General features: G+C 43.0%; 3 protein-coding genes, 2 long non-coding RNA genes and 1 pseudogene across 9 annotated transcripts in view; 3 read left to right on the forward strand and 3 right to left on the reverse strand.

Annotated features, from left to right (window-relative positions):
- Positions 1–79,534, reverse strand: part of Synpo2 (synaptopodin 2) — a 158,871-nt gene extending 79,337 nt beyond the window's left edge. The window contains exon 1 of one of the 2 annotated variants that reach the window (XM_028881467.2): positions 79,257–79,534. In XM_028881467.2, the coding sequence (XP_028737300.1) occupies positions 79,257–79,361 (105 nt within the window). In that variant the 5' untranslated portion in view covers positions 79,362–79,534. The remainder of the gene's footprint in view (positions 1–79,256) is intronic. The other variant, XM_028881466.2, reaches the window with a different exon arrangement.
- A 15,825-nt stretch (positions 79,535–95,359) lies between these two features.
- Positions 95,360–95,477, forward strand: LOC114701388 (annotated as a pseudogene).
- Positions 95,478–108,352: 12,875 nt separating this feature from the next.
- Sec24d (SEC24 homolog D, COPII coat complex component) lies at positions 108,353–206,306 on the forward strand. 4 transcript variants are annotated; one of them, XM_028881470.2, is made up of 23 exons: positions 108,353–108,436; positions 110,501–110,660; positions 118,575–118,707; positions 127,242–127,390; positions 130,572–130,832; positions 131,109–131,242; positions 136,235–136,346; positions 142,393–142,520; positions 161,980–162,118; positions 164,433–164,548; positions 173,269–173,393; positions 179,708–179,899; positions 180,492–180,585; positions 187,336–187,452; positions 188,067–188,237; positions 191,041–191,137; positions 191,254–191,399; positions 192,136–192,274; positions 192,912–193,030; positions 197,575–197,754; positions 199,439–199,630; positions 201,382–201,471; positions 205,488–206,302. In XM_028881470.2, exons 2-23 carry the CDS (start codon positions 110,543–110,545, stop codon positions 205,626–205,628), a joined length of 3,093 nt encoding a protein of 1,030 aa, XP_028737303.1. In that variant the 5' UTR covers positions 108,353–108,436; positions 110,501–110,542; the 3' UTR covers positions 205,629–206,302. The 4 variants fall into 4 exon arrangements, with proteins under 4 accessions (XP_028737303.1, XP_028737302.2, XP_037062946.1 ...); XM_028881469.2 differs by lacking the exon at positions 108,353–108,436 and adding an exon at positions 108,601–108,848 and having other exon boundaries at positions 131,112–131,242; positions 205,488–205,813; XM_037207051.1 differs by lacking the exon at positions 108,353–108,436 and adding an exon at positions 108,602–108,848 and having other exon boundaries at positions 205,488–206,306.
- An 8,219-nt stretch (positions 206,307–214,525) lies between these two features.
- Positions 214,526–231,800, reverse strand: Mettl14 (methyltransferase like 14). The gene is made up of 11 exons (XM_028881471.2): positions 231,587–231,800; positions 229,605–229,693; positions 228,731–228,818; positions 226,426–226,506; positions 225,991–226,078; positions 222,045–222,135; positions 220,670–220,811; positions 219,672–219,764; positions 219,171–219,287; positions 217,560–217,770; positions 214,526–215,920 (listed from the first exon to the last, which is right to left on the reverse strand). The coding sequence occupies exons 1-11, from the start codon at positions 231,650–231,652 to the stop codon at positions 215,616–215,618; spliced, it is 1,371 nt and encodes a 456-aa protein (XP_028737304.1). The 5' UTR covers positions 231,653–231,800; the 3' UTR covers positions 214,526–215,615.
- Positions 231,801–247,097: 15,297 nt separating this feature from the next.
- LOC119088133 lies at positions 247,098–254,959 on the reverse strand. The gene is made up of 4 exons (XR_005091705.1): positions 254,906–254,959; positions 253,809–253,928; positions 253,455–253,508; positions 247,098–247,373 (listed from the first exon to the last, which is right to left on the reverse strand). It is a non-coding gene; the product is annotated as an uncharacterized LOC119088133 (long non-coding RNA).
- A 1,842-nt stretch (positions 254,960–256,801) lies between these two features.
- Positions 256,802–258,738, forward strand: LOC119088134. The gene is made up of 2 exons (XR_005091706.1): positions 256,802–256,892; positions 258,621–258,738. It is a non-coding gene; the product is annotated as an uncharacterized LOC119088134 (long non-coding RNA).
- Positions 258,739–288,358: the final 29,620 nt, after the last annotated feature.

A 288,358-nucleotide genomic window follows, 5' to 3' on the forward strand; every position in this document is an offset into this window, starting at 1 on the left:
TAACACTCCAATTCACAGAATAAATCTCTCATCATACAAATGATTCACCACCTCATGTCTGCCTCAAGCAATTATGTCTGATATAAAATCTATAGACCATATTTAAATAGAAATCTTCATGTTTGAACATGATGTCTCAGAAGTGTCTTCTAATCACTTACAATTTAGTCCCAGAATTACAGCAGTATAAATCTATCCTGGATACTTCCTACTTTGGTTAAAGCATGTGTTCGCAAGACTATGCTGCCCTCAAGTGGTCACATGGAAGAGCAGCCCACATTTTGTTGGGCCTCAAACTGGGTTTCCAAATTGTTAGTTGGGTGGTCCAAAACTAAAAAATCGTTTTGTGCCAAATCAAGGCACTTACTTACACTCACGAGGTCCAAGAAGGTCCCAATATGGATCCAAGAAGTATAGGGGTAAAATGGCCAACAGCCATGACCACAGCTTATTTTTTTATTCTAGAACAATCCACTGCCTGTTTGTTATGTGGCTGCAAGGTCCAGGATTTGGGATATAATTGATATAGCTCTCTTGCGGCATTAGGGGCAATCCTCCTCTGGAGGACCCTCACAAGAGTTCATGACATTGTGCTCTGAAATTATGAATTCAGGGTACACAATTAGTTCTCCCAAGTAGGCAAAACGCTCTGAAACTCTAGCCAGTAATCCACATGGTTGCTCTTGGAGGAGGCTCACCAGGATCTTGCCCTAATAATGCAACTCTGTGAGACTCCTTTGTAACTGACTACAGTCAAGACTTTCTAATGCCTGTAGTTAGCTTTCCCGGGGCTCCCCCTTTCTCCTTGTTGAGCGAGGAGACCATACAATCAGTGGAACAGCAGGCTGCTGGGTTCTTCTACCCACAGAAGAGGCGGGTCATCTGGACAGCCAGAATGCCCATCCTGGCACAGAGGGGCCAGATAAAAATGAACAAAGCTCATTTCCTGTTGCCCAGTGAGTACTGAAGATGAGAGAGAGAGAGAGAGAGAGAGAGAGAGAGAGAGAGAGAGAGAGAGAGAGAGAGAGAGAGTCATTAGCAAATGTATCATCCATCCTGATCACAGACAATGAGGCTTCCAGGCTCTTGACTGCCATGCTGGGCAGTACAATCTCTGGGAACTGTCTTGATAAAACACACCTTTTCCTGGGCTGTGGTGTGGCAAAGTGACAGAGAACTTACCTCACATACACAAGGCCCTGGGTTTGATGCTCAGCACCACAAAACCACAATGCTGGTGCTACATTGTGAGGACACTGTGAAGGAGATGTGTTCACTCACCAATGTTTCTAGGCCTGGCGCGTGGAAAGCATGTGGTATATAACTGCTAAAGGAATAAATCCATCAATAATTCAATAATGTACAATTCTGGAGCAAGATGCATCTCAAGTAAAGGCTTTGCTGGATGGATGTATCCAGACTGCAAGTGAACCTCCTGTAAGGCTGTTGAACCTCACAAGACCCCTTGAGAGTAAGAAGAAATGGTTCCTAATGCTATAATGACTATTAGAGAAATGTAATAGGTCACGAGGAGGCACTCAGCCTTTTCCTTGCAGCGAACATGGGGGGAAACAATATAACCTCCCTAACAAGGCAATCTATTTTATCGCAATCTAATTTTTGTTATTTTTTTTACGTATTACATTTTATTTATTTGTTTTGTACTCATGGAGGTCAAAGGGCAGCTCTGAGTTATCTCCCTCCTCCTGATATGTGGCCTCGGGGATTGAACTCAGGCCATCAGGTTTGGCAGCAGGTCTCTTTACCCACAAAGTCATCACACACACACACACACACACACACACACACACACACACACACACACACACACACGAGGGTGGATCTAATTTCTAAAGAAGCAGGGTTCTCATCTAAGCTAATTTTTATTGACATTTCTACTTTTTTTTTCGTGTTTCAAAAATGGCTGAGCTTTAGAAATCCTTATAGTCAGCTTTTAAGTCAACAGCCATGCTCACATACCAAGGACCTTATAGAAAGAACACCCAACACTTTAACTCCCTGATTTAAGAAAACCTAAATTCACAAGTACATGGTGCTTATTTGTCTCCAGACCTGTACTTCACTGTGGGTATTTTCCCCTTCAGACAGTATAATCTGTGTGATTCTCTGTTAAGAACAGTAATATCCACAAATACCTCCCCAGTTAGTGCAAAAGACTTGGTTTCAAACTCAGTGTTCCAATTCTGACCAGCAGAGGGCAGTGAAGGCACTGTTAATCGCCACTGGAAAGCACTGATTACAATTGGAGAGAGATGTATGTTCTTGCAAACTATGTTTTCCACTTTAAACCAACACCACACATGTCAGAGCTCAGAAAGACACTTCCTTCATTTTTAGTCTCACATGTATTGGGGGAGCCCTATAAGAACTTTCTTAAAGTGAACTATCTATGTAGCATTTCAGAGATTTGTAGTTCAATGCAATATGTAAAAAAAACAAAAATCAAAAACAAAAAAAACCACCTAAGAGAAAAATACTGCTCTGGGAGCTTGGTCTAAAATGTTCCTACATAGTGTAAGGAATGTTATAACGGTATTAATTTACTAGAGACATGTATTACATTCCTGTTAGTAAAGAATTTAAAAGCTGCAGGGACTCTCTAAGGCCGACATGTCCATGTCCCTCTTTCAAGTGACCTGGGAGGTCACTGTGCTCTGTAACCTGCAGCCTCACTGTTTCCATCCGACACGGGTTTAGGCATGTATACATGTATGCGTGTGTTTCACCATGACATAGTTCACAGAACAAGCCGTTTGATTTATGACTTTAATGTTTGGTCAGGGTTCAATGGCTAAGGAACTTCCCCTTGCCTGGAAGATCCACAAGTGTTCCAAACTGTCTGACCTTGCCTCTGCAAAAATTCATATTCAGCTTTGAAAGGGGAGGCCTGAGCAGTTAGCTGGGGTGGAGGTCAGAGGACAACTTCAGGAGCTGCCTTTCTCCTCCCATTTACACATGCTCAGAAGACTGAACTCCAGTAGCCAGCCTTGCGAGGTAAGTCCCTTCACCTACTGGACCAGGCTCACATTTCAGTTTTTAAAAAATTTTCTATTCCTATCAGGTCAGTATAAGTTTTTTGGTGTTTTTTTTTTTTTTTTTTTTTTTTTTGCTTTTTGAGACAGGTTTTCTCTGTGTAACAACCCTGGCTGTCCTGGAACTTGCTTTGTAGACTAGGCTGGCCTCAAACTCACAGAGATCCACTTGCCTCTGCCTCCCAAGTGCTGGGATTAAAGGCGTGTGCCACCATCACTGGGCTAAACCAGCTTCTTCAATAGTGAGACACCAGGAGCCAAGTGAGGTTAGTACTTTCCTGGAATCTCAGCACTCCAGTGGCTGAGGAACAGGACCAGGAGTTTGAGGCCATCCTGGGCTACACAGTATATTCATATGCCAGACCGTGTTTCAAAAAGCAACAAAAGAAAGCAGTCAACGAAAGCAAAGCTAAGACCGTGACAGGTTGGTTTGCCTTTCCCCTTCTCTCCTACTCTGACCCCCAAACAAGGAAGGGGACCCTGCCCCCCAACAGTGTTTGCAAAACCACACAATCCAGCTCCTCTCCTTCTTGGGGTACCCCAAGGCAGTATGTTTGTCAGGGGTTTTACTAAATGGGGCTGGAAATGCATTCACAGCAGCATAGACTGAGAATCTGTCCCCCACTCTCCCCACAGAGTTAGAGGTGTCCACACAACCCTGTAGACTGGTTTGACCGTGACCTCTGGGAGAAGAGAGGCGTCTGGGAAGTCAGCACTGCTGGATCAGCAATGCTGAGACCTTGCTCTGCACTTGCTCATCTCTCCCGTGTGCAGCCGGTCTGGTGGACATTAGCAAGTCCAAGGGCTTCTTTCCATGACAATCCCCTGACCCCAGAGCAAATTCTTTCTTCTTTAAGAACATGCATTAGGCCCCCAATGGGACCTCTTGCTTTCATTTTCTGTAGCTGGCCTGCTTTGTTCTGGCTTCCTTTAGCAAGCCCCGGGCCAGGCTGAAATCCCGGAGAGAATTCCTCCAAGCCCAAACAAGGGAATGCTCCAAGATCTGAAACCAATACCAGGAACATGGGGCTATCTTATTTATGAGTTCATTCATTGGTTGTTAGTCTTTCTGAGAGAGGCGGGGTGGGGGGGGAGAAAGAGAGAGATTTTATTGATTAGCAGCTCATCTTCTTTGTGCCATGCATTGTATTCTCTAAGAGGCTGGGGTGCGCAGACACACCGAGGTTTTGAGTCGACTGTACCTTTCATCATTTCTCATCATTGCAATTTAAGGGCTGTTTAAACTCAACCAGAGGGGATAACAGCTGTGCAGGCCGCGGTATGGTAAACTTTAAATAAAATGTTACATGTTTTATGGTGTCTTGAGGACATGGTTAATAGCTAAGGAAATTATCCAGAGAAGTACTAAAGCCATGAAGGAAAACACAGACCCTCTCTGGACAGCAATGATCAGCTGTTGTTTTACAGCCCTTTTCCGCGGAAGTGAGTGCTCTCCACAAATAGCCACGGATGGATGGGTTGGCCAGAGACGCCACCAAACCTCAGCCCAAGGGCTCGAGAAGGAATCCCAACAGAAATTAGGCTCTGAGTATAACCTACTGACTGGGAAACGTGAAGCCAGGACATTCAGATTCCAGGCCCTCATACACAGTGAAGGGAAGGCCGCTGGTTTGGAAAATCCAGGCTCAGGGATTGTAGATATAGAAGCCAACTGAAATGGTTCAGGGTAACTCAGTGACTGCCACTCCTCAGGGCTTTCCCTCCTAGAGCAGAGGGCAAACAGCAGAGAGAGACATGAAGAAGTGAACGTCAACAGGCCATAAAGAATGGGATGTAAGTGGGTTCTACAGTGACACCCAGTTTAGTAGTTGAGTTTGACCATCTACATCGTTGCTTTATGAAATACCAAATATGATAATATCATCTATGTTGTGAGTGTTATAAGTCACTGAGTGAATCTCTGAACACTACTTACTGGGATTAGGTATCCTCAGTAAAGGTTTGCTATTACTATGACTATTGAGGTAACTGGTTAGAAGGGATGAGATGCGCCTATTAGGAAGAACAGTTCCGTACATGCTACTATTTTCTCAGCAAATCATTGCAAGCATTGTACGAAAGGATCCGCTCTGTGACTGGGTTCAAGACTGGACAGAATCCTATCAATCTATCCAACTTACATCTTTACAGCCTGCAGAACAGGGGTGAACCAGGCCGGTACTTGGTTAGTTTGCACTCTTCCTAAGGGCAACTCACAGAAGAAGAAGAACCTTCCGTCACTGAGCTCCACATCTGGCTTTGGGTGGCTCCTGCGCTTATATAATATCACCATACAGTGCTTATATTATATAAGTATGTAATATTTGCATAATATACATTAGTTAAGTGCATATATACAACTTATACAGAAAGGAAACCCCTCACCCCCAGACCAGGGCCATAAAAGAGGCCCAGGGTTTCAACAGACCCATGGAACTCTATAAAGCAGCCAGCCCTCTTCTGGAGAGCCCGAAGGTCACAGAAACTGATAATCAGGCTTCTCTCTCACCCTGCAGACCAAAGGTCACCAAAACCAGGCAAGCTGACTTATCTCCCACCCTGTAGTTTATCCGAAAACCAAAAAAAAAAAAAAAAAAGCAGTTTCTAGGTCCTGGCTTCAGCAGCTCCTCCCCATCCCTGCTTTCCACTATAAAAACCACAGCTGTCTTTTATGGGGAATAGAGAGTGGATCTTGAGATATAAAAGGCATATTTGCTGAGTACCAGGATTCCAGGATAGATTAAGGTGAAAACAAAGTGCGTTTGAACTTGAATTTGGAGGATTCATGATAAAGAATATGCTATCAAGTAAGACTAGCACAGAGCTGGAGCCTGGAGAATTCTCGGAAGGCCACTCAGGAACAAAGGCATGAGCTGATGGGGGGCGGGGACGACGACACGGACGGACGGACGGACAGGAGAGAAGATTGGCGGAGACTCACACACTTGGCGGGGGGAGGCAAACAGTGAGCAGGTCCTGCGGTGGTGGGAGCCAAAGGCCCCTGGCATGAGCGTGCTCTGTGCCATCTGAGGCTTATTGCTGTGCTCTCCCGTGACCCAAAGGCTTTCAGTTCAAGCATTCCCAAGACATTATCAGCCCTGTCTCCATGACTGCCTTGTGTGGGAGGAGAAGGAGCAGATAGAGTGTGGGAGAGACTAGAAAAGGAGTTGTGTCCCAAGCCTGAGTTTGTGCCAGACAGAGATGAAAGCACAGCTACATGATGGAGAGTACAGCAGAAAGCAGGAAACCAAAGCCAAGCTGATGACAAACAGGGAAGCCCCTTGGGTGCAATCTTGGCCTTCTAAAGGATGGCCAGAACTCAGGAGGCAAGGAAACCCCCACCCCCACCCCCAGCACCTGGGAAACACGCATTCTGAGTCAAGGGTAATTCTCTTCGGTGAGACCTTTGGGCTGTAAATCTCCTTGAAAGCATGTGTTTTCTTGTTTGTAAGAACTTCTGTGTCTCTACACTGTCCTGCACTCCAGTTAGGTTTTGCGGAGGGATGCATGACTGGCTTTATCACAGACCCTCTTCCTTTAGAATTACCTTAGATGAGTGGGGGACAGTCAAGTAGGGAGGGTAAGGGAGGAAAAAAGGAAGGAGGCAAAGCAAGAGGAGGAAGAGGAGGTGGTAGAGGAGGGGAGCAGAGAGAAAGCAGGATAGGAGTGAATTCTCCCTTGGCACGGGCAAGCATTGGGCGGCATTAGGCCGAGCGTCCTCGGAAGCCTGGTAGACATGCCGACAGGAGGGACTTCTCTCCCGCCGATGCCATGTGAATCCTCACAGGGTCCTTCCCTTCTGGTGAGAGCCAGTAACCACCTGACCAGCCTTGGGGTAAAAGCACTCATATTTCAAGGACAGAGCCATTCTGGCCTCTACACTATTTGATTTTGCCCAGAGGCAGGGGATGGGTGAGGAGAGAGATTTCCTAGGGACCCTTGCAAAAAGCTGAATTCACGTTGTTAGGTGAGAGGATCTGCAGATTGTATGCCAGCAATGAAAGTTTTACAGACCATGGACGCCAGTTATAACATTTAAAATACTAATAAAAATGTCAGCTGAGGCTGGGCAGGGTGGTACATGCCCAAGAGACCAGCACTTGGGAGGCTGAGACAAAGAGGGCTTCTAGGAGTTTGAGGCTGGACTACATTGAAGCTAGCCATCCTTGTTTCCCTGTGCACTTAATCAATTGTTTGTGTGTGGGGGGGTCAGAGCTGATATTTAAAAAGATTAAAGGCGGAAACACAAAACAGTGGGCTGGGTTTAAATGCATAAAAATCTGATGAGGAAGTATTATTGCTGCTACAGCTTTATTTAGCATGTCAGGACAAAGGGTTACTCGCTCTCATGGCTAGTATAAAAATGCTCTTCGTTTAATGCACATTCCCCCTTTTCCTTTTCCTTCTTTTTGATTGTTCCTACAGGGCCTCCACAGATAGCCCAAGAATGCTCAAGGTGGCCTCAAACTCATGAGCATCTTGCTTCAGCCTCCTGAGTGCTGAGATTATAAACCTTTAGATAGGACTGAAACCACTGGTCTGTGTACTCACTGTAATGACCTAAGAGGAAAGATGCTTGCCCAGCATGCCAGTGGGCGGTACCTGACTTTGATACTTTACTCTCCTACTGAAGGAATTAGAGAAAGACCTTCTTAGAATCAAAGGTAACAACTAAGCTGTGTCCTGGATGTGTTTAAGTTTCACTTTCTTTTCTCCTTTCAAAAATGACCCTTCCTGCCTCATCTCTGCATCTCACAGGACAAAATAGAGCCTCACAGGCAAGCTCACTAAACTGTGGGTACGATGTAGTTCTTTCCCGATTGTAAGTTTTCCCCTCAACGTAACTAAGTTCTCAACTTAGTCACCTTCCAATTCTAGACACTGTGGCATGCTTCCAGACTCCAGGGCCAGAATCGTGGCTAACGGGTAGTGAGAGAAGTGCGTGTGTGTCACCCTTCAGAGATGTGACTGCCAAGACACTGTGGATATGCTCAAGAAACCCAAACATGGGCACAGTGTTGGAGCAGCTTGCGACAGATGGCAGCCTTGCCAGTTCTTAATGTTGTCATTCTCCAGTGCAGATTTCTCAGCCACTCAGCAAAGGGTGGGCTGAAACAAAAAGGACTATCTCTAACACTGTGAGGCACAAAAAGGGGTCAGAGTTTTCCTAGGAAGTCAGTGTGATACCGGAGAACTAGGGATTGGAGGGTTAGTGTGAAACCATTCACAACTGCAGACGATTCATAGCAGGGTTAAACATTTTGGAATGTAAGGCGGGAATATTTTCACATTATTCCAGTTGCTCCTCTTAACTTTGTTTTTGCCTTCTTGTTAAATTTATAGCTAAATTAATTTATTGCTTTGTCAGAACTTTTCAGTTGCTCCCCAGTGAGTGACAGGAACATTGGCCTTAACACAGCAGCCCAGAGCAGCCAAGATCCGCTAACACTTTCTTGACACAGTGGCTCTCTTCTTCGTGTCTGTAGACTGGGACTTCAGGCTTTGTTATATCACTTTTTCCTTTTCTAATCATTTTTCTGCTTTCTTTGATAATTCCTCTTTATCCTCTAGCACTTATCAACATATTCTTCAGGTGGCTTTCTCTTTAAAAACAGTTTCCCAGGGACTGGATAGGTGGTTCAGCGGTTAAGATGCATACCGCTCTTGCAGAAAACCCAAATTGGATTTTCAACACCTGCATCGGGTGGCTCACAACCACCTGTAAACTCCAGCTTCAGAGATCTGATGCCTCCCTCTGACCTCCCTAAGAACCTGTACTCATGTGCACATACCCCCACAGAGACACAAACACAGAGATATAGTAATTATTATTATAATAAATAAAAGTAGTCCTAATAAATCTATTTTTTTGAATTTTGCTATATTTTCCTTGCAATTAGGGACTCACCTATTGTGTTTGTGTGGCTATTTAAAAATCTACAACCATGTCAACAACCAATGCCAGCTACCTGCTATCTGAAAGCCTAGTCTATCCTCAGGATGATGTTTTCTGATAAAAGACATCTTTCTTATTTCAAACAACTCACCCTGTCAGCAGAGCCAATGCTCAAATGGAGGTCATGCCCAAAGAGCCAGATACTGGAAACTGACAAGGGTACAAACAAACCTACTTTTCTGATGACATACCACAGCACTTACAACACTAAACTTTTGAGGAATAATTATCCTCTATTGCTTTGTATGTGTACATCTGGAATTTAAAAAACAGGTGTTTATTGAACACTTATCCTGTGTCTGGTATCAGCCCAGATGAAGACAATTTGAGAGCAGAAGAAGCTAGCAACAAACCCATGTTCTATAAGACGACAGATAATAAAGAACCATGTAGAAGGTGATAGGGCAACTAGAAGTCAGAAGGTGGACGCTGTCTTAGTCAAGCAGTTGGGTGGTACCTCTTTGAAGAGATCATATTTGTATTGACACTCCTTTGTGTGGAGGAGGGATCCCCAACTGGTAACTACTGTTACTGTCAAACATAACCAATATGGAAACGACTCTATGGGTTTGAGACACTATTGGAACATGGTGATAACATCAGAGTGATAGTCTAGGAAGTTTATAAAGACAACTTCTGTGGAGAGAGGGGTGGGGAGGGAGAACAGGAAGGCCATCAGAAGCCCATGGTGGAGTGATGGACTAATGTGGTACCCAAGAGGATTCATCTAGAAATTAAGAAAAGGGTAGTGACCCAAAGAAAAGAATTAAGCTAAGCATGAAGCTTGGGTTCCTTCCTGGAGCCATGAAGTCAGTGGAAATGGTCATACTTTTTAATTCATAACGAGGACTCAGAAAGAGATTAACAAGTATGGCAGGTGAAGATCAAGAATCATGTCAGCCACACTTAATGAATGTTCCACATCCTTAGCTGTCAGGGAAATGCAAATCAAAATGACTCTGAGATTCCATCCTACACCTGTCAGAATGGCTAAGATCAAAAACACAAGTGACAGCTCATATTGGAGAAGATGTGGGACAAGGGGAACAGTCTTCCATTGCCAGAGGGAGTGCAAATTTGTACAGTTACTTTGGAAATCAATATGGCGGCTTCTCAGAAAACTGGGAGTCAATCTACCCCAAGACCTAGCTCTACCCTTAGACTCTTGGGCATATGCCCAAAGAATGCCCCACCCTACCACAAGGATACTTGCTCAGCTATGTTTATAGTAGCTTTATTTGTAATAGCCAGAACCTAAAGACAACATAGATGTCCCTCAACCTAGGAATGGATAAAGAAAACGTGGTACATTTACACAATGGGATATTATTCAGCTGTTAAAAACGATGACATGAAATCTGAAGGCAAATGGATGGAACTAGAAAAAAAAATCATCCTGAGTGAGGTAACTCAGATCCAAAAAGACAAACATGGTATGTATTCACTCATAAGTGGATATTAGCTGTAAAATAAAGAATAACCATGCTACAATCCACAGACCCAGAGAGACTAGATAACAAGGAGGACTCAAGGTGTGTGTGTGGGGGGGGGATGCCCGGGGCTCCTTGGGAAGGAGAGAAGAGATTTTGTGAATGGACTGTGGGTGGGTGGGGATGGGAACATGAGAGATCAGATTGGGATTGGGGGATAGAAGGGGAGAGTACTGAAAGAGACTACTGGAAGCAGGGGGCAGGAGGGGCATTTCAGGGTTAGGTAAAAGCCTGGCTCAAGGGAATCTCCCAAGAATTTACAAGGATGATCCAGCTAAGACTCCTAGCGATAGCAGAAACAGAGCCTGCACTGGCCACCTCCTGTGACCAGGCAAGACTTCAAGTGTAGGGAGTGGGACAGCACCCAGCCACATAACCTTCAGCCTACAGTCTGTCCTGCCTATAGGATATGCTGGTACTGGTGTGTAGTCTAATTGTCATCAGAGAGGCTTCATCCAGCAACTGATGGAAACGGATGCAGGAGACGGGGAGGAAGGATTGTAGGAACCAGAGGGTCAAGGACACCATAAGAAAATCCACAGAATCAACTAACCTGGGCTCACAGGGGCTCATAGAGTCTGAACCGACAACCAGGGAGGCTGCATGGGACTGGCCTAGGCCCTCTGAACATACGTGACGGTTGTGTAGCTTGGTCCTCTTGTAGAACTCTTAGCAGAGGGAGCAGGGGCTGCCTCTGGCTCTTTTACTAGCGTTTGAGACCCCACACCTCACACTGGGTCACCTTGCCCAGCCTTAGTACATGGGGAGGTGCAACTTATCATCCTATGTTTTGTTGAAATCCATGGGAGACTTGCCCTTTCCTGACAGAAATGGAGGAATGGATTGAGGGGGTGGAAACAGAGGGACTGGGTGGGGGTGGGGGCTGAGAGGAAAGGAAGGAGGGAAAATTGTGTTTTATTTATGTAAAATAAATAAATAAAATTTAAAAGAGAATTCTGTCAGCCAAACCAAGACTGATGAGTCCAGTAGACAGACCACAAGAGAGGTCAAGTATACGGTCACATGTGTGAGCATGGCATTCCGAAAGGGGAGGATTGGAGATGTAAGCTAGCATTGCATGTATCTGAGAGGATTAGCAAATACATGAGGGATCCAGAAGAAACTCCCAGTCAAGGTGGTAGTGGCACTGTGCTCCTTCTGAGGAAGTGGGGGAGGGAACCCACTCCTGTAGCAGGAATCTTAAATGGTCTTATTAACTAAATCAAAACTGGTCCACGTATTGGGGTGAATGCTGGAAGATGAGAGAAGCAGAACAAGCCACAGCTACTTTACCTCACCAGTTCCTCAACTAATCCTATTTCCTCAGATTGGAAGCCTCTGAGTCCTCATCCGAATGGGTCTCAGCTGAACTGTGCTGCTCGAAAGCCTGAAAGCTTAACCAGCCAAATGCTTCTAGTTTCTGGTCTTCACACCTTATATATCTTTCTGTTTTCTGCCATCACTCCCTGGGATTAAAGGCATGTCACCGTGCCTGGCTGTTTCCAATGTGGCCTTGAACTCACAGAGATCCAGAGGGATTTCTGCCTCTGGAATGCTAGGATTAAAGGCGTGAGTGCCACCATTTTCTAGCCTCTGTATCTAGTGGCTGTTCTGTTCTCTGACCCCAGATAAGTTTATTAGGGTACACAATATTTCAGGGAACACAATACCACCACACACTCCTGTCTCCTTCAGCTCCTGAGGGCTTTCTGTCAGTTTTTACTTGTGGCCTTAACAGGCACATCCCTTTCCACTCTGCCTCTCTGGTCACATTCCTCTTCCTCTTGTGTTTATAGAAACCTCAATATCTTCCAAGGACAACTTGGCACCAGCTTTATGATCCACTTGAGCAATACAGAGGCTCTTCATCTTGAATTACTTAATGAAATCTGCAAAGATGTCCTTTCCCAAATAGCATTCACAGAGTCTTGAAATTAAAATGACCATATTTGTGGGTCTCCACTCACCCCACCAGGGGGATGTGTATCTAGTCAAGACAAAAGAGTCAACAGCAGTGCCAGAGACTCCAGCAGAGAGAAAGTGGGTGCAGGGACAGAGCTGGGAAAGCACAGCTGCCCAGTGCAAGGCTCAAAGGTGACCAGAGAAGGGACCTGACACGTTTCTTTTGTATCTGTTGGATTTCTTTTATACTGGAGTTGCCTCTGGGTGTAACAAGTATTTCTGTCCTCCCCCATCTTCAGTCCACACATCTTTCCTTATAAGTGTCCGTTGCAAGGAGTTACTGGTCTGGTTCAAGACCCCGGCTTCTGCTACCCTATCGATACTGGACCCTCAATGGGACCCTTCTTGGATATCCTGTTGTTGTCCTGTGCCATGGAGATCCTGTAGCTTTGGATCTGCAGGTCCGCCACATTCACATACTCCAGCAGCTCATAGATGAGTTGGATGTTGGGGTAGGCTAACCCATAGCCATGTTTCTGGGTCTGGGTGGCAGCTGGGTTGGTCAGCCTCCAGCTTACTCTCACGGATGCCACCCAGGCAAGCTTTCCAGCATTGCCTCAGCTAGCTCATCCAATCCAGCCTGCAGCAAGGTGCTCTAGAACCCTTGGGTCCACCTCACCGGCACTCACCCCACCAGGGCCAGTTCTACTGTTTTGCCCAGGCAAAGTGCAGAACCAGCTCTCTCCCTCATGCTGCAGCCAGTGAGGGGCAGGGCCAGCTCTTCCGTCCCCATGCCCCTGAGGCTGGCTCTCCCACCTGTCACAGGTGGCAAGGGGTGTGTGTGTGTAGAGACATGTTTCCCTCACCCACACCACCACAAGGCATATAAGGGAGGGAGTCAGCTCTCCTGCTCTCATGGCCTCAGGGCAGGCTTACCCGAACCCCCCAGACACCAAGAGGGTCAGCTCTACTGTGCTGCCCAGGTGAGGTGCGGGGCCTGCTCTCTAGAGTGCTGCTGCTGGCGAGGGACAGTGTCAATTCTCCCACTCTCATGACCCCAGGGCCAGCTCTCCCACCCACCACAGCTGGCGAGGGACAGGGGAGGTCTTCTCTCCCTCCCTCCTTCCACTGTATGGCGGATGAGGGGCGGAGCTGGATCTTCCACACACATTCACAGAGGCATATTACCATCCACAGGGTCAGCCCTCCCGTGCTGCCCAGGCGAGGTGCAGGGCCACTCTCCCAAGTGCTGCAGCCAGGGAGGGGCAGGGTCAGCTGGAACAAATATTCTTTAAACTGATGCTTCTGATGATCTTGAAAGGCCTGTTGTCCCATCCTGTACCTGCCTTGGGGTTAGTGGAACATTTTGGTCTAATCACTCACACATTTTTTTTTTCCTCTCTAGGTGAACACATGGAAAGAGCAAGAGGAAAAATAGCTTGTTTTATTTTGTGCCAAGTTTTTTAACATAATAGCAGCCATCATTCTCCCCCTTCTTCAGTTTTGAGTCTATAAAGGGGCTAACATTCGAAACCTATTTAGCACTCTTCTGGAACTTAGGACAAACTTCCAAAGTTATATTTGGGGTTCGGGATCTGTCAGCGAAGTGAAAGGGATGAAGGGCAACCATCCCCCCCCCCCCATGTTCTGATAGAGAAACAGGAACTTTATTGTGATGCAGTTAACCCATCCTGCCTGGGGAAAGGAAACTGAAGGTTAGAGTTTCTATTGCTGCAATGAAACACCATGACCAAAGCAACTTGGGGAGGAAAGGGTTTATTCGGCTTACACTTCCACAGCACTGTTCATCATCAAAGGAAGGCAGGAACTCAAGCAGAGCAGGAACCTGGAGGCAGGAGCTGATGCAGAGGCCATGGAGGGGTGTGGCTTACTGGCTTGCTCCCCATGGCTTGCTCAGCCTGCTTTCTTTTAGAACTCAAGACCACCAGCCCAGGGATGGCACAATGGGCTGGACCCTCCCCCATCAATCACTAATTAAGAAGATGCCCTACAGGCTTGCCTACAGCCCGATTTTATGGAGACACTGCATTTTCTTAAGTGAGGTTCCCTTCTCTCAGATGACTTTAGCTTATGCCAAGTTAACATAAAACTATCGAGCACACCTAGGATTCACTTAATAATAAACAAATCTGAAAAATTTTTAATAGAAGTATATCAGGTAGAGTAAAAATGTCATTTGAAAATGACCTACTACCTTGAAAACATATATTTTAAATCCACATAAACCTGAATGTACACCCTCAGAAGGCAGCAACAACCATTTTCCTGCACTCCTGACAAATAGGATCATCTTAGTGGTGGGCATGGTAGGATTTGCTCTCAAAAAAAAAAAAAAAAAAACCTAGGAGGCAGGAGACAGATGGATTCCTAGAGCAGCCAGCGAATTGGTGAGCTCTGGGTTCAGTGAGAGACCCTGTCTTAGAAAAGAAGGTGGTGAGCAATCAAGGAAAACCACCAGTATTGACTGACTTCTGGCCTCCATGCACACCTGCACACATGCCTGTGCATGTGAGCATGTGCACGCACACACACACACACACACACACACACACACACACAGAGAGAGAGAGAGAGAGAGAGAGAGAGAGAGAGAGAGAGAGAGAGAGAGAGAACAGACATACAGAGAGAATTCTAGGTGGTAGGCTTGGAGGTCCCCAAAGTCCATGCCAGTCATCCCCCAACTCACCAGGCCACCCCAGGCCATGCATGCCACCATGCTCCCTGCTATGGTTTTGTGAGAGTTGCTTTGCTCCTGGTGTCCCTTGAAAGCAATAGAACAGTGAGGGAGACAAGGGGGATGCTAAGTTTTCTTCTTCTAAGTCCGTCATCTGCCTTCTAGATGGAAAAGGATGACTGACCCAGAGTGTTTTCGAGATGGCTGGAGGGTGCATGGAGAGCTCAGAGAATTGTCTGCATTTCTCTTTGCTTACACAAGTGTGGATGAGTCATGGGCAGTCACTCAGGATCCCCGTTACATTCACCGCAAATGGACTCAGAAGCTGCAGGCTTGTGCTTTGGGCCCTCCCTCCCCGCTCCCCCGCTCCCATATCTACCGACCTGCCAGGAAAGTCCTGAGGGGCAGAGAAAACTATTGTGACTAACCCAGTCCTTAAGCCTTCAAGGAAATATCACATTTATTCAGTAACAAGTTTTTCAATTAGCTAACCTTGTGCCCAAGACCAGAGGAAAGTATATTTTATATCTAAAATCAGATGATTTAAACTAATACAACTTATCTCAAAATATTTGTTTTCAGATTATTTTTAAGGTACTTATGATCAAACCAAGGCCTTGCACATACTAAGTAAGCTCTCTACCACCAAGCTCTAACCCTAGCCCTTACAATATCAAATATTAATATCACTTGTACTTTTTCCAAGCCACTCTCTCCCTACCAGTCTGCACAGAATATAGGTACCATCCCAAAGCCATATTATAGATAGACTAATGGAAATGTAACAAGCCACATCGTTTTAAAGATGTGAAAAGGAAGGAGACAATGCCCACCATTCAAGAAGACTAAGAGCACAGAGCCTTGAAAGCAGTTGAAGTGAAAGCATCAGCGATTGCTAAGGCCAAGAAATGATACGCAACTTGCCAACTGCTGCACATCCAACAAGCAGCTCTGTTATGTGAGTCCAGAGTTAGCTCATTGCAGCCTCCTGCTCTCTGCCAAAGTACAGGGTGTTTTGGAGAGACACATGGTAGCGTGCTGCTGGCTTTTCCCATTGGCCTTTGACAGGCCTGAGTAGCCATGGGATCCAGTTCAGCCACCGTGACCTCCTCACTTTGCCATGGGAACAAGTCTTTGTCCCTTCCGAAGCCCTCTCCATCCAACCGCAAATCAGAAATAACCACCCATGCTCAGTCACCTGCAGGTCTGTGGGAGGATGTAACAGCCAATGCAGAAGGACCTTGGGAGCGCTTGAAGGTGTGGAGTGTTTTATAAAATGGGAAAAGGAGTCAGGATTGAGACCAGGTATGAGCTAGTCCCTCATGATCAACAAGGATAGTTGGCATTCATTCAACTCCTAAAGTACCTGAGCAGCCACTGTGTGTTTAGCATGTCATATGGAAGTGTTTAACAACCATCTTTGATATAGAAGCATTACTTTTGTCTTTACAGATTGAGAAAATAAAGCTACAATTCTGCTAAATGGAGCAGAGACTCAAATCTGGATCTGAGGTCCAAGGCTCACACATGACCTCATACTGAAGACCAGAGAGATGGGAAACCTGACCCTTGGAGGGTATGATGATAGATTCTAGCCAGCTCTCTCTCTGTACTGATTCTCAGGAGCCTTTTGCTATCAGAAGCATCCAGGCAGAGTTCTGCAGTGTCATTGGAAGGTCCCATGACTTTCCCCAAGGAGGAATTGCCTGAGTTTGTGGGGCCCTGTTATATGGAAGACTTGTTATGTGGAAGAGGTTCTCCAGGACACCCTGGGGACCTATGATGGAAGTCACCATGTTCCTTCTTCCATCACCACATGCTAAAGAAAGGGAAGTGAGGGCATAGGTCTTTATTGTCTGTATTTCATATTCTTTATTTTAAAAACTATTACTGTATTTTGTGTGTGTGTGTGTGTGTGTGTGTGTGTGTGCAGGCATGCACATACCATGGTGTGCGTGTGCAGACGTGGGGCAACTTTTAAGAGTGTTTTCTCATTTTCCACCTTACTGAGGCAGTCTGTCTCGTTGTTGCTGCGGCACTGTGTACTGCAAGCTAGCTGACCCGTGAGCTGCTGATGGATTCTCTCATCTGTGCCTCTCATTTCACCATAGAGGTGCCGGGATTACAGATGTGTGCCGCTGCATCAGCGTTTCTATGTGAGTTCAGGAGACTGAGCTTAGGTCTTTGGGCTTGCATGGTTAGTGCTTCTATCCAGTGAGCCAACTACCTATCCTCCTTAATTAATTAATTAATTAATTAATTAACTGTTTAATGAGATAGACTCTCTTTTTTGTTGCTTAGAATGTCTTTTATGTATTCCTCGACAATTGCATACATTGTAAACAATGCATTTTGACTGTATGAACTCCTCCCTCTCACTCTCCTCAGAAGTCCCTAATTCCCCTCTCCCACTCTTCCCAAGTACCCCCAACATACTCCCTCCCCAGCTGATGTCCTCTCTCTTTTGTTGTTATAATAATCCGTTGAGTCCACTTAACAGCATCCCCTGTTGGGATGCTGCCTGATACTGTTGACTTGATCTTACTCAGGTAACCATAACTACAGTAACGAAAGGTTTCTTGTAGCCCAGGCTAGCTTGAACTCATTGTGTAACTGAAGCTGACCTTCAACTCCTGCTCCTGATTCCTTCGTTCCCCAGGGCTGGAATTATTGGTCTGTACCATTATGCCTGGTGTGCATTACTTATTTATTTGTTCATTTGGGGGGATGTTTGACGAAGGCTTTTGATTTGTAGCCCAGGCTGGCCTCAAACTTGTGGCAATTCTCCTGCCTCAGCTGCTTGTGTTCTGGGGATTACAGGGGTACACTGCTATATTCTGCTTTATTTTCTGTGTTCTTATTTCCTTGTACCTGGGACCTCATTGCCTGCGAGGAGACTGCCTTCGCAAGGTTACCTAATCCTTGGCAAGGGTAAAGAAGGGTCCGCCTAAGAGCATGCCTCTCCTAAGCTATGGCAGACTCGGTGCTCCTCAATGGGAGATCCAGGTCTCCCATTGGTGCTGCTATCTTAATGGGTGGTGGAAACTTTCAGGTGTGGGTGGGGCCGAGCTAAAGACATAGATAGATCGGGAGTGCCTCTGGAGGGTGTACTTGGCCCTGATCTGCTTCACTTTGCTTTTCATTTGCCAGGAAGTGGGCAAACGCCTCCCCGATCCTCCGCCACTGCCGGAACATTCCGTTCAGCAGCACAAGGACAAGCAACCAGGAACGGAAGCCTCAGAAATGGGAACAAAGTAAGTCTTGCCTGCCTTAAGTTGTTGCTGTCGGGCATTTGGTCCCTGTGACAAGAAACGTAACCAATGTAAGAGTCAACCCTGAGCTCAAGACTTCACCGTCTCCCCTATCTGGCTCTCAATCTCCAAAAGGCAGTATGCCTTGGCCTCCACATTCCTGTACCTACTGGATAGCCAGGGACTGCTGGACACCCCAGCCTGCCAGAAGTACTCAGGTGAGCCAGTTGGAAACCTACTCCGAAGCTCACCTGCTCTGCCCACTCCTTCCTACCAACCTATGCAGCCTCTGTGCATCCCTTCCCGTCTCCCCTTGATGGGCCTGGGCTTCCTCATGGGTCCTGTGTGGCAGCACATGCCCCTCTTTGTGGAAACCTGAGAAAGCAACCATCTTTCCAATGGCAGCTGCCTGCTAACTGCTGGCCTCCTCATACCTTAGCAAAACAAAATCCCAGCTATATTTTAAAGCTAACCTATCCTTTTGCAAGTCACTGATATTTTGGTATACTTGCCTTTTTTGGGTGGGTGTTGCGCTCTAAAACTATGTTTGGTTTGGTTTGGTTTCTGTTTTCTGTATGGTGAAGGCAATGAAATTTAACGGGTTCCCACGAATGAACCAAATGCTTTAGCACTGAGCTATATCTCAAGACTTCTTAAATTATTTTATTACAAATTAATGCAATTATAATTTGCTAAAATGCCTTACAAAAGTAGTATCATCGGGAACAGAATTCTTTCTTTCAAAGTTGATTCAATGCATCTGATGAGTGTCTGGCTTGACGGAAGCTTTAAGCTGTCCGGTGGCTTTATGGCTTCAAACGCACTTTTGCGTTTTGTTAGGTTAGCCTCATCAAGACAGGAATTTTCACTACAAAATGAGATGAATGAATTTGAGGCCAGAGTCAAGTAAAAACATAATTGTGATGAGCTCTGAAAGAAAGGGGCAGAATGATGAGGAACCACCCAAAGAAAAGGGGCACCCACAGGCGGCCATCTACTGCAGCAGAATCCAAGGATGATGCAAGAGAATTCAACTAGATTTTTCCAATATATTTGGAAATTAACAAGTCTTACAGTATTCCAGCAGCATGCCTACCCTTTTATTCAGTACTGTTTTCTAGAGAAAATATTATAAAATTAAGATAAAAGAAATTACCTTTTGAGGTGTTTTTCTAATACCCACACACACACACATGCACAATGAAATGCTAGTGCCACAGATAGACTGTACAGATTTGGAAACTCACAAACCATTGTAATCGCTAGTTGTTCACCACCAAGAATTAATTTTCCATGGTGATGAGAGAGCACCAAACCCTCATTGCCAATATATGTGGAGTTACCAAAAGTCAAAGCCCTTGGTGCATATCAGAGCTGGACAGCTCAATACTGAAGTCCTCAAAAGTTTAATGCAGTTGATCTGAGGTAAAACTCTGGCTTGCTTGCTTAAAACTCTTTGGTGTGTCACATGAAGTTCCTGCTGCAAGCTGCAGAAATATGAAGTAGGAATTCAGCTGACTATGGCAAAAGCTATTCTCTGGAAGAGTTAAGGACTCTTGGTGATATTGGCTTTTGAATATTAGCCATTTCCTGCTATGAACTTCTCATGTGCTATTGGAGCTTTTCCATTCCTAGAACAGTGTGTTTGATCATTCTTTGGGCACAATTTCCCCTATACAATTAAAGTATTTGGATACATCTTCCAACTGTGCTAAAAGCAGTCACACAGCTAGACCCCTTATTTCAGGCCTATCTGTAATTATCATCATTAGCAACATCAGGCCAGGACCTTCTCTGGATGAAAGTATCTTATCGGAAATACTTGTCAGACTTTCTAAGAACTGACTGCAGATAGATAAGCATCTAGACTACCTGTTTGAGAAGGCCTGGCAGATGTGCTAATTAAGCTTAACTCTGCTCTCTTACAAGTCTTATCTCTAATCCTAGCTCTCCCTTTAACAATTAATACAGAACTAAAGGGCTTTTACTTACCAGGTACATCCAGCTGTGACGCAGGTTGCCAAGCTACCAAGCAGACCTGCCCCACCCGATCAAAAGCGGCAGAGCCAGAGAACTGTGGGTTGTATGTATATAAAAACTGGACTGGGGAAAGAAGAAGAGGAAGAGGTCTAGAAGAACTAGATGAGGAAGAACTAGATGAGGAAGAAGCAGATGGAGGAGAACTAAATAGGAAAGTATTGAGACGGGAAGAACAGATCAGATGGGAAAGAACTAGATGGGGAGGAAGGAGAGAGAGAACTTAGAAGGATAAAAAGAGGAACTAAGATGGGAAAGAACTAGATGGATGAGAACCAAGATGGTGCAGAACTATATGAAGAGACTAAGATAGAACCCAGAGAGAACAGCATAAAAATGTAGAGAGAAATCAGGCAAGAAAGAAGCTAAGTAAGAGAGCAGAACAGAAGCTGTGGAGAGAGAGAACTGACTCAGAAGAATAAAGTGAATGGACTAAAGAGTTTCATGTATGTAGATTTATTCTAGAATCCCTCAGATTAATTAATTAATGCTGGCATCTCTTCTGGAACGCTGGGAAAATACTATAGAGGGGCTGGACCCCAATAGTCTTTGTTAAGTTCCTTCAGTCCCAAGCAGACAGGAGCAATACAAGTATATCTTTAGTGCCCCGAGCCTTTCAGTTAGCTTAGGAACTTGAAATGGCATTTGTCAGTTCTGTGACATTGGTGTATATTTATGTGGATTTCTCATATATACAAGAGATAGGTGTAGTAAAGGAAATATTTCTGGAATAAAAGGAGAAAGCAGGCCAAGAGTGTGATTCTAGGAACATAGTGCTTGAAGGAGGAAGAACATTTTGGGACCAGGAGTTCAGGAGAGGTGCATGCCCTAGGGTTAAGCCTCTGTCCAGGACCCTCTCTGTGCTCTGCTCTGTGGAGGCCAGCTGTGGGTACACCGGTAGCCCTCAGGGCACAGTCCCTGGGCTGCACTATCCGTGTTGTGTCAGAACTTACTGGAAGGGCAAATTATCCTCCTCCTGGGCTTGAGTTAGAAATGCAGGGGCAGGGGCAGTAACCTGCAGCTCAGCAGGCCCACCTGGGGGGTTCCGCCACTTTCTCCAGCTGAGGACCTGTGGTAAACACAGGCCTGAGCGTCACCGTCCCAGTTGCTTCTCTTACTTAAGAAAGCAGACTGCAGATTTTCCACGTACACTGACTAATTGGTTCTTCCTTTTGTTCTGTGAGCCAAGATAGTAACAACTTGGATCTCGTTAGTACAATCAACAAGCTTTAAAGCTCCCGTCTTATTAACTGCCGTCAGAATTCTTAGTTGACACCATCAACACCATACATACCAAACCCCTTCTTTACACAAATTCTACAGGAAGAGACTTCTTCCTTTTGTTTACAGAGTTAATGAACTCAAACTTCCTGTAGACTCATAATCTATTAAAATTATACATCTTTGGCTTGAGATTTCAAGCATTCATCAAAACCCTTAAACTACCATGACACTGAACCCAAAGGGTCATTTGGACAATAGTGATGATGAGAGTCCGCTTGAATTGCAATTCCTGAGTTACACTGTCCTTTTAAACACGCACACACACACACACACACACACACACACACACACACACACACGAAAGCACTTCCTATCAAGACTTAAAACACATCCCGCACTCCAGAATTAAACTAATCAACTGCCTTAAGTTGTTTTCCTCATCCTTTTAATGTTCCACGTGGTTCAAAATTGCCTTTAGCAAGGGGGAACATTTACCGAATGTGATGATTACTCCGAGTGGAGCTTTATTAATGTAATTTGGGTCCCGCTCTTCTGGGAGTGGAGGGACCACAGACAACAGGATAAAGATCAGAGTTTGTGGCAATAAACTTCCGTCAGGTGGCTTTAATCAGATCTCAGGGGGCTGGAGCTGAAGGTCATCCACTCTGCTGCACTTCAAGAGAAAATGCTGCTTTCGAAAAGGCTCAGGCTGCTGACACAAACATGTTTAGAAAATAATTCTGCACTGGAATCCAGACATAAAAACAAGGCTCCGTGTCCCACCATCCTTACGGCCAGAAGAGGAAAGCGGCTCCACGCTACATGTCTCACTGCCCATAAAAGGCAACACCACTCTGCCTGGGGCCTTAGTGTTCAAATATACATCGAGCCTGATGTAAACCATTTCCCCATCTGGCTATCAAAGAGCAACATGGAGATGACAGAGCTTTGTCAGCAGAGGCTCTACGTGTATTTAAAGATGAATTACACATATCAGATGACAAGTAGCCAACTAACTAAAACACTCCCAACACCGACAAGATATTCTTTTTGACAAAACAGACAGATGAAGGAGAATATTTGGTTCAAAAAGTGTTAGCTGGTATTTCACAAAAACACCCCATCTGATCAGTTCAAAGACACAATTGATCAGTCCAAGTGCTTGATCCCAACACATGACTGATTCTTACAGCAAAATGGAAAACTTTTTAAATAGTTTAGTGTGTGCATGAGTGAGTGAGTGTGTGTGTGTGTGTGTGTGTGTGTGTGTGTGTGCAATTTTATGAGCTGATTCTCTCTGTCCACTATCTGTGGATTAAATCTTGACCATTAGCCTCGACGGCAATAGCCTCCATCCTCTCAGGCATCGCAATGGCCCTTGGAAAACTTCTCCTTAATTTCACTCTTAAAATACTCAATACACTCTCTCAGGCATTTTCCATGAGACATTGGGAAAGAGAAAAGAGAGCATGCTACATTCTCTTACATAGTGGATTTGAAACGCAAGACATAAATCCTGAGGGAGACTAACAGGCCTTAGTGTAAATTACCCCGATTTTATAGTCTCCAGCAAACTGATGAAGATGTAATATAAGTCAGCTCTTGAGTAAAGTTCGAAGTGTATAAAGGGTTGAGAGGTGCGCTTTAACATTGTAGGTGAAATGAAGGAACAGAGGGCAAAGTATGCTGGTCAGCAGGGAAGCAGAGTCCAACACAGCAATGTCCTCTGTCTCTCTCTCTCTCTCTCTCTCTCTCTCTCTCTCTCTCTCTCTCTCTCTCTCTCTCTCTCTCCCTCTCCCTCTCCCTCTCCCTCTCCCTCTCCCTCTCCCTCTCCCTCTCCCTCTCCCTCTCCTCTCCCTCTCCCTCTCCCTCTCCCTCTCATTCTATAACTGGGCCACAGACCAAGAACGTCACTGGCTGCTCCCTCTCATCTGCCAGTCGCATTAAAAATAACGTCTGGTCTGTGCTCACAAAGCAGCACATACTGAACCCTTATTCTGGCAGGAAAGCGCTGCTTTTGTTTGATGTCTTACCTTTCTTCTGAAACCCTCAAAGTCAGTCTCAAGCACATAAAACTATAATCACCATGGTAGAATACATATTTTTATTTTAAGGCATCTGGACCTACTTAGAGGTTTTTATGTGGAAAGCTTTCTAGATGGAGGCCCCTTCTCCCTTCCTCTCTTCCCTTCCGCCTGTCAATCTCTGGCTGGCTGACAGCGTGATGCTGACACACATTCATCTCTAGCACCTGGGAGTGGGCACACCATGCCTTTCCTGAGTCTTTTCCTAATTGTGTTCAAGAGAGTGTTGATATGAGAGAATCGGCCACAGTACCCCTCTTTCCTGTCTAGTTATACACAATAACCAACGATGTATTATGGTGAGTGTAGCAGAAACAAGACCAAAACACATCAGTGTTCCCAGAGACTGTATACCGCTGTCAAACAGACCACATAAAGTCATTAACCAAGTAAATGCCCATTGTTTTCTTGCACAAGTTCATTAGTTGTTAGAATCAAGAGACATAGAAGAACAATAGATCAAACTTAAAAATTAAAACTGTATCCATGCATTCTTGTGCATTTCTGTGGTTATCAGGTGGAATACAGCTGAAGCATCATGACAAAAGGGTCTGACTCCAGCTTGAATCAGCACAAAACTGGTAAGTTGTTCAGTGTACTTCTGGCCACCCACACTGCTCTGAGGCTTTCCCTGTGGGTGTGTTTGTTTCTTTACCACGTGCAACTGTCTCCAGCATGGATGATCCCCAAATGCTAGAGGATGAGCTAAGAAACTGAGTTCAAGATGCATCTTCTTTGCCCAGAACTAAGGAGTTTCCCAGGAAGCAGGGAACAGTTTTAAAGTTGGGACCGTTATGGGCAGACTGGTGAGTTTGGTAGGTTTCTGAGAACAGATTGAAGTTTGATTCTCATTAATTCATTTCTTATAACACCAACTTGGGGGCAATTATAGTCACTGAGAACTTGATTGGACACACAAAAAGCTGTCCTCAATTTAGGACTATGGGGCTGAAATAAAGCTGGCACCTGGTCAAAGACCCTGAGGAGTAACGCAACTCCTTGTCTAATCCAGGAATGATCAGATTTTGAAGTGTGACATCATGGCTTACAAATTAAACATTAACGTTTTTCTCTTCTAGCAACGGTGCTTAGGGGCACTCAGTTTGATCTACTGTCATAAGCTTTCCTGCATTACAGCCTAAAAGTAGGCTGGGCCTGCTCCACACACCTGGGAATGGAATTGTTTGCCTTTATACCAATAAAATTCAGGAAGACGCCAAGACTGTACATGGTTTATGCCCAGACAGATGCTGAAGAGCTTGTGCTGAGACATCTAAAGTCCTCACGAGATTGCCTAAGACAAAATAAAGCATGCCAGTGGGGCTGCCATGGCTCCGTGTGGGCTAAGATCGGTCTGAGATGGAACCAAATGTCCTTTCCCTGTGGAGAAATGTGAAGGTGCTGAAGGCACAAGCCAGTGTCAGAAATCTAAATAAGCTAAACCAGCAAAACTCTAAAGAAGCTAAGTAACAAAAACTCGAGTCTTGTTCTGTGCAGAACAAGGCCAGCAGGATGGCTCTGTGAGACCGGCAACCTGAGTCTCATCCCTGGAGCCCACTCCACAAAGGGATCGCCTGCTGTATACATGCTATGGCACAGGCATCTCTTCCGTCACGCATACAACAACAATAAATGATACATTTTTAAAAAAATAAGCATTAAAAGAGAGAGGTCACAGTGAGATCTATCTGAAATATATTCTCTGGAGTTTGTTTTTAAACAAACTCCAGATTCTTTCCAGATATGCGCACAGCACTGAAAGCCATGTGCTGTCAAGTAATGTTTTGCAAACACATCTCAGTGTTTCATTTCTCCCGGAAACCGTCACCTTGAGAGACCACACACTTGGTCCAGGATGGCCAGCAGTTCTAAAACTCTTTGAGTTGCCTTTAAGCACTACCAGCTTATTTTATAGTCTTCTCTCAATCTTAATGAAATTGTGTTAAGAACACAGGTCGTTTCCCTTACTCACCTAATGTAAGTGCACACAACCTAATTTTTTTTCTTCCTAAAACAAAATTTCTACCTCAGAGGAGAGCACTTGCCAGCATTGGCGAGGGGAAAAGAGCCCGGGCACCAAAGCCAGTCCCAAAGGGTGAAAAGCATTGCTTTGAGGAACGGTGGCCTGTATCACAAGAAAACTTCAGCATGGGGATTAGAGGGATGACTCAGTGGTTAAGACAGAGGACCTGGGTTCAACTCCCAGTACTTGCCGCTAGCAGCTCACACTTGCCTGTAACTCCATCTCCAGGAGATCTGATACCCTCTTCTGGCCTCCATGGGCACCTGCCCTCATGAACATGGACACAGACACACAGGCACACATGCACGCGCGCGCGCGCGCACACACACACACACACAATCCTTAAAAGGAAAATTCAGTTTTGATCACAGTAATTTGGCAGTTTATAAATTCTTATGCAATTGCTGCCATCTCTCATGGCACTTATATTAAACTAAACAAACTTTTAAAATGTCAATTAACAAGCTTATCATTTCAGTTTTCATTCTAAATCCCGACCTCAGCGTCGCCCAACTGGGTCCCAGTCCACTCAGATTTCCTTTCCTGGCATTTGCTCCAACAATGAGCTCATTTACAGCTTCTATGCTGTGTTTTCCTTTGACTTCACTCTTCCTCGGGGCTTCTGCCTTCACTTCTAAGACACCGGCTAGTTAGCTCAGAGTTGCTTTGTGGAGGAGCCTGGAGATAGACTTGTGTGAGGTCTTTTAATTAAAAGCCTTGTCACGTGTAGCATCCTCTAATAGAAGCTTTTCCCAACATCGGCTCAGTTGATATTTGGGATTGGGTAAGTCCTGGTTGGAGGGTGACCCTGACCTTTGTATTAGAAGACATTCAGCAGCATCCCCAGCCTGGCCCAGCAGATGTCAGCTGGGACAGCTGGAAGCATCCCCAGTCAGTGCCAAATGTTCACTGTAGGGAAAAAACACCCGAGCAAAGGACCGTGGGTTGGCACAAGGGGTGGAGAAATAACCTTCTTCTCTTCATGGCCTCTGAAGTAATAGACGTTATTCTGAATCAACTTAATGGCCACTAGGAATAGCTCCCATGCTGGCCAGTGTAAAAGAGAAAACAAACACTTCAAGCAAGGGAAAACATAATTATCTTGCTGCTGTAGCAAATCTATATTTAAAAAATTGTTGTGCTCACCATTTCCAGGTGGAACACTGGGCATGTATGACAGGGAGAAAGGCATTTACTCTTTAACACCACGAATGTTCACTGAGCACATATGAAGTAAGGAACATTATGGGGAGCTCTGGGCCTACATGGTGAACAAGTCAGACAAGATGTCTAATTGGAAAGTTTGGGACGTGTAAATACAAGGAGATATGTACCCCACCAGGGTACTGTAGCAATCCTGTTTTTATTCTGTATTTCATGATACTTTGATATTTCATATTTTGGTATTTCAGGCTGAAGAGAGGATGCCTCCTGCCCCAAAATCTCATTCCCCAGTACTCCTAAGCAATCCTGAATCTATAGCCATCATTCATTAGTTTATTTCACTATCAAAAACGCAGCTAATACTTCCCTTTCCTTCAATCAACTCAAGACAAGAAGACAGGCCCTGTATTCTCTAACAGTGATCCTCAGCCTCCCTAATGTTGCGACCCTTGAGTACAGTTCCTCATGCTATGGCAACCCCTAACCATAAAATTATTTTTGTAATTGTAATTTTGCTACTGCTATGAATCATGATGTAAATATCTGATATGCAGGATATCTTGTCTGTGAACCCCAAAGGGGTCACGAAACACAGGTTAAGAACCACTGTTCTAGAATGATTCAAATTAATCAGTTCTAAGCCTTTTCTTTCACTTTGCCTTTCCTATAGAAAGCATGATAAAGGCATAGCCTCTGTTTGCAACTTGCTCTTTCCTGCCTTCCCCGGGGTCCCGCATAGTTAGGACACGCCTACAGGGAATATAAGTAATAAAAACCCTCCTTGAGGCTGTTGCTTCCCTGCATTCTCCTGGTCACGGCCGTAAATCAGAACCCTGTTACTCTAATCATAAGACAGAGAACATATGGAAAAGAGGCCAGAGAGCTTTCCTGACCAAGAATTAGAATCAGTAAAATGAATACAAGGAAACAAATCTCATCTACAGGGAAGAGATGGCATCAGTGCGTGCATAAGTGGCCAGGAGCAACCAACTTGGAGTGGGAGCTCAGACGCTCGATTCACTCAGTGCATATCCTGAAGGCAATTAGTAGCTAACTGGCTGTTTGAACTGGTGTTTTATTGGAGGGATCTTTCTGGTTGCTCTGTGTGTGTGTGTGTGTGTGTGTGTGTGTGTGTGTGTGTGTACGTATAGGGGGGTGTTAATGGAGAAAGAACTACACAGAAGCCAGGTAGTGGGCTGTTGGGATGATGCAGGGAAAGATTGACAGCATCTGAAATGGGTTGAAAGGGGAATAAACAGGCATTAGTAGATTGGAAAGATTTCCAAAAGGAGCTGAGCAGAACCGAGGAATGGACAGAGGGAAAAGAAAGGGGCCATTGTTAGGAGCTTATGACAGTGGGACAATGTGCCCATCCATATCTTTGCTGAGATAAAGCAACTATGAGGAGAACCAGAGTTGAGGGGAGGCTACAATAGTCTGGAGCAGAGGACACTTAAAAATCGCATCTAAGTTAGTTAAAAACTATTTTTCAGTTATGGTAGCAGCAGCCACAAGTTAGCCCTGGAGAAGAGAGATGAACAACAGGAGCCCATAGGGAAAAGCAGAGGAACGTGATCACTGCTCACCAGGAGAAGAGAGGTTCTGAAAAGAGCCTGAGATGAGGGTAATGGACAGGAAAGCAAGAAAACCTTTGCCTACAGTCTCCACCCCCCACAGCCTCTCTGTATCACTTCCTGCTCCCTCTCCCTCTCACACAGCCTCTCTATATCATCTCTCTTGTAGGCTGTAGAGCCCACAGAGGCTTCCTAGTGACAATTACTCAGGGTCAGAGAATTTGAACTTGCTTTACCCAGGAAGGCTGTGTAATGGATGATTTGGCCAGGGGCATGTTTACTAGGTGTTTGGAAAGGTCTATGCTTGGCTGTACAGTGTGCTTTGATCTTGCAATGGGGGGGAGGGGGTCTTTGCCTCTCCCTTGGCCATATTATAAAAAGCCCTTTTGAATAAATATCGAGGCTGGTGGGTATTGACCTAGGCCCTCCCAAAGCTATCCTGTGTCTCTGTCTTTCTTCTCAATGTCTAGGTCTCTCTTTCTATCTGTCATTTTTTAAATTCCTCTCTCCTCTACAAAATAACCCTTCAAAAGGTGGGAGTTGGATTCCCACACTTTCCCTTCTTCACCGGAAATGTCTTTCTATTGGGACTCTCCATTGAAGACTCAGCCTCCAACAATGCCTCTTTCAGGACACTTTCCCTGAACACCCCCAGGTTAGAATGAGGGTCCTTTCTCCATCACAAATGTGGGTGTGTCAGGCCTGTATCTCCCTCAACGCCAGGCACCAGCCCACAGCACCATCTTGTCCCCAGTCCAATAAGGAGCACATAGTAAGCAACGACATTGTTTTGCTGAGTAAATGAAAACAAACAAACAAAGAAGGCCATTACACTTGAGCCACTGGAAATCCTTCGGGTAACCAGTGAAGCCAATTAATTTGTATTTCTTTTATTTTTGGAGATTATAATATGATCACAACATTTCCCCTTTCCTCCCCACCTTCTCACACCTCTCTCCTTGCTCTCTTTCAAATTCATGGAAGCCAACTTAACATTTATTTTGAAAATATTTCATATGCATTTTCTAATATACAGGTGCTCAAAAACAGAATTGAGAGGAAGAGGAGATGAAATTTGAGGGGTACATATGAGGCTCACAAAAGCAAGAAACACTTAAAGATGAAAGAGGCAAGGCTGTGGTACTTTGTACACTCCAGTGGTTTTGAGTGTAAGGGTCCATGTTCACAAATTTTAACACACATGCTTCAGGAAGTGGAGGTCACTGAGCGAATTGAGTCCATGAAGGGGCCTACTGTGACAGGGAAACTGAAGCCAGTCAAAAGAACACATGAAAGTTTTAACAAGAGTCCTATGATAAAAGGCCATTGTTTTTTTGGCTTTAAACACTGATTATATACATTTTAGAAAGCTTCAAAATATATGGCGATCACACATTTTAGTGTAGCGCCCAGCTATCTATAATGTGTGTTATGTGGTTGGTGGGGTAACCACTGGAATACCACAGAAAAATGCATGCCACGTGGGGATGCCACAGAAAAATGCATGCCGCATGTGTCAGGTACCACTCAGAGTTCCGAAAGGGGATTTCTCATGTATAAGCCATAAAGACAAGGTTTCCCTAACAACCCATACAAAACTTAACACCCTATTTCCCTCGCCCTTGCCTCCCAAGTCAGAGCACAGAAGGGGTTCCTACCCAAGGGAAGTCCCCTTGTTCTTCCTGGGCTTGTGCATGAGCGTGCCCTGTGCCTTTTGCAGACAGTGCAAGCCACTAATCTGTGACTATGTTCTTGGATGTTAAAATAATGCTCACTCAAAAAATATTCCTAAATAGGGCACAGTGGTTAAACTGGCAGGGCTATAAATATCACAGGACCAAAGTATATTTTTGTCTTTATGTCTCTGTGCCAGATGTTGTTAAAGCAACTGCTAATACACAAACTTTTCCGTGGCAGTCACCAAGGACAGTATGCGGCTTCTTCGGGCCTATTTGAAACTGTGTGCTTCATTTCACATAAATATTTAGCCAAAGAAGGCATCTGACAGCAAGAATCTATACACATCATAACTGCTTTACAAGGAGCTATCTTTTTTACTGCCTAGAGCCTGGTAGAGGCCTAAAGGTTCCCTGTGCAAATCTTCTTATGAATAGAGTAAATAAAGAGACAGGGGAGTGGGGGTATTATCATTGGCTCCAAAGTCTGTCTTGAGACTCATCTCAAGCTGGCCTGTGAAGAAGAGACTAGCTATATTAGTGTGACCAACTTGACACTGAAAAGAAGAGAAAAGAAAAGAAAAGAAAAGAAAAAAAGAATGGCCCTTCATGAGAACCACAATGAGGCTGACATTTAAAAACAAAATTCTATAGTACTGTTCTAGCATGTCCAGAGTCTTTCAGAGTTTGAATTATTAAAACCGTGGGTCATGACACCACATGGGGGGGGGGTCACACACCTGGAGGTGGTAGTTGCAAAAAAAACTGGCACGGGACACGGTTCCTGAACATGCAACACCAAAGTGTAATGAGAAATCAAAGACATAACGAATCGGAGGCGTTTCCGGCCATGCCCAACAGTGGAGCATCATGCAGCCTCGCACAGGCCTTGGTTCTCATACAGCATGCTCATTCTGCGTGTTGTATGCCACAGTATCGCACAACACACACCACCTCAGCCTCAAACACTGCGGCTCCAACTCAACACTATTGTCTGTTATGAACCATGGCATCTTCGCTGGGCACACAAAGATCTCTGCTCTTGCAGAAACATGATGGCTTAATTGCAAACTATGAAAAAAGTCTTTTCCTACTGCCCTTCCTCAGCATACATCAAATTAACGTATCTTTGGAGTATGTTGTCTTAGAATGTTTGATTTGAAAAAGTGCTGTTTGGGTTTTATTAAAAGTCACTAAATACATTTTGGCATGGGAACAGAACAAAGCTTCCAACTTCTGAACTGGCCCTGACCATATTTCTGTTATTTTGTACTATATTTTTATGTGAAGTCATGTCTCAGCATCGATGAACATAAAATCACCATCGCTATCAATTCTGAAAATATTGAAGACATTCTGTACCCTGTAGTATCAAATATTCAGTCAAGATTGAATTCTTCATGCATATCCATCAGATTAACACACAAATTTGCTTTCATCTTTAATGAATGTTAAAATAACATGTATATCAGAGAATAGTTTCAAAATAAATTCTTTATGCCTTATTGTCTGTAAGTGTTTGAGTTATATACCTATATGTCCAGGGTTTGTAAAAATTCCTTGGGAGAAAAGATATTTTAAATAGAACAAATTCAGGAAACTGATGTCATTTCCTCATTATATTTGCCTTCAGTGAGTAAAAACATTGAAATCACTAATGTTATGTGTGGTGGACTGAACTGAAAATGGCCCTCATAGGTTAATATATTTGACTGTTTGGTTCCTGGTTGGTAGACTCTTTAGGAAAGATTAGGAAGTGTGGCCTTGTTGGAGAAAGTATGTCCACTGGGAGTGGGCTTTGATGTCTCAAAAGCCCATGCCAGGACCAGTCTCCCCCCCCTCTCTGTGTATGTGCCTGTGTCTCTCTGTCTCTGTCTCTGTCTCTGCCCCCCCTCCTGGCAGATATGATCACTCAAGTGCCATGCCTGCCTCCTGCTTGCTTGCTGCCATGATCCCCGGCCATATTGATTATGGACTAATCCTATGAAACTGTAAGCAAGCCCCCAATTAAATGCTTTCTTCTATGAACTGCCTTGGTCATGGTATCTCTTCACAGCAACAGAACACTCTAGTAATAGCCAATATAGATTAAACACCTAACAAACACCAACCACTCCATTTAACGTTTTATATGAATTTTCTTATTGATCTTGTAGTGGTCCTATTTAGAAAGTGATATTGGTTCCTCTACTTCATGAAACTGAGGCTGAGGATTAGAAGTCCCAAAGCTCCAGAAGAGGGCTGAAGGACTCCATCCCAGGCAGCTAGACTGTACGTTCAAGTATAATAGTGAACCCATGCTCTCATGCTGGAGGCAAACTTCACACACTTAAGCACTGCACACATATCCTATGGGGGAGAACTTGGAAGATTTGTAGAGAATATAACACAGGATCATTAACTGAACACTGGGTAGACTGCAGAGCAAATGATACTGGCTTAGAATTTGATTAATGAGAGTCTGCTACACAAAGAAATAACTCAAAAGCAGGAAAGAGAGTCTAATAGTGAAAAAAGAAAAGAAAATGAATGTATCTGCAATGTGTTGAGCAATAGAAAAGGGAGAGACGTATGCCTGGACATGCAGGAGAGCTTGCAGACCTCAAGGGAGATCGTGGTGCACTGCGATGACAGAGGGAAACAGTGGAAGTTTCCAGAAAGTCAGGCTTTCTCCTACTGCATGCCAGAGTCTGTTCAGACACAGGCTGGTGGGTGGCAGAGTCCAGTCTGCGGAAGTCCCCAAAGGCTCCCAATGAAGCCAGTGCTGCTCCAACAGTAATACAGTTGAGAGAATACAGGCGGCTGGTGACTGAGCATACTGCAGAAGCACACTGGAGCCTTAAGACTTGCTGGGAGACAAGAGGAAACAGTAGTTCTGGACATCTCCCTGCAGATTTCCTTTCCACTCTTTCTGCCAATCCTTAGGGGAGCTAACTTGAGGGGAAATATTCCAGGAAAAGAAGAGAGTGACATCACAGACTTAGTTGTTGTTAGTAATGATAAGTTTTAAGTCTAAGTTTCCTTGGACTTTTCTAGTCGGTAGTGATGGGATTGCGTAGCAGGCATGGAGAAAGAAGACAGAGAATGTTGCCCTCGACAACAGCTGCTGGCAAATCTGTCTGTCAGATTTCCTTTATAGGATGCTTCAAATTTCAGTCCTGGGAGGTGGTCACTGATACATTCAATGTAAAGAGAGAGCTATGAGTTCGGATTACAGATCCGATCTGAACAAGGCCATCTTCATAAATGCTTTTTCTTTTGTCTCCCTAAGAGAAAATAAAAAGAATTACCTTTAAAATAAAATTATATATATAAATATTTTTATAAATATATATATAATAAATATTTAAATATATATAATTTTATATTATACATATATATATATATATATATTCCTTGATACTTCAAAATTCAAATACTAGTTATTTAGCCTTTCAAAAATCAAGTATTAAACTCCCAGTGACAAGAATCCTATGTGGAGGGCTAGAGAGGTAAGTCTTCAGAACACACATTTTGTACACACTATGGCTTAAGTACCTGTGTCTGGCTTCTTCTATAGCTGCGCCCTTAAAGTTATTCTACACAAGGGTTAGGCTCCTCTTCCTCAATCCTCTGCTCAACACAAATGACAATAAACTATCAGTCAAGGGCAACACCATGAGGTTCTATGTCCGTATCATCAATGATATGTCAGAGTTTAGAATGGGTTAGCCAGAATTTACATGGTGGCCCAAGCAATGGAAGACATATTCTACTTAATATTAAAAACAGATGAGAGATGGCAGATGTTGAGCCTAGAAAAAGAGAGACTTTACTGTGTACTAGAAAATGTGGGAGGATTGAATTTCCTTGGTGTGGTTAAACCTATAAAACAGACAAGCCGCTGAAGGGAAATAGAAGGCAAGGTCTACTGAGCATAAGGAACATCTTTCCAAATAGAATGGTTCAAACCCACAAAGGATTGTCTCCAAAAGTCTCTGGCTTGTTGTGACACATTTCACCTGCAAAGAGTGGGTGACCATTTTGCAGTAACATTTGGTGAGATCGGTCACAGAGGCATTTAGCTGAGGCCTCTAAAGTCTCAGGCTCGGGTTTGTGGTGTTGGTCCAGCTAAACAGCAGCAATTTCCATTTGGTGATTTGTGTAGTTCACTGACCTCATGTGGAAATAGGTGGCTGTAAAGCTAGGCTAAGTATCTACCACAGGATGACATCCGAGTTAAAAGCAGACTGCATATATAGCCGGAGTCCCATAGGATTCAACCATAGTGGGGCTGCAGCTGTCTTGGTTTGGGTAAGCCAATTGAGCATCACTATGGTTGTTTCAAACAACAAAATTACCTAATGGCACATTTCCTAGAATATTTCCCATCATTTTGTAACATGTGACCATATTTGGTGAATTCCATTTCTCTACATCAGTAATTGGGTCAGGGGTGAGAAAGTAACTTAGCCCATTGCTGATTCCTAGAGAAATTTGAGACAAATGTGCTTTCTTCCCACCAGCTACAGAGAAGGAAACACGTACCTTCTACAATGACCAGCAGTTATCTCAGAACATGAGAAAGCATGCCTAGATTGATATGTTACCATTGAGGAAACTGAACAACAGCAACAAAAAAGAGCCCAGACACTTCACTGGCCCCCAAAATATGATCCCCAAACAAGATCTAAACAATGACAGCACTAATTGACATGCCAACATGAATTGGGGAAATCTCACAAGATCCCACCCCTAGATGGAGAGCTACAGGCAATTAATAGCTGCTGTGAGAGGGAGAACCAGTCTTCCCTAGGGATTAGCCCCCTAACTGACTACCTAGCACAAAGTAGTCTGCTCTAAAAATATATACATGTGAGCAACATTAAATGGACTCAGAAGGTTGTATACACACACACACACACACACACACACACACACGTAACTGAAAAACACACAGAAAAATAAAACATTTTACATCAGGAAAAATGTAGGTACTATAACATAGCAAGGCTATAATCTGGTGAGTACAGCATAAAATAAGAGCACCAGTTACTCCCCAAGGTTTCTGAATCTGCTTTATATCTTTCTCTATTTGTTTATTGTTTACCATAGTAGTTATATATAACGTAGTCAAACATTGACTCACAGTATCTTGAGATAATTTGGTTTAAGACCCTTGTGTGCAGCTTACTCTAATAAATAGTTGAATCTGCATTAGCAGACATTTAAAAGGAACAAATAAAACAGGGTTAAAGAAATGTATATTTTAACTCTGGGTGAGTCTAACTTACTATGAAATGTCTCATCTTTCTCAAGAAACATCACTGTAAGCAGCATTTTGTGGTGTGGGGTTTCACATCTTCAAGATGGCCTAATAAGGTCTTGGCCATCTGTTTTCTTCTTGCTTTGGAGGGTTTTTGTTTTGTTTTGTTTTGGTTTAGTTTAGTAGGGCCTATTTAAAATGCACTTCTTCCCATGCAGAATTAAATGCATGTTGGCAGCTCTCCTCAAAGATCAATGCTTTTGACTTCATTGGAAGCCCTTTTCTTTTTCTAAGTGTGATCACAGATAATGGTTCCCAATTTTTTATTTTAGGTTTGACTATGACTAATTAGTACACACATCCCTTCACAAGATAACTAGTTCTGTCCAAACAAACCTCTGACCATAAAATATCAACACTTCTGAAAGGTTAATACCATCAGCCATTACTGTCCAATTCATTGTGCCTACTTGCCTTCTTAGGGAATGGCAGCCAACCAGGCCGGAACATTCAGGCTTGTTTGCAAGCACCTTCCACGTTGCCTAGCCAACCTGCTGTCATGGGAGCAGGCTGGCCTATACAAATCCTGGGCAGCTCGCAAGACAAACCTCCTCCTCACCCCAGATAAGCTCAAAGAGGTATGCTCACCATAGCACACTACAAGGGTGGAGGGGAAGGGCTTTCATATTTCTAGGTCAATACAGCTTGAAGAACATATAACCCCCCCCCAAGTTAGTAGAAAGCTAAACTTAAGAAGAACTCAATCTGTATAGTAAGTCCTCATTGTCATCTATATGGAAAACCAGGATCCCAATGACTCCTTTAAGGTCACATCTACAGTCTACTAAAACTTCCACCATGCACCACCTCTGCAAGGTCACAGCTACAGTCTACTATAGGACATGCACACCTTTCCCAAATATCTGTAATGGCTGAAACATTTCAATAACTTTTACCAAAAAGAATAAGTTCTAGATCAACATCATTAAAAGTATCCCTGGTACATCATGCTCATCACTCTACATAGTATGTTTGTTGAGCAAGTTCTGTTAATAAAGAAACAATGTGTAGCGGGAATTTCATCTTGCTTATCCGCCCGACACCTGCTGACATCCAGACATCCAGGAAAGGTGTACGTGTGGTACCGACTAGTAAAACAGACTGAGGGAATTACTTTGCCGAGAAAAGAAAAGAAAGGTTCCAGAGAGAGACTTGAGGGATGACAGTCTTGGCAGCCCCAACACTCCTTCAGAAACCCAACGAAGACAAATCAGGAGCTAAAAGGGTAATGTGATGCTACTTCAGGCTTGAGATCGTGAAGCAGGCTCCACGGTGGGCAGAGGCGTCTTTGCTGCCTGTGGATAAATGCTCTGGGGGAGTGGACCTGTTCATGTCCTATGGGGTGTCGGCAGCATCCCGTCTCTGCTGGGGCAAAGACTACTGGACTAGGTGAGTCATAATTTACAGCTTTTATGTTTTATATCAGAGTGTTTGGTTTTATTGCATCATTTTATGATGCACCTATGCTAACCTTTGCTTTAACTCCTAGAAAAGCTGAAGGACAAACCGCTCATGGTTTAGCCCCCATGTGCTGTTTCCCTCAGTACACTGCAGCCACCACGATTCACAAACTTACTGTGTTTTATGACAGCGGTAGGTTTCCAGCACTCCAGACACTGACCAAACACAAAAGGCCATTTCCCCCGTGGTGGTTTGAAGAGGAATGGCCCCCAAAGGCTCACAGATTTGAATGCTTAGTTATTAGGGAGTGACACTATTAAGAGGTGTGTCCTTGTCCAGGTAGGTGTGGCCTTGTTGGAGGAAGTATGCCACTGGGGTTGGGGGTTTTAAATGCTCAAGTCAGGCCTGTGTCTGTCTCTTCCCGTTACCAACTGAGATTTAGAACTCTCAGCTACTTCTCCAGCACCATGTCTGCCTGTGTGCCACCATGCTTCCCACCATGCTGACAATGATTTAACTGCTGAATATAAGCTAGCCCCAATTAAATTCTTTCTTTTATAGGAGTTGCTACAGTCATGGCATCTCTTTAATAGCAATAGAGACCCTAACAAGACACCCCCCACCCATAAAAGTTCAAGAATGATGTGAATAATTGCTATTGCTACCTCCCCATCACAGAGTCATGGGAAGAAGTCAGGAGCTGTATTGGAATTCCCGTGCTCTCTTTAGCTCACCTCCTATGTTAGTCTTGACTAAAGCAAATACCGGAAATAGAAACTTTTAAAGAAAAAAAAAAAAAGAAGTTAATTTTGATCCACAGTTTTAAAGGATCTTGCAGAGGTAAGCAAATCACATTGAGTGTTTATGTCCCAGCAAAATTATCTACCTTATAACTAGAAAGCAAAAAGGACAAAAAGAAAGAAACCAGGATCCCAATGTCTCCTTCAAGGTCACATCTACAGTCTACTCAAACTTCCACCATGCACCACCTCTGCAAGGTCACACCCAGTTACCTAAAAACTCCCACCATGCACTACCTCTGCAAGGTCACACTCACAGTTACCTAAAAGGTCTCACTATGCACCACCTCTGCAAGGTCACATCTACAGTGTACTAAAAACTCCCACTATGCATCACCTCTTTGAGCTTCCATCAACTCCCAACAGCACCATGGTGGAGGGCTAGCTGATAATGTTCACAATGCCTTTAGAGGACATTCTGTACCCCAAACACAGCATCTCCTCTCAGTCCCACTTCATTCTCCATCTGCACTTTCACAATCAAGCCATGCTACCGAGAAAATCACTGTTCCCTCTGCTCTGATTGCATTTCTCCTGCTCACCTCTCAGCTGAACACTGACCACCTTCTCCTCTATGAGACTTTACCTATGGAATCAGAATCCGTGTCTAGCTTACCTTTGTTTTCCCAGAACATAGCAAACTTGTCATTCTTTGTAAACATTTTTATTTTATTTTATTTTACTTTTCTTTATGTAGCCCTGGCTAGCCTAGAACTCACAATATAGACCAGGCTGGCCTTGAACTCACAGAGATCCACCTACCTCTGACTCTTGAGTGCTGAGATTAAAGGCATGCATCATTATGCCCAGATTAAACATTTTTTTGAAGTGGGAAATCTGAAATTCTAAGATCAGCAGACTGTTATAGACAGCAATTAAATGCAGAAAAGCTACAGTATTCTCAAACTCAGCTGAGCATATTTATAGTCACACACCCCACCCACAAGTTATGAGGAAAAGCATGTATCTCTCACATACTTTTAATATTATACTTCACATTTCCTTTTCTTCTGAATACGCTTAAGAACTGAATTGATGCATTGATTTTAATAATAATTGAACAACTGTAAGGTTGCATTCATTGTATCATTGTAATAATATCATTGTATTAATGATAGGCTTTCATGAGATTGAAAGTAATGAATAGTGATGTAAGAAAGCTGTAGCATTTGAGGTATTTAGGCCTCTCTTCTCAAGGAATAGCTTTAAAGGACATGAAAAAAATAACAAATACCACAGACCCAATATCCAGGACCTATAGTACAGTAGAAAAACCTAATATTATAAATGATCATAATACACCATGACTAGGAAAACCATGCAACAACTGGATTTGGGGAATGGAAAAATACCAATGTATTATTTGCAAGGAAGCTGAGCTTTTAAGGTCAACAGCCCAGCAATTTGAAATTGATGTCCAATTAGCTGGTGAGTCTAGGTAGTGCATCAGTTCTGAAGGGTTAGAGAAGTAAGACCAGATAATTAAATTATTAGTTTGTTTTGTTCTCTTGCTGTGTCAGAAGCAGTTTCCTACTTCGCACATACTTTTGAATTGTAATGATACTGAAATGACTGCATTCTTTAAAATGTGGTGCCCTTCCCCCAAATAATTGAGTAACAGACACAAATTCTAAGACAGTACAAAGAAATTAAGTGGATTTGTGTGTATACCTCAGATGAGAGACAAGAGGGTGGATCCCCCTTGCTCCAAGAGTTCCCCGGTGGGAATACTACAACCAGAGAGATGGTATGCTGGGTTTTATGTACCTAGGATTAAAATTTCGAAATAGTTTTCAAAATTTAATAATAGGAAGTCAGCTCAAATGCATAATATTTGGCTTTCAATGCAAGAGACAAATAAAAAAGCCAAACAAACAAAAAATGGGATTAGAGACATGTTTTATGACCTGTAGAGTGCCTAATCTCAGATATCCCTTTAAAGCACCAGGAAGGCTGGCATGTATGTAACTCAGGAGTAGAGTATGTGATTAACATGTGAAAGATCCTGGATTTGATGCCAGGTATCAAATAAATAAACATACAAACCAACAAAAGAGGTGCCAGCAAGAAAGACTACTCAGTTCCCAAGTACTGAGCTCTGCATGGCCACAGAAGACATGGTCCCAAAGAAAATTCCTCCATATTTGTTGAGGATTCTTCAGTTTGTTCCCTCAACATGGTGTAGTGTACATCTCAGACCCAGGTCTGATGGCCCCTGGAAAGTATCTACCTAATCTGGAGGGCAAGCATGGGTGCAGAGGGGGATGCCCTCATGTGTGATTCATCCGGTCAAACTGGCCAGTGCCCGGTCTTCTTTGCTCTGAATCCCCACTGTTATTTATGTTGCCAATGCAGGGGTACATATTTGAGGAGATAATTTCTTCCTGTTAAGCGCCATGTTATGGAAAAAGCAGCCTATGATGTTCAAGGATTTATTTTATCTCAGATGACAGCATCAACAGGCAATGGAAAATTAAGCTTCTATATTTCTCATTAGAGGTCTACCACATGACCCTCCTCTGCCAAGTGTAGATGTCTCTGCTAGGAAACACAGGCAAAATTTTCCTATAGACATGTGCAATCCAAGAATAAGGCATGCCTGTCATGGAGGGGTTGCTTTCTGATACATCCGTAGCTCTGCATTGATCTGGGCTTAATCCACTCAGGAACGTTCCACGCCCACACTAAGCACCTGGGTTCTGCCCTTCCCATTTAAATTTCAATCCACTGACAGATGTGTAAAGTACAATGCATCCAGACAGCTCCTGTCAACTGCACATGTATCAAAACGCAAATCACCCAGAAGTGCACATTCTTCAAGCTGAGATCAGCATTAGTTGAATTTTAGAATAACAATCCCCTCCAGACTTTCTTAGAACACATGCTGCCACATGACTTGGCATTTGAGGATGCAGTCTGTTGAGATGTCTGTCCTTTCTGTAAGGGCTACCTACCCCATAAGGAGAGTTCTGGGGAACAAGGAGCTTCCTGTACTGAGCACAAAAGGAACTCTGATATTAAGTGCCAGCTCCTTTGCCCAGTGGTCTATGCTCTGCAACCCTTTCCACATCCTAGTAGAGACAACACAGCTCAGTTGGCCATCTTGCTTTGTCTTTAGAGCTAGGAAGCAAACTCAAAGGTGAGCATTGGTTTTGTTAGACTATACTTGGTAGGTGTCTAACACATCCACTTTCTGAAGCTACAGTCAATCTGTACACATGGCAGAGAAGAGTACCCTTCCAATACAGGCAGAGTGCCAAAAAAACCACAGCTGCTTTATCATATCTACAAGGAATTGATTGTTATTTAACCTAAAAGACTCATAGTATTGTTAGTACAAACCTATAATTAAAGGTATAATCATAGATTAGTCCAGCCAGTTAAAATATGACTCAACTGTACCATGTGGGTGATACTTCTACAAAAGAGTTTTATTTCTTTTTGACAGACGGACCCTATTAATTGTCTGGGTTCCCTGCATATAAAATACAGAACACATTTCCTACAAGTTTAATATATAAGATATCTTTATCTTTCTCTGTTCTGTTGCCATAGCCTTATACTCACAACCATACGCAATTACAAAAAATGCTGGGAATTAATTCCAATGAAGAAGCCATTGACTTGACGCTCTTTGATTTGTTTATTTTTATTTATATTTACTTACGTTTATTATAGAAATCAGAAGATAATTTCCAGGAATTGGTTCTGTCCTTCTACCATACAGCTCCCAGGAATTGAACGCAGGAATAGAACATCGCTGGCAGGTTTAGCAGTGTGTGTGTGTCTTTCTTTACCCAGCAAGCTGCCTCTCCAGCCCCCTCCTGATTTAATAAGCAAAGATCACATGTGACTCTATAGGAATATGTAGAAACCATCACCATGTAAGCAGAAGGGGGAGTGCTTGACTGTGTGCATGAGTGCGTGCATGTGTTCATGTGTATGCGTCCCTTTCATGTGTGTTTAAAGAGTTTAAAGGAAAGTATTAAGAGCAGAGACATCTTGACCACTCCATCGGGCTTAAGGTAGCCACTGATTTTTGCTCAAGGAGCTCTTTGGATTCAGTAAGGACAACCACAAACACATATTTTCACTCCCAGAAGGGATCATCAATGTAGTCCTGGATCAAAAGCAGCCTTTGTGTTTTCATTCTCTCTGAAGTTTTTTTGGAGTGTAAGAAGTAGCTCTGTCCATCATACAAAGGTAAGTCTAGGTGTTCGCCTTGAAGCAGCATCTGATTGGGATTTGGTAGTTAGGATGAACAACAGAAGCACTTCCAAGAAAAGCAAGACTGCTCACAGTTAGCTGGAATTCCTGACTGGATAAAAAGCCAGGCCAAAGTACAAAGACACGCTTCCCTTGGGAGGTGGCCTTTGACCTTCCTGCCTTCATCATTTCCTCATAAGCATATGGTGGGTGCCAGGCTATGGAGTTGTGTAGGTACAATCTCAACCCTCAAGTACACTCAGGTTAGTGAGGGAAACATCTGAACAGATAATTATGAAACCATGTATTAAGAGAACACATGAACGCAGTGCTATAATACTACTCAGAACCAAGTCAGGCTAGTGGAGATGATAGAAGCTCCAGGTGAAAGAGGAGGAAAGTTGCAGATTGAGAGAAACAAGGGTGAAGACAGAAGGACAAATATCTGTCCATCCACCCATTCACCCATCTGCCCATCGACCCATGCATCTGTGCATCCCACATATCTACAGTAATTCTGAGAAACTTGATATTGAACTTTATAAAGCTCAAGTAATAAAAAACAATGATAAGGCCAGAAATGCCAGGTCCTCACTGATTAAGGATCTGTTTCTCCACATTAAACTCTGGTTTTGTTCTGTGGGGGATGAAGAAGCACAAAGAGGACTTGGGGTTTTGATTTGGATTCTGCAATTGTTTTAACTGAAAAAGTTATATCATTTCCCACCTCCTTCTCTTCCCTCCAGTCCCTCCCACAAACCCCTCAGTCTCTCTTGAATCCATGGCCTCTTTTTCTGTTATTCTCTCTCTCTCTCTCTCTCTCTCTCTCTCTCTCTCTCTCTCTCTCTCTCTCTCTCTCTCTCTCTCTCTTTCTCTCCCTCGCCCACACCTATCTCATACACATACACACACAGGCTGCTGCTTAGTGGTTCTTGTATGTGTATGATTTCAGGACTCATCACTTGGTACTGGATAAGAAATTAAGGGATTCATTCCTGGGGGGAAGACTAATTCTCCCTCTCCCAAGCAGTCATTAGTTACCTGTACTCCTTTGTCTAATGGTGGGACCCTGTGAGATTTGCCCTCTCCCATGTTAGTGTATCTATTTGGTGATGTCATTGTTCAGGTTCTTGTTTAGTTTTAATCAAGAACATGGCACTGGTAGATATGTGTTTAGATAAGTCAACCAGCTATCAAGAGAAGGAGAGACCTGGAGGACAAGATCCGGGCTAAACATACAGATGTGAACATCCATCCTGAATATCAAGCTGTAGTAGGGTCTCTGAGAGTACCAGCATCTCCTGGAGAGTATGCTGAGTAAGATGAGAGAGGCTTGACCCCCAACGGTAAGACCAGCATTGAGAAACTAGTTAAAGACCTTGGGTGGGTATTACCTTCAACCTTCCCATGAGGCCAGCGGGGCTGCTGCTCACATCTGCCTGGCTGCCACACAGTTAGTACCCCAATTTATATGTGAATTATAGAAACTGTTGATTGATCTGCTTGAAGATTGATTTGTTCTAGTATGTTCTAACTGTTCTAGCACCTCTTGTGTTGTTGGTTGAAACAGGATCTCACTAAGCAGCCCAAGCTGGTTTGGAGTTCACTATGTAACCTAGGCCGGTCTCGAACTCATCACCCTCTTGGCTCAGCTTTCCAAGTGCTAGGATTGCAGACATACACTAATCACACCTGGCTCTAGTATGTAATTTTTTAAAAGCTGGAGTATGAAATACACTCTTCTTTTTGTTTTATAACAGTGAAATTACAAAAGAATTTTTTTTTCAGTACTGAAACTGGATCCAGGGCTGTGCACAGAGGCAAGCCACCTCTGAGCTGCATTCTACCCTATTCCAGAGAGGTATTTTTCCCCCTTAAAGACTGCATTATATTCTAGCTTAGAAGAGGAAGACGATTCTTTCCTTTCCTTCATTCTTCGGTGATCTATTTAAACCCTCGAGCTCACAATCTGATACAAAACAAACACTTCCTGATAGGCCCACAGGAAATCTCCACAATCAGTTTACCTCCAGCTAGACAGATAAATTCCAGATCCTTCCCTCCTCCCCACTCTGGGTCCTAATAGAAGATCAGCTATAGACACACTCAAAGAAGTAAGAGTTAGTTCTTCGTCTTTCCCACAATACTGTTGTTTCTCTAACTGTCATTGCCTAGCCGAGCATAGTGTCACGCCCCTGTAATCCCAGCACCCAGAAGGCTGAGACTGGAGGATCTCAAGTTTGAGGGGAGGTTGGGTTACATAGTAAGACCTATCTTTAAAAACAAAGACTCAAAAATCAGCTCAATTAACCAAGACATCTGTCCATTCTCCTTCACGGTTCTTAACATCCCTCTGTCCATCCAGTGTATGGATCTAATCATTCTGGGTGAGCAGGGTCTGCCCCATCTTTCCTCTTATCGTGTCACCACGCTCTCACACATGCTTACCCCGCTTTCTTCAGTCCCTCACCCTCCCCCTGCCAGCTGAGTCTATTTCCCCCATAATTGAAATGTTGAACGGGGGCTGAGGACGTAACACAGCAGAATGCTCGTCACACATGTGCAAAACACTGGGTTCGGTCCTCAGCACCACATAGCTCAGTGTGGTGGAACAGCCCTGGGATCTCAGCACTGGGGAAGCTGAACTTTGAGGGCCAGAAATTCAAGGTCACCCTCAAGTTTGAAGCTAGCCTTGTGTCATGAGTGGCAACTTTCTGACGCAAGCAGCCTCCATCTTGGGGAGTTCGTCTGTGTCCCTCTTACAAAAGGTTACCCCACCTGGCTGACAGTTTACACACACACACACACACACACACACACACACACACACACACACGTACTGGGGAGAGAAGTGGAATAGAGCTCAAGACTCTCTTCTAAGCATCTAGTTCCTCCCTATCATCTGGCAACACTGGGAATGACCTGGGTGGGGGCAGGAACTCGATTATCTAGAAACCAGGAAAGACTACAGCAGGGCTCCATCCATGTCTACTGGTGGATAAGGCTTCCCAGATACAACCAGTTAGAAGAGAAATGCCCACATTCCTGTGAGAAACCCTTCCCCTAGCCCAGTGGTTCTCAACCTTCCTAATGCTGCTATCCTTTCAGACAGTTCCTCATGTTGTGGTGAGCCCCAACCTTAAACTGATTTTCGTTGCTACTTTATAACTGTAATGTTGCTACTGTTATGAATAGTCATGCAAATATTTTTGGAGATAGAGGTTTGTCAAAAGACTGCAACCCACAGGTTGAGAACCACTACCCTAGGCTTGTGAAGGAAGGCCTATAAATTCATTGGTTCCCCCAGAGTGAAATTTGGTGGAATCTAGAGTTTATCTTTAGGATGTTGGGAGAATGGAGTAGACATTGCTTTATTTTACTTCTCCCTCAGGATAGGGATTTTAGCGACACCTTGGCTACATGAGACTCTCTTAAAAAAAAAAAAAGCAAAGAAATATTTGAAATTGGATGCCTGTTGCCTTTATTACACTCCCAATTTTTGGCAGGGATCAGTGAGTCCTTCAGTGATGTGATTTCCAACTTTCTATTGCTGAGGCTCTCTATGCTCATCGTCCCCTACAAGCAGAGCCTCTGTTCTGCTTGTGACAAGCACATGCCCTCTAGACTCTAAGCAGACCTGGCACTTGGTACTTCAAAGTGGTGTCTAGAACACTTACAGTGACCCTGTCATCCACCATGTCGGACGCCTTCCCTATTTCAATCTCCAATAATGTATTTCTCCTAGAAACCCTATAGAGTGTATCTTTCAGTTCTCCTTTTTGTACCATACCCAGTCCTCCACCTCATGTTCCAGGCTTGTACTTACAGGATCTTTTTATGCTTGGATGGGGCACAGGTTTGCCTGCCTCTGCCATAGTGTGAGCACCTTTTAAAATTGTATTTCATTTATTTAGTGTGTGTGTGCACATGTGTGCCACAGTGTGCATGCAGAGTTAAAGGACAACTTGCAGGAATTGGTTCCCTCTTTCCACCAGGCAGGGCCTGGGGAACTTAGATTGCCAGCTTTGGAGGCAGGTGCCTTTACCTGTGAGCCACCTTGCTGGCCCATTGTGAACTTCTTGAGTTGAAGAACTCCGTAATACTCACCTTTGCATCCCTTGGTGCCGAGTTTAATTTATAATAAGCCCTTAATTGATGCTTATTGACATCAAAAGTTTAAAAATTGATACTCATATGAATAAACTTTCTCATTCAGTTACTCGGGTTGTGGACACAAGAGGAGAGACTGCAGCTCAGCACAATGATTACAAAGAGATTTTTGTCTCAACACCCAGCTCTCACCAATTCAAATAGTTGGCAATGGCCCAAAGCCTGGGAGTTGGGAAGCGCTGTCCAGGCTTGGCAGAGCGAATGCAATGTGCTATGCTAGCCCTTTGGGCTGTGCTAATGTCTTATATTTATTCTCACTTAGGGTAATTATCCAATAGTCAAGTCCTGGTGAGTAAGTACTCAATGTGTATTTTTGAAGATCTCGCCAAGAGCACACCAGTGAGCCAGTGTCTCCATTTAAAGACTGGTTACAGGGAGCAACATGCTGAAACTGGAAGAGAGAATTTCTGTCAGCTGACACTATGACACTGGAGAATTTTTAAATGTGTGTTTACTTTTTTGATAGTCTGAATGTTAGCCTGACAGTCTGGTGCAAAAATCTTTCTCTGTGTGTGCATGCTCATGAGTGTGCATGTATGTGTTGTGGGAGCACTGTATGGATACATGTGCGGGTTTGCATGTGCACATGCATATATGTGTGCATAGCGTAGATGCCAGAGGTCAACACCAGGTACCTTCCTTGATCTCTCTCCATCTATTTCTTCTTCTTCTTCTTCTTCTTCTTCTTCTTCTTCTTCTTCTTCTTCTTCTTCTTCTTCTTCTTCTTCTCCTCCTCCTCCTCCTCCTCCTCCTCCTCCTCCTCCTCCTCCTCTTCCTCTTTCTCCTCCTTCTTTTTTGGTTTTTCAAGACAGGGTTTCTCTGTGTAGTTTTGGTGCCTGTCCTGTATCTCACTCTGTAGACCAGGCTGGCCTCGAACTCACGGAGATCCGGCTGACACTGTCTCCCGAGTGCTGGGATGAAAGGCGTGCCCCACCACTCCCCAGTGCCACCTAATTTCTTGAAGCAGTTGCTTTCACTAAGCCTGGTGCTCACCAGTCGGGTCCGGCAGGGAGGTGCAAGGATACGCTGATCCACCTACCCAGCACCAGGATCACATGTGCATACGCCACACCAGGCATTTTACATGGGTGCTGTCGATCCAAACACAAATCTTCATGCTTGCCTGGCAAGCACTTTACAAAATGAGCCTCCATCCCCCAATATTCTATATGTACATAAGATGAACTTGTAATCTTATGATTACGAAGATAACTCGCATTATCTTTGAAATATTTAGATAAGAATTAAGCTATTACTCTCTAATATGCTCTGCATATCATAACTTTTGGTAAGTAAAAATATTAGATATCTTGAGTTTAAAGGGTACATATAAACTTCATCCCAATGTCTGGATTAATGCTTTCCTTAAAGGGGCAACTTATTTTATTGACAAAATGGAGTTAAGCAAGGGCAGTCCCCGAGCTTTGCGTTTGAAGGTTCCTCTTGTTCCACATGGTCTGACCTAGGTTCATCGCTTTATCACTTTATCTGAAACTCTATAGATGCGGCAGCACTCTGCACATGAGTCACTGGATAGCTATTCCCAGCTTGTGGCCAATTCTCCAGAGAAGCAAAGGAAAAAAGAAACAATTGCCTTTTAAGGAAATCAAGCCTGGTCCTAGTGATAAGCCTAGTTCCCTTTCTAGCTGAGCTTAGCCTCAACAACCAAAGAAAGAGAAACTCTGGACAATACATCACCTACTAAATGAGCCACTCTGTGGAACACATCTGCAGGTCTGTTTAAAGTTTCTCTATACCATAAACTGTCATATATAAACAGACTGCAGAAATACACACACACCCGGGCTCATGTGAAATGTTAGGCTGAAAGCACAGGGGTTTTTACAAATGTTAGGACATCTAAGTGCAGTTTGGAATTATAGGTTGGATATTTTGTTAAAGACATTAACTTCCAAAAGTTAAAAAAAAGAACATGCACTGTCGAGGAATTTCGTACAGCATGGGATTTATATTGCAAAGGATTTATATAAGCCATTGAACAAGCCAAGCCTGTCTGTAGACCTGTAATCCCAACCACTCTGGAGATTAATGTATGAGGACAGTAAATTCAAGGCCTTCCTGACCTACAGAGTGAGGTCAAGGTCGGCTTAAACCATTTAGTGAAAACTGTCTCAAAATACAAAGCAAAAAGTGAGCGGAGGAGCCAGCTCAATGGCAGACTGCGTGCTGGGCATGTGTGAGGGTCTGATACCATGCAGGCACGCATGCAAAATAAAACAATGCTGACTGTCTACTTAAATGTGGAAAACTAACCCTTCTCATTCTCTGAATTCCTGTTCTTCACATTTTATTCTCTACATTATAGCATGAAGTTTCTACAGGTAAACTATCTATCAGAATGGACAATGGAAGTGACCCCTGACACAATGAGATACTTCTTTACCAGCACCACAAAGTCATCCGGGCAGTTTGAGTGACGTAGTATTGTCTGGACAATGTACATATAAGGGCACACATACACATCCACTTAGTGCAAAACTTGATTTGGTTTTGACTAGATAGTCCTTATTTCTCTTATCCAAGCAGCAAAGTAACTACTGAAAAATTCATAAATTCAAACAATAAGTTATCTTTTATTAAGGTAAAGAACTTCAATACCATGATTTAGTCAGGAAATTATAGTGTTTTTGAAGTCTCAGAATGTGAAGGGCTTTTTGTTATTATAGTTGTTGGTTTTTAATCAAATGCTGTAGGGTTAAAAACGACACTATGGAAGAGAGATAAACACTCATTATAAAAATGTACATGAAAAACACTGAAAAACTCTTCAATCAACATTAAAACACAAAGATGTTAAGTGTTTCTTGGGCCTTCATGTAGGTAAAACCTTTCTCTGACAAGGCCCCCAAATGCAAACTTTAAAGTCCAAAATGTGGTAAGTTGGACTACACTAAATTATTTTTCACCAGAAGAAACTTTAAACAACATGAAAATATAAGTTATAAAACTGAGTGGTCATTTGATACATAGTTTAATGTGAAGAATGACAATATGAATAATCAAACATGAACTGACAAAGTTCCACATGGTAACTATATAAAGAATTGGTACTAATAAACAAAAACACAAATAGGAGCATGAGAGATCTGAAGAGCCAATCCACAGAAATGACAGACAGCCAATAAAAATATTCAGGACTCTTCCACTTACCCAGTGGTCATAGAAACACAAATCAAAACCACACTGAGGACAGCTGGGCACTCAGCAGAAAGATATAAATAAATTCATGATCATCCAGTGTCAGGAGACATGGGTCCCTTTTACATTATTAGCAGGAATATCAAAATCATACATCAATTTTTTTCCCCTAGACCTCGACTTCAAACACATGACCCAGCCATTCCATTTCTAGGCATACAACTAAACTAAGTCCTTGCCAGTTTACAGCAACGAATGTGTTCTAATTACACTGTTCACCTGGGGCAAACCAGATACTGATCAAGAGGATGCTAAGTTAACTGCAGACTCTAAGTGGATAATATACATCAATATCCACTGTATACAGATAATGCAAGTAAGCTGGAAATACAACTATATGGACAAATCCCAGCGTTGTGTCTTAAGGAAAAAAGACAAGATCTACAGAGAATATGGCATGAAATAAAGCTAAAACAGCTAAATTAGTACTTCTTCACTGTACTGCATAAATCTTCAACAACACTATGGAAGAAGAAAGGCAGGCAATGGCGAGCAAATCCAGGGTCAAATGACCTCAAGTGATAAAGGCAGTGTGATGTAAGTGGAATGGGGCACTCATCATGAGAGACTGGGTGCTGTCTGAGTTCTGGTTAGGGGACTGAGTTAGCATCTGTTCAGGATAATATTAAAATAACAAGAAATATGCAACAAGTCGAGGATCATCATTATTTAGTCCTGTGATCTGTTGTCTAAAGTAAAATAATGATGATGATGATAGTAATGATAATTTAGACAAGTTAACAGTTCCAGATTGTGGTGATTTGAAAGAAAATGACCCTCATAGGGAACAGCACTATTAGGAGGTGTGGCTTTGTTGGAGTAGGAGTGACCTTGTTGGAGGAAGTATGTCACTGTAGGGGTGGGCTTTCAGGTCTCCTATGCTCAAGCTATGCACAGTGTGGCACTCAGTTCACTTCCTGTTGCTTGTGGATCAAGATACAGAACTCTCAGCTCCTTCTCTAGCATCATGTCTGCCTGCACACCACCATGAAGATAATGGACTAAACCCCTGAAACTGTAAGCCATACTCAATTAAATGTTTTCCTTTATAAGGGTTGTCCTGGTCACGGTGTCTCTTCACAGCAATAGAAACTCTAACTAAGACACAGACCTATTGCTCAAATTCCTTTAAGAAAACTTTAAGATACTAAAACCATTTCTTCATTTTTTTGTTCCTTGCACAAATTACTGCAACAATATGTTTATCACATAAAGAATACTTCCAGACATCAAGTTCTCATGCTCTGTGTCTATGCTTCACCTTCATGGTCTTCAGCTATGGTCTCTACCACTGAGCGTTCTGCTGAGTGTGTGCTGACAATCATAATGGGCGATCGAACAGCTCCTCCCCTGTTCTCCATGCATAGCTCAAATTTGATTCTACTTAAAGTTATATTCATTTTCCTCTTCCCATAACTGTTCCTCTTACATAATGGTTCAAAAGTGCAACACCCACTCCTTTGTCACCCCAGAAAAATTCTCAGCACTACTGTCCTCTCTGCTCCTCATCCTGCCATCCACCTCCAATGTCCTTCTGCTTCATCTATGCCTCTTCCATTCAGTAAGAGGATGGAGCGCACCTTTAACCCTGCTGGACTAACCTAGAGTCTGGATTTGCCACGTGGAGTGCTTAAATGCTTTTCTCCAAGTTCTGCTTCTCAACCCACCCCTACATTATCATCCTCAGCTGTCTTCAGTATGCATCAGACAATGCCACACTCCTGCTTAAAATCTTTTAATGACTTTGGAGAAAGGGCTTTGAATGAGGAGGACAATGCACTTGAGAGGAAAAGGCAGTGGCTTTCAAGACTTGGTTCTTCAGGAGTTCTAAGTTCATCAAGGCAGGTCTAAAAGCCAGTGCTCTAAAACTATCCATGGCACTGACAAGGTTCTCTTCACACAGGGATTTCCTCTTATTCTGCCATAATTTCTTCATGTAAATGATGGAAAATGAGTATAGAGACTTGAATGCTGTCCAAGATGCATGCCTGCAGTGAGTTACACATGTACATAGGAAAGCCAGACTACTTTAGTGTCTCTTATTCCTAAGATACTCAGATAAATTCAAGGTGTTTTTTAAATAGTTATTTTCATTTTATTTGCATGTGTGATTGTCTGCATGTATGTATGTATGTGTATCACATGCATGGTTGGTGCGTAAGAGGCCAGGAAAACGTATCAGATCCCTTGTAACTAGAGTCACAGACAGTTAAACCATGTGGGTGCTGGGAACAGAACCCAGGTCCTCTGCAAGAGCAGCAAGCGCTCTTAGCCACTGAGGCATTTCGCCATCCCAAATCCCAATTTTTATAAAAGAGGTCACTCCAGCTTGAGAACTGAAAATGCTCTGGAAAGGGGGACCTTTCCAGAGCTCCTGACATCTAGTAGCTGTACCGTTCTCCTACACACCCTGCATCTTGGCTGGTGCTGTTCCCAAAGTCTAGAATATCTCTGTCCAATTGAGCCATCAGGGTCTTGTTTGAATGATAATTCTGCATTGCTCCTTGCTGCTACCAAGTGGAATTAATTTCTTCTTGATTTGTGCTTCAGAATAGGTTTTATATATTATTTCCTTTGAAGCCTTACCATCTTGTATAATGGCTACAAGTCTACCTCTTCCGAAGATGTTTACATTCTAAAGAGTAAGGTCCCTATGTTATTCATTCCACAGATAGCCCAGCACTTTACAGAACAAGTGAATATGTTATAGAATGAAAACGAGCATCAGAAGCTGGTGCCACAATCCAGAGACCAGGAATCTGTGACCTGGAGAAGGTTTATCCTGAAGGCTCTTTCAGTAGTTATGGATCCAACCTGAGAAATTACATGAAAAGAGTATTCTTACGATGAAGTCAATGCTAGAAACCAAAGCCGTAACTGTGTTTTATGAAACATTTCCCTTATTCATGATCCCAGAGAATGTTTTATAACTGCCACATTTTACTCTATGAGCTAGTAAGTGAGCTCACTCAACTAAATTTCTGCCTAACGATCCTGAACTACCCTCTGGCTGCTATCACTTTATACAACTGATATTATCTTATTAAATGCAGTAGTTTCCATGTATGGGCTGGGCCGGGAGGGTTTAATGGTGGATGCGTTCCATCTGACAGACAGAGGAGGAGAGAATGGTTGGCATGCTGGAGAAGAATTACTTGAGATGCTGTTCATGGCGGGGGGGGGGGGGGGACTGGCTTGCTTCACTTCTCGCCAACAGCAGAACTTAAACCATTGAGCAGACGTTACAAACCTGAAGCTCTCACTTACTATTAGAAAGACTAGTTTTCTCTGTGTCCCGGTGCCTAACATCTGCTTTATGATCAGAACTGTTTTGAAAAGGTGATTTCTCAGTGCTGGGTGGTTAGCGGTTAGTGATGTTACTTAAAAAAAAAAAAAAAAAAAAAAAAAAAAAAAAAAAAAAAAAAAAAAAAAAAAAAAAAAGAGGCTATCTCTTTCAAAGTCTAAATTGTTTTGTTTGACGATTACGGTTGTTGTTGTTGTTGTTGTTTTGTTTAGAGACAAGGTCTCTTGTCATTGAAGCTAGCCTCAAACTGCTTACCTAGCTGAAGTTAGACTTAAGACCCTTCTCCTCCTAGCATCCACCTCCCGAGTGCTGGGAACTGCAGGAGTGCACCACCACACTTGGCTTTTCAAACTCTCGCTTTTTGATGCTTTCCACGCTTTTCTCAGTTATTATTCAATCGCTCTCATTCTGCAGCCCGCTTTATTTTGCACCTAGGCGTTGGCCTAGGATTTTGCTTTGTGTCTAATGGCTTATCCTGTTAATTCATGTCTGCACCTTAAGGGTGATTGTTCTATGGGGTCTGTGTGCTCCTTGTGACAGATCTAGATCCATTCTAGAAGAAGAAAAAATTCCTTGGGTAAAATGAGACGTGGAAACAAAATGATGTTTATTTCATAGCACATCTTCGCTCCTACAACTAATGATCTCAATAGCCCCTAAATACTAATATCTCATGACTCTTTCCATCATGGCAAGATGGCAAGACCTTCATGTACAGTTTTGTTTTTGTTCTGAACAGAGATTCAAGCAAACTGTATAGAAAGTATCGAGATTTTTTTTAATGTTATCATAGGAAGAAACTACAAAACTTTTATGCATATACTAATAAAACACTAATAAAAGAAAGAATGAAGAGATAGGCATCAGAGAACAAGCTGATGTTTGCACTGCATTCCACAGAGAGGAAAATGGGGAAGAGGAAACAGAGGTTGAATTAATCTCAGACATACATGTGGAGTTCATAGGAGCAGAGTCATGCTTCTGAAGTATCCATGCTGATAACCAAAACATTGGTGCAGTCCTGGTGCAGACCATCCCCGATTTCCATGATAACAGGCTCAGAGGAGGAATAAAATGATTTGAATTCACAGAGGACACAAATATTAACCTTGATTCAAAATCTCATCACAGATTCAGTAGGTTTTGTTTTTTTGGAGGGAGTTGTTTTGGTTTTTTGCTATTTTTATTTCATCTGTACTTTATTCAAACTGGCATCAAGCAGGAAAGATGTAAAGGTGGGAAATAATTAGGAAAATCCAGAATAGATCTCTTGATATTCACTGAGGGTATTTCATGTGCAAGAAGTCATCAAGTAAGAGAGATGCAAAGCATACTCCCTAACATTAGGAATCTTATTCTTTTCTTTGGGAGAAAATTTATTTTCAAAAACTCAAGTAAATTAACACAATATGATCCACACCAGATGTGTGCACCTTGACAAGCAGGGTGTGGACAGCTTTAGAAAGTGAAGCCCTTGCTTTTTCAATGTTTCAGTTTTCTTACAGATGCATATTGTATGTTAGGCATAGACCCCCACCCTACCTCATTCCCCTACCTGTGTTTTCTCTCCTCTTCTTCCATTCCTGTTAGTCCCCTAGACTGTTTTATTTCCACTTTCACTTAATACGTATATTAATCACATACAGGATTTTATGTGACTATATAAAGTCTAGAAACAACGTATGAGTAAAACCATATTTATCTTCTCAAGAAAGGCTTTATTCATTAATGTGATTGTTCATTTGCATCCATGATTTCATTCTTCTTTATGACTAACTTCCATGTGTCTGTGCACATTTTTATCATCTATTCCCCTGTTGGTGGACATCTAGGCTGCTCCTATAACTTATAAGACACCTACATTTACTGAGAGAAGGAGTCATTAAAACAAATCGGCTTAAACTAAACTTTAAAGGACGACAGTAAAGAATATTATTGCAGAAGACAAAAAAAAATGATTATTTGGGTGCTACATGTGTTCCTTTAACCTGGCTTAAAATAGACTATTGGATTGGGTTACATATACATTGTTATCATGTGCATACATGCACATACTTATCCATCCAACATGCTAAGATGTAAGTTCCTTATCAAATTTCTATCTTTATCTATGGTAGTTGTCAAAAATCACCTTAGGCCAATAGTCCTTGAAAGTTACTCCTTGATTTGGAGAATAGCATTCTAGTTTTCCTTGCTTTTCCTATCAGTTGACAGAAAATGTCAATACTGTGTATATCCAAATTATAATTCCCATAAACACATACACACAAGGAAAGAAGGAATTTCTAGGCATGCATCATCACGAAGAGTAGAAGATTGTGAAACAGAGCAAATGGAACCATCCAGCACAACATATCCCTCTTTTGGATATGCGCAGAGGCATGTTACCAGAGGTAAAAAGCAAATTCAGGGAGAGACAGAAAAGCAAAGCCAAGAGAGCTCATCTGTGTACTCCAGACATAGTTCTTCCTGACACCGTCTCCTCAAGAGGGTTCGACTCAAATGTCCAAGATTGCTGTGTGAGGGTGTGGCGGAGGGGAGGCGGTGAGCCACACTGCTCTGAGCAAGATACAGCAAGATACCAGGATACAGCAAGAGTGGGAAGAGCAGTGTGTACTTCTACAGTGTCTCAGCTCCTCAAAATAGACAGGGAAACTCCTAACACTAGAGGGGATTGATGACTTGTGGGTCATGGTAAAAACACATTCTGAAAATGAAAACATAAAAATGGGGGTAAAAAAGAAATTATGTTCACACTCCATCTGTCTTCAACTTGCAGGGGATCAGGAACACACTGTGAGCGATCAGTTGGTGCCACCACATAATTGCCATGTTTTCCTGTTGTCATTATTTTAGTTTATAGGAAGGCATGATGGCCTGTAATCCTAGCATGTGGGAGGCTGAAGATGGCAGGATCACAAGTGTGTGGCTGCCCTGGGCTACAGAGTAAGGCTCTGTCTCCAAAACTTCACTAATAATAATGAGAATAGTTTAGAGAGCCTTTGGCACATGGATTCCAACTTCTGTGATGAGTCAGAGATAAAGATCCAGTGTGTGTTCTATGACTCACACAGACGACAGAAGCATGATCACAATGCCCCAAGGACACCAATGCAACGCTCCACTGCTCCACTTACACGTCTGGCAGTCTTCCCAAGCATGGATAACAATGGGCGTGACCAGAAATCCACCCTGCATCTGCCATAACCATGTTGATCTACATAGGAGAAGAAACATCCAGAAAACCCCTCCCCACAGTGCTGACTCTAACAATGCCGACAATCTACAAAAAACAGTTGTTACAACCTCCAGAGCTCCCTGGCCCCCAGGCCTCTCAAGCTGCCCTTAGGTAAGATCTGGAAACAGGTACCTTCACACTCCACAGACATCCCACAGAGGTTATTCCCCACAACCTCAAACATAACAGCTTCTGTGGGTCCAAATCTTAGACATGCTGGGAAAACCTCAACTCTCTCAGAGTTCCTACCACTCAGCTCAACTAAGGCCGTGGTAATAGGGCAGATATTCATAAACCTGTGTCAACACCTGCCCCTAGGTAGTTACAACCCTGAAAGGATCTCGATCTCTCTCTCTCTCTCTCTCTCTCTCTCTCTCTCTCTCTCTCTCTCTCTCTCTCTTATATTAGGTGCCTTCAGGCTGAATTTATTATCATGGCTGTTCCTCCTTTCTGTCTCATGGATGTCACACATGAGCCTTGAACAATACTCCAGCATGGATGGTCCTAGGCAGCTGGCCTTGGGTCAGGCTACTAGGTGTGTCTAAGGCCGTCTTCCATACCAGCAATCAAACAGTGCACCTGAACGTCAGCTGTCCCTCAATGCTTTCAGACTCTTTCGTTTCCCTTGCAAGTGTGAGGCCCTGGCTTCACTCTAGCAGTGAGAAAGGACGGTCAGGGGCGAAACTATCAAGACATTTTAACAGGCTCTGGTGATGAGCACCTGTAACCCCAAGTTTCAAAGACTGAGGTCAGAGGTTACAAACTCAAGGCCAGGCTGGGAGACAGTCAGAAACCCTGTCTCAAAAAACAAACAAAAAAAGACCTTAAGTGCAATCCTGTTGACATGAAATGGAACTTTAAAGGCCACTGCCCTGCCATGTGAAGTACCAGGAAAGGTTTTGTCAAAAGGGTACCACTGTGGTGTCTCCGGCTGCCAGGATGTTCATTTCAGTTTTAGCCCTTTCTGTACAGTTTGAATTATTTTTATGATGACAAAGTTGTTTTATTACAATCTAAAATTGAAAAGCCATTTTCAAGTCTATTTTAAACATCAAAAAAAAAAATTCCCTTTGTTAGGGAGAGACACAGTTTTGATTTAAAAGACCCCATCTGAGATGTAGAAACTAAAGGCTCCTGGTGGTTCTCCTTTCTCTTTTGTCTCTTGGTGTGACCAAGGGTCACTCTTGTGAATTCCTTTCAAGTAAGTTTAAAGGGCTAAGACATAGGTGGACAGGATCAAATATGTTTCTTTTTTCCCTGCTCATTGGAGTGCTTCTCGCAGACGTGAAGAGCTAGGTCACTTGTATTGCAGCAAGTTTTTCAAATTAAACTGTTTAATTGCATTGATTTATTTATTTTTTTTAATGTGTGCGGCTGTGTGCTCTCCACAGGGCATGTGTGGAGGTCAGAGGACAACTTGTGGGAGGCAAGAGCTCGAGGGGGTCTCTCCCTTTAGCATGCAGGTTCTCAGGGATCAAATTCAGGTCCCTCCAGCTTGGCCATAGCTTTTTTATCTGCTTAGTAGCTGTAATGAAGGAAATAAATGTGAGATAATCTGAATTTTTTGCCTCTTTGGGATTTTCAGCAGAAGGATGAGAAAAATCTTAGTTGCAAGTAATCTTTGACCCAGAATGTAAATAAAGAACTTAGATTTATGAAAATATTAACTATGCTTAAATACATGAACTGCAAACAATTTTATGAAAAAGACTAGTTACATTTATGTATAATGGAGAACTATCTCATTATTTAGAATATTAATCAAGACGTTATTTTGAAATCATTTGTTTCAAAATACATTGATTATCTCAAGCATTTTTTTTTAAAAAAAAGCAATGAGACATATTAAATTCAATAGTAATTCATGGCACTATCATTTTAATCATTTGAAAAGTAAAATCTAGTGGAAGTTCATTAAGTTGATAGCACTTGAGAATTTTTGTTTTACCTTTTAAAATAAATATGTCCCAGAAATTATGACTGGAAGAAATGCACATAGGATTTCCATATAATACTATGTAAAGAATTAAACTTCCTTAAAAAAAAGGTCTTTGTTAGGGGAAATGTTGCCATTTGTGGGCATTGCTTTTCATCTATTATCTTCTTGATCTAAATAGACCATAGCCAGAATGAACAATAAAATCATCTATTCCAAACTGTTCCTTTGATAAATAGAGCAGTTGAAGGCCAGTTCATCTGAGTGATGTCCTTAACATCAAAGTCAAAACTGACTCGGCTCTAGGACCTGGGTCTCCGGAATCACTGTTCAACCAATGTGCATCTCATCAAATCTCATGAATTTATATCATGGTGCCATATAAAAAAGATCAAATAAAAACATGAACACATACATACAGAACACATTGGTAATTCCTTTAATTATCCTTTAAATCAATTTCTCATAACACAGTATGAAATTAAACCTCAGTAACATCACTTCAGGCCAGCAAGATGGTCCAGTGAGTAAAGACACCATACCAAGCCTGACCACCTACATTCAAGTCCCAGAGACCACAAGGTGGAAGGAGAGAATTGATTCTTGTCATTTATCTTTCGACCTTCACACTCTCACCATGGCACATGTGCATACACATACACAAACCCAAACACACACATGCCCACACACACATACAAACGCACATGTAAATAGCTGCCACTCTCACACTAAGATTAAAAGACATACTGATTCACTAGTTAATTTATTCCACATTTCAGCAATATGTGTAGCTGGCCATAAGTTTCTAGTCATGCATATATGTAGCTCATATTAATCATTCATGTCAATTAGAAGATGCCAAGAACTATGAAAAGACATGGCGTTTACTTAAAAAAAAAAAAAAAAAAAAAAAAAAAAAAAAGGCTGGCAATAGCTACATGGAAAATGCAGATCCTTGACCAGAAGCACTAATGACAACCTCTAACACATCTGTGTGGAACCTTAGGAAAGTGTACCAAGGCCTGAAACCCTATGATAGTTGGAGCCCAAATGAAAATTCCATTTTTGTCAGTGACGGAGGGTGTCCCTACTGTCTCTCTGCCCTCCCTGGCCTCCGCCTTCGCTCCGGCCCCACAGTGTCTTCTTCAGTTCCCACTTAACTTTAGTGCAGAATAGGAACTTCAACTCATTCTCATCCTCAAAGTTGGGGTGATGTTTATAAAGCTCCCCTCAAAAAATGTGTGCTTGTTTTTAGGTTAAATACAATTTTATACCTCATCAAATTAAACATGGAGATCTTTGCTAATCAGTTAAAAAAAAACAATAAAGGTGTGATTCTATACCTGTTGTGTGCCTGGGATAGATAAATGTCCTTCTGGAAAAGAACTCGAACAACATCACACATTGAGGAGAAAATAAGGCTCTCCATGGTAAAAAGGAAGCTACCTAGACAGAAGAAGGCAGTGTGGATAATAGGGAAGGAGACCAGAGGGGCCCAGGTAAGGGCTGCACAAACCTTAAAAAGAGTTTCTATACAGTCCTGGAAAATCATCCAGTGCCTACAACCTCCCACACTAGTTCAGTTCATCCTCCAACTGAAAGACCCATGCTGCTGCCTCTCCATGAAAATCAATTAAGAGCAACTTAGGCAGAACATGTTAGATTCTCTCTCTCTCTCTCTCTCTCTCTCTCTCTCTCTCTCTCTCTCTCTCTCTCTCTCTCTCTCACACACACACACACACACACACACAATCTCTCTATTTCCTTTGCAGTTTGGCAACATCAATGTGGTGTTTTTGTCACAGAAAAGAAGCGTACTAAGAACTCAGTAAAGAATGAGAAGAGACCAAGGGCAGTGGAGACAAGAAGCAATTTCTTCACCACGTGAAAACGAAGCAGAAGATGAGAGTCATGGGGATGAGGAGGAGGATAATGGAGCAGGTCAGACCTCGATGCCTACATGGATCTGTGTATCTGCTCTCAGCCTCATGTCTGTGGTGGGGTCATGGGAAACTTTTCAACATGAAGCTCTGGAGACATTCTGTCAGGGGGAGGGGAGCAAGGGTAACGAGCTGGTAGAAAAGATGAGCTCCTTTTCCCCCTGGATTGCGGCTCTGCCACACCCTGCTCCATTCTGCCTAGGGTAAAACTGCCTGGCAGGCAGGCAGCCTATAGTTTAGACCTGAAAAGTCATTACTGTGTGTCTACTTTCTAGAGCAGCCAAAAGTGTACCATGATGCTTACAATCTACAGAAGTCATGCTGAGCACCATCTAGCAGAAAATGTTATGTTTTCATGAAACAAAAAAAAAAATAATGATGACTTCTATGGCAGTCACCTCTCACAGGTTTTGCTTTTCATTTTAGCTTGGTTTTTTTTCCCTTGTTTTTTCAAGACAGGGTTTCTCTGTGTAGCCCTGGCTGTCCTGGAACTGACTCTGCAGACCAGGCTGGCCTTGAACTCAGAGATCCACCTGCCTCTGCCTCCCCAGTGCTGGGATTAAACGTGTGCGCCACCACTGCCTGTAGTCCATTTTAGTGTGATCTTGACAGATGAAAAATAACTGACCATTCTTTGAAAAGAAAAAAAAAGAGCATACTATATTATCATCTACTTAGGGAAAGCAATCTTCTATAGTAATAACATCTAGTACTGGAGACGAGAGGTAGAAGAGGAACAGGGAGAGAAGGATTCCACAGCCTCTGCCATGGGTGGGGCACAGCCTTCTGACTTCAGAGAGCTGTGTCCTACAATTACTAGGGACAATTTCTTTATTTTCTTTTGCAGTTCCTACCCACATGAAATGATTTTTTTCTCTCCATGATGATTTCTATGTGCTATTTCCAACTAAAGGGTGATGGGGTAGTCCATAAGAAAGAAGCAACATTCTAGAAGCAACAATTATCACCTCCCAGGAAGGGGCCAAGGAGTGTAGCAGCCTTCCCAGTGACCTCCAGGACTCAAAGCCTTGACCTCACAAAGTTGATTTTTTATTTAATTGGGATAACCATAAAGGTGATAATGACATCGTTTTAAAACCTTGACTGTTTCTTCCAGTGATTGTCATGTATAATTTCTCGCCCTATAAACAATTCTTAAAATACAGCTATCACTATACCCGTCTCACAAGTGAGGAAACGAAGTAGAAGATATAGTCTACTCACTCTAAGTACAGCTTGACAGTTATGTACAGTCATTTATTAATGCATGAATAAATAATAAAATAATTTTATTGTGGCATCTCTTTTAAAAGCCATACCATTTTAAGTGGGCCAATCATTTAACCTTATTTTGCCTTTAAAAATCTATAATTTCCGGCCATGTGTAGAAGTGCAAACCTTTCATCTCAGGACTAGAGAGGCAGAGGCAGCGAGATCTCTGTGATTTCAAGGCCAGCCTGGTCTACATAGCACGTTTCAATCAAGCCAGCGCTAGACTGTATAATTTTAGAAACTGGCAAGATTGCTCCATGGGTAAAGCTCTTGTTGAAGTGTGAAGCTTTGGGTTTGGATCCCCAGAACCCACAAAAAAAGCCCTACAGAGAAGTGTGCATCTATAATCCCCAAATTGCTACTGAGAGATGGGAGGTAGAGACAGGAGAATTCCCAGGAGGGAATTCTTGTGGTCTAACTAGCCTGGCATCCACAGTGGAGAACAAAAAGAGACAACCTGAGGTTGTCCTCTGACCTCCACACGTGCTGTGGCACAGACACACCCACCCACCCACAAACATGCACACATACACACACACACTATATATATATATATATATATATATATATATATATATATATATATATATATATATATATTGTCTTATATAGTACCTATTGTCTTCAATTGATGGAAAATTGCATAGCAAAGGGATCTTAATTAGCAGTTGATATGGCATATTATGAAATGTGTTTATCAAAAGTGAAAAACTGGGACCAGGGGGTGTAAGTGTTATAGCTCTGATGGAAAGGTATCCTGGCAGTTGGGAGTCAAGAAATGCCAAAGTCACACCTCACAATAAACCTCACACAGGGATTTTTTGGGAGGAAAAACCCCAGGAGAGTGGCTGCCTCTGCTCCGGTGAGAAACAGCAGCAAACTGAGCAGAAGGCAGGGCTTACATAGTTTCTGGGGGTGAGGGGTAGTGGAACTTTGCAGGGTGAAGCTTTCCAGAGTGAGGATTGGTGGGATTTCAAGTCCAGGGCTTGGGCTTTTTACTCTGTAGGGTGGGGGCTGGGCCCAGCCTTAGGGCAATTAGAGTGTCCTGTGGGTGGAACCTGGCAGGTGGAGGTGCTGGGGGGAGAGGCCTGGCCACTCGTGTGTCTGGAGGGGCTTATGGGAGGTGTGGCTCAGTTGGTAAAGTGCTTGTCTTTCAGGCATGAGGACCTGAGTTCAGTCCCTAGCACCCACATAGAAAGCCGGGCACTGTGGCACACAGTTGTAATCCATGAGACTAGCCTGATCAGTGAGCCCCCGATCTTACTGAGAGCCTGTGTGTCAAAAGGCAAGGTGAATGGGGGAATGACTACTAAGGAACAACTCCTGAGGTTGCTCTCTGGCCTACACACACACACACACACACACACACACACACACACACACACTCACACACATGCACTAGAATACATATGTGCATACACACACATGAACACAATAAAAAAAGAAAAAGCTGCGTCGTGTGAAATAACTACCCTCAACTATTCTCTATGGATTTTTTGCTCTTGATTTTTGTCTGTATATCTGAATTGATGAAGTAAAGCTTACGCAAAGACAATCACTTCCATCTTTAACTAGAGAAATAGTAAGAATAAGCCAAGCATGGGGATGCATTCCCATAATCCTAGTACTTGGGAAGCAGCGGCAGAAGGATCAGAGCCCCCAAAGTCATCCTTGGCTATATAGTAAGTTTGAGGTCAGCCTGAAATATATGAGGCTCTGTCTCAAAAATAATAATGAGGATAATGGACAAACCCCTTTGTCATGTGACTTACATGTGCCAAACAAGCATCTTAGCACATGGCCCTTAAACGGCATGTGTATGGTTATATGACATCATATGTCTTATAAGGCATATGATAAACTGGTTGTTCGGGCTTCAGATTGTCCACCTGTACAACTGAGCAATCATCCAATATTTTTACGTACAAAACCAGCAAACTGATTATATAGTATCCTACTTCGCGGATGAGAAAGAGGGAGTTGGAGAAATGGGTTTAAGGCTACACAGTCTAAGTAGGACACAGCCCTGAAATGCGTTGTCCCTGTGGTGGGTCAGTCTCCAAACAACAGCTAACTAAGATCCTCTCCCTTGAAGGAGCACCAGAATTGACACACTAGAGAATACACTTATCCTTTGCTCTAGGTCTGACCCTGGGCAAAATGAACTCAGTCTATGCATCAAATTCTCAACTCTCACAGGGAAAATTCATTGTGGAGAAAGAGGAAGAGGTGACAGTGTATCCAAGCAGACTTCTACATAAGAAGCTGTGATTATTTGTTTGAAGGGAGCAATCTAGACACTGTTCAGCAGGCCACCACATTAGAAAAAGACAAAGGATGGGGTGGAAATATAAAAATACCATCTAAAGTTGTTCAACCTAGGACCAGTGTATTAATATTTTAATGATCACACGTCTAGGGTTTCCAGGTGAGACCTTTTTATTGTTATTATTATTACTACTATAGTCTATTCTACCTTTTTTTGAGACAGGGTTTCTCTGTGTAGTCCTGGCTGTCCTAAAACTCACTAGGTAGACCAGGCTAGCCTCAAACTCAAAGATCTGCCTGCCTCTGCCTCCCAAGTGTGGGGACTAAAGGTGTGTACCACCATTGCCTGGCTTCTACTTATTTTTTTAATCATTGGGACGGATTAGGTTTCTTACAGCTGTTTCTGATGGAAATATGCACTGGCCTTACTACTTCATGAACACTCCAGCACATCCCAGGGTCTTGGTACTTAAAGCATGTGTGTGAAGGCGCTTTCCCTGCATGGCTACCAAGATAGCTGGACTCTTACACACACACAGTTTCATTTACAAAAATGACACAGAAATGAGCTCTGAGAGTTAGCTCTTCTTAATACATGGTCTGGGAGGGATGCTGTGTTTCAGTATTATCTGTGGGGCAGACTCATGTATTTCAGACAGCTCCTGGAGAAACCTGTGATGGTTTGAAAGAAAATGGCCACCATAGGCTCGTAGGGAGTGATTGGTACTATTAAGTCGTGACTGTTTGGAAGGATTAGGACATGTGGCTTTGTTGGAGAAAGTGTGTCACTGGGGGTGAGCTTTCAAATGCTCAAGCTGGGCCCAGTGTCTCTCTCTTCCTGCTGCCTACAGATCCAGATGTAGAACTCTTAGCCACCTCTCCAGCACCTTGTCTGCCTGCATGTTGCCATGCTTCCTGCCAAGATGATAATGGACTTAAACCTCTGAACTGTAGGCCATCCCCACTTAAGTGTTTTCCTTTATAAGAGTTGCTGTGGTCATGGTTTCTTTTTACAGCAAGAGAACACTAAGACATAATTCACCTACAATGAGACCTCCTGACAAGTTAGAGGGAGATGAGGTTTTGCCACATTCTGCTGTATTTGATGAAGCAAACTTTCATTTACCTATCTAATTTGATATAATCAACACTCACAAAATGATCCTTGCTAAAACATTTCCAAAAAATGGCCTTTACTTAAAGATAACACATTTCCACTAAATCAGAAGAAGAGCTGACTCCAGCCCACCTCCGTCTCTGCTCATCACAAGTCCTACCATGAGACTGAAAACCAAGACTGGTTAACCACTTGGCATGAGTGACAAGTTTGTTGAAACTACCAAGCAGCCCACAAGGGATCGGATGTATAAACAGTGTTGCTGCAGAGGAAGTTCACTTGGGCCAGAAAATAAAAAAATTCTAGATGCAATTTTCAACAATGGCTGAAGTCAGGCAGTACTGAATTGAAAAGTTTACAGAGTTTTGAACCACATAATAAGGTTTAGAAAGATCTGGATGGATGCAATTAAAAATGGCTAAAGTAATATAATGTGACAGCAAGCTAACATTTCTCAGCAATGCTGTTAGGGATGAAAAAAAAAAAAACTCAAGAAATTGGTGTAAATCCTAACTGTATATTAAAGGTTATTTGGTGTGTGGTTGGATGAAGGTGCATATACTTCTAGAATATCTTCATCTATGGTATTTTTAGATCCAATTTTAATAATGAACTATAAACCAGGTGTAGTGGTTCATGTCTACAATTCAAGTACTTGAGAAGGCCAGACAAGGAGAGTGCCTGCTTTAACAGAAATTTACAGCAAAAAACAAAAAGATTCTAGGGTAAAGGTACAAAGTGTCTCACATCAGATGCCTTATTTGCTGGCAACTCTACAGTCAAATGATTAAGAAACAGAAGTGTAAAATTTCAACAGAATGTTATCTATACATTAAATTTTATAGAAACTTACATTTAAACTACATTGAAATTATTATGTTTGTGTGCTTGCTTGAAAGAGGGTCTTACCTTACCTTGGAGGAGGTGGGAATGGTGGAGGGAGGCTGGGGAGTGGGAGGAGGGAGGACAGGGAAATCTGTGGTTGGTATGTAAAATGAACAGACAACCTCTTAATTAAAAAAAGAAAGAAAGAAAGAGATACAATTACTATGTATCTCAGGCTAGTCTCAAACTCATTATCTTCCCGTCCTAGTAAGTACCACTACACTGGGTTGGAAATCTTTGAACCACGTTGCAACGACACCCAGTGATATAGACAGAGACTTACCTATCAGACTGGCATTTGTAGCCCTCCAAAGCTCATTGCTACTTCTTCAAACCCTTAATAGAAGTACAGAACTTGAAGTGCCCTGGTTTTATTTGACAGAAAACGAACATTCTAACTCTGCCTGTCTTTTCTAGGCTAAGACATGACTCTTAGTCACTGGTTACCTGACATGGTTCAGAACAATAAAAACAAAGTGTCCTCTAACAGTGAGCTGTTTGGAAGCAGCTTTGAGCAAAGAAATAGATGAAACAGAGAAAATGTTTTTAAAACAGATGCTGAAAATGTTTCCCTAAGTAATATTTTCATTGAAAGTATATGTTGGTATGTTATTCTTTGAAATGCCACTTCTGCATGCCTAACTAGAAAAAACTTCAAATGTGGTCTGTTATCTTCAAAATATAAAACACAGTAATATTTAACACTAAAATATAAAAACATATCCATGTAAATAGCTATAAGAACAAAGGGCAGATGCACGCAAAGACAGACATCGACTTTGAACAAAGATCTTTGCGGTGCTGGCCAATAGAATGGAAATGGCCGTCACATAAGGATGCGTCTCCTCAACACGTGTCTAGGTATTCTCTGAGACTGTCTTTGTAAACTGTGATGGCATTTAAACTCAAGTTCCAAAGTAAATAAAATCTCATTAGCTCTTTAAATAAATTGTAACCCACTGAGGCCACATTAAGATTAAGAAAAAATTCATAAATTCCATCAATCATTGTTTTTACTAGGAAAAAAAGACTGTTCTCACCAAAAGAAAAACTTGTTTCAGTGAGATTAAGAATGCATTCTTGCTTTTGGCAAGAATGGAGACATGGCTCAGTGGTTAAGAACACTTGTTGCTCATGCAGAGGACCTGGGTTTGGTTCCCAGCACCTACATGGTTGCCCACAATCCTCTGTACCTTCAGTTCCAGGGCATCTGACACTCTTTTCTGACCTGTGTGGGCACCAGGCATGCATGCAGTACACATACACATATGTAGACAAAACACTCATGCACATTAAATCTTTTTTTTAAAAAAAACACTTTTGTACCATAGAATAATAAAAAAGCTAGTTTTAAATACTGTTGACTTAACCTTTTATTCTTTTATTCATTTCTCTTCACTTACACTAGATGTAAATTGTTATCACATCATTACATATGTGTATGTATATAGGATGTGTCTGCATGTATGATATATGTACACACTGCATATGTGTGTGTATGGAGTTTGCTCAAAACTTTTACTTCATGAGGCTCTGTGTTAGTTTGAACAAGAATGGCCCCCATAGGTTCATATATTTGAAGGCTTAGTCACCAGCAAGTGGCACTACTCGAAAGGAGTAGAAGGATTAAAAGATGTGGCCTTGTTGGAGGAAGTAAGTCACTAGGCTGTAGGCTTTGAAGTTTCAGAAGCCCATCCAAGCCCAGAGTCTCTTCCTGCTGCCTGTGGATCCAGATGTAGAACTCTCAGCTACTTCTCCAGCTCCGTGTCTGTCTCTGTGTCTCCAGGTTCCCTGTCATGATGATAATGGACTAAATCTCTGAAACTGTAAGCCAGCCCCGATTAAATGGTTTCTGTCATAAGAATTGTGATGGTCGTGGTGTCTCTTCACAGCAATAGAACAGTGACTAAGACAGGCACAGTCAAAACAGTTGGACATCAGTTATCTGCTAGAAAGACAGACACATGAGGAAAGTTCCATGCAGAAGCACATGGAACACATAGCAAACCCATATGGTAATAGTACATAGGACCCGAGTTCAATTCTCAGCACCCACATGGCAGCTCACAACCATCTGTAGTTTCAGGAGATCTGATATCTTCCTCTTGGCCTCTGCAGATCCCAACCATACAAGTAGTGCAAAGACATTAATTACATGCAGGCAAAAAAAAAATACACAATCGAGGCCAGCCTGGGCTACCGAGTGAGCTCCAGGAAAGGCGCAAAGCTACGCAGAGAAACCCTGTCTCAAAAAAACAAAAAAAAACAAAAAAAAAAAAAAAATACACAAAACTTTTAATTTTTAATAAACTAAGAAATACACAGTGCCATAGGACATGGTGGTGAATGCCTATAATCCAAGTAGCTTATCAAGTGTAGTCGGGAGGACTGAGAATTTAAGGGCTACATTGTGTACACAGCAAATCGAAGCCAGCTTAGTCTATCTGAAACCCCGTCTCAACCCCACTATACTTCCCTCTCCATTCCACCATAAAACAGTTAAAAATATTTTTAAAGGCCAGGTGTGGTGGCTCATGCCTATAATCCAAGCTTTCAGGTTTTTGCGGTAGCTAGCTGGTGGTAAGTTTGAGGTCGGCCTGGTTTACACAGCCGGTTCTAAGCCTACCCAGAGTACAAAGTGAGACCTTGTCTAAAAAGAAGAAAAGGAAGGAAGGAGAGAGGGAGGGAGGGAGAGAGGAAGGAAGGAAGGAAGGAAGGAAGGAAGGAAGGAAGGAAGGAGGGAAGGAGGGAAGGAGGGAAGGAGGGAAGGAGGGAAGGAGGGAAGGAGGGAAGGAATTGTGAAATTTCCAAATGGCTAAATGTACTCCTGGGCGAGACAGGTGATGCGGACTGACAGTTCGAAGGGCTTTGCATGCCTCTGTGGGGCCACCAGTCTGCAAAGGAGCCACAGACACACACACTACAAATTGGCCCCTGCTTTCATCTTGCCATTGAACAACTGCGTGACCTTAAGGTATTGACTGAAATTCCTTCCAACCAAAATTGCTCATTCATAAAAGTGGCTAAAGGGTCACTGTAAATTCAGTCGTTCATAAAACATCTATACTATGGCCGGGCGGTGGTGGCGCACGCCTTTAATCCCAGCACTCGGGAGGCAGAGCCAGGTGGATCTCTGTGAGTTTGAGGCCAGCCTGGGCTACCAAGTGAGCTCCAGGAAAGGCGCAAAGCTACGCAGAGAAACCCTGTCTCGAAAAACCAAAAAAAAAAAAAAAAACATCTATACTAGTTCATTTTCTGCCACTGTGATAAACACCATGATGAAAAGCCACTTTAGGCAGGAAAGGGCTTATCTCATCTTATCCATTATAGCCTATCACTGGGGGAAGCCAGAGCATGCAAGGGGGGGGCCGGGGGAGGGGGGACCTGGAAGCAGAGACCATAGAGGAACACTGCCTGCTGGCTTGCTCTCTATATCCCTTTCATGGCTTCAAAACCAGGACTATTTGGGAGATTCTTATACATTCCAAGTTCAGCTGCCAGCCTGAGATGAAACCTTGGAACCCTCTGGACCACAGCTTCTGTGTGCTGACTGAGGAAATGCTTCCTAGAATATTTTGCCTCAGTGATGCTGGTCTTTTCTTAATTGTGAGAGATTTTTCAGCCCCAGCTAATCAGCATCAAATGTCCTAGTAAAGCAGACATTTGGTGTTTTGCCCACATGTATGTCGATATCAGACCTTGGAGTTACAGACAGTTGTGAGCTGCCATGTGGGTGCTGGGGATTGAACCTGGGTCTTCTGGAAAAGCAGTCAGTGCTCTTAACCACTGAGCCATCTCTCCAGCTCAGATTCTTAGCTCAAAATAGTACATAAACAGCCCTGGCACAGTCCTTGAGGGACTCTAAACTCTCCTCTGAAACGTCACACTCCAGGCCTCCTTCATTTGCATTCCTCTCAATATTCTTATCTCCTAAGCTTCCAAAGAACAGCGCACTAAGTTCTGAACATATGGCTTTTCTAACCCAAAGCTCTTGAAGCCACATGATTAGGTTTGTCACAGCAATTGCTCACGGATCTGGTGCAATCTGGTATTTTCTATACTGGTTTGCTTTCAATTGCTGTGATTAAACACTGACCAAAAGCAACCCAGACAACCTGGAAGAAGCCTCTTTTTTTGTTGCTCTCCACAAACTGTTAAGGCCCTATGGCTAAGGACAACACCTCCGTAACTCACTGAACACAGAGAAGTTGAGCTGGTGCCTACCTAGAGCCTTCACCCCTACTGACCAGTGTTCATGGTACGGGAAGGGATTCCACACACTACCAAAGGGGAAAAGTAAACACCAACCCAGCTACAAACCCATCAGTCTAAAATGGTGATCTGTCTAGTGTGCATTAGTGGCACAGAGCTTGTGGGAGCAACCAACCGCTGATTGGAATTAAGGCCCACTCCATGAGATGGAGCCCATGCCTGATACTGCTCAGGTGGCCAAGAATCTGAGACCGGAGAGGCCACATACCCAGGGGGAAACCAAATACTATTGTTCTACTAAAGGAACACAGCAATAAATGACTCCTAACAATATTCTGTTAAACCCACAGTTAGTGTCTTGATCATCCATCATCATCAGAGGTTACTCCTGCAGTAGATAGGAACAAATACAGAGACCCACAACTGGAATGAAAGAATGAGAGACTTTGAAACACTTAGTTCTAAGTGAGATGTCTCCATCAATCCCTTCCTTCGGGGTTCATGGAACTCTGAGGAAGAGGACGCAGGAAGATTATTAGAGCCAGTGGGGATGGAAGACACCAAGAAAACAGGCCTGGACACAACAGGACTGCTGTAAGTATAAAACCACAGAGACTGAGGCAGCAAGCACAGGGCCTGTGCAGATCTAAGCCAGATGGGGTCCCAAGGCCGAAAGGGAAGCAGACACAAGCCTCCACCCCTAACCCAGCTATCTGCAGTTGAAAACTGCCCACAAGGGAAAGATTAGTTTTCTTCACCAGAGTCCCACTGAGTATACAAGCCACACCCCATGCCCAGCAGTGAATGGCCAACACAGAATAATCTCAGTGGTATTTTGGGAGGGGTTTCTTGTTTTATAATGTTTTGTCAGGAGTTTTTTTTTTTTCCTTACAAATCTTTTGCTTATATACTATGGTTCTCAATTTTGTTTTTATGTGTTTTCTGCATGTGCGAATGTGTGTATCTCAGTGTCTGTATGTGTTTCTTGTGGTTTTTTTCCTGTGGCTCCTTTTGTTTGCTTGTTTGTTTGTTTGTTTGTTTGTTTTGCCCTATTTGGGTTTGTTTTTGTCTTATCTTATAGTATTATTATTAACATTAATATTTTTTATTTTTTATTAAGACAATTTTTCATTCATTTTACACACCATCAAAGATCCCCCTCTTGTCTCCCCCTGCCCCCCAGCTTCCCCCCTAACCTACCCCCACTCCCCACCACATGAAGGGAAGGTCTCCCATAGAGAGGCATATCCAGTAGAGGCAGGTCCAAGCCCTTCTCCCTGCCTCAAGGCTGCACAAGGTGTCCCATCGTAGATAGTGGGCTCCAAAAAGCCACCTCATGCACCAGGGATGAATTCTGATCCTACCACCAGGGACCCCCCCCAAGCAGATCAAGCTACACAATTGTCTTGCTGTGCAGAGGGCCTAGTCCTGTCTCATGCAGGCTCCACAGTCATTGATCCAACTTTCATGAGTTCCTACTAGTTTGGTTTGGTCATCTCTGCAGGTTTCCCCACCATAATCCTGGTGCACTTACTTATAGAATCCCTCCTCTCTCTCTCTAATTAATAGTAATATTAATTGATGCTTTGTTTTCTAATGAGAGAGAGAAAGAAAGGGTATGGATTTGGGTGGATGGGGAAGTAGGGAGCATCTGGGAGGAGTTGGGGAGGGGAACCATAATCAGACTATATTGTATGAAAGAAAATCTATTTTCAATTTAAAAGAAAAAAGAAAAAAATAGTCCATGTATGTAAATAGAGAAGTGTGAGATATTTAAAATGTTGATTAGAAAAAAATAACAAGGAACCTAATATCATATATACAGTAAAATAAAACTAAAAAAGAAATGCTCAATTGTTTTCCAAGTTAAAAGAAAAATCAATGCCAATGAGTAACATAAAAACACCAGAAAGTCTAAGATTACTGATCAATGCTAGTACACAGTCCAGTTCTGAACATTCTAGTAAAGTGGTGGTGACTAACAGATTACTTCTATGTTTAGTGTAAAGGTTAGCTGACAAACCATTTAGGCCTGGAGGGGTAGCCCAGTGGTTAAGAGGAGCAGAGGTTCTGGTCTCAGCACTCCTGTCAGATGGTCCACAACTGCCTGGAACTCTAGCTCCAGGTGACCCAGTACTCTCTTCTGGCCTCCCTGGGCACCTGCACTTACATGCACATAAACACACACACGTGTACACACACACACACACACACACACACACACACACACAATTATGTTAAAAATAAAACAAATCTTTTAAAAAATCAAAACAATATTCACATTTTAATGAAAATATGATAAAGAATGTAATTTGTGATTTATAAATATAGGGTGTTCTTTGTAAGTCTTGTGATGACTACAAGTTAAAAACCCATGGTAAGCCAGACTTAGTGCATGTGCCTTAATCCCAGTACTCAGGAAGCAGAAGCAGGTAGATCTTCAAGTACTAGGCCAGCCTGGTCTACACAGCACATTCCAGAACAGCCAGGACTATACAGGGAAACCCGATCTCAAAAAATAAACAAAAATATCTATGGCAGTTATATTAAATAAAAATAAGAACCAAAGAATCAAAACATAGTACTTAACTACAAAGGAAGACAGTAAGAGAAGAAACAAGGAAAGAAGAAGAACAGAAAGAGAAAGAAAGAAAGAAAGAAAGAAAGAAAGAAAGAAAGAAAGAAAGAAAGAAAAAGAAAGAAAGAAAGAGAAAGAGAGAAAGAAGAAAGGAAGGAAGGAAGGAAGGAAGGATGTACAAAACATCCAGAAAGTCAAATAAAAATAATGGCAGTGCTCAGTTCTTACTTCTCAATAACCACTTTGAATAAAAGCAGATTAAATTCTCTAGGAGCTAGTGTGAATGAAGAGTTTTCAAAAATTCAAGACATACCCACTTAGAAGACATTCATTTCATCAGAGAGCGAAAGCTAAGGAAAGATAGCCCACACAACTAGAAACCAAAAGTGAGTAAGAGCGGTGCACTAATGTCAGATAAAATAGATCATAGTCAAACCTGAACAGGAGACAGAGAAGGCAATTGCATACAAGTGTAAATTCAGTAAAAAGATTTAACGTGTGTGTGTGTGTGTGTGTGTGTGTGTGTGTGTGTGTGTGTGTGTTGTGTATATGTGAAATGCCAAACCTATATATGCATTACACATTTCTCACAACTGCTTGTGGAGTGTTCTCTGGAATAGAACACACATTAAGCCAAAAAACAAACCTAAACAAACAAGAAGACTGAAATCATATCAAGTATCTTTTTCCTGATTACAATGACATAAAACAGGAAATAACAAGAAAATCAGACAATACAAAAATAAATGGAAACTAGAAAACATAAACTTGAACAACCAGTAGATTAATGAAGAAGTTAAAAAGAAAAAATTTAAATTCTTAAGACAAAACAGAAGTTAAAAAATGTAAATTCTTAAGACAAAACAGAAACAAAGCGTATAAAAATTCATAGAACACAGTAAAACTGTTCTAAAAAAGAAGTTTACAGTAATAAATTCCTACATAAGAAAATAAGAGAGCTGGGTGTTGGTAGCCCACACCTTTAATCTCAGCACTCAGGAGGCAGATGCAGGCAGATCTCTGAATTGTTGATGTGTGGTGTCTACTTATTGTCAAGGTCTAGAGGTTAAGAAAGAACATTGGCAATAGTCTGTGATGTTTGGAGGTCTATGGGATTCCAATTACCAACAATTCCAAAGGAGGGAACTCATTCCTGCACTGAGCATTTTTTTAAGATTTAATTTTATTTTCCCCTTTTATTAAAAATAGATTCTTTTCACATACAATATATCTTTATTACAACTGCTCCTCCCTCTGCTCCTCCCAGATCTTCCCCCAACTCTCCTCCCATTTGGATTCACTCCCTTTCTATCTCTCATTAGGAAAGAATAGGCTTCTAAGAGACAACGACAAAACATAACAAAACAAAATATAAAACAAAAACCATCACATAGAAGTTGGACAAGGCGAACCAACAGAAGGGGAAAAAAGAGACCTAAGAGAAGGTACAAGAATCCGAGACCCACTTGTTCACACATTCAGGAGTCCCATAAAAACACTAAACTGAAAGCTGTAACATGTACACAGGGGACCTGGTGCAGACTTGTGTAGGCCCTGAGCTTGCTGCTTCAGTCTCTGAGTTCATAGGAGCTTTGCTCTGGAGGGCCTTGTTCTCCTGGTGTCCTCCATCCCCTCTGGTTCTTACTCTCTATCTGCCTCCTCTTCCCCAGGGTTCCCAGAGCTCTGAGGAGGGATTTAATGGAGCTGTCCATTTAGAGCTGTGGCACTGGGCTTTTGATTTGTTGTCCTGTGGTGTCACATGGGAACACCATTGCTTATCACAGGGTAACTCCATCAAGCTCTTTCTAGATGTTTATTATATATTTTAGGGCAGGAAGCTTCCACATGACTATTTTGAAATGTCTTTAGTGTTAATTATCCCTCCCTGTATCTCCTCATCTACTCTAACAGTGTTCTCTGGACATAACAGGGTAGTTACACATATGAACTCCCACCAGCTATGACAGCATGCCCAAGACCCCCAGGATGGTTTTTTGCTTTTAAGCAGAGGCTTACTTTCAGCTGGTCTAGAGAGATATTTCTTTAATGCTATCAGATTCTAGAACTCAAGATTTAATAAATATTATGAGTATTTATTAGGTATTTTAGTAAAATAAAAACTGAGGTGATTTTAATAAATTTCTTTTTCTTTTCCTCCTCCTTCCTCTTCTCTCCACCTCCTCTATATTTCTCTAGTTTTCACCGTCTCCCTTCCTGCTTCTCATCAGTACCACCCACTCCCATTTATAAATGCACTAGGCAGGTGAACAAGGTCACTGTGACAATGTTCTATCACTGCATAGAGACGCCATGCACCAAATGACTTTTATAAAGGGAAGCGTGTAATCGGGGGGCTGGCTTACAGTTTCAGAGTGTTAGCCGATTATCATCATGGTGGGGAGTGTGGCAGCAGGAAGGAAGGCATGGTGCTGGAGAAGGAGCTGAGAGCTTTCCATCCTGGTCCACAGGGGCCATTCTCCTTCAGCTATCACACCCACTGTCAAAACAGACACATGGGAACAAACGCCCACAGTCCCATGTGACAGGCAGGCCTAGTGTTTAGTATCATCACATTGGGGCATCCCAACACCTCTTCTTCTTTTTTTTTAATTTTTATTTTAAATTACATTCATGATATTAATCACATTTGTGGTATTCATAGATTACATTTGCAGTATTCATTCAATTTTATATATATTTTAAATGCCGAATGTCATTTATTGAAGGAGGGAGGAGGTCTTAAATACAGGCTTACAGCACAATGGGAGAACCCCGGAGGGCAGAAGTTCGCTACTGATGTTTTACAATCTTGCATCTAAGCTGTTAACACCCATTATTCAGGATACACAGACAAGGAACTTACCTTAAGCATTCAGGAGGGTGGAACTTGGCAGGGAATTAGCATAGGGAGGATATCAAGGTCAAGGTCTGCAAACAAGGCAACAGTTACCCAAAATGGGGGCCAGGGTCCTAGGTCCCCCTTTTATTAAAAAATGAGCTTCTGACTTGGGTTGTGTGGGACATCAGCAGGTCACCTTACCTGTCATGGAGACGCCTGCCCAGGCAACACAGGTGCTCTGTCTTAGGTTGGTGAGAGCCCCCCAGGCATTATCCATCTCTGAATACTCATTATCATACAGGCTTAATCGTGCCAACACCTCTTCTTGATCCAATAGCCCACTTATCTTGACATTAGAAGGGGAAATCTCCAACTGCTAATCATGACCTCCTCACAATGCCAGGAACTCACCCAGCTCTTAGCCTCTCGCTGGTCCTCCTCTTGATTAGACTGAGAAAGAATTGAAGCGCTCACAGGACATACCAGGACTTAGCGCTTAGGGGCCATGGCTGGCCTCAGCTCTCTTCAGCAGGGCTTGTGTTTTGCTCATATATCCAAACTCCCCTTGGAATGTTAAGAAATATTGATGCCAGGGCAAACCTCAGACTCACTACCTCAGGGCTGAACACAGGTTATGGGATTATTACTTTTTTTTTAAAGAAACTTTTATGGTGGACCACCTTAATTTATATTTAGTCTGACCATTTATTTTCTCATTACTTTCAAAATGTGAGTTATTTTTTCAATTGTAAGATTTGTTTGCAAAACAAAACTTTCTCTCCAAGTCCTTATAGGAAGATTTCTCCAAGTGGTTTGCCAAGAGACTGTCAGGGACATGGCCATGCAGGCACACGTCCCCGAGGAGAGGTTCATAAAGTGAAAACATCAACATCCTTTTTGTGCAGAAATGTGCAAACACACAATGGGACTTTCTGTCTAGATAAACTCACTCCTGGGATGAATTGAGAATCTGCTTTGCTGCGGATTATCCTGTGAGTGGGTGTTACAAAGGTCTGTTTCAAATTACAGATCATAGACATGTGGAACAGTACTGATTACTTGGACTTTAAGTTTTTCAGTTGACCTTAAAAAAAACCCAGAATTTTATGTCATTGAGCTTGAATGTCAATGTAAACTCTCGCTAATATTCTTCTTTTGAATCTTTAAAATATTGGGTTTGTATACAGTTCAGTGTACCAGGCAAATGTTAAAAATATTTGTGCCTCTCTCAGAAATAACTAAATTATCATTAGAAAGCTACTTCCTGGGGGATAAAAAGCAATTAAATTTCTGATCTTAATAATCCTGAACTAAATTTTACTATACTATTTCAGAGTGTTATAATTTCTACACAGGATTATTAATAATCTAGACATTTAAGTATTTTATTATTAGCCAAAGGGTAATGTTTTAAATTTTCTATTTTAAGAGATGCTTATAGTTTTTAAACTCTAAAATTAATAACTTGTATGGATTTTGCTGAAAGAGGATTTAATGTAGCCTAGGCTGGGCTAGAACTCACTTTGCAGGTGTAGATGACTGAACTGATATTCCAGCCTCTACCTCCCAAGTATGTCATTTGCATATTCTTTATCTAACTCACTGGCCAGCCTCCTCTGCTTTGCTTTTCAGCTTCTTTACTTATTCCCTCCTGCTTGGAGCTCACTCAGTCATAATGAGATGTCAGTCTACGGGCAACTGACATCCACTTCGCCTTGAACTTGGTGAAAAACCTTTCCTGGGGGTTCACTCCCTGAGTTGCTGGAGTGTCTTAAAAAGCTCTCAGGTGCCGAGCCGTGGTGGTACGTGCCTTTAATCTCAGCATTTGGGAGGCAGAGCCAGGCAGATCTCTGTGAGTTGGAGGCCAGCCTGGTCCACAGAGCGAGATCCAGGACAGGCACCAAAACAACACAGAGAAACCCTGTCTCAAAACAAACAAACAAACAAAGAGCTCTCGGGTAAAGCAAGTATGAGAATATAAAAAAATCAAATATAATCAACTTGAATCAATGAAAAACATGGAAAGACATAGTCACAGTTATCTGAAGCATACCCCTCGTTTAACTCAGTTTACAACTCATAACATATAAGGAAAAGGCAGACTGTAGGGCGTGGAGTGCCCACAGAAACACAAATTAAGCAAACATTCAAAACTTCCATAATAGCATTTTAATATTGACTATAAATAAACTAGAATATTATACAACGTGGAGTGGGGGGCATGTTGGGGAGTGAACTCAGAACTCCCCACATGCTCTTTTTTTTTTTTTTTTTTTTTTTTGGTTTTTCGAGACAGGGTTTCTCTGTTTAGCTTCTTCTATTGACCTACATCTCCAGCCTCTGACCCACGAGAGCTCATTAACGTGAATGCCTAGGTGCTTTCATAATGATCTTTCAAAAGCCACCAGCATATTGCCTGGATATTTTAGGGAAGATGATTTAGGCAGAGTACAGGACCAGTGTACTTGACTTTCATACAGCCTGGCAACTGAGAAACCAGTGGAAAATGAGCCACGGGACCCCTCTCCAGAATTTGGCTTCACAGAGTTACCACAAACTGAAGTCAGCGCATAAGAGGACTCCGATGAAACCCACCATCCACTGTGTCCTCCAGGCTTAGCCACGGGAAAGCCTGTGCAGGACGACAGCTGTCAGCCACCTCCCTTCCCACACTTCAGTTAGCAGACGAGGGATTCTAAATTACACACTGTTAGGACTAGTGAATATTTGAGCAACATAGATCTCGTGAAGTATATAGGTCTCATTTCTTCCTCAATTTTCTCCTCCCCTTACCCAGTCAACATCTCCCCTTCCATGGCAACGGAGCCGGGGACAGTGACCAGTGGGGCTCAGGGCAAACTGCAAGTTAGGTCAGAGCCACAATTAGACTCCAACTCTTAGCTACTGGAGCCAGCCAACCAACCGCCACTGCACAAATCTGCCTTAGTCCCCTGAGCCGTGGGCTATGCTGGATCCCGCGTTCGCATGGTGTCTGCTGTTGGTTCCTGACTCCTGAAGAATCCCAGCGGAGCTGCCTTCCAACCCTTTGTCATCCTGCCCTTCCAAACCGAGCCGCCGCCGCGAGAGGAGGACTCAGCTTCCCTAGGCCTTTTCCATACCCAGAAGAACTCAAAGAGCCTGGGACCTAGGAGGAACTTTCCAGAAATAAACTGCTTTCATCTTCCAGTTCGGGGGCTCACACTCCGTTTCTGCACTTCTCACTAGGTGGCAGAACTCAACCACCGAAGAAAGGGCTTTCTGCTGGATGCCTGCGAGCAGAAATTTTCAAAGAAACTTCTGCCTTCACAGGGAACATTCGTAAGAGGTAAAAAGACACAGGGAAAGAATAGCTACAAAGGCAGTGACCCGCCTGCTCCATAGGGATCTAGATTCATTTTAAACATAAAAACGCAACAAGGAAGCAGCCTCTTCTGCCTCCGTATACTGTCATAGAATTCTACAGTTCAGTATTAACGTTTGATTAAAAGACTTCACTTTCTTGTTTTTTAACTTTATTTTAGCTGAATGCCAGTTAGAAACTAGAGCTCTCTATCAGATGGTGGGTATTGTGCTAAGCTGGAACTCAGGCTAATGTGACAAAGATTTTAAATAGCTATTAGGTGCACCAGAAAGTTAGATGCAATTAGTGCATATGTAAAGTACCTGTGAATACACTAACAGACTCAGCATGGTTCATATGCTTATGCCTACACACACACACACACACACACACACACACACACACACACACGTTATACATATATATATATATATATATAGCCATTAAAAAGGAAGAGGTCATGGGGCATGGGAGGCGTTGGAAGAAGGAAAGGGAATGGAGAGAAATAATGTAATTATATTTTAGTAGACTAAAATTTAAAAACATAATAAAGTAGCTATGCGTCTGTTCTGAGCTCTTAGCCAGGTGAGTACAGTTACTGGGATATAGTACTTGGGCTCTTGCATTTCTTTAAATCCTTAGAAGGCTATTCTTTTAAACCGATTCCAGGACAGTTCTTTATATCTTAGTGATCATTGCCCCAAGCTGGCCTTTTTGTGCCCATTGCACACTAATGTCACTCCAGCTGTTTATGAGAGCCCAGTGGTTGTCCATGGGAAGCTAAGGCCCTTCTCCTCTGCTGGGAGTCAGGCAAAGCCATGTGAACAAGAACACAAGAACACATCAAAGTGGAGGAAGGCTGCCGGCTGTCAGGTAACAATTAACCAACCCTCATCTCCACCTGATATGTATCACATAATGACAGCATGGTATATGGTGTACATCTCTCCACACAATTCTTTTTTAAAAAAGCCACATCCTAGATAAATCCATCAACAGCGCAGACAGCAAGCCAATGACCAGAACGACCATCAACAGGTTGTTTTGGTCCTCTCATTCCAGCCTCTAACAGCCCAGAACACCTCTCTTGGTCCTACCTTTGCGACTTGCAAGGGCTGCTTCTGCTCCTTGCCTCCTTGTAGTCTGAACCCCCAGGGCGCCCCTCCAGTCATGGAAATGCAGATAAAATCTCCAGTGCCCATTTTCTCCTTTCAGCTGGGCAGCATCAAGAGCTTGGGGAAGACAGGCGAGGCTGGGGTGCGGTGGAGGATGCGCCTTAAGCTCGGCTGGTGCGGAGGGTGCAGGATGGTGCAGGGCTGCCCCGTGGCTGGCTTGCAGGGAAAGTGCGCGGAGAAGCGGAGCCTCCCCACCGCCCTCCCAGCACCTGTACCGCCCTCTCTTGCGTCACACCCTTTGCCCAGCCCACTTTCAGCAAAAAGAAAAAAAAAAAACCACCAGAGCTTCACACTAAAAGAAAAATCCCTGTTACGGACACGGTGGGGTGGGATGAGTGTAGAGAGGGGAGAACAGCATTGTTCTTGCTCTCGCTGATTCGGCGCCAGCACCTGAGTAGAACGGAGATTTAGTGATTCTATAAATAGCAGCCAGCTTGGAGGCCGTTGAACTTCCATGAGTAACTGGCTAAAAAAGCATAAACTCTCGGAACTCAATTACTAGAGAGTTAGACTCTCTCCCTCAAAGAAAGGCTTCTTCATCTACCACATGGATGAATGAGAAAGAAGAGGTAAAGCGAGTTTCAGTTCTGTTCTGTCTACTGTTTGCAGAAAGCAACCCTTTAAAGGGGGGGGGGGAATAAAACACAAGCAGTTTTGAAAATCTTTTCTGAAACTGTACTTTTCTGAACTGACAGGTTTAGAGGAGGAAAGAGGTGGGGGGAACGGAGGGGGGCATTCCACTGGAAACTATCTTCTAATAACTTTTTTCTGTTTCAAGGTTTGCGATACTTTAAATGTTTGCTGGTGTTGCTTATTTCGTGCATGCATATAGCGTGTTGAGGTCCAATTGATCCCCTATTCCACCCCGCTTCCAATTCTCCCCCGATTCCCACCGCTGCTGTTCCCTCCCAGCTTCGTGTGGTCATCTGTGAAGCTGACCGAGTCCTCTTGTGCTGCCGGTGTGTGAGTAGGTGAAGGATGCCTTTAGTGAGCATCCTCTAATGAAAACTGACTCTCTCTCTCCTGGCAGCCCTCAGCTGCCGGAAGCTCCAAAATGCGTACAGAGACAACACAATGGCCAAACATTGGTGAGGTCACGGTGAACATGTGCTACAATATTTCTGTCAGAGGAGCACTGATTCATCATCACCTGCTGACCCAACGAGGCCTGAGGGGCCTCGAATATGTGTGTCTTCTCTTGGAAGGCGTGCTATCGGAATGCCATGTGAGCAGGTGCAGACTGCGCTCTGCAGCTCTGGTGAGGGGCAGAGTGAGCAGTGAGAGAGGATGCCCTTGGGCCTTCCCTGAGGCATATTCGCTCATCTCTCTGACCTCTGTTCGGAGGCTGACAGTGGTATGCAGAGGAACTGCCACTCCTGGCTCTATCACGAGGGTCACAGAGCATGGGGCATGCTCACCAGCAACAGCTGCTTCCACAGAGAGCTCGGCGCTGCTGCCTTTCTCAATCTTGGAACATTAGAGCATGCCTTACTGCTGGGGCTGCCGACACCAGGTAAAGACCGTAAACTGCTGGACTTACGCAGCAAGATCGTCTCACAGTTCTGGAGGCGTGATGGTTTGTATGTCTCGTGTTTTGGAGGTCGTGGAATCTTTGTGACTGTGGCCTAACCTAGCAAAGATGGGTCAGCAAGGGTGGGCCTTGAAGGGCATGTCCTGGCTCTGGTCGAAGCTTTCTGCTTCCTATCTGCTTCAAGATGAGAGGCGCCCAAGCCATCCTCTCCTGCTGCCGTGATGGACTGTATCCACAAACCCTCAGCCAGAATTAGTCCTTCCTCCCTTGTGTGGCTTCTGTCAAGGATTTTGTCACAGCAAGGCAAAAGTAACTGGTGCCAGAGGGTCCTGGGATCAGGGTGCCAGTAGAGACAGTTCCGAGTGTCCCCCTTGGCTTGTAGATGGCTCTCCAGTATTTCCACAGTGTGGCTTGGTTATTTTTCTTATTGATACGACCAACATACTTGACAATAATGAATTCAAGGAAGGAGAGTTTCATTCTGTATTACAACTTGAGAAGGGCTATATCCTCATCACAGTGGGGAAGGCAGAGCGATAGGATCAGGGGGCAGCTGGTCACACTGTGTTCCCACTCAGGGAACAGGTAAGTAGAGAGGTCAGGTTATTAAACCTCGAGGCCTGCCCCCACTGACCCACTCCCTCCAGATCCAGCAGCTGGGAGCCAAGGATATGAAAGAGGGACAGGTTACATTCAAACCACAACGTGCTCCTTGTAGGCTTTGTCCTAACCTCCTCTTATGATGAGGAGATCAGTCATTTTGAATAGGGTCCACCCTAATTATGTCAGGTCAATGAATTATATTTTAAAGATCTGCCTCTGAATATAATCTCATTCTGCAGCATGGGGATGGGGGGATAGGGTTTCTACATAAAAATTCAGGGAGCTTTAATTCAAGCATAAGAGTGATGGATACAGATGCTGGGAAGATGGCTCCCAAGTCAGGATCACTTGCTGCTCTGGCAGAGGACCCAAATTCAGTTCCCAGCACCTGATCAGATGGCTCACAACTGCCTGAGTCCATTTCCACTCTGTCTTCACAGGCACCTTCACATACATACTGTATACACAGACACACACACACACACACACACACACACACACACATACACACACAAAATAAATATTTTAAAACAAGTGATGCACACAGATAACTTAGCTGAAAGTTCATTTCTTTGCAGTACATGAAAATACATAAAATGTTCCTTGAACAGTTTTAGACTGTGATAATTGTGTTTATTATTCAGATTCCCACTTTCTTGCTATTCTAAGCAAGTGGTCGCACTCCTGCTCTTTCCCTACCTCGGGGACCATTTGCTGAGATGGAGCAGAAGATGGCAATCACCGTGTTAGTTTTGAAAGCCTAAACCTCCCTGAACCTAGTATGCACAGTGTGCCAGACAGAGAGGAACAGCGGGGAACACCATTGAGATTGATGATGATGAGGGACTGCCCCTTGAGACTGGCCCCTGTGCCCCTCAGGAAGCACTGTCCACTATGCTGGTGACATGGAGGTAAGAGTCAGGCCCCAGAGAGAAACAGCTGCTGGGCCATAGGGAGGATACCGGACTCCAACCCCAGCCACATGAACGTCATTGCAGCTGAATCTAGATAAATGGCAGCTAACCAATACCATGGCTGTGTTAGTGACTTCAGGGAGAGCAAGTGACAGGCAGCCTAGTACTCTGTAGACCCCCAGAGCTTTGCAAACCTTGGTGTCTCCGTCTGTCTGGGATGCTATAGAAGAATAAAATAGACTGGGTGATTTTAACTCAGACATTTATTTTCCAAAGTTCTGGAGACTTGGAAATCCAAGATCAAAGTGCCTTCAGATTCAGTGTATGATAATGACTCTCTTCACAGCTTGGAGGAGTCCAACTCCTCCATAGATCTGCACATGAGGAATCGAAGAAATCAAATTCCACCATAGATTTTCACATGGGGAATTGAAAAAATCAAATTCCTCTCTATATTTTCACATGGGGAATTGAAGGAATCAGATTCCTCCATAGGTTTTCACATGGGAAATTGAAGGAATCAGATTCCTCCATAGGTTTTCACATGGGGAGTTGAAGGAATCAAATTCCTCTATACATTTTCACATGGAGAATTGAAGTTCATCTCTGCTGTGTCTGTCTTCCACAAGGGCACTACTCTCATTCATGGATCTAATTATCTTTCCAAGTCCCTAGCACTAAGAACCATCACGACACATGAATTTGAAGGAGGCACAAGCATACACTCCATAACGTCTGGGCCCCACCTATTTGAGTTATCTCCCCACCCGCCCAGTGGGATAGAGGAGGAGAGTTGGAGATTTAAATGCTAAAGCAAAACTGTTGAGGTGGTAAAAACGATACGATGTTCATAGTTTGTCCACTCATTCAAAGCATTATTTGAAGAAATGACTATCAGATGTGTGTTCCATGATGTATCAGTGAGGCACACTGAAAAGATTCCCACTCTCTTAGGGAGAAATCTTACTGGAGAAACCTGAAAAAAATCATCGAAATCATTCTGAGAGAAGTGAGAGTTAACCAGGAAATAAAGCAGGGTGACGCAGGGTTATGTGATTGGAGGGATAGGACTAAGACACCAGAACATCAGATAAAGGCTCTGTGGGCTGAGGTGAATGACAAGAAGAGGATTATTTGTGAAGCAGTAGGCGTGAGGGGAGGCAGGGTCTGTGCATGGTTAGGTGGAGCCTGTTGCAACCGAAGCACTGTAGCTCAAACCTGCTGGAATAACTCAGCATGAAGTTGATCAAGATGAAGTCCATGGACCTTACTTCCAGAATACCCCTGAGACATAGGAAAGAAGACCAGTATGTGTTTGCATGTTTGTATACCCTTGTGAAATTCCCAAAAGTAAAAACACTTAAATGGATCTGGTTGTAGCTAACTCTAATTTCTCAGCTAATGTGGTACTGAAGCAGCAGGAATATTATTGGAATTTAACGAAGAGGAAGATGCTGGGGATTTCTTTACTCTCTTCACGTGTCTGGTAATCACATACATGTAAAGTTATTGCCAGCTGTCCAGGGAAGGAACAACGATGGCTTCCAGGCACAATCTTCCCATGCCCTGTGCCAACTCACTTGATGTGGAAATACTATGAGGAAAGGCAGAGGTAAGTGTGCATCAGCCCAGCTGTGGCAAGGAGAAATGGACACTGGTACGTGAAGTAACAGAAGATGGTCTGTGGATTTCCAAACAAAAACTATCATGGAAAGACTTATTTTTTAACAAGGGCTCATCAAATACAAAGTTCTTATGACTTTATGGACACAAGCCTGCAGGCATGCCATAATGCTTGCTTCTGCACAGGGATTCACATTTTGTGTGCGAGTAATTATCTGTAATGAATAGCTGATTCTGATTAATCATGCCGAAAGTTAATGGAACTTATTACAAAACTAAGGGATGAGGAGTTAGACAAATTCTCTGAAAGGCAGACAAAGATGCCAAGAGCAAGAAATAAAGATGGTGATTTTCCAAGATGGCTGACTTCTTCCTCACCTTGCTGACCTGAGACAAAATCCTGGAAGCTTAAAAGGCTTGGTGGGCCTTTTTTCTTCACCCAGAAGTCCCACCCTCCATCCCACCCCATCCCCAGAAGATGACAGACTGACTCCACAAGTTCAAGGCAGGATTTGAACAGGCTAACACCAAAGTTTGGGGCCTATCAGCCACCCTGTCTTTGTTCAAACTGACTAACCTCAAAGATGCCCCTCAAAGACCCTTAAAAGTCCCAGTCTTAGAGGAGAGACTGGATTTTAGGGTTCCCTAGTCTCCCTTTCTACTTTCTAAATAGTCTTTTTCTCTGTGTACCTGCTGTATTTGTCTGTTTCTTGTGAAAACGTATGGAGGGTGCATACTCTTTAGTTTTGACTTAACTGTGGCTCTTTCTGTAACAAAGCTAAGGTTTCGTGGGTGGCTTGGTGCAGTTCTTGGTGGCAGTGGTTTATTTCTCGGTGTTAGAGACCCAAAGCATCAAACAAAAGTATACAAATTATGAATTTAGGGATGGAAGGGAATGTTTCCAAGGAGAAAACACCAAATTATGAGTTTTTAAAAGATGATAAATATTGCAAATATACATCATACTACAAAAATATACAAAATCCAGGCAAAGAAATGGATGTACATTACCCATTTAACATACTTTTTTTCCTTTATGACCTTTGTTGGATGACATACTCTTTTTATATGATTATAATTTTGTTATTGCCTATGGGTCTTGATCAGGTTAAAAGGCAGGAAGAACTCTGGGGCCCAACAGGTAGTGACAGGGACAATATCAAACACAGCAGGTAGAATCAGCAGTGAAGAAAGGCAAGGTCTGTGCATGATGAGGTCTCTCTTCACCACCTGTAGGTGGCTGCACCCTCCATACATTTTCACAAGAAACAGACAAATACAGCAGGTACACAGAGAAAAAGACTATTTAGAAAGTAGAAAGGGAGACTAGGGAACCCTAAAATCCAGTCTCTCCTCTAAGACTGGGACTTTTAAGGGTCTTTGAGGGGCATCTTTGAGGTTAGTCAGTTTGAACAAAGACAGGGTGGCTGATAGGCCCCAAACTTTGGTGTTAGCCTGTTTGTTTAGAATGTGTCAGATGAAATTATATCACATAGTATCCCATCACTGTCTTGGGCACTGCTGGGGACAATGAAGTAGGAGGAAATGCCCACAAACTCCAAGTGAGAACTGTGAAATAAGCCTTGTGGAAAGGGGCCAGCTCCCTGTTCCTGCCTTGGGAAACTGTAAGGAACTTTTAAATACTGGCGGCTAAGTCAATGGCCCCTTTATTATTATATTAGACCAATGTTGACTTTAATTTTAGACTTCAAGTTTTACTGGCTAGCAACTAAAGAGAAACATAATTCTTATCTCGGACAATTTTCTCTTTCCAGTCCTGAAGGGCTTTTAAGAATTTTAAGTTCCACTGCTAAAGCCGATCTGGACGTGGGAGATTCTCTTTCCTGCCTTTCACACAGATAAGAATCCCTTGGACTCTCAGGATAGCCGGTAGTGCTGGGTCCAGGGTTTGAGTATCTTCATCAAGAGAGTGTGTTGGTAAACCAATGTGGAATGAAATCACACATAATCAACTGAACTGAGTAGAAACACAATTTTTAAAAAAAGGATATACATTAACATATTAGAACAAGGTTAACGTCTAGATTTCAGTTTTTACTGCCAGCAGCTAAAGAGAAAAATCATTTTTATCTCTTTGATAATTTTCTCTTTCCAGTCCTGAAGGGCTTTTAAGAACTAAGCCTCTTTGAGAGTCATTGCTAAAGCCTCCAGGGACAGGGTTTAGAGAGAGGGAAGCAGCCAGCCCAAACATGTCCTCTGAAGTCACAGTGGAGCCAGGGAGAAAGCAAGCCAGACGCTAGAGCCCCGTGGCTACATCAACAGTGCAGAAAGTTAACGGAGGTCAGTTAGGGCATTTCCCTGGCAACACATTCAGGGGATTTTCCTGTATTTTGTTTTCCAGAATTTCACTAGGTCTGGCTTTAAGTATCGAGAAGGATAGTGTTTCTTTTCATCTTTCTTTCTAACTTGGGTAACTACAGCAGCATTTAAGAGAGCTGAGCCCCAGACAAAAAGTATCTGTCATTCAAAGTGTAACTTCAGGAGCTCCTGTCATTCTGGAGCTAGACCCCTGGGTGCAATGTTTTTAGTCCTTTGGTGTGGTGGTACTAGTCATGACGAGGGTTACTGGGGACAGGGTATGCCGATATGAAAATATCCTTCTCTGTAGTAATTTAAATATCTTTAAAAAACCCTGCCATTTTTAACTAAAAGGTAGATTTATTTTCAAAACATCGGAGTGCTATTTGAATAAATCATCTGTCTTGTTATCTGTAGATGTGTTGTTTATATTTACTGTTGACACAAGCCAGTAATCCCAGCACTCAGGAGACAGAGGCAACAAGATCGCAAGTCCAAAACCCAGCCTGGGCTACTTCCAGAGACTCTCTTTCAAAAGCCAGACAGGAAGGGAAGAAGCAGATAGATGGAAACATTTTCTTGAAAGGCATACATTAATATGTATACAATTTTGTGTAAGTTGATAAACAATGAAGTATGATGTTAGCATCATAGGAAAAAATGTTAATTAGATGTGAAATGTTTCAAATACAATCGTCTGATTTCTAGTTTAGGCCTACATTTCCAGAAATCCAGCCATCATTAAACTTAGGTAAACAATGTGAAAAGTTTTAGCATCTAGACCAAGTATATTCTATTTTTGGAGACATATGACATTTTTTTTTTTTTTTTTTTTTTTTGGTTTTTTTTTCGAGACAGGGTTTCTCTGTGTAGCTTTGCGCCTTTCCTGGAGCTCACTTGGTAGCCCAGGCTGGCCTCGAACTCACAGAGATCCGCCTGGCTCTGCCTCCCGAGTGCTGGGATTAAAGGCGTGCGCCACCACCGCCCGGCAACATATGACATTTTAACAAATGTATATAATTCAAAATTTTAAATCCATCAGTCACTGCAGAGAAATTTCAACTAAATTACATTTCCTCTTATTCCAACATTTTTCCATGAAGTAAGTGAATTGGCTTTTTGTTTTTGTTTTGATTTGTTTTGCTGTCACGGGGAAGGAAGGAGTAGATGATGTCACTGTAACTTTTTCCCACTGAAACATGCACTTCTCTTAAAAGTCAAACATGGTAGAGCCTGCCTTTAACATAGAAGGCAATTTTCAGTCTAAAAAAAAAATCAAGATCAGATAATGGTCATAAAAACTGATTTCACTTCATCCTGCCCCCCTCAATCCATTGTATCCTGCTTTATTAATAAACAAAACCCAGATGTTAGGACAATGTGAAACACTTTGTTTCATGCTCATCAAGACAGAGCATGTTGTCTAGTTAATACAAACCCTTTGGTTTCTTTACAGAACTGGTGTGCTTAAGGAATCCTCAGGCTATTAACCATTAAAGAATATCAGTTGCTTTCAGGAGGCAAGTAAATAGCTAATAGATAGCTCCCAGTTCAATGGATGCTCAAAACCACAAAATAACATGCTTTCATAGTTCCAAAGCATTCAAAGACAATTAAGAGTTAAAGCATGATAAGATATTTTCATCACAGAATTAATGGAATGGCAACTATATACATTAACATTCAGGAAATAAAATGAGTTCAGCATTGCATTTGAGTAACAATGTTCCTCATTAAAGATTAGTAGAACACATTGTTAATAGGATGTTTTGATGTGGAAGCATATAAACAGCCACTGTATTGACAGGCAAGGCAGATAAACACTGACGTAATGTAAGGACAAGTAATCTCAACAATGCTGGGCTGGAAAATTCTTCCCCTTGCTTCATGAACTATTTAGTTATTGTAGTTGTCTCTCCCCCTTTGTTCCTCAATGAACAGCTAGGGAATAGTGACTATTGTGTGTGGAATATTCCTTTACACTGTATGAATATATGTCACTGTGATTGGTTTAATAGAGAAGCTGACTGGCTTATAGCTAGGCAGAATAAGGTTAGGTGGGGGAACCAGACTAAGAGAATGCTGGGAAGAAGAAGCAGGAAGATTCTCAGGAGTTTCCAGTCAGACTTGGAAAAAGCAAGATGAAAAGTACACAGAGGTAAAAAAAAAAAAAACCTCGCAGGAGCGCATAGAGTAATAGAGATGGGTTAATTTAAGTTGTAAGAGCTAGTTAAAAACAAGTCTAAGCTATTGTCCAAGCATTTATAATTAATGATATGTCACTGTGTGGTTATTTGGGAGCCGGTGGTCCTGACAAAAAAACTCCACCTATAATTGTGTTACCGGGTCTCCTTGCATCTGATTGAAATGTCACTGAAACTAGGAGACAGGTCAGTCAGAAAAGTTCTTGCTATGCAAGCATGAAGACCTGAGTTTGATCCCTAGCACACATGTAAAAAACCAGGTGTGGTAGCACACTTCAGTAATCCCAGCTCTTGGGAGACAAAGACAGGAGGATTCCTTGTTGGCCAGTTGCACTAGCCAATTTGGTGAGCTCCTGGGTCAGTAAGAAACCCTGCCTCAAAAAATAAGGTGCAAAACAATCAAGAAGTAAGGACATAGCTGTCAATTTCTAGCCTCTACACAAACACAAACACATATGCACATTTACACATGCACTTAAGTAAATAAATAAATGAAACTAGATAGAAGGCAGTCTTATTGTTGAATATAAAATCACCCAATGTGTTCAACATAAACTAAACTTTTTGTATAGAAGCCAAAAGAACACATAACAGGAAATGTAGAGAAGAGATAGGGAAAGGTGAATGAACAACTGCCTTGAATAAATATGTAATAAGTGGAATGATTTGCTTCACTTCACAGACCTGATTAATTTGCATTATCTATTCTCTTTCTCTTATAATCCTTGTAATAAATGACACAGGGCTGAAGAGCTGGCTTAACAGTTAAAAGCAGAGTCCCTGGGATCAATTCCTAGCACCCATGTGGTGGCTAATAATCATATACGATTCCAGTTCCAAGGGATCCAATGTCCTCTGGGCTCTTCAGGAAACTGTACTTATATGAACATACCCTACACACACACACACACACACACTTTAAATAAAACTAAGAGGCTAGAGAGATGGCTCAGTAAGAGCACTTGATGCTCTTCCAGAGAACCTGAGTTCAGTTCCCAGCACTCACAATAGATGGCTCACAGTCATCTGTAACTCCATGCTCCAGGGTATTATTAGACACCTATGGCCTCTATCAGCACTTGTACTCACATGCCTATACACAAGAACGTGAGTTGAAAATTTAATATGAAAAAGTTAAATCATTTTTTAATTCCACACACATGAAAAACTGACCTGTCCTCAGTCTCCTGCACTTGTCCAACCCCAGCCACGTTCATTTTCTGCCCACTCACAAGTATGTCAAGCACATACTACAAATGCTACTCATACTTTTTCCTTTCTATGTGTTTTTGCTATAGCTCCACACATTATTTTACATATTTAAAAATGTTTATTTTATTTGTTTTTACCTGCCTGTATGTGTGTGCAACATGTACAAACTTGATGCCTGTGGATGTCAGAAGAGGGTGTCAGATCCCCTGGATCTGAGAGCCCCAGGTGGATTCTAACAACTGAACCCAGGTCCTCTGCAAGGGCAGGCAGCAAGTTCTCTGTACTGCAAAGGCATTTTTCCAGACCCTTCTTTCCCGTCTTTAAAATGTATCTCTCAGTCTTATCAGAGAATCAGCTTTTGTTGTTTTGGTTGATTCTTTATATTGTCCCTTTAATCAAAAGAAAAAGAGCAAAAACCCAACTTAATAAAATTAAAGATGAAAAAAAGGAGACATTACAACAGACATTAAGGAAATTCAGAGAATCATAAGGACCTGCTTTACAAATCTATACTCCACCAAACTGGAAAATCCTTTTTTCTTTAAATGCATGAATTTCTAGATATATGACTTACCAAAATTAAATCAAGATGAATTAAATAATTCAAACATTTCCACAACAACTAATGAAACAGAAACAGTAATTTTAAAAAAAAACCATAAGACCAGATGTGTAAAGTATAGAATTCTACCAGAACTTCCAAGATAACTAACACAAATACTCCTCAAATAATTTTATAAAATGAAAAAGGAAGAAATACTTCCTAATTCTTTCTATGAAGCCAGAATTACCCTCACACCAAAACTAGGAAAAATCCAACCAATAACTTTAGGACACTGAAAAAAGAAGTTCAAGAAGATACCTGAAGATGAAAAGACCTCCCATATTCATGAATTGGTAGGATTGATATTGTGAAAATGGCCTTCCTACCAAAAACAATCTACACATTCAGTGCAATCACCATGAAAATTCCTGTTCAATTCTTAATAGAACTTGAAAATATAATCTTAAATTTCATTTGGAAACATAAAAAATCCAGCATAGACAAAAACAATCCCAAACAATGAAAGAACTGATAGAGATATCACCATCCCTGATTTTATTTTAACTTATTTAATTTTGCTTCATGTAAATTGGTGTTTTGCCTGCATGGTGTGAGGATGTTGGATCCCTTAGAACTGGAGTTCTTGGAATTGAACTCAGGTCCTCTGGAAGAGCAACCAGTGCTCTTAACGGTTGAATTTCTCCAACCCCAAACATCCCTGATTATAAATTACACTATAGAAACTTGTTAGTGAAACAGCATGGTATTGACATAAAGACAGAGACATTGACCAATGGGATAGAACTGAAAACCCAGATACAAGTTCACATGCCTACAACCACCTGATGTTTCACAGAGGCCAAAAGTACACATTGAGAAAAGACAGCATCTTCAACAAATGCTGTTGGTCAAACCGGATAGCTACATGTGAAAGAATGGAACTAGACCCTTATATGTTAGCATGCATGAAATTCAACTCCAGATGGATCATTCTGGTGATAGTGAAACCTACATAATGGGAAACTACTTTAGCAGCTATTTATCAGACAGAGAGTTATTATCTACAATATACCAAGAACTCAACCCTGCCATGTGGTGGTGGCACACACTTTTAATCCCATGAAATCCAGACTGGCCTGGAGTGGTTGCTCATTTTCCCTTTCTCCTTTATTTCCTGTGTACCAATTCTTTTAAGACTATGCAGTGGAACTCAGGAGGCAGAGGCAGAGGCAGGCAGGTCTCTGAGTTCAAGGCCAGCTTGATCTACGAAGAGTTCCAGGATAGCCAGGGCTACACAGAGATGCCTGTCTTGAAACAAACAAAACAAATAAGCAAACAAACAAGACTACCCTATGGAATAAAGGTGTGAGATTGGACCCCAGTCAATGGGGAAAAGACACAGGTACCATCTGAGTTAGAATAAAAACCAAAAGCCCTTCCTGTGTCTGTGTGCTCGCTAGAACAGCACACCCTCTTGATCACGAGTCAAGTTGGCCTTGTTCAGACACTTCTGTTAGAGTGGTGGTCTCTTCCTTTGAGACATCAAACTTATTTTTAACTGTTTCAGCCAAACACGTGGCAGAATTAACCTAAGAGAGGAAGGATCTGTTTGGATGCACGGCTCCAGAGGTGTCAATCTATCATGTCAGTGGGTATGGCAGAGAAGCATGAATTTCATGGTAACCAGGAAGTAGAGAAAAGGAGAAATACAGGAAGAGCCCAGAGCAAGATACAGGCCTGAAGACAGACACCCCACCCCCAGTGAACTACTGCTTCCAACTAGGCTCCTGTTTCTACCTATCACCACCTCCCAATAATGCCACCATATTTTAAATCCATCAAGAGGTTAGTGTCTTCATCACAACAGAGCTTGTGATCTAATCATAGCTGGAAATACCCTCCAGACACCCCCCAGAAATGAGCTTCATTAATCTTCTAGGTGTTTCTCAATCCAATCAAATGGATGATAAGATAAACCTTCACAGTCACGTCTGGACTAAACTAAGGACCTCCAAGACCTTTGTATTAATGTAAGCATCATACATAGATAATTTCTGAATTTTTTGGTTTTTACATATCTTAGCATATTAATAATTTATAATATTTACTCATCTGTTTTTTAAGAATATTACCCCTAGTTTCCCTGGAAATATGACTATTCAAATAGGATTTTGAGGCACAATAACTTTACAGTCGTAACTGTTTACTTTGAGTTGTAAGGCCTTTGAAAAAGGAGTCAGAACTGAAGTGCCCTGAGGGTGGTCACTGACATCACCTCCCCATTGTTCTGTATCCTCAGCTGCTGTATTTTCATACTTCTGTAGAGAAAGTGATTATAAAACAAAGATAGATATAAAAAGTCTAGGGAGACTCCCAGTAAGCCAGCAAAAAAAGAACAAGGCCAGACTATCAGTGACCAGGCCATGTCAGGTAAAAAGAAAAGGAACAGCCTGAACCAAACATCAGGGGTTATTAAAATGTGTGATGTCCCTAGTCTGATTATGTTTTACCAGGGCTTTGTCTCAGAATAGGTAAGAGTAACTCTTACTTTATTTTTAGAGCAGCAAAGCGATGGGGGCTGAGGAAAGGATATTGTCTCTTTCATAGCCCAAGTTATCAAAAGGCCAGCCAGTGTTAGAGAGGGCGGAGATTCAAGAAGGTTAAAGCCTGACTGTAGAGGGAAACGGATATAAAGAGAAACATCTTAGCATAAAGAACTTGCCTGAGAATTTAATGCTTGGAAGAGCCACGCTTTTCAATAGCTCCTAAAGTTTGACTAAAGCAAGGGAAACGCAAACCAAGCAAGACAGAGCCGGCCAGCTCCGACGCCTGCAGCCTCAGTCCTCAGACTCTTCTGGAGCTAGCTAAAAATTCCCGAAAGAACCGAAACCAAAACCTCTTTACTTTTCTTATCAATAAAAATATTCTAAGTGCACCTTACTTAGTAAGGAGCTATTGAAATAGCAACGACACTCAAATAAGTGGTTTCTAAAAAATTAACTACACAACTCCCTTAGACTAAAAGTATTCTACTCAACCGGAAGTTAAGAAAAAGACTAACCTTTGCAGTGAATTGTAGAGCTTACCTAATTTTCACACTATGAGAATCTGTGATAACATCTACCTTTTTAATTCCACCTACTTAGAAAGTTTGTTTCTAAAAAGCCTACCACAGCTTGGCATGGGGGTACATGTCCGTGATCCCAATATTTGGGAGGCTGAGGCAGAAGGAGTGTGAGTTTGAGGCTAACCTGGGCTACATAGCAAAAATTTGTTTGAAAGTAAACAAATAAATAAGCAAGCAATTAAATAAGCCTATCCTGTTGTAATACACACTCTGTGTAGTTCTTTGCTGGGAAATCTGGACTTTTCCTTCATTGAAGGCTTCTGTTCACAAATACAATCCAATGTGCTGGTGTACTATATTAGTTACTTTTCTTCTCTGTATAGCAAAATACCTAATAAACGCAATTTAAGGCACAAAGGATTTATTTTGGTCCAGTTTGAGAAGGTACAGTCTTGTCATGGTGGGGAAGGCAGGGCAGAGTCATGGCTGGAGCTTGCCACACAGCTTGTTAGTATCTCAGAGACAATCAGGAAGCGGAGGGAACTGGACCTAACCAGATCTGGGCTATAAACCTCAAGCCCTGCCCCTTCTTCTTTCCCTTAGACCTCACCTCTTGGAAGTCTCACATCCAACAGAAACACTGACACCAGCTGGGAACCAAGCATTGAAATACAGGAGCCCGTGGAGGACATTCATGTCACATCCAAACTTACACAGTGTTTTGTCTCACCAAGGGAGTTGTCATTTACAGCTGGTCTCCCGTGTCCACGGGCTATGTGATCTGACCAGAGGTACTTGGAAAGAAATTGCACTTGTACTGAATATGTGTAGACTTATTTTGTCACTATTTTTAAATGGCATAGTGTAGTAGTAGTTTTCCTAGCATTTGTAATATATTGCTTATTATTCAAAATAATCTGGATATTAATTAAACTATAAAGGAGGACATGTGTAGGTTTAATCAAATGTGACATTTTGTATAAGGGATTTGAACATCTGTGGGTTCATTTCTGTGTGAATCCTGCAACCAATTCTCTGTGGATACGAAGGGTTGACTGACTCATTCCCCAACACACACACACACACACACACACACACACACACACACACTACAGAACTTGCAGAGCTACTGAGATTCATCTGCCTTAACAGAAAGAAGAATTTTCCCACTTTTACTTTTTCTGGCATTGTTTTGTTAAGTTACCTACTGCTTTGGATGCAGAAAATCAAATAATAAATACTTATCTTTCTTTTGTTTCTTAAAATAAAAAAAAAATTGGTGTGTGTGTGTGTGCGCGCGCGCATATCATGTGCATATATAGATGACTAAGGAGCTGAGCGAGAGCATTAGAACTCCTGCAGCTAGGGTTGCAGGAGCCATGAGCCCCATGATGTGGGTGCTGGATCTGGATCCTCTGCAAGAGCAGCTACTGCTCTTAATGGCTGAGCCATCTCTCCAGCTCTGTTTTGTTCTTTTAAAGGTTGCGGAAAGGTTACAATTATTTGTAGATGGCAGAAAGTATACAGATTGTCTGAGGTTATCACGCTATAATCATAAAGTAACTTGATTATATATTTACTAATAAATTACTTTGAAGACAAGGTTTTAAAAATTATTAAATAAAGGTATGTATCTTATAAGAAAAACATGTATGAAGAGATTTTAGATTTTTTTTCTTATATGGCTTTATAAACTGCAGCAGCCCCACAGTGAATATCTTTTAGAAAATTTCACCCAAATCAGAGAAGGAGATTTTAGAAATTTTAAGAACAAAATAAGTCCATATTTTTTTATTTGAAACACAATGTAAAATAAAATTAAAGGAGAATGCCTATATTCTTTATTCATTTGAAGGTTCTAGGTATCCTCCTCCTCACTTGCTTTCCAACAACAGAAAAAAAAGGAAACTATTTTTTCAAGCCATATACTTACAAATACTCAGAGTCTAGCTATGTGCTCAAATTGAGGCAAATTTGCTGTGTAACCATACCATAGAAAAGAAACCAAATCGCTTCTCAGCCTTTTGGCTAAGATCAAGTGTAGTATCTGTTCTTATCAGTTTAATATCTGATACGTCCTCTATCCAAGGACAATATATTAAATGATAGTAAAAATGGCAATCTTACCAAAAGCAATCTACAGATTCAATGCAATCCCCATCAAAATCCCAACACAATTCTTCACAGACTTGGAAAGAAAAATACTCAACTTTATATGGAAAAACAAAAGACCCAGGATAGCTAAAATAATCCTATACGATAAAGCAACCCTTGGAGGCATCACCATCCCGGACCTCAAACTCTACTATAGAGCTATAGTAATAAAAACAGCTTGGTACTGGTATAAAAACCGACATACGGACCAATGGAATCGAATTGAAGACCCTGACATTAATCCATGCACATATGAACACCTGGTTTTTGACAAAGGAGCCAAAACTATACAATGGAACAAAGAAAGTATCTTCAACAAATGGTGCTGGCATAACTGGATGTCAATATGTAAAAGATTACAAATAGATCCATATCTGTCACCATGCACAAAACTCAAATCCAAGTGGATCAAAGACCTAAACATAAATCCAGTTACACTAAACTTAATAGAAAAGAAAATAGGAAGCACTCTTGAACGCATTGGCACTGGAGACCATTTCCTAAATAAAACACCGACAGCACAGACCCTGAGCACAACCATTAATAAATGGGACCTCTCAAAACTGAGAAGCTTTTGCAGGGCAAAAGGCACAGTCAATAAGACAAAAAGACAGCCAACAGATTGGGAAAAGATCTTCACCAACCCCACATCTGACAGAGGATTGATCTCCACAATATATAAAGAACTCAAGAAACTAGACATCAAAGCACTGAACAGTCCAATTAAAAAATGGGCTAAAGAGCTAAACAGAGAATTCACAAAACAAGAACTACAAATGGCTGAAAGACATTTAAAGAAATGCTCAACATCCTTAATCATCAGAGAAATGCAAATCAAAAACGACTCTGAGATACCACCTTACACCTGTTAGAATGGCTAAGATCAAAAACACCAATGACAACCAATGTTGGAGAGGATGTGGAGCAAAGGGAACACTCCTCCACTGTTGGTGGGAATGTAAACTTGTACAACCACTGTGGAAATCAGTATGGCGGTTTCTCAGAAAATTAGGAATCGAACTACCTCAAGACCCAGCCATCCCACTCTTGGGCATATACCCAAAGAATGCTGATACACACCATAAAGATACATGCTCAGCTATGTTCATAGCAGCACTATTTGTAATAGCCAGAACCTGGAAACAACCTAGATGCCCATCAACGGAAGAATGGATGGAAAAAATGTGGTACATATACACAATGGAGTACTACTCAGCAGAGAAAAACAATGAAAGCATGAAATTTGCAGGCAAATGAATGGAACTAGAAAAAATCATCCTGAGTGAGGTAACCCAAACCCAGAAAGACAGTTATGGTATGTACTCACTCATTGGTGGATTCTAGATATAAAATGAACAATCAGACCACAACCCATAGAACCATAGAGGCTATATATATAGCATGGAGGTCCCTAGGACGACTGTGGCATATAATAAATTTCAGTTTTACTCAATTATTGAAAAAAAAATAGCCAAATGAATGGAAACACATGAACTATGAACCAAAGGCTGAGGGGCTCCCAGCTGGATCAGGCCCTCTGAATAGGTGAGACAGTTGATTGGCTTGATCAGTTTGGGAGGCATCTAGGCAGTGGGACCAAGTCCTGTGCTCATTGCATGAGTTGGCTGTTTGAAACCAGGAACTTATGCAGGGACACTTGGCTTAGTCTGGGAGGAAGGGACTGGACCTCCCTGGACTGAGTCTACCAAGTTGATCACAGTCCTCGGGGGAGGACTTCTCCTGGAGGAGGTGGGAATGGAGGGTGGCCTGGGGGTAAGGGGAGGGCGTGGGAGGGGGGAGAATAGGGGAACCCATGGCTGATATGTAGAACTGAATGGTATTGTAAAATAAAAAATATATATCACACACAAAAAAAAAAAAAAAAAAAAGAAAAGAAACCAAGAATGTTGTTGTGAGAGGCAAGGAGAAGACTGTTTAGGGAATAAGGACAAGAGAAGTCATAGTTGAGTTTGATTGTGTAAATAGCAGAGAGAAAGAGTTAGAAATGGAGGAGAGAGGGAGAGAGGAGGGAGAGAAATAGACCTAATTGGAGCTCTGGGAGTCTAATTAGCGAGAAAGAGGAGGGTTTATATGAGCGAGAATTGTTGAAACCAAGGTTGGATAAAGCACAGGGACAAATAGCCAAACAAATGTAAACACATGAACTATGAACCAAAGGCTGAGGGGCCCCCAACTGGATCAGGCCCTCTGAATAGGTGAGACAGTTGATTAGCTTGATCTGTTTGGGAGGCATCTAGGCAGTGGGACCAAGTCCTGTGCTCATTGCATGAGTTGGCTGTTTGAAACCTGGGGCTTATGCAGGGTCACTTGGCTCAGTCTGGGAGGAGGGGACTGGACCTGCCTGGACTGAGTCTACCAGGTTGATCTCAGTCCTCGGGGGAGGCTTTGCCCTGAAGAAGGTGGGAATGGGGGCTGTGCTGGGGGGAAGGGGAGGGGGTAGGAAGGGGGAGAACAAGGGAATCTGGCTGTTATGTAGAACTGAATGGTATTGTAAAATAAAATAAAAGGAAAAAAATAAATAAATAAAAAATAAAAATTAAAAAAAAAGAATAGACTTATGCAAGAAACTGTGAGGCCTCAATGGTGATTTTGTATCTGTGAGTTGTATCTTTACTGTAAAAATCAATACAGACAATGAGATGATTTGGACAGAATAATGATTCTCATTATAGTTTCACATATTTGAATCAGTTTCTTAGCATACATAATCTCTAATATATGCCTTCCTTATTTTCCTTATTAAGTTATTTTTTATGAGTCTCCTAAAATTGCCTACAATATTTAAATGTTTACATGTTAATGTGTTTGAAAATTACAGTAGCCTGAATTGTTCTTTCTCTTGCAGGCATAATGTTCTAATATGAAAACATTCCCCATCGTTATAAGATAAAAATAACTCTACATTGAGAATATTCACAATAAGACTGCTTGGCATTGAAATCTATTGAGTTCTTATTAAAAATATTTCATAGGGACTTTTGCCTTTTCTTTTATCTTCAGTAAGTAGTTTCTTTTTTTACTTTTTTTTTTTTTTTTTTTTTTTTTTTGGTTTTTCGAGACAGGGTTTCTCTGTGTAGCTTTGTGCCTTTCCTGGAACTCACTTGGTAGCCCAGGCTGGCCTCGAACTCACAAAGATCCGCCTGCTTCTGCCTCCCGAGTGCTGGGATTAAAGGCGTGCGCCACCACCACCCAGCCAGTAAGTAGTTTCCTTAGACAAAATTTATCAAGGAAATTGTCTTTTTGGCTTTTAAAATTTTTTAATCAAATTTAAATTCCTTTATATTTTATTCTACCTTGACACAGAAAATACTTCTTCTCACACTGAAAATGGCAGATCCAGATCCATCAAAAGACCTACTTCATATGTCAAGACATTACAAAGATATGTCACCAAATTTAAAATCCAGACCTCAGGTATTATTCAAGCTTTTGAAAAAATATGTCAATTCTTCTTTTGCTTTAATAAAAATTAACTAAGGTATCAACCTCTTTGTAAGTATTGATGTACGTTACAACTTGCTAAATGCTTCAAAACTGATGAATTCTATCCACTTACTTCTCGTTTGATATTTCAAAAAAAATTGAAGACTTGTGAATAAGTTTAATGTTATTGTCCTATTTCTAAGCTACATTTGCAAAGAGGTTGTTTAAAGACTTATATATTCCTAAATTTGATGAATATTAGTAGCAGAGAAAGTGCCTGATTTTGTGTTGAATTTGAATTATTTCTTACTTTACTACCAAAGTGTGCAAATTATATAGTTCAAGTCCTCTGTGTGACTATAGCAAGTATGCATACAATTTGACAACTGTGGCATTTATTCTGGTTGTGAGATTGGATTGTTTCCTGTCTGTGGTACCTGATGTGTTGCCATGAGATCTTCCCCTCTGTTTGTAAAGTTATTCTGTCAATGCATCCGATAATGGAATACAATTGTCTTGCTTTTCGTGTAATCACAAGAAAACGTGGAGTGCAAATGAGCAAAATTGAAAAGTAAAATCATGCTATCTAAGTCAAAAGTTTTTCCTAAGAGCTCAAGCAATATGCTAACATTTTCTCCAGTCACATACATTCAGGCACGGACTTGGCACATCCATCTAAAAATAGCATTAACGTTGAAAGGACGATTTTCATGTAGTTGGCAATTATAGCTCATTGTTATAAAAATGTCACATTACCAGGTGACATTTTTAGCATTGGCTTTTTTTTTTTTTTTTTTTTAAAGAACCGGACACTCAGTACTCAATTTGTCACTGGACACTCCTGGCACATATTCAGACCACTCGGTAGACTCACTCTGGTAGGACTATGTAGATGCTATTTGGGGCACATAGTCCATGGGTTAATCTAATTCTCCCCATATCTCAGTGCCCTTGCTGATTAGCTGCCCGGCACCTTGCTACATATCGAGAACTATAACTCAGGCCAAGGCATAATTGGCTGGACTACCAAGTAGACTGACAGGGAAAGGGTAGGTTAAGGTGAGAATTCTGTTATGCAAATATTAACTAACAGGAATTGTGTATTGTGAGACTATAGCAGAAGTCAGAATTAAATACAGACCCACCAAATTGCCCCTAGCAGCTTTACGCTGCGATCATATATACCTAGGGAATATGCATATATGGGGATTATTTTTTGGCAAACCAAGATATAGGGAAACCCCAGAGCTTATCACAACCACTAAAACACTTTCCTGAACATCATAATCTTAAATGTTACCATCCCCAAGTATCACCACTTTACTAACATCTAAAACTACAAAAATCACATACAGAAAGATCCTCAACACTGACATCTTAGAAGCCAAAATTATGCAAAAATCTGTCCAAAGAAGAAGAAGAAGAAGAAGAAGAAGAAGAAGAAGAAGAAGAAGAAGAAGAAGAAGAAGAAGAAGAAGAAGAAGAAGAAGAAAGCCAAGTCCCAGGAAGGGACTGATGCAGGTGTGGCTATACACAGGATACAGTCATATCGTGTTAAGCAGAGCAAATGTACAGAAACCTAGTGTGTTAGTCAGGATTCTCCAAAGGGACAGAGCTGATAAACTGAATGTATTAAAAGGGGGGTTATGAGAGTGGCTTAGAGCTTCTGTGCCTTACTAAAGGAAGAAACCTGGGAATTGGAGGGCACTGAGTCACAGGTAAGATGTGGAAATCCAACTACTTACTTGGGCCTCTCCCAGGGACAGAGTAGATGTATTAGCCACTCCCTTATGACAAACTGGATGTGTCCATTCAGGTGGACTAAAGAGAGGATTGGGAAGGGCAACTCTGAACCAAGATTTCTCTATCTCCCTTCTTCAGCTCATCGCAGATGGAACAAACTGATTCCAAGATACCTCCCAGGTACCACGCAGCTGCCTTCTCAAAACACTGGTCAGAATTAGACAAACAAACAAAAAACCCGAGGCATGCCTACTCTAACTCCAGGGATGTTTCACTCACAGGAATTTGGACATACTTATATTCACAGAGCCTTCTCATTAGCCAAATCTAAAGACAGCAGATATTACTACAGGCTTCCAAGCAATTGGTCACTCCAAGTCTAGCCAGGATCTCAAGTTAGACATTATAAAGGCAGACACTTCCACCGGCCTGGTCTCCCTGGTTATTGATCATGGTCACTTACTGCCATTCATCCACAACCTTACCAACCTTCCTTAAAGGCTAAAAGGAAAGAATGTCAGTCTCCTCTTCAAATGATGACCCAACAGATAATAGGGCTCATCTGGACAATTCTATATCAGTTATAAGAACAGGTGCTTTGGGTCCAGGCAGTCACTGGACTCAACATTATGGCTCCGTGCTCAGTTTCATAAAGCAGCAACTGCCTTTTGTGTTTTATTCAAAACCAAAAGCATGGGTATGGTAGACCTCTCTGTGTATCATATAAAAGCCACCTTGTGTTTTCTATAAGGGTTACCTGTGGGCCTATCAAGGTACATAGTTTAACAGTATGTACACAGGTAGTATTAACGTTTTATGTGTCAGTTTGGGTTCTTTTTAAGGTGGCTTTACAAAGGTCTGTCTTCCAAGCTGAACCACTGCTGTGACATCAGCTGTGACAGATTACAGTGGATCATCATGGTTAAGCTTGTTGATTGTTCATTTATTAATGCTATGGTGTTTCATAAGATGTCAGGATGTTTTTCCATAACGGGGGAAAAAGCTGGAAAACTTAAGCAAGTTACAAGGGTCAGGGAAGGTTATTTAGGGATTTGCAAAGGGTAAATATTGCAAAGGGTAAAACATATTGATGTCAAATCTCTGTTTTAATCAATGGAATTATTGGTCTATGCTCTATAGCAATTACAAGGACTGGCTTAAAGATTCAAAATCTATTTAAGTGCTTGGTTTTTGCCCAAGCTTTATCTAAATACTACAGAGTCATTAAAAGTGCCAGGCTGACCTTCTAGGTATTCAATAACTGTACTTGGAGGTTTCACTAACGTGGTCAGAGGAATTAAAAGTGATACTATTCTCCCTCTTTCCCTCCAAAGTCAAGTAGGTCCCAGGGAACTATGGGGCATCTCTTAAAGTATTCTGTAATTCTGTAATTGCAGGGAATCATCAATTGTCTCAGTCAAGGAGGCCTCAATGAGCTCATTTGGTAAGGTTTAATCACTGTCCAGTCTACAAAGAGGAAACATTTCCAAATGAAGCCATGGTCAAGCAAGGCCTTGGACTTCTCCTCACATAGAGGGAACAACTAATAAAAGAAAGGCTGGAGGAGCCAGAAGTTCCTCTCAGGCTCGAGTGACTGACCCCTGAGGATCTTTAAGTGGCTTTGAAAGTAAAAAAAAAAAAAATATGGTTACCTTTGGTCAATTGTATGGCCTTAAACACCCAGAAATAAAAGTGTAGTCAAGGAGAAGGATGATTGGCATGTTTGTTCAAGGGACTGCGTACCCTGGACTTTAGGCTTTAAAATCATAGGAGATGTTATTTTGGCAACCATTTCTCGTTAATTATTTTCTTCTTGATAAGAACAATGCTACTCTGATGATAGGACATTGTGACCTTGCCTCAGTTCCATACTGGAATACCTACCCATAGACAAGAGAGACAGTTCACTATTGCTTTAAACTATAAAGAAAATGATGGTTAAATTTCTTCCCTCTCTCCCTCTCAAGATGCCATCTGGGAGAGATGTCACACTGATTCCAGCCACTCCAACAGCTGTCAAAGCAGACACTGGGTTCATCACTCACTCTCAAGAGCAGCCTTGGATGTGAAACATTTGGGGGAATGGCTACCCTTCTCTGAGCTACACTGTAGAGACCTCTAGCTTTCTTCTCTCTACTTCTTCTGCCCTTTGCTTCTACAAATGATCCTGCAGATGCAGCCCCAGTTTCAGCAACCTCCAGATTTTACCTCCACCCCTGGACCAGTCCCCGGAACCCACCTTGTAAGAGTCCTCTCTTGGACCAATACTTCGTAGACTCCATCCCATTACGAAGCTAGAGCAATCACTGACCCTTTCCCTGACAGCAGTCAGTATGGATCTCAGAGAAGGAATAGAGGAGAATTAGAGGGACATAGGTAGACCAGGAAGGCAAAAGCAGGCTTCCCGGGATGGCCACTTCTTGTTCCCAGAGAACACTGTGAGAAGAACAGGGAGGTTGAGTATCTAAACAGGACTGATAGGGGAAAGGAGAGGACCCAAGGGCTGTATAAAATACCCAAGTCAGAGGCCACTGAATGAACTTCCACCTTAGGCTTCTCTCATCCTGAACGTACAAAGCTGTTACCTTTCTTTTCTCTGTGGCTAGATCTTTCATCTTTCCTGCTCATTAAATTCTCTATTTGTTCCAGGGAACGAATTTGGTAATTCCCTAGACAATCACCATCACCCCATTAGACCACCCTGTTGGGATGGAGACATAAATGCTTAGCGTCACTGTCTGTATGATTAGGTGCTTACAGAATTTCTACACTAAAAAGGGCAAAGTTGTAAGAAGCAGAAGAGAGGAGACAGAAAAAAAACCCTGCACTTAGGTTGGAAAAATAGCAGGAGGAAAAAAAACTGCTAGAGAACAGAGGTTCTGGCAACTGCTTCAGTGCCAATGAGAGGATTTACAACAACCTATTCACAATAGACCAATGGATCACTGACCCAGTCCAAATGGAGCATCCAGCCCCACAAACAGTTCACTAACATCGGCCTGAGGTGGTGACATGGATAATTAGTCCCAAAGGCTGTGCTAACCTGGCAAGGATTGGGGGGACCTGGCAAGGATTGAGGGGACTCCGTTGGTACAAAGGGATTGTCCTTGGGGTCTCACAATGAGTTGCTAGAGTGTTGATACAAGACTCAGCTTTCCTTCCAAAGGAAATAAGAAATAGTTCATTCTAAGTTGACTAAGTGTAATCATGGCTAGGAATACAGATTCAAGTTGTCCAGAATGGTGTATTCTTTTGACTTGTTTCTTTCTTCTTTTTCCTTTTATTTAGTTCATTGGTGTTTTGCTTGCATTTATGTCTGTGGGAAAGTGTCGGATTCTCCAGAACTGGAGTTACAGACAGTTGTGAGCTGCCATATAGGTGTTGGGAATTGAACCTGGGTCCTCTGGAAGAGCAGCCAGTGCTCTTAACCGCTGAGCCATCTGTCCAGCCCCTTGACCTGTTTCTTGATGAGCATTGTTCATCTGCTCATTATTATTTTTTTATATATTTATTTATTTATTTATTTATTTGGTTTTTCGAGACAGGGTTTCTCTGTGTAGCTTTGCGCCTTTCCTGGAGCTCACTTGGTAGCCCAGGCTGGCCTCGAACTCACAGAGATCTGCCTGGCTCTGCCTCCCGAGTGCTGGGATTAAAGGTGTGCGCCACCAACACCCGGCGATCTGCTCATTATTGTTAAGGCCCTGTGACTGTTATTAGTAGAAGACAAGTTATCGGACCAGCGCACAGCTGCCTCTACCCCACTGAGCCATCCTGCCACCCCCTTTTTTTTTTTTTTTTGGCCTTTCCCTGCCCCCTTCATTGCACAAACTCATGAATCTAACAGTTTTTCTCTTGGATCTCTTTTCTCACTCTATGTACAGTCTCTCTTGCTACTCAACCATCTGCAGGATGGAAACCCCATGTCACAGAGCTCTGTCTCACTCTTTCTCCTGAGGTCAAGGACCTGGGTTCCGATCCCTTGTAAACAACCTGAAAATGGAACACATGTCTTCCTGGAAACTACTTCCTTTCCTACAGTTCTCTTTTCTGGTATCCTACTCCCCAGTTGCTGTGGGGATATTTTCTTTGTGCACCCCAATAGAGCTTCTCTGAGGACCAGAGGAAAAGCCAGCTACTATAGTAAACATAGAAGTCAGGCAAATGGTAGCACAGGCCTTTAATCCTAGCATTTGGGAGCAGAGATTCTTTCAGATCTCTGTGAGTTCAAGGCCACACTAGAAACAGAACCAGGTGTGGTGGCACATGCTTTAAATTCCAACACTAGTTAACCATAAAGGTCTGGAGGTCTGTACAGACAGACAGGAAGTGACAGAGCTGGGCAGAAAGAGGAAGTGATGTAACTGGGTGGAGAGAGGAAGTAAGATGGCAGAACAGAAAGGCATATAGGCATGGGTGTACAGGAAGTAGGTCTCTTTGGAGACTGAGGAGTTGGTGAGGTGAGCTTGTCTGTGGCTTGACGTATTCCTCTGATCTCTCAGTTTTTTACCCTGATATCTGGCTCCGGGTTTTTATTAACAAGACCGTTTAGCAATTCATCTTACAATTTGGGAATGCCTCAGACCAAGAGTTGCATAGTCACCTTGGCCACTGTACCTTCTCCATGTCTGTTCTAGCCACCTCCTCCATCACCACCATCATTCCTTCACTTTTTTATACTGATTGGTGTGGATAGAGTTGAAGTGTGTTCCTCAAAGGCTCACTGGAACTCACTCTGTAGACCAGGCTGGCCTTGAACTCCCAAGTGCTGGGATTAAAGGCGTGCATCACCATCACCCAGCTAGAAGTTTATTCTTAACTGTGGCACCCTTGAAAGACGGTGGAGTCTTAAGATGGAAGGCCTACTGGGAGGTAATTCGGTCATTGCTGGTACATCCTCAGAAAGAATGGATATGGTTCTCTGGGGACTTTGGTTAGCTCCCATGATCTTGGACCCTGATCTCTTGATACTGTCTTGCTATGTAGTCTCTTCTGTGTATATGCCTACTGTGATGTTATCTGCCACAAGGCCGTCACCAGAATCTGACTGATGAGGCAACTCAATCTTGGGCTTTTGGCCTTTAAAACTGTGAGCTAAGGGCTGGGGAGAAGGCTCAGTCACTAAAGTGCTTGTGCAACCATAAGGACTAGAGTTTGATCCCCAGAACCTGCATGAAAAAAGCAAAGAGGTGACCTGCAGTCTGCTGGGGAGGTGAGACAGGCACATGCCTTGGGTTTGATGGCCAGCCAGCCCAAACTCTTTGGTAAGCTCCAGGACAGGGAGACACCCTGTCTACAAAACAAGTGGACACAGTCTAAGGGATAATACTTGAGTTTATCTTCTTGCTTCCCTATGGGTGTGTACACACACACACACACACACACACACACACACACACACACATCCTGAGAACAGTAGAAGTGTCTGCCACAATAGTATATTCTGAAATCCCAATTTCTAACAATTTTTATTTAGAACAATAATATAGTGTTGAGGCATTTTTTTTTCTAGGTAATCATGAAAGTAGATCTGAGGAATTAATGAAAAGAAAATAACTTCTTATCAATAATCATAATCTAGACACTAACTTCAGTAAGATTTTAATCACTTTTCTTTCTGTCTCTCCCCCTCCCTCCATTTTTCCCTTCCTTCTCCTCTGCTTCCCGCCTTCTTTCTTTTTTGGACAGGGTTTTGTTAATCAGCCCAGACTGGTCTTGAACTCCAGATCCTCATGCCCTGCTCTCCCAAGTGAGACACTGTTAGGATGAGACAGAAGTATTGAAAGGTGAGGCCTGTGTGGTGGTTGGAATGAGAATGGTCCCCAGAGGCTCATGTATTTAAATACTTGGCTCCCCATTGGTGGAACTGTAGGGAAGGATTAAGAGGCGTGGCCTTGTTAGAGGAGGTGTGGCCTTGGCAGCAGGCTTTGATGTTTCAAAAGACTAGGGCCATTTCCAGTGTCTCTCTCCCTGCCTTGTGCTCTTGGATCTAGCTGTTAGCTCTCAGCTACTGCTCCAGCTCCATGCCTGCCTGTTTGCTGCCATGCTCCTCACCATAATGGTTATGGACTCTAATCCTCTGAAACTAAATTCCCAATAAACCCCTTCTTCTCTAAGTGGCTTTGGTCATGGTGTCTTATCCCAGCAATAGGAAAGTAACAGCCTATTTACATGAAGTAGGTATCAGGACCAGGGTGACCCATAATTGTATCCTGCTTGTGGCCCTCTTTGCTTCCCTTTTTGCTTCCTGAACACTATGGGATGAGCTGCTTTATCTGCCATCCTACCCCCCCCCCCCAACACACACCACACACACACCTCTACCTCTCATGATGTCCTGACTCATCACAGTCCATTACAATACAGCAAGATGACTTAGGGCTGAAACTTCTGAGACTGTGAGCCAACATTAATTAATATCCTTTTAAATATTTCTTTTCTTTTCCATGGACAAAAGCAGTGGACATAATTGCCTTCAAATTCCTGATCATTCTATTAGCCTCTAAAACTGAGGTGGGAAGACCCCTGGCAAGCCTGGGAAGGACTATCTTGATTAGGTGAATTGAGATGGGAAGACCTGGCCATTGTGGGTGGCATCATTCCCTGGGCTGGATCTCAGACTGCATAAAAAGAGCCCAGCACAAGCGTTCATTGCTCTCTGCTTCCTAACTGTGGATACAAAGTGATCAGCTGCCCCAGGCTACACCAGCCGCCTTGGCTTCCACACCAAGGTGAGATTACACCCTTGAACTGTGGACCAAAATAAACATTTTCTCCTTCTAGTTGTGGTTGTCAGAGTATTTTATCACAGCAATGGGAAATATTACTCAGCTTTTCACTAGTCAAGTTTTAGGGAGCTTTTATTTTCTAGTTACTCAGAAGGCACACCGTGAAGGAAAAAAAAAAAAATCACCAAGCTGCTTTTATTTCATAAAAATGAGTGAAATGTAAATAGCTATTCCAAACTCGGCTGTGGGCTGAACTCATACTTTCTATTTGATAGTGGGGCATGGTTGGAAACTAGCCTCATGGTCCTGATTTTAGGGCAAAAACAGGTGTTTCTCAACTGTTTCTGTGTGTGTGTGTGTGGGGGGGGGACCTGAAAGTTACATACTTTGACACGTGTGAGTTCCTGTTTGTGGGTGAGACATGCCCTCGGTACCCACGGTCAAGTGGGGGAGCCCACCCAGGTCCTGCAACCTTTGCTCCTTTGAGGACATCTCAGCTGTGCAGTCTCGTGCTCTGGACATCCTTCTCTCTGGTTCCACCCATAACCAGGCTGGCTGCCTTGGGCCTTCCTTCCTCTGGGGTAGCGCTGGGAGACGTCATCAAATTGTCTGTCCGCGAGCCAGATCGCTCTTGCAACCACCGTGCCGTCCCGGACACGCGTCCCTTCCAGTAAGGTACGCGCAGCGCCGCTATTGGGAGCCACCTGTTGAACACAGAGCGCGCCCTCCTCACCTCCCGGTCCCTCCCGCGGGCTCCCCCGGGCGGAACGCCACCCGACGATCTTTGACAAGTTGGACGGGGCGGGGCCTGGAGAAGGAAAAGGCGAGCGGAAAAGACCCGGAAAGAGGCGGGAGGCCGCAGCGGGAGGCGCGGCCCCCCCCCCGCCGGTGCGCGCCGCGGGAGCGAGCGGGTCCAGCGCGCGCGCAGCCGGGCGCCTGACGTGGCACTCGCAGCCCAGAGCGACTCGGCGGCGGCGGCGGCGGCGGCGGCGGCGCGGGGCGCGGAGCGTGCAGAGCAGGTACCGCGGACGCCGGGGCGCGGGACGCAGGGAGGGGGATGGGGACGTTGGGGAGTCGCAGGTACGGCGGACTCGGGGCGCAGCGGGGGTGCCCGCCGAGCGTCCACACGCGGCTGCACCGCGACTCCCCATCAACTTGGCTCCCCGGTTCCCAGAGGAGGAGGAGGAGGAAGAGAGGGCTGGAAATATTCCGAGGGAAAATGTCAACTGCAGCGTTCGGCTCCGGGACATCCTTAGAGGGGAACGCGAACTTGTCCCGGGTGACAGTGGACAGGGAAGGATGTGTTTGTGGAATGCGAGCGCTCTGGGTTTGGATCCGAGGCCGCTCGGTGCCAAGTGGCTTTCTGCCATGTCGCCGCCGCCGCCGCCGCTGCTTGCAGCTGAGTCAGGTTTCTGCAACTTGGTGTTCTGGGTGAGGAAGTTTGACGTGGCATAGTAGGGTGAGGAAGCGAATTCCTCCCAGGACCAGGGAAGAGGGCTGGGCTGCTTCCCGTCCTTTGCAGGGAGCATCGCTGCCCCGCTTCCCTCCCGCAGCTGCTGCGTGGGTGTGCCGGTGCGGTCTTCGAAAGGGGCTGGGCTGGATGGGGCCAAGCAGGCTGCCACGTCTCTCTATGCGCAGTGGGAGGAGGGAAAGTGTTGTCAGGAACACAGTGGACTGGAGACCTTTGTCTGCCTTTCTGTCCTCCGTTAAGAAGACAGTGACCTCATACTACTTTTTCTCGGTTGCCCCTCAGAAGCTTAAGTTTTAATATGAAAACAAAGCTAAATCGTGAATTTTGGCCTTCACATTATAGATTTGCATGCCGTTTCCAGAATTAAGACAGAGCCCATGTCTTAGAAGGCAGGGAGGGCTGGTCTTTATCTTAAAAAGCAGCAGCAAGAAATGACAGGAGAGGTATGCAAATGTCTGGTGGAGAAACTGGAAAGGAACTAGAGAAGCCGCGTTTCACGTGCATATATATGGCTTTTGGACACTTCATTTTCTAGAACAGAAAACCGAGGCCCACTTTGCCCTGTGTCACAAAGCTATGCATTGGCAGATGGGACATGAAAACCCAGTTCTTTTGCCAGGGTTCAGAGGACCCCCTGTCTTGTTACACAGCAGGCAGGTCTCTATGAATTTGAGGCTAGTCTGGTCTACAGAGCTGGTTCCAAGACAGCCAGGGCTACACAGAGACACCCTGTCTTGGGGGAAAACAAACAAACAAACAAACAAAAAGACAACCAAGCAAGCAAGCAAACAAACGTCTTTTGAAAACCTCCCTAGGAGATACGTTTTATCAAAACCTGGAAACATAAAAGCGTAAAGCTAATTGGTATTTGAGCTCTAAATAGACTCAAGATGGGACCTTTGTATTTGTGATCAGGTATGACTACCCACATATGAAACTTTTCTCTTGGTTCCTTAAATACTGGTGCTAGTGTTCTTAGAGGTGTGACATCATGTAAATCAGAAACCTTCCTAGCATCTTTGACTGTGATGACTGAAGCTGCCACTCACTGGCTTGTCAAATTATGACTCACAGAGGCTATTATCAGTTCTATCACAGGCTATAGCCGATGGACTATGGCTTTTTTCTTGTCTTAACTATGGATTAAGATGACTAATTAGAAGGGCACCAGAAAGATCCAAGTCATGAAACATCTGGCTGCAGACTACTTGTAATCATGGTGGTCAGTCACTTGAATAGCACGGTATACTTTCAAAATGTGACCATGGAAACCAAGACGCAGAATTGTAGGAATACTAATGAGAGACTGTAGGAAGCAATTCAGGCTTCTGGGGTGGGGGTTGGGGGGTTGGCAATTACCATTTAGATTTGTGCCTGAGAATTTTCCTGGGACCACTAGAGTGAAGCTGCTGAATCCCAAGGAGATGTCTTAAGCCATATCCAGGGGGTGACAATATGATATGTAATGTTGTATAAAATATGAAGATATTTCCCGAATGGACACTTGTACTGGTTTCCAAGCCATCCTACATGTTTCTTGATAGTGTTTATAGTTTTAATAGCATTAAGCATCTAAAATCCTCCTGCCAACTTCTTGTTTTTACTCTTGCAGGGTTTTTCTGCAGTGGCTCTCCTTTGGAATGATAGTTTCATAATGAGCCAACAAGGTTATGTGGCGACACCCCCGTATTCTCAGTCCCAGCCTGGAATGGGCCTTTCACCCCCTCATTATGGACACTATGGGGATCCGTCGCATGTAACGTCTCCACCAGGTAAATTGCTAATGTCACTTGTCTATGGTTATTCGTTCCTTGGACTCCGACGTGGGGTAGTCCTAGTTGGTAGTCGTTAACGGAAGCCGCGGTCTGACGTGACAGCGTCCTCTGGAGAGGCTCTCACAGCAGGGCACGTGAAGTACATACTCATCTCTTAGATCTCCGTCTTCAGCCTAGAAGTCTTCCCTATGCCTGGCTTTCCACCGTTCGCCTGTGTACTTAGGCATGGCCCACTCATATTCAGAGCAACTTGTTCTCTTTCACTGAAGCCTGCTTTTTTTGTTTGTTTGTTTGTTTGTTTTGTTTTGTTTTTTTGGTTTTTCGAGACAGGGTTTTTCTGTGTAGCTTTGCGCCTTTCCTGGGACTCACTTGGTAGCCCAGGCTGGCCTCGAACTCACAGAGATCCGCCTGCCTCTGCCTCCCGAGTGCTGGGATTAAAGGCGTGCGCCACCACCGCCCGGCTTGAAGCCTGCTTTTTACTGGTATTCCACATCACATGTCAGACTTCTCACTTATTTAGGATCAATGCCCAAACTTTTCATTATTATAAAAACCAAAGCACACCAGCTATGGTGGCACATGCCTGTAAGCTTAGCACTCAAAAGATTGAGCCAGGAGGGTAAGGAGTTCAAGACTAGCCTGTGGTGGTATTGTGTTCCCCAAAATATTGTGTACTCTAATAAATTTATCTGGGGTCAGAGAACAGACAGCCACTAAATACAAAGGCTAGAAAATGGTGGCACTCACACCTTTAATCCTAGCATTCCAGAGATAGAAATCCCTCTGGATCTCTGTGAGTTCAAGGCCACACTGGAAATAGCCAAGCATGGTGACACACGCCTTTAATCCCAGAAAGCCAGCCTTTAATCCCAGGGAGTGGTGGTAGAAAGCATAAATGTATATAAGGCGTGAGGACCAGAAACTAGAAGAATTTGGCTGGTTAAGCATGTGGCTGGTTAAGAGCAGTAATTCAGCTGAGAGCCATTCGGATGAGGACTCAGAGGCCTCCAGTCTGAGGAGACAAGACCAGCTGAGGATCCGGCGAGGTGAGATAGCTGTGGCTTGTTCTGTCTCTCTGACCTTCCAGTACTCACCCCAATAACTGGCCTCGGGTTTGATTTTATTAATAAGAACTTTTAAAATTCCTGCTACACTAGCCTTGGCTAGATAGCAAGTTCAAGGCCAGTCTGGGCTGAATGAGACCTAGGAAACAAAAACTCCCAAATCAAAACAGACATTTTTATTTTTTATCTGTTCCAATCCAGTCAGTCTTCCAAGAGTTTTTTTTTTATTTTTTAAAAATTGTATCTTACATGTTTGAGTTTTTGCCTGCATATTTGTGCGTGTGCCACCTGCCTGTCTCCCAGACTTGTTTTGAGCAGTCATGAACATCTCTCCTACCTCTTTCCTCCTCCCATTCTGTTGCAGTGTTTGTTCAGTCCATCCATCTCTCACCCAGGTCACAAACAGCCCCTTAGCCCTTAGGCATCTGTCTACCTGGTGCTGCCTTTCCTCAGACCATCTGCTCTTGAACTGGAAGAGTTTTGTGTAACACACTTGGCTTAAAACCTTGTATGACTTCCCATTGCCTCTCTTTATACGTCAGTTCCTTAGGCCTTCCTTGTTTTATCCGTTTTCTGCTTTTCAGTTCACCTGTGCTGGCCCCTCTTCCGTTACTTCACAGATGCCAACTTGTCACTGGCGTGGTGGTTACACCGGGTGCCGGCTTAGCACCCGGCTCTCCCATGAAGATGACGGTCCTCCATGTCATCTTCACAGCTGTCTCTCTCATGCTCCTTCAGACTAACAGGCAGCTCTGAGCAGGTGTTTCCCCAGCTTACTTACACCTCTTCCCCTGCTTTATCCTCCTGACACTGTGCCGGACTTTAAACCGTTTTCCACACTGCTGTTCTAGGTGGCCGGGGCTGAGTGATAGAGCATGTACTTGGCTGCTGTGCATGGGGCTCTGGGTTCCCTTTCCCAGTACCATCTCACAGATATTTTACACACACATTGGATGTGATCTTCTTGTTGGTTTTCTGACACACAACCTAGTTGTGGCTTTTTTTTTTCAGTGTCTGATCCACCAGAGTAGCCAGTGCTGAATCTTGCCTGGTGTTTTCCACAAACTGCATCTCTGTCAGCACCCATTGATCGTGTTTTTGTAATTTTCATGTTCCGTGGTAACAAATCTAACTGATTTATTGAGTGAGCAAACAACTTGTCACAAAACAACAAATACCATCATCTCGGTCCCTGTGTTACTGACCTATCTGGAGGGCAGCACACACAGTAGGCTGCTTGACACCTGCAGTTCCTGGGGAGGGCCTCAGAGAGGAAGAGGGGGGTGGGCCGGGAAGCACACAGCAGCCACAGCAGGAGCCAAGTGCCAGGCTCTGAGACAGGGTCAGGGACAAAGCATCATCATACAGGAATGACCTGAGAGGCAGCGGCCAGGGAGACTTGTAGGTAGGAAGGTGGTATAAACTAGACACTCAGCATGTGAGCGCAGGGAGAGGGGTAGGGAGGTGGGGGGCATGCTTAAAGTGCAAAGTAGTGGGGCCATATCAAAGGTACCACTGCAATGATTTAAACTGGAAAGGGTCACACTCCGGTACACAGTGAGAAAGAGCTACACTGATTATTAGAAGGCGTGGAGGAGAAAGTAGGGATCGGTATACTGTGTTGGGGGCAGGGTTTCTAAATCTCAGCATTCTTGACATCTGACATGAACGAACTCATACTCATTTACATTCTCTCTGTCTCTATCTGTCTCTCTCTTTCGTATGCGTGTGTGTGTGTGTGTGTGTGTGTGTGTGTGTGTGTGTGTGTGTGTGTAAGGGGATGCCCTGTGCATTTTAGCAGCACCCATGGTCTATGGTCTATGTCCACTAGACACCAGTGGATCCCCCTCCTCCTCAAGGAGTTTTAGCACATCAAAATGTCTTGGCATTTCCAAGTGTCTTCTGAGTGGCAAAATCATCTGTGGCTGGAAACAGAGGGCAGACTTGTCATTGTTCTGGGGTCGGGCCTGGGGTAGTGGGAAGGCTGCTACTACACCCCGAGTTTATATAGGTAACCACCAGCTCAGCTCAGAGCTTTGGGAGCACTGGCCATTAGGATTCACAAATGTAGCAGGAAGCTTATGTTTGTGTGTTTTAGATAAAAAGTTTTTTCTCCCACAAATGTGCTTTGATTTTTGTTTTCCTTTGTTAGAAATGGGATCCAATTTAAGGTCTGCTTTTCCATGATGTTGTTTTGATCAGAGTCCCTTTGCTGATAACAGAATCCCTTGTAGTGGAAAAGGGTTTGTTAATGGATATCAGGAGACAGAGAAAGACCAAGCCCAGGACTTAGGATCGTCTTATCCAGTCTACAAAATTGTTCAGCCCACACAGGACCATTCTACCAAAAATCACTTCCTTCTCGGGCAGAGGGGCAACCTGTGCCACAGAGCTGGCCCAAGGTTCTCAAAGGTGTGTCGCTTTGCATAGAAAAAGAAAGAAACCGTTGAGGATCCTAGGAAACAGAGAGTCTATGTTTCTAGCTCAGGATCATAGGTGAAGACAAGCCTGGAGAGGATCGATGCTCCCGCTGAGTAAACCGGCCCATAATACCTGCCGCCATGTTAAAGATGGCTCTTCTGGCATAAGTATTTCTTTCTCCTGCTGTGGTATTCCTTTCCTCTTAAAGTTCCCCTCCTGCTCTGAAGAACTCGATCCTCTTTGTGTCTGGTCACTTTTGAAAACGCCAACTCTGTGGCCCATCAAAGACTGTCTGCCTCTGCCAGTCACCATGATACTGACTTCCCTTTGCCCTGGGGACGGAGTCCAAATGACACACCAGACCTTGCAGTCTGACTCCAGCCAATCTGGATGGCGATTTCTGTTCTTGTCACCTTACCCCCTGCACTGTGTCCACCCAGCCCTCTGCCAGTCCCTGATTAGGCCATGCTTTCTCAGACCACTGGTCAGGCTCCGCTTCTGGCTAGAGTCCCATGTCCTGTCTGCTGTTCTAAGAAGGCACTGTCCTGAAGGTGTGCCTCAAGCTGTCTCTCCTCACTGATTTTTCCAGGAAGGGTAGGAGTCCCTCTGCATGTTGTAACTCTTGTCACATGACAGGGTCACTGTTTCTTGCATGGTTGTGTCCTCCCCAAGTACCCTTAGTGAACTGGAGGCATGCTAAATGCATGTTGAGGGAATGTGAATCATGGTTGACCTCCAAAAGTAAGAGGGAGAGCATATCTTACTGGGACAGATTTCTAAAGTTCTCTGTGTGTGCCTCTGGACTGCTGCAAGTCTCCTGACACAGGGAAGCTGGTGAAACTGGCCACTAACCTGCTAGCCTGGTGGTTGTTGTTGTTGTTGGTGTCTTGACATGAGCTAGAGTTATCTGGGAAGAGAAACCACAACTGAGGAAATGCCTCCACCACACTGGTCTGTAGGGATTTGTTTTTAATCATTGATGAGGAGGGTGGTCCCAGCCCACTGTGGGTATTGCTACCCCTGGGCAGGCGGTCCTAAGCTGTGTAAGAAAACAGGCTGATCGAGCCATGGGAAATAAACCTGTAAACGACACTCCTCCATGGCCTCAAAAACATTTCAGTTCCCGCTTCCAGCTTCTTGCCTTGAGTGCCAGCCCTGGCTTCCCTCAGGGATGAGGTGTGAGCTGAGAGTTGTAAGATGCATTAAACATCTTTCTTCCCCAAGTTGCTGTTAGTCGTGGTGTTTAGCAGAGCAACAGAAACTAAGACACCTGCTTATTTGACTGGTAAGGGTATCTGGCTCCTGTTTAGGCAGTAATTATTTAACCTGAAAGATTCTGGCGATGCTCCTGTGGATTTCTACTCTTGTCCAAACTAACATTTTAAAAATAAAAACATAGTGTGTTCTTAATTGTCTATGTTTTATTAAACCATAAGCCCTAAAAAAGGAAGTCAGGGCATATGGCCAGGCAGGAGAGAGTGGTTTTGAGTGTTCCCATAGCTCTTTGCCTTGCCTACTTCTCAAAGCAGTCCTGGAGAGCAGGGAGATCACAGCTGTGACGCAGCCTTAAAAGTCGAGGGTCTGAAAGACAAAGTAAAGTATCTAGGTTTTTCAGTCAGAGCAGCTCCGTGGTAGGGAAGGCATTCAAACGCAGTCAGTGTGGCTGCAAGCCTCGTGGTTTTCTTACATTGCTGAACATCATCTGAAAACGTAGTGTTTGAAGAACTGTTGTAATGTTGTTTTTTACTTTTTTGGGGGGGTCACCACCCAGCTCCCAAATATATCACATACGGTGGCTTATTCTTAATTATGAATGCCCGGCCTTAGCTTGGCATGGTTTCTAGCCAGCTTTCCTTAACCTAAATTATCCCATCTACCTTTTGCCTTGGGGCTTTTCCCGTTCTCTTACTTCTGTAAATCTTACTCTTACTCCATGACTTGCTGTGTAGCTGGGTGGCTGGCCCCTGGTCCTCCCTCTCTTCCCCCTCACCCCCTTTCCTCCTCCTGTATATTCTCGCTGTCAGCTAGCCTCGCCCATCCTCTCTCCTGCCGCTATTGGCTATTCTGATCTTTATTAGACCATCAGGTGTGTTAGACGGGCACAATAACAACACAGCTTCATAGAGTTAAACAACGCAACATAAACGAAAGTAACACACCCTAAAAAGACAGTCTACTACAAAGAGCTTTTTAAAATTCATGTAGGAAAAATACTACATGATCTGAGTCGTATGTGGGAGCTAAGGAAGTTGATCTTATAGATGTTGAAAATTGAAGGTGGTTCTTAGAAGCTGGGATAGTGGGAGGAGAAGGAGGAGGAAGAGGAGGAGGAAATTTGATTAGTGGGAGCTGAGTTAGATAGAAGCAGTGAGCTCATGTGGTATTGTATAGTAGGTACAGAGAGGTACCATGTATGCACTGTGTTTCTCAAATAGCTATGGAAAGAGTGTTCAGTTGCTTTACCATAAAATGATGTTTCTGATATACGTATTTAACCTGGTGAGAATATCACAGACTATATCTATGACTTTATCAATGGTACCACACTAATATATATTTTTATCAGTTCAAATAATTTAAAATTAAATAAGGATATTTATTATTTGTCCTATATGAGAAGTTGCAAGTAGGACTCTGAGTATGAAGTTAATAGACAACGTTCCTCACTCAGGCTGTGGTGTGGGCCTGTGACCCCTTGTGCTCAGGAGGCTAAGGTGTGAGAGAGGACTGAAGTTTAGAGTCTTCCCGGACGAAGAGCAAGTTCAAAGGCAGCCTAGGTAATTTAACAAGACTTCATTTTAAAAAGATAAAATATAAAGAAGGCCTGGGCTATGACTTGGGCTATGAACTGGGGCTTACCTCGTGTGTGGGGTCCTGGGCTCCATCCTCAGCACGGACGGACAGTCTTCAGTTCAAGGAATCATGCTTGATGAGGCTTGATAGGCATTTCAGTCTGAAACCACTCCCAAAGACCGCTGCTCCCCCAGTCACGTGGGCTGGATGATCCAAGGACACGAAAGGAAAGTGCTTTCCTGAAGGCACCAGCACAGTCTGACGAGGTCTTCCTGGGTGGCTGTGACCCAGGCCATCATTTCCCTTCTGCCTGGGGGAGGGGTGGGGGTGGGGTTGTGTGTGGTGGGGAGGGAACAGAAAGAAATCAGTATGGATGCCACCTCCAGGTGTAATGGAGGAGAACACACAGGCAGCTGGGAGGTCACAGGGGCGCACAGAGGGGAGCAGGGCTAAAGGTCAAGGGGCCAGCCTGTCTAGAGTAGATTTCATTTTCATTTTACAAAGATGCAAAGGTCCTCAGAGGAAGCTCCTCATCCAGTTCTGAGCAACTGCTGGTTAATGCAGACACGGCTTGGGTTCTCCATCACCAGGCTTGGGTACTCCTCTGCCACCGCTGCTTTAGAAGAAAAGAGAAAAACGCCCGAAAAAGGTTCCAAAGAGAAACCTAAAGCTCTCTGTGCTGGCTAGTTTTATGTCAACTTGACACAAGCTGGAGCCATCCAAAGGGAGGGAACCTCAACTGCGAAAATGCCTCCCTAAGATCCGGCTGTAGGCAAGCCTCTAGGGCATTTTCTTAATTAGTGATTGAAGGGGGAGGGCCCAGCTAGTGTGGGTGGTGCCATCCCAGGCTGGTGGTCCTGGGTTCTATAAGAAAGCAGACTGAGTAAACCATGGGAAGCAGGTCAGTAAGCTGCTCTCCTCCATGGCCTCTGCATCAGCTCCTGCCTCCAGGTTCCTGATCTGTTTGAGTTCCTGTCCTGACTTCCTACAATGATATGGAAGCAGAAGCCTAATAACCCCTTTCCTTCCTAGTTTGCTTTTTGGTCACGGTGTTTCATCACAGCGACAGAAACCCTAGTTAAGACACTCTCTGAGGAGCCATGGCAGGAAAGTGGTCACTGCGAGGAGCACCCGCCATTGCGTGGGATTCCCACGTTCTCTGAGTGTGATGCCTTAAACACTCCCTCGCCTGTCTCAGGATACGCTGGAGTGACAGGCAGCTCTCCAAAGGCACTGTCAGGGCCTTGTCTTGTCTGCCTTTAGGATGCTCTACCAGGCTGCTTTCTGATTTGTTGACTTACTTTATCACCATCTTATATTTTTGCTTTTCTTTGTGTGATCTAGTGTTCGTGAGGTACTGAGTTCTGTTAGGTCACCTCCAACCTTATGCAGAGTTGATTTCTTCTATTCAACTTTCCATTTGATAAAAAAATTATTTTTTGTTCTTTTAATATTATTATTACCAAATAACAATAGCCGCTCTGGAGAGAGAGGCTGAGGGAGGTTGGAAGGGCCTTGTGTCTGTCTGCCCGTTGGCATCCCTCCTTCACTCACGTTCCGTTCATTTTCCTCCTTTGCATTATTATTTCCCTTCACATTTTAACATGCCCTTAACTGTTCCCTTCTGTTGCAGGCATGATGAAGCCATCCGGGCCTTTGGGAGCTGCTGCTGCTCCTTCAGGGCTATTGCCCCCAGGGCCTTTACCTCCTGGACCCCCACAGTTTGGCCCAAATGGAGCCCATGCCCCAGGCCATCCTCCCCAAAGGTGAGCTAAGTACATTTCATCCCTCCTTTGAAGGCCCCAAAGTACTCTCCTTAAGAACCTTCTAAACTTGTGTGTTTCTTGGTTGAAAGTTTAACGGCTTTGTAAGTTCCACATTTAAGAACACATAACTATGCATTTTAGTTTGGGGTTGTATTCAGCTTATTTTTAGAGTTTTGTGTTTATCTCCAGTTCCTTCAGACACCCAGAGTCTATGTGTCATACAGAATATTAGACCATGCTGGCCATGGCCGCGCATACCTTTAATCTCAGCCCTTGGGAAGCAGAAGTGGGACGATCTCTGTGAGCGTGAAGCCAGCCTGATCTACATAGCAAGTTCCAGGCTAGCCAGGGCTACATAGTGAGACCCTGACTCAGGATAAAACAAAACATTAAAACTTAGGAATTCTCTTAGATCATTCTCTTCTCCGGAGCTGCCCGCATCCCCGCGCTCATTACCAGTAAGTGCCTACCAGAAGTTTTAAGACGAAATCAGACTGAGGCCAGTGGTGCCTTCCGTGGGTTCAATAGGGAAGGCGTAGGTAGGCCAGCCAGGGACGCTTCATTGGCAGGGCTGCTGCGGAAGCCACTCCAAAACTACAGCCTGTGTTTATTTGTAATAAATGGAGAAAGAGGAAGTCAGAGGCAGGCCTAGGAAAGCCAAGATCTGCCAGAGATATTGAGAGCCTGTGATCCATAAGGGACTATCACCTGGGGTGGAGCCAGCAGCACCCCTCAGGGCTTGGAAATCCCCGTGGTACTTGTCCCACGGGCTGTTTCCACCTACAGGAGTCCAGCACCTAGCAGCTTTTACCTTGGAGCTGCTCCAAGGCTGGCCCAGAGGCCCCGCTTCCCTCTTCCTTTCCCAGGTTGTCAGGTGGAGGGGGGTGGGGCAGAGGAGTGAGTCTGTAGGGTGAGTCTGTGTCTTGGAGGAAGGATGTCACTCCCGGTAATCAGAAAGTGGAGATTCTGACATCATCAGCGAATGCCCTGGCAGTGCTTTTGAGCCTGATGCTCCCGGATTTTGTTTGTTGTGGTAACTAGCACTAAGATGTAGCTATGGCATCACAGAGAAGCGTCACACAGGGGACAAAAAATGGAGTTTCACTTGTGAGCATGCCTGTGGTTTGAGGACAAAGCAAGGATTTCGAAGGCCTTGTTGTGACCTGGCCTTTAGTCTCCAAAGCATGATGCCTGGGCAGTGGGGGTACACAATGCTGAGAACCATTGCATGCAGTGGCGTATACCTGTATCTAGCACTCTGGAAGATCGAGGCAGAAGGACTGTCATGAGTTCAAGTCTAGCCTGGGTTATATAGCTCTAGACCAGGCTAGACTACAGAGCAAAACTTTGCCTCAGAAATCCAAGGAGCCTGATATAACTGTGGATCCTCTATACTGTACCACCAATCTGCCAGGGTGGATACACCCACTGGTACATAGTGACATGCCTGTTACGGGGGAAGCCAATAGCTTTCTGCTTGGATTTGGAACCCAGTCTGCAGAAGGATGTCATGCCTGGTGTTGTGAACTTGGTTAAGAGCATGCTGCTGGCGAGGTCACTCTAGGGCAGAATCTACTCTTGTTGTTTTGCTAGATGGACATGTAGCTAAAACACTTGCAAGCATTTTAACATACATATAATGTAAATGTGTTTTTATTTATATTCACATATAATGTAAATATAAATGTACGTTTTAAGCCATGGACTGGGGCTGTGTAAATCGGCAAGCCTTCTGTAAAAGCAGCTCAAGCGATGTATCTTGTGCTTGTGTTTGTAGTGAGTTGGGAAAGAGGGAGTCAGAGGCAGGCCCATGAAAGCCTCGGTCAGAAAAGTCTCCTTTTTACAGCGGATGATAGTGCAGAGACTATAAACTGAGCCGAGTACTGAGACGAAGTGACCGTTGAGCGCTCAGCCCGGAAATGGGCCATCAGCCCCTCCTGGGTTCAGCAGACACGGCGGGAGAGGGGCTGAAAACACTGTAAGAGCCAGGGGATGGGGAGGAGTGCTGTACAGCTGTCCTCCAGATGTGGTATCACCAGTGGAGTCCTGAGTGCACAGGAGCTGTGGAAACGTGCACGTTACCGACACAAAATTAGGTCCTCAGCGTTGCAGTGTGGATGTGGGGGGCACTCGTGAAGTCCTACCCTTCTTCCCTGAGGAGCTGTGGGCCATTAGTGACTCCCAGGGCATGCAGGGAATACCATCTTGTTCAGTGGGGTGGCCCTTGGTAAGTTATCCATGCCTTGGTAAATAGCCTCCCACCCACATTCATCCACTTGACCCTAATTAAATGTAGTGATTCAAAAACCATAATACTCCCCCTCAATAAACCATGAACGCTAGTTGGAGATAAGAATGGCATGGGCAGGAATGGGAGAGGGCTAAGAGAATGTGTAGGGAATCCATGTCAACACAATACATTGTATAAATATATGGAATTGTCAACAATGATGTTAAGCTTTAAAAATATCTAAGAATAAATAAATAAATATAGAAAAGAAATGCTGAGAACTTCAAGGCAGCTTTGGCCTCAATAGCAGAGTAGCCTGGGGTATTTGGTGACATTCCTTGGCCTTAATTCCTCACTGGAAACATGAGGAAGTGATCTTCTTAGTCCAGAAGGAGAAGGAAGAAGACCCAGGACAGCTCATTACTGTAAACTCCCTCCCTGGCATCTCAGGATTTAGAAGAGAAATTCAAAGATGGAACCAGTGGTTTTGAGAACAAATTTTGGTCACCGGTACTGGCCTGGCTGGTGGATTTCTTTGATGTCTTGTCATTCCTGGGAATGATGTCATGAGCCCAGGACAAGGCTGGCACCCTGAGGAGTGTGGACATGTTTGCCAGGCATGCCTTAGGGGGTTGTTGGCTGCACACGTTCTAGTCACATGCTTTGTTGTAGCCTAAGGTTTCTCCGGTCCCACCCGCCCCGAGGTCCCTCAGCCGCTTATAAAATAATCACTTAATGTTAATTATTGACTGTATGGCCTATGGCAAGCCTCTTGCTAGCTAGCTCTTACAACTAAACTCAGCCCATCTCTATTAATCTATATGCATCTATAAATCTATAAAGCCGTGTGGCTTGGTGGCTTACCAGGACTTCCACATCTTGCTCCTCCTGCATCTCTCTCCTTTGGAGAACCTTCCGACTACACTATGTAGACTTGTTCCTCCCATGAACAGCGTGATCCACAGGTTCTAATGAAGCTAGAGAATTCCTGGGGCCTAGTGGTGCCACAGCATCTGAATGCCATCCCCTCAAAACACACTACTCATGTGCTTGGGGTGCCGCTGGTGTTCACAGGTCTGCTCACTGCCAGCACAGAACCCTGGGTAGGGATGCAGTGGCTGCACCAGGTCAGGTGTTTCCCATAGTACTGATCATTATTTTAGAGTGTTCTCCTACTTGGAGACCTCTGTTGTGACGCACGCGTTGTGAGTCAGCAGCTGCTTGCCGGAGCTACTTCACTGCATCTTAGTTGCATTTTTCTCTTTGCTTGATTTCTGTGAGCGATCTTTTGCACACCATGGTTCTAGGAATAGCAGGCTGTGTGTACGCTGTAGCCTACGGGTGTGATAGGCACTTCCATCCAGGCTTGTATATCCTATGATGTTTGCCCAGGGGCAAGAACACCAGTGGCACATTTCTCAGACTATCCTATTGTTAACTGGTGTAGAACCAACCTAACCTCTGTGTGTTTTTGCTTTCTCATCATTCACATCTCGAAGACATTGTTGTGGGGATTTTGCACGCAAGCTACTTTGTACAGCCCACGCTACCCACTGCAGCCCATAGGCTCAGTCCGTGTGTGTCAGCAGCTCTCAAAGTCATTCCATTGGATATGGTGTGCCATGTCATGGGATGGAAAGTCCACTTGCTATCTATGGATTGCTCTGCCTGGATCTGCTGACTCCAGGGAGCTCGGTTTCAGAATCGACTTTGACTCTGATGGCAAGGAAGCACAATTAGGTCCTGGTCTTTCCCCAGCACTTTTGACCTGGTACAACTTAAATACTGGCCTAAAAGTTAGAAGTAGGTTTGAGAGATGACAAAGTTGGGGAGAATGTCTAATATTTCAGGCTGGGTTTCCAGGTGGCCTCTTATCTGCCCCGTGGGACACGTTTCTATACACAGAGAGCGGTGCAAAGGCTAAGGACATAGTGATCTTGTGAGTGAGTCACACTAATCTGATGGCAGAGGCTCAGAGGAGACTAGACGTGTGTGACCTTTCTCCCTCCCTCCCTCTCTCTTTTTTCCTCTCTTCTTTCCTCCATTCCTCCTTCTCTTTGCACCTTTTATGTTTTAGAAGCTTTTCAGAAATAATTTTTAATTTATTCTTTGAGAATGTCACGCATGTATTCAATGTGTTTTGATCACACTCACCCCACCCTCCTCCCCAACTCCTCCCAGAACCCCCAGGACACTGGCTACTTCATTTGCTCTCTTGTTTAACTTCAGAGTCCAGTGAGTGCTGTCTGGACTATGTAAATGTGTGGAGTGCCGTCCAGTGGAGCGTGGGCAGCTGACCAGGGCCCGCTTCCCTGAACTAAACCGCTCCTCGGCTGGGGGTGGGACCTTGTGATTCCGTCCCTTACCTGTGACGGAATCGCTACTGGCGTGGTCTTGTCCAGACAGCCACAGCTGTTGTGCGTTCATGTGTGCCATGGTCATGTCTGGAAAACACTGCTTCTCAGCAGCCCTCCACATTTTTAGGCTCTTCCTGTCTTTCTGCCTCCTCTTTCACCGTGATCTCTGAGCTTTGGGTAAGATACAGATGTTCCAATTAGGGCTGAGGACACCACAGTCATTTTTTTTTTTTTCTCACTTTGACCTATTGTGAGTCTTTGTATTTCACATCTATCCATTGTAAAAAGAAGCTGCTCTGATGAGGTCTCAGAGCTGTACTGACCTGTGGATATCATGATAGGTATGTAGAGGGCAGTTTGATACTGTACCCATTTAGCAAAGCAGTAATAGGTTCAGTGCTGAGGCATGTGAGTTCCCTGACCATGGGTTCTTGGTCATAGTTACAGGACTGGGCATGCATGTCCTCCTGTAGAACGGGCCTTAAATCCAGTAGTGCTTGGTTTCCCCCATGACGTTCATGCCACTGTTGCATCCCTGAGTGTATCTTGCCATGCTGGTCATTACTATAGTTCCCAGGGTTGGCAGCCGAATAAGACTGTTGGTGACTCCCCTCCTCCTAGCAGTCTGCATAGCAGCTTCTAGCTCCATGGAAGCTAGCCAGAAGGGAGGAAACTTCCAGTTCAGTATCAGCTTGATCTTTCTGTGTCCTGTGACTCGAGTATGTTGTATCTGCAGCAAAAGGACCTTACTAAGAACTTCTGCAATAGTGCTGCCAGCAATAGCAATAGTCTGTTTGTTTTGGAGGAGTTATGAGACCCCACTGACCAGTAACTCAAACCTAAAACTAACCATCAGGTAATTGCAAATTAAACTACCTTGAGACTTCATTTTACCCCAGCCAGACTGCCTAGGATCAAGAAAACAAATGCTGGAGAGGATATATGGAAAGGAGAACCATTACTCAGTGTTGGTTCAAGTGCAAACTGATATAGCTAGTCACTATGGAAAACAGTGTGGAGGCTCTTCAAACAGCTGACAATAAACAGATCTACCACATGATCCAGCTGTACCACTCTTGAGCATATACCCAGAGGACTCTATATCCTACTGCAGAGATATTTACTTATCCAAGTTCATTGATGCTCTCTAGTCATAATAGCCAGGAAATGGAAGTAGCCTAGATCTCTACAAACTGATAAATGGGTAATGAAAATGCAGAACAGATGCAGAGTGGAATTTATTTAGCTGTAAAGAAAAATGAAATTTTCAGGTCACTGGACGGAACTGGATATAATCTTTCTGAATCTGTTCACCCAGATCCAGAAAGACAAATGTTGTATGTTCTCTCTCATATTTGGAGGCTAGCCTTGGGTCTGTAGATATATGTATTTAAATTGGAGCACTTCTAGAAGCCAGGAAATTAGAAAGGGGTCATTGTGTTTGTGTTGATGGAAGAATAATGGAGGAGAGAGAGTCCAACACAGACAGTATGGGGTGGGTAAGAGAATAATGGGAAGGGAAAGATTTAAGTGGGGAAGTAGATGTGAGGCCAGGGCAGAAGAAGGAGTCTGCAGAGAGATAGAGAACACCAATGATCTTTGAGAAAGGCAGATAGAAACTTACTGTTAGTCAGTGTTCTATTGTTGTAGAAGACACCATGACCAAGGCCACTCTTGCAAAAGAAAGGATTTATTTGGGGGCTTGCTCACAGTTCAGTCCATTTTCATCATGATAGGGAGCATGGTGGCATATAGGGACCACTGGATCAGTAGCTGAGAGTGCTGCATCATGATCCACAAGTAGAGAGAGCAGAGAGAGGAGGAGTGAGAGAGACTTGGCCTGGCATGAGCTTTTGACACCTCAAAGCTCCCCTCTAGTGTCACTTCTTCCAACAAGGCCACACCTCCTAATCCTTCTAATTCTTCCAAAGAGTTCCACTCCCTGGTGACTAAACATCAAATATATGAACCTGTGGTGGCCATTCTAATTCTAACCACCACACATACTATTTTAGAAACTCCCTCAAAACCAATAATACACACACACACACACACACACACACACACACACACACACACACACACATGCACACATGCACATAATTTCCTTTTTTTTTCTTTTAAAGTCACTGTGATGATCCTTCTGCCTCACCCTCTCTAGAGCTGGGAGTTCAGGCATGTGTCACCACAGCTGACTACATATAATCTTTCTTTGTGAGTGACAGCACTTCATCCCTACACAGAGGCTAAAATACACATAAAAATAAACTAAATAAATCTTAAAGATCTATTATTTCAAAAGAAATATCTGATAAAATTTATAAACCATACTGTCTTAGGGTTTCTATTTCTGTAGAGACACCATGACCATGGAAACTCTTATAAAGGAAGACATTTAATTGGGGTGGCTTACAATTCAGAGGTTTATCATGGTAGGACATGGCAGCATGCAGGCAGACATGGTGCTGGAGAAGGAGCTGAGAGTCGTACATCTTGATCTGTAGGCAACAGGAAGTAAACTGAACTAGATGTAGCTTGAGCATAGGGGAGACCTCAAAGCCCTCCCACACAGTGACACTCTTCCTCTAACAGGGCCACACTTAGTTCAAACAAGGCCGCACCTCCTAATAGTGCCACTCTCTATGAGCTTATAGAGGCCCATTACATTCAAACCACCACACATACCTGAGTATGTGTTTCTATTTGATCATGGCTGGAGCAGGATGACTGTCTTGAAGTACTTACAAGCACTTCTAAAGCTTTCCACAGAAGGCACTTCTAGGCAGGATTAAGCTGTTAAAATTTATACTCTAAGAAGTCAGTGTTCTCATCATACGGGGAAATGACAGCTAGTCAATTGTAATTCATCTGTTTTGACCAAGAAATAGCGAGTTGGAGAATGAAGGAGACCTCGCTTCCCAAAATGAATGTATGAGACTCTACTAAGAAATGTTGCAGTGTAAACAGAGGGAGCAGTGAACATCAGACATCAACTTTATTTGCTTGTTTGTAGTGCTGAGGACTACATCCCTGGCCTTGAACAGGCTAGGAAAGTGTTCTTCCACTGAGCTACACCCTCTCCTTTCTTTAGTGCCCTTTTTCTTCCTTTTATGTGTCTGGGTGGTGGTTTTAGCCATGTGGGTGCTGGGAATCAGATTCGGGTCCTCTGCAAGAGCAATAAGTGCATTGAAGCACTGAGCCATCTCTCCAGCCCCTCAGACCCTGCAATCTGGGACACCTTAATTTTAATCACAATTGGAAGTTAGTAAGAAAAGATTCACAAGGACTCCCAGCTCCTTAGCTTCCTGTCATGTGTCACCAGGGGGGGACCACTGCTTGGGTGACGGCCATTGCTTAGATTCAAACAGTGACGGTGACACACAACAGACAAACACAGCTTCAAATTCCATCAAAGGTGAAAAGCGTGATGAAATTTATAAACGAAAAACACAAGAGCAAAGACCACCCTCTGCAAACATACTGCAGTGTTGGCCATCCTACACCATTTTGTAGGCTGTGCCTTGCTGACCTCAGAATGTAAGACAGGCCACATGTTGTTGAAAACCTGGGTCAGAGTGATCACAAACACACAACCACAAAACAAGTGTCCTTGCCTTTTGTTTCGTTCTGTTCTGTTGATCGAGTTTAGTGCATGTGAAGCGGCTACGCTGGGCTCACCTTTCCAGCTGATTTCCAAAGCTGGTCTTTGGGTTCATGTTAGAAACTTCTCTCTCCCTTGACATAGGAAACACGTGAGTGGAGATGTGGGGTCAAACTACATGGGTTATTTTGAGCTCGGATCAAGATTAAATATTTGATCCACAGTATCAGTCTTTTTTCTGACCCCATTCAGAAGGTATTTTTGTTTGTTTTAGAATATATTAACTATTTTGTGTGTTACTTGCTTAAGAAACTCTGTGATACTAACAATGCCTTTTGTCTCTTAGATTTCCAGGACCCCCACCTGTCAATAACGTGGCGCCCTCTTATGCATCCGGCCAGCCCCTGCCACAGTCATCTTACCCGGGTCCTGGGTCCACTTCCTCTGTCACCCAGCTGGGCAGCCAGTTCAGCTCCATGCAGATCAACAGCTATGGTAAATGTGCATGGCCACTGTTCATTCAGGGCCCCCATCCAGTGCTCTTTGTGGGGCGGGGGATGAACCCAGAACCCCAAACATGCTAGGCTACCACTGAACTATGCTCCACCCTCATCTTTTCTTCTTTTTTCAAAGATAGACCTAACTCTGGCATGATATATTAAAATGCTACCTGGTGCATTTTTATATAAACCGTTAATACTATGGCTGGTTTTCTCCTGAGCATATTGCTTCTATTTCAAGAAAACTGAAGAATCCTCAGAACATTCAGTGCTAGAACAATAAAAAACAAAAACGCTGACTTTACAAATAAGCATTAGACAGTGTAATTAATTGAGGAGCCGTGAGGGTAGTTTTAAAATTGTATTGTTTAATACAGGTCCTCTAAATTGAAAATGAAATAGGTATTGTTTTACAGTGAGTTTTAATTCCAGGTTTAGGTCATTGGAAGAATCAAATCTCAGATGCCACAAACCAGAAAACAGGAGAGATTAGGAATGGCCTCTCTAGTAGCAGCATGGCTACATGTTATACTTTAAGGTCGAGACTCCTGTGAGGGTCAAATGACCCTTTCACGAGAGTCACCTAAGATCATTTGCGTGTCAGCTGTTTACATTACATTTCATAACACTAGTAAAATCACACGTTTGAAGTAGTAACAAAGTAACTTTCTGGTTGAGAGTCATCACAATACGAGGAACTGTGTTAAGGGGTCTCAGCAATAGACAGGTTGAGACCCACGGCTCTGTGGTTGTCTTCCTACTGCTGTGATAAAACACCAGGACCAAGAACAACATCAGGAGGAAAGGGTGTATTTCAGCTTAGACCTCCAAGCAACTGTCCACCGCTGAGAGAAGTCAGGCCAGGAGCTCAGGGCAGGAACCTGGAGGCAGGAGCTGATGCAGAGGACCTTGGTTCTAGCATTTAGAGAAGATGCTGAGGCCGCCTGCTGCAACAGTGCTGTGTTTTCACAAATAGCCTCTCTTGGGCTCTCTTCAGAGACTGGCCCTGTCACATGGTGCCAAGCCTCAGCTTCTCTCCATGATCCCTTCAGTCCTGGGGCTTCTACTTCAGCAGAGGTTGTACCCTGACCAGTGGCCTCCCCTGGCCTCTCATTGTGCCGAGCTGCTCTCCATGACTCATTCATGCCTGCAAAAACACTACCACTTGGGAAACTCTTCCATATTGTCAAGTCTGGCTGCCAGCACAGGGTACAGCCTTGGTTTCTTCTGGCCCACAATCTCTGGGTGCTGATGCCTGTCTCTTCTTAATCACAGCCAATTCTCTGGCCCCAGCTGACCAGGATCCATTGTCTCAGCAAAGCAAATGTTTTACCCCAGTGGTTCTGGTTTCTTGTTAAACACAGCTGGTTTTTCAGCTCCAGCTGACACCATGGATTCTTCTTTGTTCATTTGTTTGTTTTGAGACAGGGTTTCTCTATGTAGTCCTGGCTGTCCTGGAACTCACTCTGTAGACCAGGCTGGCATCGGACTCAGAGATGTGTCTGCCTCTGCCTCTTGAGTGCTGGGAATAAAAGTGTGTGCCACCACTGCCCGACCAACACCATGGATTCTTTTTTATTTTCCTTTGAAACAGGCTTTCTCTGTGTAGCCCTGGCTGTCCTGAAAATCACTGTAGACCAGGCTGATCTTGAACTCACAGAGATCTGCCTGCCTCTGCCTCCCGAGTGCTGGGAGTAAAGGCGTGCTTCACCTCCACCCAGCATACTACAGATTCTTCACATGAAAATATCACAAAAATGGCCCTGGGAGAGTCTCCGCTTTCCTCTGAAACTTCACCAGTCAGGCCTCCACCTGCACTGCTCACACCATTACCTCCCAAGTCCCAACAGAACAGTCCACTGATCTCTGAGCACCCGAAGGTTTTCAACCCCAAGTTCAAATGCTATGACAGTCCTCTAAAGAGCACATGGTCAGGTCTGTCACAGCCACACCTTACGCCCTGGTACCAGCTTATGCCTTAGTTAGAGTTTCTATTGTTGTAATAAAACACCATGACCAAAAGCAACTTGGGGAGGAAAGAAAGAAGGTTTTCTTTGTTTTGTTTTGTGTTGGTCTTACAGCTTGTAGTCAGTCATTCAGGGAAGTCAGAGAAAGAACTCAAGGAAGACCCTAGACACAGGGGCTGGTGCAGAGGCCATGCAGGAGTGCTGTTTTACTGGCTTGCTCCTTGTGGTTTGCTCAGCCTCATTTCTTACAGAATCCAGGATCACCTACCTACCCCCCACAGTGAGGGGGGCCCTTCCACATCAATCGAGAAAATGCACCACAGGCCAGTCTGCTGGACGAATTTTCTCCGTTGAGAATCTCCTTTCTAAGAGAACTCTAGCCATGCCAAGCTGACATTAAACTAGCCAGCACACTCCCTTAGAAGGATTGATAAAAGTCACCCGGAATGCTTCTGATCTTTTTACCAGTTTCCAAATGGACGACTTAGGAAGCAACTACGTTTCACATAAACCTAGACCAGGAAACAATATGTGTTTCCAGTGGGGATGGAGAGCCTGTCAGTGGCCCCGAACTTCAACTTATTTCTGCCCACTTCTGAACTCAGTCAGTCAAGTCAAACGCAGAATGCAAATAATTTATTGGAGGTGTAAGCTATCTGAATAATGCTTGCTCTGTACAGGTTTTTCTTTTATATTATTTTCAAGGTTCTGTAGGAGATACAGATGTCTTAAGTTAGTTCAAGGGTCATGTAAAGTTAATGAACTGGAGATAAAATTTGTGCTGTTAAGAAGTCTCTCACTGGGGACTGGAGAGATGGCTCAGGGGTTAGGGGCCCTTCCTGCGCTTGCAGTGGACCCAGGTTCAGCTCTCAGCACCCACGTGGCTGCTCATAACTGCCTGTAATTGTAGCTCTTTCTGGCTTCCATGTGCACATGCCCACACACAAATACAAAACCTTTTTCTAAAAGAAATTTCTTACCCAAACTAGAGGTGTTGCTTTTATAATCTTCTAACTTTTTTATCTGTAAAAAATGCCCCCAAGTAATGTTTTTTATTACGTTCTGAGGGAAGATTTTAATTTGTGGCCATAATATATACATAAATATATAATTCATAAGTGCATGGGAAACAAGTGTCTCTGTCATGCTCTCTGTAGGCCTCAGAGCTGAGAAATGTGGCACTGAGGCATGGTCTTCTCTCTTCCACAGGTGTGGGCATGACTCCCCAGAGCCAGTCAGCAGGCTCCTTCCAGGGGCCTCCACAACCTCCACAGCCATCTATTTTGCAGCCAGGATCTCAGGTTCTACCACCACCTCCCACCACCCTGAATGGCCCTGGTGCCTCTCCTATGGCTCCACCAACCCACAGGCAGGATGGACTTCCTGGACCTAATCCTCTGAATGCCCAGTACCACCAGCCCCCACCTCCAGCAGGCCAGAGCCTGGGTGCTGGCTACCCTGCACAACCAGGTAAGGTGGGCAGGGTGAGACCAAGGCGTGGGTCCCCTAGGGGTGTCCAGAGCTGGAAATCAGGTAGGTTTCTGGGTCGACTGTGAAGCGACAGTAGCCTCTGGCTAGTGTCAGGAGAGCAGGTTAAAGAGGAGGTGTGGGAACTCACTTTTAATTTCCTGCTGTATTCAGCAAGGTGGACCTGGTGGCATGCTTGAGTCAGCGGTGTGATGTGGTCAGTGAGTCTTACACCTGGGTTCGGAGATTGACATTTTTTTCTTTTCTTTCTTTTTCAAGCAGCCAACTATGGACCACAGATGGGAGGTTCACAGCTGTCTTACCCAGGAGGCTTCCCTGGAGGGCCTGCACAGATGGCTGGACCACCACCACAGGTCCAGAGGAAGCTGGATCCCGACTCCATCCCCAGCCCTGTAAGTGGTCCTCTCCCCCCCCCCCCAGAAGCTCTTCTGTTAGCCCTGAGTCCTCCAGGGCCTGAGGAAGACCTGGGACACTGGCCACACGAGGGGGCTTCTGTTCTCACCTGGACCTGTGGCGGAGGCATACTCAGGTTCACAGCAGACTGAGGGCTTGGAGGGAGGGCGCCGCCTTCTGATCAGGGAAAGTGTCCCCTTGCAAAGGGGACAGATACAGAGAGGGGTGAAGCATTTGGCTATTTTTATATTTCTACTAACTTGAAATTTGTGATAAAGTATCCAGTGTTTATAACAAACTTCATGATACATTAAGGATTCAACTTCATCAGCTCTCAGTACTTTAGTTGTTAGGACTTAACTTTTCTTCTGGCTTGAATGTGAAAGATCCTCACAGATGCTTTCTTCCTGGTCAGCTGCTGTCTTGGAAGGCTCTGAAGGTTTAGGAGATAGGATCTACCTAGAGGAAGTCAGTCTTTGGGGCTCTCTTGTTCCTGGCCTGCGGTGGTCTGAAAGAAAAGTTCCCCTGTAGGATTATGTGTTTGACTACCTGGGCTCCAGCTGGTGGCACCGTCTGGGGAGGCTTAGAAGGTGTGGCTTACCAGAGGAAGTGGGTCCCAGAAGGTGGCCTTTTCGAGCTTCAGATCCTTTTCCTAAGTTTGCTGTCTCTGCACCGTGCTCCTGGTTCAAGATGTGAGCTTTCAGCTTCCTGGTCCTGCCACCATGCTGGCCACATTCCGCCCCGATTTTCCTAGTGTTTTGGAATCTAACCCTCTAGAACCATAAACCAGAAAAAAACCCAAGTTCTGTCAGTTGCTTTGGACGTGATAGCCACAGAAAAGGAATTAATACATGACCCTTTTCCATTGTGCCCTCTGCTCGTGAGGTGTGTGAACACAAACACACTAACAACACATACATGCTACGTGCTCCTCCACCATGAGGTTCTGCCCAACCCCGTGGGGCCCAGCGGCCATGGACTGAGTCCTCTGAAACAGCCGGAATAAATCTTTCTTCCTTTAAGTTTATGCCAGTGACAAAATATCTTTAACTAAAAAAAAATTATTTGATTGTTTGGGTTGAAAGATGTGTTTCTACTGAGCTTATTTTGAATGTCTGCGCGATTCCAGATAGCCTCCCCCGAATCTCACCAGGTCTAGTCCTGTTCCGGTCACGGGCACCTTTAATATCCTTGCGGATGAACTTCCCGGTTTCCTGGCCTCCCAGTTTTCCATCTTCCCTGAGTTGTCTAGGTCTTACCACAGTCATCAGTGAATACTGTCGACTTCCGGGAGTACAGTTGGAAGCGTTGTTTCCATCCACGGCTTCCTGCCTTTGGAGCTCATTCCCTTCGAGACGGCACCCACCATCCTCTCCACCAGGACTTCCCCACCCAGCACTGTTCTTCAGCTTACATCCTCCGGCTCTTAACCTCGTGTCTCCATTTGCAGGGGGATTGTGTGTACCTTCATGTTTATGCCTTTGTATGTGTGTGTGTTAGATGCCTGTGTGTGTTTGTGAATGTGCATGTCTCTGTGTGCATGTATGTGTGTGTTGTATGCAGGTGTTTGTGTAGGTTTATCTTTGTGTGTGCATGTGTTTGTACATGTGTGTGTTCATGTTGAGTATGTATGTGAGTTAGTGTTTTTGCAGGCCTATGTGTATTATGTATGTGTGTGTGTGTGTCTGTGTGTATACATGTATTTGGGTGTGCATGAATGTGACTGTGTGTGTTTGTATATACTGTGTGCTTGTGTTTGTGACTTTGTGTGTATAGGGGATCATGTGCATATATATGTATGTGTGAATATGTATGATGTTTATATATGTGTATTTGTGTGTGTATATGTATTCAAATATGGATGTGTGTATGTTTGTGTGTGTGTTTGTGTATATGTGTATGAGTGTCTATGTGTGTAGTATGTGCATATATGTATATGTGTGATATGTTTGTAGGCTTGTGTGTGTGTGTGTGTGTGTATGTATGTTTGTATGTGTGTGGGTGTGGGTTTTTGTTACGGCCTGACACCCTTGTCCCAGTGTTAGAGTTCCCCGAGACTTAACTTTTGGAATGACCTTTTCTTCATGGACATTTGGTCTCTAGGTCAACCTTATTCAGAGTACACCCCCAAGAACATGCAGCTGACCTCAGCTGAGAGCGTTAGGAATTCTTGTTCTAGGCCCTCCGTTGAGACTGTCAGTCACTCCTGATCAGCTCCCCTCTGCCCTTGACCTGGCCTCCTGCCCTACACCCCTGCTTTAGTTAAGCCAGCTCTTCAGACATGCCTTGTGTGCCTCCACCTGACTGCTGACATCTCCGCTGCCTGTGTATGCCCCTCTCCTAGGCATATGCGAGGCCCAACTCATGCTCTTTTTTTTTCCATGTCTTTACTGCCCATCTATGTCACTGCTTGTCCACGACATCTAACTGCCTGGCAGAGGGCACATGATTTGTATGGTGATTTATTGGCCAGCATTCTTCCAGACTCAAGCATCTGCTCCATGGGGCCAGGGTCTAGTTTGTTCACTGCTCTCTCGAGCGTCTAAACAGAGCCTGCTGCTCAGTATGCCGAGTGAAGGGGTGAATGAACGTTGATGAGAAGCAACAGCAGATGCCACGATTCATCATGAACCTCGAAAGTGTGTGTGTGTGCAAATCGGCCTCATGTTGCTTATCTTGAAGTAATGACGTAGTGATGCCAGATGGAGCCTGTTTGTTTTCCTCGGACCAAAACGATGTGTTTTTCTAATGAAATAAACTCTTTCTTTTGAAAGGAAAGATTCCCTACTCTATACACTGTGTGTGTGTGAGGTACTGAATCCAGCTCTTTGACTGGTGGTTTTAGCCACATTGGAAGCATCATTGCCAAAGCTCTTCCTCACCCTCTTCTGCCTCCTGAAGAGGGCTGTTCCTTCCACCACCCACAAGTCAAACAGTTCTGCCCTGAGCATCCCTGCTTGAGGGCCCAGGCATCTTCCCTCGCTCCTCCTCCTTGTGCATCTCTCTCAAGAGCAGCGCTTCCTCTGTGTGCTTTCCTGATGATGTCGTGCGAGTCCGCAACATTTGTGGAGATGATTCTGGCGGCACATCTGAAGGAGAAAGAGACCCGCATCTTCTGGGCAAGCTCTGACATCGTCCCATGTCACTGTGCAAGCTCTCGGCTCACAGGTCCAGGTCCCCGCCAGTCACTGTTAGGGTTCTGCTTACTGTTTCATTTCTGATGCTGTTTCTCAGGAGTGTGCATTTGGAGTAAATCAAAAGCTATTTTTAATAATGGCTAGAACTGCTTGGTATGTCTTCCTCTTTTCTGTGTCTTGTTCTGACAAGAAGTGGATTTAACTAATAGTGACAAATTATGACATTGTTTCTTTGGGGATAGGGCTTTGAGAATTGTAAATGGATAATCTGAAATAAGATTTTCTGGAAATATGGGCTACTGATTGGCGACTGTGTAGGTTCAGTGTATTAGGCACATGATGATAGTGTTCACCTTAGACTTTGTTGGTTGGAATGATTATGCTAAATGTTAGCATTTAATAATGGAAAAGCGACTCTTCTTTTGAGTAACCTGATTAGCTTTGTGGTTGAATGCAGAGTATAATCACAGTGCTTGGATGTTTCCGTGCTCTTCTCCATGGTAGCATCTTGTCTGTGTCTTGCTGTGGTCGTCATGTTTGGAACACATCCTGTATCTTTGTGTTTGTAAGTACTCAAACTCGGAGGAAGCCAGAAGGCAGCCAGATACAGGTTTAAATTGAGGCGAGGTCGGTTGCCAACATTCTTGGAAGCCGTGACATCAGCACCATCTGTACTGGGTGAGACCGAAGCAGAAGAGAACGCTTCGGAGAGGGTTCAAAGCCCGGCTGCTTCCTTCCCGTCACTGTCTTCTTAGGCTTGTCTTTGGTTTTGTCTTCTGCTTGCTGTTTCTTTATCACCACCCCCTTTTCTATAGACAGTGAAGGCCCAGAGTGGAAGAGGAGGAAGTAGAGGAGACGGTCCCTAGACTACTTCTTGTTCCCTAACTTCATTCTACTCAGTTTTGCTCACAATTTTTAACACAAGACAGTTATCACAAAAAGGAAAGAAATTCAAAACTCTTGAACAAGTCTTCATCAGCAAATATTGTTAGTGGAAAATACGTTTCTGAGTTAGATGGCAACATTTGGAGACCTTTGCTCCTGATGATTTCTAAACAATAGACACCAAGGTACCTTATACTCTTTGTAGGGAACGCTTAAAAGGCAAACTGAGGAAGAAGACGGATCTGAGTAGAAGGTAGGCAGCTTTAGCCCAGATACTGTACACCGTCTCTTCTGCATTTAATGATTTTAGAGTTTTCTTCTGATTACAAAAGTATTTTCATTAAAAAAGGGTTTCTTTTTTCTAAAGTATTTTTCAAATGATCATCTATGGCTATAAAATAAGATAAAATATAATAAATAAAAATAAGGATCTCTGAAAGGTCAGAGTCTGAGCTAAGAGTATTACGGAATAGTTTGAAAATTTGACAAATATAGGTATGAAACTGTGAAAGTAAACAAAGATGAAAACTGAAGGTGTGGTGGATTGATTTGTCTGAGAAGAAATGAAAGGAGTTTTAAAAGATGCCCCTCTCGGGCTGGAGAGATGGCTCAGAGGTTAAGAGCACCGACTGCTCTTCCAGAGGTCCTGAGTTCAATTCCCAGCACCCACATGGCAGCTCACAACTGTCTGTGACACCAGTTCCAGGGGACCTAAAAAAAAACCCATGGCAAAACACTAATGCACATAAAATTAAAAAAAAAAAAAAAGAAAAGAAAAGAAAAACAAAAGATGCCCCTCTCGTTTCCCTGTTTCTCCTTCCCCTTCTCTCTTTACCTCCAATGCCCCCCTTTCCTCTTTCTCTGGAGAGGGAGGATAGAGGGGTATGGGGGAACAGGAGCAAGCCACTGTCCCCTTAACTGAGTGTCACGTAACCTAGTTTAATTCACGCTTGACATCTTGTTTGTCAGATTCAAGTGATCGAGAATGACAGGGCCACCAGAGGCGGACAAGTCTACACTACCAACACCAGAGGCCAGGTGCCTCCCCTGGTCACCACGGACTGCGTGATTCAAGACCAAGGTATTGATTTTCAGTGACTTTTTAACATTTATTTATTTATTTATTTATTTATTTATTTATTTATTTATTTATTTATTTATTGGTTTTACAATTTCTCACTGGTTTAAAAACAAATACCCTGATTCTATTCATCAACACTATTATTGATGTGCAACCTCATTATAGCTGAGAATAGACCAATTCCCTATTCGTCGCTCAAGAACACAAAGGTTGCCGCCAACAGTTACATTCTCTGATGTAGTAGTTCAGAGAACTTCGAGTGATATAGAATACAATGTATCTGTTGAAGAAAATTTCCAATTTTGATTCATAGTCTAAGGTAATCCATCCCCTACGTGGGCTGGATTTGTGCCCCATGCTGGGCATTGTGAGCAGAACAGTAGCTAAGCTCTGTCAGTCAGCTCACCTGCTGTCGCCTGAGGAGACTGTTTCATCAGGTCTCTTAACATTCTGGTTCTTGGCTCCCCACCTTTACACCAGGATAAGGGGGAAATGAGCTCCATGCCTGCTCTCATTTTAATCTGCCTCTCAAGCCCCACGCACATTATTTTCCTGTTGTCCCTGGCAAGTCAAATGTGATCCATCGGGCTCAGAGCTGCAGGTCTGTGGTAGAGCTGTGCCCGGTGTACCTGAGGCCCTGGGTTTGATCCTCAGCACCAAAATCAAAACAAGAGTGGCTTGGTGAAGTTAGAATATACCATTTTAGTGGCATATACTCTACATACTCTATCCTGGAAGTATGCCGTCATCCCTTTACCTCAGAGTGGTCGAGCCGTCCGGAGCCCAGTCATCTCCTCATATTATCACATTAATATTAAACTGAGTCATTTCATTTACGGTTCTAGACTGACTTCCTTTGCTCCTCGTGACTTACACAGTCATCAGAAGTGTGTAGTGACTTCATGTTTGCACAGTGTGATGATGTGCCATGTGATAGTCTTTTCTCCTCTTGTGGGTATACAGGTGCGACAGTTTCACTCCAGACTCTTAGTTCTGCATGAGCACTTTTTTCTTTACATGCATTGGTTTTATTCAGTACTTTAAGTATGGAGGTATTGGAGCTCTTTCAGACCTCATCAGGGTCTCCGTCTGGATTGCTGGGCCAAGTGGTCACACTGGTCTGGCAGCAGCATCAGGTACAGGTGGCCATACACCCTTTTCTTGATGAGCCTTCCTCATTTCAGAGCTGGGGCCGTGGATTCTCCGTTTTTAATCCTTCCTCAGTCTTCTTTAAGTGGTCTCTCTCTCTCTCTCTCTCTCTCTCTCTCTCTCTCTCTCTCTCTCTCTCTCCTTTGTGTGCAGGTGCATGGATGTACATGCATATGTATGTGTATGTTTACATGCATGTGTATGTGTATATATATGTCGCAGGGTCCTGGGTTTAGTTAGTCCTTGTTCACATTTCCTTTGGCCATGGTTATTGCTGTAGTGATTCAGCCTACTTCTATGTACCATCTCTGTTCAGAGCTCCTAAAGGTACACAGCCAGTCTGGACTCCAACTCCCATCCAACCATGTACTCAGATTTGTTCCGTGACTAACTGCCTAATACATTTCCCAAACTGGACATGTTATAACCCAATTCTTATCTCTCCTCATACGCCCCTTAAAAAAAATGGGTTCCTTCCCTATTCTTTTCAGCCTTTCAGTTTTCAGTGAAGGCAATTTTAAATTAGTCTTGTTCCTCAAACTCTCACATCTGTTTACCACACACATCATTCCTGCAAACATTTATGCCACTGTATCGACATGTGTCCAGAATCTTTCTATCACTCTGTCGCTATGGAACTGGTCTGAGCTGCACCTGCTGCTCACGTGGCCCCTGCAGCAGCCTCCTGAGCCTCCCTGGCTCTGCCCCTCCTATTACAGCCATTCTCCACATCATAGCCAGTGAGACCAGGTCAGGTCATGATGCCCCTCTACCCAAACCCAGCAGTGATGCTCCACTTCATTTGTAAAACCTTGAGGGCTTACTGAGCTTTGAGAGTCTACAGGATCTGACCCTGTACCTCCTCTGAGCTCAGCCTCAGCTTCTGGGTCCCAAGAAGACTCCAATCTAAACAGCTTCTGTTCTTCCTCTGCTAGGCTTCCTGTGTAAGTCCACCTGAGTGAACTCCTTGTCTCCGTTGAGTCTTTGTTCGAGTGTTATCTTTTTATTGAGGCTGACCCTGCAAGTATTTAAAATTTCCATCAGCCTCTTATTCTCTGGGACTCCTTAAGCAAAGAGGCATCTTTCCCCCAGCAGTTATCACGTTCTAATGTCCTAGATAGTGGACTCATGCTTTTTGTTTCTGTTATCCATGACCCGTTCAAAAACATGGATAGTCCACAGAAAAACTTAGGACAGTGCCTAAAATGAAGTGGATCATCAGTAAACATCATTTGATCATATTCTCTGGTCCTACTAGATTATAATTCTAATTATATGCATAATTCTAATACTTTAGATCAGAGCTTGGATGATAGTTAAGGCTTGTAACACTAGTTCCCCGGGAGGATGGGGCAAGAGGATTTCAAGTTCAAGGCTTGTCTGGTCTACAGTAAATTCAAGACCAAGCTGGGCAATTTAGTAATACTGTGTCAAACTGAAAAGGATAGGGGTGTATGTAACTCATCCATAGAATGCTTGTCTAGCATGTGGGACCCTAGGTTCTATCCCTAGGACCAGTGAAAAAAAAAACTATAAACCTAGGACAGTGCCTAAAATGTAGTGGGCAGTCAATAAATGTTTTGTTTTTATTAACCGTCTGATGTATTTTGATCACCTTCACCCCCTTCTCTTCTCAGCTCTATCCCCACCTCTGCAACGCCTCCCAAATTCCTGTCCTTAAAGAAAAAAGCAATGACCTGGTCCAGCTTGTGCTGCCATAATGGGTATAGGGTCATCCACTAGAGTGTGATAGACCTGCCAGAGGCCACACCCTTAAAGAAAAACTGACTCTTCCTTCCCAACAAGCCATTAAGGGTGGGGGCTTGAGAATCCCTTTGCTCTCCGTGATAGAATGTTGAGTGGGTTGATCTTGTGCAGGTCACAGGCAGACAGCCAACACTATTGTGAGTCCATGAATGTTGTAGTCATCAATGCACAAGTCCGGGTTCACTTAGATCCTCCCAACCAAATTTGACTCTTACAATACTTCTGCTCCCCCTTCTGCAATATCCCCGAGCCTTGGGCTGGGGCACAGGTGTGATACAGTTGTGCTGTGTGTGGCTGAGCAATCAATCACCTACTCTCTGCGCTTTGAGCAGTTGTGAGTCTCTACATTAACCGCCATTTGTTGCACAAAGAAACTTCTCTGATGAGGTCTGAGAGCTGCACTAATTTAGGGGTATAAAGATATAAATTTAGAGGGCAGACTGATACTCTGTCCATTTAGCAAAATAATAGTAATAGGCTCAACCTTGGGACCTGTGAGATCCCTAATCATGGCTTCTGGACCCAATTTACATTATCAGGCTTGCATTTCCTCCTGTGAATAAGGCCTTGAATCCAAGAAGGTGGTTGGTGCCCCATAACATTCATGCCACTGTTGCATCAGTAAGCATATCTTGCCATGCCATTTGTTACAGTAGCTCAATGGACCCACAGCTGGGTAAGACTGTTGATAACTTTCCCCCTCAGCGGCCTAAAGAGTACTTCCTGCTACTATGAAAACTAGCCAGTAGGTGGGAAGCTTCCTGGTTAGTACCAACTCGCTTTCTCCATATCCCAAGGAAAACATGTGGTGTCTTCAATAGTAGGATCTTATCATCAAGTTCTGGTCGGAACCAAGGGCAATGAGAATAGGCACTGGGCTTTTCACTTGACAACCTATGGCTTTGGGGAAGAAAATCATTGTCTGTGTAGGGTAACTCCAATTAAATTCTTTTATGTGAAAAAGTATATATGAAGCTTATAAAATAGGAGCTTTCCATCTGCCTTTCCCAAACACCCTTAGCGTTAATTTCCTCTGCCTAGCCCTCTGCCTGCTTAAACTTCCATCCCCACCATCTCCCTGTTCTTTTTTGCTTCACCTGTGCTCTGCTGTCCCCTCTCCCTTGAGGTCTTTCTTCTCCGTCCTAGTTCGCTTGCTATTGCTGTGATAAGGACCATGACCAAAGCCCACTTGGGAATAAAAGGGTGTATTTGGCTTATACTTCCATAGCACAGTCTGTCATTGAGGGGACCCAAAGCAGGAACTCAAGCAGAGACTGTGGAGGAGCTGGCTTTCTCCTCATGCTTGCTCAGCCTGCTTTGATACAGCCACTCAGGACCACCTGCCCAGAGATGGCACTGCGCCCGGTGACCCAGAGATGGCACTGTGCCCCGTGACCTGGTCCTTGCCCTGCAGCCTTGCCTATAGGCAATCTGATGGAAGCATTTTCTCAATTGAGGCCCTTCTTCCCAGGTGACTCTAATTTGAATCAAACTGAACAACACCACCAACAACAAAATAACCAGGGCATTCTCTCTCCCCACCGGTGGTACCTTCCTAGTTCCCCGTGTTCTAAAAGGTACCCCAAGTTAAGCAAACAATCTGAAGATTCAACACTAGGAGCCATATGTGAGTGAGAACGTGTGATGGTTTTTTTTTCTTGGATCTGGGTTACCCCACTCAGTATGTTTCCCAGTTACATCCATTTATCTGTAAGTTTCATGATTTAATTTTTTTATGGCTGAATGAAATTGTGCTGTGTATAGGTATCACATTTCCACTGTCCGTTCATCAGTTGATGGACATTTAAGCTGTTTCTGTCTTCTGGCTGTTGTGAATAGAGCAGCTATGAACGTGGATCATGCATCTCTGCAATAGGGAACAGTCATCTGGGTATACACCCAGGAGTGGGATAGCTGGGTCAAGGAATGGCCACACTGATCCATAGTAGCTGTGCCAACGTGAACTCTTGCCATCAGTGCCAGGGGGTTCGCCATTCCCCGTATCCTCAGAATTTGTGGTTGTGTTTTCTTGATCTTAGCCATTCTGACTGAATTAAGATGAAGCCTCAAAGTAGTTTTAATTTGCATTTTCCTGATGGCCGAGGATGGTGAATACTTGTAAAAATACTTCTCAGCCATTTGTGTTTCTTCTGCTGAGAAATCTCTATTCAATTCCTTAGCCCACTTTTTAATTTGGTGGGTTGTTTTCTCGGTGTTTAGTTTTTTGAGTTCTTGTCTGTTATAGATGCTAATCCTCTGTCAGATGTGTAGCTGGCAAAGTTTTTTCCCCTTCTGTAGGCTGCTTCCTCTTCAGTTGACTAGCAGTTTCCTTTGCTCCACAGAACTTTTTGATTCCATGAAGGTGGACTTGTTGGTCACTGGTCCTATTCCCTGGGTGACTGGCGTTCTATTCAGAAAGTCCTCACCTGAGCCTAAGTCCTGATGTGTCCTCCCTGCTCTTCCTCACCTGAGCCTAAGTCCTGAAGTGTACTCATTCTTTATTCTGGAAGTTCTAGAGTTTTGGGTCCAATGTGGAGATCTTTGATCCATTAGAAACTGATTTGTATTCAGGTGAAAAAGTGAGATCCTTCTACATGTAGATATTCAGTTTGCCGGCACAGTTTGTTAATGATGATATGTTTTTGTTCAGTTCCTAGCACCCATGTCAGGCAGTTCACAGCAGCCTGTAACTCTGGCTCCTGGAGATCTAGTGCCTTCTTCTAGCCTCCGTAGACACCTGCACACAAGTGCTTACCCAACCTCTTACCCCTCCTTAATCAGACAGACACTACCATAAATCAAACTAAAAATACCTGTTAATTTAAAAAATGACGGTGAGCCTAAACTGTATTCTTTCACGCCTTCGTGTCTCTTTGTTTTGTATCTTCCATTACCTCTAAACCCCCTCAAGTCTGTATTTGGACTACATTAAAATGCAGCTGATGGAAAATGATAATAGTAATAAAACACTTATTTCCTATCTCTCTAGTGAAATTCAGCTTGTCTTATGTATGTCCTCAGACTGTGGATTACAGAATTTTGTAATTGTTTAGATGTGCTCTTGATTGAGTGTCTAGGGCAGATATTGACTCTAACCACGTTGTGCCTGCTGTGCCTTTGAATGACGCAGGCCACTCGAGCCCCCGGTACCTTCGCTGCACCGCGTACTGCTTCCCGTGCACATCAGACATGGCTAAGCAGGCTCAGATCCCCCTGGCTGCTGTCATCCAACCCTTTGCTGACATCCCGTCAAACGAGGTAAGAATGATCTTAAAAAAATGATTCAGTAGTTTACCTACTCCCAAGTTTGTCTTGTCAGTTTTTTACTCTACATTATTCCATACTCCGGGAAACTGGAGTAAACGTATACAATTTGAAAACAGTCGGCCATTCAATGCCTCTGTAAGCCAGAATCTCATAAGCAATATTATTAAATGCCCTGGGTACTAGTCAAAATCGTCCAAGTCATGTTTTTGACCTACTGTAATAGTGCACACAAAAAGTGTTGCCTAGGAGAACGTTGTGTAATGGCAAACCACGTGACTAGCATGGAGGCCTTGTGCCCATTTCAGGGCCTGCCATTGAGGTGTTTTGTTGGGAGAAGTCCTTGACCCTAATACATCTGCTTTAATAATTACTGGGCCAAAGTGTTCACAAACTAAATATTAGAAACATAAGGTAGACAAATCTATGTGTATTTGCTTATTAGGGATATGCCTAATATATAGTTCAGTAGTAAAAAAAATAGAAAAGTGATTCACATTTAAAGTGTGTGATTAGAGGTGGCTGTTACTGTTGATCAAGTATTAGGCTGCTGAAGTATTTGGTCAAGATATCCAGACTGCCGCAATTCTGTTCCTCCTGCAGCCATTCTTTTTATAATGGTCCTTAGTGACAGCTACTCAAATGCACCGAGAGAGAGGCCTATAGCAGAGAAAATCTTCAGTGAGGCTGTGACATGACCCATCCCAGGAGTGCAGCCCTATGCTGAGCCATTGGGTTCCTTTGGCTGGGCTAAAAGTTGGGTCCCCACTCCCCTCGCCAAAGACCCTCAGTCTTAGGTCAAGGGATCCTTAGAGGGAGGCTGGTCTACTCTAAATAGTAGCATCTAATTGGCGGGGGAAGATCCTCTGTTGGAGAGAACAGATCTGTTTCCTTTCCAAGGATGTGGAGGAGGGGAGGAGGGGAAGAGGGGAGAAGGGGAGGAAGAAAGATGGCACCCATGCATACAGTGGCCTTCATAGGCTGCAGGATCTCTTCTCTGGAGAATGGACTGACCTGGGTAGAGTGGGTCAGGGGGAGGCCTGGAACTAGGCTTGGAACTCTGGAAACCACATGTCCTGGATTCAGGGTCGGCTCAGGAAGCACATTCAGCAATTGCATTCTGTTCTGTCCCACTCTCAACAATGGTACGCAAGGCTTTCAAACTTAAATTATTTTATGTTTAACTGTTTGGCCTTTGTGTAAGTACTCACAGGGTAAGAAGAGGATGTTGGATCTCCTAGGATAAAACTTACAGATGGTTGTGTGCCCCTATAAGGGCGGGGAGTAGAACCCTGATCTTGTGCAAGAACAGTTGGCACTCTTAACCACTGAGCCACCTCCCCAGCCCCATCAAAACTCTTTAAAAAAGTCAAAATACTTAAGGAGGATAAGATAAGCCAGCACGTGTTAATAAAGAGATCCTGTGGTGCACAACGTGTTTATCTTAATTAAAATGCTGTAGTTATTGCCAACATTTTATTGAAGGGGCAAAAGGGAAGGGGGAAATGTTGTAACTATATTATAATGTCAAAAATATTTTAAATGTTGAACATACAGAAATTTAAAAATAATTTCATGTCATCATCTAAATACTATTAATGTTTGTTATTTTGTCACATATCTTCATTTTTATTTGTGTTTTTGGAAGCATCTTAAGGACAGTTGTAAATGTCAGTATACTTCACTTGTGCAAACGTTATTAACTAATGTCCAATATCTGCTTACTGAGACACGATTCATCTTTGATAAGAATGTACACCCTTTTGGGGTCTGGCAATCAACCCCAAGGTCTCATGCCTAAGAAATGCATGTCTTAAAGTCACTATGGGTTACATTTGAACTGGTCTATATACCTGTGTGACCTTGATGCCTATCCAAATCTAAACTCTCACAGTTACTCTAGAGAAGTAAGTACCCCTGCTCCTCAGCCATTCCCAGCCTTCACACAGCCTCCCTTCCTGGTACCCACTGTTCTGATGTTTTTCTGTGACAGATTGGTAGTACTCTTCTAGTACCTTATATGGTTAAAATGACAGAGGATAGAAAAAGCTCCTATAAAATTTGGAATGGTACACTTACTAGTTTGAAAAGGGTACACTTATTAGTATGCCATTCATATACCCATGATTTATCATTAATAATATAAATGTCAATATTTGTTATGATTTTTTTAGAGAATTAACACATCCTGGGTGTATGTCCTTTCTCCTTTACTGAGACCCAGTCCTCTTTCCTCCCTTCTTCTCTAGGGACAAACACAAACACACTTGATGATTTTTCTCACCTTATGACAATGTGCAGCATCCGTCTTCACTTAACTGAGATGATGACATTTGAATAAATGTGGACATTCACAGTGGACAATCACTTCTCTCCCCCGCTGCTTCCCCACCACTTTTTTCCAAACAGCCCTCACCCATTCTTGGAGATTCCTCCTACAACTAAACTATACACACTCCAGCACGCACATATTCATCCTGTAAGGAAATCAGTATGGAGATGACTGTATCAATGCTGGCCCAGCTGTGCCTTGCCCTCCACTCTTCTGCTGTCTGTTAGTGAGTCTTGCACTCGTCCCGTGCTGCTGTTCATAGAGCTGTGTCATCCTTAACAGCAGGGAGGCGTGCATGGAATAAGAAAAACATCATTACCACTGTGTGTGTCAGGGTGAGGCTCACACTGAGTTTGGAAGCACAGAGCTTTTGCAGAACCAAAGCTGAGGAGCTGTGTTCCTCAGTCCCGTAAATGTGCCTGGAAGAACCGTGGATTCACTCCTCCTCGGGGTGGGCTTGTTAAAGGTGTACGTTCTATGCCTTGCCTCGGAGATCTGTAACGTTCATAGTCAGGGGAAGATGAGTTTATATCTTAAAAGAAACCCCCAGAATATGTAAAATAAGGAAGTATTCTAGGCAGAAGGTCTGTTGCATATCAAAATCGTGGATGTGGGCTTTAGGCCCCGAATAGTATCGTTTTTTGGGTATACTGGGCTCATTGTCATGAATTTGCCCAATTTTTAACTGGGCACAAGCAAAAACTACTCTTGGTCCTCTCCTTAGAAAGCTAACTTGGCTCCAATATCCCTGGAAGGGGGCTGGGCTCAGTCAGTAAGGTGCCAACTTCACAGGCAATGAAGACTTCAGCTTTGATCCCAGTCCACAAGTAAAAGCTGGGCACAGCAGCACATGCTTGTCAGGGACAAAGAGACAGGTGGTCCTAGGGGATTGATGGACAGACAGTCTAGCTGATTAGTGAGCTCTAGGTTCGGTAAGAGACCCTGTCCCCCAAAATTAGTCAGACCGCAATAGAGAAAGACACCCAACATTGACCTCTGCCCCCTCTACACATGTACACACACATGCATATACTTCCATACACATCCTTACACCATACACAGACATGTGCTCACCCCGAGACACAACATACATATGCTTGGACTGGAACAAAACTCAACTGTTGTTTGCTGATGACATGACTCCTTAGCCATCTTATTATATGTTTGTTTCAATAGGTTTTTGTTGTTTTGAGACAAGGGTCTCATATAGGCTGGCCTCCATCTCACTATGCAGCCAAGGATGACCTTGAACTCCTCTCTCCACCTCCCAAGGGAGGAATGTGGTGTGGGGCTGGTAGCTAGGAGTTCCATGCACACAGGGCCAGTCCTCTGCCCGCTGAAACACACTCCCTGCCCCCAACCTTCCTGTTATGCCAGTACTAATAATGTCATCATTCAATAATGTGTTTCTAAAAAATTAAACCTGATATTTAAGGAGATTTGGGATGTTGTTGGGGAAAAGAACCCTTTCAGCCATTAATCCAAGCCTTCCCCCCAAATCATACAGACATTTATATCGAGACTGAATATATGCTTCCCGAGTTTAAAAGTCACTAGTTTTAACCGAATGCTATCTGTCCTCAAGCCTGAAATGTCCCTCTGTGCCATCTTAAGCTTCAGGAGAGTCTCCGAGCTTTCCAAAGCCACGAGCAGGTGAAGTTAGACTAATTGCTGACTTTTGAAATCGGGCTTGGGGAGGAGCTGGACTTCAGAATACAAATCCATTGCTCTTGCAGTGTTTGGAGCCAGTGTGCCCTGAGCAGCTGGATGCCTTTGACAGCTGCCAATCTTGTGCAGCCTCTCTCGGTCAGAAGCTCTGCCCCTGTCCTCCGAGCCGCAGGGGGAGGATCATTTTGAGTGGACAGATGTGAGGGACCTGCTATGACAGTGTCTCCTTGGTGAGAATTCCTGCTCAAAGAAGCACATTCATTTTACGTATTGAATCAGAAGGAGCAGGACAGGGGCGAGAAGGCGCTAAAGTTCCAGGGACTAGTTCTGGAGCGCAGACTTTGAGGAAGCGGCCACTCCGTGGGCTTAGCTGGACCTAGACAGGGAGAGCCACTGGCAGCCAGCCTGGGTCATTATCCCCATTTTAGAGAGAAGGCAAGCAAGGCGGAGGTGGGTGTGCTGAGAAGGTCAGCAACTATCAAGTGGCAGAGCTAGCACCCAAAGTCAAGCACCAGAGTTCTGTAAAGTCATATGCTCTCTCCCTCCCTCCCTCCTTCTCCCCCGACCTCCCCATTCAATCCATATCTACATACTCAGATGCTTCTCATAGATTCACCATGTTCAAAAGTGGATTTCTTACCTCTGTGCCTGTTTATTCTTCTATATACCAATAAGTGTTACCATCGTTTATCTAATGGCTCAGCTAGAAACGAAAACTCAGTAATTATAGTTAGGCAATAGAATGTGGAGGACAAGGCTGTTTTAGGATTTTGTGTTTTATTAAATGGTTTGTTTTTGTTTTTAAGATAGGGTCTCAATGTGTGTACCAGGTTGGCCTCGAACTTACAGAGATACACCTGCCTCCTGAGTGCTAGGATTAAATATGTGTGCCACCATGCCCATTCCTCAAGGAAATAAGTTTTTTTTTAAATACTTTTCTTGGGGCTGGAGAGATCACTCAGTGGATAAGAGCACTGTCTGCTCTTCCAGAGGACTCGGGTTTGATTCCCATCACCCACATGGTGGCTCACAATCATCTGTAACTCTAGTTCCAGAGGCCCTCTTCTGTCCTCTGTGGGCACCAAGCATGTACCTTGTTCACAGCCGTACATGCAGGTAAAAACATTCAGACCCATAAAATAAAAATAAATAAAAAAAAGATTGAAATACAATACCTTCCCTAAGCAAGAAGGTTCTGTAAGTACAGGTTTCCATATGAATATCATTTAAAATTATTGCCCTCTGTTATAGGTGGCTTGCTATTTCAGATTGCCTAAATGCTTAGGATTCTGTTTGTAGTGGGCTAACATGACCACCACCACCACACTGTAAAAGCTTTCTAAGTAATATCCTGATTTGGCATCTCTCAAAACCATTTATGTAGCACAGCTTTTTTAAGAGTTGGTTCTGTTGTTTGACAAACCTTTAGAAGTATGCATTGTGTTAGCAACAGCCTGCAAAATCAAACCTTGCCAGGAAGTTATTATCAGGGTCTGTTCCTGCCAGCGTTTGCTTTGGAGATACCTACTGCCTCCAAGGGCAGGGCTGTGTCCTCATTGTCAAACATCTCACACTGCTTTTAAGCTAGGCTTTAAGTGGGACCCATTTTCATGTTCAAATACAGTTAACCCCAAAGTATTTGTTTCATCAAGTTAAAATGTTTGATCATGTTAAAATGTTTCTTAAATCATTTTACTTTCGATGCAGTGTTTTAAAAACTGAGGCAGAAATCCTCTTGATCTCAAGTATGAAAAGACTGAAGACTGTAAATAATCTCATTTGGATGCTTTTCTATGAAATGTGAGAACTTTGCATTGGGTGCATCCCTAGGTATGCAATGAGTAATGGCCACTATAAAGCAGATGGCAGAAGCTTTTATTCTGTCTGTGGCTATTTGTGTGTACTTTTCTATCGCAAGTGAACACAATAATAAGGTCATTTGCTTCCTTGTTGCATTAGCAATGTTGAACTTTGGTCCATAGCTCTACACTTTGCTGAAGTTACTTTTCTTACTTTATGCTAGCAACTGAACTAGACATTAGAGATAATGAAGAAAACACCAGCTACTCTTGACCAAGACTTAAGGAGAATTTGCAAACATACAGCTATTTTTTTTTTCAGCGTGAAAAGGGGTCTATAAGTCTTGTATGTGGAGTTCACATTTAGGGAGCGTTTCACCTGAGATGTGATTTATTTATGTATTTCTTTTTAGGTATGAGTGTTCTGTCTGAATGCATGCCAAAGAGAGCTAAGGATCCCATTATAGATACTTGTGAGCCACCATGTGGTTGCTGGGAATTGAACTCAGGACCCTTGGAAGAGCAGCCAGTGCTCTTAACTGCTGAGCCATCTCTCCAGCCCTGAGATGTAATTTAATAAAGAAGGTTGTCCTACTGTTCATTGATTCTTTGATTCCTTCTTTGAATGATTTCATATTCTTATAACTCAGTATATATGAAGAAGATATGCCACTGGAAAGAAAAAAAAGAATGGGTGTGCAAGAGCTGGCAAATAGTGTTAACAGAAACCGAAAATGAGCCCAGGACAGTGAATTCTGCCAGGGAAGGGTTCACATCGATGTGGAAGGAACTGATCATCATGCATTTGACTTTCCAGCCAGCCCTGCGTGCACGAGGTGACATATTTTGGCAGAGAGGCTACTCTGTTTAATATACCAAAGGAAAAACATTCTGTCTCCCTGGGGCGTAGTTTATGTCAGGATGACCGTGTGCATCCATCCTCCTTTCAGGAAAATTACAGCTTGTAAAGTCCATGTCACCCTCCTCCTCCCTCCTCCCGTCTTTTCTCTTTTTTCTTTTACGAGGAATCTCTACAGGCCCGGGCTCTTTAAGGCCACAGGTCTAGGAATTGATGCTCCAGGAACTCTGGTTGGAAACTGGAGTTCTTCAGGCTCCACTGGGCGGAGAGATGCAGGCCAGGGTTTTGTTTGGTTAAGCACATAGAAGGGCATGCCTTTTGTTCCTCTGAGTTTGTGAATGAACTTGAATAGTGAAGCCAGTCCTTCACACTCCTGGAAGGCCAAGGTCACCCAGAATTCATCAGTGAATGGAGGAGAGTTCGTTTTGCATAAGTCGGATCTCCTTGGGGTTGTATAGACACAGATCAAGTAAACCACAGAAATGGTGTTAGTTTATAGGTCTTTAGACTTCTAAATCAGTATCTTCAGGATGGCTATTCATAATTGGGTCCATTAATAAATGATGCTAGTGAAGTGTAAGTTTGTATCATAGTATCATATATTGGACATTTTGTTTTGTACTTGTAAATGACTATAGATACTATTTATTATAGCTTTATTTACCTTTCCATAAACTCTGTGGTTAATAAAAAATCATTTTGGAATCCACTGATGTATTTTTAATAAGCTCATTCACATTCGTAAGAATTAACTTAGCTCGTTCTCTCTTATTAACAAGACAGACTACCCAGAAAGGACAGACACTAAGACAGTTATGAAGAACCTCCAGACATTTAGGGAACCAGTGAAAATTGACTCCACTTCTCAAATTGTAGTGTATGACAACCAAGGGACAGAAAACCAGGCAAGGAACCAGGAGGCGATTACAGGCCTCTGCTGGGCTTCACTGCTGAAACCTTGGCCTCTACTCGTGGGCGGAAGCAGTCTGTCTCGTACAGACTGCAGGACTAGAAGGCAGGGCCGCCTGTCACTTCCCCTGTCTCTGTTGAGTATCCACTGTGCACCGTCATGTCTGTATACTTCGTGTGTTATTAGAAGTTCACATGAGCAAATATGCACCCACTTTTACATGTATCTATGCTCTAGAATGAAACTACCCCCAAATATCGTGGCCTCAGAATTTAAAAGGAGACTTACAATTAAACTTACAATTAGACTTACAATTGAACAGATGTTTCAAAAGCCCTAATTACCTATTAAGATGTGTGCTATAATATCGACCAAAGCTTTACTGTAATATTTTGAATATATTAACCAAAGGAAAAACTTGGAAAGCAAAGTGCACATACTAAAATAGAAATAAGAGCAGTGGATGAAACATTAGGGGATCTTTATTGTATAAAGTTACTTTGAAACTAAATCTTAATCCCTCAGTGGTGTGGATCACTCTTGTGACTCTGTGAACAAGTCTGGCAGCTGAAGAATGTGGCCATACCCTTTACAGAGCTATGCTATCATGCTGCAGCAGACTGTGGTGAATTCACATTTGTCAGGGCAAAGTGTGTTTGAATTCTGCTTGTTGTAGCCAGAAGGTTTCTCGGGTCTCACCCTGCCCCAAGGTCCCACAGCCGCTTATAAAATAATCATTCAGAGGCTTAATATGAATTGCCAATTGCATGGCCTCTGGCAAACTTCTTGCTAGCTAGCTCGTATAACTTGATGCATTTCTGTTAATCTATAAGTTGCCACGTGGCCATGGCTTACCAGTATTTCACATCTTGTTTCTCCTGGTGGTGCTGGGGTGTGTCGTCCCCCCCCCCCGCCTTTCCTCTCTTCAATTTCCTGCCTAGTTATAACCTGACTTGCCATAGCCCAAACAGCTTTATTTTATCAACCAATCAGAGCAACACATATTCACAGCGTTTTGTTATAGTTTAGAAACAAAACGCACCAAGCTAATTTTCTCAATCACAAAGCAGTTCTCTAAAATCTTTTATTTGTGTTAGATGAAGAATGACCTCAGGGTAATAAGTATTAAAGGAAAGCATCTTGCTGTAGTTTTAACGTACAGGGAAAGTAAGTTTTTAGTTTACAGTCTGGTGGTCTGGGGTGCCGTGTCTACAGCCTGAGGCTCGACTAGAGACCAGCTTCTCTGATGGGAGCTGGGGTTCGGAGACAAGCCACCTTAAAGTGAGCTCCCTAGCGCCTGCTGGCTGATATTCAAGTTAGTGGGGGGTGGGGGGGGGAGAGGGGTGCGACCCCGACACCCACTTACTTAGAGAGGCAGGGTGTGGAGGGGTGTGCTGGTCAGACATCAGCTTGGAGACTGGAAGCTGTTCTCCTGCTTCTGTGTATTATAAGGACTGGACAGAGGGTTCAGGCATGGGGGTAAGTGCCTCTACCCATTGAGCCATCTTGCCTGCCATTTTATTCATCTTTTAGATTTCAGTTTAGTTACCACTTCAGTAGAACTTTCCAATTCCCCCACCCCCTACTGTCCTCTATACCTCCCATCGCAGTTTCAAAAAAATTTGAGAAAAAGTTTCAAATACATGTATTATTTTTCATAGATGTAATTGTGAAAAAGATGGTGATTTGATTTGTTATGCTCCTTTATACAATAAGATTCATGATTATATAATCACATCTTCAATTATAGCAATATTTCAATGATCATAAATACCATGATCCACACAGTAAACATTGCCATTTGATTGGTACTTTATAAGCAGTGTCCATTTTTGTGATGGATAACTGATTGATTGTTGTCTTATTTCACAATGGGATTTCAGACTAGCCACTGATTTGATTCAATAAATAGTTGCAGCTCATGCAGTTTGGGCTGGATGGTGTTCTGGGCACGTAGGATGTGCTAGTGAAGAGCAGACAAGGGTCTGGCCCCGGGAGAGAGTCTGTTCTAATGCTGGAGGTAAGACCCCAGATTATCTAACCCTGTGGAGGAAGAGAGAAGAGAGCAGCCGAGGGACTTGGCAGCTTCTGGGATCGGGCTTCAGGTTAAACTGGATGGGTGCTCAGCTAGGCTGGCCTGACACAGTGCCATCACCTAAGTCCCTGCGCAGATGGAAGTTGTTTGGACATGTTTTCATGACTGGGAAGAGACGGACGAAGGGAACTCCTCCCCCACGCACTGGTAATTCTTACAGACCCAAAGACGGCTCAGCTTTGGATTTATTATTTCAATCCTTCCAACTTCTATTTGAGGAAGAGAAGGCTAGCATGTACCCTATTAGGGCAGAAACACACTTGATTGATTCAAAGGGATTTAAGTCTAAGATAAGCTCCCAGTGTCCCTGGAGCCGTGTGTGTGGAGCAATGAAGCATGCCTTCTGCAAGTGGCCTGCATTTGAACTCTAAGATACGGTTCTCCTTCAGAAATAAAAGTGCAGCTACATAGGGTCGAGGTTTATGAGAAGCGGAAGGGACTGGCATTGAACAGCAGAACTCTTGTGCATCCAATTCACTGTGCAGAGCATCCTCAGAAATTTCTAACATCTGTTCCAGCAAGAAGAACGATGCTGATCTTTGCAAATGCATCCCTCTGCTGTCCGCCTAACTCAGTCCAGGCAGACCATTTTTAGTCTCAGGAACATTATCTTTTATGGTGCAGTCCTGTACCAGTGCTGCCTTTCGGGCAACTTGATACTGCCTCCCTCTGTGCTGATAGTCATTTCTAAGACTGTTTACTTTAATTATGTGCATCTGTGTATGTCTGCATACGAATTTGTGTGTGTGAGTGTAATGCCTGCAGAATCCGGAAGAATTAGATGCCTGTAGCTGGAGTTACAGGTGATGGCGTGTGAGCTGCCTGATGTGGGTGCTGGGAGAACTGAACTCTGTAAGAGCTGCACTGCAGATTCTTAACCACTGAGCCATCTCTCTAGGTCGGTGCAGATACTTACTTTCCCCTTTGAAGGTATAGTAGCTGAGTTACCAGAGGCAGCTGCCTTCATAGTCTTAATCCTATGTGACCTTCCCAGGAAAAGGCCCACCTGACATTTGAGGGCTGGATAGGATGGCCTCAGCTGTGTTTACTTTAAAACAGATGTGGCCATTCTGGAGAGGAGTCACACGGTGTGGTTATTGATGCCTATCTGAGGATTAACTGAGCATGTTCAGGCTTACATAGCATTGGGGTCTGTAGAGGCTAACCTGTTTCCATGCTTTGAAAGCCCACCATTCTCTCCCTGCTGGTGGGATGCTCCGGACATGGAGGAAGCTGCTGGGGCTCCTGAGTTCTCACTCTGCAGCAGATCTCCACTCCAAGTAAAAGGCTCTACCTGCAGATCTGGGGATGGGGGTTATCAGACTCCAGGCTTACTCCCAGCTGATGAGGTCTGCTCCTGGGCACTGAGGGCAGGAATCCCTTTCCCCATATCCTTCACTGCTGGGGCCAAGCCTGCTACCTGTGCTTCTCAGCTTCTTAGCGCCTGGCCCTCCGCTTTCTACGTCCTATGGGGCTTGTCTCCTGCCTGTGGCTGTGGAATTCAGGCACCTGTGATGTTTCTCTGTTCCCAGGGCCGGCCCCAGGGTAGCTCAGTTTTAAACAAGGGGTTGTCTTTCAAAATGGCACCTGGCCATGGCCCTCTGAGCTGGAGACCTCTCTCATCATAGAATTCATTGTCCCAGCAAGACCAACAACTGGAGTCGAGGCCATGAGAGCTGTGGGATTAGCCAGTGGGTAGGACTGCCTGTTTCTTATCCCCACGTCCCCTGACCTTTTGGATGAGACGTCTCCTTCCCTCACTGCCAGCCAGAGATCCAAGTGGCTGGAGCTGGGCTTGGCATGGCCATTTTCTTTGTGGTACTTTGCCCTCTTGTCTCTCCACGCTGTTCACCTGTCTGTTGTGTGTGTGTGTGTGTGTGTGTGTGTGTGTGTGTGTGTGTGTGTGTGTGTGTAGACTCTTCTGCTCCATCTCTCTTTGGAACCGTCTGTTTCCTTGTTCTGTTTCTTCTCTTTCACTGGGTCACATGGGCTAGGTCTCAAACCCTGGACAAATGGCTGAGGTGCCCATTAACTCATCAAAGTGGACAAGTGGATGTTGGCTGCCAGATTCTCCCAGCATCCCTCGGTCTCTACCTGTTACGGAGCCCTTCTGGCTGGCATACCCCACCCCCTACCCTAGTCTTCTCCTGCCCTAGGACTGGGCTGCCCTTCCCCCAGCTGCCCTTCCCTATATAATCCAACCATTCTTGTTACCTGGCTCTTTCCTCGACTCTCTTGGCCAGTCTCTTGGCCCAGGCTGCCCCTTTGGTCGGCAGCTGCTCCCCCCCCTGCCCCCCAAGCTTCTCCTCACAAGGCTCAGGGTCTTGTCCACTCTGGACTCTCCCAGATGCCTCTGCCTCTGGCTATGCTCCCCTTTTTATCTATAATAAACTTTCTCCTCCACCACACCTGGAAGCTGTCATGGCTTTTTCTTTTTCTTTCTTTTTTTTTTTTCATTCAGTGTGGAAGACAGCTTCTCTCTAGCAGCGCTGTTGAGGGGGAAAATGGAAAATCATCCAAACTTTCAAAAAGATAATTTTCTGGAAAAATAAAATGAAGTAGAGCCAAGTACAAAAATTCTTAAAAACATAAATGTGATCTTTGAATTGTGCATAGAAGATACATGATGTGATATTTAATAGTACTCAGAAAAAAATACTCTTCAGGCAGGCAAGTCACTATGTGTTTGGAGACTGCAGGAGGCAGGGACTGAGAAAAGAGCTTGGGACTGACTGCCTCCGGGACTTCAGGCTGGCCTGATGACAGGGCTGTCCCCTGTCCATGAAAGCCAGCATGCGGTCATCCTCAGGCTCAGCTGTGTCAAGGGCCCCATGTGCCAGAGGGTCACCCAGAACGCTGCTCTTCAGTGACTCTTCCTTGGGAGAACCTCAAGGCCAGTGTGGACCTTGTTACAGAGCAGTACCCAGAGAAGAGCCCATTGGTTTCAGATCATGTGACCATGTGCTCTGTGACGTCCGAGCTGCAGCTCCTGAGCCAGGAACACTGACTCTGAGATGGTTTCTGAAGATGCTGTCACAGGCCGAAGTGCACAGTGAAGCCTGTGATCAGGACTCGGTGACCAGCCAGGAAGCTCCATTTGGAGACTTTAAAGATTGTGCCAGCCAGTGCCGAATTCACCCTCCTGCTGGCAGGGGTTCATGACGTCACTGGCAGGCCAGCAGTTCAGTGGGAAGAGGAAAACCTGAAACCCAGGTTGCCAGGCTAGGATGTGGCAGAGGCATTCACTGAACTGTGCAGGAACTGGAGGGCCCGGGGAGTGTGCGCCCGTTTTCTGGGGTGGAGACTAACAACACTGGGTCTCATGTTTACACACTCTTCCCAAACAAGAGCATGCCAATTTTGTCCAAAGAAATAAATCCTAAAAAAGAGGGAAAGGGGACTGGAGGTGGGGGAGGGGGGTGAGGGACCCCAAATGTGTGTGTGTGTGTGGGGGGGCTGTTCACATGAACGCTGGTGCTAAAAAGAAGGCAAGCCCCTAGGGGTGGGGCTGGCGCAGTTTCCCCCCACCCCAGGTTAGCTTATTATTTATTGGTGTTGTCATTGTTCAGGTCTTCTTTAGGCAGCCGGAGTGTTCCAGCAACATTGTGGATGTTATTTCCCTCTCATTTTTGAGAGAGAATTGTTTTTTTTTTTTCCCAGAGATGAGCCTCCTACTTGGTTATCCAATACCAAAGGGTCAAATTTTTTTATTCATATAAACAAAACTAAATGGTCTCAGTAGTTTATAGCTATATATTTATGTGTGCACATATATGTGTGTGTTGTGTATACAAACACACACACACACACACACACACACACACACACACAGAAATAATAATAACGAGAAAGAGGCCATGAATTTGAGGAGGAATGAGGGGGATTTGGGAGGGATTGGAGGACACAGGAGACACAGGAGGGCTTGGTGGGAGAAAAGAGAAGAGGAGAGATGATGCAATTATGTTTTAATTAAAATTTTAAAAGTAAAGAAAGTGTCTAAGTGAGGCAAATGCGAGACATGAGACAAGACAGGCGGGCACTCACTCACCCACGGTGTCCTGGATGCTGGAGGCAGGACGTGACTAATCCTAGGCGTGGCCGCTGGGCCTCATCCCAGCATCAGCATCCTTTCTGCGCTTTCCTCTTGGCGGTGGCTGCTTCTCCTCTCCATCACAGTGCTGCCCAGAGCCGTGACTCAGCACTGGGCTCCTCTGCTGGGCTGTCACTCAGTCCCTTGATTGCCAGGGTACAGAGCAGGAGGTGGGAGCCACCGTGGGAGTGCTGGCTTCCTGAGGGCCTTTGCTTTTAGGAGACTTTGATGTCGCCTGCTGTGCCGGTGGCTGCCTGTCAGTCCCAACAGTATTTCTGCTTTCCTATGTAGAGTGAAGGAGAAGTTGGCAAAATATTAGCAGTATCTAAAACACAATGTTTCCTATTACCTCAGTAAATTTGGTAATTGCTTTAATGTCTATGAAATGTCTAATATATATATATATATATATATATATATATATATATATATATATGCGCCTGTCTTTTATTAATTTGTTTTAGAACAGTTTTAAGCTGTTGGTAAGTTTTAATAAATTCTGTTTATTAATTTTATGAGGTACTAGCTGCTCTAAGTCTGGCTGTTTCTAAAATTACACAAGTGGTTGTAATTGTTGTCTTGGGCATGACCCGAGAGCTTTTTCAATTTCAGTCTCACAGTGCCACCTACTGGACATATCCTGTAAAAATGGCTTTTCAGTTTCGACGTAGTGGGTAACTATTGTTGTAACTCCTCACTGTCCTAGAATAGAAAAATCTACAGCAAAACTTAAGTGTCTGGAGTTTTATTTTGTTGAGGCATGATCTGTGTAGGCATGGCTTGCCTTGGACTTGGGATCCCCCTCCCACAGCCTTCCTCCTGCCGGATCACAAGCGCCTGCCCTTGTTCTGGGCTCTGTACACAGTGTTCACAGCACTGTGCAAGCCCCAACAAAAACCCACAGCTTAAAGATCTTAGGAAATTTCGGTGGGCTTTCCTACATGGGGGTTCATTCTCTTGACTAACTGATTTTGCTTTGAAGGTATAATCTGTGACTGGTTTCCCATGTCCTTTCTAAGCTAAAAATAGCTCTTGTTGGTGTTGCTCGGTGTTGTGACCTTTCTGTGTGTGCCCTGGCCTTTCAACTGCACACGTGCGCATGTTTCCTACTGTCCGTTCCGTGTGCGTGAGCTCACTAAGACAGACAGGGGCTCAGAACCCACGGCAAGACTGTCACAGTTGCCGGAGAATGAAACTCGCTGATCATTAAACTAGGAATACTGACAAGATGGTATCAGTGATGTCGAGGAGATGTTGACTGATACTGGAACACCTCTTCTTTAATGTAGAAAAACCAATCAAAACTTATTGTGTTTTTAATCGATGACTGCATATTAATGCTGAGTGGTAATTTTTATTTAAAATTTTCTTTTTCACATAATATATTTTTATTACAATTTCCCCCTCCCCCAGATCCTCTCCAGTTCCCTTACCCAGACAACTTCATGTTCTTTCCCCCTTAAAAAAGTCCAGAACATTAAAAAGCCAAAATCAAAACAAACAAATAAAAACCAACAATACAAAATCAAAGAAACAAACACCCCCAAAAGTAGTGCCTACCTGATAAACAAAACAAAACATACGGTCTGTTTTGTGTTGGCCTGCTATTCCTGGGCATGCAGCCTGCCCTGGAGTGGGATTGTCAATATGAATGACACTCTCTTGGAGAAAACTGATTTCCCCTTTACCAGCAAATGTCAACTGCAAATAGCTTCTTGGTTAGGGTGAGGTCGCATGTTCCCCTCTCCTCCTCTGGGATTTGGTCTGTTTTGAACCTGTGCAGATCTTGTGTGTGCTCTCACAGTCTTTGTGAGTTCATATGTGCGTCAGTTCTGTTGTGCCCCTAAAAAACAAACCAAAAAAGCTTTGGCTCTTCCAATCTTTCCCCCTCCTTTTCCACATAGACCCTTAGCTTTGAGGGGAGGGGTTGATGAAGATACCACATTTTGGGGGATGGGCTGAGCACTCCAAAGTCTCTCACTCTTTACACATTGTCCATTGTGAGTCTCTGTGTTAACTCCCATCTACTGCGTAAAGAAGCCTCTCCGATGAGGGCCGAGCGATGTTCTGATCTATGGGTAGAGCAGTATGCTATTAGGAGTCATCTTATTGCTGTGTTTCTTTAGCAGTGATATCGTAGGTTTTCCCCTAGGCCCATGACCTGTCTGTTGTCAGGTTCCTGGCCACTTTCAGCGTCAGGTATGGGTTCCATCTCGTGGAATGGGCCTTAAATCCAAAAGGGGTTGGTTACTCCCTTAACATTTGTGCCACTATTATAACACTGTATCTCGTATGCAGGTCAGTGATGTAGGTCATAAGAGTTTGTAGCTGGGTAATATCAATGATTATCTTTCTCTTCAAGTAGCTTGCAGAGGATACCATCCAGCACTACGAACTCTAGTCATATGAACTGTGGTCTGTGGAATGTCTAGTAAGGCACCAGTTTGATTCTGCATATTTGATACTGGTATCTTTAGCAATAGGGCCTAACCACTATATTGTGGAGAGTAACCAATAGACTTGGCAATAGCCTATAGTGTTTGCATGGTCTATAGGACCCCAACTCTGAATGGTAATTTTACTTACACAAAAAGATACGTTTTGTTCACTTAAAACATTTTAATAAAAAATGGTATCAATATGCTATTTGTCATATCCTTGATAATCCAAAGATAGGAGATTCAAAAATCATCTTTGTTGATGGGCAAGGGCCCATCTTCAGTGTCCCCGTGACTTACTTGGTGATAAACTCACGCGTGGTAGCAGAACTGAGAATAGTCAGGAAAGAAGAGAAGAGTGAACAGGCGTGTACTAGAGGTCAAAGATGAAGGCACACTTGGAAGAAACTCCGGGGACAGGTGTGACCCGGTGAGTGCCCTTGGTAAGGAAAGTGAGCAGCTTTAGCCAATTCTGCAGAAGAAGGAATTCCACTTACAAATGTATATTCACTACAGTGAAACAGAGAAGAAAAGACAGCGTAACTCTCTCTGAGCGCATGCACATTACTGTGCAGCAGATAAGTGGACGTATGGAAAGAGAGTAAATCCTGATGGTTTTCAACACAGCCTGGGAGGTTAAACAATACACTGCCGTTTAAAAATCCTTGCCCCGTCGCCCCTGAAAAAAACGTAAACAGTTAAAAAGCTTTTAACATTCTTTACTGCCACCCTCGTTGTCTGGAGACCCTTCTTTCTTATCACCATCTGCTTTCCAAGGGAGCGAACACAGGAAAACGTAAGTGTTCTTAATAGCCAAGATATAGTCTTGACTTGACTGCAGTTTATGGCTAGACATCCATGCTTAGTTCTGTGAGTTTGAATCTGCCAGGACTGGAATGCTTGCATGGCTGTTGGTGATAGTTCCCAGACGTTTTAGGCATGGTCTGCCTTTGGGCAAATTATAATATTGAAAATAAAGGCAAATTACCTTCCATTCCTGCTGGCTTGTCTAGCAAATAATTGTGTCGTATTTGTTTCTAAAGTATTTCAGGGAATTGGTTGTAGTCTTTGAAGTCTTTGAAAACAAAAGGATGAAAGAGTAGAATTTGGCCACGGTGAAGGCTGACTGCAGAATTCCTCCTTGTTTAGCTTCAGAAAGCGGTGTCTGGTCTCGGGGTAAACAGAAGCATCCAGAAGCAGCCGCCTGACCAGTGCGTCTCCTCTGTCTTCAGCTCCCACTCTCCTGAGTCTCTAGGTCTTTCTGTTGGGTGCCTGCATCTCCCTGCTCACTCTGCTCCCTAGAGCATGTTTTATTACTACTCGCTAAAAAGAGCAAACTGAGGCCAGTTTGTGTCTTTCAAATGAAAGGTATATATAAAGACATCACTGTGTACATCCATGTGCAGGTTTGAAGCAAATCCCTAGATGCTTAAAAATGCCTCTCAAGTTTTACCCACTAGTTCATAACCATATTAAAGTCTCCTGGAAGGTAGATTTTTCTGTGCTCTAGGTCATTTTTATGAGGACATTTTGCAGTAACTAAGAAGTTTGCCTTCAGAAACCCAAGTACATTTCATACTATCCAGCTCTCACCCTCCCTTTAAAGACAGTTTTTCATGTGCTAAGTGCTTTTTACAGAGATAAAGTTGTTCTGGATAGAAACAATGGCAGTTACATTTCTCCAGCCATCTGTGCCAAGAACATGTCTCTACATGTGCACATTAATCCTTGTCTCAACAGCTCCTCCTCCCCTCCCCTTTCCTCCTCTTCCACTGTCCTGGGACCTCACAGCTCATTTCTGAACCCCCAGCAGTGGGTCGGCTTTCACTTGGACCATCTGACAAAGGCCAGCATCAGGACAGGGTTTCCTAAACCTTTGGGAGAAAACGGCCTGATGGTCCCTCACCGCCCCTGATGGTCCCTCACCGCCCCTGATGGTCCCTCACCGCCCCTGATGGTCCCTCACCGCCCCTGATGGTCCCTCACCCCACCTGATGGTCTCTCCCCGCCCCTGATGGTCCCTTACCACCCCTGATGGTCCCTTACCACCCCTGATGGTCCCTCACCGCCCCTGATGGTCCCTCACCTCCACCTGTTGATCCCTCACCCCAGCTGATGACCCCTCACCCCAGCTGATGACCCCTCACCCCAGCTGATGGCTTCTCACCCCAGCTGATGACCTCTGACCTCACCTGATGACCCCCCCTGCTCTTCCAGCCTCCATAAAAGTATCTTCTTTATTTATAAATTTATCTTTAAAAAATTTTTAACTGAAATGAACAGCTTCGCAGTTCTCAGACATTTCTGAAATGTTCTCTTTTAAACAGGTTTATAAAGGCAAGGAGGGTCTTTGTGGCTTTATTACAAAAGCTGGGAGCATTAAGAACAAGCAGAGTCCTAGCGCTGGGCCTCTTTGCTTTTAGTCTGGTTTTCTGTGTTATGTTGATGAGAAAGATGCATTTGAATCACGTGGTTTTTCCCAGTTCTGTCAAGCATGACCAGGGTAGTATGAAGCTTTGTCATTTAATGAAGTAACAAAAAGATGTAATCAGTCTCCAGCCCTAAATAAGTGGCCATTCTTGAATATTTTTCAAATAGTTTCAGCTTTCAAATTTTTTTATTAAATGTATTCACTTTATTTTATGTGTGAATGTTTTGCCTACATGTATGTAGATGTACCACGAGTGTGCTTGGTGTCCATGGAGGTCAAAAGAGGGCATCAGATCTCCTGGAACTGGAGTTATGGATGGTTGTGAATAACCGTGGTGGTACTAGGAATTGAACCTGGGTCCTCTGCAAGAGCAAAGTGCTGTCAACCTCTGAGACATCTCCCCAGGCCGGACAGTTTTATTTTAAAAGTAGTCATTTGTATATTACGTGAACAACATGCTGCCGTACACGCTAGACCCTTAAAACAGCTGTCTTGTTATTTTGTTTGGCGTGTGTACAGCTTAGCGGGATGCATGCTATAAGCATCAGGGACATTTTAACATAAGCTTAATGAAATATTTACATTGTTACATTTTATATATTCTCTTTTCACACACATATGGGTAATCATGCATCTACATATTGATTTCAACATACAGGTGTTGATATGTGCTTACAAGTGTAATTTTTGTTTGTAAATGATACACAAATTTGGGGAGAATCCTCACTGTCCTGGCGAATGCTCATTAAGAGTTTCTTAGTGAATCCCGGGGGAGGATTTTGACAGCACCCAGAATCCCCGCACTTCCATTCATTTCCTTCCTTCCTCTAGACCCCCCTGTACTTGGTAAATCACGGTGAGAGCGGACCAGTGCGGTGCAACAGGTGCAAAGCCTACATGTGCCCGTTCATGCAGTTCATTGAAGGCGGGAGGCGCTTCCAGTGCGGGTTTTGCAGCTGTGTGAATGACGGTAAGTGGTGCTGTGGAGCGCGCTTGGTAAAAGCATTTTATTTAAAAATAAGGTGGGTTAGACGCCTCAGCTTAGGAAAGACAGACTTTTGGGGCGGGGCAGCGGGGTGGCGCTACTTGTGATGTCCCCTAAAGAGAAGCCATTGCTGATGGAACTAGGTCCCTCTTACCTAGGCTGCAGGAGCCTCCCACGGAAACTGTGCCGTGGCTTTGCGTAAAACTGACGAGTGTGATGGTGGAGCTGTGTCTCCTTCCACGGTGGCCCGTTTGAGTGCAGTATGAGTCTTTACTTCTTGCATTTGTAAATGTCTTTTCGATGTGTTTTTCGTTTCATCCTATCACAGATCTGCTAATGTTGACGTCAGGCAGTTGTGAGGGAGGGTACCACAGAGAGAGCTATAATAAAAGCACTTGTCCACAAACACGAGTGCCCGAGTGTGGTCCTCAGCACCCACGTGAAAAATAAGCAGAGTGTGGTGATGCCTGTCTGTAGCCCCTGGGGTTGACGAGGTGGAAACAGGAGAATTCCTATGGCTCCCTGCCTGGCCACCCTAGCCAAATGGTGGTCAAGCTCCAAGTCCCAGTGAGAAACCCTGTCTCGAGTAACAAAGTGGACGGCTCCTGAGGAACACCACCTGAGCTTGACCCGGCCGGCCAGCCTCCCATGTGCAGCTACACGCGCGCACGCACACACAAACACACACACACACACAAACAAAGAGAGAAACAGATCATAATTTATGGTGTGACTTGAGCTTGGTTGAGGATAGGTGACAAGATAATATTAAATGTTAATGAGCATGTAAAATTAATTTTAAGAAATCATATCATATGTAGATGTATGAGTGTGAGTGAATTATATATTATGCTGTATAGAAATTACCATTCCACACATAAGCCAGACAATCCAGAAATCTGCATGACACCTACATGTAACTAAGTCACCATCATGGCCCCTGGTTTCTTTGACTTTACTGAGAGAGACTGTCATCTTCGGCTTCTGTAATCTTTTCAAGATGTTGAATTCACCAAGTTCAGGGTCAAAATATGTAAGTATAAACTTTATAGAGTTCACTCCTAAAAGAAACAGCCATGAGATGGTAAGAACATAGAATCTGAAACTTCGGTTTTTTTTTTTTTTTTGAAAGTCTGACTGTAGAAAAATAGTCTTGTTATAATTTGCTTGTTCACAGCTGAACTTGGAGACTGATGAGTGTTGGTTTCAAACCAAAAGGTACTGCTTTTGTGGTTTTTACAAAGGGAGATGCTGTTCTTAGCAAAATACTTAAAAGTATTGGTAACTTTCCCACATACTATCAACAGCATTGCACGGCCTTCTCTGGCCATCTCCAGGCAACAGGAGCTCCTTCGCGCGGAGACACCAGGCCTTATTTGTCCAAGTGTTCAGTGTGTGAGTCATAAGTCTCGCTCTGCCTTTGGGTGACTTCCAGAACGTTGCTAGAAGTAACCTTCTGAGACATTTGAGTCAAATTAGACTTCAACTGAGATCTTTCGGGTGCAGTTTTTCCCTAATACAGTAATCTTCTACATGAGTAGGGCCAGATACTAGCAGATTAGCATGTGAAAGCCCAGGGCTGAAGATATTTCTTAATTAAGGTGTAACAAAGATCGTAGTTGAGAGCATAATCTAAATAGCCAGCATTAGCCTCTGTCAGCTATGTTAAAAATTCAAATAGAAAACTAACTCTTTAAAAAAGAGGTAATTAAGTAGAGGCAGGTATTTGGGTATGTTAACTTGAAAACAGCAACACTTTTCTCTGGGATTTCCAAAATTATAACTATTCTTGGCCGTCAGTAACTTGTATATGGTCAAGAGGCTTTTAGCAAAGCTCTCATTCTGATTGCATGAATATAAATATTGTGGTCTGTGGTTTTTCTATATGTATAAAATATTTCATGACTAAAATGTAGTAATACATTATACTGAGAAACAGTAGTGAAGCAATCAACATTGATGAAAATTATTTATAAAATTATGTAGTTCCATAGATAGAATTCTAGGCAGATTGATTTCATCATTAAAAAATCAAAATTTATATATGACAAAACTATTGTAACATAATTGAAAGGCAAAAATGTCATGACTTACAACATATACAAGAGTCAAAAAGTAAGTTTTAAAAAGAGAAAACTCGTTTTTCACATATTTCTAAGACATGCTGTCACAATAATGATGCTGAGAACAGCTTGTGTCCTTTATCCTGACTCCTTCCCTCTATTATAAAATCTGAGGCTTTGTTGGGTTGTCTGCTTGTGAAAACAAAGGATTTCCTGCCTTGGCTTGTTTTCCTTAGTTCCTCCATTCTATTTCCAACATCTGGACCACATTGGAAGGAGAGTGGACCACTTTGAGAAGCCAGAGCTGTCGCTGGGATCCTATGAATACGTCGCAACGCTGGACTACTGCAGAGTGAGTCTTGCCAGGACTTGAGCGTTTCTACGTTGATGCTGAGTTCCACTGAACAACTTCCATATGTAAAGACACGACTTGGTTCACAGACAGAGCATCTCCCAGAGCATGTAGAAGTACCTCAGACACAGATCTGACCTAACTCGTTAGCATGACTCAGTTGCTGCAATGCCTTCTGGAGTCATCAAGCTTAGAAATAGAGAACAATTCTTTTTGTTTGTTGGGAGAGAGTAGCCTGCCTTTTTGTTTGTTTTGATTTGGTGTCTGAGACAGGGTCTCACTTAGTTTGGGCCTTGACCTTGCTGTGTGGCTGAAGGCGACCTTGAACTGCTGATCATCCAAGTCCCACATGCTGGGGTGAGTGGTGTGTGCCACCAACCCCAGATGTTGTACTGCTTCTTCATGCAGTAATTCTGTCCAGGTTTCTGCCTCCTTCTCTGCCGAGGCAGAAACTTAGCCAGCATGCTTGGAGGACTGCTGCCTTGCTCGCTTTAGTGTGTAACTGTGAGACTCGTCTGACCACCTCCCGTAAACTTCTCTGGCTTCCGTCTCAAAAGAAAAACAAAAGATAACAAAACTAACTTTCCTTATAAAGCCACTGACTGTGGGACACGGCTACCATCGCAGGGCTGTCAACGACTGTATGAAAGTCTCAATACAGAGACTGACTATCAGCTCTGCCTTTGTATAGTAAAGACAAGAGGTGTCTTTCCACTCATCCATCATGCGTGCACGGCCCCTGTCTGGCAAGTCCTTCTCTGCTTCCTGACTGGATGGAAGTTTATTGTGAGCACGTATTTTCATTTGTTTGTTCCAAGTGGTGCTTTCTGTGTCTTTGTCTAACTTAGGGGACATCTTCGTTTTATCTGTTCTCCCTGGGGCATTGTGTGTTTGCGTGTGTGTGTGTGTGTGTGTGTGTGTGTGTGTGTGTGTGTGTGTGTGTGTGTGTTCTCATAGATCCTGACACCTCGGGGTCCCTCTAGTCATCTTGTGACATTCCTGCATGTCTCACACAGTTGGGAGTAGGTCAGCACAAGCTGAATAAGGGGGTGGATGGATGTGTGCACCTGCAGATGTGGTGCTCTGACCCTTTGTGTTCCACTGACAGACTCCAGCGTGAGTCCCCATGGTGCCTATTCTTCAGTCACAGCTGGAACTCCAGTGTGCTCCTGAAGCATCAGGAGTAGGTGAAGACACAGGTCCATTCTGACTTCTGTCCTTCCTCTCCCGAAAATGAGTGCCCGCTAACATCTCACGTCTGGAAAACAGCCTCTGGTTGCAGGTTCCCTCCAGAGACTTAAACTAGAGAACAAATTCATGTGTTGAGAGCAGATAGCAAGAAGATTTACCCAGATTAGTTTTTCTTTGCAGTTGGATAAATCTTTAAAATTTTCAACTAACATATCTTATTGTCCTATTGACTATTTTATGATTGTTTTAAACTAATTTATTAAAGAAATAGTTATTAAAGAAAAACCCAATGCTTTATTAGTTTGAAATGTTATGAGTTATTTAACTTGCCTGGTGAAATATAAAACATTTTTGATACAGATGCTTTATGCTAGGTATCAAACATGTCTGGAGGCACAATTTACGTTTCAGTGGTTTCTTTGTTCTTCATGCCGTTGACAGAAGGAGACTCAGTACACAAAAGTAAGCATTTGGTGTTCTGATTAAATATCATAAAGCTGTTGTAAGTCACTATGTAGAGTTTATTCCCTGAACTCCGTAGTTGGAGTATGAATCCCAATCATGTGCTGAGGCTTCAAGTCTCTGCCAGAAAGTATAATTATTGACCTTATGCCTTTTTTCGATAGAAACATGGGTGAGAGTCAAGCCTATGCCTGGAAATGAGAAGCTTCAAATTTTACTTTATGGCAGTATTCCAGAAGGATACTAAAAGGAAAATCTCACCCAGAAAGCAAGAAGCCAAATAATTGTGACCTTTGGAGTTTCATCTTCCCCTTTTATCCAAGTAGAGTTTGTAGGTTTTTTTTTTTTTTTTTTTTTTTAAACTCTTTGCTCTTTGGGGGCCCACCACCCAGTTCCCAAATAAACCCAAGGAGTCTTATTCTTCCTTATGAATGCCCAGCCTTAGCTTGGTTTGTTTCTAGTCAGCTTTTTTTTTTTTAACTTAAATTATCCCATCTACCCTTTTCCTCTGGGCTCTTACCTTTCTCTATTCTGTATGTCCTTTTTTACTTCTTATTCCATTGCTGCCTGTGTGGCTGCCCCCTCTGGCATCCTCCGCTCTTTCTCCTTTTTTTTTCACTCTCCCTCTTCTCTTCTTTTCCTTCTATTTTTTTTTCAGCCTGGCAGCCCGACCTATTCCTCTCCTGCCTAGCTGTTGGCCATTCAGCTCTTTATTAGACCAATCAGGTGCTTTAGGCAGGCAAAGTAACACAGCTTCACAGAGTTAAACAAATGCAACATCAAAGAATGCAACACATCTTTGCATCATTAAGCAGATATTTCACAGCATAAATGAATGTAACATATCTTCAACTAATATCCCACAATAAGAGTTTATAGTAAATGTGCACTGTTTTATATCATCTAAAATGTAAACAAAGTAGAATAATGAGTTGACTTAGGGATTTGGATGTTGAAAAGGTGTTTATTTGCTTTGGATATATATTTTAATACTATAGACACTGAAAAGAGAATTACAGATTCGTATTTTCCTCTGCATTTAATTAATCTTAATGTTGATTTTAGGCAATAAAATTAGCATTTGTTGAACACCAAGTGTGTCTCTGCCAGATACTTCTCACATATGTGTTATATCATTTTGCTCAGTCAGCCCACATGTTGTGTGCCACATTGTATGGGGACAGGTGAGAGAGCTTCAGCTGCAGATCAAACGGATCAAACGTGCAGAAGGTGACGGTGGCACACTGAAACTGTGTCTGTGGGGTCAGAGCCCTATCTCCTGTCGGTATACCATGAAGTGTATAGCCAGGTGCTTTACAAAAATCAGTATGGAGTTTCCCTGAGGTAAAACAAACCTACTATCAGCTTTTCTTCTTGAATAAAAATGTAGGGTTTTCTTTTAGTTAATTTTAATTCATTTTGACATTTCTTAGATACCTTGCATGTCCAAACAATTTGTCTCTGTACTGTAAGGATTACCCCAAATCTGCAATATGATAAACAGTTCCAAGAATATGCCAAAGAAGCATGTGTAATTACAGTATGAATGTATGTTACACACTGTGAAGAATGGCCAAAATGCTGTAGGAGAGCCTGGTCAGAAAAGTGTAGAGCAGGAAGTGTCAAGAGCAGGTAAATCAGGAGCAGATAACCGGGCGTAGGGACACACACCTCTAATCCCGGCACCTGGGAGACAGAGGGGGGGGCTCTGTAAATTCAAGGCCATCCTGGTCTAAACAGTGAGTTCCAGGATAGCTAGAGCTAGTGGGACCCTGTCTCAAAGAAACAAAAACAAAAGTAATAATAATAATAAATAATAATAATAATAATAATAATAATAATAATAAATAAACTATGAGCAGAGAACTGACTGTGGAAGTAGAAGGTGAAACTGCGGAGTGACCAGAAGTGGGTCATAGAATCATGTATGATTCAGTCACTTCTGTTCCGGGGCTCTGAAGACATTGTTGATAACTGATGTGGACCCATTGTAAGCACTAAGATTGCTGGAGAGTATATTCCTTTTTCTTCAAAAACTCATATGAATTCAAGTATTTTAATAGCACTATGTCAAATAAACCATATTTACCCCTGTCCTGGCTCAGGTCCGGGGACTCTGATTCTGTGTTGGAAGTATTTTGGAAATGGCAGCCATATTGGGAATGCATATTGGGGAATGAGAAGTGAATTGAAGATGTATTTTGAGACAAATCTGTCCTTTTATTTCCTACTGGGTTAGCATTGTGTTTTTTGAGGTTTTAGATTTTTGTACACATTGTAAAGGAAGTTTTATAGAGTCTGGATTGACAGGCTTTTTGAGAGCTTATATTACTTTAATAGTATTGGGGATAATTAAAAATGGGAAGACAGTAGTTTCCATTGATTTCTACTGCCATGCATGCATACACACATACCCATACCCCCGCAAGCGCCCCACACACATGCCATTCACCATTAACAGCCATTGAAAACTCCAGTATAATGCTGTTCACTGGGCTCTGGGGACTTAATAAAGTGGTTCTCAGAAGATAGTGTGCAGTGGGCCAGTTTTATCTGACAGAAGTCTATCATGAGAATGGCACATTAGAAATAAATATTGTAGCCAGAAGGTTCTCCGCTCCTGAGTTCCTCCTGGTTCAGCTTCAAAGGCATAAAAGAACACATACTGGTGAGAAACTGTATGAATGTCATCAGTGTGGTAAAGCCTTTATACATCCCAGTCATCTTCTAATGCATAAAAGAACATATACAGGAGAGAAACAGAAAAAAGAAAGGCAGCTTAGAGGCAGGCAGGAAATCCAAGGAGAGAGAAAGGAAGGAGAAAGGTGGAGTCTAGGGAGACATCAGCACCCCCAGGAGAAGCAAGATGTGAGAGTACCTGTAAGTCATGACCATGTGGCAACTTATAAATAGAAATGGGTTAAGTTAAAAGAGCCAGCTAGCAAGAAGCCTTCCATCGGCCATACAGTTTGTAAATAATATAAGCCTCTGTGTGTTTACTTGGGTCCAAGCAGCTGCAGGACTGGGGGTGACAGAGATTTGTCTGGACCATGGGGGCCCAGGCGGGACCTGAGAAACTTAAGGCGACAAAGTAGTACAAGTAGGAAAAAAATGAGCATTGCATCACAGCTCTTTCAAAAATCACAACTAGAATTGTCCTGTGATCCAGAAATCAGGTTCTGGATGTATTCTCCAAAGAAAATCAGAGTCTCAAAAAGATTTGCACAAGGGATATCGGTTTGTGATTTTCTGTTTTTGTTGGATATTTGTGTGGTTTTGGTATAAGGGCAATAGTGGCTTCATAAAAAGACACAGGAAGTGTTCCCTCAGTTTCTATTTAGTGGAACAGTTTGAGGGGTATTGGCATTAGTTTGTCTTTGAAGGTCTGGTAGAATTCAGTACTGAATCCAGCTGGCCCTGTATTTGTGTGGGTTTGTGTGTGTGTGTGTGTGTGTGTGTGTGTGTGTGTGTGTGTGTGTTCTTTTTATTGTTATTGTTGGTATATTTTAAATTCCTGCTTCTGTCTCACTGGGGTATTATGGGTCTGTTTAAATTGTTTATTTCATCTTCACTTAACTTTGGAAGGTCTTATATATATGAAGAAATTCATCCATTTCTTTTAGGTTTTCCAGTTTGGTGGAATACAGATTTTTAAAGTATGTACTTGTGATTCTCTGTATTTCCTTGGTATCTGTTGTAATGTTCTTCTTTCCCCTCTAATTTTATTAATTTCGATCTCCTCTCTATATACTTTGGTTAGCTTGGCTGAAGTTTTGTCAATCTTATTTATTTTTTTCAAGGAACCAATTCCAAGTTGTCTACTGTTCTTGGGTGGTTTATTGCTTGTGCCCTCTTGGGTGTAGTTAACCTCTTCAGACTCAAGTTTCCTTCTTGAAACTTCTGGGGGGGCGGATTGGTAGGTAGAGGTTGTTTAAACTGGTTTATCATGGAATGATTCTCTTTCTCCTTTGATTGTGATTGATAGTTTTTCTGGGTGTAGTAGTCTGGCCTGGCATCTATGGTCTCTCAGAATGGGTAGAACACCCATCTAGGCCATTCTGGCTTTCAGAGTTTTCCTTGAGAAGTCAGTTGTTATTCTAATGGTCTTTTTCCCTTGCAGCTTTTTATACTCTTAATTTATTCTGTATGTTTAATGTTTTGATTATTATGTGTCATGGGCATTTCTTTTCTGTTCTGGTCTTTTTGGCATTTTATATACTTTTTGTACCTTGATAGGCATCTCTTTCTTTAGGTTGGAGAATTTGTTTTCTATGATTTTGTTAAAAATATTTTCTATGCCTTTGACCTAGGTTTCCTCTCTTTCCTCTATTCCTATTATTTATAGATTTAAGCTTTTCATTGTGTCATTGTGTCCAACTTTTTCTGGATGTTTTGTCCCTGGGTTTTTTGTTTTTTGTTTTGGATTTTCTTAGATTTAACATTTTCTTTGACTGAAGTGCCCATTTCTTTCATCTTGTCTTCAACACCCAAAGTTCTCTCTTCCATGTCTTGTACTCTGTGGGTGAGGTTTACCTCTGAGGTTTTTGTTTGACTTTCTAAATGTTTCATTTCCAGTTTTATTACAGTTTGGCTTTTCTTTTGATGCAGTGGTTCTCGACCTTCCTAATGCTGCGATCCTTTAATACAGTTCCTCTTGTTATGGTGACCCCCAACCATATAATTATTTTTGTTGCTACTTCATAACTGTAATTTTGCTACTGTTGTAAATTGTAATGTAAATATCTGATACTCAGGATGGTCTTAGGCAACCCCTATTGTTGAGTTGTTCGACTCCCAGGTTGAGAACCTCTCCTTTAGTGGGTCTATTTCTTTGTTAAATTCTACTTTCCTATCTTGAAATGTTTTCATTATTTCACTCAGCAGTTTGTATTTTCAGTGTTCATTAAGGCATTAATCTATATCCTCTCAGCAGGTTGCTGGTTTCTGAAGGAGGCATGTTGTCTTGGCTGTTCATATTTGTGTTTTTGTGCTGGGATCCAGGCATTTGGCGTATGGTGTTTAATTTTTTTCCTGCTGTAGATATCTGGTTTTGTCTCCGTTGGGTGGATGTTCTGTTCATTGGTTGTTGTTGCCCACTCTGGATCCTAGGCAAGCGTGGTGGCTGTGGGGTTCCTGATAGAGAACGTGTCTGCCAGTTGGCACATGACACAGAGGGATGGAGATGCTCTAGGAGGAAAGGCTGAGATGGGGATTCTGGGTCTGCACCAAGAGGGAGAATCCCTAGGGTAGGCAGTTGAGTAAGAGGAGGGATTCCTGCAGGCAAGCTGCAGCAGGGCTGAGAGTGAGTCCAGAGGACCTGAGTCAAGGACAGGAAAGAGTGAAGATGGTCTACTGGTGTCTCAGTCCAGAGGGTCTCTAGTACCAAGTGTTTCTGCAGGTTGGTGGCTGACACAAAGAATGGAGATGGACACAAGGGAAGGCTGAGAGGGTCTATGGGAAAGAGCTGGGGGCGGGAGGCTGGGTCCACACCAAGTGACCAGAAGAACCATTGAAAGAAAGAAAGAAAGAAAAATGGCTGAGGGAAACAAAGCAGTCAAGTCCAGTTTCAGGTCTGAAGCCTTGGAGTTATCATGAAGTGCTGTTCCTGACAGAACCCAGAAGGCAATGTGGTGTGGAGGAATGGCAGATTAACTTTACACATGTTGAGGACAAGTCTTAGTGGGTGACGGATTCCTAGAGAGACAAGCTGGCTAGAGCTATGGAACAGGTCAGTGAGGAGTGACTTATGGGGAATGTATTATGAGAGAGTATAAAATACAGTTGGGATGGTCACCAAGAGGCTTTGCTTTAATTAATGAGAATGGCTGCTGTGTTCTCTGGTATAACCCATTTTATGGAATAGAGGAGATGGAACTTGGAAATTCAGAAGAAATTCTCATGTAGACGCCGACTGGCACAGCTCCCTCATTCCTTGGCTGTTCTGATTTGGGATATAGAAAAGTGACATTTTCAGATTGAATGTTGAGTCTTATAAGTTTTTATTTGACATGGGGTATTTTATTAGAATGGTATTATGTCTGTTATAGTAGATACAGACTGAATCAATGAGATCATTTGTAACCGCTATCATCTAATCATATAATAATGGAAATATATTTTAATTTTAGAACATTTTTGTGCTTTACCATAAGTTGAAAAACTCTTGGTCTTGGGTCTTTACTCTCTCGTGGAGGTCACTGATGATATTTGCCTGCGGCTTTCTTTTCCAAACATTTTCTAAATCCCAACTGAAGGATCACTTCCTTATGAGCTGTTTGGACAGCGGCCAGACTGGGGAAGAGTGAGAGTCCATTTTCCTACCAGCTGCTTTCTGTTACAGTGACCGCTGCAAAGACATAGGAAAGGGACCGTTTTTCTTTACCACAGACATGAAGTGAGTTTTGAAAGTATTTTATAATGTACATTTTTGAAGGTATGCAGTTAAATCTTAATAGACATTTTCATATCTGTCATCGAGTGTGTTGGTAGATTCCTGTAACCCCAGCATTGGAGAGTCTTAGACAAGAGAATGGACCGTGTTTGAGGCCAGCGTGAGGCACAGCAAGACCTTGCTTCAAAAACAAAACAAAACAAAAGTATATCTAAAACCAAAGGAACTGGCGAGAGACCTGAAAATCACGATATCCTAGTTAATGAGGCTTGGTTCTATCTTCCAAAAATGCTAATTTCCAATTGTACTCCTTTTTTAGCATTCCTTTTCAGGGCCCCAAATACATTTCCTCCTAAAAGGGAGCATGTTGCATGCAAGGCTGGCCCAATGCTCGAACTCCCTTCAGCAGTCGCAGTAGGGGGTCTCTGGAGATCTGAAAGTGAGCCATCTCTGTTAAATATAATAGAAAGTTCATGTCATAACTTGGAAACTAAGCGGCTTCTTTTATTTATTAACTAGCATCAGGGACTGAGTTTCCTAGCATGTTATTTGATTCACAGATGTTGTATCCTAAGTATTGACCGAAGCGTCTAATAGTCCTCAGAGTTTGTTTACATTTGACTGTGAGACGTACTGACTTTGTATCTACTTGTGTGATGTGTTTGCCTTCCTGCAGAAGAATAAGCCGCCCAAGCCCCCAGCCTTTATCTTCATGATTGACGTCTCCTACAGTAACATAAAGAATGGACTGGTCAAGCTCATCTGTGAAGAGCTGAAGACCGTGCTGCAGAGACTGCCCAAGTAAGGGAACTGCTGGGCTTCTGTGGGGTATACTGTGTCCCCGAGCTGGTGCAGACTGGCTGGTGAACATCATCGGCTAATGGGAACGTTGTACTTATAAACCAAACTTCACCCTTCTTCTGAATATCCAAAATGTCAAGGTGGATGTTTGCATAAAGAAAAGAAAAAGGAAACAGAGAAAGAAAAACAGTACAGACAAATGGAGCATCTCAGAATACTTTATAAATGACCAGGAGAGTCCCAACAGTGAGGATGTGGGGAAAACTTGGGAAGCCCGGTACAGAAAAGCTGGTGGTTGCTGACAGTGGCAGAGGCCAAAGGGTTCCAGAAACCTAAGCGATGGTCGTATGAAGGGAGGGAAGCTTTTTAGCCAGATTCCCTTCTGCCCTGACGAGGGGAGCAAGCTCCATCCTTGCTTGCTGCTTGTGTGTCCTGACTTAGCCGTGTCGGGGAGCTGAGCCTCTCTCTGCCATTCCAGCAAGCAGCTCTTGGAAGGAAAGGCAGCAGCTCTCCATGCAGGTGCAGCGAAGCAGGTGCCTCTACCCTGTCCTTCACCACTGCAGCCTGCTTCAGAAGGCTTGCTGGCATGCTCCCTGCTCTAGACGAGAAAGGGAAACAAAACTGACGGCAATTTTAACCACAACTAGAATTGTCTGCATGCATAGCTTACATCAAATTAATTCGGTAGGAAAAAAAATAAACCAGATTTGCTTTGAAAAGTCAGAGAGGGGTGCACAGAAAGCATTTTTATGTAAATAAAACCCTCAAAGAGGGATTAGAAAGAAAATGGCAGAAAGAAGCTATTAGTATCCTTTTGTTTTTCTCTCTGGTCTCTTCCGCTAAAACCAAAATCATAGCTAAGTTCTGGTTGTCTCTGTGCACAAGCTAGCTGTTTGGAACTGGAGCTAATACCGAGCATGGAGCCTGGTTGTCTTCTGCCGAGAGGCCAGGCTCAGAGGAGGGGGAAACCAGGACCTGTGCGTCCCACACCTCTCACCTCCTCCCTGGCTTGCTGCACACACAGGGCGACATCTGTCTGTCCTGGACAGGGGAGTTTGGGTGAGGAGGAACTCCTCAGCCACGGTGCTTCTTGGCCTTGGAATGCCCGCTCCTCTGTAGTCTTTCCATCAAACCCGACGCTTTGTCTGTGAGGAAGGAGGACGAGCGGGCTCTGGACCTCCCAGGAGCACTTTTGTTTGTATCTGTTAAGCTGAACTCATAATATTGTCGAGATGGTTTGGAAAGCCGTGGGGATGTTTGAGAAACACTGAGGTGACTCCAGGCTGGCCTGAGGTGAAAAGTCAGCTGGAGCCAGCTGCAGGGGGCGGCGAAGGCCCAGAGGCCCTGAGACAGCTTTTGTCTCACGTCGGTTTCAGAGGGACTTGAGACGGACCGGTTTTCTATTCGAGGCCAGATAGTATGTGCCTCGTCACGGAGCCTGCCCATGGGCTGACTCAAGGTCAAATCTGAATTTCACATTCAGTCTATAAGAAAGGGGTAGTTTATAAGGAACCATTTTCCCTTTATTGTCTCCCACTGGGTCCGGCTAGCCTATCTTCACTGGCAGTCACTCCGCAAACCCCGTGCTCCTTACCAGGAGCGGTGGTGTGAAGCTGGCAGTTTTTGGTCTGAGATCTGAAAGCACACCTTCTGGTGCTCCCACTGTCACCCACGGTCACCGCGCCCCCTGAAGCAGATGTGTGACTTTGGCAGAAGACGAGAGGGAAGAGTCAAAGGTCACAGCTGCTGACTCTCCGGCGCTATTCAAATCTCTCTGCGCTGTGCATTTTCAAGCCAGCTGTCTTCATTTTTTTCTTTTTTAAAAACACACCTGGTTGCTTTCGGACTGAAATTGGTTTTGTTCTCTGCGCATATGCGGCTTTATTTTTTTATCTTTTTTTTTTTTTTTTTTTTTACAGTAAGACTGTCCCATCGATCTGACGGCTCGTCTTGTGCTGTAGTGGGTGACATGTTTTGCATGGTCTCTGCAAAACAGTCTGCATGTGCTTGGTGTTCTAGAATGTTCTGAGTTCTCTGAAAAGAAAAGCCCCTTCTTTTCTGTTTGACTTTGAATTCGCATCTGGCCTTGAAAAGTTTTTAGATTCTCTGACTTCTTTGGAACAAAGAAGAAAAACTTTAAAAGCCTTCACCCATTGTTCATATCAGATCATTGGGTTATTTCGACTTTTGTTTCTTCCCAATGTTGATGAAGTGAATATTGGAAATGGGGCTGGCAGGACGGCTCAGCTTATAAGCACTTGCCTTCATTTTATTTTATTTCATGTGCAAGGGCCTGAGTTCAATTTCCAGGACCCAGGTAAGAATGCCAGGGCCTGTGGCTGGCAGCTGATCCAGTGAGTGACTTTGTCTCAAAGGAGGTGGCTGGCACCCCGAGGATGACATCCCATGCTGTCTGTTGGCCTCCACACATACCTGTACACATGTATGTTACATATACAGGAGCAGTACAAAAGAAAACAACTGTCTAAAATTAACAAAAATTCATGAGTTTGGAATTTTGTGGTTTATCTGCTTACCGGTGTCTGTGGTATTGCTCTGCCAGATTCATACTATTAAACAATCTGGCTGCTGTTGGAAAGAGTGTGGCTGCAAAGCAGAAGAGGAAGGTCCGTTAATTCCTGACCTCTTCAAGTACCCCACAGAGTTATGTACAGTCCTTCAAGTACCCCACAGAGTTGTACAGAGCTTTTCAAGTACCCTGCAGACTATTATAGTCTTTCATGTATCCCCACAGTTAGGATACAGCCCTGCATGTACCCCACAGAGTTATAATACAGCCTGCAAGTACCCCACAGAGTAATACAGAGTCCTTCATGTACTCCACAGAGTTATAATACAGCCCTGCAAGTACCCCACAGAGTAATACAGAGTCCTGCATGTACCCCACAGAGTTAGGATACAGCCCTGCATGTATCCCATAGTTAGGATACAGTCCTGCATGTACCCCACAGAGTTATACATAATTAATGGGGAAAGGCAGTTTTCTTCATGTGACATGTTAGAGTGTTGAGAAAATTTTAGGACAGTTTTGTGAAGAAATTTTTGAAAAGTTTTGTGTTGTTTCTCAAATTAAAAAGCATGTTTCTATGAAGATGAGTGATAAATTTTACAGTGATGTGAGATGTTCCGATTAGATGCTCTTTTAAAATGTTAATTTAGATGGCCATTTATCCCTGTGGGTCCCAAGATGCTCTTTCCCACCTATATAGAATATGCCCAAGTCCAGGGAGAGGTACCAATCTGGAGTGAGTCTCTCTCTTTCTGTGTGTGTGTGTATGTGTGTGTGTATGTGTGTGTGTGTGTGTGTGTGAGTGTGTGTGTGTGTGTGTGTGTGTGTATTGCCTTATTGACTGCATGCAATTTGACTATGAAAAGAGAATCAGTCCCTCATGATTTTTCAGACATCTTTATTTATGCAATGAAAGGTTACTAGGAAACATAGGCGAATGCATGATGGGCTGGTGAACTGTTTGTCAAATAAAAAAAACCATGATTTGCAGCATCTTCTCATTGCACATGTCAGTGTTCTTAGCCGTGCTGACTTCAAACCAGGGTTGCACCAGCATGGCTTACCTTTAGACTTCTATTACAGAAGCAGCTGAAGGAAAGGGTTCGTTTTGGCTCACAGTTTGTGGGTACACAACATCACGGCAGGGGAGGCAAGGCAGGTTGGCTACATTGCATCTGCCGTCAGGAAGCAGAAAGAAATGGACACCACTGTACAGTGCTCCTTCTCTCTATTTGTTTATTGTCAGTTACGGCTGTGTACACACGAGTGCAGGTGCCCACAGAGGCTTCTACAGAAGATTCACATTCCTCTGGAGCTAGAGTTGCAGGAAGTTGTGAGCCACTTGATATGGGTGTGGAGAACTGAACTTGGGTCCTCTGCAAGACCTCTAGATGCTCTTAACCACAGAGCCATCTCTCCAGCCCAGCTTTGTCTTTTTTTTTTTTTTTTTTTTAAATCCAGTCTAGGACCTCTCCCCCAAGGAATGTTACTGCCCACATTCAGATGGGTCTTTGCCCTGATCTAGATAATCTGTCACAGACATGCCCAGAAATCTTTGGGGCAGTTGATTGTCAATCCAGTCAAGTTAATAATCAGGATTAACTGTTACAAGCTCTGATTGGCCGCCCCACAGTCCCGTGTTTCACCAGCATGTAAGTCATCCTCAATAAAACTCGAATCCTCCACCACAGTACACTTTGTGGAATGGCCCGGGCCCCCGGAGTTGGTGGTAGGTAAGTCTTGGGCATTTCCTTCCATTAACTTCCAGCTGCGCTGTACACTAAGAAACACTTTACAGAAATTTAGAAGAGGAAATTACTTCTAGCTGGCAGCCTCGGGAGATTTCATAGAGGAGGAAGAATTTATGCTTGGTCTTGACAAGCAAGACTTTAATAACAGGGAAGCAGAGAAAGCCCAGAAGCAGTGTCGTGTATGTGTAGTGTCGCCTAGGGTGGCGCAGCATGTAGCATAGCAGCTGCTCGTGTGAAATTCACACAGCTCAGGAGGCAGCTGTGTGTGTCCATACCTGTTTTAACCAAGGGGATGGGAACTCGTACTTCTGAAAGCATTGCAAATGTCCAAAATGTAAGCATTTACTCATTGCTTTGGCAATAGGTAATGAGAACCTTTTAAACGTTACCCATTTATCACAAACCACATTGAAGAAAGAAGTGAAACAGGTAAAAACCAGTTCTTGTCAGCCTGGACTCAGCAGTCTGCAGTGGAGGCTGACGTTTCCACCGGAGATATCTCTTGGTGGGCATTTCCATTTCCTTTTTCCTTGTGTTCAAGTTGCTCATATATAAACATGCGCGCGTGCATGTGCATGTGCGCACACACACACACACACACACACACACACACACACCTCATTCATTGATTATTTTGAGTTTTTTGAGACACTCGTGTAGCTGAGGCTGGCCCTAATTGCCTGGTATTCCTATCTCTATCCCCTAAGTGCTTGGGTTACGGACAACACCACCACAGCCTCAAGGCATCATTTATGCTATGGAGAAAATTCAGAAATGAGAAGAATACACCTTTCTTCAGAAAAGTGTCCTAAGCAGATGAATTTCACTGAAATGACAGAGTCAAGGGAAATGCAATGTGCCTGCCTTTCTTGTGGCTGTCGTTGAGACACTGAGTGCTGTGTAGTATCTCCCATTGAAACCTGGAGTGCTGTGGCATGGATAGTTTACTTTAAGGTAGTCGGAAGTGGGCAGAAATGCAGTCAGTAAGCAGGTAACTGCAGCCTGTGCTGCTGAATTCTGAATATCTTCACTACAGATGAGGTGAATGAGTTCATTCTCCTATACTTTCTGGAACATTAACAACTTGTTTGGAATTCCTGGAAGAAAAGATCCTGTTTATTGCAGTTTTAGAGATTTCATCTTTTTATCATGACCACCACAAGACATCTTATATATAAGTGCTATTATGTAGTTCTTGCTATTATATGTTCTGTAGCATATTGTTAAAATCTCACTATTGTTACATTGAGATTTTGTAGGATGTGCAGTAAAAATATCATGCAGGAGCTGAAAGTCCTTTCCTGATGCAAACAGCTGTCCCATCGGTAACTCAACTGTCCCTTCCCTCGCGTTGCTTGAGATGCCCCATTGGTTTGGTCTTTCAGTGACTTCCGAGGACGCTTGATTTATATGAATGTAATAAGCCCAGGTTGACATGGAAATTCTAAAAAGTCTAATTTCCTATAAAGTGAAAATAAGCCAAACACAGTGTAGCATGCTTTTGATCTCAGCACTTGGAAGGTAGAACAGGCAGATCACTGAGTTCAAGGCAGCCTGGTCTACAGAGTGAATTCCAGGACAGCCAGGACTACACAGAAAAACCACATCTTGAAAAGATCCCCCCAAAAAAAAATAAAAAGAAAGAAAGAAAAAGAAACACATGAGCAAATATGTATGATGTGTTTTCATAATATCTAATTCTTGACCTAGAATTTTGAGAATGTTTTCCTTTGTCAACCTGCTTATTTTTGAAGTAATCTGGATCCCTTCCTGCCATGATTTACTATTGCTTTCTAAGGGCAATAGAAATTGAAGTCAGAACTTTAAATATGCCTCTCTGATGTTCTGTAGGAGGCACAGTTGTTGGATTTAGGTAGATGCCTCATCTCACAGGCAAAAAAAAAAAAAAAAACTTGAGAAGGCAAAATGTTCTCCGAGTCCCAAGTCTGTGGCACCTTCATCGCCTGTGAGCCAGAGCCAAACTGTATTCTTGAGAGCTTGTGCCTGAAGTTTGGCTTTGTTTCTTCTCTTAGGGAGGAGCATGAGGAGACATCTGCGATTCGAGTTGGCTTTATCACATACAACAAAGTCCTGCACTTCTTCAACGTGAAGAGTAATTTGGCCCAACCTCAGATGATGGTGGTGACCGATGTGGGAGAGGTCTTTGTTCCTTTGTTGGATGGCTTCCTTGTCAACTATCAAGAATCTCAATCCGTGATTCACAAGTAAATATCAAGTGTCTTCTAATTAGATGCAGATAAGGTGCATGTTTTAAGTCACACTGTGTTTCCATTCAACTACAAATCTTGTTTGGCCTTGTCGTTAGCAGGGGGCTTAGGGCATAGAGTATACAACTCTTGGCATGTATATTAGATTTACCCCTTTCTGGTGTAGATCATTTTAAAACTATTCACTCTCAGCCCTTTAAATTCTTTCTCCTTGATGGAAAGGGAATGAAAGGGATGCATTTCTTGCATGTACTGTGCATATTAAGATAGAGTATTATTTAAAGAGTCCTGGGTATTATAAATAAGTAATATAATGAATCAAAAAGTGTCTACAGTGAGGGTTATTTAGCAAAGGTTCCATCCAAAGAATAGGTTTTGGTGCCAGACTCTGCTAAAATATCTTTCCTCAAGGAGTGTCCGTATCAGGTTACCTATTCCCTGTGGGTAACAATTACCCACACATGCTTGTTCATCAAATAAATGTCACATGTGTTCAGGCTTGAGACATCAGTGATTTATCTTCTGAAGTTTAGGACAGATTTGCTGAGCATTTAAAACCCTTGCCCCGCTTGTTGCTTGTTTCCCTCAGTTTGTTGGACCAGATTCCTGAGATGTTTGCCAACTCTAACGAAAACGAGACCGTTTTTGCTCCTGTCATCCAGGCCGGCATGGAAGCGCTGAAGGTGAGAGATGGCCACCTCTCCTGATGGCAGAGGAAGTTTGTGACCGAGAGATTAAGTCGGAAAACCTTGTGTGTAAAAAGGAATGCAGTCTTTGTTAAATCCCTAGGTTCTCAGGGTTTCTAAACTTGCCCAGTTTTCCGGAGGACGTGGCCCGAGCCACAAGGCCTCCCTGTGCTGACATCCCAGCGCTGCTGGCATCAGAACAGCTGTTTGCCAGGATTCCAGCTTTCCCCTCTCTTGGGCTTTTGGATGAACTCTTTGTGATCTAGTTTTAAAGTTGTTTCAGTCAAATCAGAACTATCGGATACGAGGAGAAAAATTCCCGTCCTGCCCTCTCCTTCCTTGGGGTTTTCAAACCTGCAAAGGCAAGGCCTGGGGACAGTTCATGGCATGGAAGTGACTGATGCCCATGACCTCACTGGCTTTCATACGTGGAGGAGATGTTGTCCTTGTGTCCACTGGGAAGGCTGAGCTCAAATGACATTTTGTCTTCCTAGGTCTGAAGAAGTCAATGTGATCTAGAAGGCCTTATTCCCAATCGCTTTTTCTTTATCACAGTAGTCAGACCTGTTGGCTTTGACAGCTCATTCCTGAAGTTAGTTTTAAAATTTTGTTATTAAAATTAAGCCCACACCAACTTTTAAAATAGAATGACTAGTAATAATGGCAAGAATAATACAAGCAAACAGGGTTAGTGGTAGTCTAGGGCTGAGCTTATGAACTGATCCCCCACGAATGTTGCATCTGTTTTTATAGTTCTGACCCTAGTACCTGATTCTTGTCTAGGTTTTCTGATTTCTGAGTGTTCAGGTGTGCTATCAGGAGCATTTGCTTGTGGTATTGTGGATTCCTTCAGCTGTCAGAATAATTGCCAATTTAATGTAAAACTAACAATAGATTCCATATCACACGTGACTTGGCAGTATTAGAGTCTACTCCATTGAAAGCCATTATTGATCAACAGAAAGCCTTGGGCATTATGATATTCCACATCTCTGTCTCTCTGTCTCTCTGTGTGTCTCTCTCTGTCTCTCTCTCTCTCTCTCTCTCACACACACACACACAATCTTATCTGTTCTTTTTCACTTTGAAAATGTTTGCTTTGTCGTCAATGATGTTCTCTCCTCCAATGAGAAGTTCATTTGTAAATCTCTCCACACATCATAATTCATAAAGGACCCTAAACATCATTCTACTTTAAACTAAGACTGGAAGTGATATTTTAAGTATGTGTTTATATCTGAGGGGAATGGTGAGTGATGACAAGCTGTTCTTTGTCTAAAATTTAATGTCAATTCTGATAAGTCATTGTCCATAACAATAATAATATACTCTGAAGTTGCTATGCAGTCCTTATTGTAGCACGAAGCATTCTCTGGCATCCATTCATGACAGTCTTATTCACTGTAATTCATGTCTTTATATCTTTATGTTTTTTATTTACAAGTTTATTGTTATATTAATATTTATTAATATATCAATCCCTGAAGTATATGGAAAACTGTCATAGTCAGTGTCATTGATCATTGCTGTGATGAAACACGTGACCAAAGCAACTTAGGGAGGGAAGGGTTTGCTCTGTATCGCTGCTCATCATCAAAGGCAGTCAGGACAGGAACTCAAACAGGCAGGAACCTGGAGGCAGGAACTGATGCAGAGGCCATGGAGGAGTGCTGCTTACTGGCTTGCTCAGCCTGCTTTCTTATAGAAACCAGGGCCACCAGCCCAGGGATGGCACCACTCACAGTGGGCTGGGCCCTCCCCCATCAATCACTAATTATGAAATGCCTATAGCCAAACCTTATGGAGGCGTCTTCTCAATTGATGTTCCTTCCTTTCAGATAACTCTAGCTTGTGTCAAGTTGGCATAAACTAGCCAGCACAAAAATGTTGATGTTTTAAAATGAGAAAAAACTAATATCTAAGCATAACAGTTTAGAAGACCTCATGAATACAAAGTCAGGTTCTGGGTAGCTGAAAATCATATGTAAGTTAGCATAATGTACATGAGAAGCCGCTAAGATTCCCACCTGTTGCTGGGTGGTGGTGGCGCATGCCTTTAATCCCAGCACTTGGGAGGCAGAGTCAGGTGGATCTCTATGAGTTCGAGGCTAGCCTGGTCTTCAGAGTGAGTTCCAGGACAGGCTCCAAGGCTACACAGAGAAACCCTGTTTTGAAGAAAAAAAAATTCTCACCTGTAGCCATCACTACTGAGACAATAACACCTTTGAGAATGTGCAGTGGAGAAACAGTGTTGGGGAGGCCTCTTTACTCACTCATTCATTCTTTTCAACCAATAAGAAAAATCAATAAGTGCTTGTGTTTGCAAAACAGCTAGACTGTCCAGCTCCTAAGTTCTATGAAGCGTTGCAGGGGAGATTTAATTCTGTATTACAAGACACAATTCTCCTGGTGGTAAAAGAGGGAGTAGGGAGGCCAGGGGTAACTTGGGAAAGTCCAGGACTGTGGTTTTGTCAGTAGCTCAGAATATTATGTACAGAGGGCAGAAATGCAATCCCATTCACTATGTGCAGGGAATAGAAACCAAAGCAGCATCAAAAGGGGGCGCGTTTTACCGTGAAGGCATTTCAGAACTGGGCTCCCATTTGATTTACACTTTTTCTTTCCACCAGATAGATACCAAGTAAAAACTTTATATATGCATGCACATAATTATATGTGCTACTAATTATTCATATAATTATCATATACCTCTAATATATATTATATACTAATTATATGCATATGTGTATTTGTGTATATAATTCACATATATGTAGAATTATTAATAAACTTCTTAAAGCAAACAGAACAGATCAAAATTAGCAAAAATATGTGCAAATTTGTCACAAAGATAAACTATGGCTGTTTGGAAAGTCCTGTAAGGGCTTTATGTTTTTCTATTGTGCTAGAATATTATTTTAAGCTGTGTTATTTTTGTTTATATTGCATTTGTTTAATCTGTGAAGCTGTGTTATTGTGCCTATCTAAAATACCTAATGGTCTAATAAAGACTGGCCAATAGCAAGGCAGGAGAAAGGATAGGCAGGGCTGGCAGACAGAGAGAATAAATAGAGGGAGAAATCTGGGAGGAGAGATAAATCTAGCAGCCAAAGAAGGAGGAGGACTCCAGGGGCCAGCCACCCAGTTACACAGCAAGCCATGGAGGAAGAGTAAGATTTACAGAAGAGAACATGGAAACGCCCAGAGGCAAAAGTAGAGGGGATATTTTAAGAGAAACTGGCTTGAAACTAATCCAAGCTAAGGCTGAACATTCATAAGAAATAATAAGCTTCCATGTGAGAGCTTATTAGGGAGCTGGGTGGCAGGCCCCCCAAAAGAGCAAAAACAAACAGTAACACTATGTTCACAGCATCTTCCAATCTCAGCCTCCTTTTTCCTCCCATTAGTAAAATCTGTATTTGGACTCTGACACACGCATAAATCAATTACATTCAAATTGCTGACAAAATCGTTTATCTAAGTCAAATAACTTGATAAATAAACTTCTATATAAGAATTGGGCCAAAGGGGTGCTAGAGAGATGCTTCAGGGGTTAGGAGTGCTTGCAGCTCTTGCAGAGGACCCGGGTTCAGTTCTCTGCACCTACACAGTGGTTCCCAACTGCCTGTAATCCAGAGGCTCCTATGCCCTCTCCTGGCCTCTGTGGATACTGTATGCACATGATGTACTTAAATACATTCAGAAAAAACCTTCAAACACATAAAATAAAAATAAGCAAATCTTAAAAAAAAAAAAAAAAAGAGTTGGTCAAAGAGTTGAATATACATGGGTTTCCGTGGTTATACCTGAAATATATTACTACCTGAATACAGGGGTTCAATCCACCTTGAGATAATTCACAATCGATCCCAAAATTCAGTTTCAAGATCCATCGTGACACTCCATTTGTAGACAGTACAAAACACTTAAGGAGGGAAAGACAGAGGCCTGATGTGAGGTGGAGAAGTAAAAGCATCTCTCTTCTTCATGGAGCTTTTTGTTTCCCAGAGGCCGTGGCTTGTTGGAAGGTGGGAGGCAGTGTCATGATCCCAGAAGCGCCTGTCTTTAGAGTGGGCACACAGCGACAGAGGCAGCTGGCTGGTCACTAGTACTAATGTCAGTCTCTTAGATGGAAGAACATTGAAGGTGAATTTGAAGCAGAGTTTGTCCTTTGTAAATATGGAAATCAGAAGAATGCATGCCCTTCATCTCATTCTGAATGACTCATTCTTGTGAGCACAGTCAAATTTTGGCAAAAATATCAAATTTTGTAGGAGTGTAAACTGTTTGCCAGATATAAAATGCTTTATAAGTCTATAGTTAGTGAAGCTATAACTTTAAAATAGGGTAATTGGATAAAAATAAATAAGTATAGCTACTGTATATCTTGCATGTGTATGTGTTGTATTCTTGTAAGGTTTTTTTGTATATATATATGGTGTATGTGTAGAAATGTGAGCATATGTATGAGAGTGTGCGTGTATGTGGGGGTCGTGTGTGTGTGTGTGTGTGTGTGTGTGTGTGTGTGTATGTGTGTGTGTGTGCGCGTGCCTGAAGTTGACATCAAGGGTCTGCCCAGATTGCCCCTCTCCTCCCCTTAGAGCAGGATTTCTCCTGAACCTGAAGCTTGCCAATTCTGGCTAGTCTTTCTGTTTCTCCTAGTTGAGTGCTGGGATTACAGGCATCCAACATGCCTACCAGTTCTTTATGTGGGAGTTGGGGATTGGACTCAGGTCCTCACATTTGAACTGCAAGCACTGCATCCTTTGAGCCGTCTCCCTAGCAGGAGCTACTTTATAGTTTACAGTCCTGAATGTTCCAATGGGCCCTGAGTAGGTCTTGTCATTCATTAACCAGACAATGAAGTATGTTTATTATGATCAACTGAGCCATCAAAGTCTCCCGACACTTGTGTTCTGTGGTTACTGTGGCTAGGTCCTGTGTGGTATGAATGATCTTTAGAGGAGCTGAGTGATTTTCCTGAAGTCACAGAGCTCACACAGAGGCTAACACTCTAACCCTAGCCTGGAGGAACCGGGACCTGTGGTCCTTGTAGTACAAAGTCCAGCGCTTCTGTGACTAGACAAAGCCTAAATGGGGTGAAAGTGAATTCTCTACGGGAATTGGGTGGCTCAGACAAGAGACATTTCACTTTATATTTTTGAGAGCTGAGTGTGTGATTGTGAGAAATATTTTTAGTTTGATCCAATTAACACAGACAGTCTCCGTAAGATGTGATTTTCATTTTCCTTTTTACAGTAAAAGACTAGATACTGTCTTGACAGCAGAGAACAGAAGGGAGGGTCATTTAAATTTGACGGGAAAGATGGGGGTGACCGTTCAGACACAAATACAGGCTGTTGCTTTCGTGGTAATTTTAGTGCTGAAGAACATTCTAAACCTACTGAAAAGTAGTAGACAGTTTGCACATGCTTTGTTGACTCAGACTCACTGTGGATAGTACTGAATTCATCACATTTCTCCTGCATGCACTCCCAATCTCCTCTCCTTCTCAGTTTCTTTCTCTGATATCTATGCTGCTAGCATGTCATGGGCATGTATGGCTTTCTGTGTATATATAAAACATGGGAGTCAAAAGAGAAAACTTGTTGTCTTTCTGAGTCTGGCTTATTTTAACTTAATATGATGATCTCCATTTGCATCTATTTCCCAGCAAATAATCTCATTCTGCGTCATAGCTGAATAAAATTCCATTGTGTGTATGTACTGCATATCCTTTGTCATCTATTGGTGAATACCTAGACTGATTCCGTTACTTGGCTGCTGTGAACAGTGCGGTCATAAACGTGGATTTGCAGGGATCACTGTGGTGTGTGGACTCAGGGGACTGTGTATATGTTTGTATAAGTACTGTATCTTTGTCATCAGGCGAGACAATGTCACGTTAAAGAAAAGAAATGAACCCTTGGTGTTGTTTACCCGAGAGTGAGCCTGATTGGATTTGAAGAGCTCTGACCTGATCAGGTCTCCTAAACAAAGGCCATTCTCGTATGCTTTGAACAGCACAGCAACTAGGAACTTATGTCTTAGTCAGTCTCCTACAGAAGTTTCACAAGAGAGGAAACTGCTTTTAGGTCCTACTGGCCCAGAACAGCACACCAAGCCACAACCACATGTTACTGATCGATCCTTGCATGGTTTTTCTTCTTTTAACCCCTTTATGTTGATCTCAATGCCTCTGTGCTTCCAGTGAATGGTCTTAGGTGTGACCACCACATCTTCCCCACACAGCGTTGTCCTAAGCCAGTGGCGTGAATGGGTCACTAAGGAGAAATAGAGCATTTATATCAGGGAGTTCGAAGTGTAGAAAGATCGGTTACATTGTTTTTCTCAAAGGTCATTTCATTCTGAGCAGGCTGGGTGCTCCGTATGTAAGCAGAATGAATACATCATGATAAACGATCTCCAAGCACATTAGTAACTTGGTTCCAGGTGGGGTGAGTTTGCTTTGTAAAGGCAGTCTGCAAGCAGTATTCCTCAGAAAGCTCATCCCCACGGTGTGGTGGTTTTTCAGCTGCTGGAGGGACCTCCACACCGTTTTCCTCAGACTTGACTCATTTGCCTTCTAGACACATTCAAGAGGTCCCTTTTGTCCCCATCCTCAACAGTCATTTGTTCTCTGTTTTCTTTGATACCACTCTGACTGGAGTGAGGTGGATTTTCGTATATTCGTGATTCTCTTAAAATAAAGCTGTACCAACCAAATCTTTTGTGCGATGTTTTTAGGCAGCCGAGTGCCCTGGGAAGCTGTTCATCTTCCATTCCTCCTTGCCTACTGCAGAAGCACCAGGAAAGCTCAAGAACAGAGACGACAAGAAGCTGGTGAACACGGACAAAGAGAAGGTACTGGGGAGCGGTCGCCCTTTGAGGTGCCCGCTGAAGTGTTATTAAAGGGGGTCCCACGCTTCCCGAGAATTTTGAACTGTAAACCGTTAAGGGGTTGCATATTGCTAGAGAAGCTGATAGCGGACACACCTGAGCGGAAACTGTAAAATGAGAGCTTTATCGAAATGGAAGGAGGGGCTTGCTCAAAGAAGGAGTGGAGAGGGAAGATGGACGCACCGTGGCATCGCTCTCCTGAGGAAGAGACACTGGTCCTGAAGCAAAGGCACCAGATGCAGAAAAGAAGCTTCCGCTCAAACCCGAGCCAGTATGGCAGCCAGGAAGAGTCTGTGGGGGTGGAAGGTGGCTCTGACTGAGGTGCACACCCCTCAGTCACACAGAACCAGCCAATCCACAGGGCTGTGTCCAGGCCTGCAGGCTAGCCTGGGGGCAGGGACAGCCCGTTAGGGGTGTTAGAGTATCAAATACCTGAAGTATCATTAGCCCAGTCCACTCAGCTGGAGGGAAAATCCCATATTTTCCTCATTTAAAACTTCCAATTAAAACACTTTAACAGAAAGTTAAATTTTAATAAAAATTACTGTGTGGCTTTTCTTTTTCATCCTTTTCTTCAGATACTTTTCCAGCCCCAAACAGCTGTCTATGAATCTCTGGCCAAGGACTGTGTGGCCAACAGCTGCTCGGTGACCCTCTTCCTCTTTCCCAGTCAGTATGTGGACGTGGCTTCCTTGGGGCTGGTTCCTCTGCTCACGGGAGGAACTCTTTACAAGTACAATGCTTTTCAGGTAGGTGGCAAACCATCTGTTCTGTTGGAATTTGACTGTTTCCTTAAAATACACTTTGTCTCTGTCTTTCTCTCTCTTCCTCTCCTCCTCCTCCTCTTTCTCTCTCTCTCTCTGGTGTGTATGGGGTTGTGTGGATGTAGATGTGTATGGGGTTGTGTGGATGAAGGTGTGTATGGGGTTGTGTGGATGCAGGTGTGTATGGGATTGTGTGGATGCAGGTGTGTATGGGATTGTGTGGATGCAGGTGTGTATGGGATTGTGTGGATGTAGGTTGTGTGGGGTTGTGTGGATGCAGATGTGTATGGGGTTGTGTGGATGCAGGTGTGTATGGGATTGTGTGGATGCAGGTGTGTATGGGATTGTGTGGATGCAGGTGTGTATGGGATTGTGTGGATGTAGGTTGTGTGGGGTTGTGTGGATGCAGATGTGTATGGGGTTGTGTGGATGCAGGTGTGTATGGGATTGTGTGGATGCAGGTGTGTATGGGATTGTGTGGATGTAGGTTGTGTGGGGTTGTGTGGATGCAGGTGTGTATGGGGTTGTGTGGATGTAGGTGTGTATGGGGTTGTATGGATGCAGGTGCGTATGGGATTGTGTGGATGTAGGTGTGTATGGGGTTGTGTGGATGTATTTGTTGTCATCTGTTTTGTGTTTCTCCATGTGGGTCAGGACCAAACTCAAGTCATCAGGCTCACACCGCAGGTGTTTTTAAGGCCGGAACTGTCCACCCAGTCCGTTGAGTTGGATGCTTAGTTCATGGGTTAAGGAAGGTGTGTCCTGTTGTGGACAGCTAGCAAAAGGAAACTCAGTAGATGTAAAACCATGTTTGATTAGCTTCCTACTGATTTTAGCCACACATTGAGCTGCCCCAGAGTTGAATATTAACGTGAGCTTTGCTGTGGGGAAAGCACACTGTCTATACGAGATAGCTAAGCTAACGTTTCAAACGTTACTGCCTGTTTGTTTTAATTTGTTGGAATCTGAGGCAGGTTCAGGTCATTACACCCTGCTCTTCCACATTGGACTAAATGTGCCTCCCCTCAATTGGACAAAGGCGTGCACCCCAGTTTAGGGTAGGCTTCTCTTGTGGACAGCCGTGCCTTGAATTCCTGCTGTATTTAGGCACAGAGAATGGGCGCCATTCCAGGAGCACCGGGGCCAGGCCACTGACGTCTGTGCTCCCCAGGGCAACCGGTCATAGAGAGGTGCTCCCCATCAGAAGACAAGTGCTCATGCTGTTTTAGCTTAGGACTGACTGAACATCACCTACTTACATGCTTGTATCGGAAGTTAAGTAGGAGGCTTAGTAATACCAAAGACTGAAAATGAAATGCATTAAAAAAAAACCAAAACTATAAGACTCCTTTGAAGACTTCTGGATACACATGTCGTTGCTGGTACATTCGAACATAAGGTCTTAATAATGATAACATTCAGACACTCGTCTGGTCGGAATTCGGGATGTTTGAGGCACGGCACAACTGCTTCAGCTCATTCTCTCGTGAGGGAAATCCATGTGATCCTCCGTCTTCCGTTCCTTGTTCAAATCCTGGCTGAGGAAGTGCTGGGGTCCCATGTGGGTGAGGCTGTCTGCATTAGAGTGACTTGGCTGCACAGTGACCAGGGGCAGGGTTGACAGGAGGCCCTGGACTTCACCACTGTTGATGGCATTCCGTGTTTTCAGTGGCGTGCACTTCTGTGGTTTTCGGTAAAAGCCCTTTACTTGTTTGTCAATATACTGAACTTTACCATTGATTCCATCAATGTTATTAAAAAAGAAGGGATATCATAATCCAATAGAAGAAAGCCCTCTGCAATTTCAGTGAGCAGAACATTTTATAATCAGTGTTAGTGCTAATTCGCTTCAGCTTTTATGTGCATTGTTGTAGACTGAATCATATCTTAGCATCTCCTTCTTAGCTTTAAAAATAAAATCTTTAATAGTGTCTTCCATCAAATACTATTGCCGGATAAAAAATGATGGTCAAGAACGTAGTCAGGCATCTGGTGTGTACCTGCGGAATCTTTTATAAGGACTGTCTGTGATGTCTCTGTCTCCTTTGCTCTGCTCTGCTCTTTGTTTGGGGAAGTGGGGATGTGGGGTGGGGGAGAGGAGGGGGGGCTCTGCTGCCTGTCAAGCAGCGCTGGTAGGAATCTCATAAAGGCTCACCTGACCACGTCAGAGATACAGCATTGGCTGCTGCCTCTCAACTAGGCAGTGTTCTCAGTGATCCTCAGCTCTGTACTAGATGGTTATGTACTCCTTAGTATTGCTTAGGTGTGGGCTGTGAACAGCTTTCAGAAATACGGCTTAAAAGAGTAGAGAGAGTTGATTCTCCAGACTCTGTCTGAACTCGGACTGAGCTTCAGCCTAGATATATGGTCAAATAAAAGACCCCAACCCACCGCAAAAAAAGCCTCCCCTCCGCTGCCACCCCCATGACAGTGTCTTTCCCCAGCCTCGCTGAGTATGTTAATCAATGCATCCTTTCCCATGCCTGACACTAAACCCGAGTGAATTGCTTATACTATTTCTTCATTTGCAAAGTAAAATTAATGTGATCTTCCCATCCGAATGCTACGAAGATGAAAAAGATAGGAAAGGGTTTTATTTAGGAACTCGACTTTGAGTCACTGCCCAAAGATTATATATTTCCACAAGAGTGTATACGTTCATAGGATATACATGTAAGTGTGCTAAATCAAAATGTAAAAATAATTATTTAAAAATCAGGTAAAAGTAACCTGTTTTGAAGTCCTTTACTGCCCCCTGGTGGCCAGTGATCACATTTTTATCTTTTAGGTAAATTTGGATAGCCAGCAGTTTTTGAATGACCTCCGAAACGATATTGGAAAGAAAATAGGCTTCGATGCTATTATGAGGGTTCGTACCAGCACAGGTAATTATCATTTGCATCATTTCAAGGCTCTTCTGCATAATTATTTTCTCTTTAACAGCCCAACAGAGAGCAGCGAAATTCAGATAAGCAAATTTCCCTTTCTTCCTGTTCTTTAGGTTTCAGGGCCACTGATTTCTTTGGTGGAATATTTATGAACAACACCACGGATGTAGAAATGGCAGCCATCGACTGTGATAAGGCCGTGACTGTGGAGTTCAAGCACGATGACAAGCTCAGTGAGGACGTTGGAGCCTTGATTCAGGTGCTCAGGCATTCACCCGGCCTTGCTTTCATGCTGCCAGATGTGCGGCATCTTCCTAACAAAACTCCACTCGCTTTCTCCAAAGCAGGGAGCCTTGGAGTACTCACTTTATCCCTAGGTTGATACATAGATGCTACTTAATGTGACACAGTAATCATCAGCCCAGCCAAGCGATGTGAAGTGTCGGGCATCAGCAAACTGGTTTCCTTAGTGTCTGTGTCCAAGGTCCTTGCAGTCATATGACCCTACCCCAATTAGTTCATTTTTGCTAATTCACCCCTTTAAAGGGTGCTACCTCCATGGTCTTCCCTGAGGAAGAGCACATCCCTTGTTTGTCCAGTACCAGACAGTCAGCCCTGAAAACATACATACAAGTAACATTATATGGACTGAACAGGTTGTATTCAGGAATAAATAAGTATATACACACACAGATATACATACAATAACAATTAGTGAAATCAGAGGCCACGGAGTTGAAGGAGAGTGTGGAGGGGTATATGGGAGGATTGGAGAGAGGAAAAGGAAGAGAGAAATATTGTAATTATATTCATCTCAAAATAAATAAAATAAAGGTCCTACCTCCAAAGGAAGTCACATTCTGAGGTGCTGGGAATTAGAACTTCTGCCTAGGGGGGATCATAATTTAGCTTCCACCCTGTGCATGCAAATAGGATCAGATGAGCGCATCTGGATCTGGTCCAGTAATACCCATGCCTCAATGTTGCTTCTGCAGTGTGCTGTGCTCTACACGACCATCAGCGGTCAGCGAAGACTTCGGATCCACAATCTCGCCTTAAACTGCAGCACCCAGCTGGCAGATCTCTACAAGAGCTGTGAAACGGATGCCCTTGTCAACTTCTTTGCCAAGTCAGGTAGCGTCATCTTGCTAATCCCAAAGCGCAGTGATGCAGTTGAGACTCATCGGGTCACAGGTCAGAAGCTGGAAAACACTATGGTGGTACAAGAACCAGTCAAGTCAGAGGTTGAAGTACAGCCAGCTGTGATGAGACAAGCCTCTCCAGGGCCAGGCCACGCAGATCTGGCTTAAGTGTCCTTGCTAGTAAGGAGCATAAGGTGAAATTTAAGGGTGTGTGAGTGTGCCCTCTAGCACCAGTGATGTGCACCAATGTTGCTTATCTGTACCCTGACCACTGAGAAGCAGGATGGGTGATTTCTTTGGCTTCCCTTCTGAAAGTCTGTGCTTAAGGAGAGCATTTCAGCCTGCAGAAGTCAGGGCCTGGGCAGACAACAGGCTGGCCTGTCTTTTCTGTATATAGAATTCTATTTCTGGTAGTCTCAAGATAAACCTGGGTCAGTGTAACCCTTTGCTATAATTAAACCATTGTTCTTCATTGCCTGGATCATCCTATTTATTCAAAAGAGGACCAGTAGCAAGAACATCCTTGTTTGGTTGTCTCAAGATAGCGACAACTTGTTCTTTGTTATTATTTGAAGATATCAGTTTCTAAAGCTTTCGTGTCCTTTCTATTTGTGGTTTTGCGCTCCTAGCTTTTAAAGCAGTTTTGAACCAGCCTTTGAAGGTCATCCGGGAAATTCTAGTTAATCAGACTGCCCATATGTTGGCGTGTTACAGGAAGCACTGTGCCAGTCCATCTGCAGCAAGCCAGGTGAGTTCCCCGCTGTGCTGGGCAGCCAGCATGTGCAGAGCAGGTGTGTGCAGCTGCTGCAGCCAGCATGTGCAGAGCAGGTGTGTGCAGCTGCTGCAGCCAGCATGTGCAGAGCAGGTGTGTGCAGCTGCTGCAGCCAGATGCTCTGAAGTAGAACATGCAGTCAAGGAAACTGAGGATGCAGCTGGGGTGGGAGGGGGACCATGACAATGGACTTTTTATGTGCCTTTGTAGCCAACATCAAAAAAGAAACCTGAGCTTAACAAAGTGTCTAAACCAGAAAATGTGACAGTCACGACTACATTGTTTATAAACAGAAGAATGTCATAATAGAACAGGATTCTCTTTTGTATGTAGACCTAGATATTTTGTTGTGAAATGTGCATGCTTAAATACATGTAGGCATATAAATAGTGTTGCCATGAACTGACGGCAGTAGTAACTCTTTAAAAAGTAAATATAATTTAACATAAATGATGGAATTATTTTAATTTAAAAATTACATATTGGGACAGGGTCTCACTATGTAGACCCGGCTGGCCTGCAACTCTCTGGGTAGACCAGGCTCTCCTTGAATGCGTGGCTATCCTCCTGCCTCAGCTTACACATTACTAATAGAATCACTATGAAACAACTGTCTTTGGCCATCCTCTAAGTGTTGTGAAGTTTTCGATCTTCTAGATGAGCCTTACTCGGAAAGGTGAAACCCCGAGTTTGCTTGGGTCCTGGGTCAGTCTTCCCTGTCAGTAAAGTCAGACGCCCGTTTTCATGCTTGTAACTGAAGGTCTAGCTACAGGGTTCTGATTGGAAAAGAAGAACTCCATGGGCAGCTGGTAGAACATTGTCTGACCCATGGGTTGTTACCGTGGTTACTCACCTTGGAGGAAGCTGTAGGCAGGAGGAGAACACCAACAAATCCTGTATCTGAATCTACAGCCGAGTAAAGAAGGAAAACAGGACAGGCATTTGTTACGTTGCCCTTTTCAGGAAAGTTCCCTTATGTGCTGCTCGAAGTGATTGGTCACCGATTCTTTTACCGTCTGTGTTGATAGCTGTTCAACCAACTGTTGAATCTATATGACTGTTCAGTTCTCTTCATTATTTGGGATATTTTCACTTTGGTAAACCCAGTACTATTGCAGAAGCGAGGTATAGTGGTATGCACCTGCAATTCCTGCACTCTGGAGGGGAGGAAGCAGGATCAGGTCCAAGGCTACTGAGGCCACCTGAGCTCTATGAGTCCCTGTCTTAAAAAAAAAACAAAACAAAACAAAAAAACAAAAAAAAAAAAAACTGAAGGAAGGAAGTTGGGGGGAAGCAAAGGCAGGCAGGCATAGTTGGGTACCTGCTTGTTTGAGTCACGTGTGTAGCAGGAATCTTAAAAGGTCTTATTAATGAAAATAAACCCGGAGCCAGGTATTGGGGTCAACGCTGAAAGATCAGAGAAGCAGAACAAGCCACAGCCACCTCACCTCGCCAGTTCCTCAGCTGATCCTGTTTCCTCAGACTGGAAGCCTCTGAGTCCTCATCCAAATGGATCTCAGCTGAACTGCTACTAAAAGCCGAAAAGCTTAACCAGCCTAGTTCCTGGTCCTCACACCTTATATACCTTTTTGCCACCACTTCCTGGCATTAAAGATGTGAGTCACCATGCCTCGCTGTTTCCAGTGTGGCTTTGAACTCACAGAGATCCAGAGGGATTTCTGCCTCTGGAATGCTAGGATTAAAGGTGTGTGCTACCACTGCCTAACCTCTATGTTTAATGTTGTGGTTGTTCTGTTCTCTGACCCCCAGATAAGTTTATTGGGGTGCACAATATATCAACCACACACATGAGCCCCCCAGGTGCTGGGGGAACCTAGCTTGAATGGAGTCCGATCATGAGTACTTTGCACCCACCTTCACTACTTGTCTTGGATTTCTGGAAGATGCTCTTCCACCTCTGGGGTGTCTCACCGTTCAGAGGAACAGTTGCTGTAGAGCTGGTACAGTCCGTGTCTTCTCTTCAAGTTTCTTTGCTAATATCAAAATGATTGCCTTTAAAGACTTGAAGTAGAGAAACAATCTGTTTTCGCCTATTTAAAGGGGAAGGTAAACCTTACCATTTCCTTCTGGCTTCAAAGAAGACTTGTGTCTAGACTAGAGCATCTAATTTTATGGCTTAGCCATTGTAGGCCGGACCCTTGTGGGGCTGCTTTTACTCAGGGTGAGTTAACAGAGATGATACCCGCTCTTTAAAATGCGATTTGTCGGGCTGGAGAGGATGGCTCAGCCGTTAAAGGCGAGGCTCACAACCAAAAATATAAAATGAGATTTTTCTCTTTCCATTGGAGCTTTTCAGTTCACCCTTCAACCAGCAATGAAGCTGGGGCCCCCACGCTCCTGTCACCCCCCACACCCCACCCCTTCAGTACTGAGGCTTCAGGACACTTTGCATAGCCAGACCCCAGCGCCCAAACAGACCATCCAGATATATACTTTGGTTGTGTAGTAGACCTGAGTGGACTGCTTTGGCTCATTACCAAAGGCAAGAGAAGCCACTTGGGGGATAAAATGTAAGGAGGCACCACTCTGACTCAGATGCTCAGCCAGGACAGTAGTCAAAGGAATGTTCTAGTAAATGTTCAGGTTTGTATAAGTAGGGCTAGTTATCTCTATGGAATCTAATAAGCCACTCATGTTATTTGGGAGTACAATGCTCCTCAAAGGCAAGCCAGTGCCTGTAGAGACGATTCGGCAGTCCAGAACACTTGCTAGCCCTGTAGAGGACTGAGTTTGATCCCCAGCACCCACATGGTGGCTCACAACCTCTGTGACTCCAGTTCCAGGGGATCCTACACCCTCTTCTGACCTGAGGGCACCAGATACTGCTCAGACATACATTTGAGAAAACATTCACACACATAAAATAGTAAATCTTTGATTTAAAATACCACTGAAGTCCTGTAATAAAACAAACAAGGCAAAGACTTTAACTACAGATTTGCCAGTGTTTTTGTTCACTACAGCCGTCATTACAAAATGCAAAGAATTTCCCAAACTTGGTCAAACCAGACTTTCGTGCATTTTGGCTTACACCTAACCAGTACCTTTTCCTTCCAAGGTAACTTAATTATGGAGGAGCCAGGGGAGGTTTTACAGTAACAATCTGCGATACGTTTTTTAAACCTCAAACCTACGGAGTAAAGCGTTGCTCCTGCTCTCTCTCACTGGTTAACAACATCTTCCCCATCAGCTTTCACCCTTGCTCCTCCTGTTTTCTTCCCTCTGTCCTGTATAACCCAGCTTCTTCAGAGCTGTGTCATAAATCCCAAGCTCACCCCTTTGTGGAATTTAAGACGATGGATAATATAAGTTACCTTAATATTTCTGGGTAACTTGAAGTAGTCGGTGAAATTTTGAGATATTTAAAAGGTGTATGTGCACTTCTGTGTGTGAAGCCAAGAATATTTTTCAGACTGTGTTATGAATGACTTAGAAACAGCATGGGGCTACCATGCTCCAGCTCCTTCATCTTTTGTTTGTTTTCCTTGGCTGAGAAAGGAATCCAGCATCCAAAGCTGACCTAGGGAAATGCTTCCTGCTAGAGGGGAAAACTCCAATGAGAAGAGTGTCTCTTGGGAGAAAGCATACATTGGCTGACTCTGGTGCCTTGAAAAGAGATCAGAAAGCCAGGTGGTGGTGATGCACACCTTTAATCCCAGCACTCAGGAGGCAGAGGCAGGTGCATCTCTGTGAGTTCAAGGCCAGCCTGGTCTACAGAGCAAGTTCCAGAACAGCCAGGGATACACAGTGAAACCCTGTCTCAGAAAAAAAAAAAGAAAAGAAAAAAACAAAAAACAAGAAACAAACAAACAAAAAAGAAAAGAAGAAATGAGATTAGAGGTTGAGGTGAAATAAATGGTCAAGTAGAACATTCTAAAACATTCTGGGATGTGCTTGCCTGAATCAGTGAACAAGTTTGTCCTTTACACTCCTTACTCAGAAGATCATGAGAAGAGACCTCTGATATGAAGGGGTGTGAGGTGGAAGATGAGGAATAAATCCCATCGGAGTCCCGAGGGACAATTTCCTGTCATTGTGGATTCTGATAATGTACATTCTTTTTCGTGAGAAAGATCGATAGCTAAAGGTCTGGGAAGATTCCTGTCAGTAAAGTGCTTGCTGCATAAATGTGAGGAGCTGCATTCAACCTCCAGAGCCCACATTAAAATCCTGGGCAGAGTGCAGGGATGTGATCTCAGTGCTGGAGAGGCAGACATGGGACAGGAGGATCCCCGGGGCTCACCAGTTAGCCAGTCTGCCCACCTGGTGAGACTCTGTCTTAAAGGAAGAAGGCCTTCCTGATATGATACCTGAAGTTGTCTCCTGGCCTGCACATGCAAACACACACACACACACACACACACACACACACACACACACACACACACACACACACACACGCAAACACGCACGCACGCACGCACGCACGCACGCACGCACGCGGCGCCTATAAAAAGACAACGCTAAAGGCTCATGAGACAAATGTTTTTCTCTTTCAGCTTATACTGCCAGATTCCATGAAAGTACTGCCTGTGTACATGAACTGCTTGTTAAAAAACTGCGTGCTGCTCAGTAGACCAGAGATCTCCCCTGACGAGCGGGCATACCAACGGCAGCTGGTCATGACCATGGGCGTGGCTGACTCCCAGCTCTTCTTCTATCCCCAGCTCCTGCCTATCGTAAGCACGCGGCAACTGTGTATTCCCTAGAGCTGTCTGGGAGGAAAGCATGTGCTGGGCTCTTGTTTCCAAGAAATTCGGTCAAAACCTGCAGTCCGGGCTCATAGCAGACTCTTTGAGCAAGTTGCATGTGCTCGGAGTGTAAGGGGAAGGGTGTGAGGGGTCCAGTTTCGCCGAATGGTTCGGGTTGCTTCCCTTGCGTCATTCCCAAATTGGTAATAATCAGTTAAGTAGGCACCCTTAGAAGTCTGTAATCACGTTGGTGCCCGAAAACTTCAGTCGAACTGCACATCATACGAGGCCACTTCCACGTGTGCTGGGGGAATCCTGTGCAGGTGCGAATCATCTGTTTTCATATAATGTGTGACTGTCTATGGTCACCACGTTTATTCAGACTGGCTTTTCTCAGATGCAGTCAGGGACGTCATGCACATGCTTGAGGATCCCTGGGCCGTGCAAGAGCCCAGCCGCCCTTCCTCAAGGGTTCACATGGCAACGCACGCCACTTTGCCGAGGTGTTGTTAACATCTTGAGTGCCCGGCACTGTGCCTGGACTTTCAGAGGTCGCGAAGGCTGATAGGTTGTATGCAACTCCTCCTTAGTCTTTAGTGGTAACAAACGGTAGACATTTAGCAGTAATGTAGTCGGTGATAGATGGTGTTAGATGCGAGGGTAAGAAATGAATTATTTCAAATGATTGTCCCGTAAACTTGGATCGTCAACCACGGGTGGACCCGAGATTAGAAACTGGAGCCTCTGGGGAGCTTCTTTCTTACCTTCATTCCGTCCCTTAGAGGTCCTTGTGTTCTGGGCTTTAGATGTCATTTATTCACTAATGGCCACGCACTCCTGTCTCCGGATAGGAGGCAGGCATTGGAAGACTTCTCCCACAGCCCTCTCGCCCCCTGCCTTCATGCTGGCTGGGTGCCAAGTCTTGGCTATCCTCACTTTTTTCTCTCTACCATACATCCCCACTGTCGACAAACAAGCCACTCTCCTGGGTGTCCACAGGGGAACCACTTACAGTCTGGCATTTGTTGCTGCCAAACTCAAGTGTAATCATCACTGTGCCCCTGCAGTCTCAGCCTAGTGGGTCTCCTTGGTCCCACATTGCTCTTCTTCTGTCTGCCTGCCTGCGGCTCACAGGTCAGGGCAGAGTGAGACAGACAGACGCCCCTCTCTCCTCTCCTCAGGCCAGGCCAGGGCATCTCTGGCCCCTCTGCCCCTTTTTATCCAAGCCTCTCATTTCATGCCAGCTGCACACATGTCTTTGCTGATCCTCAGAGACCCTAGTCAGGCTCTTGCCTCGGGACCTTTGCATAAATGTTCCTCCGTGTCTGGAATGTTCTTCCGTAGATTTCTCTAGGCTCAGCTCCTCACCTTTTCTCACCTGCTGGGGTGACTCAAAAATTCACCTTTGCCAGAAGCCTTCCTAGCTACCCTGACCCCACCACTGACCCTTATGCTACTTACCATTGCTGTCCACATAGCTCTTAACACCATCTACAATTATGCATATTTTATTTATTTCATGTCATATGACTTCCTCCAAAAGGCAGAGATTCCTGTCTACACCGAGTAGGTTTTAATCAACTGTACTGTAAGGGAGGGAAGGGGGAAAGGGAAAGGAAATGGAAAGCGAGGGAGGAAGGCGTTCCTAAGTCTCTTGGCTTTGCCCAAACAGCACACACTAGATGTGAAGAGCACAGTCCTGCCTGCCGCTGTGCGCTGCTCTGAGTCCCGACTCTCCGAAGAAGGAGTATTCCTGCTGGCCAATGGCCTGAACATGTTCTTATGGTTCGGAGTGAGTAGCCCACCAGAGCTGATTCAAGGGATATTTAATGTGCCATCGTTTGCACATGTCAACACAGATATGGTAGGCATTCTTCAGTTTTTATGATAAAATACAAATATAAGTTCTTAAAATGTATGTGCAATTTTATGATACAAAGAAGAAAACCAGCATGTGTTTATATAATTCTGTATGAGAATCATATTTTGATGAATAAAATTAGAAAAATGTCAAATAATTTACTGAAATGTTGAGCTAAACATAGTTTCAATAGAAACTGATAATAGAGAGGGCTGGAGAGATGGCTCAGTGGTTAAGAATCCTTGCTGTCCTTGCAAAGGATCTGAGTTCAGTTCAGGTAGCTTATCGCTGCCCGTAAGTCCACCTCTAGGGGATCCGACATCCTCTTCCGGCCTCCATGGGCTCCTGCACATACACACACTCATGCACACATTCACACACACCCCCACTGACAACACTTCCAGGCTCCCTGCTGTTTGCCATGGGTATTCGCTGTATGTGCTTTAAACCCACGGTTCTGTTTCCTTCTCTTGACACATCAGTGAGGTAGATGCTGCCGCAGTGTGTTCCTGATGAACCAGTGATGCTAGGGGCAGGTTCTTAGAGGTCAGAGGTAGAGCTTGATTTAGTTTTCAACTCAGATTTCTTCATCCTTGCTGCCGAACTGCCTGTTTGAGAAAATTCAGAATCCTTCAGAGGTATTTTCCTACATAATAAGATGAAACACAAAATAAAAATCATACAAAGCAGATTGCATCCCCAACCTACTCCAAACCCTAATTCTCCCCTTCTGTTACAATCATGACAAAAGAAATTGTGTGTTGATGAGGAAATGAATAGAAATATGTTTCCAAATGTCTTAGGAAAACTCAGCACTAGCATGAGCGTTAACCTGTGTCGCAGACATCCTTGCGGGCCCTAAGCGCACATGAAATAGGCATCTCTCCACCAGAGCAAGAGTCCAGGGCTTGCGCTTCTGTCACCATACCTCCTCACTGGGTTTCAAAACAAAACTAAAACCCAAATAGGGTCATTTTATGTTTAGACTCCTTTGGCTCTCTGGGTTATGTATTGTATACTCAATATTATTTCTTGAATAAAATGATCCACCATAATACCACAAAATAAACAATGGATAGGGTGTAAGCATTAGTGACGGATGCTCTTCCCTCCTCAGAACTCCTATGAAATGTTTTGGCCAAAATCTTTACCCTAAGATTTGAAGCTTTACCGTCACGCATTCTCATCCTCCCTGGTGGCTAACTTGTGGTTGATTGGGTCTGGGTATCCTCTCACTGAGAAGGCAGCATTAGAGCATCCTATTCTCTTACATGAAGAACTCCAGGTGCAGCTGTGCTGTTTTCCAAATTAAACAGCTGTCATGGAAGTGTAATATATATAGCATTTCCTTGGGAACCAACACTTGCTGGTTACTTCAATGTTGGAATGCATTTCCTAAAGAAGGTAAAGGGATAGAGACATTCTTTTCTCTCCCACCATGGCCTTGAATTGAAAGGGCTTAGTCCTCTTCCTGAGAGAGGGTCCAAAGCTACCCTCTGCATGAAACACTCCTGTTGCTGCATTGCAAAGATGACCTGTATTTCTAAAAGAGATAATTGGTTCATTGGTGGAAATGTATGCTAACAAAAATGAGTAATTTATAGTTCCGTTTTCCACGTTTTCAGGTAAATGAAGTGAGCCAATAAATGGTCTCTGTAGCATTAGAGAAATGGTTTTTTGCAGTCTGGTATCTTGTGTTGCTGCTTCTGTTCTCAGTGGCTCAAGTCATACTGAAATTGTGCTCTTACATTTAGACATCGCTGCCTGAGGTGGGAAGTCCATACTCTCAACAACTCAGAATGATAATGAATAATATCCAGCAAAAGAAGCCATACTCAATGAAGGTAAACTGAGATTTCCCCCCTCTTCCTTCAGGTTTTTATTTCATCATTTTGGATGCATATTCTATAGTTATATCTCATGATCTTTTTTATAATTTCCTGTTTGAATAAAATCATGTCTTGAACCAAGAAGGTTGGACTTTGTTGCCAAGTCCAAGCTGCTTGTACCCATCTCCTTCTGCAAGCTAGGTGCTGGGGTCTCCTAGATTTGGAGCTCTCGGGCGGGGACACTCCGTGTAGTACTCTTTACCATAAGATATAAGACACTTTAGATGCAGGCCTCTGCATGATCCAGGCTACCGTGAGGCCAGTTTTCTCTTGAAATGCAAACTAGACGCCAATCTTAATCAGTAACCTTAACCATAGAAGTAACTCCTGTGTGCAGATATCAACTCTAGTAGAGCTGAGGTAAATGGAAATATAACAGCTTCATGGTCTCTAGACATACGGATGAACACTTGACACTCCAGAACTGTTTCCATGCCGTGTGGGTGCAGTGTAAAGCCAGGGGCTGGGGCTGGAGAGAAGCTCCAGTACTCCACACGGCACTCCCCAGCACTGGCAGAGGAACGGAATGAAACCTTGAAGTCTCAAGAAGCACACATCGAAAGCCCCCCGCATTGCTAGTGTGCAGTGATGATGGTCTCCTTCATCCTGTCCGCAGTGGATGCGACCCCACGCACGTCCATCAGTCAGGCCATGGAGGTCATCCTGTGCCCTATGGGCCCTCCTTCCAAGGAGCATCAGGCATTTCTCTCCTCTGCTTTTCCTCCCCTGCTCTACTAACCCTTGAGTTAAGGTCATTTCGACACTGGTTGTAAAATAAATAGCTGGGGTCCACTTTGCTCTGCTGTGTGCCTAGAACAGAAGCAGTTGGAATAGTTCTCGGGTTTTCTGATGTGGAAATGCACCTACTGTTACTTTTAGATTTCTCTGACTTCCCCAGTTTGAAAAGCATTAAACCTGCAAGTGTCACAGCTGAAAAAGAACGGCGGCATTACCTGCTGCACTTGGTCCTTCCATTTCCATGACCCCAGACGGGTGAAAGTAGGCTTGAGGGAGCCAGCCAATTTAGTGGGCATCTCAGAGCTTGCTCACGCAGATTCAAGGCCAGCAGTACCACAACAGGCTCACAGCAGTTCCCGGGCCAGAGTCGCAGCGCAGCTGTACTATGACACTTTCTATCACAGCGTGCTCCCAGATGATGGCAGTCAACTGCTTCCCTCTTAGTCCCCGCCCCTTCCTGTTCTGTGCTCCGGTGTCCCTTCCTATTACCTGTCCTCCCCACCTACTCCTTCCCACAACAGATAAGCCTGTAACTCTTCCTTCATGAAGCAGCTGCTGCTCTAGGATTTCCTTCCATTTCCCCCCTGTTCATTCTTAAACTACTGTATCGCACCAGACATCAGTTTATCTTCCAGGCTTCCAGAAAAAGTCTGCGCTAGCTCCACCTCCTTCGCTGTGTAGATTTAACTCATTAGAGATCCCTCTCACAGGGGACCCCAACATGGGGTTGGGTTGAATGCAGTAAGGAAAAAAATTAAAGCACTCCCCATTGATGTCATTTTGTGAGTCCAGATTTGAATTCTCTAGTCTTTCTTCTATATCTTTCATCATCTCCTGTCTGTCTGGTGTATGAGTCTGACTGAGTCTTTACCTGCCTGAAGACACTTTATAGGTGTCTTTCAGTAGAGTTTTACAAGGGATTAAGTCACTGTCTCCAACTGACCCAGATACCAAACCGTGTTACAACATCATTGTTTATCAAGCAATATCCATATGTTGCTTCCAACATTCATGGTGGCTCTTTTTATAGGGCTGCTGTCAGCCTGTTTGCTATTTTCAGCAAATTATTTCATAATACACAAACACACATGTATTACTTGTGGATCAGGGACATGGAAAAGTACTGCTAGGTGCTACCTTGGTTTGTAAAAGTTGATTATATGGGAAATCCAAGGCAAGTAAGGTCATTGTTCTCTTAAGGGCAATTTAAACAAACAGGTTGATTACACATTAGGACAGCAGTCTTAAGTGATCTCAAGGTGTATTATTACCTGTCTTTGAGGTTCAGCAATAGTTCTATTCTCTTAGAATATAAAAGGTATTTTCATAATAATATAATAAATAATGCATCAGCCCCCTTCCCACTTCCATAGAAACTGCCAAATTGCTAAAGGCAGTGGATTTCCAGGTATCTGGCAGCCGTACAGGGCCGGGACGGAACTTCATTTCTCAAAGGCATGCATGGGCACATTCTATTCCTGTATAGACAGACGAAACAACCCCTTGGCATAGTCATTTCCATCATCACCGTCACATGTGCGGGGAGATCTGATCTTCTGAGGAATTGTCTCCATTGGACCAGCCGGTGGGCATGGAGTGGGAGTTGGGGGCGGAATTCTCAGGACTGCTAATGGATGTACTAATCCACTATGTGCAGTGCCATCCCCGGGCAGGTATAGATAGAAGAAAGGTAGCTGAGCAAGCCAGTAAGCAGGTTTCCCCTGTGGTCTCTGCTTCTGGTCCTGCCTCTAGGCTCAGGCCTTGGCTGCCTTTGATAATGGACTGTAACCTAGAAACTAAAACAAACCCTTTCTCCAAGTCGGCTTGGGGCAGTAGCGAACTAGAACACCCCTTAAAGGAAGTTTCTCCAAAGGCATTTTAAGATTACACCCTGAACTTGAACCATGGGCGTTCTCTTTATGAACCATGGCCTCGTGGCCGTGTTGCACATCTGTCCTACTATACAGATGTGTGAGCTGACTGCCCAGCCTTTCCTTGTGGGCACTCCTTGTGGTCTCACCAGTGGAGGAAGTGGCAGGGGCCCTGGCTCTTCTTCCATAGATAGGAAGCAGGTGTTAGCATTTCCACGGGGAATCAGTATAAGCTATTTGGAGAGTTTCTACATTTCTTTTGTTTGTTTTTTGTTTTTCAAGACAGGGTTTCTCTGTGTAGCTTTGCGCCTTTCCTGGAACTCGCTCTGGAGACCAGGCTGGCCTCGAACTCACAGAGATCTGCCTGCCTCTGCCTCCCGAGTGCTGGGATTAAAGGCGTGCGCCACCACCGCCCGGCTGAGTTTCTACATTTTTAATACTACGTTTTACAATCGGTTGATTCTTGCATTTACAGCACATGCCAGTTAGGACTTCCCCCAGCAGTCCATGGAGCGGTGGCTACACCAAGCAAGGGCAGTGCAGTCCGTTGCCATGAGCACGGTGGTTCTGTTTTGGTCTTTCTCGTATTTACTCCTTTTCATCTCTATCCCTTCTTGGTACCCTGGTCACCTCCTGCCTACACTGGCAGCCGTTCGCCGTGCAGGTACCTTCATCCCACTAATGCACCTTCTGCTGCCTGTCGACTCTCTCACCTCCTCCTTCTCCGCCCTCACATACCAAGTCCCGCAAAAGGCCCAAACTCATGATAATGCTAACTGTCTCTAATCCCTTACTACCTTCTAAATGTCTGTGATAATTTGCACGCCAGCTGTCTCTGTACCTTTCTATGTGGCATGGTATATACCCGTCTGACCTACCCTGTCCTTTGAGACGTAGAGGACAGTGATTGCCATTGTGAAGCTTATCCCCATAGCACTCTACTCATAGGAAGTTTTCACTTTAATTTGCCACTTAGAATAGTCTTTGTGGTTTAAATGTTGGTGTCTCCCCACCTCTCCCAAGTAACAGGCATGGAGATGGCACATACTGCTCTTCCAGAAGACCCGAATTCTTTTCCCAGCACCTACAATGGGTGACTCATGACTGCCTGTAACTATGACACCCTCTCTTCTGGACTCTCTGGGCACCTGCACTGATTTGTACATTTCTACACACACACACACACACACACACACACACACACACACACACACACCCCCTTTAAAGACCTACAGAATCAGGCTTGCTGACACCATCATCCAGGCCTCACACTCCTACCACGTTTGGTAGGACTGAATCAGGTGAAATGGCTGGACCATGTTCGGCATGCATGTCTAACTAGCTGTTGTTGGGTTTCCCTAGCTCATCATCGTGAAGCAGCGCGAGCCGCGGGAGATGGTTTTCCGACAGTTCCTGGTGGAAGATAAAGGACTCTATGGCGGATCCTCTTACGTGGATTTCCTCTGCTGTATCCACAAGGAGATCTGCCAGCTGCTTAACTGAGCCCCGCCCCTCCCACCGAGCTTGCGTTTCTGAGGAGACGGACTCCGAGTTGGTGCCTAATTTTCCCAATGATAGTAGGCTAGTTTTAATTTCTTGATCATTTTCAGGATAGCTTGCCAAGACAGCACATAGACCTTCAGCTTTGGTGCTCGGGCAGTAAGCCCGTGGAGGTGTGGTGGTACCATGAATTATGGAACAGTCTCTTTCTGGCTGTCCAACTTCTAATTCCTAAAGCTGACAGTTTGCATTTCATAAATACATAGTTTACATAACCATGCACAGTCTCAATTTTCTTTCTTTGTGCTAAATATATAAATTATTTTTCAAACTGTATAGATTCATGGTAAAATTGTCTTGGTTCCTCCCTCTTTCGCTGTGAGAGGAAAAGGACTTCATTTTTACCTTATACCTAATGTTTTAAAACTCTGTGACTACATTGAACAGATTTTTTTTCAACTTAAGATCTGCACGGCAGACTTTTGAAAACCCTGTAATCTGTCTGGTAGAACAATTTGTGTTCTCCTTTTTTCATAATTATATATTGTCTGTTTAAACTATTTTCCAGTTGTTTTGTCTATAAAACGGTATCTATATTCTTAATGGTTCTTTGTACAATTTTGATTATTTCTACCTGTATATAATGGATCTTAACCAATATCAATAAATTACTTCATATACTCTGGCTGTTTTTTTTTTTATGTCTTTTGAAAATTAAAAAAAAAAATAAGGATAGCACTAAAAGTACATGTCAAAAACTCCTGAACTGGATGGTTTACTGAGAATAAGTCTGGATAAAAAAAATTATCTTTGTAAAGGTTCAGTAATATTCAGCTATCAGAACATTCCTTGAGAAAGGCATTTACAAGTTCTTGCCTAAGACACGTCTGGCTGAGCTGCTTACACCCAGGGGACTCTGCTCTTGGCATCTTGTGTTGTTTCCTTCAATACACATAGTACTTCTCTTAACTCTAGAATGGCTCTGAATGGCACCTGTTCCATGTGTGCCTTCTTTGACTTCATCAAAGAGATGATCGTAATAACTGCTGCACCACAGTGGAGTACACACACCTCCCAGATCTCCACTGTCTTCTGACCATTTCCACACTTGTGCCCTGCAGCAAACTTCCTCTTGTTAGCGTCTTTTACATATGAAGACAGCCTTGCAGCAGCTCCATACTTCATCTGTGAACACATGGCTAGGAAGGATCATTCCTAGGTTGATGGATGCCATGAACCGAGAACAGCAGACATATACGCTGACCTACTAAAATGCTGTTGTGCTAGCCAACGAGTGGGATGTTCTGATTGACTTGGATGAGTTTAACAAGAGTTGAAGGTCCAAAAACGAAATAATAATGGAGATGTTTATGGAAAGCAAGCTAAAAAACTTAAAGGCATTTGTCATGATGGGAAGTGGGGTGAAAGCAAATGTAGACTCAGAGCAGAAGCAGCCAAGGGACTGAGGGACCATGCTGCAGCCCAGCAGGGTGACTAAGCACAGGGACCTGGAGCCAACATGGAATTCTTGCTCTCACCGCCAGCTGTGACATCAGGGTAACTGTCTCAGTTTCCTATTCATGTGCTAGCCCCTGTCATCCTCTCCTTTCTCTCTCAGGAATTCTGTTCCTGTTGTTCACAATGCAGGCTACCTTTTCCATTTAGGCTATCATGAAATAAAGAGGCACTGGATCAAACCACTATTCTTTATTAATTTAAATAAAGAGCAAACAAAGTTGGCTCTGTCCAAGACCTCGGGAAGATGCTAATTCAGAGAAAATGACTTGATTCCTCGTCCTCAGAGATAATACTCTCAAGACAGAAAAAAAGCATCAGCGGGTCAGAAGAGATCTTAAAGAGGGTTATTAGAAATATCCTGGGGGACTGGAAAGATGGCTTACAGGTTAAGAGCTCTGGCTGCTCTTGCAGAGGGTTCAGTTCCCAGCATCCACATGGTGGTTACAACCATCCAGAACTCCAGTTCCAGGAGATTCTCCACAGGCACCAGGCATGTATGTGGTGCACATGTATTTATGTAGGCAAAAATCTGAAACTAACATTGAAGTGTCTGGTTAAATAAATAAAGATATCCCAAGAATTACTCCAATCATTACTAAAAGGGAATAAGGAACTACTTATCGAGCACTTACTATGTGACATACACTTCAAGTTGAAAAAGCATACTATTATGCTCATAAAGCAAATAGCTAAGACTTAATACTCAGAGCTCAGACACCTGGATAATACGCTCAGGAAGAGTAGATAAAGGCAGTTATCAGATGAAGCAACAAGCTTTTCATTTGAATAGAGCTTAATGAGGCAGCCACAACTGGGAACAGTCCCCTAACAATTAGGTGCTGTCCTGACCCATATCTTATCAGAATGGAGTTGGAACTTAAGATTTAAGGAGTAAGCTGGCTGACACACTTAAAATTACTACCTACATTGTTCTGAATTTTGCTATAGAATTATGAATAATTTGTGTAGCATTGGGGACCAATCACAAGGCTTCATGAATGACAGACAAGTTTTCTACCACCGAGCTACATCCTCAGGTCTTTGAGTATTAAAGACGATCCAGAAACTGTCTTGAACTACATACTTACTGAATGATAACCAGTTTCCCAAGTCATCTCAGCAATCGCCTCTATCATTTAACAGCATAAACAACTGGATATATTGAAAACATTTCTTGACCTTTTGCCCTCTGCTTTCAAGGAAGGTAAACATACACAAAGGGAAATGATCTCTTTTATGCTCTTAAGAACTGTAAATGCTTGTTCTTGTGTAGGAGTCTCTAGCAGGTGATGGGAGAGAAACAGGTCTGCACCTCTACACTCTCTCTCATTAGGTCATATCACACCGTGGTGGGCAACTCCATAATCCACATTGTGCCATACTTGCATGTTTGCCCCAAAGTTTGCCAGTGCACATGCTTTCAAAGACAATGATTACTTTTTCCAAGTGAGTAATGCTCCCCGCTTCCGCCATCTGAGTAAATTTGGCTGCACGGTATTTAGAAGCCAGAATTTACAACAATGGCATTCTCACCTAACCAAATTAAAGTTCACGAGCAAAAAATACAAGCAAAGGATGCAAACGAGCTTGTCAACTTCCACAAATAGGAACCATTTCACTTGACCATCAAACTCTTTCTTTCTGTGTGTCCATTAGCTACTGATGGCAATTGATACCCACATTAACCAGGTCATGAGCTTGAGGGAGACCAGCTCCCACTTTTTCCCCCAGGGTACTCTTGAGGGAGAGGTAAGAAATATTTAGATAAAAAATATAGAGGGAGACAAAAATACAGGACAGCCTTAGGAGGGTCTGGATCAAAACCCACCAGTCCCTTCTGTCTCTACTAAAGGGCTTTTAAAGGAATGTCGGGGTGGAGCAAAAGACCTCCTCCCAGCACAGCCAAGTGCAGACCCTCCCAGACACCTGGTAACCACACATGTAGTCAAGCCATTGCCTAATGCAGCCCTGCTGTGTAAAACAAGCTCAGATCTCACTAGGAAACCTTTGTGGGCTCCCACATGAGCTCTGTCACCATCCTTTTACAGACTCAAGGCCAAGGTATTCATTAAGGGACTCTGTGCTGCTCTAATTTCTTAGGAGTGGAAGAAAACCAGTGAAGGAAAAAAGAAAATGAGTCGAAACAAATATTCCTATGTGTTTAAAATTTAGATAAAATGTGCCTAAAACATCAATTGTTCCAACATGCAACAAATTCCTAGCCTTTACACTGTTAAACTTTGGGGATTCTGACTCCATCTCAAGTGGGGAGAGAATCTACCTCATCTTCTGTTCATAATCACCTTCAGTTAAAAGGAAGATCTGTAACACATACATATAGTGATCATTTGAACATTCTGTTTAGCTCTAAAGGAAGTATTTATTAGAAAAAATTGTCCAAATCATTTAGACTAAGGGAGTTAGGTTTTTCTCTGGCAATACAACAATTTTCACACCTGAGTAAGTTATGGAGGGCTGGGAAGCAGGAGTGGTATGATCATCCAGAAAATGAGTTTTCTGCTGGAGAAATGTTGCTGTGGGATGGTCTGTATGTCAAATTGTTCTGATTGGTCAATAAATAAAACACTGATTGGCTAGTGGCCAGGCAGGAAGTAGGTGGGACAAGGAGAGAGGAGAATTCTGGGAAGCAGAAGGCTGAGGCAGAGAGACACTGCAGCCACTGCCAGGACAAGCAGCATGTAAAGAGGCCGGTAAGCCACCAGCCATGTGGCAAGGTATAGATTTATAGAAATGGGTTAATTTAAGATATAAGAACAGACAATTACCCTGATACCCAAACCACACAAAGATGCAACAAAGAAAGAGAACTACAGACCAATCTCCCTCATGAACATTGATGCAAAAATACTCAACAAAATATTGGCAAACCGAATCCAAGAATACATCAAAACAATCATCCATCACGACCAAGTAGGATTCATCCCAGGGATGCAAGGATGGTTCAACATACGGAAATCAGTCAATGTAATACACCATATAAACAAACTGAAAGAAAAAAACCACATGATCATCTCCCTAGATGCTGAAAAAGCCTTTGACAAAATCCAACACCCCTTCATGATAAAGGTCTTAGAAAGAATAGGAATACAAGGAACACTTCTAAACATAATAAAAGCAATTTATAGCAAGCCAACAGCAAACATCAAATTAAACGGAGAGAAACTCAAAGCGATACCACTAAATTCAGGAACAAGACAAGGCTGTCCACTCTCCCCATATTTATTCAATATAGTACTAGAAGTTCTAGCTAGAGCAATAAGACAACAAAAGGAGATCAAAGGGATACAAATTGGCAAGGAAGAAGTCAAACTTTCACTATTTGCAGATGATATGACAGTATACATAAGTGACCCCAAAAACTCTACCAGGGAACTTCTACAGCTGATAAACTCCTTCAGTAAAGTGGCAGGATACAAGATCAACTCAAAAAAATCAGTAGCCCTCCTATACACAAATGATAAAAGGGCTGAGAAAGAAGTCAGAGAAACATCGCCCTTTACAATAGCCACAAATAATATAAAATACCTTGGGATAACACTAACTAAACAAGTGAAAGACCTTTTTGATAAGAACTTTAAATCTCTAAAGAAAGAAATTGAAGAAGATATCAGAAAATGGAAGGATCTCCCATGCTCTTGGATAGGTAGGATTAACATAGTAAAAATGGCAATCTTACCAAAAGCAATCTACAGATTCAATGCAATCCCCATCAAAATCCCAACACAATTCTTCACAGACTTGGAAAGAAAAATACTCAACTTTATATGGAAAAACAAAAGACCCAGGATAGCTAAAAGAATCCTATACGATAAAGCAACCCTTGGAGGCATCACCATCCCGGACCTCAAACTCTACTATAGAGCTATAGTAATAAAAACAGCTTGGTACTGGTATAAAAACCGACATACGGACCAATGGAATCGAATTGAAGACCCTGACATTAATCCATGCACATATGAACACCTGGTTTTTGACAAAGGAGCCAAAACTATACAATGGAACAAAGAAAGTATCTTCAACAAATGGTGCTGGCATAACTGGATGTCAATATGTAAAAGATTACAAATAGATCCATATCTGTCACCATGCACAAAACTCAAGTCCAAGTGGATCAAAGACCTAAACATAAATCCAGTTACACTAAACTTAATAGAAAAGAAAATAGGAAGCACTCTTGAACGCATTGGCACCGGAGACCATTTCCTAAATAAAACACCGACAGCACAGACCCTGAGCACAACCATTAATAAATGGGACCTCTCAAAACTGAGAAGCTTTTGCAGGGCAAAAGACACAGTCAATAAGACAAAAAGACAGCCAACAGATTGGGAAAAGATCTTCACCAACCCCACATCTGACAGAGGATTGATCTCCACAATATATAAAGAACTCAAGAAACTAGACATCAAAGCACTGAACAGTCCAATTAAAAAATGGGCTAAAGAGCTAAACAGAGAATTCACAAAACAAGAACTACAAATGGCTGAAAGACATTTAAAGAAATGCTCAACATCCTTAATCATCAGAGAAATGCAAATCAAAACGACTCTGAGATACCACCTTACACCTGTTAGAATGGCTACTATCAAAAACACCAATGACAGTCAATGTTGGAGAGGATGTGGAGCAAAGGGAACACTCCTCCACTGTTGGTGGGAATGTAAACTTGTACAACCACTGTGGAAATCAGTATGGCGGTTTCTCAGAAAATTAGGAATCGAACTACCTCAAGACCCAGCCATCCCACTCTTGGGCATATACCCAAAGAATGCTGATTCATACCATAAAGATACATGCTCAGCTATGTTCAGAGCAGCACTATTTATAATAGCCAGAACCTGGAAACAACCTAGATGCCCATCAACGGAAGAATGGATGGAAAAAATGTGGTACATATACACAATGGAGTACTACTCAGCAGAGAAAAACAATGAAAGCATGAAATTTGCGGGCAAATGGATGGAACTAGAAAAAATCATCCTGAGTGAGGTAACCCAAACCCAGAAAGACAGTTATGGTATGTACTCACTCATTGGTGGATTCTAGATATAAAATGAACAATCAGACCACAACCCATAGAACCATAGAGGCTATATATATAGCATGGAGGTCCCTAGGACGACTGTGGCATATAATAAATTTCAGTTTTACTCAATTATTGAAAAAAAATAGCCAAATGAATGGAAACACATGAACTATGAACCAAAGGCTGAGGGGCTCCCAGCTGGATCAGGCCCTCTGAATAGGTGAAACAGTTGATTGGCTTGATCAGTTTGGGAGGCATCTAGGCAGTGGGACCAAGTCCTGTGCTCATTCCATGAGTTGGCTGTCTGAAACCTGGAACTTATGCAGAGACACTTGGCTTAGTCTGGGAGGAAGGGACTGGACCTCCCTGGACTGAGTCTACCAAGTTGATCACAGTCCTCGGGGGAGGACTTGTCCTGGAGGAGGTGGGAATGGAGGGTGGGCTGGGGGTAAGGGGAGGGCGTGGGAGGGGGGAGAATAGGGGAACCCATGGCTGATATGTAGAACTGAATGATATTGTAAAATAAAAAATATATATCAAAAAAAAAAAAAAAGATATAAGAACAGTTAGCAAGAAGCCTGCCACGGCCATACAGTTTATGAGTAATGTAAGTCTCTGTGTTTACTTGGTTGGGTCTGAGCGTCTGTGGGACTGGTGGGTGACAAAGATTTGTCCTGACTGTGGGCAAGGCAGGAAAACTCTAGCTACAAAATGTTATGGGAAGTCCTAGATTTATAGCTTAATAACTGACTGTATATACTTGAGACTAGCTAAATTTCACTCTAATCAACAAACATTAAGGAGAGGACAATGATAAAGTCCAAACGAACTCTGATAGTACTTTGTACATTTTGTTTTGGTGGTGAGTTTGGGATGCTTGAGATTGAGCCCAGGGCCTTAAACATTTGAGGCACAGTGCTCTACTCCTGGCCTCCAGCATGCTTTAAAACATAAGCTGCTATAACCAATTAGAATGTGTAAATCAGCAATTGAGATGGTATAAAGACATAAGCTGCGATCACTCATAGTGACAGCTGTAACAATCTATCTCACCTCCATCCACAAGTGGCCTTGAATGAGAATAATTCATGGCCCTTACTTAGCTTTAGCAGAATGGGTGTGTGTGTATGTGGTTTAAGTTTCTCCACATAAGGGCTCAAAATGTAGCTCCCCAATTCACCACAGCCACAGGGTCCATACAGCTGCTGCAGTATGGACCTAGCCTAACTCTGAATGTGACTGCCTTCCTAGCACTTCCAGGCTGACAGCTTTACCTTTCAGAAGCTGTTACTCCTGATCACCATCTCCGTAAGTGGCTCTAACAGAACAGGATAGTTTTGCATGGGTACAGCACTCTTCACTATAGAACTGTAGGTGATCTCAACTACTTCACTGTAAAGCACAATGTCTAAGCACTTTGGGCCTCCTCCTTCTCATCCTTTGAAAGGAGAGATGTGGGAAGAATGGCTCCTGCTAGAAATGGACACTGCCCTGGCCACACTACCTGGAGCTGAATGCTATGTAATGCCAGGCATGCTGCTCTGAAACTTTAGAGGAACGTAAGGCTATGCCACAACTTTTACTGTCCAGGAACAATTAAAGCAACTAAAAACCCGTTTTTATAGATCTTTGTGACAATATGAACTCACAAAGATCCACTGTCTCTGCCCTCCAAGTACTGGGATTACAGGTGTGCACCACCACGCTGGGCACAGCACTGTAAATGGATGAATTTGAATTGTTACCTTCTTTCCTTGACCAACTGATTTTACTGCTTTTCCACATAAGATGGGCTGTGGATCTAAGCCCCAAACTACAAAGAATCTACTCTTTCTCTGTGAGATGAACCATGAAACATATCTGATAGGAGCCTAGGCCAAGTGAACACCATATTGCCACCGTCCTTTATGCCCAGAATTTGGAACACGAGAATCTGACGGAGAATCTATGGAGGGAAGGGATACTCCTTAGTCAGGTCTCCTAAGAACCCACCACTGAACCAATGGGAATTCCTACCTTCTTCTTACAGGTCAAATCTGGCACAGTTTTGCTTTTGGATAATTTATGATTACTGAAATTAAAAACGCCATGACAGCAAATATTCTACCCACCTGTGCTATCTAAAGGGCGTCTGCACTCAAAAGCACCAGCTGGTGTGAGAAAGCCAAGCTCAGCAAGCATTTAACGTGTCAGTCCTTCCAGCTGTGTTCCATGGCTCTCATGTATCCCCATCCGTGACAGGGAGAACGCACATGCAATCCAAAAGAAGAGCTTCACTGTAGGTCGGGCCCTTTCCATTTGCTAACAACAGCAATTTAAGGAAAACCAACTCAAATTTCAAAGTTTTAAAATTTTATTAGAAAAGTTATAGCAAAATAAAAAAGGAGTCACCGAGAACAATAATGTATTATCTCATCTGGCATATCCAAATCCATTCAAGCATGAGTTAAGGTGTGGAAACACAACAAGCATGAAGCTTTCCGCAGCCAACGACAACCAGCCCCGTGGAGAGAAATGCATCACAGTTTTAACAAAAGTCAACCGCAATTCCATCTTCCAAGCTATGTTCTTGCAGGTTTTATGTAATTGCTTTTACATAAAATGTTTTCAGTAGCAACTTTAAAGATTTATGTCATTTCCTCATCACCAAGCATTTATTCTGTAAAATGTCTAAACCAACCCCCTGGCAAATCTGTTTTCACCTTAAGACACATCAATCATCTTAGAAAGTCAATCCAAGATCAAGTCCACACCACTGGCTTGGGTATGTTCCTTCTGTTGCTTCTTAAGAAGCATGATTATGAATCATCTGTAGCTGCACAATTTACATTATGATAAGTTTTTGGTTTGGTTTTTTAAATCTACTAAGTTTTACCTCTTCCTTTACCTACCCTGAGGGCTCCAGCACCCCTCGGATCCTGATCTGGAAGAAAGTGATTTCATTTCATCTCTCAGTCTTCAGTACTCAAATGATACTTCAAGTTATTTTTTAGGATTTAAAAGTAAGGAGGAAATGGTCTACATCTTTTTAGTGTTTCAACAAGAAAATGTTAAAGGCCCAAAAGAGGCTCACCACCAGTCTGTTCTCCCCAGGTTCCCGGTCTCCCGTTGCCATGGAAGCCCATGGCAAGAACAACACAGACCCGACTCCTGCCATGCTCCTGAGATGCAGAAGCCACTGCTTACCTATTTCCAAGCCAAAGCCTCGGGTGAAATCAGTCATTCTGTCCCGCTGCGTGCACGTGACTCACCTACCCTGAGCAGTACTGCAGTCTCTGTGACAACTGCAAGGACCTGGGGGTGGGGTGGGGGTAGCTAAGGTCTTTCTGGCAGCATAGAAACTAAAGCAAAGTGCAAGCTGGGAGTGAGTTCTAAAGTACGTCTCCACAACAGAAGCCAGAGGGGTCCTTGTCAGTGTCTTGAAGTTACCGCGGTGGAAAGCCACCTCTGTGTGTGCCTCCACGACCACCCCTAAAGCCACCTCTTTCTCCTCGGAAATTGGATCTGTTTCTTTCTCGACCTCGGCCAGCAGATGTTCCCCCTCTCCCTCCACCTCTGGGCGCTCCACCACCACGGTCAGACTTGGACTTGGGAGGAGGTGACTTGGGTCTAAGCCTCTCGATCTCCTCTGTACATCCAGTCAGGTACGAATTGGGGGCACTGAAATAGGATGCGTATGTCTCTGCATTGTAGTTACTATTTGTGAGCGTTGGTCCAACCGTGAGCCAGCCTGAAATAAAGAGGAAAAAAAACAGATGAGGCTTTCCATCTTCTTTCTCTTTTACTGGTCCTGTAGGAGCTAGTTCAAAGCCTCAACACATTCTTAAAGCTGGCTCAATTACCCACACAGCCACCATCTCTGTATAGAATGTACAACACCCATGGTCCTATCGTAAAAGGGTTCATATGCACATGCCTTGCTTCTTATCCTAGACTATGGCTTTTGTGAAATATCATCCTCACTGTTCCCCATCCATGTACTGTATTGTTAAAATACCACTAATAAAAAAATATTTTAGGATATAACAAGTTTGGGTTGGGTTAAAATTTCATAACGTATATACATATATCTTTCCTATTTATTTGAAAATAGGGCTGCTGTTTTCTCATTAAATCTTTTCTCTAACACAAAATATACTCAGTTCTCAGGTCCTAGGAGTTCACGCACAACGCTGTTGCTTCTCATGTCATCTTTCCATGGACAATGACTCCTCTAAAGACACACACAGCCAAGGAGATGAACAGACATGCACACCACCCTTCATAACCAAGGAAACAGAACCACAGAAGCTATCCTCCCACCCCAGTCAGAGTGGCTGTGATCCAAGGGAAGGAAACTACTATGGCTGGAGAGGCTGCAAAGGAAGGGGACTCCCACATGCTACTGATGGAAATGTACATTAGAACAGCTGTTATTGGAACACAGTACAGAGGTTTCTCAGAAAACTAGGATGAGGACTTCGAATGACCCAAAGATCCCACTCCTGGGTACATATCTAAAGCAACTAAAACCACAAAGTCCTTTTGTTTACTATAGCGCTATTCACAAGCAGGATATGGAAGTGACCTAGGTGTCACTGATGGATGAATGGATAAAATGACTGTCACATATACACACAAAAGGATGAAATTCTGTTGTTGAGTGTAATGGAAGTGGAGGGCATTAGGTTAACTGAAATAATTTGGGCAAAGAACAAATACCACGTTCTCATTTACAGGTAGAAACAAAAAGTGCATCTGAAGGATGCAGAGACTAGAACACAGGTTACAAAGGCCAGGTAAGAGCGAGGGGGAGGAGCGTGCAGGGAAGGGCAGGAAGGCACAATGATGCAGTTAACTATGAGTGACAACTGAGTATGTCAAAGCAGCATAGAAGATTCAAAACTTTTCCAATACAAAGAGAAACTGAGGAGATATCTACTTCAATTACCCTGACCTTACTACACACATGGACAAAAACATCACTATAACCCCAAAATGTGTATAATTACAAGGTACCAAAAACTAAGTGGAGCAGAGAGGACTTTCAGGCAGCAGAAGTACTCGGTGTAATATTACAATGGTTGACATACACTATGACCAACTTGTCTAACTTCATAAACACTACACCCCACATCAATCCTAAGGTAAATTATGAACTCTGCACAGTTATGTAAGGACTACTGACAATGGGGGAGGCAATGCATGTGTGGGGCAGAGTGGACAGGAAATCTCTGCCTTCTCGGTTTGCTAGGATAAAACTGCTCACATGTGAAGTACAGAGAAGAAGAATCAAATATGTAAGACTTCTATCTTAAACAACACTATGTCCTATTATCTTAGAACTGCATCTCAAAGAATAATAAAACTTTTCAAAACTGAGGTCTCACCTGGCCTGATAGTACTATCTCTTCCGAACAGATGAAGACGTCTTCTTCCCAGACAAAAATGCTCTATTATATGAAAAATCTCTACGGGTTTTTCGATATTGCCGATCTCAGGTTCTTCTGTGATAATTAAGTCAATGTCAACATTAGCATGAATGAAGTCCCCATCTGTGCTTCGCTTCACAGTTCCTTTGATCCCCATGAGGCAATGTTCCTATAACAGAGCAGTCCAATTAATTCTCATTACCAACAATCATATTTCATAGATTTAACGTTTTCAATGTCCTCAATCAATTCTAAAACAAATTCATTTCTATGGGTCATTGGAATGTTTATGATAAAATCATGACAGAAAAGCCTAGATCCCTGGCTGTCAGGCAATTGTCAAGTAAATAAGAAAAACATTTCTTCCCACTTCTACATACTCTCAAATACTTTCATTTCCAAGTCCTACTTCACTTCCAACACAGGTATGAACCACATAACTCTCCACTTTCCCCGCTGGAGTTCCACATCAGTTCAGTTATAACACAATCTACCTCACTGATACAGACCCCAGTGGTTAAAGGCATATGATCCTAAGATGGCACTCCAACTTCAGGTTTGAATCCAAAGTCATATGCTTCTGACCAATTATATAAATTAAAAATGCAAATATAAATTAGAGGTTGCAATGATCCTCCTTAGTTCAAACGTTTGCCTAGGTGGCTCACAGACTTAAGAAAAGTGCTTTACTTACTACAGCATGTTTATTAGAAAAGAATGCACAACTCAAGTAGCCAGATAGGAGGATACATATGATAATAAGGAGTAGGGTAAAGAGGATGGAATTGAATCCTAGGCCGCTTCCAGGCACACCTCCCTCTCAGCAATTCCACAGCTTCACCACCCTGGAGATTTTCTACATCCTGTCATGTACATGATCTGGTTCAGGGAAGATTCAGTAAGACAGATGCTCCCTCCAGTGGCTTCCAAGGTGTAATATGCAAAAGCTCTTACAGCTTAAACTAGCAGAGTCAAATGCAGAAGTCCTCAGTGGTTCTTGTATAGAAAAAGGAGAGATTTGCTGGGTGGTGGTGGCACACGCCTTTAATCCCAGCACTCGGGAGGCAGAGCCAGTTGGATCTCTGTGAGTTCCAGGCCAGCCTGGGCTACAGAGTGAGTTCCAGGACAGCCAGGGCTGATACACAGAGAAACCTTGTCTCGAAAAACAAACAAACAAAACAAAACAAAAAAAGGAGGAAAAGGACAAGATTAGGTAAACATGGCTCTAACTGGTCAGCTATTAAGTGCTATAGCCATTTCTTCTTTCTGAGCTTAGAGAAGGGAAAACTTCTGCATCAGAGCATACACCTAAACTGGAATTATGCCAGTTTACTATATACAGGGAGCCACTGTCTAGCAGTGTGTACTGGTCCAAGATGGCGAAGGAGATACTTTTTAAAGTTGTAATGTAATAAATATAATAAAGTAAAATAAAATAAAGTAAAAATGTAATAAAGCTTGTAAGCTACTTTACAAGCATGAGAGCCTTACCACTGAAATTAATTTTGTAGTATATACTAATTTAGAGGAGAATGAGAATATAGAAAAGAAAGTAAAAAAAGGCAATACCTTTGTTCTCTGAAAAACTGCCTTTGGATCTAGAGTCTTTGTCTTTCCAGGATTGTTTTTATTGGTTTTAATCCAACAAATATCTTCACATCTTCTATAACCCCATTTTCGTAAACACTAGAAATAATTTCAAAATTAAATCCTTAAAAAAATACTTAAAATAACCAGAATTAAGAAATTTTCTAGAGGAATACCAAATTTCAGAGCACCACAACAATTCTGCTCTAATGCAGACAGAAGAAATAAAGGCATAATACATATTAAATAAATCTTTTAAATATTACATTAGTTACTTTTCTTGTCACTGTGACCAAATATCACATATGTGATATACTCAAAAAACATAAAGTACCTTATGTTTTTAATTCTAAATTATTTTTAAACTAGTTCAGAAACTGAAGACAAAGAACATTAATCTGTAGCCTGTAAATCGTATTTTTTCCTATTGAACATAAGAATCCACCTGAGAAGGAACTGAGAACAAAACAACAAACTACTTACTACTCTCCCAAGGTCAAGTCCTTCCCCAGAGCCACACCAGAGGAATATAAATGACCGAGGAGCTGCGATCTCATCGATTTCTAACTTCATAATCTAGAAGGAACCAAAATAATAGTGCATAAGGTTTGCCATTTATCATAAATCCAAAGAATAACTATTGAGACGTATTAGGATCTATACAGATGTATTCTTCAGATATTCTATGAAAGACCATAGAAAATAAATCCTATGCCTGAAATTACTTTGATATGCTGCTGTTTTGTTATTCTAGATACAAGCACCATGCATACGTGTGCAAAAATATATACACGGGCTGGAGAGATGGCTCAGAGGTTAAGAGCACTGCTTGCTCTTCCAAAGGTCCTGAGTTCAATTCCCAGCAACCACATGGTGGCTCACAACCGTCTATAATGAGATCTGGTGCCCTCTTCTGGCTTGCAGGCATATATGCAGGCAGGCAGAACACTATATACATAATAAATAAATAAATAAGTCTTTAAAAAAAATATATATATACACATAAACTTGTTTTCCATATGTGTTCAAGAGAAGAAGTTGATAGAAAGATACACTTACAGAATGATGGAATTTTACTACAGGGATTATAAAAGAAACAGTCAGAGGTTAAGAGAGCCCACAGTTATTGACAAAATGAAATGTAAGTTGGGTGTGGTGGCATATACCTATAGCCAGACAGCTTGGGTGGCTGAAGCAAGAGGCCTACTTGTACCCAGGTATCTGCAGGAAGCTTCTCTTACAGGTGAGTACTGAAAGTCTTCTGCAGTCTCTCTGTTCATACTTACTGCAGTCTAGTCCAGCTCACATGCCAACTGGATGATCTCACTAACCTCATTAAAACCTTCAAAACCTCATTGACTGTCAAACAGAAGACTAAACTCCTAAGAACCACAGTGTAGTGTACTCATAACTCTACTTTCAGACCAAATAAGCACATATTCATCTGAAAGGTAAATATTTCATATAAAGTTTCACCATACGTCATCCCACGTCCAGCACTTCTCATTTGCAGTGATGCCAGTCTCTCTATAGTATTCTTCCAAAGGAGGCTCCAGAAGAATCACATCAAATTTGGGGGTCAATTCTCTGATGTCAAAGGCTTCTATGTCTGCTTGTAAGTACCTAACAAAAGGGGAAAGGATTCTGAAATATCTCCAGTGGTAATGAAGGAAATTCCTTACCCAGTATTATTGGATAATTATTGCTAAACATTATTAACAAGATAATCATGAGCTAACTACTAAATAGCTTTAGTAGGTCTTTTGTTTAACTGCAGACTTTATATCATCAAGCAACATCTTCCTTAGGACATGGACATATTTACAACAAAGTGAAAAGCATATTATTCTCTATGTATATCAAGAATATATTCATTTATTATTATACTGAAAATTTACACTTAGATATCATCTTTAATTTTTGATTTTTGTATTATATAACATTATTTGCACTAGTATATCATTATTTAATTAGGTTAGAAAAATGACATCTGTCTAAACTTCAAATTCCTCCTTTAAGACTTCCTATATATGGACATTATTTATTTTTATGAGCTGTTCATTAATAAATATGTTTACATTAATGGTGCTGTCACACTACCTAATGAACGACTGGTCTTTAATAAAGTTATTTTTACACAGTATGGAAGTATTTTAAGTTCAAGACACTTTTTAAGAGGACATCTATTTATTATTACTGGGGGGGTGGGGAGGGCAGGCCATGGTGTTCAGATGGTGGTCAGAGGCAAACCTGTGCCCTGGGTTCTCTCCTTCCACCTCTACACAGTTTCTGGGTTTGGAACTCAGGTCACTAGGCATACAAAACTGGACAACAAGCACCTTTACCCATGGAGCCATCTCACGGGTCCCCAGTTCAAGATACTTTAAATGTAGGGATTTTTTCTTTTATTTAAGGCCAATGCTTAGACTGAAAACCACAGGCTTTAGTGAAGTCATCACTATCTCTGAAGGACAAGCACTTCCCTGTCAATTAGGTAACAGGTAGAGGACCAGACTTGCCCACAACAAGCTCTACTGAGAAGAGAGTAGCACAGTGATTGCCCACCTCATAAACAAGAATGCAAGAATATGTAGCAAAGCACCATGAGCCAGGCTTTGCAAGCAGTTTCAATGCTACCAGCTCCAGGAGGGCAACTCCACCTTACAGATGGAAACCGTGAGGCAGAATTCACAAGCCTCCCAAATTACCTAGAGGATTAAATGAGAAGCCACTACAGACTCAGCACCAGAGTTTCAAAATAATATAGTTTATTAAAAATAAAAAAGACTAAGGCTACAGAATAAACAGACTGATACTGTAAGTCAGAGTTAGAAAGAAAAAGCTTTGAATACTTACATAGGAGGAGTATTTGATTTAGCTATTAACTCATCCTTTAGTCTGATGAGTTCCCTAAGTTTAGGGTATTCTTCAAATCTGTCAGCTAAACCTAAGGAGGAAAAAATAGTACATCCTAAATTTCAGTTCAACTGAAGTTAGCACTGATAAATACAAGAGTTATGTCTTCTTCAACCATCACTTTAAATTAAAATCTGTAGTTCATCTTTATTTTTGTTTTCCATAAATAAGAAACACTAATAAGAAAATAAATTACATAAACATCTTAAACACTAAAACCGTGGGGGCAGGAGAGACGGATTAGCAGTAAGAACACTTGCTGCACTTCAGAGGACCTAAGTTTGGTTCTCTGCATTCCCATCAGATGGCTCACGACTGCCTGTGACTCCAGGTCCAGGGGATCTGAAGCCCTCTTCCAACTTCTGGAGACACATGCACTCACATGAACATACTCACACACAAACACATACACCTAGTTAAAAATAGTAAATTTTTTTTAAAAAAAAAAGTCTTTAACATGAAGACATAACATAAGAGGGGAAAAGCTTGTAAAGCTCCTTCAGTCAGTGACGTGAATCACATTTCAAATAAAAAAGTTTGAAGACTGCATTGCTGTCGGGTTTGAACACAACAGTCAGCCTCTCGTCTACAGAACAGACGGTAGAACCTGAAGCAATCTGAACCTATCTTCCTCTGTGATCTGATGAGCAGATCTGAGGTGTCCTGTTTGGTGCATGGAGATCTACAATCAGCCTTGGTCCTTGTTTTTTGGCATTAAGACCTTGGAAAAATCAGGTACCTTTTATCATGCTATCATAAAAAATATTCACTGGGTTTTTGTTTTGTTTTGTTGCTTTTGCTTTTAGATCTTAGTTTTAATTCAAATCTCTACTTGATTCAAAATAAAATTAATGTAACAACCCCTTCTCAATTTACAACAACTTTATACATATATTTATCTTGGGAAATCAGGTATCTTAAGAGATGACTCTATATTCAAATATGAGTATACAATTGACTGTAACTTTTTAATGCTATCCTTAAATTCTACTTATAAGAACATTAAAATCAGAGCCTGGAGTGGTGGCATACTCCTGTAATCTCAACCACTGCATAGGCTGAAGCAAAAGGATCACAAGTTGAAGGCTTGGCTGGGCCACATAGCAAGTTCACGGTCAGTCAAACAGCCTACACAGCCCCTCTCTCAAAATGATAAAATAAAATAGGGCTTGGCACTTGCTTAGCATACACAAGGATCCGAGTTAAAGCCCTACTAGTGAGAAAAATAATATATAAAAATCACATTTAAATTAACTCTTCAGGGGTGATGATGCTTACAGCTGACAGAATTTAGTTATATCACATTTAAATTTTTGTATTACAATGATACTATCAAGAAACTAAAAAGACAACTAGCAGAATGAGATAAAATATTTATAAGTCATGTGTATGTACAGAAAATACAAAGAACTCTTTTAATTCAATAGGAAAAAGACAAAAAATGTACAATATAAGCAAAATATTTGGTTATTTATTAAAAATATTTAAGTGGGTTAATGTGCCTATGGGATGCTAAGCTTATCATTAGTCTCCAAGAAAATAAAAATCAAAACCACAGCAGAATGTGGGCCTGATGGCGTAGACTTGTGATTATTGCTACCCAGAGGCTAAGGCAAAAGGATGTTCACTTGGGAGATAGAACGCTTAGGCCATCTTGGGCTACACAATGAGACTATCTTAAAACACAAAACCACAAAACAAATCCAGTGCACCAACCTAGTCTAAACTTTAAGACTTTAAGACATCACACACTTTGGACACAGGAGTTGGAGGAATCGAGCTAGGACTGACCTGGAAGCCTCATCCCTGAGGACTGGCTCTCGGTAATATTCGAAGGTGCTATTCAAGCTGCCAAGGGAGAGGAGCAAAGGTAGTCCTACCCAGCTTTAAAGCCTATGAATGACAACAATGATTGACCCTGCAAAATATCTCCAGTGGGACAATAGTGGCACTTCCATTTTGGGGGTAATCAACAGCCATCTATTTGGACTTAAGGCCCTCTCAATAGGAAGGAGTTCATGCCTAGTACTGTAAACCTAGTAACTATTGTGACTGGAGGTCACAGACCTGAGAGTACCCACTACTGTCATTTTCCTGAAACAATATAATTTCTAACTATATTCTAAACTTATCCTTATATCCACAGGTAAGAGCAGCTCTCACCCTCACACCAAAGAAGCTTCTTTTTTTGCACCAGATGGGGCCTATTACAGAGATCCACAACTGGTCAAAAGACAGAGAACAGGGGACTGTGAGTGCCCAACTCCAACCGATACATCTACAACACAGCCCTTACTTACACCTTAAGCCTCAGGGAAAATCACAGAAGAGGGAGTAGAAAGATTATAGGAGCCAGTACACTTATTGTTACTAAGAGCCAGAGGGCTAGCACACCTACTGTTAGGTGCAATAGGGAAAATGCACCTCTGAAATCTCAACAATCTCATGGTTGCCTGAACAAGACCAGAATAATGACAATACCAGTGGCCATGCCTACATGGACATGGGGAATTCTACTTGGTGCTACCGTGAGACAGGGAGAATCAGTTTCCTCTAGGGATGAGCTACCACATAGGAGGTGCTTAGCCTGGGAAACAAGCACTTAACTAAATGGATACACAAATGCATACATATAACAGCAATAACTAAGAAGAGACCAGGAATGGGTTGGGAGCTACAGGAGGAGCTTGAGGGGAGGCAGATACAGTGCTCATGAACAAAGTTCTCAAAACATTAAAAGAAACATCATGGTGCTGGCTGGAGATGGTTCAGTAGTTAAGACCATTTGTTACTCTTGTAGATGACCCATGTAGTTCCCAGTACCTGCAAGATGGCTCACAGCCACAACCAAATGTAACTCCAGTTCAGGGGTCCTGAAGCCCTCCTTCTGGCCTCCAAGGGCACCAAGCATGCAAGTGATGCACAGACATAAAGCAGGCAAAACACTCATATACATCAAATAAAATTTAAATTAAAAAAAGATCACAACAACCAAACACAAATCCACAATGGCATACTTAACACCCACCAGAGTGGCATAGTGAAAAACACAGCCAGTAACAAAGAATGTAAAGAAGCTTGAATCTTTATACACTACTCATAGGAACAGGAAATGGAATGGCAGGTTTGAAAAGCTTTGGGGGTGATACCTCAAAAATTCAAACATAGAATTAATACACTTTAAAAAAAAATTAAAAAGAATTACATGACCCATCAATTCCATTCCTAGGTGTTTGTCAAAGAAAACTGAGCACATGCCATACAATACTTTTTACGTATCTATAATAATCCATAACTGCAAACCTAAGTGAATAAATAAAATGTATGTATGTATGTATATTTACTTATTACATGGACTATTATTTGGGAATAAAAAGATGTACTGATATATGCTACAGCACTAATAACCTCCGAAAACACTGGCTAAGTCAAAGAAGCCAATCACAGAAGGCCCCATGTTACATGAATTCAATTATATGAAATGTCCAGAATAGGTAGCCAAACTTATAAAGAAAAAAGGTAGACTACTAGTGTTTAATCCTGAGAGGCAGGTTAGAGGAAGGAATGTGGTCCCACTGCTAATGGGTACAGAGCTTTCGTAGAGAAGCAAATGTTCTAAAACAGATTGCTGTACTAGTTGCCAGAAGGCTCTCTATGCACTAAAAGAACACTGAATTTCAATGGATTAATTATAAGGTATATAAATTACATAAAAAAATAGAGACACAGCATTGCTAAAAGAGAGGGAGGTAGAATAGAAGCCCCGAGACCGGAAGGAAGAAGTCAAACCTAAAAAAAGTTTTGTTAGAAATAATCTACAAAATGCACAAATCACATGCATATAACAATACTTTACAGCAGGATAGTCCAAATAAATCTGACATACCTACATCCCTGATGAAATTCTGAGGTCTATGTCCAGTGTCTACAAAATGTTGGCAGTAATCATTATGGGGATTTAAGCTCTGCGTTCCCTAAAGAAATGGTCAAAATTAAATACACAGTATGCACTCTGATGGCAGACACACTAACTTTGTGTGTTTTTATTATGAAGCTGTACAAATTATGACAGATTGAAAAAGCACTAATATTTGAAAACACAACGAAAAACATTATCAACAGTTATTATGTATTATTGATATGAATACACCATTATCACAGGTAAACATCCAAATAGCAGAAGAATATTTCATGAGTAATTTAAGATCTTTATTTTAACACTGAGATCTTTCAAAAATTAAAAAAGTCCTAAGTCCTAGGCCCTTTCAGGCACAGAGCTTAACTGTCAACAGTTTTAAGACTTGAAAATTCTTTATTTTACCTTAAGGAAGGTACTGGAATCTTTGTAAATCTCTTCTTCATATGGCAAATTTTCTTCCTCTTGTTGCAATTCTAGCTCATCCTTGAAAAGGAAAACATAAGAAAACATTTAAAATCTATACACTTAGCTGGGTGTGGTGGCACACTCCTTTAATCTCAGCACTCAGGAGGCAGAGGCAGGTAGGTCTGAGTTCAAGGCCAGCCTGGTCTATATTTAATTATTGCATCTTAAAGCGCAGTGTGTTTTATTTGCCTCAGATATGTTTACACTAGCATTGCATTAAAGTCTTTAGATTTACTTTCTAAAAAAATTTCTGTTGATTTATTTATTTTATGGGTATGAGTGTTTTGCCCTGGGAGGTAAGAAGAGGGCCCCAGATCTATGGATGCTGGGAACTTAATCTAGGTCCTCTGCAAGAGCAGCAAGTGCTCTTAACCAGTGAGCCATCTCTTTAGCCCCATTTTTATTATTTTTAATCATGTGTAGGTATGTGTGCCTGCACGTTGGTATGTACACAAGAGTGCAGGTGTCTATGGATAAGTGTTTGAAACCAAACTCAGGTTTTGCTAAGTGGGTAGGGAGTTGGGAGGGGGCTGTTTATGTATGTGGGTGTAGGAGGGTAATTAACTAGTACTAAGGCTGTATGAAAAAGTCATATGGTCATCTACTATTTTATAAGATATTCAAATACATAGCCATATATAAAAAAGAATTTAATTCAAGTTGCCCTATACAGAGGATAATGCACCTTCCTGAACCATGGGTCGCCAAATAAAAATCCCAGTGAGAGTGTGGGATACCTCCTCTTGAGTCAGAGGTGTCAAGAAGACCCCCCAAACAGGCCATTGCCATTGTTCTTGGTCGCCCCCCCCCTCCATGGTAGACACTAATGCAAGGGTACACATACTTGAGTCACAAGACATAGAGGAACCAAGCTGGTACTAACTAGAAAGCTTCCTCCCTGCTGGCTGGCTTTTATAAGGCTGGAAAGTGCTATGTAGGCCACTGGGGGAAAAAAAAAAACCTCAACAACAGCTTTATCCAGCTGTTACCCTCATGATACAATAACAACTGGCCTGGCAAGGTATGTGTATGGTGCAATCACGGCATGAATGTTATGAGGGTAACTAACCAATTACCTGAAATTCAGGCCTACTCTAAAACAGGAAACGCAAACCTGCTCCTGTAACTCTAACCATAACTTAATGTCTGGGAAGCTCATGAGGCCCAGGGAAGAACCAAGTGGACACAGTATCAAACTGCCCTCTAAATAGGTTAGTTCTACACTCATAGGTTAGTGTAGCTCTCACTACTTAGTAGAGAAGTTTCTTTGTGCAGTGGATAGCAGTTAATCCAGACTCAACTGGTCAAAGTGTCAAGTACCTGTGGAATATTCAGCCATGCCCCCAAGGCTCAGGGAACGCAGCAGAAAAGGGGAAGAAGGATAAAAGACTTAGAGCAGAGACTGTGGAGGACCAAGATGGACATGGCAGGACCGCTGTACTCGTGAACGGACAGCAGCCCTGGTTGTTTACAAACCATCAAGCCAGTCAACACTCCATCATGGAAGGTGAAGGGGCTCATGAGTCCCCATCCTTAGCTGAGGAACTATTAAGAGCTGAGTGTTGTATGGAGGGGGAAGGCTCCATTCTTTAGGGGTGTGGTTCCTGGTAGGTTAATCATGATCTAGTGAATAGCTACACACTCTTCTGTTGTCTATGCACAGCACAAACTAGACTCTGGGTTTTAAACATAGCTGTGAAGTTGGGAGGGAGGATGGAGGAGTGGGAGGTGGGATGGATGCAGAATAATTAGGGGTTAATGTGATCAAAATATACTGCATTAGTAAAAGATTATATCAAATCAAAACAAGTAAGTTAGCTTGGGTTCTTTCAGAAATGGTTATATAGCTGCCTTGGAGTCATGAGTTGTCAAAATACTTTAATCATACTATCTTGTGCTGTTAATATGGAATAATGTCAGCCAAAAGTCACTGCTGCAGCCCCTCAAAATCTGCTGCATTTCTATCAGCTGAAGTTTATGATATACTTATCTTTTTGCTGTTCTGAAGAATATTACTGCCAGTGCTTACCAATAATTATATTGTTTTATATACATAATCATATGTAACTCACATACTCTTACATAAAATGAGCAAACTCACGTGAGTCTAAATAAAAACATAAAGGTTACTCATAAAGATTTTAGCACATCTTAAAATTGAGCTTTCTAAATGAGATGAATCTATTAGAAGGATTAATTTTTTTTCTCAACCATGCAGAAAACCATCTCATTTCCTACTTGCCTTGTATTCTTCTACTTTGTCTTCATCTGTGTCTCCTTCATCCACACACTTCCGTTTTGAATTTGGAGCAGGGGTATCATAGGAAGCCCTGAAAAGTAAGCCGCAACTATCACACAATACAAAGGTGCATATGGATCTGCTTGTATTATTAACAAGCTATAGGAACAAAGTCAAATGTTTCCTGATTAAATATCTATTTATTCAGCTTATAAATCACTCAAAAAGTCACAGGCAATAATTTGTAGCCTATCTTTATAAGAGAGAAACCAAGTGAAAAAATAAGCTACTAGAAAGATTGTATTATGAAAAGAAACTTTTAAACCGTATGTCATTTACACTAGTTTATGTGTATGTTATCCTATATACTATAAGCAAAACTGATACAATTGATAAACTAGAATTTAAAAAATGACATATTTTCTGAATTATCAAATGAATACTACTTTTAGGTTGTATTCTTTTATAATTTCATAAAAATTATAATTTATAATTTCACATTACTTAGGGTATGTAAGCTAATTCTTAGTGTAACATTTCACTTCTACCTATTTTATAAATAGGAACTTAATGTTTTCAGAAAGTAGTATTTCATAATTTCAAACTGACAGTAAAAAAACTGTTTCCAAAATCTCCATTTTCACGATTTTCCTAACAACACATTTATACCTACAATTAATTGTTCAGTAAAAATCAACCCTCAATAGGGGATTCCAGTCCTATGAGGTTCGGGCAGGGGTGCTGCAAGGCCAGCACGGGTACATGGCTGTGACTCACTCCCCCCAAACAACCCCCATGAATAAGCACAACTGAAAAATAAAGCAAGTGATCCTTTCGCACTGTAACCACATCACTAAAACACAGTTGCTCAACATACCTGCACGTTTCCCTGGTCTCAGCAATCTCCCTCTGCTCATCTTTGCTATTTAACACAGCACCAATGCTGTCTGCACTTTCAGCTCCCAACTAGGAAGCAAAAACAACGTTTTAAACACAATGCACTCTTTATACACTGCAAAATGTGTTGCTAATTTTAATATATCAAATAGTCTATAGAAAGCAACCTCTCCCATAACACACTATGCATCGGCTTGAAGATAAACTCTAAGTGAACTGGTAGATCATTTTAATTATGAATGACTTTGCCAGCTGGAATACATTTTATGCATTTGGTTATATTTGAAACTAAATTGATGACTTTTAGCCAATTCTGAATAAAAAACAATTTAGCAGTAGTAGCAATAACCAAAAAAGGCAAAGCACTTCATATGGACTGCTTCATAAACTGTATTCTATCCCATGTTCTCACAAAAATTTATTCAGTTTTATTAAAGCAAAGATTTTAATAAAGTTTACTATAGCTTAAAAATGGTAATGTCTCCAGGCAGTGGTGGTACACACATTTAATCCCAGCATCGGGAGGAAGAGGCAGTCGAATCTCTGTGAGTTCAAGACCAGCCTGGTCTATACATCGAGTTCCAGGACAGCCAGGACTGTTAATAGAGAAACCTTGTCTCAGAAAACCGAAAGAAAAGGGGGGGGGGGGAGAAAATTGGTAATGTCAACTTTGGGTGGCCACTGGGGAAATTCTGCAGAATGCAACCAACGTAAACAAAATATTCTTTTAATCTACTGCTTCATATAACTATCCTCATTTCTCCAATGAAAATTTTCTTCTAATATATGAAATGTTCATCAATTTCAACTCCTACATTAAATCTTCTCTAATTCTTTTTTATTAGAGGACAGAACACCCGCTTCCTATGGTTGGAATGTTTTCTAATTTCCTCCCCATGACTAATTTCTATTTGTAATTCATATCTCAGAATACAAGTCATTCTTTCTGAGAGCTCTTTGAGGAACCAATATTTAACGATGGATTTAGCAAGCTGCCTCTCTAAAGTTTTGTACATTTCCCTCCATCACTTATATCCATTTGTATGGTGCAATGAAAACAGCCTCAGATTTTAAGTAAAACAAAGTGTAATGTGTCCCCTCTGCACGTGTAGTCCATTAATCATCCAGCACTTACATACTCATCTACAAACTTCAATGAAAGCGAAAGGTTTGGAAGGCAGTATTTGGAGAGACAAATCTCAGTTAATTCTCTAGTGAGGAGCGGCCAGGGGAAGCAACAATCTTGGAGACCCATCCCTTGTTTAGTAAGTGAACATAACACTTTGTTTCTAATAATTACAAAGTAAGGATTCAAACACTGGTCGCGGGGAGATTGTATTTTAGTGCAGACTCTAAAATTTACTCTCCGTTTGCTCCCAATGAATCTTTCGACATGATCTCAGGAAAAATACAAACTTCTTTCAAAAATTAATCTCAAGAATGTGAAACTGGGCGCACGCACTGCTCTTCCAAAGGACCTGAGTTCAAGCCCCAGGACCCACCCGTACCTCCAGCTCCGGGGAGACCCGACACTTCGGCACCCCTGCTGGCACTTGGACTCACGTGCACAAACCCCCACACTGACAACAACGTGAGGCTGAATTGGAAGAACGGCAAGACGCGAAACCCCGCTTACACAGGGAAGAGAAATGCAGAGGCTCACAGGCAGCACTTGCCCTTGTATGGACCGCCTATCTCCAATACCAAATCCATCCCCACCACTGAAAAGGGTGCCCCCAACGAGGGGTCCACCAAGCCCGAGAGGAGCACTGGGGGCTTGTCTCCCACAGGCTCTGCACCCGCCTGAGCTAAGAGCAGGGGGAGACTAGGGAATAAAAGACAAAGACCTTGACACTGGCAATAGAGTTCACAAAAAGGGCAGGCGGGGGGGGGGGGGGGGCGGGGGGGAGGGAAGGCGGCCGCGCACGCGCACTGAACACCCCCCGCCCCCCGGCCGCACACCTGCTGAGCTAGGAGCTGCCGCCGTAACTTCTGCCGCTCCCGGATCTCCTGCAAACGGCTGTCCATGCCCAGCTCCTGCGTCTCACCGCCCGACAGACCCGGCGCTCGCTAACACACAAACCCTCCTCCCAAACCAGGAAGCAGAGTCCCGCAGAAGCTTCTGACCGGGAGACTTTCACGTCTCTCAGGAGGGACTTCCGGCGCGCCCGAAACGGGTCGGACTCAGCCAGGAAGTCCCGCCTACAGGACGCCGGTGATATGACGTCATAGGGTGAGGGCCAATGAGGAGGCTGAAGTGGTCTGAGCTCTGAGCCCGGGAAGCCGCTTGCTACCTGGCGTGTCAGTTCTTAACTCTTTCCTAGACGGTCAGGTTTTTACTGATCATGAGGAAAATATTCATCCCTGATCCCGCTAGCCAGCTACCTCCCTGCCAGTCCTGACTTTTTAAATTTTGAGGTATGCGTGTGGGTTTCTTTTACTGCAACGCTAACGGGCTTCCCAACGATTGGATCTCCACTCTCACTAGCTGAGGGACCTTGGCAAGTTAGCGAGCTTTTGTCAAAGGACAGGAGTAAGAGGGCCAGCCTCGGCTACGAAATGAAATCCTGTCCAAAAAAAGCAGAAAGAGTTGGAACGTTCAAAGAGTAAACACCTAGTACAGAGTGTCCTGGAAATGCAGCATGCATTTCTCAAAAACTCCCCTAAGTTGTTCTCTGACCGCCACGTGTGCACGCACATACACAAATACGGGGGACGGGGGTGGGTGGGTGGGGTGGGGGCTAGCTTAAGTAATTTCAAAAAAGCAGCCCTTAAAAATTACTAACATAATGATTGGTAGAATTATATGACAAAAATGTTCATTTCCAAAAAGTATACTGTAAAACACTTTTAATATAGTGTTGATTATATATTTATTTTAAACTCAGTTGTATTACTTGCTAATCATGAATGCTGATTTAAATTTTTTGCCAATGATGGGACTAGGTACTTACTCACTGAGCATTTCGTATGGCAAGCACTGTGGTAGGCCCTGGGGTCTATGAAGTCTCAAAGATTAATATATATCATCCAGTTTACTGTCTAGAGAATATCCCCTTCCCTCCATGAAGTGCTGTGCAGGTTGAATTCTGGGGATTTTCGAGCCCCATATTTACCTACACTGCTCTGAAGGGGTGCTTGGGCTGGGAGTGTAGTAACTATAGTTCAAAATCTCTTGCCTCCCAATAAAAATGACTGAAGGACTGGCAAAAAAATCAGAAGGCGGAACAAACCAAGCTATCATTCTTAATTTCTCATCATTTCTGCTCCTGGAATCCGGGGAATGGGCACCATCTCTTTCTTAAAAAGTTGTAGCCATAGCCGGGCGGTGGTGGCGTACGCCTTTAATCCCAGCACTCGGGAGGCAGAGCCAGGCAGATCTCTGTGAGTTCGAGGCCAGCCTGGGCTACCAAGTGAGTTCCAGGAAAGGCTCAAAGCTACACAGAGAAACCCTGTCTCGAAAAACCAAAAAAAAAAAAAAAAAAAGATACATCAGGTTTGACCAGCCAAGACCCCCTGAAAGATATCCGATGACACCATGGCCCAGATGATCCAACATCCAGAATGGTTTCAAGGCAACTGGCTCCCACAATATAGCCACAAGCGACGTGGCAAGGTATAGATTTATAAAAATGGGTTAATTTAAGATATAAGAACAGTTAGCTCCTATTTCAAATAATAAGATTTTGTTTTTGTTTTTGTTTTGTCAAGACAGGGTTTCTCTGTGTAGCTTTGCGCCTTTCCTGGGACTCACTTGGTAGTCCAGACTGGCCTCGAACTCACAGAGATCCACCTGCCTCTGCCTACCGAGTGCTGGGATCAAAGGCGTGCACCACCACCACCCGGCAGCTCCTATTTCAAATAATAAGATTAATAACAATCCATTTCCTAAATTAGAAGCACTCCAATTTTCATTAGCTTATGTATCTATTCTGTATAGTTCACACACACACACACACACACACACACACACACACACACACACCTACCTTCATTTTTTCTACCATAACCTGATATTGATCCTGTTTCATATCGTAATTGGTCTAATATCTGATCTGTCTAAGTCTTCCTACCATTTGTGGGAAACTACAGTTCTGTCATTTCAAACATGACTAAAATAAGCTGTCCCAATGGCACAGTTTAGTGAGCCACTATAAAGAGCATATGGTGTGTGGAGAAAGGCAGGGTGTGAGGAGAAAGGCAGGGTGTGAGTCACTACAGTGCGGTCTTGTGAATCCTGAATTAAACTATATCTACATGTCTGCAGACATCCCCATCTCCATATCTCCATATACAGCATCAGCCCTCTCTCCACCAATGGACAGGCATTTACAAACTGCAGTTTAGACAAGGATGCTCACAGGCATGTCTTACTGTCAGTGATACACACTTGCTCTGTTAAACAGACACAAGGACTCCTGACCACGGCTGGCATTTGTCAACTGACCTGCCAGCACTAACACCCAGTTCTTCAGTAGCACACATTAGGGTCAGCTAATTTAGTCTGTTCACCTGTTTTGTGATTTTTAGTATAATTTAGTTTATGTTTGGAGATAATTTTCTTGAACACTGGAGAAAACAAAGTTCAGAGTTGTCTAGAATAAGCTAAAATAGTTTAAAGAGGGTAAAGATTTAAAAACTTCTACCCATTAATAAGGCAAAAGGCCATACTAGGCAAAAAAAAAAAAAAAAAAAAAAGGACAAAGCATGAAACTGATTCACCGAAAGGGACTAAAATAAGAAAGATAGGTTTATGGTTTTGTCGGTGTTATGTTAATTTCCTTGATGCAAATTATGTTATGAGATCAAAATAAGTACTTCAGAGGGAAACACAACAAAGTCCAACGTGTGAACTAATTCCTGGGTTTCTCATAATCCATTTTGTATAGCCTTTCAGTAGTTCAAAGAAAACGTTTACTATCTATTTCTTGTATGTGTGAGTGTGACGTGGTGTATGTGCATATGTGGGGCTGTACATGTATGAAGAGACCAAAGGATGATGTCTGGTATTCTGCTATATAGCTTTCCACCTTATTCCTTTGAGACAGGGTCTCTCACTGACCTTGGAATCATGCAGTGGGTAGCCAATCCCAATGATCCTCCTGTCTCTGCCCCTTTCCCAGTGCTGAAGTAACAGGCACATGGGGCTATGCACATCTTTTTTTTTTTTTTTTTTTTTTTTTTAATTCACATCCTCTCCTCCTCAGTCTCCATTCAGAAAGGGGCAGGCCTCCCATGGGCTTGAACAAAGCATGGCACATCAAGTTGAGGTAGGAGGGAGCTCCTTCCCCTGCATCAAGGCTGGACGAGGTAATCCAGCATAGCATAGGGAACAGGTTCCCAAAAGCCAGCTAAGTTGCTGTGGATATCACTCTATGTAAATAAAACACTGATGGCCAGTGACCAGGCAGAAAGTATAGGCGGGACAAGGAGAGAAGAGAATTGGGGAAACAGGAAGAAGGAGGAGAGACACTGCAGCCACCGCCAGGACAAGCAGCATGTAAAGATGCTGGTAAGCCACCAGCCATGTGGCAAGGTATAGATTTATAGAAATGGGTTAATTTAAGATATGAGAACAGTTAGCAAGAAGCCTGCCATGGCCATACAGTTTATAGGTGATATAAGTATCTGAGTGATTATTTTATATGTGGATTGTGGGACTGCGGGGTTTGGTGGAACCTGGAGAGAAGCCCTCCAGCAACACTAAGTGACAGGTACAGATCCTGATCTCACTGCTTAGGAGCCTTACAAACAGACCAAGCGACACAACTGTCACAAACATGCAGAGGACACACCTAGGTCGGTCCCATGCAGGCTCCCTAACTGTTGGTCCAGAGTCCATGAGCTCCCACGTGCTCAGGCCAGCTGTCTCTGTGGGTCTCTCCTCCTCCCCCTATCATGACCTTGGCCCCCCTGGCTCATACAATCCCACCTCCCTTTCTTCAGGAGGACTCTAGGAGCTTGGTCCAGTGATTGGCTGAGGATCTCTGCATCTGCTTCCATCAGTTACTAGATGAAGGCTCTGTGATGACAGTTAGGGTAGTCACCAATCTGATTACAGGAGATGGCCAGTTCAGGCACCCTCTCCACTGTTGCTAGGAGTCTTAGCTGGGGTCATCCTTGTGGGTTGCTGGGAGTTTCTCTGGCACTAGGTTTCTCCCTGATCCCAAAATGCCCCCCCCATCAAATCTATCTCTCTCTCTCTCTCTCTCTCTCTCTCTCTCTCTCTCTCCCCCAACCTGCCTCCCTCACCCAGCCCACCAAACCGACTCCCTAAGTTCTCATTCCCTCTCCTCCCCCACCCCCAGTTTACTCGGGAGATCTCTTTTATTTCCCCTTCCCAGGGAAATCCATTATACACATCTTTATATGTGGTTGCTGGGATTTGAACTCAGGTCCTAACGCTCATGCAACAAGTGCTCTTACCCACTGAGCCATGCCTCTAGTCCCCGTTTATTGTATTTTAAAATCGGTTAAATCGTTATGACAAGAAAAGGTGTAAAGGTTTGTTTTAATTTTGAGGATGTGCATTGAAATAACTTTTTATAAGACATTCTGTTATTTAGATACAATTACCAAGGTATTTCCTTGAAAACAGTGACCTACTGTAGGAACTTCTGAAGATAAACATAAACATATATAAAAATCTTGAATGGAGTTACCTTGTAATGTAGCAACACTGCTCCTACTAGACACCACAGGATAACAAACAAAAATCCCCATGCTATGAATGGACAGGAATGGGTTACCTCCTTTGGAGCCGTTGACCAGTGAAGTCCTTTAGAACCCTAAATATTGCACATTAGAACCCCAACTCTTGCCAGTACTCTTGGTTACCTTCCAGAACTTGACAGCAAGACCTTATTGCTAAAGACAAGACTTGGATTATTTAAAGCATCTGTAGAAAGATATGGAAGGAGAAAAGGAGAGGCTTGGTCTGACCTTAGGCAGGACCACGTTTTTTTCACGGCAAGGGGGCAATTTTATCACCCTCGTGTGCAGATGGCCAAAATGCCTACAGAAGAAACTGGGATGTGGCCTCTTATGGGGCAGAAACTACTTCCATAGTCCCTTAGGAAAGCTAGGAAGAGTAGTCTTTCCTGTCTTTCAGCAGGAAACTGTCAAAGACACCACACACTGGAATCAGAGAACATGGGGAAATGAAGCCGGTACTCACCTGACGGCGTCAACTCTACTCGGCAGCTCTTGCAGTGCTGGAAGGTGCTGTGTGCACTATGGGGAGAGAAAAGCTTCACTAACCTTTCCCAGCCCTGAACCCTGTGAGCTACAACCCTGACCAGCCCTGCAGGGCGCACCCACGGGTGCAGCAGTGATAGGAAGGTCATGGCGGAAACAACCGCTTGCTCGTTGAATTTCAAATCCACACTCCAAGTCGAAATCCATACCAGCCCCATTATCAGAGCCAAGAACTTGTGGCTAGAATGGTCACAGGCCTAGAGGGGAACCTACTGTTATTACTCTGCTACATGGACCTGGCATTAAACTGACTCCTAATGACTAATCATTATACTCATAGATTACTGCATCTCTCAACCCTCCTCGGAGAGGCTTCTTTTTGCATTGGATGGCAATTAACACAGAAACTCCTAAGGGGTCAGTGTGCAGAGAACAAGAGACTGAACTGCTCGGCCCTAAACTACACATCTCTATCACACCCCCTCCTCCCATGGTTAGGGGTCCTGGTAGAAGAACCAGAGATGGTGGATGACTACAAGAAAACTATGGGTTTTTTTTTCTTCCTTCCTTCCTCCCTTCCTTCCTTCCTTCCTTCCTTCCTTCCTTCCTTCCTTCCTTCCTTCCTTCCTTCCTTCCTTTCTTTCTTTCTTTCTTTCTTTCTTTTTTCTTTTTTCTTTTATTTTAGCTGAGGATCAAACCCAGGGCCTTGCGCTTGCTAGGCAAGTGCTCTACCACTGAACTAAATTCCCAACCCCGAAAACTTTGTTTCTTGGACATAACAGGGCAGTTGCACATTTGAATTCACAGCAGTGGAGAGAACGTGTGCAAGACCTTGGCAGGCTTTTGCATTGAGAAGGGAGAGGAGCACAAAGTCCCGTCCCTAGCTGAGAAGTTATTTGATAACTGCTGGAAGCAGAGAGGGAGGGGGCAGTTTTCTCTAGGATCGTGTTCCCTAGTGTGTGATGGAAGATTTAGTAAACTTAAACATTCCATTAAAAGGAAAGCAACACAGTCTTGTAGTTTTCAAACAGGTCACACTGTGCTACACTTGAATGTTTTTCTGGGAAAAAAAAAAAAACAGGTATTGAAAATAATCCCATGTGACAGCATTGAGGGATGGGGACAAAGAGTGGCAGCTGGCCATAGGAACAGCACTGTATCAATGAATCATTGCAAAAGTGAGCTCACCATAAAACTGTGGGTTTGGAGGGAATCCCTTCCCTCCCTCTGTCTCCTTTTTCTTTCCTCTCTCCCTTCCTGTGTCCTGATGATGTAACAAGAAGGCCCCCTCCAGAGGCCCATCCTTTGGTCTAGGATTTCCCATCTTCAAGGATCACGGGCCGATAGGTCTGTATTTATTGTAAGTGACATAGTCTGTGGAATGGTTTAACACTGCTCAGATGGACAACACTCAGTGTCTGCATGTATTACAAAATACCAATTAAAACCTTAGTGTGGTGGTATTGTGTTCCCCAAAATATTGTGTACACTAATAAACTTATCTGGGGTCAGAGACAGAACAGCCACTAGATACAAAGGCTAGAAAATGGTGGCACTCACACCTTTAATCCTAGCATTCCAGAGGTAGAGATCCCTCTGGATCTCTGTGAATTCCAAGGCCACATTGGAAACTGCCAGGCATGGTGAGACATGCCTTTCATACCAAGAAGTGAGCCTTTAATCCCAGGGAGTGATGGCAAAAACAGAAAGATGTATAAGGCGTGGAGACCAGAAACTAGAAGCATTTGGCCTGATTGAGCATTTGGCCTGGTGAAGCATTCAGGCTTTTGAACAGCAGTTCAGCTGAGACCCATTCTGGATGAGGACTCAGAGGCCTCCAGTCTGAGGAAACAAGACCAGCTGAGGATGAGGCAAGGTGAGGTAGCTGTGGCTTGTTCTGGTTCTCTGATCTTCCAGTTCACCCCAATATCTGACTGGGTTTTGATTTTATTAATAAGACTCTCTAAGATTCCTGCTACACCTTAGCAAGGAGAGTAAAATCCTGGGAGTTGCATATGTAACCTGCACACAGGAGTCAAGAATCTGTTCAACTTCTGTGAGAAATAAAATAATGTATAAATAAGCTCCTTCTTGAGGCTCATTCTGATGTCTGAGGAACACGCGGTTCTGTGAGATTGCACATTCAAATGAAAAGCCTGACTGTTCAACACTGTCTTTTGCTTTCACAGCTCAGTTCTTTCTTAAAAGTTGAGTATTGTCTCCTATCCAAACCTAAGTTAGAAATGGCAAAAGCAATTGCAAAAGCAGTGTGAGGTCTGTGGTGAAGCAATAATGAAGCCTGCATTTAAAGAGATTTCACAATATCATGTCCTGCCTGTTTTCAGTGATCTGTTTTGGATTTTAAATACTTGTACAATTCTTGGGCCTAAGGATGAAATGAAAGTTTTGTTCTTTAATTTACAAAGGACTGGATACAACAGTTATCTAGAGATTTGTATCAGGTGAATACCGTGGGCGTTGTTGTTGTTAATTGTGGATGTCGCTCTATATAAATAAAACACTGATTGGCCAGTGACCAGGCAGGAAGTATAGGTGGAATAAGGAGAGAGGAGAATTGGAGGAACAGGAAGAAGGAGGGGGAGACACTGCCAGCCACCACCAGGACAAGCAGCATGTAAAGATGCCGGTAAGCCACCAGCCATGTGGCAAGGTATAGATTTATAGAAATGGGTTAATTTAAGATATAAGAACAGTTAGCAAGAAGCCTGCCACAACCATACAGTTTATAAGTAATATAAGCATCTGAGTGATTATTTTATACTTGGACGGTGGGACTGCGGGGCTTGGTGGAACCTGGAGAGAAAAGCTCTCCAGCAACAGTTAATGAATGTTGTTTTGTTTTCAATATCTATTGGGCCTGGAGAGATAGTTCTGGTTAAGAACACTGGCTACTCTGAGGACCTAGGTTTGATTCCCGACATCCATATGGAAACTCACAACCATCTGTAACTCCAGTTCCAGGGAATCCAATGTCCTCTTCTAAACTCCATGGCCACTAAGCATGCATTCACTTGATGCACATATATATGCAAGAAAAATACCCATACATGTAAATATAAAATAATTTAAAATTATATATATATATATATATATATATATATATATATATATATTCTATCAAACTGCTGTGTTTTCAAAGTGAAATGTCCCCCAGTTACTTTGCTTGAAGTCTTGGTCCCTGTCAGATTGCTTTTCTTTGGGAGTCAATGGACTCTTCGGGAGGTTGGGGCTTGGAGTAAGTGGACCCGATAGGTGATATCGGAGTCTTGCTTCCAACCTGAACACTCTGCTTCTTGGTTGTTGCCATGTAACTATCAGCTATTGCATGTTCCTGCTCCCCAACCTCCCCCCAAACCTAAACTAGCCCTTCTATCATGTCCCCACTATTATAGACTTTATTTTCTCAAATTAAATAATATAAAGTAAAGCTTCCTTTAAGTTGTTCCTTGTCAAGTATTTGGTTACAACAATGATAAAAGTAACTAATAAAGGAAATTCCTTCTGAGAAAGTGTGGTCATTGCTGTGCTAAACTTGCCCATGTAATTCACGGGGCTTTGAAACTTCTTTGTGGAGCTGGGCATCCTGGCACACGCCTTTAATTCCAGCAGCTGGGAGGCAGAGGCAGGTGATCTCTGTGAGTTCAAGGCCTGTCTGTTTACATAGCCAGCTCCAAGACATCTAGAGCTGTATAGTGAGACTCTGTCTTGGAAAAACAAAACGACAAACTGCCTTGTGGGAGGAATGTGGGAAAGTTTGGACACATGAGGCACAGAAGCCCCAGACTGCTGTAAGCACAGCTTAGTGAGTAACTATGGTGATTGTAGAAGAACAGAATGAGAATAAAAGGCAGACAGAGAAAAAAAAACAACCCTGTACCCATTAGGTTTCAAGTGGGAATAGAGACTCTCCTGAGGATTGTACCAGACTGTACAATTCTCCCACAGCAATCATTAATGAAGAAAATTTCCCACAGACTTGCCTATGGGCCAATCTAAAGGAGGTTATTTCCCAGCTGAAGTTCCCCCTTCTCAGATGACCCAGCCTCATAGCAAACTGAAAAAAAAAGTCTAAGCAGGACATGCTCCTTCTGCTTTTCTGCCATGGCATAGGTACACTAACAACTCAGTCCCTGTCAGAAGTCCCCCCAATGTTCTTGGGGTCTCTATTGTAAGTTAAACTTCATTTTCACAGGTTTACAGTGGTTTCTTAGGACCTCCCTCCAGGAAATTATGACCTTGCCACACATTGTCTAACTGCATGGCTCTATGGAACTTCTGAGTAGCATTCAGAACCATGTAACGCCTGTTTTCTGCATGCCTACAAAACCAGCACAATATGGTCAACAATGTCAAGTTCTGCTGTCAGCTTGAGATTCAGCCCAGCCCCACTTCATGATGGGCTCTGCTTTAATTCCTGCCTTGAGTTCCTTCTCTGACTTCCCTTCATAATGGACTGTAATTAATAGGTTATGTAAGCCAAAGAAACTCTTTCCTATCCAAGTTGCTTTTGGTTGTTGTCTTTATCATGGGAATAGAAACCAAACTAAGACAGGCAGGACTATCCAAGACTGTTGGAGCCCACATGATGCCACCGTGAGCCTCAGGTGATGGAAATGGACACAGGGTTTGCCCTATGGGGTTTAGGTTACACTTTAGTTCAGTCTTTGCATTTTCCATTATTTTTTTTTGGAATGGGACTACATATTGTATATGTGCTTTTGTTTAACAGAGGTTCACAGTTAAGCGACTGCCTTGACTCTCAGAAAAGACTCTGGACTTTTGAATAGGGTTTCCCTGCAGTGGGGGCTTTTGAAATTGAACTGCATGAATTTTGTGATAGCCATGAGCCCATGGGGTTTTGGGCAAATTGTTACTGTTTGAATGTGAAATGACCCCTAATGGCTCATGTGTTTAAACACTTGCCCACCAGCTGATGGCATCATTTGGGGGAGATTCTTGGATCTTTAGGAGGTTGAACCTACCCGATAGACGTGGATTTCTGGAAGGGATGTGCTTCATGGATTACAGCCCAGTACTGCTCTCAGCCTAGTCTCTCGGCTTCATGGTTGAAGCCCTGAAAAAAACAGCAGCTACACATCTCTGCAACCATGAGCCAAGCTGTACCAGGTTCTGTGTCTTCCCCACCCTGACAGATTCCCCCCTCAGACCATGAACCCAAATAAAGCCTTACGTTTTGTCATATTTTTGGACACAGGGATGAGAAAAGTGATTCACAAGCCACCATAAAAATAGATGGAATGTGTAATTCTTTTTTTTTATAATTTCTTTTCATATTTTGTTTTTATTTTATGTGCACTGGTGTTTTGTCTGCATGTATGTCTGTGTGAGGATGCTGGATCTCCTGGAACTGGAGTTACAGACAGCTAGGAGCTGCCATGTGGGTGCTGAGAATTGAACCTGGGTCCATCTGGAAGAGCAGCCAGTGCTCTTAACCTCTGAGCCATCTCTGCAGCCCCAGAATGTGTAATTCTAAACAGTACATACCTTATTATTATAACCAGCACAAGTACTGGTTTACCCTGAAGAGTTTAGTTTCAAATAAATGTGAGAGGCAATCCTGAAAGATAGTGACATCAACCTTTGGCTAACACGCTAAGTCTGTTTCTGATTATGGGAAAATGCATCTAAAAGCAATCATAGGTCGCCCTATGTTTTTCAGGCTCCCACTGTTCTCTGGGCATTTAGAGCAGATGACTTGTGAGTGATGCGGAGTTCCTGCTTGTTGGCCAGCCGTCAACTACTCAGAATTCCTTCTGATTGGAGTTAGCCTCACTTGATCCTTCCTCATCCATTCATAGGAAAAATGTACAATAAATAAGCATGTGGATTCTAGAAAGAATTAGAAGAGAAGAGGAATGTGGCTGTTTGCCACAGAAGCTTACAAAAGAAAAAAAAGAAAGAAAGAAAGGCCGTGTTTTCCCATTCCTGATAGGAACTGGCTTCCAACTTAACCTTGCATCTGTAATTGTTTTGCTGTTCTCTGCAATCAAGACTGTCATACAACACGCCAAAACCCAACTCATATCTGTGGTGCTTTATTCGGGAAACTAGATATTGTATGATGAAGAAATTCTACTATACTTATATGTAGTCTAGACTGGAAGTTGCTGGAAATTGATAGAGTCACACTTGGAAAAAAAACCACACATGTGAGCATGTGCCCACACATGCTGCTGATACATAGATCAAAAAGAAGTTTAGATGTATAGGACATGCCTTTGCACTTAAAATGTCGTGCATAAAGGACTTACAGTGTTCCTTGCTCATTAAATCAAACCAATGCTTTTCTGCTCCCTTTGTATGGAGCTGCTTTTGTCCTGTTCCTGGACAAAAGTTTAAGCAGCCTTCCTTCAATTTTGCATTTTTGATGATATTTTAAATGTGTGTGTGCTTGTGCGGATGTGTATGGAGGCCAGGATTGATACTGAGTGTCTTCCTCAATCATTCTTGGCCTTATTTTTTGAGACGGGCCTTTCACTGAACCCAGTGCTCACCACTTTGCTAGACTGGTTAACAAGCTCTGAGGAACTGTCTGTCTCAGCCTGCCCCCTTTCCACTCCTGTGAGCACTGACGACATATACACGTTGCCATACCCTACATGTTTGTTTGTTTTTTTTTTCCTCGTATGTTTGTTTTTCCCCATGGGTTCTGGGAATCCAAAATCAGGTCCTAATTTTTGCATGGTAGGTATCTAACCAATTGCGCCATCTGCATTTTGGGCTACTCATAATTGAGAAACAGTCACTAGGTTATTTAATCCTCAGTCTCTATTCAAAATGAGGTTTCATTCTGCTTCTGCTAAAAAATGCAGGCTCCTTTTCCTGCCTGATCTCCATGACTGTGTCATGAGAAGTGTAGGAGGTGGATCCTGAAGGTCACGAGTATGGTGCAGCCTTCCCTGTGCAGATGCCCCATTCTGTCCAATCAGGCGTGAGGCACGCCCAGGCCTGGAGTACATGCAGAAGAGGATTTAATGGAAGCAGTTTGTTATGGTTTGATTACGAAACATCTCCACATTCTCAAGGGTTGAAGACTTGCTCCCTAATTCTTTTCATTAAGGTTTATTTATTTACACAGTATTCTGTGTGCATATTTGCCTGCATGTCAGAAGAAGGCACCAGATCCCATTATTGATGGTTGTGAGCCACCATGTGGTTGCTGGGAATTGAACTCAGGGCCTCTGGAAGAGCAGTCAATGCACTTAACCTCTGAGCCATCGCTCCATCCCCTGCTCCCTAACTCTTGATGTTGTTTTGGAAGATGGAAACTTGATGAGGTGGGCCCAGCTGAAATTAAATCACTGTGGATATGCCTTTGAAGCTTGCAGCTTGTCTCTGGACACTTGCCATCTCTCTGCTTCCTCTCAGTCATCAGGCCACCATCAGCATTATCTCTCAAGTTTCCACAACAGTCCATTTAGCCCTGAAAACTCAATAACTTTTCTAGTCCAGAGTTCCAAACTCCTTTCATAATCCTCCCCAGATTGACAGGGTCATGTCTTTCTCAATAATACCACCTAATCCTGGTACCATCTCCTAGCTTAGTTTGTTTTCTCTTGCTGTGGTAATGATCAGGACCCAAAGCAACTGTGGTAGATTATAACCAAAAGGGGAGGAAGGATTTATTTCACCTGGAAGGTTTCAGTAGTCCCCCATCAGGAGAAGTCAGGGCAGGAACTCAAGGCAGGAACTGAAGCAGAGACATGGAGGGACATTGCTTACTGGCTGCTATCCCTGGCTTGTTCCATCTGATTGCTTTTCCTAGGCCCTCTTCCCAGGGATGGCACCAGCCACAGTAGACTAGGCCCTTCCACATCAATCACCAACTAAGAAATGGTACAACAGGCTTGCCCACAAGCCAAGCTGACGGGAGCATTTTCTCAGTTGTGGTTTCCTCTTTCAAAATGATGCTAGCTTGTGTCGAGTTGACAAAGACTGACCAGCAAAGACATGCTATGGTTTGCTTAACAGTTTAACCAGTTAAAGATATACAGTTTGTTTCTTGTTTTTAATATTCTGAATAAACTTACTCTAAAGACAAGATTTTTGTGAGAACCTAAGTCTTTAAACTTCCGTAGGCTATATATGTACTGTGTACTTGTATAGTTGAGTGCCTGGTTTCTAAACAAACTGACATGATGTTTTCCAGAGCATCCATACCATTTTATATCCTCACCATCAGTGTATGCATAATCTACTCCTCCCGGCCCTTGCTGGCATCTGGTGTTCTATTTTTATTCTATGCCTCTTGATATATTTAAAGTGGTAATTCATTTGGTTCTAATTTGCATTTCCCTAATGTTCAGCGATGTTGAACACAATTGTATAAGTTGATTGACCATCTGGGTATCTCTTCCTGGCTAAATGTCTTTTAAAAAGTGAGTATTTATTTATTTTAAGTGTATGAGTGTATTGCCTGCATGCATATGCACCATGTGGTTTCCTGGTACCCACAGAGGTAAGAAGAGGGATCAGATAACCTGGAACTGGACTTACAGATAGTTGTGAGTCACCATGTGTCTCTGGAAACTGAACCTGTGTTTTCTACAACAAATGCTCTTAACCGCTCAGCCATCTCCCCATTCTCCCTAAATGTTTTTTGTATCTTGTCTGTGTTCTAGCTAAATTGTTTGGAATCTTTTACTGCTGATTTTAAAGATTTTTTTTTAAATTAGGATTAGGCTTATTTGTAAAAGGCCCAATTTCCTTTGTTTTAAATACTTTAAAGTTTATTCTCCCATGTAATAGAAACCTAGGAGTGGGAACCCTCTGGTCATGTATGGAGAGAATTCTGTCTCTTTACTCTGTGCTGTTTCCATTATTGGAAATTTTTGCCCCCAAGTGGCTTCCAGAGTTCTAGTCATTCCATTTGTAGTTCAGGAAACAAGCAAGTTTTCCTTCTTCAAGGAAATAAGTTAGAAAGAGGGCGAAGGTGGCTGCTTTCATAGACCCTATTTACAAATCTTCTGTTGCATGTTTTACACTTCCGTAGGGTAAAGACATGATAAAAATGATAGCCACTGAAATTATTATGTATTCATTATAAAAGAGTTTAAAGAACTCAAAGATGTAAATAGAGAAGATTTAAAATCCCCATTATTACATCTTCCAGAAGTAATCATTGTTAATAGTTTAGAATATTTTCTGCTATGATTTTAGGAAATCATTGAAATTTAATTTAAATATTTATCCTTTTGAATACATAGGACTGCAATTAGTAAATACATTCTTTTTTGCAGTCATCACCATGATTCAGGTTTGTAATCCTTCCATTCCCAGTTCTGAGGTTTCTGTGGGGATTCCAGTACTCGCCTCACTCTCGGGGTGGGTGTGTGGTTTCCACCTTTCTCCCCAGCTTGTTATTGTGTTCTCTTAACACGTCCTTTTTCAGAGGGAAAATTTGAACATGGAGGAAGGGCACATTTTACTATTGGGATCATGCTTTTGGTATAAAGTAACAGTTAATATTTTACATGTGGAAATCAAGACATCCTCTCTTCCCTCATCTCCCATGTCCAATTCATTCCCTGGTCATGTCAACACCACCTTTAAAAATGTCTCTCTCTATTCTTTTCTCCGTTTTACAGTTATTATCAAGATTCAAAACACCATTATTGCTGACACAATTAGTCTCTCTTCTCATGCCATGTGACCTCTTACCTAACTGCTTCCAAAGGTTCCCCACCATACTTTAAATAAAATTCAGTTTCCATCATCATCTGTAAGAACCTGCCATATTTGGCTTATCTGTGTCTGATGGCACCTTGATGCTCTGACCTCTGACCTTCCTCCTTCTCACCCCAGTCCACTAAACTAAGTCCACACTCATTTCTCTTCATGCTCCAACTACACAGGCCCCCTCTCTCATCAGATCCTTGCGTGTGCTGATCTCTCCTCTAATGTCCACAGAGCTAACATCTCTGACTCAGGACTCAGGTCATGCTGACGATCCCAAGATGCTTCACTGATTGATCACCATGCTGAACGTAGCCTACTTCTCTCCCATCACCTTGCACCTGTCAACTTTACTAAATTGTTATTAACTCCATCTCCCTACCCTGGAGGGGTCTGTCAAGGCTGTGGCCTTTCCTGCCATTCACACTACTGCATCTTTAGCACCCAGCACTTTGGAACCACTAAATGTTCGTTAAATATTGAGCACTTCCATCTTTTCTTTATCAAAAAATTAATTTCTTTTTGAGTCCTCACCTGCATTTGCAATAATGCTAATTAATTCAAATAACAATTACAACTCATTTTTATTTCTGATGAGTTCAATCCTTAGTTTAGTCACATGCTTATTCATGTTGCCTTTAGTACACAAATATAATATAAGATGAATTATGTCTCAGCCACATCTTGATGCTAACTGCAGAATCAGTAACAGCAAAGGTACCATTATTGCATTTTTGCTTCAAAAATCATGTAAGTTTGTATCTCCCACTTCACCAATAGTTCTCTGGAGTGTCTAGGCGAGTCCAGACCGGTTTCCACAGCTTTGTGTCTTGTTCTGTTAAAAGAATACAATATGAACTTTCCTCACCAGGATGCAATGTAAAATTGCTTCTATTTATTACAAGTATTGCAAGATTTTTGTGTCTTTAATAGTGTGGAACCCCACAGCTATCATATGAGGACATCAAAGACCTCGAGTCTATTGAACAAAAAATAAAAATAGACAACTTATGGAAGTCCTAAATAATCAGCATATAAGTGAAGAGATATACTATATCATCTGTAATCAAACAACTTCAAATTAAAACAACAAAGAAAATTAGTTAACACCAAGTACTAGTTAATATGAAGAGAAATCGAACCTCCCTCACTGGTGAGAATATCAATTCATAATATTTAGTGAAATTAATTTCAGATATATGCTCTCAACAAAAGAATACGTTAAGAAATGTTTGTCTTTAGGGAGTTTTTCTTGGTCATAAAATGTACAGATTTAGATAGTATAAGTCTGTTCTCAACCTTCCTAATGCTGTGACCCTTTAATACAGTTCCTCATGATGTGGTGACCCCCAACCATAAAATTATTTTGTTTCTTCTTCACTACTGTAATTTTGCTACTGTTATGAATCATAGTGTAAATACCTGTGTTTTTGGATGGTCTTAGGTGACCCCTGTGAAAGGGTCATTTGACCTCCCAAAGGGGTCACTACCCAGAGGTTGAGAACCACTCATAGAGTGAAGAGACATAGTTAACAAGAGATACACAAAGCAGATGCTGATGTGACAACATACTGTCTCACAGTAGGGTTTTATTTTTTTTTTGTAAGTACTCTCTAAAATAGTGATGAAGGAATGGCATCATAAGTATATGAGCCAGCAATCTTGTTATTTATTATCATCAATCTTTATGTACTGTGCATAACTCCAACTGCTTTACTCTTGTATGACTGACAGCACATTAGGTTTGTTTACATATCACCAGCACTAATGCTGTGTTTAGATGTTACCGCTATGATGTCTTCAGGTGTGATGGTTAATCTTCATTGTCAGTTTGATTAGGTTAAGAAACAGGGAAGGCATCATCATGTTGGGATGTGCATGAGAGGGTGTTTCCAGAGATGGTCGACAGAGGGAAGAAAACGTACCATGCATGTTGGGGGCAGCATCCCACAGACGGGATCTTGTTGGAAACACAAACAGAAAAAGGAGAAAGCAAGCTGAGTGGCAGCAGTATCTTCTCTTTGTGCTTCCTATTCTGATGAAAGGTGAAAAGCAGCTTTCCAATGATGCAGACAAAAGCTGGTCCCACCCCTATGCCTTCCCTACCATGCTGGTTCACAACCATCCATAATGCCCTCTTTTGATCTCCTTTGGCACCAAGAACCCACATGGCAAGCAGATATACATGTAGCCAAAACACCCACACATAAAGTAAATGAATAAATCTAATAAAAAGTTTAAAAAGTAATGTGCATTCAAAGCACATGCACCATAAAGAAAACAATATATCTCAAAGCCTAGGGAAATACAGTGACTATATTAAAATGACCATCTCAGAGGAGAAGGACAAGGCAAACGGGGTTAAGAGGACTGGGGACAAGTCATGAAATAAAATAAAGGAGAATCGGAGAGGCTCAGCATAGAGTCTGAAGTCTGTGTACCTGAGAGCCATGTGATCATGAATAATGCATGCATACCCCAATTTTCAGGAGGAATACTTAAGTAATGTTCCCAGCAAAAGCATGCACAGATTTTTAAAACAGATTCTGGCAAGATGTAAATGGCCTTATGTAGAGGGCACATAGATAGCTGACTGACACAAATCTTTCAGTATATTGTTCCACCAACATATTTGAAATTAAGTTGCATGATGCAATCAGTCTAGAAAAAAGTTTTAAAAAATTGAAATATGGTTATTTGGTACTCAAAAAGAAATGCTCTGTAAATCTAGAAAATACAAAGATACTTTATCAAAAATTGTCTTTCTTGAGACTCACGCAATTTGCCTGATAGTAGTTTTTAAATCACTAATTAAATTTGTTTTTTGTTGTTATTTCATTGCACACACTTGCAGAATAAACCTTTAGTTTAAAAAAAATCTGTCATTAATTGTGAGAACAATATTCTGCAAAGTGTTGCTCTTTAGTAATTGTTATATGCATAACATCCCAAGTTATTTGATTATATTTGTGTTAGTGGTATTAAATCATCATAGGCCCTTTAACAAGGTCTTCTAAGTATTATGTCATTTCTGCCCATATTATTATTAATAACTCATAGCAGTGCTAACTGTACAATGAAATAAAGGCTGAGGAGTACAGGCTGTAGGACTCCAAGGCTGCTGCTGCTTGGCCATGCAGCTTCATATGGGGGCTTTCAGTGATGTTTCTCTTGGCTTAAAAAGAGTGTTTCCTATAACTACATTTTTTTTTATTATTAAGAAATTTTCTATTCATTTTACATACCAACTACAGATTCCCCCTCCCTCTTCCCACCCCCTAGCCTTCCCCCTCAACCCATCCCCCATTCCCACCTGCTCCAAGGCAAGGTCTCCCATGGGGAGTCAGCAAAGCCTGGTACATTCAGTTGAGGCAGGTCCAAGGCCCTCTCCCCTGCACCAAGGCTGCCCAAGGTATCACTTCTTAGGCACTGGGCTCCAAAAAGCCAGCTCCTGCACCAGGGACAGATCCCAAATCCCCTGCCTGGGGGCCCCCCAAACAGTTCAAGTTAAACAACTCTCTTGAATCTCCAGAGGGCCTAGTCCAGTCCCATGAGGGCTCCACAGCTATTGATCCACAGTTTATGGATTTCCACTAGTGTGGCTGGTCATCTCTGTATGTTTCTAGACATCAAAATACCAAACAATCCAATTTAAAAAATGGACTACAGAGCTAAACAGAGAATTCTCAACAGAAGAATCTCAAATGGCTGAAAGACATTTAAGGAATTGCTCAACATCCTTAGTCATCAGGGAAATGCAAATCAAAGTGACTCTGAGATACTTGTCAGAATAACTATGATCAAAAACACTGAAGACAGCTTATGTTGGAGAGGATGTGGAGCAAGGGGAGCATCCCTCCACTGTTGGTGGGAATGCAAATTTGTACAGCCATAACTACATTTTCTAATTTCTTTTCTTCTCTTACACATTAGAAGTAGCATGCTCTTCTGTGAATTTTAAATAATTACTTTAAATAATAGCCTCTAAATTTTGTACTGCTTATACCAAGATGTTTTAGAGCAAATCAAAAGGGTTACTAGTAGTGTGACTAAAATACATGTATTTTTAATGTTTCCTGTTTATGAATTCTATGATTTCTCTATGCAATATATTTAGTTCTTTGCCAGCTTAAGGAAGTCGGCTCCCCCTTCAGCCCAGGTGTGACCAGCAGCTGAGAGAGGTGGGCCAGCTGCCTCCGCTTCAGGCAGCTTCACCGTGATTTCTCCAGATCCCTATAAATATTGCATGAAAAACATTGGAAAGAAATGTATTAATATGCTCAGAACATTTGTGTGCTGGTAAAGATGGTAAAGTCCATGGTCAACAAGAGTCTATTACTTTGTTGTTACTATTGTTTATTATTGCCATTATTGGTAGGTATGATTTATCTTAGGAATTATAAAATCAATGTCTGTCCTGATTAGCAGAAGTCAAGCAGGCATAGAAAGATGACAGGCAAGCGGGAAAGAATAATTGTACCCATCATGGGGTGACAATAGAAAATTAAATTAAAACAGAATATTTCAGAGAAATGAACCACAAACTGCTCCAACAATCCTTTATAGTAATTGGGTAAAACCTGAGTAGGTATCAGTTTTATGGTCTACATTTCCCAAACTAGATTGAGCAAGATATCTTTGAGAGTTTTTCATTCATAAGTATTTGGAAGGGAGAAAGTGAATTCACCTAGGCATTGTATTCTGTCCCACCAGCCAGCTCACAAGTAACCACATAGAGACTTATTATTAATTATAAATGCTCACCTGATAGCTTAGGCTTGTTACTAACGTGCTGTGGGATGGTCTGTATGTCAAATCTGTTGCTCTGATTGGTCAATAAATAAAACACTGATTGGCCAGTGGCCAGGCAGGAGGAACTCTAGGTGGGACAAAGATGAGAAGAATTCTGGGAAGTGGAAGGCTGAGTCAGAGAAACTGCCAGCTGCCACCATGATAAGACGCATGTGAAGACACGGGTAAGCCACGAGCCATATGGCAAGGTATACATTTATGGGAATGGATTAATTTAAGCTATAAGAACAGTTAGCAAGAAGCCTGCCACGGCCATACAGTTTGTAAGCAATATAAGTCTCTGTGTTTGCTTGGTTGGGTCTGAGTAGCTGTGGGACTGGCGGGTGACAGAGATTTGTCCTGCCTATGGGCAAGGCAGGAAAACTCTAGCTACACTAACCAGCTCTTACAATTTAAATTAACCCATATTTCTTATCTACATTCTACCACGTGGGGGTACCTTCCTTCAGTACAACATATTTCTCTTCCTTCTCCCTGTGTCTCCTGATGACTAGGCCCTTCTTCATCCTCAAGTTCTCTTCCTGTTTGCAAGTCCCACCTAACCTCTTCTTGCCTAGCTATTGGCCATTTAACTCTTTATTTAAGCCAATAAGACCAACACATCTTCACAGTGTACAAAAAGACCGTTCCACAACAAATTCCTTTATCTGAAAAAGCTGAGGAATTCTGAAATAACAAAGTTATACTTAATGTTTGATGTCTGAGTCTTTAACATGATGGAATTATTTGTGGTTCCAGAAGAAAACTACAACATACATTTTTTAAAAAATATGCTTAACTATGTATACTTTGTTTTACTTATAAAAGCATCTATTGATTTCTATCAATCACAAGTATTTCTCCTGAGTAAACTTACTCCCTTAAAAGACACTATTACAAAAACTATATACTATCTTTGAATCCTACATACTGTTTGGAAATAGTAATCTCTCCATTCCACCCAGGCTCTGGTTTTATCCTAAAGATACAGTTGGTGGAAGTATGGTGGTCAAAGTACACAAGCATGTATGTATACTTTTCTATCCAGAATAAGAGAGGGTTATTTAGGGAGTGGTATGATCATAGTGCATTGTAAACAAATATGATATGGTACAATTTTTTAAAAATATCTTTTATAAATAAAAATTTTGTTAAAGATCCGTAGAGCTATGTGAAACTGAAGACAAATTCCATATCTGCTACCCCAGCACATTCCCTTTGCAAAATCTGGCTGTAAAAGGTCTTCCTTAAAGCTTTGAAACAAACAATGGCAGTCCAGGGAGCCATTCTGAGTGTACTTACAGCCTGCGTGGCCATGAGAAATCCAAACACCAAGCTCTCTAGGGGCTCAGGTTTGTTCCTTTGGCCACTGTGGAGAGGTAATGCAGCTATGGATGCCAATACAAGTTGTGGAACCAAAGAGAGCTGTGTGAAGAGAAGATTCTCAAGGACCAGATGTCCTCTCCCCTGTGAAAAAGGTCTCTTGTCAGTATGGAAGAAGACGACACTGGAGACCATCACCTGCTCAGAGGTGACATTGAACAGTGTGGAAAAGTTGAAGTGACTGAGATCCTAAGAGGGGCTCTGCTTGTCCTGCATCTGATGTCCATGGATGAGATTGTCATTCAGAAATACCACGTTATGAATGGTCACAGCTGTGAAGTCAGAAAAACCCCATCTAAGCAAGAGATGCCTCATGCTTCATCTAACCTAAGAGGTAAAAGTGGTTTAAAAAACGTTGCTGGTAGTTGTGAATGTGGTTTGGTGGCGATGACAGTTTTGGTCATGGAGGACACTTTAGTGCTGAAAATGGCTTTGACAGCAGCTATGGTGGTGGATATGGCAGCAGGGGAGATGGCTAAAATGGAGGTGATAATGACAGAAGCCATTCTGGAGGTGCCGGAAGCTATTATGCTTTTGGCAATCACAATCATCAAATTTGCAAAGGGAGGAAACTTTGGGGGGCACAGAAGCTGTGTCAGTTCCTGTGGTGGAGGTCAAGTCTTTGCTAAGTCACAAAGCCAAAGTGGTCCAGCTGTGTCTGCAGCAGTGGAAGGAGGTTCTAGTTACTGCCAGGAAACAGCTAAGCAGGGTAGGAGAGCAGACAAATGACAGGAAAGCTTACCGGTTACAACAGGCTCCCGAAGTCAGCCAAGCACAGTGGTGGCAGGGCCAGCTGCTACATAGAAGACATACTTCAGTCAACACTTTCATGTTTGGTCAAAAAATCTCTAGGACCATATTTGGGATGGATTATGTAACAGGTTATTGGAGTTTGTGTTCTGAGGACAGTGTAAAGCATTCCATCAAAGGTATTCATGCAGACTTTTTCACTTACACTGTGGATTGCTAAATATCATAGTCTGGTCATGTCTCTGAATAAATGTATCTTTTAAAAATGGGAAGCATAGTATAATTAATCCTGTACGTTTTTAATGTAGAGCTGATTTTATAAGGATGTAGAGCAAAGTGTCCTTACAACAGAATTCAGACAGGTATGAGCACATCTCTGGGTCCTGCCAAGGCCTGGAAAGGAGAACTGGGTGGTGGGTGGAGCCCTGTTTGCACTCACAACAGCCGGTGTACTCACAGATGAATTCTAGGGAGAAAGCACAATGAATAAATACAAAGCCCCTTTCATCACACCGTTGACAATTACCCGGAAGCTTGGTTTCATTGATATCAGAGCTTAGGCTCCAAGGGAGAATGGCTTCCATAACTTGGTCATGAATATATCAAACATCTCTGTGTTAAGGCCTGGAGAGTGGATTCCTCACGGCCCTGCTGCCGACGAGCAGAGCAGTGGAGGGCATGATGCAGTCATCGAGATGACTGAGTTTGTGAGCACAGAGGAAGGCCTCTGAGAATGCACAGAAGTACTCAGTGTGGTTGAGGAGGGACAGCAGGCCTTGTAGTTCAGGACAGAGGGACATTTTGTTAGTGTGCCATTCTTTGACTGGACTAGAATGGCCATACGAAAGCCAGGTTCGTTGTGGATCAAGGTCTTATTCTAGTGCAGTCTGAGCTACAAAGATCAGTTCCTGTCCTAGGACGACGGCTAACGGATGACACAGTGACAAAGACATAGGAAACTCCAGGGGCAGATCCTGGGAGGCTGAGCCTGGGCCCGCCTTGTTTTCTATCCCTAACATTTAGCATCCCACTGAACAGGTGTAAACAAATGCAAATACATGCTTCATGAAACCCAGTGCCTTGGTTACAGTGAGACAGTCCAAGGCCACTGCCGGCTGGCAGAAAACCACTGAATTATGATAGAAACAAGAATGAACCTGCAGACTGCTGTAAGCTCTTTAGAGGTCAGAAACTGACCGAAACTCCTGAAAACAATTAAAGGTTTTACGCAGACTATCTGCAATCTACGCAAGTGTGATGGGATGTTGTGAGCACAGGCTACAGTTTTAGTGACCTGGGCAATGGTTAGCCCAAAGAACATAAAAAAGGAGGAAGATCTTTGGTAGAAAATTAAGAATGTGAGAGTCAGAAGCATGCTGGAATTGAGCATGATGAAGTGTGAGTCTGAGAACTAAATTCAGCCTCCACGTTTTAGTCACTTACCATAATCAAAATGTTACTCTGGTGCACACATTCATGCAGGTAATTGTCTTGAGGAGGAAGGGAGTATGTTAGCAACACACTAATAGCTTACTGTTTACCAGACTTGCAGCACATTAACTCATTTGGTTCTTGAAATGGTCTTGAGTTAGTGACTAATAACTCTTCTGCAGATGGAGAAAGATGAATTGAATTAACTCATCCAAGGACATTGACCAGTGAGGAGCAAAGGGAGCTTTTCAACATGGGGAGGGGGGCAGTTAGCAGTCTAGCTTTGAACTGGGCCATAGTCTGTGTCTTCATGTAGCAAGAAGTGAGTGAGATACCTCTGAATTACACTTCCAAGACTAGATGGTGAGGACAAATGAGCAACTAAATTGTTAAATTTCTTCTTTAAGGGGGGTGGGGGGGGAAGCATTTGTACAAAACTGTGAGGTGCTGAGCTCAGATTGTCATATACCATAGTGGGAATGTACAACTCCAGCGTTCCTACAAAGACGGAAGGCAGACAGGGAGAATCCCTGGAAGCTCATGGGCCAGCTAGCCTGGTGGAAACAAACAACGGTGAGCGAGAGACCTTGTCTCAAACAAACTGAAAGTGAGAACTGAAACCTGAGATTGTCTTCTGATCTCCACACATGTGAAAATACACATACACACCATATCACATTCATACATATAATACACCCACATACACAAAGGTAAAAATGTATTTTCTTATGCGACTTGGACTATCATAAACATCCAAATTGAGGCAGCCGACACTAGGTGTTAAGACTGTTGGGTAAAATTTGGGTCAGACCATACCTTTTGTCACCTACCAAGGGACCTTAGATAAGTCAGTGACCCACTCCAAGCCACTTTCATAAGATTAGACTGTGATATGGCTATCACAGCAGAGTTTAAAATAGCAAAGTAATGCTTTAATGGATAGTGCAGTTAAGATATGACTCATGAAAACTAAAATTACACTATTAAATAAACAAGGCTGTTTTGCTACTGATGCAAATGTCTGGGTTGGTCTTTAACAGACTAAACCCTAGGAAACTGAGGGAAGTTGAAAAGAAGCCCACAATCAGCACTGCAGTGAGAAGGCAGCCTGCTGCCTCCAGAACCTCTGACATTCTCCTCCTAACAGTGTGGGGTGGTGGAGGAGGGCCTGCGGACGGTGCCCACCCAGACAATGCCCATTATTGTTCGTTTCTCGGTCAGTGAGGCAGTGTCTCTAAGAGTGTTCTTTTCTTCTTTTCAGTTCTAAACCATACTATCTGTTGTAACACTACTTAAACATTCATGCACTATTAACATTTCCCCCACCAAGGACGTAAAAGGAGATATTTAGCTTTAGGATAGCATTTCTTAGCTGCAAGGGGGACTTTGAATGCTACACTTGTACTGATCCACCACAAGTTTTCTATGCACTTCTGGAACAACAGTGCTTAAAAACTTTTAGCTTTACTGGAATTATTTATTTTACTAGAATATTGCCTTTTTCAATTTAAGAAGATAATAAGAGACTTACATGGACACTGTGATTCTCTCTCAGTATTTTGAACAAAGAAATCTATGGAGTCTCACATTTTTCAGAAAACTATCCACGAGCTTACAAAAAAAATAAGTTTGCAATGCTTCTTAAACATTATTTAGAGGAAACTTCAAAAATAAAAAGATATATGTGGCAATTATGATTCTTATAATATGATAGGACTCATGTAAAATTAGAGCACCATAAAGAAGGATCTTTGATTTTTAGAAAAACACAGAGCCACGGTTACACATTCCACATGAACTGTCACCAGCAGCAAGATGTAGCAACAGGCACTTTGTCCTGGAATCAAGTGCTTTTTACTTTTAACTTTCCAGACAATATTTAACAAGATTCAGCCTCTGTAGTTTTCCTTGAGAGACAGAGCAAAATCTTTCTTTTGTTCTTACTCCAGGTCTCCTTGTTGACTCAGGACCTCCTGGCTGCAGGCTGAAGAGACAAAAGGTATGTGCAGATTGTGTGCAAACGGAGGGAGGGAGAAACAGAAGAAAGCCCAACGTTCAATACGGGGGTGTTTGCACATCTGCCTTTCGTAGTACAGTAAGACTTGGTCCAAGAAAAGCATCACTATTAGTGGTTATCCAATCAGAAAAGAGGGCCCACCCAAGGAAGTTCAATAGCAGGAATTTAATATAGGATCCTGTTGCAGAAATTCTAAAACCAGGGTCACCACACCTTTTGCCCATAATGTTCTTGCTACAGGTGCTGGTTTTTGTTTTGTTTTCATTCAAGAAAGAAAAAGATAAACATATTTTTCAGTTGCTTTTTTCTTTTTCTTGGTTTTTCGAGACAGGTTTTCTCTGTGTAGTTTTGGTGCCTGGCCTGGATCTCTGTCTATAGACCAGGCTGGCCTCGAATTCACAGAGATCCACCGGCCTCTGCCTCCCGAGTACTGAGATTCAAGGCGTGGGCCACCACCTCCCGGCTCAGTTGCTTTTTTCTTAGGAATATTATGTTTCATGTATATCCTTTAAAAAATTCTTGACACAGTTATTCTAGAACCATTTACGTATCCATTTATCGTTTGGCTGTACTGGGGACCCAGGGTGTTGTGTATGGAAGCCAAACACTACCCTGAACTATACAACCCCAGAACTTATTTTTCCTATGCAACCCATGCTGTAAAATACCACAAATATCAGGAAATCAAAAATTCTCATGCTAGAAATGAAAAATTATAAAAAATATTAAAGAACATCATCCTGAGCACTTATAGATAATACTTCTTAATTTTAAAATTTAACAGAAAATCTTGTACAGAATTGTACAATCTTGTCACCAGCTCTCTTCCTTTCGTTATGCACATTTTTCTTCCCACTTATAAAATATTCTTTAAAAAAATTAGGTTAAAAAACTTTAGAAATGCTCTTTGTAGTAGGACTTTTTAAAAATATTCTAAATCATTTTCTTTTTCCTTTTCCTGATGTTAGACATTGAGTTTTCCCACTGTGACTTCAAATAATGCTACAATGTAATACTCTTGCTTTAAAATAGACCCCTTCCTTCTTCAGTTATTCATTTTTAAAAATTTATATTAATTACCAAAATAAAATAATCCACAAGTGTAACTGGTTAAAAGTCCGAGGTCCCTTCCGGGGCTTAAAATTCCACCAATCCCCGGGCTCAAAAACTCACCAAAACCTGAGCTTGAAATCCCACCAATCCCTGAGCTCATCTCAAGCTCAGGACTTGAAATTCCACCAATCCCCACCCTGGATATCTCCCTCCAAGAAACCCCATATAAGTCTGCCTCCTACTCAGCTCTTCGCTGCTTCTCTCCCAAGCAGAGGCAGCCACCCTCATGTGTGTCTCCCAATAAATCTCTCGTGTGAGATGTGTTGTGTGGTGTGATGTTGTGGTATTCCTTGGCTCCCAGTTGCTAGGATACCTTTCCCTTCAGAGCTGCAGCACTCCCATGTTTTTATGCCTTGCTTTATTTGTCTTCATAACTTTTACCATCACCCAACTTCTAATTTGTGTATTGATGTGTGGTGGTTTGAATGAGAAATGTCCCCCATTGGCTCAGGTGTTGGAACACTTGGTCCCTCCTTTGTGGTGCTGTTGGGGAGGGCTTAGGAGGTGTGGCCTTGCTGGAGGAAGTACATCACTGGAGGCAGGATTGGAGAGTTTTGTATCCTCACTTTACTCTAGTTCTCTCCCTCTGCTTTATAGTTGATGTGACCATTCAGTTTCCTGCTCTGCCTTCTACGCCTGCCAGTTGCCATGGCTTCCAGCTGTGATGGACGCTCATCTCTGGAATCATAGCCCAAATAAACTCTTCCTTCTATAAGTTGCCTTTGTCATGGTATTTTATCACAGTGACAGAAAAGTAACATATACAGGATGCATATGTGTATATGCAGATCTAAATATACAAATTTTTATATTTACTGTATGCTACTCTTCACTAGATTCTGAAAACAGGACATTTCTTTTATCCTTTGCTTTACTTGCTGCCTGGTATACAGCAAGTACTTAATAGATGCACCTTTCTTGGATGAATAAATATTAAATGGTACAGAGTATAGATCTTTCCTTTTTAGATTTCATAAACTATAATAGATACACTTACTTAAAACTCAATAAATAAACCTTTTTAGAAAAACCTTTCAGGCTGGTGAGATGGATCAGTGGCTGCTTGCAAGTGGGCTTGAGGAACTGAGTTTGAGTGTAGGATCCCATAAGGTGGTAGGATAGACTCAGATCGGAGAACAAGTGCTATCCTCTGGTCACCACAACAATACAATGGAACAGGTCTATGAATACACACATGACATAAACAAAATAAAACCTTTGTGGTTTTCAGAGGTCATATTTTTATCATCCCCTGAGAAAAAATGTGTAAAGTACTCAATCTATGGCTAAGTCCATGCAGGAAAAAAAATATAAATCCCAATGCTTACAGGAAAAGTAAGGTATTCCTAGTTTCTTTGTAAACAAATTAAATAGTTTTATCTTAAATATGAAAAGGACTAATCTCATTAAACTAAGTAGCGTTGCTAATGATTTTAGAATGTGGTTGACTTGATAGTCATGAAAATTCACAAGTATGTTTTTCATTTAATACAGGCTACACTTACCATATTCTTAATAAGCAAATTGAATGTTCCACATTATAAAATTATTCTTGAACAATAGTAATTCAGATCTTCCCAACAGAAGTCAGTCTCGGTGAGTCAAAGATGAACTTTTTGTGCTTTGTTTCATGTTATTCTTCCTGTTATTGGTGAGACAGGGCCCTTGGTAGCCCGGGTACTCTGGAACTAGCTATGTTACAGAGAATTGAATTACTTGAATTACTAACCCCCCTACCTCTGTCACCCGAGAATTAGAACCATAAGCATGTGCCACCGTGCCTCAGTTTATACTCTTGTATAAAGAAGAAATAACTTGTCAGAATCAACTTCTGTCCTGGTTTTATACTTACTGCCCTCCAGTCATAATGATGCATTTGTCACAGCATTTAAAAGACGTTCCAGGCTGGAATGGGAATGGCATTTTAGAGTTGGGAGAGTGAGAAAAACTGTAACAGCAGGTTCAGAAGTGATGGACTTTTACCTTATGAAGGGACTTGTATACTGTAATAAAAACTATGATAAAAAAAAAAACAGACGTTCCCAGACAAAGTTAAATGAAAGAATGAAACAGATTTCAAACATGTGTTTATTAACATCCACAGCTGAGTTCATTGTTAGCAGCTGGACCTCCAAAGCAGAACAGTGAGCTTAAGTACACAACACACAGAACAACTGCTTTCTAATTTGTAAAAGAAACTACAGATTTGGTTGGAAACTACAGATTCAGTTGGAAGACTCTGTGGTCCCCATCATGGCTCCAGTCAAAGCCTCGGCTTGGTGAGTCACTGGCAGGTGACCATCCCTAGTCCAGTTCTGTTCTCTGTATCCTTTGTCCTCCCTTCCATAGACATGGTGGCACCTTGCCAGCACAGTCATACTGTGTATGCACATGCATGCCCAGCTCTGGACTGGGGATAAAGTTATTGTTCTGTTGTTTAATGTTGGCAACTTAGCTTTACTAAAAGATCCAGGTATAATCATTTCCCTGAAACAATTATAATAGCTGCTCACCACCACAGCAGGCCATATGAATAAAAAGTACTCACTTTTTTTTTTCATCCTAAAATGCCCACCATGGGATACAAACAATTACTTTTACCATCTTGGGAAAGTATGAAGAACTCTTCTGTATAGTTTTGCCTCTGAAAAAGATATTTAAATCAAAAGACAGAAAAACCTACCAAGAATGAGAATGTCGACTCAATAATTTCAGGGCTAGAAACTTCATTAGGAAATATTCTTAAATATGAAAAGTATGGAGACAATGTATTACTCCAAATTGTAAAATGAATTCAGACAAAATTAAACAAATGGGGTTTGTTTAAAGGATAACAGGCATGTCACAAAATCAACTGGACATCTGTCAAACTTAGTTTGGAAATTGGCAGGAACTAAACTGTCATTCTGGAGGAGGTAGTTCTGGCTTCAGGACTTGTTAGGATCTGGGCAGTCACTGAAATCAGCTACAACTGATCTCCCTCCTAGGTTTCAGTCTGCTTACAATTCAACTTTTTGAGAAGGAGGAGAAGTAACCACCCTCATGGACAAGAGCAAGAAACACTCCAAAATACAGAGAATCAAAAGTCTTTCTCGCTCATACAGGCTGCAGTTCCAGGCAGGAAAGCAGTCTGTTTGGCCGTGTCATCCAAGGTCCTCAGTTTGTTGTGTTCACTCTGACACACCTCCAGACAGACCTTAGCCACAGTCTTCAGCTACTTCACTAACCGGAGGCAGAGAACTGAGGAGCCATGCAACCTCCTTTAAAAAAGAATGCAACCAAGAAATTGCATTCACTGTCTCCACTCATTTCCCATTTGCTAACAGCCACATATACACAGATCTGGACTAAAGTTAGTAAGTGTGGTCTCCAGACTGAAACCCTGGGGAGTTCTGTTACTAGAGATGAAAAAGAGTGTGGATGCTAGGGGTCAGAGCAGAGGTCAAGATAAGGCAGGTGTGTTCCCTGAAGGGTGGAATTTAAGGGGATATTCACTTTGAGGTTTTCACTTGCTACTTCAGTGTTGGATGCCAGGCCCCTCACTTGCCCTTGGCTAGTTCTGCCCCACTATGGGCAAGTAGCAGCCTTTGCTGCCCTTTAGTTGTAGAGGAGCATGTAGTACTTAATTCATAGTCTGACTCGGGGTACATGCATTGGGGAGGAAGCACTTCCTGCCCAAAGAAATATGAGCTAGTGCAAATAGAATAAATAGAAGGTTGGTGGCCAGAAAAAATATATATAAGCATTGGTTAAAAACAAATTTATGATTTCAAAATTTAGAACCTAGAACTACAGGTTAGAGAAAAATTCTGTAATTAGTTACAGCTTCCCCTATTTTTTAAATGCTAAGTTCTTTCATGAGTCTTTGAGAATCAATATAACGTTGTACTCACCAAGTCTGAACACACAGTTCAAACCTGGACGTTTACATTATGATGGAATTTCTGGAACTAGTGCATGGAAAAGGCATGCTGACTGATGGCTTCCATTAGTGTTGTTGGATTCATGTTGATTCTGCAAGAGAAAGGGAATACAGCAACAACCAAAGATTACCGTGAGAGCCAGTGAGATCACAGCAGACAAATTGAAAACATAATTAATTTGGTAAATTGAGGACTGCTAGGTTTAACTAGAGGTCATTTTGGCGTCTAGAATCTATAGAACGACCTCATAGTTTATGCTTAATGCTGGCAGTAATCCAGGTGCCCTTCCTGTGACTTGGGTATAGTTAATCACATTCCAAGAGTGCTTAATATTTTAATCAAGGATTCCTATTTTTTATTTTAACTTAAAAATTTAAATTTATTTATTTCATCTGCATGGGTATTTTTTCTGCATGTATGTGTGTGCCTGGTGTCCACAGAGGTCAGAAGTAGCCATTGGATCCCCTAGTCCTGGAGTTACAGACAGTTGTGAGCCACTATATGGTGTTGGGAGCCAAACCTGGGTTCTCAAGAAGACCATACAGTGCTCTTAACCACTGACCTGCCTCTCCAGCCACAAGGAGTTCCATTTTTTTTTTCTCTTCAGAGCTGAGGATCGAACCCAGGGCCTTGTGCTTGCTAGGCAAGCGCTTTACCACTGAGCTAAATCCCCAACCCCAAGGAGTTCCATTTTAAGACAAAAGAAAAATCACAAAACAAAATATATACTATATTGAGGAGCAGAAGTTTCTTGACTCTGAGAAGTAAAGTAATTGGTAACAGCATTTAAACATCTATGAAGCCGGATAGAAAAGGCAGAATGGAGGTGAACAAACCTGGGATAGGGAGATGGCTCCCTGAGAAGGAGCGCTTGCCCTGCTAATGTGAGGATCTGCTTGAGTCTGGATCCTCAGAACTTGTGTGGAAAAGTTGGACACAGTTCAAGAGTCTGCAATCTTCGTGCTCCTAGGGAGAGGTGGGGAGCTGAGACAGGACACAAGAATTCCTAGAAGCTTGACAGCCAGTTAGCCTAGCATGTGCAGCAGGAGAACAGAGCCCCTGTCTCAAACACAGTTGAAGATGATGACTGACCCCCAAGGCTACCCTCTGACCCCCACAAGCACACTATCTATGTGTCTGCATTCACACAGAAGAATGTGGGCCGAGTGTGGTTGGAGATGCAAGTGGTTAATCTCAACACTTGGGAGGCAAAGGCAGGTGGATCTCTGTGAGTTGGAGGCCAGCCTGGTCTAAGTATCAAGTTTTAGTTCATCCAGGGCAACAGAGTGAGACTTTGTCTCAGTAAAAGAAACATAACAAAAAAATGTGTACATGCAATCATAACACACACACACACACACACACACACACACACACGGACACGGACACGGACACGGACACGGACGGACACACACACACACACACACACACACCACCCCACAGACAGTACTAATCATTTCACATAATTTTTTGAGATCTTAAATGCAAGCAACTTCCATATATTCCAATCAATAACTCTTTGAAGGCAGGGAACTTTATCTTTTCATGCTTCTGACTGCTTAATGAAATGATCACAATACACACACACACACACACACACACACACACACACGCACACGCACACGCACACGCACACACACACAGAGACATGTGTGTACATTTGGATATTTTAGACAAAAATTTTAGAAAGCCTGTAGCCAGACAAATCTCTCTCACCCACTGGTACCCAAAGAACTAGTCAGAGGCTTAATATTAATTACAAACTGTTTGGTCTAGGGCTCAGGCTTACTGCTGCTAACTAGCTCTTTTATCTTACATTAACCCATTCTATTATCTATGTATCGCCATGTGTCTCGTGGCTTTACCTGTGTTCCATTACATCTTGCTCCCCACCCCCACCCCCACCCCCAACCCTGGCAGTGCTCAGAGTCTTTTTTGACTCTGGGCAAGACTAGCTATGACACACCCAACAGAGAACTCTGTCCATTAAGAAAATTGTGAATTGCTGTTGGGTAAGGGAAGAAGCTTTTTCTCTTTCATTGCCATTGATGAAACGTTACATGATTGTCAAAGGGCTTCTGTGGTTGCAGTTAATCTATTTCATTTGTTACTCTTTCTTAATGGGAAAAAGAATAACATAAAGGAGTCTCTGAAGAGGTTTTAAACACTTGGTACTGGAAAATCATTTAGCATCCTTCTAATTGCCTCCATTCTCTTCCCTGGGCTCAGCCCATCCAATTCATTTAGGGCCCCCACTGAAAGTCTAGTACCTTTACTGTGAACCATGTGTGGAGAGACTCACTCTGTACAACCTGTTCTGCATTATATAATGAAAGGGCTGGGCAGAGAGGATTTGTGAGGCATATTTTTCATCTGCCATGACCTTAATTATTCAGTGGTTGGCTGGCTCTTTGAGGCTTACACAGGCTTTCATTTCCACTCTCGTGCCCTACAGAGGACTGTTTTGCTGTTGCACAAATCGTTGACACATCTGCCGGGTAGTTTGGGGACAGAGGGAAAGAGTGGATCACACTGTCCATTGTTTTGCTGTATCTCACCTCACCTAAGAAAATCTCGAATGGCAGAGGGGATTGAAGTGCAAGGATGTAAATCACCTGCTGGGGATTTTAAGATCCCCATCAGCCATGCTGTGTGTTGTTCTTCAAGGATGGGGGAAAATTGTCTGCTCATGTTTTTAAAGCTTGAAAATAGAGACATAGTCGTGTACATTTAAGGATGTAATGGATGCTGTTCTGTTATCCTACAGAAAACCCCGTCAATCACATGTCCTATAAAAGCTTGTGAGGTCCTCTCCCCTTTACATTTCTCTAAACTTTGATTTTATTTTCCTCGAGAGGATAGGTAAAATTTTCTTCTCTAAGTGTGACTCTATTGGGTAAGTTATCTTCCAATTTACTTACATCAACACACAAAAACATTTCCAGTTCAGGATATGGTAAAACCCCCAGTGGAGAACTTGGGGAAGGAGGCTATAGGGAAAAGAATCAAACAAGAAAAAATTTAATGTGACACTTCCTTTGAGATGCATTTTACATCAAAATCTTCTTTCAGAAATTGAAGAATAAGTGAAGATTTTTTTGTTTTGTTTTTGTTTTTTTGTTTGTACTGGTGAATGGGGCCTCACTCATTTTAGGCAAGTGTCTCAGGGGTTCTACTGCTCTGACAAAACCCCATGACCAAAAGTAGCTTGAAGAGGAAAGGCTTCATTTCAGCTTATAGTGTTTAGCCTATCATCTAAGAAAGTCGGGGCAGGAACTGAAGCAGAGACCGTGGAGGAATTCTGCTTACTGGCTTGCTTTCCATGGCTTGCTCAGTCTGCTTTCTCACAGCACCCAGGACAGCCAGCCCAGGGGTCACGCTGCTCACAATGAGCTGGGACAAGCTACATCAATCACCAATCAAGAAAATGCTCTGTGGGCTTACAAGGCCAATGTGGTGGGGGCATTTTCTTATTTGAGGTTCTCCCTCTTCCCAAATGACTGTGACAATAAAAACTAGCTGTCACAGTAAGCAAGCCCTCCGCCACTGAGCTGTATCCATGTCCATATTCACTTTCTGTTTTGAAATAGGTCTTACTAAGTTGTCCAGGCTGGCCATGAACTCTCTAAGCTCAAACAAGCCTTCAATTTGCAGTCCTCATGCCTCAGCCTCCCAAATACAGGCTGCAATGACAAGCTTGTACAACTAGACCCAGTTCAAGTCAAGAATTATAGTTTCACATTGTGATGAATAGTTAGTTTAATACAGAACTTCATGCTATTATTTTGTTATTTTAGCATGCATTATCAATAGTAGCTAATACAATAAATTGTCTTTTTATAAAAAATTATTTTAAAAGAACTAGGCAATTACATGGGAAATGGCATCTCATGCTACAAAATGAAGGGAAGGAAAATACCTGAGTAAGTATATCAAGAAATTACAAGCCAGATAAGATGATGCTTGCCCAGCACTCAGGACACTGGGTAGAACTGGAAGCTGAAGGCCAGGCTGGGCTATATAAGGATATCCTATCTCAAAAATTTAAAAACAGTAACAGCAAAACTTATTTTTCCCAGAATGATTTCATTCTAATAATTTGGAATACAAAAGAGTTGAAAAATGTTCCAAAATCTTTAACAATGGAATGTGTGGGTGTGGGGGGGGAGCACATGAATACAGTGCACCATTAAAACGGAAGTTTCAAGTAAGTGTTCACAACCAAGAAAAGACTCCACAATGATATGAACATTGTGGAATGAGAACATAGCCAAAACTTCTATGTGACTTCAATTTAGCAGTTCTATCCTCCAGTGGAGAGAAAGGGAGCAGGAGAATGCATGCCTAGATACACACACACACACACACACACACACACACACACACACAGTGATAGAAAGTCAATCAACATCAATGAAGAGTTAACAGGAATTATCTCCAGATGGTGGCATATAACAATTCTCTACATTTTTCTTATTTTGTATATTTTGCATAATAATTGCTTGTTATATTTAAAATATCTAGCAATATTGGTAAAATTCTCTTCTTACTCTGCATATTTTTATGTCTGAATGTATGCATCTATTAGCACATGCTGCAGAAATTTGGTCATATGTCTTCCAAAGAACTAAATTTCCTTGGAGAAGGAAGTCTTGTTTTTCCTAGCACACAGTGCTAAAAAGTATTTCTTAACTTTCACACCTTCATAGAACATTTAGAAAAATTCACAATTCACTAAGCATCCAGCTACCAGAGCACACATTCCACACTACAAGTGTTAACACTTGCCATGCTTTTCTATCATTTACCATCTGTCAATATTTGTCTGTCTGTCTGCTGCCATTCTGAATGCTCGCTGCCTCTGTGAGTTCAACTCTTTGACTTCCATGTATGAGATCACACTGTATTTGCCTTGTTTCACTTACCATAATGTCCTCCAAGTCTGTCTCTGCTGTTACAGATGGCATACATTCATATTCTCTAAGTTGCCATGAGTAACTGCTCTAGGAGCCACGCAACCGCCATCTTGGGGTATCCAACTGCCCCCTGACTTTGTCAAAGATCATCTCAACTGGGTATTGATAGTGTGCACCCCCACATAGAGAGGCAACAAAGCATGGATCCCTACCTGAGAATCCAGCCACTCCCTCCCACCTGGCACCACTGTATGTGGCCTGGGGAAGGCAATGGAGTATATAGAGGTCCAGGAAGTCCAGAGCTGGGGCTCATTCTATGCTACTAGGGAGTCACTCTCTGTTTGGTAAGTTTTTCCAGGTATGACCAGTTGGGGAAGGAGTGTCCATACCCCCTGTAAGTACCCCCACCCCAGGCTCTGTAAAGAAGCCCAATAAATTCACTGGCTGCCCAGAGTGACCTCTGATGGAATCTTGCCATGGTTTCTATTGGGAACCCTGGGAGGAGGCGTAGGCGTTGCTTGACAATCTCCCTCTGGGAAGGAATTTTAACAACATAAGTATTTAAAATTTTGTGATTCTTCTAATGTAATCACAGCTATTTCCTGCAAATTTGGGTATGTAAATTTATTTCATGCAATTTTAAATATCAGCTTTCTGTGTTGTTATAGGTCTTTCTGATCTTGGGCCTTTTTAACTGCATTTTGAAATAACTAATTGGTAATTTATTTGTAAGGTTGTGTGATATACACAAATCCCTGTAAACCCAACAACCACATTCTTTGATTTCTATCATTTCAGAATTATTTTTAAAATGTGGTTAGTTTGGGGTTGTAATGTAGCTCAGTGGTAGAGCGCTTGCGTAGCAAGTGCAATGACCTGGGTTCGGTCCTCAGCTCCAGAAAAAAAAAAAGGAAAAGAAAATGTCGTTAGTTCTACTTATTTGTTTGGTTGTTATTAGATTTTGTGTGTATGGTTGCTTTGCACTCAGGGATGTCTGTGTACTACATATGTGCAGTGTCCTCAGTGGGCAGAAGAGGGCGTCAGATCCCCTGGGACTGGAGTAAAAGCCATCACTGCCCCTGTGGTTACTTTAACGCATAAATCACATAGGTTTGTGTTTTGACACTCCAAACACAATTTTACCGCATTGTTCTCATGGTTTTTTAACTTTGCATTTTCAAATAACTAGACTTATTGACAATTTATTTGTAAGGTTTTTTTTTTGGGGGGGGGTGAACCATCATAGTCCGTACAGAATCACATAATCCATTTATTTTACATGCTGGTTAGGTCCCTTAGATGTGAAAATTTTCATTCTCTCTCTCTCTCTCTCTCTCTCTCTCTCTCTCTCTCTCTCTCTCTCTCTCTCTCTCTCCCCCACCCCCCACCCCATATCTCTATTCCTCCCCCCATGGTTCCTGGTTGGGTTAAATGAGGTAATATGTATTAAGTTTACTCACCACTGGCAGTGATAAATCAGAAATTATTTTGTAAGAAGTCCTCAGTTGGGGCTGGAGAGATGGCTCAGCGGTTAAGAGCACTGGCTTCTTTTCCAGAGGACCTGGGTTCAGTTCCCAGCATGGCAGCTCACAACTGTCTGTAACTCCAGTTCCAGGGAATCTGGTACCCTCCCACAGAACATACATGCAGGCATAACACCAATGTACTTTAAATAAAAATAATCGAACCTTTAAAAAAGAGAAGTCCTCAGTTTGGTTTTGTCTAATGTTTTCTCCTGCTCTGCGGTTTTCTAAACAAAGTAACAAAAATCGGCATTATGATGTAAGTGTTGCTGTGGTCCTTGGAGCAGTGTGCCAGGACCTACCTGATGTCAGTTTGTCTGTGTTTTCTTTTTCAAACAGGGTCTTACACATACCAGGCTGGCCTCAAACATTCTGTTTAGCTCTGTGGTGGAGCACAGTGCCACACTGGGTTATGTGGTGCTGAGGACTGAGCTCAGGGCTGGCACACACCGGGCAGGGCCACCTCCTCAGCCCCATCACTCTGTCTTTTCTCTGGTGCTATTAACTTTTAAACCTTGGTTGAGATGGCATATTTTAGTGTGTCCACTGTGGTGGTATTGTGTTCCCCAAAATATTGTGCAGTCTAATAAACTTATCTGGGGTCAGAGAACAGAACAGCCACAATATTAAACATAGAGGATAGGCAGTGGTAGCACACGCCTTTAATTACAGCATTCCAGAGGCAGAAATCCCTCTGGATCTCTGTGAGTTCAAGGCCACATTGGAAACTGCTAGGCATGGTGACACTCGCCTTTAATCCCAGGAAGTAATGGCAAAAACAGAAAGATATATAAAGCATGGAGACCAGAAACTAGAAGCATTTGGCTGGTTAAGCATTCAGGCTTTTGAGAAGCAGTTCAGCTGAGATTCATTTGGATAAAAACTCATTTGGATAAAGGCTTCCAATCTGAGGAAACAGGATCAGCTGAGGAACTGGCGAGGTGAGGAAGCTGTGGCTTGTTCTGCTTCTCTGATCTTCCAGCATTCACTCCAATAACTGGCCTCAGGTTTGATTTTATTAATAAGACTCTTTAAGATTCATGCTACAGTCCACTTTAAAACAAACCACAAGCATGTTATCATTAATCAATGAGTAATTAAAAATTATCTGAAACAATAAACATCCCATCCCTCATCAACCTTAAACCACAAGTTTTTGTATTTTTCATTATTCTTGTCTATGTCAGTCATTGCTGTAATCGTTGCTAATTGCCAGCACTTATAGAGACCAGCATTTCACAGCAAAATGGAGACTGTCTTCTTGCCTGCCAATTAATTAGTATCCCTATGGACTCTACCATCACTTGTTCATTGGATACTTTACGTTTAGCTCCATCTTCTAGTTCCCTTTCTGCCTCAGCATGTTCTCAGCTTTCCCAGCCACCCGGAACTGCTTGAGACCTCTCTGAGTGCGTGAACTGAAGTCTTGCCAGCACTAGGGTGGAACATGACTGTAGTCTTGTTCCTCCTAGTCTTTGGAGTTGTCCTTACACCAGCTTCTCTGGGCAACTGAAGTCAGACCTTGCTTGACTCTTTTTCAGGTCCGGTTGTCTCACAGGTGGCCAATGAGGTCCATTGAAACTGATTCAGCATCTGTTCATGTGACCCCATTATTATCTGTCAGTTGATGGAGCTGGTCATTTCTTCAAGGTGTCCTGCTTTCTCTTGGTAGGGAATGATTTCTAGAAAACTACATCTGGCCAGATGTGGTAGTACATGCTTTTAATCCCAGCATTTGTGAGGTGGAGACAGGATCTGTATTGGTTTGAGGCCAGCCTGGTCTACAAAGCAAGAGCCTGTCTCAACAAACAAGCAAACCAAACCAAACCAAACCAAACCTTAAATCTGAGGACAAGCTATGTCCATTTTTGAGAAGATTTCTTTGCTTCTTGGGCCTCCCAGGGATTGTGCTAGGAAGTGTGTGTGTGTGTGTGTGTGTGTGTGTGTGTGTGTGTGTGTATACAGTCAGCTATGCCTACACACACACACACACACACACACACACACACACGTTTCTCTCATTGTATCCATTTCTACCTATATAGTGACCTACTATGCGTTAACCATTTCCTTAAAAACGGTATGTTTATGAGACACCTCCGATTCCAGTCAAACAGCATGAAATGTATTCCAGCATTTCCTTTTCCCACATTATGTTTCTTTTTCCTCACTCCTGTTTTAATCCCAGTGTTCTCTGCATGTAGCTAAATTACTGGTCCTTGCAATTTACAGTCCCATCCTCATGAGAAAGAAAGGGAGTCTGAGAGATAGCACAGCAGGAAAGGTGATTGCTGTACACGCCTGAAAGCCAGTTTGGACCCCTAGAACCCACACACATGCCGGACCTGCTTGTGTCTGGCCTGCAATCCCAGCACTGGAGAGGCAGAGACGGGATCGCATGAGCAGGCTGGTGAGGGAAACTAGTCAAACCTGAGAGTTCCGGGTGCAAGTGAGAGATCTGGCCTCAATATATGAGATGATGAGCCTCTGAAGAAGACACCGCATGCGAAGCTCTGGCCACCACACATGCATGTTTGCATGTGCATATGCATCAGTACACATGAATGCTACCCCTGCCTTGTGAGCAGGCACATACATAGGTATGCCCCCCAAAATTAACAGTAACTTTTAGTCATTTGGCTAAGCTTCTGCTGCTCAGGTTCCTCTCATTATGAATAAAGTGCTTTTCCCAATACTGTGGTTGACTCTGACAGTGAACAATCTGTCAGTATTTTAACCACCCTGAGGTCTGAGAGTCCAGCGATGATCCTTTTCTATGCATTGTTGCATTGGTAGTTGGGAAGTGGTGATTCACTAGTTCCCATTCCTTCTACATTCATTATCTACTGTTTTTCTTTGGTTTGTTTGCCAAGTGGGCTGGCGCACACCTTTAATGCCAGCATTCTGGAAGACAGAGACAGGCCAATCTCTGTGATTTTGAGGTCAGCCCAGTCTTTACAAAGGGTTCCAGGCCAGCCAGGACTACATAGTAAGACCCTGTCTCCATGTAAAAAACAAGAGTGGTGTCTCCCCACCCCTGTCCCCTTTTGGTATGTTTGTAAATATGTGGGCTATTTTTACATTTTGAGCATGTCAGCACCAAGAGGGACCATGCACAAAGCTCCCTATGTGCCTCTCACGTCTGTAGATAGCTGCAGGAAACCCACAACTGCAGGAATGTAATAAATCATCCAGTACAGTACTCGTGGGGAGTTAAGGGAGAACTCAGAGGAGCTGGAAAGCTCCTTATGCTGCTGTGACATCAGCTTCTGAAGTTACTTCCCATAAGGCCGGGAGGTTGAAAATACAGCATTCCTTTCACAGGCCGTAGTGTTGTTTACCAATAGCCTGTCAGTAGAAGAGGTATCTAAGGGGACCCCTTAATTTGGCACAGCAAATGTTATCTATTTTTGCACTGATGCACAACATCCCGACACTAGACTCAATGATGTATTTTGAAAAGAATGACTAGGTCATGACCAATGTGGCTGTCTGAGAAAGACAGTGGCTATATTTTACAAGAACTGCCCAGAAGATGATCATATTTTCCATGCTTTCCTCCACAGATGTCTCTGCGTTTTTGTTTTCGCTGTTTTTAGAGGACTGTAGTGTAGATTCAACTATATTTCATCACTCATCAAAGAAATCAGACCAAGCTCCGAGTCTGTGACTCAGAGTCCAGGTGCTCCTGCGTTTCTGCTATTGTTTTGGCTTCGTTCATGTAGTCACATCGCTGTGGACCTGTGTGCAGAAAGCAGCAATCCTGTGACCACCACTGCCTGCTCGGGTGTCTGCAGGAGGTGCTGAGGAGTGGGGAAGGGCGAGGAACTGTCCCACCTCTCAATGCACCACATGGCATTCCACCCCACTAAGTCCCAGTGTCCTCCTGTTAGACATCTACCTTGCCAAGGCTGCAGGTTAGTTATATAAGATGAAATACATTAGTCCATTTCTCACTGTCTGAGACTGACCCAGTCATGGGCATGGTTATTACCCAAATGCCATAAAACAAAGAACACACTTTTAAGACATTGGTCAAAAGAGTGCTTTTGAGTGCAAAAGAGGAGATCTCAGTTATTTTTTTATTCGTTTTATTTACAATCAATGCTTGCCAAAATAAAAAAAAAAGTGATTTCTTATCATTATATTAGATACTCTTCTTAACTTTGGAGAGACGTGATTTGGGTTGAATTGTTGCACATTTGTGCTCATTTCCTGTTATCTTTCCCCACTGTGGTGTTAGAACATGGACTGAACACTTGTGTTTGGGCTGTTGTTGTCTTGATATGTGTAATTTGTGCCTTTTTCTAGCTAATTCCAGTTTATTGAACTCCTTAACAACACTTCTCCTCATGCCTCGTTGTCACATTAACCAAGCCTCCTAAGTACATCAACCAGTCTCGCAAGCATATTCCTGGAAACTTGGAGAAATGCATTGCAATTACACAGCGCTCCTATGACAGAAACACGAGGATTCTTCTCAGCAGTGATTTCAACAGACTAGGTGACTGCAATGTCACTGTGGTCAAAAACAAAACAGAACGAAACATTGTACGACATTATCAAAAAATTAATAAAAATATTATTTTATTCATTTGGCTATTTGTCCCTGTGCCTTATCCAACCTTGGTTTCAACAATTCTTGCCCATATATAAACCCTCCTCTTTCTCTCTAATTAGACTCCCGGCGCTCCACCCGGGACCTAGCCGTGGATCTCTGCATCCAGATTCCTCAGTCCTTGGATGGGGTTTCTGGCATGACTATTAGGGTGTTTGGCCATCCCATCACCAGAGTAAGGTCAGTTCCGGCTGTCTCTCGACCATTGCCAGCAGTCTATTGTGGGGGTATCTTTGTGGATTTCTGTGGGCCTCTCTAGCACTTTGTTTCTTCCTTTTCTCCTGTGGTCTTCATTTACCATGGTCTCCTATTCCTTGTTCTCCCTCTCTGTTCTTGATCCAGCTGGGATCTCCATGAACTATGAACCAAAGGCTGAGGGGCCCCCAACTGGATCAGGCCCTCTGAATAGGTGAGACAGTTGATTGGCTTGATCTGTTTGGGAGGCATCTAGGCAGTGGTACCAGGTCCTGTGCTCATTGCATGAGTTGGCTGTTTGAAACCTGGGGCTTATGCAGGGACACTTGGCTCAGTCTGGGAGGAGGGGACTGGACCTGCCTGAACTGAGTCTATCAGGTCGATCTCAGTCCTCGGGAGAGGGGGAGCTTTGCCCTGGAGGAGGTGGGAGTGGGGGGTGAGCTGGGGGGAAGGGGAGGGGGACAGGAAGGGGGAGAACAAGGGAATTCATGGCTGATATGTAGAACTGAATGGTATTGTAAAATAAAATAAAAGGAAAAAATAATCAAAAAAGAATCATCCTTTTCCATGTTAAAAAATATTATTTTAAAAATGTAGCTGCATTTTTTTTGTTTTCTAGAAAACATAAGTTAAAAATCTTAGTCACATTATACATGCTTTGTAACTTAAATGTGAGTGGTTTTGTTTTTTTTTTCACGAAGTTGATAGTATAAACGTTGGGGATGACTGGGGAAGGTCATAATGACTTATTTCATAGAAATTCCAGTCGGTCACTACATAGACAAAATGCCAATTGACTACCTAATTAGAAGATACAATATTTTTAATTAAGTTTTTAATGTTACTTTATATCAACCCATTTTAATGACGTCAGAAAATTATGAGTAGAGAAAGTTAGACAACAAAGGACTTAAGTAATTTCATAGTTTTTCTGTAGCATGATCAATATTAGCAATGCCAATGTTGATAAAGTGGTACATAAACAAAAGACAAACTCTTCTTGTAATGCTCTAGTGACTAGACAGGCGCTGAGGTCCAGTGTGGCAGCGGGACTGGAGGGGATTTCCAGCGTCTCCAGGCTGCAGTGGACTGTGTTCCGTCTTCTCTCGGGCCCGCAAAGAAGAATGAGAAACGGATCCACCGATGCCTTCATACCCCCCTGCCCCAGCCTCTTATCCCACCGTTAAAGAGAAAGTTTTCCAAGGTGGCACCCCCTCCACACATGCACCGGGTTTCCAAAGAGGAATTTTAATAATGATAGAGCATGTGTGCAGAGAGGAAAATAGAAACCGGGCGGGGAGAACACCTTTAGGCTGAGCGAGTTGTTTAGAAAGACTATCTTGCGGTGGGTGTGGGAAAAGACAAAGCGAACATTGCCAGGGCGGGGCTGGTATATAAAACAGAGAATGAAGGTGTTTACAATGCACTTTAACAGGTCAAAAGCAGCAGGTGGAGAAGTTCAGTTAAATCTTTCCTCCCGAAGGGCTTGGTCAGGTTGATTCTCTAGCAAGCTCTGGAAGGCTGGGCAAGAAAGCTGCCTCATGTGAGAAAGCCTGCTCAGGCAGGCCGCGCTCCACAGGCACCTGTTTCTACCTGTTACTGCTTCACTTCCTGCCTGCTCTAGAATTTAACCTCCTCTCTCATTCCTTTGGGTGGCAAACCAAAAGGGTAGTTATCTTAAACCAATGTTAAGGCATTGGGAGATAGGAAGGAGGTCCCGAAGGTTGTTCAGTCTATCATAAAGGCCCTTATCAAATTACTGGTACTACTTGAAAACATAAAGCACCTGACAGATAGCAGAACGGGGAGGAAACCTCAGAGATGGACTCTGTCCTCCTGAGATACTTGATAGATACAAATACCTGAAAACGCCTGTCCAGCAAAGGAACGACTGAGCTCTTGTTAGGCATGGCCTCCCAGACAGGATAAGAGGTGACTGAGGTTGAGACTATGGAAAAGCAAGAAGTGCAGATCTGCTTCTGAACATCTCCTTTACGCAGAACTGACTTTGATTTGGAGTCTGTTGATAGGCAAGGCTTCTGTGGCCTGGTTGCGGTTCCTCACTGTCTTCAGTAGCCTGGTGGAGATCCGGGTGTTACAAGGCTTCCCCCCTAAAACTCACTGTCTGGTACAGGGCACTGTTACTCTTCAAACTTGGGAGCTAAGCTTTGGGGCTAATGACCTGAGCCATTGCACACTCACAGGATAGTTTCTGAGAACCCACTGGGATCCCAACTTTAATTCTATAGCCATCTTTTGGCGGCATGGTTGGTAATTGAATCAGAGCAAAATGGTGTGGGATTCTGAGTAGACCAGTGCTTTAAAAACCAGGGTGATTGCTTTAATCAGTACCTCTGTGGGCTGGAATCCCCTGGAAGGACATTTAGAGAAGGAGAGAGGACCTTAATTCATAAGATTTGGATAAACAGGAAATGTTGACAGTCTAATTCATTCATTTTGCCTTTCAAGAAACACTGGTGAAGTTGTTTGTACAGCAGGTAAAATCCAAAGGCTTAGTTTATAGTTTTAGTACAGTGAGGAAAACGTTCAAATGCCTGAGGGGAAATACAGAAGTACCAACACATAATTCTGTTCTTAGCAATAAAATTTAATTTGTTTTCTGTCTCAAAGGCCTAGTAACACTTCAGTTTGGTCTAAATCCCTTTACTTTCTAATATGAAAAAGAAAGAAATTCTATTTTCTTCCAAAGGAGCTGAGATTTGAATTATGTACACGCTGTTCACTGTATTTCAGAGGCCCCAATAAACATTGTCAGGGGATTTATTTTTTCTTCATAGTAGTATGTGCTCAAGGGTCTATTGCAGCTTGCCTGAGCCAGCTCCACCTCTGGATTGTGAAATGGCAGCTCAACACATTCTGTGGGAGGGAATAAACCTTCAGGTCTCTCATCATACTGAGCAAGCAGTGAGTTAACACAAAGGTAAGAAACGGGACAAAAAAAAAAGCCACTGTTTTTTTTTTTTTTAAGTGCTTACAAAGCAGCAGACAGTAGTTTAAAAAGCATCCCTGTGTAATATCTCTGTGAAGTAACATTGTGTCTGTAAATGCAACTCAGCAGCCTGCAGCAAGCCTGAACTAGTAAACGGCCATCAACCTCCCTCCGGTCCATTAGACAACACAAGATTCCCTTGTCTACACATAGCGAGAACAAGTTGAGAATAACACTCTTTACTAATAGTAAGAAAGGTTACTAACCCAGTTTATGAATAGCATAGTATTTGTTTTGTTTTGTTTTTTTCCCCAAGACAGGGTTTCCCTGTGTAGTTTTGGTGCCTGTCCTGGATCTTGCTCTGTAGACCAGGCTGGCCTCGAACTCACAGAGACCTGCCTGGCTCTGCCTCCTGAGTGCTGGGATTAAAGGTGTGCACCACCACTACCCAGCAGCATAGTACTTGTAACTTCACCTTTTGGGGATGTAAAAGTCAGCTGTTAGAAACCTGCCAGTGGGGGTGAGGGGTAGAGAGATGGCTCAGAGGTCCAGAATGTGAACCGCATGGGGCACGTCACAACTGCCTGAAACTCCAGCTCCAGGGGATCTGATGCCCTCTTCTAGCTTCTGCAGGCACTGAACACTCATGCACTAGGCCTCCTACACACACACACACACACACACACACACACACACACACACACACACAATCACATTAAATGTCTTTAAAATGCTATTATTGCAGCATTTTATTTATTCATCAATTACTTTTCCTGACGTAAGTATTAGAGCATCCTCATTTCCAGATGAATGAATGCAGCAGGAGGATGTTAAGCTCCTTGCTGGGTGTCATCAGGGTACCATGAAGCAGAGTCAGGGCTCCGTGCAGCTCAGTGGCAGTATAGTCGCCTAACATGCTCAATCCTCGGGTGTATTCCTAAGCACTCACTGCAAACAGGACACAACCAAACACTCGAGTCAGATTTTGAACACGGACTTCTTCTGATTCCTTTGGGAACTTCGCTGCATCATATTTAAAGTGACCAGCATCATTTCTTTTGTTTTCAGTAGACCCTCACCTTATTTTTTATTTGTTTAAATTTTTTTTTCTTTTTGTTTTTTTCTCTTGTTGTTTTGGTTCCTGTCCTGGATCTCACTCTGTAGAGCACACAGATCTTTTACTCACAGAGATCCTCCTGGCTCTGCCTCCCAAGTGCTAGGATTTATTTGTTTAATTTTTTTAAGACAAAGTCTCTCTGTTATATAACTCTGGCCGCCCTGAAATTTGCTGTGTAGACCAGGCTGGCTTAGGACTCCCAGAGATCCATGTGACTGCCTCCCAAGTACTGGGATTAAAGGTGTGTGCCACTACACCAAGCCTCAGTTTTTATTTTTAAACTCAGTCTCGTTCCTTTGCTTTTTGTAGAGTTGTTTTTGTTTTTGTTTTTGTTTTTGTGGAAGGGGTAGTGTAACTGGAAATTAATTGAGGGTCTGCATGCTGGGTAAATTCACATCCTAGCCCACCTCTCTTTTCCTAATGTAATGAATAAAGACATTAACAACAACAACAAACAGGCTTGAAGAATATGCCATCAAACAGTCACCCATGTTTTCTCCATAGCCGCTTTAGGAGGCTTAGTCAGACTATGTAACTCAAGAAGGACAAACGGACAGAACATTGCTGAGATAGACCACCAACCTCAAGCTCTTTGAGTGTGTAACTTGTGTTGGTAACTGCAGAGTAGGCCACTAAAATCCGCCTATACAACATACTAATTCCTGAGCCAGGATCAGGCATTGTGTACCCTGGCAAAGTGATGGTCCCCAAATAAGTGTGATATTCCCATTTGCCTATCCAGCTTTCCCACAGGCCAGAGCTGTGCATGCTCCCCGTGTTCACGTATGAGACCCACCTGACACACACAGTACCAGAGGCCTTAGGGGGTGCAGTGTTTCAAATCTACCTTTCCAAATGGTCTGGCTGTGGAGACAATTCACTCAAGCTCGATTTTGGCCTTCAGTCTAGTGCAACTGTGTAGGTTAATGAATTCCACGAGTGAGGCAGGAGATAGGTTCTATTGCCTAACTGTCTACAGAGAACTATCTTGAAAATTGCAAGTTGCTCATAGGCATTGTAGTGAGAACAGAGGTTGTGATTAAAAGAAATATTAAAGGATTAACACAGGAAGGTCTAAACTGCAAGTGGCAACCCCAGGAATGAAGGGGTCATGAAGAAAAACCTGAAGCTCTGTAGCATGTGGTAGGGTACAAGTCCTTGCAGAGAGGCCAGGAGATCACTGGTGAAGCTGGAACCTCAGTTGCCATGGAGACCCCAGGATGTTGGAGATGCCAGGATGGTGAGATGACTGCCAAGGGTGTGGCAGGTGTGGAGTAGAGCCAGCGTGGGTCTACCAGAAAAGCTGTACATGCAGCAGGTGCCTGAGCCAGAGAAGTGGAAAACCCCAGGACCTTTGGAGCCCAGAAGATAGCGAATTCTATTGCCCAAGGTCAGATGCCAGACATTGGGCTACAGAATGTGATTACTCGGGTCTATGTCGATTCTGCTTTGATTTGCTTTGATTTTTGATTCCTCCCTCTTGGAATAAGAAATATATAACTTACATTTTATTTGACAGGAGTCCATAGTTAGACTCTGGATTTTTAAAGAGAAGTTGGCTTTTAAATTGTTGGAATTTTAAAAATACTATGAAACTTTTAAAATATTAGACTGTGTTACATATCGTGATATTAATTCTAGCATGAGATCCTGGCGAAACAAGAAAGGGATGCTTGTAGCTAGAGTTTTCCTGCCTTGCCCACAGTCAGGACAAATCTTTGTCACCCGCCAGTCCCACAGCCGCTCAGACCCAACTAAGTAAACACAGAGACTTATATTGCTTACAAACTGTATGGCTGTGGCAGGCTTCTTGCTAACTGTTCTTATAGCTTAAATTAATCCATTGCTATAAGTCTATACCTTGCCACATGGCTCGTGGCTTACCGGCATCTTCACATGCTGTTTGTCCTGGCGGCGGATGGCAGTGACTCCGATTCAGCCTTCCTCTTCCCAGAATTCTTCTCCTCCTTGTCCCACCTATACTTCCTCCTGCCTGACTACTGGCCAATCAGTGTTTTATTTACTAAGCAATCAGAGCAACACATTTGCCATACAGAACATCCCACAGATGATGCTTGCAGTTTAATAGTAATGTGTTTGTGTGTCAAGTTGACAAGGTGTTAATTGTGCCATTAGTTTTTGTCCACTTGACAAAAGTCACCTGGGTAGAGGAAACCTCAACCAAGGAATTCTCCAATTAGATTGGTATGTAGGCATGTCTGTGAGGCATCATGTTCTGTTCTGCTCCCCCCCCCCCCATCTCTGACTATGTAGCCCTGTTGGCCTGAAACCCAATATGTCAAATAGGCTGACCTTGAACTCACAGAGATCCTCCTGCTTCTGCTTTCTGCATGCTGGAATTAAAGACACATATTGACATGCACAGCATTTTCTTGATTAACAATAAATGGGAGGCAGCATTCTGTGAGTGGTACCATCCCTGGGCAGGTGTTCCTGGGTTGTACAAGAAAGCAGGCTGAGCAAGGCATGGAGAGCACACTAGTACGCAGCATTTCTCTGTGGTTCCTGCTTCAATCCCTTCTTCTAGGTTCCTGCCCTCAGTTTCTGCCCTGATTTCCTCAGTGACGGACCTGAAAGTGGAAGTTGAAATAGACCCTTCCTTCTCCAAGTTGTTTTTGGTCATGGTGTTTATCACAGCAACAGAGAGTAATAAACTAGAGCATGCAGGAAGCTCTGAGACACCAGGGAAGGTGAACAAAAGGCCTTGTAGATGGAATGAAATAATCAACCTAGACATAAGAGGGAGACAGAGCTCTGGGCCAGACAGCAGAGCAGCCATCTTCCCTACTCCAGAGCCCTCAAGGCACATGTTCAAGGCTCTGTTGTCCTTCTACATACCCTTGCTTCCAATGCCGCTAATTATAACAGATTATAATCACAGGTTGTGAGTAAGGATGGCTTCGAGTAAACATTTCCTATTCTAGGAACAGATTCCATCCACAGACAAGGAGATGATCACCAGCACCCTGGCTACTTGGTGGCTGTGAGAACAAGGACAGCTTAGCATACATAGTTATCAGTGATCTGGATACCTGCAAGATTGATGACCAGCAACTAATAATGTCTAGCTGATAGTCAAGGTCAAGACCAACAAAACCAGAGTCAGGGATGAATCCAGGCAGGCTTCAACCACCTCTAACTGAGGTGCAGTACATAAATAACATGTGATAGGTTCCCTAGTTTAACCAGGGGGAACATGTATTCAAGATGCCGGCCCTCCACTGGCTCAGCTCATGACAGTTTAGGGAAATAATACATCTCAACAGACATTGCCTTAGTCTTTGTTGAGTTTCTGCCATGTCCCTATAAAGCCCTTACACCAAGGAAGGTCAATGGCTTTTTCCTCACTTGGAAAATTTTCCAAGAAAATTCTCTGAAGTTTCTCCTACTTTTCCTTAGCGTGATGGCTCTTCTTGGTTGTCAGCTTGACTGTATCTGGAATGAACTGTAATCCAGAAATGAAGGGCACACCTGTGGGAGGTTTTCTGCTTGGTTTGAAGTGGGTCAATCTACTTATACTCCAGATTTTGAGTTAGGAAGACACATACCTTTGATTTGAATCTTGAGGCAGGAAGACATACCTTAATTTGTACCACACCTTCTGCTGGAAGTCTATATAAGGACAGGGAAGAAGAAAGCTTTTGCTTTTTACCTGCTTGCTTTCAGCTTTCTTGCACATCCATTCCTTCACTGACATTGGAGCCTATGTCTTCAGGATTCCAGCATATATAGAAGACCAGCTGAGACACCCAGTCTCATGGGACTGAGCAACTATTAGATTATTGGGCTTTCTGTTCACAGCCAGTCATTTTTGGACTGCAACCTGTAAGTCATTCCAATAAGTCTAATCTCTTTCTCATATATGATATATATATATATATATATGAGATTCTTTTCATAGTTCTATGACTCTAGAGAATCCTAGTTCACTTAGTTTCTCACTTTTCCTCTCTTACTTTTCTGTCATGATTCCCAATAAAGCCTGCTTCAGCTTTGCTTACTCCCACAAGAGCCTACATCATTAACTTTGTGTGTGTGTGTGTGTGTGTGTGTGTGTCTGTCTGTCTGTCTGTCTGTGTATGTGTATGTGTTTTACAGCCCTTCTTGGCCAATGCTTTTAAAACTGTTCAATTCAACCCACCCTCTGAGGGCCTTGGAGAAAGAAAGTAATGCATGCTTATAACAAAATACAGTATTTTCAAGACACTTTTCTTTGTTTATATCGACATTTCCCAGGAAGATCTAATAAACTGGTAGGAGAAAACCTACCAAGGTCTATGAATTAATACCAGCCAGTCATCTCCCAGTGGCAATTAATCTACTGACTATGAAGAGAACTGAGAGACGGAGATATGAGATACAGTAGTGAGAAATGGTTGCCGAGAAACTTGCACTACATACTGAGGATTCAGAAATGGATAGAATGTCTAAGTAGATACCTAAATGAATTATTTAAATAATTAAATAAATCTAAATAAATAATCAAATATGTGAATCTGGTATATCTAATCTAATACATAAGTCTAAATATCTACATAAATGTAAATAAATAAACCAATTAAATACCTAAGTGAGGTCCTTAAGGAGCTTCCCTTCAGTTAACAGTGCATCCGATCACCCGAGCAAAGTCGTTCAGGATGAAATGTCTTCGTACCATCTGGAGCCAAATGGAGGCCACTGCATGGCTACACATTAGAGACATTTTCATGCTCTGCTCTTGTTTACTCATCATTATCAGATTTATTTGGGAAATAAAAGCATTAGAACATACAAAGTAAAAAGAAAAAATATCATAGCTTCCGAAGACAGTTCTGTATCACAAGGAAAACTGAAAATCATGTCATCATTTTCTTAAACAAAAGAGACCTTGTTGAGATTTTTGTGATTTTTCAAGAGTTTTTCCTAAGACTTATAATTTCATAGTTTATTTGTACTTGCAGTTGTAGATTTCTGCTAACACAAAAGTGATATAAATTGTTCAAATAAAAAAATTCTGCATTTTCATTCTTTTTTAAAGTATGGTTTTAGAAACAGAATTATACCATTTTCCCTTCTTCTCCTCCAGCAGCTCCCAGGTGCTCTCTCTTCAACCTCTGCCAATCCCTCCACCCTGAAGTTGATAGCCTCTTTATCTTTCATAATTATTGTTACATACATGTGTACCTACGCAGAAAGAAAATTAGCCTCTCCCAGGGCATAGCACCATTACTGGTTGTCAAACGCAAAACAGTCAGCCCTGAAATTGTGTGTGTGTGTGTGTGTGTGTGTGTGTGTGTGTGTAAGTAACAGAAATGGACTCAGCAGGTTGGATTTTCAATATTTACACATGTTAAAAGATCAAGGGTTCTTTAAATGTGTTTCCTTGTACTTTAGTTATTATAAGCCCCATTGAGTTAGAGATGCTCCAAAGGTTAATTCATTCATACTTACTGATGATTTTTTGAAATAATTCACTTAAAATATTATGGAAGATGCCTTCCATAAGCACACATATAGCATTAATGACAGTTCCTTCACATATGAAAACTTTACTAGTACTTATTTGTTATTTTGGAGTCTGAAATGGAACCTGGCATTTAGTTCCACCAGCTCAGCCTCAGTTATGTCCTCCAGGAATGTAACAACATCATGTGCCAAATTCTGTCTTGGTTGGCCATATTTCACCTTTCCAAAGACCGTCTAATACCGAAGACCACTGTGTCATATGCAGAAGCTTTTTATATTAAGTAGAAATTTCTGAGACTTCTAAAACTAACAACTAGTCTAAGGATATCATACTTACATCTCACAACTCGGCTGCACCTAGTACCAATGAGTCTGAAAACTGCACCAAGTTTTTAGTTAGACAGTGAGGGACAGACATATCCTTCACAATGTAATTGTTTTTATCCCAGAGAGTGAAAAAATTATTTCCGATTTCATCTTTACTACCAAATTTTGTTTCTAGTTTTTTTTTTTAAAGTGTTATGCATAAATGTAAGCCTTTGATAGCTTGGGAGCTTTTATTTGGGGAAAGATATCCAGAGAATCAAAAGTGAGTGTAGGAGGGTTTTAGGCTTGGAAAGAGCTGTGTGGCAAAAAATGGAGAATGGTGGTCTGCTTTGCAGAGTGAATGTTAGTCTAACTAAAAACAACTTTGGCAGTCTCACCCAATTAGAGCATGGTTGTCTTATTTTTGCCTTTGCTATTTTTCTACTGCAGATAACCTTAAAAAGGGCCGTATCTTTCTTACCCAGATTCCTGCTCTCTGGAGACAGTTCAGGGGTGGCTGAAATCTCACACTTGCGCTATCTCTTTCATTTCTCTGTCCTTGTGTAAATGTTTACAGCTCTAGACAGGGTGACACGTTAAGCTTTACCAGACAACTCTCAACTCCCTAGTTTGTTGTTGTTGTTTTGTTTTGTTGTTGTTGTTGGGGTTTTTGTTTTGTTTTGTTTTTAGTTTTTTGAGGATTTCACTGCACGTAGCCCTAGCTATCCTGGAGCTTTTCAGTATTCTACCATGAGCCTAGACACCTGATTTCATTGATTAAAAAAAAAAAAAACCAAAAAACTTTTGTTTTGTCAATGGACAAACAAGAGACTAAATCTACTAATAAAACAAAGCAAGAGATACAATTGTGGGTAAATTAAGATGCTTGAAGCTTGCCCTCCATTTAGAGAGATTAACTGACAATGTATTCTTAAGGTACTTAGCATTTGGAAAACTCTAATGGTCACACTATAAATACCATATTTTTAATTTTTATTACTTACTTTATTTGAGACTGTAGCCCAGGCTTGTCTGGTACTCACTATGCTGCCCATCCTGACCTCAAATTCATAGCAATCCTGCTGGCTCAGGCTCCCCAGTACTGGGATCACAGACACCAGCTACCACCTCTGACTAAAGTCAATATCTTCCATAAGATTTATTTCTGTTTTTAATTTTATGTGCATTTGTGTGCAGATGTGAGTGTGCCGTGGGGTGTGTGTGTGTGTGTGTGTGTGTGTGTGTGTGTGTGTGTGTGTGTGATGTCATATCTTTGGAGGTCACATGACAGCCGTGGGTCTTGGTCCTCATCTTTAACCTTCTTTGAGACAGGGTCTCTCATTTTGTTGCTGCTGGCTGCCCTGTGCTCCAGGCCTGTGAGCTTCTTGGGGAGAAGGATGCTCCTGTCTCGGCCACCTATCTTGCCATAGGAATGCTTACACATTATAGACAATGCTGCTGTCCTAGGAATTTGCGCTCGGGACCTCATGTTTGTGTGGCAAGCGCTTTCTTCACTGATCCCACGCCTCAAACCCTAACTATAGTACCCTTCGTTTTTAAGCGATATAGTATTTTATTACTCCCTGGGGAATTTCATACACATATGTAGTGTGTTTTGATCGTATTCACTCCCCACTCCTCTAAGACCCATCCCCCCAACCTCCAACACCCCCTCTAAACTTCATGCCTTTATTTTTCAATAACTCACCGAGTCCTGTTTGTGCTGCCCATACCCTCGTCAATATGGAACCATCCCCTGGAGCTTGGTCAAGTTAACAGGGGCCACGACCTTAAAAATAGCTGCCTTTCTCAGGAATCCAATAGGATGACCCCACCTTGGACTGCTGGCAGTGGTCCACAGGGTGCCTGGACTGGTCTACTCTGGTGACCAATCTATCAAATAACCTGCCTGTCATCATAGAGCCTTTGTCCAGTGACTGATGGAGGCAGATGCAGAGATCCATGGCCAGGCACCAGGCTGAGCTCTGGGAATCCAATAGGCGAGAGAATGGAGGGATTCCCCAGGCAGGGGATGTGGAAATCATGATGGGAAGACATGCAGAGATGCCAGGCCACACTAGTGGAAGACCATGAACTGTAGACTAGTGGCTGTGGAGCCCTCATGGGACTGGACTAGGCCCTTGGGATTCAGAAGATGGTTGTTTGGCTCCAACTGTTTGGGGGGCACCCAGGCAGGGGGATCAGGATCTGTCCCTGGTGCATGGGCAGGCTTTTGGGAGTCTGGTGCCTGTGGTGTGATGCCTTGTGCAGTGGGGAGGGACTTGGACCTGCATAGGCTTGGTGTGCCAGGCTCTGCTGACTCCCCATGGGTGACCTTGATTTGGGGGATGTGGGGATGTGGAGTGGCTTGGGAGAGAGGGCTGGAGGGTGGGAGCAGAGAGGAGGGGGAATTTGTGGGTGGTATGTAGAGTAAGCAGAAAATTTCTTCAAAAAGAAAAATGAAGCCAGGTGGTGGTGGTGGTGGTGGTGGTGGTGGTGGCGGTGGCGGTGGCTGCACACCTTTAATCCCAGCACTCGGGAGGCAGAGGCAGGCTGATCTCTGTGAGTTCGAGGCCAGCTTGGGCTACAGAGTGAGTTCCAGGAAAGGCGCAAAACTACACAGAGAAACCCTGTCTCGAAAAAAAAAAAAAAATCTGAAGGTTGGGGATTTAGCTCAGTGGTAGAGTGCTTGCTTAGCAAGCGCGAGGCCCTGGGTTTGGTCCTCAGCTCTGAAAAAAAAAAAATAAAGAAAGAAAAATGAAAAAAAAAAATAGCTGCCTTTCCCTCCCCTAGCAGTCATTATCTGTCACCCCCCTCTCTGCTGGAATGCTGACTGGCTTGATCTTGTGTATGTGACCATTTGTGCACAAGACACTGTTTCCCCGAGGTCCTCCCTGAGCCCCGTGACTGGTGATCTTTCCACTCCCTCTTCTGTGATGGCCCCCACCTGTGGGTGGGTGAGTGTGATGTAGATGTACTATTTACGGCTGAGCGCAGCACAGACACTGGCTTTCTGCACTTTGACCTCTGTGAGTTTCTATGGAAGCCTTCCCAGAAATCTTAGGGAAAAAATTTCCCTAGCAAGCTTCCGGAATAGAATTTTTTTTTTCTCCTGAAAGGCCAAGAAGCAACAGTTTTCTCTTTTTCTGCACACAGGCTCCGTCTAGATGTGATCTCTATGGTGCCGTTTGAATGTGATGCCAACATTAAGAGGTCAAGCAGCCAGAAAAATCAAAAGGGGTCAGACCCCAATAGTATTTTCAGACATAATGCAATCAATTCGAGGGAACTTAAAACTTCATCTTATATGACACCATGTAAGTCCTTTCAAATACCTTTTTGACACATTTTGAGTCCAAACTTATTTTTCTTGTAGTAAAAAACATTCTGGTATTTAAAAAAAGCCAGCCATCTATAATTTTATGGACAAGCTGTTGATTTTTCACTATTGTTGTTACTATTAGTATTATTTGTGTTTTGGAGACAGGATCTCAGGTAGCCCAGGTTGACCTGAAGCTCACTCTGTAGCCAAGGCTGGTCTTGAACTCCGGGTCCTTCTGCTTCTACCTCTTGAATGCTGGAATTACAGGTGTGTATTACTACATCTGACTGATTAAATAATACATACATTTCCAGTGGAAAAAAAAAAGAAAGAAAGAAAGAAAAGAAAAAGAAGAAAAAAGAAATGGACTTGGCTCACACACCCATCATGTTGGCTGCTGATTTCTGATATTTTTTTGTAGATATGACACTATTATACTGTGAAGCATGAAGAGAATATCATTCACTTTTACTGGAAGATCTCAGCTGACAAGAAAGCCAATCACTCTAGAGTTAGAGCAAGGTTAGCTCTGGGACAGTGAACTATGGTTGTGAACTGAATAACGCAGCATGACATCCTAGTGTGCATTTCAAGAACAGAATCTGGTGATGGGAAGTGTCACAGTTTTGAGTAGAGCTTTAAAGGACATGAGGATTTTGTCAGGTTGACCAGGCTTTAGGTAATTTTGTGTCACCTAAATGTTATGTGATTGCAAAAAGTCAACACAGCTATAGTATATATCGGTAAAAAAATGGCACTTCTTCCATTTGAAATCTGCACTTCCCAAATAACTTGATTCTGTGAGCTACAGATTAGTGAGGACACTGACATGCTTGGGATTAAGTAGAGGAAAGAGTCTAGCATGCAGTCTGAAGAGGAGAATGGTATAGGAATGATGATGCACTTACCCTAAGAAAGCACAAATTCCCTGACAGTTGACTTCAAGTACTAGAATGGTAGCCACCCACCCAGAGTCTGGTTCTAATGATAGAGCTTATCATTATGAATATGTAGAGTGGCTTGTTATTGCCACATCATAGCCCAGCTACATCTGGAGAGGTTGACTGACGCATAATCAGGAGGCCAGGGTCTCTGAATCCTACCTTCCAGTCCCCATCTCTGCCTCACCAGTTCCCCAGGCACGTGTAAACTTTTACAACCACCTGGGTAATCTCTAAAGCAGTTTCCTACTTCAGGAAAACAAGCAGGCTAAACAACCCATGGCTTCTCTTTCTTCCTTTTACTTCAATCCATTCCTAATCTCAGCTTTATTTATGGTTCTGAAGATTTCCAAGAACAGAAAGAAACACACACATTAAATCACACTGACTTATTTGTTTTGTTTTTTTTTTTTTTTTTGATTTTTTTTGAGACAGGGTTTCTCTGTGTAGCTTTGTGCCTTTCCTGGGACTCACTTGGTAGCCCAGGCTGGCCTCGAACTCACAGAGATCCGCCTGCCTCTGACTCCCGAGTGCTGGGATTAAAGGCGTGCGCCACCACCGCCCGGCTACACTGACTTATTTGTACCTCACACAGTAAATCCTCTCATGGGATCTAAGTGGGTGAAATCGCTAATGTTCCTGCATCTTCCTGAAATCGGTCCTTGAGTTTGGGAGAAGAATGGGGCAAGAGGAGCCGCCAGCATCCTCTGAAAGCCAAGACACCAATAAACAACAGGGACTTGAGCCTTAGTTCGCATAGGTCCAGGTAGACCGAACACCAGACCACACAGCTGTCATTTCCACAGCCTTCTCTCCACCCACGGGAGAGAGAGTGCAAGCAGAATCACAGTGAGATAACATCAGCTTCAACTCCTGGCTCCACAGAAGTCAATGCTTCTCAGACACTGCAGACCTCCTGGGGAGAGAGAGAGCTGACTTCCAAGTAGGAATTTTGCCATACTCGATGGCTTTCAAGAAAGAGGTGGTGGTCATCTGTCAGGAGTTGTGGAAAGGATTCCTCCTGTGACTGGAAGTTGGTACTCTAGCCCCTTTCAATG

The sequence above is a fragment of the Peromyscus leucopus genome, chromosome 6, assembly GCF_004664715.2.
Source record: "Peromyscus leucopus breed LL Stock chromosome 6, UCI_PerLeu_2.1, whole genome shotgun sequence".
In the NCBI taxonomy this organism is placed as follows: Eukaryota; Metazoa; Chordata; class Mammalia; order Rodentia; family Cricetidae; genus Peromyscus; species Peromyscus leucopus.

What these genes read in the sequence shown, in the direction of transcription:
- Sec24d (XM_037207051.1), top strand. Translation starts at nt 108,717, where the DNA reads ATGTGTTTGTGGAATGCGAGCGCTCTGGGTTTGGATCCGAGGCCGCTC. An exon ending in CTGCGTGATTCAAGACCAAG is followed by an intron (nt 136,347 to 142,392) that starts GTATTGATTTTC and finishes TGAATGACGCAG; the next exon opens with GCCACTCGAGCCCCCGGTAC. An exon ending in TCTCAATCCGTGATTCACAA is followed by an intron (nt 179,900 to 180,491) that starts GTAAATATCAAG and finishes TGTTTCCCTCAG; the next exon opens with TTTGTTGGACCAGATTCCTG.
- Mettl14 (XM_028881471.2), bottom strand. Translation starts at nt 231,652, where the DNA reads ATGGACAGCCGTTTGCAGGAGATCCGGGAGCGGCAGAAGTTACGGCGG. An exon ending in GGCAGCTCCTAGCTCAGCAG is followed by an intron (nt 229,694 to 231,586) that starts GTGTGCGGCCGG and finishes TTTGCTTCCTAG; the next exon opens with TTGGGAGCTGAAAGTGCAGA. An exon ending in GAGACCAGGGAAACGTGCAG is followed by an intron (nt 228,819 to 229,604) that starts GTATGTTGAGCA and finishes CTTACTTTTCAG; the next exon opens with GGCTTCCTATGATACCCCTG.